At 40.7% G+C, this 288,358-nt stretch overlaps 1 protein-coding gene across 1 annotated transcript; it reads left to right on the plus strand.

Annotated features, from left to right (window-relative positions):
* The first annotated feature begins 1,400 nt into the window (after positions 1 to 1,400).
* LOC124722997 (phosphotriesterase-related protein) lies at positions 1,401 to 240,560 on the plus strand. The gene is made up of 7 exons (XM_047248171.1): positions 1,401 to 1,541; positions 125,409 to 125,568; positions 129,643 to 129,833; positions 134,805 to 134,963; positions 172,177 to 172,341; positions 213,941 to 214,158; positions 240,275 to 240,560. The coding sequence occupies exons 1-7, from the start codon at positions 1,520 to 1,522 to the stop codon at positions 240,416 to 240,418; spliced, it is 1,059 nt and encodes a 352-aa protein (XP_047104127.1). The 5' UTR covers positions 1,401 to 1,519; the 3' UTR covers positions 240,419 to 240,560.
* The last annotated feature ends 47,798 nt before the right edge of the window (positions 240,561 to 288,358 follow it).

Raw genomic sequence — 288,358 nt, forward strand, 5'->3', positions numbered from 1 at the left:
GAGACTGAAGAAAACACAGACTATGGGCCAGGGCAATCTAGTGCATAAAAGACGCAAATAGGTAAGTGTGTATAAGAATTTGTAATAAAAAAGTTTTAAATCGCAGTACCTCTGAACTAAATTTTTTGCAATAAATAACCCATTTTCTAAACAAAGTATTGATGGTAGAGACATGCCAAATGTGAGATTCAACACATATGGAACTAGAATAATTAAAATATCCTTAGTTGTTTTCTGTTTCTGTTCATTTATTTACAAAATTCTGTCAAAAAATTGAGTGTTTGAAAAAAAAAGGATAACATGCCCCACAATACAATTTTAGTAACAATTCTAATTCAGTGTATCTAGAAAAGTGCATTCAATAATTATGGAATATTGTAAGTTGGTGTCTTAAAAAGTTTCACTGCTGTAGAAAATCAAACGTTGGTTGCTGTTTTCGTAGTTCTAAAGGCTATGAAAGTGTACCTGCCGACCATTGTTTTCACTGTTTTCAGAAATAAAATAAAAACACTGAAATTGAATCGAGTACAGCAGAAATTACTCCACTATAATTGTGATAGAATCCTTGTTTTTCGAATTAGTGCCACCTGGGAGCAGTGGTGGTAAGAAAGTGGCGCAACAAAGTACAACTTAACTGAACTTTTTGTGGCGTGAGTAAGGTTGCATCTCTTAAATTGCGCCACTAAAAATTGGGAGTTCACACATGCAACTGCAGTATGCCTCTAGCTGTGGCGATACTTTTGTTGTGTGTGGGAACCCGACTTAACACTTCAATTTCTCCCTTATATAACCCAGTCCGCATTAATACAGAACTTTACATGTTTATAAACGACGTAACCTCGATGTTAACGTACCATGCAGTAAAGAAAAAGCCTAATTCAATTTCTCTCTGCTTGAGATTAATGTTATTGCTTTGAACTTCGTGTTTAGCGTTGCGCGTTGTGCACCGTTCGAACACGAAAGTCGATAGACAGCTCATTTCGTATTCGATACAGCATGTGACGTCACGATGACGTCACTGTTGCACCATTGCACCAAGTCTTGTGAGCTGTACGTGAGATTTTGACAACGGGCAAATGAAACGAACCTAGTTAATGTTGGAAACATGATGATGCGGCAAATCCAAACACTTTACCCCTGGCCTGGCGGTGAAACATCCAAGACTATGCGTTCGCAGTCAACGTGTTTGTGTTGGCAACGGAGAGAGAGAAAGCACAAACTCCGGAATGTGTATCCTACGGGTTGCTGCCGATCAAGAACTGGGGAAAGCGAACCGTGCCGTTAGCAAGCTAGGGAAAATTTCGAGAGGGGAAATGGACTTCGAAGGGACCTTGAATTAAAGAGCCGAGTATGGGAATCTTTGGATGGTTTCAGAAACCTCTGATTTTCATGTGCATAGGTGCACTGCGTACTAGTAGGAAAAGTTATCACAAACAAGGTCACTGAGGCAGTAGGCTGCGTCACGTGAGGCTTTGATAAGAGACAATATAGAAACGAACCTGCAAACGTTGGCAAGACGATGACGTATCAAATCCAAACAGGTACCGTGAGATAATTAAATTACGTCGATGTGCAAGTGATGGTTTATATGCGCGTTCGCATAGAGATCGGCGATGTCATTTGATGGTCTTAGCAGACGTAACTAAAACAAATGATATGTAATGCGTATTACGTGCTGGCTAATGACTTGTAGGACGCTACAGTTTCTGATCACGATGTTACGAATTTTGAATACTTATTTTGGACAGGTGGCGCTCTTAGCGACGCAATTGGACTGCTGTATCACATACTTCCGACCAACTTTTGTTTTTCGGGGATGGCTGAAACATTCTATCGTATAAATGTAGTGCTTGGGAACTATTTTATCTTCGTTTTTTAATATTTATGACGTTAACATGTTACAAACTAGTTTGCGCTACACAAGCAACAAAAATTATTACGGCGCCACTACGCAAAACGAGAAAACGTGGATTACACCAGTGAGTCAGTTGGAATCGGTCGACCTGTACAAATACTTGGGAGTAAAAGTTTCTAGGAATATCAAATGGAACTATCACATTGGCTCAATCGTGGGTAAACCAGGTTTCAGACTACGGTTTATTGGTAGAATACTAGGGGAATGCAGTCATTCTACAAAGACTGCTTACACATCATTCGTGTGACACACCCTAGAATAAATAGGCTTTGTGTGTGGGAGCCGTATCAAATAGGACTAACTGATGCATACGGAGAAGGGCAGCGCAAATGGTCACAGGTTCGTTTGATCCATGGGGAGTCTCATAGTGATGCTCAAGAAACTAGATTGAGAGACACTTTAAGATAGATGCAAACTATCCTGAGAAACCCTACTTACAAAGTTCCAATAACCAGCGTTAAATGATGATGAATCCAACTCCTTACTGAAACTTTCTACATTTCGCCCCCGTAGGGCTTATGAGGACAAGATTAGATGAATTACAATGCACGTGGGGGCATTTAAACAATAATTCTTGCCACACTTCATTTGTGAATGGAACAGATAATCCATAATAACTGGTGTAATGGGCAGTATCCTCAGCCATGCATTTTACAATGGTTTGGAGACTATGGACGTAGACATAGACAACAGGCGTTTAGCTGAAATCTGCCAACTAAATATAGCACAAACATGAAAATTAGCCACACTAGTGCTTTGTCAGTACCTACAACCTGTACGGGAATTCACACTCATTGGCCTCGCTGATGTACAACCAGATTAACACCCTTCAACCTAACCTAGACCTCTGGCTATGCTATACACTAGTCTGTCACCTCAAGCAAATTGACAGATTTCAGCCGAATGCTAGTTTTGCAGTACATACTCATTTTGTGATAATGATTCTGATTCTTGACATATAGCCAATGGAGGAAGAAAAATACACAAATGAATTATAGACAATGATAAATCACAGTATTGAAGTACACTGTGTGAAGAAATTTTAGGAATATATAAAGCAGTGATTGTTGTCACAAAATGCAACTCTTAAAAACAAATACAGTGCACTGGATTACGTTTCCCTTTAAAATACTTGGGAGCAAATTTGAATGTTTCAGTTGAAAACAGGCAATGGTAAATTCGAATATAAGGGGAAGAATGTCTGGTTGACTTTTCTGTCAAATTATCACATGGCAGAAAGAAGAATCATGTCATAGACTATTCATCAGTCAGAACGGAGCCAATACTACAGTGTGTGGTAATGTTTGGCACCAATTATTGAATAAGGAAAAACTGCAGCGAGTACAAAGAAAGCAGCAAATGCAGTTACATTAAGGAAAAAGTGGGTTTCACCGTCACTGACTTCATTTGCACAGCTCTAAAGATCCTGAGGAATTCTTGGGTCACCAAATTGTGTCTAGCCAAGTACAGAGGTACTTAACAGGAACGTTGAGCTATTTTTGCAAACTGTCAATGAATATATTTCCTGAAGGACTACAATAATCTGTAATAGGAAACACTTATGAGAATAGAGGTAAGCAAATAACGTCCATAGTTTGATACAAATGACACTACCATTTTTCTTACAGAATACTGATGTTGAATCCTCACACACCTTAAAAGGAATAAGAATGCATTATAAAACTAATGAGAGCCTTCAAGATTTATTACTTGATGTACTTCTGTTATTCGTACATTAAATGGTCCCCAAGTTTATTAACAAGCTTTCCAGGAGATACTGTTGGGGTATACAGCCAATACAGTAGCCAACCAAATACACTAGTGATGAGATCTTGTCAAACAGTTTGACTCGTGATCATACAGAACCCACTATCAGCACCTTAAAGAAGTGACGATGCGTAAGGAAGGAAGAAAAACTAAGGTTAATCGTCATGCTGACAATGAGGTCATTAGAGACAGAATACAAACTTGAAGTTGGTGAAGTATGGAAGGGAAAATCGGCAATGTCATTTTCAGAAGAACCATTCCAGCATTTACCATAAATGATTTAGAGAGATCAAATAAAACCTAAAACTGGATGTTCAGGTTGGGAATTTGAAACACTGTCATTCCAGATGTGAGTCCAGTGTCTTACTACTGTGCCACCTCACTCGGTACAATGATGTCAAAAATTTGTTTTTTGTTATGTAGGTTGACTAGAAAAAGTGAAATTCTATGGTCGTGTTGTTTAAGAAACCCTGACGGGCAGGTTCAGCTGCCTGATTGGAAAGGTTTATCCATCCTTCATGCAGAGTGGCACCTTTCCTTTATGAAGTGTGAGAGTTGAGTGTAGGTGACTCTAATGAGTGTGATGTTGTGTGTGTTTAATGATGGTGAGAGAAGTAACAGGGTGAATCTCAGTGCCAACACACATTGTACCAAGGTCTTGAGCTTAACATCCCAATCTGTCGACAGGTCATCATCAACAGAGTTGCTTGACCTCAATTCATGAGACTGTGGAGAGGCTGGAGTTTAATCCAGGACATTGATGCAAAGTCTGGTGATGGGGAACTATGCCACAACTCCTCCTCCATTTTGCTGTAAAGACAAAGGGAAAGCAGCGAAAGGTGCATGGCATATCCAGGCAATTATCAATCCAAGTATTGGCCGTGACCAACATTCTACATCTACATCTATACCTTGCAAAAAACCACAAGGTGCATGGCAAGGGTACATCCCATTTTACCAGTTATTGGTGTTTCTTCCCATTACATTCATGTATGGAGTGAGGAAGAATGATTGAATGCAGTAATTATTCTAATCTTATCCTCACAATCCCTATGTGAGCAATATGTGGGGTATTGTAGTATATTCCTAAAGTCATCATTTAAAGCCGGTTCTTGAAACTTTGTTAATAGATTTTCTTGGGATAGCCTGTGTCGTTCTTCAAGAGTCTTCCAGTTCAGTTCCTTCAGAATCTCTGTGACACTCTCCCGCAGATGAAACAAACCTGTGGCCATTCATACTGCCCTTCTCTGAATATGTTCAGTATCCCCCGTTAGTCCTATCTGGTACAGATCTGCAGATAAGTCACAACTACTATGGAAAAAACAGCACATTACCAGGTAGTGACAAAAGAAAAAGTACTTGCAAACCAGTCAGGATAATGTGTCAGAATATTCAGTGCCTCAAAAACGAAGTGCTAGATCTAGAAGTAGCTTTAAACAATCTTGCTGATGTCTCTTGTATTTGTTTATCTGAACACTGGTGCAAGGCTAGTGAATTAAGTCTCATAAATATAAGCAACTTTAATTTATCATCACATTATTGCTGAAGTGTTTTTAAAAATGGTGGGGTATGCATTTACTCTAGAGTAGGACTGCAGTTCAAAGTGAAAACAGAATTGGACCATCTAAATACAGAAAAACATTTTGAATCATGTGCCATAGAGTTAAAAACTGAGGAGAAGAGTGAAAAACTAATTGTCATAACAATATATAGATCACCACTGGGTGACAAAAACATATTCTTCAAAAAAATAGAAGCAGCATTTAACACTTTTTATAGTAATGAAGTGAGATTATTGTTATGTGGGGATTTTAATATTAACCTGTTATTTGAAAGTGATGAAAACAGGCAGCTTTTGAGTATACGAAGCAGCTTTCACATGAAACCACTCTTTACAGATGCCACAAAAATAACAGAACTGTCATCTTCTCTTTTAGACAATATTTTCACAAATATGGATAATGGTATCACTGAGGCACTAAATGTAAACTTAGGTCTTTTGGATCACAAAACACTATCAGCATACATAAATTCCACTGTACCCAAGGCAGTAAAATATAAGTGGGAATACAAAAGGCACTTCTATACAGAAAAAGTAAATACTTTCATCCAGTTGTTAGCTAATGAAACCTGGGAAGATGTCTTTGCACAAACAACAACCGAGGAATCTTTCAATGCATTTTCTAGTACATTCATGTTCCTATTTGACATGTGTTTTCCAAAAAAGCTCACAAAGATCAATGCCATGCCTAAGAACACAAGCCAGTGGATAACACCTGCTATTAGAGTATCTAGTCAAACACTAAAACATATCAGTCAACTCAAAAAAGACAACATAGATGAACACTTCACGGATTTTGCTAAGACATATAAGAAAATTTACAGGAAGATGATAAAAAAGCCAAGACAATGCACAATGACAATGTAATTGCTGGGTCAGCAAACCAACCAAAAGTTGTATGGAATGTAGTAAACAAAGAAATAGGCCCAAGCAAAAATGTTAGAAATCTAGATGACTTTGTTGTAAAAGATGATCAAGGTGCTCCAGGCAGAAATCTTACTTTAGCAAATTACGTTAATGACTACTTCATAAATAGTCCAATCAATCTGAGTAAAAATTGTTCTAGGATTAGTAGAACATCAATCCTAGGAGAACAAAGTGTTAATTCTATATTGCTACCTCCCACGAACAAATTTGAAGTTAATCGAATAATAAAAACAATGAAGAATAAAATGTCCTCAGGGATTGACGATGTACCTTGTTCAGTCATGACGAGATGTGCTAGTGTCATATCAGAACCACTCTTGCAATGTAATTAATCAAAGTTGTACATGCTATTTCAATTCGGTCTGATGTTGTGTAGTGTACTATGCACATTTGTAGTGTGTAGAGTATTGTTCACCCTTTATATTTTTCTTGACAAAACCGATGCAATGTACATTGTCTCTGGATGAATAAACTACTACTACACTTGAGCAATATCCTAGGACAGGTTGCTTGAGTGATTTGTAAGCAATCTCCTTTGTAGACAGATGGCACTTCCCCAGTATTCTCCCAATAAACCAAAGTCTGCTACCTGAACTATGTGATCATTCAATTTCATATTCCTACAAAGTGTTACACTCAGGTATTTGTATGAGTTGGTCAATTCCAACTGTGACTAATTGATATGATAGTCAAAGGACACTATGTTTTTTTCATTTTGTGAAGTGTACAGTTACACATTTCTGAACATTTAAAGTGATCTTTGCACCACTTTGAAATCTCATCAAGATCTGACTGAATATTTATGTAACTTCTCTCAGATAGTACTTCATTATAGATAATTGCATCATCTACAAAAAGTCTGATGTTACTATTAATATTGTCTGCATGGTCATTAACATACAATATGAATAGCAAGGGTCCTAACACTGTTTCCTGGGGTACACCCGAAGTTACTTCCACATCTGACAATGACTTCCCATCTGAGATAACATGCTGCATCCTCCCTGCCATAAAGTCCTCAGCCCAAACACAAATTTGACTTGATAACCCAGATGATCATACTTTTGACAATAACTGTTGGTGTGGTGCAGAGTCAAATTTAGTATGTCATGTGAGCAAAGTGCAACTTGAGTTTCACATGATCAATGTTTGCAGAATCCATGCTGATTGGTACTGTTTGAGATAGCTCATTATGTTTGAGCTCAGAAAATCTTCTAAGATTCTACAACAAATCAATTTCAAAAATAAGGACAGAAGTTTGCTGGATCACTTCTACCACCCTTCTTGTAAACAAATGTGGCCAATGCTTGCTTCCAACTACTGGGAATGTTTTTTTTGTGCAAGGGATCTATGCTAGATTATAGTTAACAGAGGGGCTAATTCTGCCAAAAATTAGATGTAGAATCTGATAAGGATTCCATCAGCCCTAGGACTTTGTTCAATATAAAAAAATTTCAACTGTTTCTCAGCATGACTGACACTAATATCTATTCCACTCATCATTTCAGTAGTAAAAGAATTAAAATGGGGTGGTACTCCTGGGTTTTCCTTTGCAAAGGAAACATTCATAAACAGAGTTAAGCATTTCAGTTTTTGCTGTGCTACCCTCAATTTCGGTTCCTGTCTTATTCGCTAGGGACTGAACATTAACTTTGGTGCCACAGCAGAAATTCCAGTCATATGTATGACTGGAATTTATTTGGGTTCTGCGGAAGATCATTGGTATTAATTGTTGCCACAGCTGTGTTATCATCACTGATACCAGTTCTGATGTGGAATCCTCAAAGAAGAGTTGAAGTGTATTTGTTGCCATTAGATACAATATATTTCCATCATGAGTGGGGTTCCTAACGATCTGTTCTAGGTAGTTTTCACAGAAGGCATTCAGTAATGTTTCACAGAATATCTTATCATGCCTACCACTAAGTAAACAGTAATTTTCGCAGTTAATTGTTGGGTGATTGAAGTCTCCACCAATGATTATAGTATGATTGGAGAACTTATAATGTTTGCTTAAATTTGGTGACCTGATGAGAACCAGTGTATTCAATGCGGGGAGGCTTTTTGCTGTAGGATGACTGGGACATTGTCATACTATCATGAAACATGTCATTGCAATAAGTGAATAAAATTAACATTGTATGTGGTCAACTTTATTTCATTGGATGTTTGTTGTTAAATTACTACCAACTCCAGTTGCCCTGTGATAAGACACTGGGCTCTTCTTCAGGAGAACAATGGTTAAAATCCTCATCTGGCCATCCAGTTTTAGATTTCACATCATTTTCCCTAAACTGTGTAAGGCGAATTCCAGTATTGTTTCTTTGAAAAGTACATGACCAATTTTTTTCCCCAATCATTACTCCCTCTGAGCGTGTGCCCTGTGCATAAAGAATTCCTCACTATTAGCATATTAAAACTTAATCTTCCTTTTTCCAAATTACTAATAATGAGATCAGAATTGGAAGGTGATGCCCATTGCCTATTGCTAGTACCCATTTGAATGGATTGATTGGAAGGATGAAGAACAAAAAATTGTACCCTGAATGTCATTCACCAGTAAGTGGATCACCACCTATGTTTCTTTAGGGAGTTTTTGTACATACACTCCTGGAAATTGAAATAAGAACACCGTGAATTCATTGTCCCAGGAAGGGGAAACTTTATTGACACATTCCTGGGGTCAGATACATCACATGATCACACTGACAGAACCACAGGCACATAGACACAGGCAACAGAGCATGCACAATGTCGGCACTAGTACAGTGTATATCCACCTTTCGCAGCAATGCAGGCTGCTATTCTCCCATGGAGACGATCGTAGAGATGCTGGATGTAGTCCTGTGGAACGGCTTGCCATGCCATTTCCACCTGGCGCCTCAGTTTGACCAGCATTCGTGCTGGACGTGCAGACCGCGTGAGACGACGCTTCATCCAGTCCCAAACATGCTCAATGGGGGACAGATCCGGAGATCTTGCTGACCAGGGTAGTTAACTTACACCTTCTAGAGCACGTTGGGTGGCACAGGATACATGCGGACGTGCATTGTCCTGTTGGAACAGCAAGTTCCCTTGCCGGTCTAGGAATGGTAGAACGATGGGTTCGATGACGGTTTGGATGTACCGTGCACTATTCAGTGTCCCCTCGACGATCACCAGTGGTGTACGGCCAGTGTAGGAGATCACTCCCCACACCATGATGCCGGGTGTTGGCCCTGTGTGCCTCGGTCGTATGCAGTCCTGATTGTGGCGCTCACCTGCACGGCGCCAAACACGCATACGACCATCATTGGCACCAAGGCAGAAGCGACTCTCATCGCTGAAGACGACACGTCTCCATTCGTCCCTCCATTCACGCCTGTCGTGACACCACTGGAGGCGGGCTGCACGATGTTGGGGCGTGAGCGGAAGACGGCCTAAAGGTGTGTGGGACCGTAGCCCAGCTTCATGGAGACGGTTGCGAATGGTCCTCGCCGATACCCCAGGAGCAACAGTGTCCCTAATTTGCTGGGAAGTGGCGGTGCGGTCCCCTACGGCACTGCGTAGGATCCTACGGTCTTGGCGTGCATCCGTGCGTCGCTGCGGTCCGGTCTTAGGTCGACGGGCACGTGCACCTTCCGCCGACCACTGGCGACAACATCGATGTACTGTGGAGACCTCACGCCCCACGTGTTGAGCAATTCGGCGGTACGTCCACCCGGCCTCCCGCATGCCCACTATACGCCCTCGCTCAAAGTCCGTCAACTGCACATACGGTTCACGTCCACGCTGTCGCGGCATGCTACCAGTGTTAAAGACTGCGATGGAGCTCCGTATGCCACGGCAAACTGGCTGACACTGACGGTGGCGGTGCACAAATGCTGCGCAGCTAGCGCCATTCAACGGCCAACACCGCGGTTCCTGGTGTGTCCGCTGTGCCGTGCGTGTGATCATTGCTTGTACAGCCCTCTCGCAGTGTCCGGAGCAAGTATGGTGGGTCTGACACACCGGTGTCAATGTGTTCTTTTTTCCATTTCCAGGAGTGTATTTACAGGTTACATAGTTTTCTCAACAGTAGTGATTAGTATGATCTACCACTGCAGATTATGTGTCTGTATTGTGTTTACAGAATATTTACAGCTGTTTGTGTTCCTGTCAAAGAAATGGGAGGGGGGGGGGGGGGGGTTGTCAGGCTGAGATAGAAAGATATCTTGTTTGTTGTGGCAGACTGATCTGATTGTTAACAAACAAAACAAATCCTTGGAATGAATCTCTGAGAATTATCAGGGAATAATACTGTCTAGGCCTCTTAAATTAATGACAAACTTAGGCTGTTTCCATCATCAGATCCTATAATTAAGTTCAAAAGTACATAAGGATGAGGAGTGTTATATGTAAATATAATTAATCAAAAAGAGTAAAAAATGCTAAGCCACCAAAACTTAGAATGTGTAAAAGGACTGCAGTGTGAGTTGCAATAAAACCTGTGCCAAAGTGGGGTGTGTATATAGGATAAACAGGGAGGAATTCATGACAAAATCTAGATTAGATTAGTACTTGTTCCATAGATCATGAATACGACACTTCGTAATGATGTGGAATGTGTCAGGTTAATAAAAGGTGTCTATACAAGATATTACATTACACAAAATATTACATGACATTTAATTTATTTATTTATTTTTGGGTGGGGGGGGGGGGGGGGGGGAGGGTTGAGGAAATTACCCACTTACTATATCCAAAAATTCATCTAATGAGTAGAAGGAGTTGCCATTAAGAAATTATTTTAATTTCCTTTTAAATGCTATATGGCTATCTGTCAGACTTTTGATGCTATTAGGTAAGTGACCAAAGACTTTTGTGGCTGCATAATTTACCCCCTTCTGAGCCAAAGTTATATTTAACCTTGAGTAGTGAAGATCATCCTTTCTCCTAGTGCTGTAGCCATGTACACTGCTATTACTTTTGAATTTGTTCGGATTGTTAATAACAAATTTCATAAGAGAATATATATATTGTGAGGCTACAGTGAAGATTTCTAGCTCTTTAAATAAGTGTCTGCAGGATGATCTTGCATGAGCTCCAGCAATTATTCTGATTACACACTTTTGTGCGATGAACACTCTTTTACTCAATGATGAGTTACCCCAGAATATGATGCCATATGAAAGCAGAGAATGAAAATAGGCATGGTAAGCTAATTTACTGAGATATGTATATCGCCAAAATTTGCAATGACCCTAATAGCATAAGTAGCTGAACCCAAACGTTTCAGCAGATCCTCAGTGTGTTTTTTCCAGTTCAACCCTCCCATCAGTGCATACACCTAGTAATTCTGAATATTCTACCTTAGCTACCGATTTCTGCTCGAAGTCTATGTTTATTAATGGTGTCATTCCATTTACTGTGTGGAACTGTATATACTGTGTTTTGTCAAAGTTTAATGAGAACCCATTTGCAGAGAACCACTTAATGATTTTCTGAGAAACATCTTTTACAATTTCACCAGTTAATTCTTGTCTGATGGGTGTGATTGCTATACTTATATCATCGTCAAAAAGTACCAGCTTTGCATCTTTGTGAATATAGAATGGCAAGTCATTAATATATATTAAGAACAACAGAGGACCCAAGACCGAACCTTGCGGTACCCCATTCTTGATTGTTCCCCAGTTTGAGAACTCACCAGTTTTTTGCATATTATGTGAACTGCTTATTTCAACTTTCTGCACTCTTCCAGTTAGGTATGATTTAAACCATTTGAGCACTGTCCCATTAATACCACTGTACTTGAGCTTATCTAGAAGTATTCCATGATTTACACAATCAAAAGCCTTTGATAGAGCACAAAAAATCCCAACGGGTGACTTCCGGTTACTCAGAGCATTTAATATTTCATTAGTGAAAGTATATATAGCATTTTCCGTTGAAAAACCCTTCTGGAAACCAAACTGACATTTTGTTAAAACTTTATTTTTATCAAGGTGTGAAGCTACTGTACAATGCATTACTTTTTGAAGAATTTTGGATAAGGCAGTCAGAAGAGAGATTGGGCAGTAGTTGTTGACATCAGACGCATCCCCTTTTTTATGCAGTGGTTTAACAATGGCGTACTTCAGTCTATCTGGGAAAATACCCTGCTTCAGAGAGCTATTACATATGTGGCTAAGAATCTAGAAAACATTCCCACAGTGGGAGCAGTAGCACATTGAAGGATCACTTAAAAATGTATGAGTGCAGTTTGGATCAGATTAGTAAAAGCATGGTGGTGTTGCACGGTTCGCGAATAGGACATACTGTAAACATTCTAGAAGACTTTGATATTTTGACACATATAACTGAAGATTCTCACACACTTTTAGTGCAAATTGGTTTTTGAAATTTTTCGTGAATTACTGTGTTGACATGCTGGCTGACACAGATTCTCCTGATGTTTGTTGGGTAACATCTCATGGTGGCTGGGCCTGTGAAGTTCTACTGTTTGCACCGTAACTGGCACTCCTCTGTGGGCAAGTTACTGAATTGCTGGTTGGAGTTGCCTCTCTGAAGTGTACTGGTTTATTATTCTGATTGTTTTGTATTTTTTAATTTGTTTTCAAATTCACTGTTTATCTAAACTTCAGTGCCAAGGACACAGTTTCTATGTATCTATCACAAGTAGTTACAACTGCAAGATATTCACATCAACATGCTAAGGCAAAATGTATATAAAGCTGAAGCTATACGTGATTATAATGCAAATGTAATGATTACATGGTATATTCTGATGAACTCCCTATGTAGATGGTATTACCATTTGAAATGATAATTTTGTAATTGTGAAATCATACCTGTTAAAGAATTTTTTAATAATTTAACTTACAGTCTTTGCAGTTTGAAAGCATCCCTGTCATTTTTGTGTGTATGGCCCAAAAGATATTGGCAGTGTATTCTACACTAGCACTTCCTCTCAGCACTTGCATTTCTGTAAACTTTAGAGCAAGTTTACTGTTGACAAACAGCCATAGTACGGATTTTATTTCTGCTGGCACTGAACTTTATTTCAAATATTCTAAAGTTTGGTAAGTGAATCTTTTTTTCTCTTCTTTCTTTCTTTTCTTTTTTTAACTGGTGATGTAGACTGGCAAGACAAAACATTGTGACCACCTGCTTAATAGCCTGCTGGTCCACATTAGCAACCGAATACAGCAATAATTTTGCCTGGTATTGATTCAACAAGTCCTCAGCAGGCTTCTGGAGATATGTGGCACCAGACAACTACACACAGGTCATGTGCTTCCTGTGAATTACGGGCCATGGGTCAGTGGTTTGTGGGTGCAGAGCTGGCATCCCAGGTGTGTTCCATCAGGTGTGAATCAGGCAGATTTGGTGACCGAAACATCAGTGTGAGTTCAGTGTTGTGCTCATCAAGTCATTGTAGCAGGATTCTGGCTTCCTGACAGAGACAGTTATCCTGTTGGAAGTTGCCATTGCCATTGGAGAAGACATCAAGCATGAAGGGATACAGGTGGTCCACAGTAATTTTCATGTAGTCTACAGCTGTCATGCTGCATTAGATTACTACCACAGGTCCTATGGAATCCCAGGTGAATGTCCCCCATAAGATAATACTATCCCCATTGCTTTGTTTTCATGGTGTTGTGCAAGCCTCTAATATGGCATGTCCAGATACTTCATTCATCCTTGTGTAACATGATATACAATTCATCTGACTAGATAATACATTTCTATTGATCTGTAGTGTAATCTTGATGATTTCATTCCCACTGAAATCATAAATGACGATGTAGTTGGATGATCATAGGAACACACAGATGTCATCTGCTGTGAAGTCTGATGTTCAACAGTGTGCACTGAACAGTGTGATCTGATCACCTGTTTGCACCAGCACTGTACTGTGTCATCCGATCTGCCACACTCACCATCTATCCTACTTTACACAATAAAAAGCCGCCAGCCTCCACATTCTATGATGGTGTGAGGATGTCCAACATCTTGCCACCTACTCATGGTTTCACCATCCTTCAAGCACTTTCTTTAAACACTCTGGAGAGTTGCATATGAGCAGCCGACCAGTGTCACTGTTTCTTAGGTGCTTGTATCTGTGAGCAGAGCTGTAACAATCTGCCCTTTCTTGAAGTCACTTACATCACTGGATTTCTTAATTTGTGGTCCACATTACTGCTCGGATAATTCCTCATTCATCTTTGTGCTGCTTATATACTTTCCTTACCATGTCACATGCCCATAACACCATCAGGCAGTATCCAGTCTTGTGGTGGGCAGTGATCATAATGTCTTGTCTCATCAGTTTATTTATTTATTTTTATTTATTTGTTCTTTGCTCATGGACTCCAGCTGAAAATCCAGTTGAGAGTATTGGGTGTGTCATACAATAGGCTATTAACATCAAACTTGATTTCATTATATATACATGAAACAAATAATTAAACAGAAATAGTCCATAAGCATATAAAGGTATTACATGTTTCATATTATATATACACACAAATCCAAACAACATACAGAAATGATAATTTTTAAAGGTACATTTCAGTGGTGATATAACATATTTAAACACCATCTTAGTATTCACTCAAACTGTATATACATTTCTCTGTGAGAATATACACTGATGAGCCAAAACATTATGACCACCTACTTAAAATCATGTTGGCCCACTTGTGGAATGCAGTCCAGCAGTGACTATGCATGCCATGGATTTTACACATACTTGGTAGGTTTCCAGAGGTTTGTAGCACCAGATGCGAACACACAGGTCACAAACTTCCCTTAATTTATGGATGGGTGGTTTGTGGGCACGTAGCTGGTGCCTAATAGCATCCTAGTTGGGTTTCATCAGATTCAGATAAGCTGAATTTTAATGGCCAAGCCATCAATTTGAGTTTACTGTCATGCTGCTAAAACCACTGCAACACGATTCTGGGTTTGGGACACAAACAGTTTTCCTGCTGGAAGATGCCATCACTGTTGTGGAAGATATCAAACATATGGTTTTACAGGTGGTCCCTAATAATGTTCACGTAGTCCACAGCTGTTGTGGTGCCTTCGATTACTACTGCAGGTCCGATGGAAGCCAAGGTGAATGTCCCTCTTAACATAATACTGCTCCCACTGGTCTGCGCCTCTGGCATGCTTAAAGCTTTGAGCAGCTGTTTGCCTGCATGATGGAGCATCCAGACATGACTATCAACCTGGTTTAACAATAAATGACCAGGTGACAGAATTCCATTCATGCGTAGTCCAATCTTGATACCCCTTGCCCAGGTAATCATAACTGATGATGTTGTGGGGTCATCATGGGAACACTCAGGGGTCCTCTGTCCTCTGTTGTGGAACACTATGTTCAACACTGCACTGAATAGTGTGCTCCAAAACCCTAGTGCCTGAACCAGCATGGTACTCTGTGATCAGATCTGACACAGATCGCTGCCTATCCTGCTATAGAGAGCTGGCAAACCTCCAATCCCTATATGCTATGATGAACTTTGGATGTCCAACTTCTTGTCACTTACTCTTGGTTTCAGCATTCTTCAACCACTTTCCACAGATGCTCACAACAGTAGCATGCAAACAGCCAACCAGCTTTTCCGTTTCTGTGGTGCTTGCTCATAGGCACTGGCCCACAGCAATCTGGCTTTTGTCAAAGTTGCTTAAGTTGGCAGATTTCCAGATTTGGGCCACTTATCATCACTAGAATGATTCCCCATTCGTCTCTGGTCTGCTTATATACTTCTCTTACCATGTCACATGCCCTCGGTGACACCAGGCAGCGTACAAGCTCATCATGGGCAGTGGTCATAATGTTTTGGCTCATCAGTGTATGTACCACTTCTTGTCTTATGTTGCCTTTGATTTTAATTATGATGACTTGTGAAGGAGCCTTGTGATTAGTTCAACAGTTTCTAATTTTGGACGAAGTCTATTGTTACCTGTAAGTTTGGATGCAATCCATCGTTGCGAAGCTTCACTCCATGTTTAAATTGCTAATACCAGTAAAGCACTGTGGTGTTCAAATCTACTGTTTGGTTGATAATGACTGCTTTTTAATAAAAGTAGCAATTAACAATAAAATGTTTTGAATATCATATGAATTTAGTGGTTGGTTGTTGTTTTGTAACATATTCATGCATTATAGTAAGTGTCTCATCGTATACAGCATATACTGACAAAATAACTTTTTATCCATGTTTGAGGTGCAGGATGAAGTTTTATAGTGACCTTGGGTGAGTGGGGCTGTCGTGGCATAGAGGTGGTGGAGTAACGGATTGTGGAGGTGGTAGTGCTGGCCGGCAGTGGCTAGGAAAACTCTGCTGCAAGATGTAACATATATTATTTCCTCTCAACTTATGTCAAGAGTGCTGTGACGTCCCTGGATATGCCCTCTGCAGGAGTGTGGCCCATCAGCGGTGGCCATGATGTTGGAATGTTGTGGCGGTGGGATGGCTGTTTGATTTCCACGACCTTCTTTTCTGACACTGTTTCCCCACCCAGCAGTGCATACCTGAGTTAGCACTATGTGGTGCTGAGTGAGCAGTGACAGTAACATGTACATATGCTGAATTCTCGTAGACGTCCACTGTGACTGAGTTAGAAGCTCACCCTGGTGCAGAAGCGTGGTGGCAGTACCACCGTGGCTGCAAACCACTGCTCTCTGAAATCAAACGGCCATCCTACTACAACCTTCTGACAACATTGCCACAACAGATGGATCACACTCCTGCAGAGGGCATATCCAGGGGCATCACAGCACTCTGACATAGTGACTCGAGATGAAATAATATACACTCCTGGAAATGGAAAAAAGAACACATCGACACCGGTGTGTCAGACCCACCATACTTGCTCCGGACACTGCGAGAGGGCTGTACAAGCAATGATCACACGCATGGCACAGCGGACACACCAGGAACCGCGGTGTTGGCCGTCGAATGGCGCTAGCTGCGCAGCATTTGTGCACCGCCGCCGTCAGTGTCAGCCAGTTTGCCGTGGCATACGGAGCTCCATCACAGTCTTTAACACTGGTAGCATGCCGCGACAGCGTGGACGTGAACCGTATGTGCAGTTGACGGACTTTGAGCGAGGGCGTATAGTGAGCATGCGGGAGGCCGGGTGGACGTACCGCAGAATTGCTCAACACGTGGGGCGTGAGGTCTCCACAGTACATCGATGTTGTCGCCAGTGGTCGGCGGAAGGTGCACGTGCCCGTCGACCTGGGACCGGACCGCAGCGATGCACGGATGCACACCAAGACCGTAGGATCCTACGCAGTGCCGTAGGGGACCGCACCGCCACTTCCCAGCAAATTAGGGACACTGTTGCTCCTGGGGTATCGGCGAGGACCATTCGCAACCGTCTCCATGAAGCTGGGCTACGGTCCCGCACATTGTTAGGCCGTCTTCCGCTCACGCCCCAACATCGTGCAGCCCGCCTCCAGTGGTGTCGTGACAGGCGTGAATGGAGGGACAAATGGAGACGTGTCGTCTTCAGCGATGAGAGTCGCTTCTGCCTTGGTGCCAATGATGGTCGTATGCGTGTTTGGCGCCGTGCAGGTGAGCGCCACAATCAGGACTGCATACGACCGAGGCACACAGGGCCAACACCCGGCATCATGGTGTGGGGAGCGATCTCCTACACTGGCCGTACACCACTGGTGATCGTCGAGGGGACACTGAATAGTGCACGGTACATCCAAACCGTCATCGAACCCATCGTTCTACCATTCCTAGACCGGCAAGGGAACTTGCTGTTCCAACAGGACAAAGCACGTCCGCATGTATCCCGTGCCACCCAACGTGCTCTAGAAGGTGTAAGTCAACTACCCTGGCCAGCAAGATCTCCGGATCTGTCCCCCATTGAGCATGTTTGGGACTGGATGAAGCGTCGTCTGACGCGGTCTGCACGTCCAGCACAAACGCTGGTCCAACTGAGGCACCAGGTGGAAATGGCATGGCAAGCCGTTCCACAGGACTACATCCAGCATCTCTACGATCGTCTCCATGGGAGAATAGCAGCCTGCATTGCTGCGAAAGGTGGATATACACTGTACTAGTGCCGACATTGTGCATGCTCTGTTGCCTGTGTCTATGTGCCTGTGGTTCTGTCAGTGTGATCATGTGATGTATCTGACGCCAGGAATGTGCCAATAAAGTTTCCCCTTCCTGGGACAATGAATTCACGGTGTTCTTATTTCAATTTCCAGGAGTGTATGTTATATCTTGCAGCAGGGTTTTCCTAGCAACTGCTGACCAGCATCACAACCTCCACAACCTGTTAATCCAACGCTTCTACACCATAATGGCTCCACCTGCCAATTCAATTCATTGCTGCCATAGAGTGTGGGGGATGGCTCACGTATTGTATCATTCTAAAGCCACGGGTGTGGACTGAGAACTGTGGGATGGTCTGGTGGAGCTGGCTGCCCAGACCAGTGTCTGTTGCCGACTGTCCCATAGTGTGATGGAGACTTGTGTGTACCTGATGCCATGGAGGGTGCTGCCAGACTGTGCATAACTGTATTAGAATCAGAGGGTATTTATAGTGGTTAATAGCACACTTGTTGTGCCTGTACATTGCCTCCAGGCATGTTCAAATCAACACCTACATGTCTCCACAGTGTCGAAATACTCCGTGGGCTGGCTCGAACTTGCAGGACCTTTGCAGTGCCAAAATGACTGAGTGGTTTGTCTTGGCTGTCTTGTGGTATACAAACAGACTCGCTTTTGAAATTACATATCAGTATCTCTGTGCATGCCTGCTTTCCTCACATGTGGCCACAATCACAATGGAGCTTATTGTAATTCCGTAATGCCCAAAATTTAGGAATGGCATTACAGTTTTATACTCTGGTGCAAAAGATTAATACATACTGCCTACAAGAATAAGACATAACAATGATACCTCTAGAAATTAAAAGTAAATTTTAAGTTTACCTCATCAGCCACAGCCATTGCTAATGATCTTAATGACAATGGAATGTTAAAGTATAACCTTTCTTCTTCATCCATGTGGCAGATTAGTGACTATCGGTACGGTACACCAATTGGAGTGAGTGTGGTTTTCTTGGCAGTTTTCCATGCTCAGTTAGCAAATGCTGGGCTGACCCCTAATTACATCTCACAAAATACAATACATAAATGTTTAACATAGAGTAACACACAGAACAAAGCTTACACAATTTACAGAGAGAAGGTGCACGCAACTTCCTTCCTTTAGGTTACCTGATGACTGTAATGACAAGAAGGACAAGCAGGCACAAAGTTAATTTGCCAAATCATGAAAACCAAGAGAGACAGGGGGCAAATAAACAGCAGCTGTGTAGGGCAAAAGGAAAATCTACAGTCTTTTTTAATAAAGTCTTCTTTGTAATAATTAGGCTTTGCACCACTAATTTTGGTCAATTAATATTAATTTCAGATTTGGCAGATACCATTTAAAGCTTTTTGCCCTGATATCACAGTCCATGGAATTAAAAAAAATTTAATAAACTAGTAGATAGGAGTAAATTTCATATGTAAATTAAGTGAAAATATTGCTGTATGACTCATTGTGAACAGGCACTATTTCTCCATAGAATAATTTATGAAGGACGCTGCTACAGTATGATGGAGGATATGCAATTATCAGCATAATGTTGCAGCTATGAATGACATTGTAACGAAACACATCAAATTATACAAAACTTCATTGTGTGCACTTTTAATTAAGCAGTTACATTTTTTGTCATAAATTTTACATCTTTGGCTTGAAAAGCTATTGTAACTGTAAAAGCATTGTGAAAATTTGTATAAGTCATTGGGAAACAGCGCACATTTTAAGCACTTGTTTCCTTTTAAACATGACATGTCTCATCATCTATGGGACAAATAAATCACATTTTACTATTATGTGGGAGTAGTAGAGACCAAATTTGCACCTGGCCATCCTAAATGAAGGGGATTTATCTTTCAGTATATAATTTCAGACAAATGCTGAGATGATTTATTAAAAACAGGCCATGGCCAGTCCCTGCTTCCAGTCCTTGCGCAGCTGAATTAATGATCCATCTCTAATTACTTAATTGCTGATGGGATGTTAGGCTTTGATGTACCGTCTTTGTGATTGGATCTGCAGACCGTGGTGTCTGAATGAGTGTATCGTATTGTGTTTCTTTTTAAACAAGAAAATGACATAAAATCATTAGATAATAGCTATTACTCTTCTCTGCAGCATAATTGCTCTTTCACCAGAGGTGATATTCAGTGGGACAGCAGAGAACATGACTAAAAACTTTTACATGTGAAAAGTAGGCTTATAGGTGATCTCACATATGGAAAGCAACAGATTGTGCAGTTTAGAGTAGTCTCATAGAGAAGCTCAGATGTTATTGTGTCAGTGATTTTGCTGATAACTTGTTTTCATCCTGTTATTGTTGCTGCTGTGGTCTTCAGTCCAAAGACTGGTTTGATACAGCTGTCCATCCTACTTTATCCTGTGTAAGCCTTTTCATCTCTGAATAACTACTACAACTTGGTCTTGCTTACTGTATTTATCTCTTGGTCTCCCTATACACCCCCCCCCCCCTTTCTTTTAATTAAAATGTGCCTCAAATTTCTTTCTCCACAGTTCTGTTTGGTACTTCCTCATTAGTTATGTAAACAGTCCACCTATCTTCAACATTCTTCTCTGCCATCACGTTTCAAAACCTTCAATTCTCCTCTTGTATGAATTGCCAATCATCTGCATTTGACTTCCATAAAAGACTACACTCCAGACAAATATCTTCAAAAGAACTTCCTGACACTTAAATTGATATTCATTGTTAACAAATTTCTATTCTTTAGAAATGTATTTCTTGCCATTGCCAGTCTACATTTTATTATATCCTCTCTACTATGATCACCATCAGTTATTTTACTGTCCAAATAGCAAATCTTATTTACTATTTCAGCATTATCTGACCTTGTTTAACTAAATTCCACTACCTTTGCTGTGCATTTGTTGATTTTCATCTAATATCCTACTTTCTTAGCAAGCAGTAAAGGAAACAAAAGAAAAATTTGGATTAGTAATTAAAAACCAGGGAGAAGAAACAATAATTTTGAGGTTTGTCGATGACATGTGTCAGAGACAGCTAAGAACTTGGAAGAGCAGTTGAACGGAATGGACAGTGTCTTGAAAGGAGGCTATGAGATGAACATCAACCAAAGCAAAACGAGGATAATGGAATGTAGTCGAATTAAATCAGATTTTTTTATTTTTATTTAATCGTGTCCAAGCCATAGACAACCCACATATTACACATACACACAAATACAAATACAATACACATATGTATAAATAAAACAAACTCAAAATGGGGAGTCACATTACAATATAAAGACAAACATAGTATATATATCATATCACGTCCCGCCAAAATTCAGCGCATTTAACTGCCACTGCCGTAGTGTTTGCCAGATCTTCTTTCCTGCACACTTCCCCCATGTTGCTGCATTCCAGGAGGTGGTCCATTGTTTGGGTCTGTCCGCACTGGCACATGTCCGTCCCATCTTGGTATTCCCATTTACACATGTTTACGTTGCATCTGCCCACCCCAGTTTGTAAGCGGTTGAGGGTTCTCCACAATGGCCATTTTAGTTCATTTCCAGAGGCCAATTGTTCGTTGGGTGAGATTAGAGTTGCCTGGTCTCCCGTAGGCAGTGTTTCTTGCCATTTTGACAATCTGGCCTTTTGTTTTGAGGTTTCGAGCGGTTGAACTGAAATGAGGAAATTCCGTCTTGATTTTAGACGTGTGTGTGGAGGGTTTTGTCCAAAGAGAGGATGGTGCTGGTCGTGCAGCTGCTTGAGGCGCTCTGCTTCACTTGCTGTAGCTTGTCTGATGTTGGGTGGAGCTATGCCACTAAGCAAATAAAGTTGGCTAACCAGGCTGGGTCTTAGGCAACCCGTGATTATGTGACAGGCATCGTTCAGCAGAGGATCCACTCGTTTCGCATGCGCTGATCTTTCCCAAACTGGGGCAGCGTATTCAGCAACCGAGTAGCAGAGTGCAAGTGCTGACATATGTAAAGTATGTGGGTCGGCACCCCATTTTGTGGAGGTGAGCTTACTCAGGAGGTTGTTTCTTGTTGATAGTTTGCCCCTGACCTTGTCTACATGATGTCTGTAAGTAAGTGTGCGATCAAGGGTGACGCCTAAATAACAAGGAGTGCTGCTGAACGCGATCTGTTGGTTGTTCCACGTGATGTTTAGGGTATGTTTGGCGTCTCGGTTTCGAAGATGGAATGGGCAGTATAATGTTTTTGCTGTGTTCGGGCGTAGGCAGTTGGCTTCGTAGTATGGCGTTAGACTGTTAGGGGCATTCGTAAGGCTAATTTCTATGTCGCTAAAGTTCTGACCCTGCACAGCTATTGCAAGATCATCCGCGTAAGCAAAGCTCCTAGTCCCTGGTGCAACTGGTTGATCATTCACATATATGTTGAAAAGAGTGGGTGCGAGGACACTGCCTTGGGGTAGTCCATTTTTCTGGATACGCCATCGGCTTCGCTTCCCTTCTAGGTTTACGATGAACCGTCTGTTGCTGAGAAGAGTTGATATAATTTGTATCAGCCCGAAATCATTAGTCATAGCATATATTTTAGTGAGCAGCAGTTTGTGATTTACAGTGTTGAATGCGGATGAGAGGTCGACAAGTACGGCTCCAGTAATTAGACGGTTCTCGTACCCATGCTCTATGAACTGGGTGAGATTCAAGACCTGTCTAGTGCAAGTTTTCCCAGGGTGAAACTCCGCCTGTTCCGGAATTATCCGATGATCAATATTAGGCACAAGTCGATTCAGCAGCATGCGCTCGAACACCTTGTACAAGCAGCAGAGTAATGTTATCGGTCTGAAATTTTTTGGCTCATCGAATGGTTTGCCGGGTTTTGGAATGGCTATGACCTTGCCCTTTCTCCAGATTTTCGGGATGTTGTTTAGCTGGATACAGGTATTGAAAAGTAGGAGCAGCCAGTTTTTCGTGTACTCGCCAAATTTAAGGATCTCTTCATTCCTAAGGTCGTCTAGCCCTGCTGCTTTGCCAGGTTTCAGAGATTTAAGTGCGGACTCTAGCTCTTTGATGGTAAATGGATGGCTGTAGTAGTTTGTGTCACTTTCGCCACTTCTTATTGGGATGGTTTTTTGCTAGAGTCTTCGTTTTCCCATTAAGAACGAGTTGGTGCGCTATTTGGTTGGCTGTTACTCTTGGTGCTTCCGTTTGCTGCTTAGGGTCATTATTTAGCTTCTTAATTGTCTTCCAGGCAATCCGGCTAGAATGTTTCATGTCTACACTTTCAATTAGATGTTGCCATTCTTCTCGGTGCTTCTCGATTAGCTGGTCGGTAAGTGCATTTGCAAGTTCAAGAGTTTCTTCAGAGAATGGGTTCTCCTCATACTTTTCCGTATGTGCATCGTATAGTTGCTGGATGTCTTTCGTTAGGCCCAGTACAAACTCCGTTCTGCAGCCCCTAGGGATAGACTTTCTTGATACATTCTGGACGATTTCTATGAACTTATCGTAGTTGCTGGGTGTTGGTTCTAGAGTTTGCAGCTTTTCATTGATTCCAATTGCGAAACCTACCCAGTTTGCCCTCTTGAAATTAAATCTTCGTCAAAATGGAATCCGCACTGGCACCACTGCTGGAGTAACTGTGAGTTTGATGGGTCTATGTTGGGAGTGTAGAATAGGACCCAGGACATCTTTCACACACTCAGTTACCAAGTTCTGGCTGATGAAGATGATGCTGAGGGAATTAGATTAGGAAATGAGACACTTAGAATAGTAAATGAGATTTGCTATTTGGGAATCAATACAAATGAGGATGGTCAAAGTAGAGAGGGTATAAAATATAGACTGGCAATGGCAAGAAAAGAATTTCTGAAGAAGATAAATTTGTTAACATTGAGTATAGATTTAATTGTCAGGAAGTCCTTCCTGAAAGTATTTGTATGGAATGTAGGCATATATGAAGTTAAACATGGACAATAAACAGTTTAGACAAGAAGAGAATTGAAGCTTTTGAAATGTGGTGCTACAGAAGAATGCTGAAGATTAGATGGATAGATCGCATAACTAATGAGGAGGTTCTGAATAGAATTGGGGAGAAGAGAAATTTGTGGTACAACCTGACTAAAAGAAGGGATTGGTTGGCAGGACACATTCGAAGGCATCCAGCATCCAGGGATCACCAATTTAGCACTGGTAGGAAGCATGGTGGCAGGGCGGGGCAGGGTTGGGGGGGGGGGGGGGGCAAGAGATGAATACAGTAAGCAGATTTAGAGGAATATAGGTTGCAGTAGTTACTCGGAGATGAAATGGCTTGCACAGGATAGAGTGAAATGGAGAGCTGCATCAAACCAGTCTTTGGACTGAAGACCACAAAAACAACAACATTCTTCTTTCAAGTCACTGTCTATCCCATTCAACTGCACTGTCCAAGTCCTTTGCTGTGTCTGACAGAATTACAATGTCTTCAGCAAACATCAAAGTTTTTATATGAATATGTGGTGTCTGTTGTTTCAGATATGTCTGAAAGAACAGACAAGATGCGGGATCCACAGCTGTGATATATATTATGTAAATTGAAGGGGAAGGGGGGGGGGAGAAAGGGAAGGAACTGATGATATCAACTGCATTGGGACCTGGTGCGGAATCAGTGGTGACAAGTGAAAATTTGTGCTGGATCAGGACTCGAACCCAGGATCTCCTTCTTACTAGGCAGTTGCATTAACCAGTGTGCTACCCAGACACAGCGTTTATCGCAAATGCACGTACTATCTCAGCACGCTGCCCGGCTGACCTACATTCCCACATAGCACCACCTATCTGCAGTCCCCGTTCATGACCTTCATGCTCACTAATTTTAGTTTCCACTAGAGGTCAAACATAAGTGTGCATCCATACTGAAGGTTGTGGATTATTTGCCCATCAAGGCAGGTCAATTGTATGAATGTGTGCTATCCATTCTTTTGGACGTGTTCAAAAGAACGGACACCACGCATTCATATAACTGATTTGCCTTGATGGGCAGTGAATCCACCATCGCCACTGATTCTGCACAATGTCCTGATGCAGCTGATATCATTAGTTCCTTCCCATTCCTTTTTTTTCTCACCTCTGCCCCTTCAATTTACATAAAATCAAAATTTTTATTTCTTCAGCGTAACTCAAATTCCTTCTCCCAATTTTTCTTTGGTTTCTGTTACTGCTTCCTCAATGTATAGACTGAATAACACAGGGGTTAGGCCTCCACCCTGTCTCTCTCTCACTTCTCAGCCACTGCTTCCCTTTCATGCCTTTTGACTCTTATTATTGTTTTCTGGTTTCTGTACAGGTTTTAAATAATCTTTCACTGTCTGTGTTTTACCCCTACTAATTTCAGATTTCAAAGAGCGTATTTGCACCCAACATCATTAAAAGCTTTTGAAAAGCCTTATGTAAGTCTGCAATGCTATGAATGTAGGTTTGCATTTTCTTAACCTATTTTCTAAGAGAAGCCGTAGGGTCAGTATTGTCTCACATGTTTCTACATTTCTCTGAAACCCAAACTGACCTTCTGTGAGGTCAGCTTATTCCAGTTTTTCCATTATTCTGTAAATAATTTGTGTTAGTATTTTGCAACCATGACTTATCAAACTGATTTCGGTAATATTCACACCTTTCGGCACCTGCTTTCTTTGGCATAGTGTGGAGTAGTACGGTCATATCTGGCTCTCCCATCGATATCAGTAGTTCTGAGTGAATATTGTCTACTCGTGGGGCATTGTTTTGATGTAGGTCTTTCAATGCTCTGTCAAATTCTTCTCACAATACCATATCCCACATCCAGACTTCATCTACTTCCTCTTCTTTTTCTATAATATTGTCTTTAAGTTCATTTCAGTCGTACAGTTCCTCTACAGGGTGAACCAAAACTCCACCGACAAACTTTGCAAGTTACTCAGGGATACCTTCTGAGTTTGTTTGGTACAACAGCCCCTTATTGTCCAGTGGCTTATCACATAGTTATAGCAATTTTTTGGTTTCTTGCAGCAATTAGCTTTCGATCTGTATTGCACTGAAAATAATGCACGACAGCGTGAATATCGGCAGTATGCGCTGTGTGTCTTGATTTCAGTTGGTCACAGCACCTGCGGTTGACAACAGTAATGCTCTCTTTAACTCATTGCCTTCAAGTTTGTATTCAGTACTGCATTGTTATGTGTAGGGTTTTGTTTTCCAGCAGTGTTAGTTGTGCATTAACAGTGATACACAGCAGTACTGTGAACAGGTTTACTGATGGAGAGTTGGCCGATTTGCACCTTGTGTTTGAGTTCACTGAATTCTATGGAAGAACAGCATGACTACATTACGCTGAACGTTACTCTATGTTGTGTTGTTGCATATTTTGTGTATTGCATATTGCAGGCTTCTTCACTGTTGGTGAAGGCATTTCCACAGAAATGAGGGTGATTGTGGTAACACACCAAATAAATCATAATTACATTATTACTCTGTAACGAACCTCTGAGTACTGTGTGTCCCTTGTATCAAAATACTCAGAAGGTATCCCTGAACAATCTCTCAAAGATTCTCTGTGGAGTTCAAGTTCGCCCTGTACGTACTCCATCCACCTTTCTGCTTTCTCTTATTTGCTTTGTCCTGGTTTTCCATCTGAGCTCTTGATATTTGTGCAGGTGGTTCTCTTTTCTCCAAAGGACTCTTTAGTTTTCTTGTAGGTGGTATCTATCTTCACTCCAGTCTTTGCATCCTTCTATATCCTTGCATTTGTCCTCTCTTCATTCGTGCTTAGCCATTTTTCACTTTCTGTCAGTCTTGTTTTTTAGACATCTGTGCTCCCTTCTGCCTGCTTCATTTGCTGCATTTTTATGTTTTCTTCTTTCATCAGTTAAATTTAGTATCTCCTGTGACATCTAAGGAATTTTACTAGGTGTTGTTTTTTTACCTGTTTGATACTCTCCTATCTTCACTATTTCATCTCTCAAAGGCGCACATTTATCTTCTACTCTATTTCTTTTCTCTGTCTTAGTGAATGATTGCCTAATGCTTCCTTAAAAACTCTCGATAACCTTTGGTTCTTTCAGCTTATCCATGTCCTTTTTTTTTTTTTTTTTTTAAATTTCCTACCCTTTTGCAATTTCTTGAGTGTAATCTACATTTCAGAGCCCACATCTACCTCTGAAAATGTCTTAAAATTTAAAATCTGGTTCTGAAATTATCTCTTATCATTATATAAATAATCGAAAATGTTCCAGTTTCTCCAGGTCTCTTCCATATATACAACCTTCTTTCATGACTTTAAACAAAGTGTTAAATTATATATACAAAACTCTACCAGGTGGCTTTCTCTTCCATTTCATTCCCTCAGTACATATTCTCCTACTATTTTTCCTTCTCTTCTATTTCCTCTTATTGAATTCCAATCCCAATTACAATTAAATTTTGATCTTCCGTAACAATTCGAATAATTTCTTTTGTCTTATCATACATTATTTCAGCTTCTTCATTATCTGCATTGCTAGTTGGCATTTAAACATGTACTACTGTGGTGGGTGTTGGTTTCATATCTGTCTTGGCTACAACAGTCCGTTGACTATTCTGTTCATAGTATCTCATCTGCATTCATATTAATTATAAGGCCTACTACTACATTACTCCTATTTGATTTTCTATTTTTACCCCTTTACTCACCTGGCTAGATGTTCTGTTCCTCCTGCCACTAAACTTCACTAATTCTCAATTTTCCTATCTTCAAGCTATCCACTTCCCTTTTTAAATTTTCTAAGCGACCTGCCCAATTAAGGGGTCTAACATTCTACACTCTGACCCGTAGAATGTCAGTTTTTTTTCTGATGATGACATCCTCCTGGGTAATCCCCACCCAGAGGTCTGAATGGGGGACTAATTTTCCTCTGGAATATTTTACCCAATAGGATACCATCATCATTTAACTACACAGTAGAACAGCATACCCTCTGAAAAATAAAGGCTGCAATTTTGCCACACTTTCAACCGTTCACAGTACCAGCACAGTAAGACCATGTTGGCTGATTTTACAAAGCCAGATTACTCAATCATCCAGACTGTAGCCCCAGCAACAACTGGAAAGTCTGCTGTCTATCTTCAGGAACCATGGGCTACTCTGGTGTCTCCATAAATACCTCCCCATTGTGGTTGCATGTAAGGTACAGCTATCTGTATCGTTGAGGCACGCAATCCACCCCACCTCAGAAGGTCTGTGGTTCATGCAGGGAGGGGAGAGTGGGAGGGTTTCAATGTATATGACTAAAAGTATGTGAGCTGTTGTATTAAGAAACCCAGGGAGTGTACACTATGAGTCAGCATCTTAAAAATGAGGAATAATCATTACAGGCACATCACAGGTATATTGGGTCCCCTCAAGTTCTCATTATACATAAATGATCTATCATATATCCCAGACCTGGATGATGATTCATTTATTGTAATCAAACCCAATGGAGAAAGTTCAGCACTTGAAAATGTAAATAAAATGTTATTAGAAATACAGTGATGGAAAAAAATCGCAAAACCAAGAAGAAGTTGTGCTACATAAATGAAAGTTGGTAAGTGGGTTTCTTCATCTGAAAGATTATGTCTATTCAGATTTCATACTAGTTGCATAAGAGTGTCGCTAGTCATGCCAGTGTGAGGATACAAATCAGGTTTGCTTTAAATACACTCTGCAACAATCATAAAAGTTAGTTACCTTTGAGATTGGATGTGATGAGTTTATGTTAGTCAAGAATGCTTTTAAGGTGATAAAGATACCATTATCGACATCTGAATCAGTTTGAACAAGGTTGTGCAACAGGACTATGAAAAGCTAGATGTTACTTCTGTGATACTGCAGAAAAACTTGGCAGGAATGCAGCCACTGTACATAATTGCTGGCAGTGGTTGTCACGATAATGTACAGCCGCGAGAAGTCTGGGCTCCAGATGGCCACATGGCACTACTGAGAGGGAACACTGTCATGTTCCGCATATGGCTCTGGCACATTGTACTCCATCTGCAGCAGCAATTTGAGCAGTATTTGGCACAATAGTGACAATATGAATTTTTACAAATGAGTTGCTTCAAGGACAGTTTCGAGCTAGAAGCTCTGTCATGTGCAATACACTGACCTCAAACCACTGCCATTTGTGACTTCATTGGTGTCAGTTAAGATCTCAATGGAGAGCAGGGTGGAGGTCTGTTGTGTTTTCTGATGAAAGTTGCTTCTCTTTGAGTGCCAGTGATGACTGTGTGTTCGTTAGAAGGAGGTCAGTTGAGGGCCTGCAACCAATCTGTCTGTGTGGCAGACACACTGGACTTATGGTCTTCAGTGTAATTTCATGTGGCAACAGGAGCACTCTCGTGGTTCTTCCATGCACCTGACTGTATGTCAATCTGGTGACTTGACTTCTTGTGCTGCCGTCCATGAACAGCATTCCCGGGGGTGTTTTTCAACAGGATAACACTCCCCCATATACTGCTTTTGTAACAAAACATGCTGAACAGAGTGCTGACACATTCCATTGGCCTGCTCAATCACCAGATTTGACTCCAGTCGAGCACATATGGGACATCATCAGTGCCATCCGCAGCCAGCAATAACTGTTGCAATGGTGTATCTCATGCTTACATTAACCTATGATCTTGCAGTATTAACCCTCACAATACCAAGCCATTTTCAGTTATGTGTATTACCACGGGGTGGGGGGTGGGGGGGTTGGGGGAGGGGGAAGGTTACTTTGTGCCCACAATAAAAAAAAATTTAAAAAATAATAAAATTCATTAACTGTTCTTGAACCACATTAATAACATACTTTTGAAAGCTCTATAGATGCATAATCAGGATCCAGAACCTGAAGACTTCTATTAAAACCTTTTTGAAAAATGTTTTTTATATCTTTCACATACTTAGTCATTTAAGTTTACTAAGTCTAATTATCTTGAGAAAAATTTAAGTAAAACTCGTTATAGTACTATTGAAGTATTCTATACTATAGTTAAAAATATTACATAAACTTGAGGTGATATACAAATAGCTTAGGTGCATAACATAATTTTGTGAGAAGAATTATTAAGCAGTTTTTTCAGAATCTACTTCATATGTGGAACATACAACAGTTTTTTTCCGCTGTATTTACCACACGTGTATCTCTTACAATTGTTGCAGAGTATTGTTGTTTTGTTCACTTTGGTGTACTTTTCTGCTTTTCAACAGCTTTCACTAACACACAAATGACATCTACCTTTACTTCAATGAGCTTCCTTTGCACCAAAGTTGTGATTGATTTTCCATCCGAGAATACCCTCCATACTTGAAACTGTGGCAGTCCTGTCATATTTGTAGCCCTTTCTTCAATGTACGGTCTCATGAGCTGTAGTCCCAGTTTTTGAAGAAAAAGTCATTGTTTATTAGGTTTTTTCTTATTACAGTCCAGGAAATTCAACAAAAATAGTGTATAACAATTTACCGCCGCTATGTCCACAAGAGTATAGAAAACAGACAGCGGCCCTCTTCTTGTAGCCCTCTTAGTTGAAATTTCCTCACCATTTGATCTGTCATCTCAGCGCAACCTTCAGTCTTATTATAATATAAATTTATAACTGTTTTCTTCTTAGTGTCAGTAGGTGAACCAACTGCAGCGTCATAATGTTGAAATGATAGAAACAGCATATTTCCTTTGGGTTTTTCATGGGGGTTATAAGAAACAAATGTGATTGGAATATATCCAGTACTAGTATATAATTCTCATTTTGAGGTATCTTTCAGTTCTTGAGGTAATATTCCCATGAGAGTTAGCTTATGATTCCTCCATAGATCTTTGGCCAAATCAACTGAAGTGTAATATCTGTCTGTGGTGACATTTCGGCCTGAATTGTGTATAGGAACCACCAGGTGTTTGACCACAGCTGCAGTGGAATTTGAGTGTTATGTACCGTCATTTCTTTTCCCAGCATAAGGCTCCATGCTGATAACATATCTGGTTTTAGCGTCTGTGAGCCTGCATATAAGTATACCATATTTACAAAGTTTTTCCTTCATGAAGACCTTGAAGGGACACCTGCCACGGAACAATGACAACATTTCATCAATAACAGTGTGCATCCCAAGAGAATAATATTTTGGCAGTAATTCATTCATTTTTTCAAAAACTTCTCATTTTGCAGCAAACGTATCACGTTTCCTGCGATCGCTTTGCAACACTCTGTCATCAGATCTTACTCTTTTAGTAAGCTGCCTGAATCTGGTTCAGCTCATGCTAGCAGTATAAACAAACCTTCCTGAAGTGTAGGACCATAAATCTGTAACAGATGACTTACTGTCATTTTCCTTCCCCATAATAATAAGTAGCCCTACATATGCCATGAATTCAAGTCTGTCTGTCTTGCGTATTTTCTGCCTCAATGCCTCTTCATTGGCATGCTTTATTATGATGTTGACAATTTCTGGAGACAATAACTTTTCAAATGATTCTCTTATTGTTCCTACTTTATCTTTATCTTTTATGTCTTCTATTTCTGTCACTATGTTTTGTGCTACTCATTTTCTAATGTGAGGAGGTTTGGAGCTATAAATTTTTCCAATGTTTTTAATATATGTGTCACTAACCTCGCTAGCTCATCATCAGTTTCAGGTGCCCAGACCTCAGCTTCAGTGTCTGTAGTTACTCTATCACCATCCACATCCTTGTGCACAACACATTCCTCTTCAGGTTCACTCACTACATTGACAGTTTCATCAAATTCAATTTGGGAATCTGTAGATTTTTCCAAAATCTGTGATATTTCACTGACAGTAAGTGGCTGGCGATACATTTTCAATCACAGTTGTATCTAACACTGGACTAAGTGTCACTGAACAGGAAACAGTTAAGAACCATAGGGAAATGAATCATTGTTGCGACCATTGTTGCTGTCAAACCAGATAGATATAATGTCCATGTGTTCTAAGGTCACGTAATGCTATTATTTGTATGAGTAAGACAAATGTTGTTGGAAGTCGCATTTGCTACCAAAGGGGTGGGGGGGGGGGGGGGGGGGGGGAGGGGGAGAGACTTTATGACCACTCCCCTTACACTTAAATTTTCCAATTAAGCTTAAACGGAAAATGTAAAATAATGATAGAATCTGAGAAGCTGGAAGACTTCATTAAAGACAATAAATATTTTTTACAAAATTTTAAAAAATAAGTAGATTTAAATATTTTCAAAAGGTGGTCATAAAGTCCTCCCCCCCCCCCCCCCTTTGGTATTGTGAGGATTAATCACTTAAATAAGTTACCTGTACAGATGTATTCTTGAAATTTTGTTATGCTACATTAGTTATTTTTTTGGTGGTGTGATTTTTTTCATCAGTGTATTTTTTGGATGCATACTTTGCTCCTTTCTGCGCAAGATTAAGTTTATGATGTGGACAGTGGACTTTATTATTTGGGTTTCCAGTCTTATATTTGTGCAAGCTATTGTTATTTTCAGATTTTGTCTGATTCTTCATAGCATGTATCAAAAGAGAAAACATGTCTTATGGGCCTGTTGTTAGTATTCCATTTTTTTTCTAAAGACAGTTACCTGCATGAAGTCTGAGAATGTACACTGGAAATTAGTCTTGCAACATGCTTCTGTGCAATGAATACTTTGTGTCCATCTGTGGAATTGTCCCAGAAAGTTACTCTCTACGATATTTGAGAAGCTCTGATTGGTATGCATACCAAGGAATTTTGAACAATCACTTTTACATCTTTCCTTTGAGTCATGATACATTTGGCCTTGCACAAAACTGAATTAACTGTGTTTCTTTCTAAGTTAAGTGATAGACCATTTACTGAGAACCAGTCAAAAGTACTTCTGACTATCTCATTTATTGGTTGTTCTGTTGTGTTTGTTTATGTTCCTTCCGTCACTAGGAGAGAGCACTGTTTCTGCTTTCTCAGTATAAGGTGAAGTAAAGAAAACCATAGCCTCTTTAAAAAGCAGAGGATCATCAGTTGTAGATAAGATTTTCAGTCAACTTCTAAAAGTCTGTGAAGATCATTTATGCAAAATTTTGGCCCACATATTTAATGCTTCGATGAATCATGGTGCCTTCTCATATGCAATGAAGATTGCTATTGTGAAGCATCTCCACAAAAAAGGAGACACATCACAAATAGCAAACTACACTCCTGGAAATGGAAAAAAGAACACATTGACACCGGTGTGTCAGACCCACCATACTTGCTCCGGACACTGCGAGAGGGCTGTACAAGCAATGATCACACGCACGGCACAGCAGACACACCAGGAACCGCGGTGTTGGCCGTTGAATGGCGCTAGCTGCGCAGCATTTGTGCAACGCCGCCGTCAGTGTCAGCCAGTTTGCCGTGGCATACGGAGCTCCATCGCAGTCTTTAACACTGGTAGCATGCCGCGACAGCGTGGACGTGAACCGTATGTGCAGTTGACGGACTTTGAGCGAGGGCGTATAGTGGGCATGCGGGAGGCCGGGTGGACATACCGCCGAATTGCTCAACACGTGGGGCGTGAGGTCTCCACAGTACATCGATGTTGTCGCCAGTGGTCGGCGGAAGGTGCACGTGCCCGTCGACCTGGGACCAGACCGCAGCGACGCACGGATGCACGCCAAGACCGTAGGATCCTACGCAGTGCCGTAGGGGACCGCACTGCCACTTCCCAGCAAATTAGGGACACTGTTGCTCCTGGGGTATCGGCGAGGACCATTCGCAACCGTCTCCATGAAGCTGGGCTACGGTCCCGCACACTGTTAGGCCGTCTTCCGCTCACGCCCCAACATCGTGCAGCCCGCCTCCAGTGGTGTCGCGACAGGCGTGAATGGAGGGACGAATGGAGACGTGTCGTCTTCAGCGATGAGAGTCGCTTCTGCCTTGGTGCCAATGATGGTCATATGCGTGTTTGGCGCCGTGCAGGTGAGCGCCACAATCAGGACTGCATATGACCGAGGCACACAGGGCCAACACCCGGCATCATGGTGTGGGGAGCGATCTCCTGCACTGGCCGTACACCACTGGTGATCGTCGAGGGGACACTGAATAGTGCACGGTACATCCAAACCGTCATCGAACCCATCATTCTACCATTCCTAGACCGGCAAGGGAACTTGATGTTCCAACAGGACAATGCACGTCCGCATGTATCCCGTGCCACCCAACGTGGTCTAGAAGGTGTAAGTCAACTACCCTGGCCAGCAAGATCTCCGGATCTGTCCCCCATTGAGCATGTTTGGAACTGGATGAAGCGTCGTCTCACGCGGTCTGCACGTCCAGCACGAACGCTGGTCCAACTGAGGCACCAGGTGGAAATGGCATGGCAAGCCGTTCCACAGGACTACATCCACCATCTCTACGATCGTCTGCATGGGAGAATAGCAGCCTGCATTGCTGCGAAAGGTGGATATACACTGTACTAGTGCCGACATTGTGCATGCTCTGTTGCCTGTGTCTATGTGCCTGTGGTTCTGTCAGTGTGATCATGTGATGTGTCTGACCCCAGGAATGTGTCAATAAAGTTTCCCCTTCCTGGGACAATGAATTCACGGTGTTCTTATTTCAATTTCCAGGAGTGTATTATCCCATGTCCCTCTTGATCACTTTCACAAAAGTCCTGAAGAAAGTACTGTACTTCAGAATTGCAAGACACTTCAAAAACATTGATGGCAGCATCAGTGAAATTTAGTTTGGTTTACAAATAAAAATGTCCACAAGTGAAGCTTTATTTTTTCTCTCTCTCTCTCTCTCTCTCTCTCTCTCTCTCTCTCTCTCTCTCTCTCTCTCTGTGTGTGTGTGTGTGTGTGTGTGTGTGTGTGTGTGTGTGTGTGTGTGTGTAAAATCACTTAACCTTGTTGGGTGAAACGTGCAAGTTTACTGTGTTCACTCCCAATACTAGCATTGTGAAGAACAACAAATATTTCACCAGTATGGAAGCTGATGCCAGCAAGTTACTCTCAGAACTCCTAACCTGGTTCAAAGTAAACTCACTGTCAGTAAACCTGAGCAAAACTAATTACATCCAATTTGGCTCCAATTACAAAATCCCACCATAGATACTTACTGTGCTTGACAGCAAACACAAAGGGTATACTGCACCAAATTCTTAGGCCTCTACACACACACACACACACACACACACACACATAGTAGGGTTAGCAGAGTACATCATGTCCTCAAGACTATAAAAGGTTATCCTCGTTTACTTCTGCCATTAAGACAGCCTCTCATACTGAAGACATCAGTGTCACAAATTCCACTTACTTTAGGTACTTTCACTATGTTATGTCGAATGAAATCATCTTCTCCAGCAATTCACCTACATCAAAGAACATTTTCTTTCTGCAGGGAAAGGTTGTCCAAATTATGTGCAGAGTTTCCCAAGAACTTCCTGTCATAATCTTTTTAACAAAATGGGGTACTTACCATGACTTCCCAATATATTTGTTTCATTATGAGCTTTACGGTTGACAATCCTGTGCAGTATGGAACCAATGAGATGTACCATGATCATAGTACAAGAAGAAGGGCTGACCTACATTGCAATTTCAAAGATCTAATCTGAGTGCAGAAAAGTCTACAGTATTCCAGTATTAAAATATTTAATTCATTGCCAAGGAACATCAATGGTCTATCCAGTAACTGTGTTACTTAAAAATAAAATAAAGGTGTATTTGCTTGATTAAACTTTTTGTTCATTATATGATTTTTTTTTAACAGAAGCATGTAAACTTCTTATGATATTTGCAATTTATTGATTAAAGTTTACATCAGAGTTGAAAATGATATATTTTCATTATTTGTTTGTTATGTATTGTTGTTCAACATGAGCTTGGTCTTGTATGAGGGGGTCTACCATTTTGTACCTGATGATGGTGTAACAGCTGAAAACCAGTTTGTGAAACAAATTATAAATATTGTGGAATATTACACGAGTATTGTGTATGTTTCATTCATAATCTATAAAATATTCTACCAAGAACTGACAGAACAGTCAATCAATGCAGTACTACATTGATTTACACTTCAATTTTTGCCATCATTCATGGTGTACTATTGACTTATAATTACAGTTGCAAGTGTGTACTACTTTGGTCTAACCGTAGGTGGTAGGACTATCACTAGAAGTCTAATCCCTGCATAGGGTAGCCCAGTTTCCCATCTGTTGTCATCACATGGGCAGACAACGTGGAGTGTGATCATCAAGAACAGCTGTGAATGATGCGCTTACCATGGAAGGAGAGTTTAAGTACTATGGATATTCATAGGCAATTGGTGGCAATGTGTAGAGGGCATGCACCATCACAAAAAAGTGCTCTTGCAACGTGACAGTTCTTGTCCCCATACGAGTTAGAAAACCGTGGCTTCCATTGCTGAAATGGGGAGCCAGGTACTGCACACCTACCATATTATCCTGACTTGGCATTCCTTGAACCACTTTCCTGGAATCTGTTACACCCACTGCATGACAGCTCCTTTCAGTTATTGGAAGTCTGTGTAATGATGTCTGTGCAGGCATTTCTTCATAGCCCTGTATAGGTGGTAATCAGAAGCAGCCGAATCAGAAGAATACAGTGGGTGCAGCAGTACCTGAAACCTCATTTCAATGATGTCAGCCTGGGTTTTTTGACTCATATGGGGATGAGCATTATCATGTTGTAGGAGCACTTTTCATTATGGTGCACACTCTCCACACACTGCTACCAATCATATGTGAATATCTGCTGTGTTTGCACTCTCCTTCTGCAGAAACTACGTCATCCAGTGCTGTTCTTGATTATTGCACTCCATTTTGTTTGCCCAAATAATGACAGCAATTGGGAAATTTGACTGTACTACACAGGGATTACACTTCTAGTGATTGTCCTGTCATCCGTGGTTAGACCAAAGTACTGCATACCTGCAATGGTAATGATGAATCAAATGATGCATCATGAATGATAGGATAAAACAGAGTGTAAATCAATATGGAATGCCCCTCATATGATGTCTCTTTTCACTCTGGTTCTGTCCCCCCCCCCCCCCCCCCCCCCCCAAATCCTGTGCCCCCCCTTCCTGCTAACCCACACCTCTACTGCAGTTTTATGTTCTTATTTTCCCTGCAACTGTTTTTGTGCATTAACTGTATTTTACATTGTTACATGCCCTATTGTAATTTATATTTAAGTAATATTTGGTTTGTTCACCTACTAGTATCTTACATGAATAAAAGAATGTACAGAGTATGTAAATAAATAAAATAAATATAGTGAGAATGAGAGTGGTCTTGAATTAAATCCATAAAACACCAGTAGTAATTTATCCCCACTCAGAAGAAGATTTATCACAAAACATACATGAGCTATCTAATGAGTGGCAGAATTATAATAGTCATTGGCAGACAGTACAAGCATTACCATCAAGCTGAGAAAAGAAGCATCAACTGGGAAAATAATTAATCATTTTTTTTAAAGTTATTAATCGATTTTTCACAAACTTTAAACTTTGGAGAGGAAAAAATCTACAAACCTTCCTAATAATATACCCTGCCAGAAAAAAGTACATTAGTACACCCTTTTAGAGATTTTCAAGCGACTCAAGATTTACTGTTGCAACAGAGCATATGGAGTACATGCAATGATTACATTGGTAGATCAATAGCACAAGCTGTTCTGAGGTATCAGGTACTGACCCATGCTGAAACACCCGTATTATCATGTTGTGTAGCCTCCACAGGTGGCAAAGCTGGTCCTGACTCTGGCATCCAGTCAATTGTACAGATGGTGAATACTGTCCTGGGATATGTTATGTCATGCTTGCTCAATCTGTTCATGTAGTTCTGTAAGAACTGCAAGAGTCTGTTGCTACCTGTGGCTTGACATGTGTGAGCAGCCCATAGTGGCTTGCCTTCCATTTATTCTTTTTTTTTTTTTTTTTTTTTTTTTTTTTTTTTTTTTTTTTTTTTTTTTAAATTTGTGATTAAAGCTTTATTGCTTGATTTTCATTTTATACCTGACATGCCAGTTTAAATGTTTAATTTCTGGCGAAGGCACTCATAGAAGTGCTGAAACCAGGTCAAAAGATTTAATTTTTGTGATTGACAGCTGTAATTGCTTTAATTATAATTTGTAAACCAAGCAGCCGTGTTTAAAACTTCAACTTCTGTAAGAGTTATTGGCTGACAAGTCACATGAGTCACTTATCATATCCCACATATGCTGGATTGGAGACAAGTCCGGAGATCATGCTGGCCAGGGAAGTTGCTGCACGTCTTGCAGAGCACATTGCGTTTCATGGGCAGTGTGTGGGTGAGAATTATCCTGTTGGAACAACACATCACCTTCGTGTTACAAGAATGGCAAAACATTGGGTCTAACAACATTCTGCATGTACAGTGCACTGGTTAGCATTCCCTCCAGAAACACCAAAGGTGAAGGAGAGTTGTAGCTTATCGCACCCCAGATGATAAGGTATGGGATGAGGCCAGTGTGTCCTGCACGAATGCACTCTACGAGACAGCGCTCACCAGGTCTATGTCGTACATGCATACGCCCATCAATTGCATGCAAGCAGAATTTGCTTTCATTGCTGAAGGCTATGGTGTGCCATTACATCTGCCAAATGACCCTCTGATGGTACCAGTCGAACCGTGCATGTTGATGCTGTGGTGTGAATGGGAGACAGGCTAGAGGTAATCATGCCCATAGTTCTGCTTCTAATATTGAGTTTGCAACACTTCATGTTGACACGACTGGACTCACAAGCCATCTTATCTGTGTTGTGGCTGTACTATCTGCCACTGCTGCCCTTACAATACACTGATCCTCGTGGGCATCTGTGCTGTGTGGATATCCAGAACCTGGTCTACAGGTGTGAGAATGGTCATGTGACCACTGATACCACCACTGTTGCACAAGTGACACAGCACATTGAAGTTTTGTGGCAATTCTCCAAAAGGACCAGCCCGCCACTCAGAAGGCCACAATCTGGCCCCTTTCAAACTTGCTCAGTTGGCTGTAGGAAGCTTGGTGTGTCTCTGTGGCATAGTTGCCTGCTTACTTCACGCAGTTGCATCACACTGAGCCTTCTAGATGTGAGAATTCCCTATTAAAGTGTAGACATGGGTGGTGCTCTGGTAGCTATGCCACTATGGTATCTATTAGCAGACAATGTTGAAACCATTATCAGTACGTCTATTATACCCCAAGTGGCATATGCTGTCATCAGACCAAAATCAATATTGTCTTTGCAAGTGTACTAATTTTTCTTCGGGCAGTGTAGTTTACCAATGAAAATAATAGAATAGAAAGGTCCATGTTCTTTGGTGTATGTATTGATGAAAACTTAAACAGGAAAAAAACCTCATAGGATAACTGCTAAAATGTTTAGGTTTGGTTGCTTTCACCTTGAGAATAATCTAAAACTTTAACTTTACAGACTTTCATTCACTGATATGTTACAGAATAATATTTTGAAATAGCTACTCACTTTTGTAAGAAATATTTATTGCACGAAAGAAAATCATTATAATTATGTGTGGGTTTTACATGTGTACATTGTGCAGATATCTGTTTAAGCGACTGGGAGTATTAATAAAAGCCTCAGAGTATACTTATCCACTGATGAAATTTGTTGTCAACAAGCCATTGTGGTATGAGAGTAATTGAGATTGTTTAATAGAGGGAGAAAGAGAGACACCCAGCCAAAAGCATAAAACAGCTTCACTGCAAGAAGGCTCAACACATAGATCTTAGAAACATTCAGTCACTTACTATCAGGAGAAAGGTGGGAAGAAGTTTCTCAGGTGCAGGACACCAACAGAAAGTTTTAAAAGTTCTCTAACATTTTCAACTATTATTTTGAAACAGCATTTCCTGTCAAAACACGGGTACTAAGGAACACAAATCTAAAAACAAAGTCATGGATAACAAAGGCATAAAAGTCTCAAGCAACACAAAAGAAAATAGTTCAGTTACCAAAAAGCTGCAACGTATCCCCTCTCCTTAACGAAATATATTCAGGTGTATAGAAAAGTCATATGCCAAGCAAAAATAATAGCCAATGATAAGTTTATATCAGAGTTTGAAGATGAAAGCAAAGCAATCTTGAAAGTAATAAAGCAGGAAGGAAATAGTAAAAAAGAAAATATCACTGTGAACTATGACAACGAGAGAATTACTGAGCCTAGCATATTGCAGATCTCTTCAGGCAGTACTATAAAGAAAATACAAAAAATCTAATAATTAATAATAAGAGAGAGAGCCCAATCAATCAACAGAACAAAGTAAATTCTTGCTTCCACTTAGTTTACCTGTACGATACATCCCCAAATGAAATCATTCACATAGCAAAAACCTTCAGAAAAACGTCCTCAGGAATTGATGGTATTGCAGACTTCATCATAAATGAGTGTATTATTAACATTGTGACACCCCTTGCAGAGATACTCAACTCATCCTTCTTGACAGGAACCTTTCCTGGCTGTCTTAAAATTGCCAAAGTGATCACTATTCATAAAAAAGGAAACAAATCAAATTTGGAACACTATACACCATCTCAGTATTATCAGTTTTTGCCAAACTCACTGAAAGAATGATGTATAACAGATTAGTGGTATTTCTGGGTAAGAACAAAATCCTCGCTGATGCCCAGCATGGTTTTCGGAAAAATAAATCTATGACTATTGGCATATATAATTTCTTACAAAATGCTCTAGAAGCACTGGATAGTAAAGAAAGAAAATAATGCTGCTATTATTTTCTGAGACTGAAGCAAAGCTTTTGACATCTTGGACCACAGAACCCTGTTGTAAAAACTCCAAAAGTATGTCATTAGGGGCACCACATTAAGATGGTTCTCCTCATACTTGACAAATCGGCAACAGAAAGTATTAATAACATATAAACTAAATGATAGCACTAAAACATATTTTTCAGATGCAGGAATAATCAAAAGTTTAATCGCTCAAGGATCCATTCTTGGGCCTATCCTTTACCTTCTGTACATAAATGACATAGATCTCAGCATAGAATCACAAACAAATACCTTATTTGCAAATGACACTAGCACTCTTATTACAGGGAGAACATGAATGCAGCTGCAACAAAGCTACAGATCAGCTAAATGACTGGTTTGGAGGAAATAAACTAATAATAACCACATTCAAAACAAGTGTTCTTAATTTCTGTTTAAAAGGGGAAGCCTGCAACATGTGTGTGATGATAAATGCCAGTGGAATTACATCCTCACTGGAAACAAAATTTTTAGGCACGTGGATTCAACATGATTATAAACGGCAGACATATGTAACAAAAACAGATACAATGCTGAAAAAAGTTTATTTGCACACAAACCAAGCTTCTACACTGTTTGAGTTGCATAATTTTCCCAGTTCCACAGTATTCTACAGTATTCTGGGTTAGCACATCTGCTTGCTCAGTCATCTTCTTGACCCAAATTATAAAGTCACATAGAATAAAATAATAAGTGATGTATAATTACATAAGGTGACCATGTAGTTGGCATTACTGTACTGCTCAAGGATGGATGTCCAGTCCTTTCAGCCAGGCAGTAGCTTCTCCCTTAAGCAAATGAAGGTCCTGGAAGGTTAAGGTGCCTTGGAATTTCCTTAAAGGGCATTCGGTGGTGATGTGCTGTAGTGTCTGTTGGTTGTGTCCCCATTTATGCCTCCAGTAGTGACAATTTCCATGCTCTGTTCAGAACCAGTTGAGTGATGTCCTGGATCTCCTTGGTAGCTCAAATCTGTCAGAGCGTTGGTTCGGATCTTTGATTAGATTATTTGAGTCTGGGTTGGAGGAAGACCATTCTCAGTGCCAAGCATCATCAATGTTAAAATTGTCTCTTACTAAACCCTCTCCCACCTTCCGTGATGGTTTACGAGACCTTGGTTGAGATTGCAAGATGAGATCTTGCTGGATAGGATGTTGATGATTTTCTTGGCATTTTTGTTACTCTTCTTTCAGTTCTAGCTGTTTTCGTAAGTGTGGAGGATGGATGTTGGACAGAACAGGGAGCCACTGGCTTGATGCTGACTTTATGGTTCCCAATATCAGCCTCATAGTATTATTGAGTTGAGTATCTACTGCTCTTGTATGGGCGCTATTTAACACCATGTAGAGCTTCAGTGTTCTGCTGCTGAATAGACAAGAGCAAGGGCCGATGTCCTGAGAATTATCACATTTGTTTCCCAGCCATTTCCTGTCAGTCTTTGGATTATGTTATTTCTAGTTTTTATTTTGCTGTCTGTCTTCTTCAGGTGGTCTCTGAAGGTGAGAGTGTGGTCAAGCATTACACCCAGGTATTTTGGTTGAGCATAGTATCTCAACATTTGGTTTCTGAAAGCGATTCTTGCTTGTTGTTTAGGTAAAAGCAGGCTGTCTCTGTCTTCATGGCATTGGGTTTAAGTCACCATACTTTGAAATATTCATCCATATTTTTCAGGTCATTTTCAAGAGTAATTTCTGATGTCTCAAAGTCAACAGATTGGCTAATTAAACATATGTCATCAGTGTAAAAGAACTTTTTAAAGTGGGTGTTTGATAGGTCAGATATGTACACTATGTGATCAAAAATATCCAGACACCCCCAAAAACATACGTTTTTCATATTAGGTGCATTGTGCTGCCACCTACTGCCAGGTACTCCATATCGGAACCTCAGTAGTCATTAGACATTGTGAGAGAGCAGAATGGGGAGCTCCGAAGAACTCACGGACTTCGAATGTGGCCAGGTGATAGGGTGTCACTTGTGTCATATGTCTGTATGTGAGATTTCCACTCTCTTAAACATCCCTAGGTCCACTGTTTTCGATGTGATAGTAAAGTGGAAATGTGAAGGGATGTGTACAGTACAAAAACGTACAGGCCTACCTTGTCTGTTGACTGACAGATACCGCCGACAATTAAAGAGGGTTGTAATGTGTAATAGGCAGACATCTATGCAGACCATCACACAGGAATTCCAAACTGCATCAGGATCCACTTCAAGTACTATGACAGGTAGGCAGGAGGTGAGAAAACTTGGATTTCATGGTTGAATGGCTGCTCATAAGCCACACATCACACCGGTAAATGCCAAACGATGCCTCACTTGGTGTAAGGAATGTAAACATTGGATGATTGAACAGTGGATAAACATTGTGTGGAATGACAAATCACGGCACACAATGTGGCGATCCAATGGCAGGGTGTGGGTATGGCGAATGCTCAGTGAACATCATCTGCCAGCATGTGTAGTGCAAAAAGTAAAATATGGAAGTGGCGGTGTTATGGTGTGGTCGTGTTTTTCATGGAGGGGGCTTGCACCCCTTGTTGTTTTGCATGGCACTATCACAGCACTGGCCTACACTGATGTTTTAAGCACCTTCTTGCTTCCCACTGTTGAAGAGCAATTTGGAGATGGCAACTGCATCTTTCAACATGATCAAGCACCTGTTCATAATGCATGGTCACGGCCTGTGGTTACACGACAATAACATCCCTGTAAAGGACTGACCTGCACAGAGTCCTGACCTGAATCCTATAGAATACCTTTGGGATGTTTTGGAACTCCGACTTCATGCCAGACCTCACTGACTGACATTGATACCTCTCCTCAGTGCAGCACTCCATGAAGAATTGGCTGCCATTTCCCAAGAAACCTTCCAGCATCTGATTGAACATATGCTTGCGAGAGTGGAAGCTGTCATCAAGGCTAAGGGTGGGCCAACACCATATTGAATTCCAACATTACCGATGGAGGGTGCCATGAACTTGTAAGTCATTTTCAGCCACATGTCCTGATACTTTTGATCACATAGTGTATATATTCCTTCCCTGGGGAAGGCCGTCATTGAGTTGGTAGTTATGGCTTTTCTTGCCCTTAAAGTGTATTTCATTGTGTCTATTTGCCAGCATGTTGGCAAGTAGTGTGGCAAGTTTTTTACAAGGTGTGATGCGTAGGAATTTCAGCAGCATTCCTTGTCTCCACACTGTGTCATACGCTGGTGATAGATCAATAAATACAGCTGTGGATTTTGTATTTTCTTCAAAGCCCCTTTCGAAATGTGTGGTTACTGCTAGTACCTGGTTGCTGCAGTTCCTTTTAGGTCTAAAGCCATCCTTTTCAACTGGTATCTTCTCCTCAACATTGGATTTTATTCTGTTAAGAATGAGCCTCTCGAACAATTTATAGCAGACCCTCAGGAGTGCTATGGGTCTGTAGTCTTCAGGGTGCTTTCCTGTCTTTACTGGTTTTAGGATTGTTATGATTTTGGTTCTCTTAAAAAGGGCTGGCAGCCTTCCAGTCTGTAATAGGTTGTTGAAGAATTCTGTCCATCTTAGAGCAATGGGGCCACAATGTCTCAAAAATTTTGGGTATTTGCAGTCAATGCCTGCGGATTTCCCCGTTCTTGTGTCCTTAATGGCCTTGGAGATCTCGAATGTCTCAAAATTCTTTGAGGCGTCAGTTTCACGTGTTCTTCATTTGACACTGTTCCATTATGCTCTGATTTCTCTGGTTTTATTTTTGTCTATCTCTGGCGTTCTACGTGCATGTTTGAAAATTCTGTAGCCAACATCATTGGGACTTATGTCATCACTATTGTGTACTGTTTTCATTGAAGTCACACCAAGTCCTGACAGTAAGTGCCACGTCTTTCTACTGGAATGTTCAAAACTCATTTCATTCATGAATGTGTGCCATTTTTCTCAGCGAGCTGAGTCCAAACATTGCAAAAGCTCATCAGCGACGTCATGGTTGGCATTCTCCAGGTATTCATTATAGAGGTCAGTGCATTCCTGGCTCCATCCAGGAATGAATGTTTTCTGATAGCCCCTGGGGACTTGCTTTCTGGTGATGGATAATACGAGGCCCACAAATCGCCCATAATTTTCTGCTTTTGGAGTAATTCATTGAATGTTAAAATCTAGCTCAGAAATGTAGTTCTCCCAGTTAGATTTACCAAAATTCCATTGGGGTTTAGGAATCGATCTGATATCAGGAATTTGTGTCCCCACCTTGAGCAGAACATGCCTATGTTTACTGTGAGGGAAATCTGAGAGGACTTTCTAGTTGCAACGTGAAGGTGTATTTTTTACACCTTTTGTGATGAAGCACAAATCTGGACAGTAGTCTCTACCCTATCTAGCAGAATAGAATGTGCCCATTTTTGGGGTCATATATTAGATAAATATTCTGTGTCTCTACCCATTTGGATACTTCTTTGCCATCTTGGTTGGTTTAGTTGTATCCCCACTGAATGCTGTGACGGTTGAAATCTCCCATGACGACTGAAGGGTGTTGATATCTCGGATTGTACTGTTATTCCAAGCTTGGGCTGGAGGCTTATAGAGGTTTATGATTTCCATATCAGAAATTTTAATGCATGTGACATACATGTTTTCTTCTGTTGTGGATACCATGTTATTCACTGTCTCAATGTTGTTCCTGACATAGAAACTTGTAAATATATGAGGAAGAGTTTCAAAGAGATAGATAAAAACTATAATGTACATGAACATAATACCAGGCAAAAAGACAAACTCTTATGTCCAGGACAACAGCCTTTAAAACCTCCATTACAAATAGTGCAATGCAAATTTACAATGGCCTGCCACACAAAATAAAAATTATTACTTGATTTTTACTGTTTCATAAAGTCCTTAGGTCATTCTTTTTAGATCACTGCTTTTATTCAGTAGCAGAATTCTTAAACCATGTGAAGTACAATAATGCAAGATCAAAAGGAATGAATTTATTGTACTGTTAAACTAAATTCCGGCGTTATATGTAACTTTTGTGTGTGTGTGTGTGTGTGTGTGTGTGTGTGTGTGTGTGTGTGTGTGTGTGTGTGTGTGTGTGTGAGAGAGAGAGAGAGAGAGAGAGAGGGGGGGGGGGGGGGTGAGCATGCATGTGCTCATGTGCAAATAACATCCCACAATCTGTAGAGATTTACTGGATGAATAAATAAATAAAATTAAATAGAATAATTGTATAAATGATCACTTTGTTGCCATATTTTCTGCTGAGCAGATGTACTATAATTATAAAACTGACCTGTTCCATATCATAGCAAAAGTTCACAATTCTGGCCCATGGAACATGTGAATAACTGAGATGGACCCATAGTGAGGACATCCTGGTGAATTCTAAACATGTCAGAAATTAGAATATAGAATATGCATTTTACACAAGAAGTGATGTGTTTTGGTTCCATGTTTATTCCACAGATACATACCACAGAGTATAAATAATTCCTAGATTGTTGCAGTCAAGAATTATCAAGTAAAAGAGCTTAATAAGCAAACATATTGCTGCACTCAAGATGTGTAGAAGTGAAATATTACACAGAACTCACATTGCGTGAAATTATTAATAGTTATACATTAATTAGGATGCTAAAAAATTTGTCAATAGAATAGTCAAAGTTGCTGATAAGTAAATCTTTCAGGTTATTAGTAGCTGAAAGACATTGACAATGTTTCTGGCTGAATAAGGACAACTTTAATAACCAAAGTAAGCATCTATAAGCCTTTGAGGATTGTTCTTATTCCTAGTACTGGTCCTGTGAACTGAGCTTATAATTTCAGAAAGGTATATGTTATATTTGTGAAGTATCATCAAGGAGTAAATATGTTGAGAGACAATGGTTAGTATACCCCATTCTTCGAACAGTATTCTGCAGTATTTTAAACTCTGCTTGTATTACATGAGGCAGTTTGTACTCTTAAAGATCCAAATAAGATTAATGACTGACTAGCAGTGGTGGCGCTGGAGGTGGTGGTGGTGGTGGTGGTGGTGGTGCTGCTGCTGCAGCTGCTTGATGCCATTCTCCCTGCTAGTCTACCCTGTGTAAGCCTCATCATCTCTGCATAATTACCACAACCTACATCCATCTGAACCTACTTACTGTATTTATGCCTTGGTCTACCTCTGCAATTTTTACCCTCCACATGTACTTTCGTTGCCGAATTGGTAATTCCTTGATGTCTTTGTGTAATAAATTTCGTTTTCCCCCAGTTTGATCCAGTACCTCCTAATTTGCTTATTTAATCTGCCCCTCCAATCTTAAGCATTCTTCTATAGCACCACTATTCTCTTCTTGTCTGAACTCCTTCCATCCACATTTCACTTCCACACAAGGCTGCAGTCAAAACATCTTCATGGTGTTATCAGTCTGCACCTTATATTCTCCCTACTTCAGCCACCATTAGCTGTTATGCTACCAAAATAGCAAAACTCATCTACAACTTTTAGTGTTTCATTTTTGAATCGAATCCCCTGAGTATCATGTAATTTAATTAGACTTCTTTCAACTACCCTTGTTTTACTTGTGTTGATATTTATCTTATTATCTTTTTCAACTCACTACTCATTCTGTTCAGCTGCTTTTCCAAGTCATCTACTGTCTCCCACAATTACAGTATCAACGACAAACCTCAAAGTTTTCATTTCTTCTTAATTCTTAAGTTTTCATTTCTTCGTAATTCCCTTTCCAAATTTTTCCTTTGTTTCCTTCACAGCTTGCTCAATACATTTGCTACTCCTCCTCCTCTCTCCTCCTGTTATTCCTGGTGCATCCAATTTGTGTAGGAGAATTGTGTGGTTTGATGTATGCCAAAGTCAAGGAATAAGCCTGTTATGTGATATATAGCTATAACTGGGCCTGTGCTCTTACCAGACCTGAAGCCAAACTGTTCTTTACATGGAAGATTTTACAGGGTTAGGTACCCTACAAGCCAATTTTTAATTGGGTTTTCTATTACTTCCTTTGAAAATGATGAAAGTAAAGAGATAGTGAAGGATTCTTTTATGATGTGCCCTAATAGTCTTTGATACAGTCTCTGCAGTACTTCAGCAAGCATACAGGAACTTCATCTATAACTGCTGAGGCTTAATTTTTTAGGTGTGCACAATACTGTTTAGTTCTTTCTCAGTGGTGGGTTGCAACATCATTGTGTTTGGTACATAGTTCGGTGTTTGTACAGGTTCTGTTTTGGCAAACTTCTGGGGTAGTTTGGTAGCTATGTTGCTTAAGTATTGATCAGCAAACTTTGCTAGTTTTTTGGGGGGCAAGTATTGAGGTACCATTGTGCTGGAATTAGATATTTATTTGTTTTTCTCCCACCTATATGGTGACATTCCATGGTGTTTTGATTTTGTTTCCTGCTTTTTTACACATTTATCATTTTGGGACTTTTTTGCTGCTAGTAATACATTTCTATATATCTTTCTTTATGTGTGGTAGTAGTTTTGAAGGATAACTTTGGTTGATTTTTTATGTTGCTAAGGTGCTTGAGGGTTATAAAAGATTTTCTTATCCTATTGGTTACCTTGTTTTGTTTGAAAGTAAGTGTCACCTCCGGAAATACATACCATAGTTAGTATTTGGAACGTATCTAGCTTTCTGGTCTCTGTAGATCTCTCTGTACATATTTGTCTTCACTTAATGAAATAACATCATTTACAACTTTATGCATAATCCCTTCCTTTGTATATATGCATATTTCATGACCTCCCGTAATGATTCTATTCTGTGTTGTTGTTGTGGTCTTCAGTCCTGAGAATGGTTTGATGCAGCTCTCCATGCTACTCTATCCTGTGCAAGCTTCTTGATCTCCCTGTACTTACTGCAGCCTACATCCTTCTGAATCTGCTTACTGTATTCATTTCTTGGTCTCCCTCTACGATTTTTACCCTCCACGCTGCCCTCCAATGCCAAATTTGTGATCCCTTCATGCCTCACAAAATGTCTTACAAAACCAGTCCCTTCTTCTTGTCAAGTTGTTCTATTCAATACTTCCTCATTAGTTATGTGATCTACCCATCTAATCTTCAGCATTCTTCTGTAGCACCACATTTCGAAAGCCTCTATTCTCTTCTTGTCCAAACTATTTATCGTCCATGTTTCACTTCCATACATGGCTACAATCCATACAAATACTTTCAGAAACGACCTCCTGACACTTAAATCTAGACTCGATGTTAACAAATTTCTCTTCTTCAGACAACACTTTCCTTGCCATTGCCAGTCTACACTTTATATCCTCTCTACTTCGACCATCATCAGTTATTTTGCTTGCCAAATAACAAAACTCCTTTACTACTTTAAGTGCCTCATTTCCTAATCTAATTCCCTAAGCATCACCCAACTTAATTTGACTACATTCCATTATCCTCGTTTTGCTTTTGTTAATGTTAATCTTATATCCTCCTTTCAAGACACAGTCCATTCCGTTCAACTGCTCTTCCAAGTCATTTGCTGTCTCTGACAGAATTACAATGTCATTGGTGAACCTCCAAGTTTTTATTATTTCTCCATGGATTTTAATACCTACTCCGAATTTTTCTTTTGTTTCCTTTACTGCTTGCTCAATATACAGATTGAATAACATCGGGGAGAGGCTACAACTCTGTCTCACTCCCTTCCCAACCGCTGCTTCCCTTTCATGCCCCTCGACTCTTATAACTGCCATCTGGTTTCTGTACAAATTGTAAATAGCCTTTTGCTCCCTGTATCTTACCCCTGCCACCTTTAGAATTTGAAAGAGAGTATTCCAGTCAACATTGTCAAAATCTTTCTCTGAGTCTACAAATGCTAGAAACGTAGGTTTGTCTTTCCTTAATCTATTTTCTAAGATAAGTTATCTACGAAATCCAAACTGATCTTCCCCAAGGTCAGCTTCTACCAGCTTTTCCATTCGCCAGTAAAGAATTCACGTTAGTATTTTGCAGCTGTGACTTATTAAACTGATAGTTCTACGAGTTGGTGCGTGGAATGTCAGAAGCTTGAACGTGGTAGGGAAACTAGAAAATCTGAAAAGGGAAATGCAAAGGCTCAATCCAGATATAGTAGGGGTCAGTGAAGTGAAGTGGAAGGAAGACAAGGATTTCTGGTCAGGTGAGTATCGGGTAATATCAACAGCAGCAGAAAATGGAATAACAGGTGTAGGATTCGTTATGAATAGGACGGTAGGGCAGAGGGTGTGTTACTGTGAACAGTTCAGTGACCGGGTTGTTCTAATCAGAATCAACAGCAGACCAACACCGACAACGATAGTTCAGGTATACATTCCGACATTGCAAGCTGAAGATGAACAGATAGAGAAAGTGTATGAGGATATTGAAAGGGTAATGCAATATGTAAAGGGGTACAAAAATCTAATAGTCATGGGCGACTGGAATGCAGTTGTAGGGGAAGGAGTAGAAGAAAAGGTTACAGGAGAATATGGGCTTGGGACAAGGAATGAAAGAGGAGAAAGACTAATTGAGTTCTGTAACAAGTTTCAGCTAGTAATAGCAAATACCCTGTTCAAGAATCACAAGAGGAGGAGGTATACTTGGAAAAGGCCAGGAGATACGGGAAGATTTCAATTAGATTACATCATGGTGAGACAGAGATTCCGAAATCAGATACTGGATTGTAAGGCATACTCAGGAGCAGATATGAGAGTAGGCTGAAGTTCAAGACATTAGTCAGGAAGAATCAATACGCAAAGAAGTGGGATACGGAAGTACTAAGGAATGACGAGATACGTTTGAAGTTCTCTAACGCTATAGATACAGCAATAAGGAATAGCGCAGTAGGCAGTACAGTTGAAGAGGAATGGACATCTCTAAAAAGGGTCATCACAGAAGTTGGGAAGGAAAACATAGATACAAAGAAGGTAGCTGCGAAGAAACCATGGGTAACAGAAGAAATACTTCAGTTGATTGATGAAAGGAGGAAGTACAAACATGTTCCGGGAAAATCAGGAATACAGAAATACAAGTCGTTGAGGAATGAAATAAATAGGAAGTGCAGGGAAGCTAAGACGAAATGGCTGCAGGAAAAATGTGAAGACATCGAAAAAGATATGATTGTCAGAAGGACAGACTCAGCATACAGGAAAGTCAAAACAACCTTTGGTTACATTAAAAGCAATGGTGGTAACATTAAGAGTGCAATGGGAATTCCACTGTTAAATGCAGAGGAGAGAGCAGATAGGTGGAAAGAATACATTGAAAGCCTCTATGAGGGTGAAGATTTGTCTGATGTGATAGAAGAAGAAACAGGAGTCGATTTAGAAGGGATAGGGGATCCAGTATTAGAATCGGAATTTAAAAGAGCTTTGGAGGACTTACGGTCAAATAAGGCAGAAGGGATAGATAACATTCCATCAGAATTTCTAAAATCATTGGGGGAAGTGGCAACAAAACGACTATTCACGTTGGTGTGTAGAATATATGAGTCTGGCGATATACCATCTGACTTTTAGAAAAGCATCATCCACACAATTCCGAAGACAGCAAGAGCTGACAAGTGCGAGAATTATCGCACAATTAGCTTAACAGCTCATGCATCAAAGCTGCTTACAAGAATAATATACAGAAGAATGGAAAAGAAAATTGAGAATGTGCTAGGTGACGATCAGTTTGGCTTTAGGAAAAGTAAAGGGATGAGAGAGGCAATTCTGACGTTACGGCTAATAATGGAAGCAAGGCTAAAGAAAAATCAAGACACTTTCATAGGATTTGTCAACCTGGAAAAAGCGTTTGACAATATAAAATGGTGCAAGCTGTTCGAGATTCTGAAAAAAGTAGGGGTAAGCTATAGCGAGAGATGGGTCATATACAATATGTACAACAACCAAGAGGGAATAATAAGAGTGGACGATCAAGAATGAAGTGCTCGTATTAAGAAGGGTGTAAGACAAGGCTGTAGCCTTTCGCCCCTACTCTTTAATCTGTACATCGAGGAAGCAATGATGGAAATAAAAGAAAGGTTCAGGAGTGGAATTAAAATACAAGATGAAAGGATATCAATGATACGATTCGCTGATGACATTGCTATCCTGAGTGAAAGTGAAGAAGAATTAAATTATCTGCTGAACGGAATGAACAGTCTAATGAGTACACAGTATGGTTTGAGAGTAAATCGGAGAAAGACGAAGGTAATGAGAAGTAGTAGAAATGAGAACAGCGAGAAACTTAACATCAAGATTGATGGTCACGAAGTCAATGAAATTAAGGAATTCTGCTACCTAGGCAGTAAAATAACCAATGACGGACGGAACAAAGAGGACATCAAAAGCAGACTCGCTATGGCAAAAAAGGCATTTCTGGCCAAGAGAAGTCTACTAATATCAAATACCGGCCTTAATTTGAGGAAGAAATTTCCGAGGATGTACGTCTGGAGTACAGCATTGTATGGTAGTGAAACATGGACTGTGGGAAAACCGGAACAGAAGAGAATCGAAGCATTTGAGATGTGGTGCTATAGACGAATGTTGAAAATTAGGTGGACTGATAAGGGAAGGAATGAGGAGGTTCTACACAGAATCGGAGAGGAAAGGAATATGTGGAAAACACTGATAAGGAGAAGGGACAGGATGATAGGACATCTGCTAAGACATGAGGGAATGCCTTCCATGGTACTAGAGGGAGCTGTAGAGGGCAAAAACTGTAGAGGAAGACAGAGATTGGAATACGTCAAGCAAATAATTGAGGACGTAGGTTGCAAGTGCTACTCTGAGATGAAGAGGTTAGCACAGGAAAGGAATTCATGGCGGGCCGCATCAAACCAGTCAGTAGACTGATGACCAAAAAAAAAAAAAAAAGTTCGGTAATTTTCACATCTGTCAACACCTGCTTTCTTTGGGATTGGAATTATTATATTCTTCTTGAAGTCTGAGGGTATTTCGCCTGTCTCATACATCTTGCTCACCAGATGGTAGAGTTTTGTCAGCACTGGCTCTCCCAAGGCCATCAGTAGTTCCAATGGAATGTTGTCTACTCCCGGGGCCTTGTTTTGACTCAGGTCTTTCAGTGCTCTGTCAAACTCTTCACGCAGTATTGCATCTCCCATTTCATCTTCATCTACATCCTCTTCCATTTCCATAATATTGTCCTCAAGTACATCACTCTTGTATACACCCTCTATATACTCCTTCCAACTTTCTGCTTTCCCTTTATTGCTTAGAACTGGATTTCCATCTGAACTCTTGATATTCATGCAAGTGGCTCTCTTTTCTCCAAAGGTCTCTTTAATTGTCCTGTAGGCAGTATCTATCTTTCCCCTTGTGAGATAAGCCTCTACATCCTTACATTTGTCCTCTAGCCACCCCTGCTTAGCCATTTTGCACTTCCTGTCGATCTCATTTTTGAGATGTTTGTATTCCTTTTTGCCTGCTTCATTTATTGCGTTTTTATATTTTCTCCTTTCATCAATTAAATTCAATATTTCTTCTGTTAACCAAGGATTTCTACTAGCCCTCGTCTTTTTACCTACTTGATCCTCTACTGCCCTCACTACTTCATCCCTCAAAGCTACCCATTCTTCTTCTACTGTATTCCTTTCCCCCATTCCTGTCAATTGTTACCTTATGCTCTCCCTGGAACTGTACAACCTCTGGTTTAGTCAGTTTATCCAGGTCCCACCTCCTTAAATTCCCACCTTTTTGCAGTTTCTTCAGTTTTAATCTACAGTTCATAACCAATAGATTGTGGTCAGAGTCCACATCTGCCCCTGGAAATGTCTTACAATTTAAAACCTGGTTCCTAAATCTCTGTCTTACCATTATATAATCTATCTGATACCTTCTAGTATCTCCAGGATTCTTCCATGTATACAACCTTCTTTTATGATTCTTGAACCAAGTGTTAGCTATGATTAAGTTATGCTCTGTGCAAAATTTTACCAGACGGCTTCCACTTTCATTTCTTATCCCCAATCCATATTCACCTACTATGTTTCCTTCTTTCCCTTTTCCTACTCACAAATTCCAGTCACCCATGACTATTAAATTTTCATCTCCCTTCACTACCTGAATAATTTCTTTTATCTCATCATACATTTCATCAATTTCTTCATCATCTGCAGAGCTAGTTGGCATATAAACTTGTACTACTGTATTAGGCATGGGCTTCGTGTCTATCTTGGCCACAATAATGCATTCACTATGCTGTTTGTAGTAGCTTACCCGCAGTCCTATTTTTTTATTCGTTATTAAACGTACTCCTGCATTACCCCTATTTGATTTTGTATTTATAACCCTGTATTCACCTGGCACACTAAATTAAATGAGTTTAAAACTGAAACCCTGTCTCACTCATTTCTCAATCACAGCTTTCATTTCATGCACTTAGACGCTTATAACTGCAGTCTAGTTTCTGTACAAGTTGTAAATAATCTTTTGCTGCCTGTATTTTATCTCTGCTACCTTCAAAATTTCAAAGAGTGTGGCCCAGTCAACATTGTCAAAAGATTTCTCTAAATTTACAAATGCTATACATGTAGGTTTGCCTTTCTTCAAACTATCTTATTTTATTCAGAACCCAAACTGATCATTCCCTGGTTTATCTTCCTCTACAGGGTATTCCTTTCTTCTGTAAATAATTTGTGTCAATAGTGCCACACACAATGGTGCCTGCAGTGCCACACCAGGGTTAGCACTGCTCGCTAGTCCACTGCGGGTCACCATATTGAACACACCAACCAGCACTTATTTGTGATTTAGTATTTTTCCACCATTCCACAAAGGTTCTCAAAATTTTGTATGTTTTTATATTCTGGAATTTTCTATATTTGTATAAAGAGCAGCACTCTCCATCCATGAGTTCAGTTCAGTTCAGTTCAGTTGTTTTCTGGCAGTACACTGATGTTCATAATTAACATGCATTCAGTGCTCAGTTCTGTACTTCACTGAAGACCCTCCTGTTGGTTTTGGATTTGAGGGTGGTTGCAATGTGACTTTGTTTGGTGGAGATGCAGGGTACTTCAAAACATATACACCACTGTGGCTCTGATTAGGCAATGAAAAAGTCATTGCCTACAGATACATCATTCCCAATGTTTGTTTATACAGGATATCAATGGACTGCGAAACAGCAACAATTCATCTGCACATTAGGCATCCATCAGTGTTTCCCAGAGATGCTCATCAAGATCTGTCGAAATGGCTGAAAGTATTTGACTGAATCCCCAGGTACAACAGGTGGCATGACATGATGTGTTTGGCAAATGTGTACTTTTACTTTGTTGGCACAACACAGCAGTGGTTCAATAACAATGAAGAGAAACTCAATAGCTGCAACACATTACAGATGAAACCAAAGGAAATGTTTGGTGACAAGCTGCAGCAAATCCACTTAGTAGAAGAACAATTGAAGGACAGGGCCCAACATTTTGGGGAAATGACACAGATCTACATACAGAATATTTTGGCACTATGATTAATTATGAGTGTGAACATGACAGAAGCAAACAAAATTGAGTACCAATATCTTCTGGTAAAGGATATCACAACAATTGAGGAATTCAGCAAGTGGTGCCAGTATATCAAGGAAATGCAACAGAAAAGTGTATTGCCAACTCCTGAATGTGGTCCCTATGGCAGTTGTGGAATATCACTTCAACCTCGCCTCTCTCATATGCCAGGTTGTGAGAGAGGAGAGCAATGTTTAATGGCAACCAGAACTGTCAGACTGAGTAAGCAGGAGACACCATACATCAAAAAGAGGTAATAGAGAATGTTAAAAAAGTGGTGTGATGATCATTAGCAACAATCTCTGCCACCAGTCGAACATGCCAGGAAGAATGGATTTGGCCAAATTGGACTTCTGCGAAAGCCATCCAGTGCAGGTGAAACCAACTCCACCGCCAAGTATAGCATGCTGCAGGAGAACAGATACTTTGAGGGGGGAGGTGGTGGGGTGTGTGGAGGGGGGGGGGGGGGGACAGAGGAAAACCCACCAGTGTGTTTCAACTGTGGACACCCTGGACACATTGTATCTTCCTGCTGAGAATGCAGGAGAGCTTTTCAATGACTGCTATGCCACAAGATGTCAACCACCACAGCATTTCTATTTACACCAGTCAACTGAGGATGAATATAGCCAACCTGTAGGATGAAGCCCCTCACCAGACTCTGGACAAGGTCACTCTGCAAGACACTGCAGCCATTCCTCATCCTGTACAGAGATACTAGCTGCTCAGCTAGCCACAGAATTAAGGAAAACAAAGCAAGGTGACCACCTATGGGGATGGGCCACCACAGATGAAAGTTCTCCATGGACAACAGTCTTCAAGATATTTGCAAATCTCATTAATATCATCATTGACAACCAATCTCTCCATGTGCTAGTCAACTCAGGGCTCCTTTTTCTGTAATGCTGAATGCTTAATGTTGTCAGCTAAAGAAGACTATTGCATGATATGAAAGTGATTGTGCTGAGAGTCATAAATACAAAATATGTCCAGCCAACAGGAGCATGTATTGCAAGAATAACTATGAATGACAGAATGCAGCCCTTTGAATTTGCCATTTTAGCAAAATCTAGTCATGATATTATTCTTGGATGGTACTTTTTGCAGGCACCACAAGCAGTCACAGGCTATTTAAGACCAGAGCTCCATACTGGCAAAACTATACAAAGATTGCACTGGGCAGTTGTTTGCTATTGAAGCTGTTAGGCTGCCGTCATCAACAAGATGAGTTCCAGCATCAACTGAGATGCTCAGTTACACTGTGAAGCTTTTGTCAGTTGCAAAAAGCTACACAGGCTCACAAAAGAAATCTACATGCCAGCAACAATCATAAGTATTGTAGCTGGTCAGGGAGAACTTTGGGTCATTAATCGTCGTGAGCAGTATGATTTTTTTTCCTGTTCCCCTGGGTGTGGGCAATGTACAACCATTAACTTTGAGAGTGGCTTGCTAACATCAATAGGCACTGGCCATGAACCATCACTCTTTAGCTCAACAACACAACATAGTACTGTTAATACCAAATCCTTGTATTAGCCATGAGATATTGACGAATAATTTTATGAAAAGTGTACTGAGGTTGGATCTGTTGGTCGAAATCCCAAAGGTAATGACATTGCTCAAAACAGATTGATTTTAAATTTTGAATAAATCCCTTGTAATTATTTTTTAGAGAAGCGCAACGTATGCAAATGGTGGCCACAAACAAATAACTCATTGAATAACTGAACAGTGTCTTATCACCATTGCAAATTTTGATATTACTTTATGCAGACATAGAATTATACCCAGCAGTATGCAGTAAATCACAACGTATAAGTCCCGGTACACAAAAATAACATTCACGGCATTCTCACTGCCCATAGCATTACTTGCTCCAGACTTAATACCTCACCAACACTCCAGACGCAAGACAACAGGTGAAAGACCATGAGCTCTGCCCTGCATACTAATTTAGAGGTTCAGTCACATGACAACTCCTCAGTTCAGTGCAGGTACTTTCATCCTGACCACCATTCATAATTTTCATAACAGTTTCATATAATTAATTATGATAAAACATATGAAAATCTTTGCAGTCATTTTCCAATCTCTTAACAAACTCATTTACACTTTATTTTAACAATTTGCCACATTCAGCACTCTAGTCAAAACAGTAACTTGACCTATTTTATAGATCACAACTAAAATTCAATACACATCAAAAGTTACTGAAAGGAAACTCATGCTGGTAATATCATGTGTGTGCTGGTGTAAGCTGTTGTCAGCACTTTGGTTGGCAAATAGGCTGCAAGAAGATCAATAGTAGGCACCGGAGCGAGTGAGCCTATCAGGAGAGAGGCCAAAGACAGCCTCACAAGAAATGAGCTGCCAACGCGCTCTTGTCCAATAATACTTAGATTGCTGCTGCAGACCAGAGGACACAGTCAGTCTCAGACAGTCAGCCCAGTCACAGAGTCAGCCACAGTCTCCAGCTTACAGTCAGTTAGTACCTAGCAACCAGAGAAGTGTACTTAGTGGGACTTGCACTTCACCAGCAGTGGGGCTAACATGGATTATTATGAAAGAACTTGTACCACAACACATGCACTGGCTTAAGATAAGTAGCGTTCTGGTCTGATAAATAAAGAACCCTGTTAATACATGTGTGCAGTTGTGTTATAGAAAGAGGATGCCGGCCACCAAACAAGATCCTCTACTCGCTTCCCGTGGTACAAGACTCTACAGTGGCAACGAGATGACACAAAAATTTGTGTCTCTGTGGAGGAGTTCATAGTTATAAACAGTAATGGTAACAATGTCAATAACTTTTTAACTATTAAAGCTTCAGACATGGATTTATGTTCAATAAGCTCGTCCCACTGCCACAGTTCCAAAACTGTCATTGGGTTTTCTATAGCCTGCATGTAACAAGTTTAAATACATTTTCATTGATAACATTTCAAGTCACACATCCCTTCATATTAGCTCATCCCGTGACCTTGTTGCCAGAATACACCCCTCTTTCAGTTTAGAAAAACCCTGATGACCACTGGACTTTATGGCTTGCTAGCCACCTTTATTTCCACTCAGCTCACCTATCACAGCCTTCTGACAGCTGGCTGCCTCAACAAACATTTACACCAGCCCCAGACAACCTGTCAGATTCAACTTGTCCTGCAGCAGTCAAACCAGCTGCTTGTAACTCCACAGCAACCAAAACTCACCGCTTGTTGTATGTGCATAATGGCATGTGAACCAGTCCAGGGCAGCATCTGACCTCACTGAGGAATAACATCAGTGAGTGTTAGCCATTCTGCACCAATTTTTGGATGTTTTCAAATCTGAAGTGGAGAAAAGACAGACCAAGTGGCCCATGGTAAAACACTGCTTCAACAGTGGGGATTATCTCCAGCTAGCCAGTGTTCATACAGAATGTTGCCAGCTGCATGATGGATAATCTGGGAAGAAGTGGAGAAGATGCTGCAAGATGACATCATTGCACCTTCAGAGAGCCCTTGGTACTCTCCTGTGGTCCTTGCGAAGGGCAATGGCATATTGCATTTCTGTGTCAGCTGCTGATGACTGAACAACATCACGAAGAAAGACATTGCCGTGCATTGATTACAACAAGCTACTGACACATCGAAGCATATGAGGCTGACTGGGAAAAGACTGCCTTTGTAACTCATGTTGGCCTCTCTTAGTTCAGTTTAATGCCACCTAGACTATGTATGCTCAAGCCACCTTTGAACACATCCCTTACAAGTACTACTGCAAGGGAAGACCAGATTTTCTTGGAATGAGGTGCAAGAAAGATCTTTCCTTGTTCTTAAAGTGGTGTTAACATCTTCTCAAGGCCTAAAATTGTATGGGAAGAATGCTGAGACAGTACTTCATATTGATGCTAGTAGTTATGGCATAGGTGCAGTTCTAGTGCAAATTTGGGAGGGTGCTGAAAACGTGATAGTTTATACATTCAGAGTACTCTCCAAGTCTAAGCTGAACTACTCTGCAACTGTTGGGGCAACTGGGGAAATGAGCTCTGAGAATTCAAGAGTACATCATTGAAATATACCAAAGCAGATGCAAACTCAAGTATGCTGACTGCCTTTCAAGGAATCCTTTGGTGGAACACAGCAGTGTGGGTGAAATCTCAGTCACCACTGCAGTAAGTAACATTGCTGCTGAAGGGAGGGAAGATCCAACACTGTGGAAGACCATAGAAGCCTTGAAGAATGAGGAAACAACCAAAGGAAAATTCCAGTTAATAGACAGAACACTGTACCTCATCCACTACGCTTTCGCCAAAGTTGTGCCAACTGCCAAAGTTCTGAAAGTTGCAAGGTTCCTTGTAGAAGACATCATTTTGAAGCATGGAGCAACCCATTTGATGAGCTCTGATTGTGTAAAAGTTTTCCAGCTGAAACTATAAGGTTGGTGCATAAGTTTGTAGCATTTTTATTTTGCATGTTGGTATTCCAGTTGCTATGGATTCTTTTAGTGAATGTCTTTTTTTTTTGTAATTCACTATTTCTGTTTGAATTTACATATTGTCATTTGTTATTTGGAGATTAGTAGTGGAGGTGTGGACACTAGAAAATGGAGTCCGCAGCTCGTGGTCCAATGGCTAGTGTTGCTACCTTGGGATCACGGGGCCATGGGTTTGGTTCCTGGCCAGGTTGGGGATTTTCTCTGCCTGGGGACTGTGCATTTGTGTTATTCTCATCATTTCATCATCATCATCATCATCATTTGTGACAGTGGTTTGATTGGCATGAAGGCAGCCAGAAACATTTGTTCCATGTATGGGGATAATGCCATTGGACAAGGCATGGTGTTCTTATTTTAAGGAGGATCAATTTGACATTAGTGACTTTCCACATTCAGGAAGACATTTGGGGTCTGATGAAGATCGTTTAAGCACATTAATCCACCATGATCTACATCAGTGAACTCAAAGACTGGCAAATGTGATGGACTGTGATCATTTCACCACTGTGTGACATTTGCATGCAGTGAGGAATGTTCAGAAATCAGCTGTTTGGGTACCACATGCTCTAAGCCAAAATCACAAAAATTGTGGGGTGGCTGTATGTGCATCTTTGCTTGCTAATCATCGGTTGGCTCATGAACAACACCAACAATTCGTAACCTGTCATTATTGGTGACAATAAATGGTGTCTTTATGCTAATATAAGAAAAAGAAAGGAATGGTTGAGCCCAAAGAAAGCAGCAACTTTCTGTACAAAGACCTTTGCACACCCACAAAAGACAATGTTATGTATTTGGTGGAACAGTGACGATGTGGTATATTACAAATTGCTTCCCCAAGGTGTAACCGTAACTGCTGACATTTGTTGTCAACAACTGAGACATCTTGCAGGTGCAGTCCAAGAACAAAAACCAGGAAGACTACATGAAGTGCTGCTACTCCATGATAACACCTGGCCACATTCTGCTAAACAGATAAAAAACACTATAAAGGAGTTGGGTCGGAAAGTCATTCCACACACACCTTATTCACCTGATCTTGTACTGTCAGATTTTCACCTTTTCCACTGTCTATTGCACAACCTTCAAGGTACTTCTTTTTGAGACAAAAATGCACTCTGAACATGGCTTGATGAGTTCTTTGCCTAAAAGCCACGTGATCCCTACAGTCACGGAATCGAAAAGATAGCCCAGCATTGGTAAACTGTTGTAAATGGTGAAGGAGAATATATTATTGATACTAAACTCTCTGTTCTGTGTATCTATTGTGTTTATTAAACTTATGGAAAATGCTAAAAAATTATACACCAACCCAGTAGTATAAGAGGTAGTTTAATGTTGTGACACCACTCACAGGGTTCCAACTGCCTACCACCCACAGACATATGGCCTCACAGAATGCTTTAATAAGATGCTGGCAGATATGCTCTCAATGTTTGTTGATGTTGAACAGAGAGCTGGTATACGATATGGCCCATCATGACATTTGCATACAATACAATGAAGCAAGGCCCTACAGGCTTCACTCAGTTCTTTCTGCTACAAGTTCACAAGTCTGAAATGACAATGGATACACTATTACCAATTCAGCTGGATGGCACACAGGATGATTGCATGAAACACCTCATCATGAAGATGATTACACAAAACACCTCATCACCAGGATCAAAGAAACAAGGCAGCTGGCTTGTGTACTGTCTCTGGATGCTCTGGAGAAAGACCAAGCGTGCTACAATGCCACGCACCAGCCAGTGAAATACAGCCCAGGAGACTTTCTATGAATTTTTATGCCCGTGCAGACAGTGAGACCATCAGAAAAGTTACTAAAACTGTACTTTGGGCCACATCATATGTTCGTCACTTGTTGGACATCACAAAAAAAGTTGAGGATTATGATCCGTCATCAAGAAGACAAAAGTGCAAAAATATAGTTCCTGTCGTAAATATGATGCCCTACTGCAGCACTGAGATATAGATCGATGATAGAGGCTCAAGGAAGCAAAAGACCTGCATGAGGATCACAAAGCTTTGATGGGACGGGCTACCTCTGATGCTCTTTATAGTGAAGAGGGTGTGACAGGTGACCAGAATAAAAGGACCTGCCAGAATTGCCATTCAGAGGACCACTGATGAGACCTAGATTCAGGGTGCTGTAGTTGGCTCCAATGAGAACTTCTGAAATGGTGGGTCACTGTTTCTCCAGGAGAGGGAGCAATGCCACAAACTGTAGGGCATGTAATGTGATGTAGCAGTTAATGTTACTGGCTGGTGTCCTACCGGTCACCAGTTCAAGCCCACCCACCAGCCTGTTCTGGCTGTACATTGGTGTTCGTAATAAACATGCTTTCAGTGTAAAGTATTGTATTTCACTGACTGCCCTGCTTTCAGGTTTCAGCTTGAGTGTGCTTACAATGTGACAATATTTTACAACCATGACTTATTAAACTGATGTTTCAGTAGTATTCACATTTGTCAGAACCTGCTCTCTTTGGAATTAGAATTAGTACATTCTTTCTGACATGTGGATATTCTGCCTGTCTCATACACTGTGATCAGCCAGAACATTATGAGCACCTACCTAATAGCCAGTATGTCCACCTTTGGCACAGATAACAGTGGCAACACATCATGGTGTGCAAGCAATGAGGCCTTGTTAGATTGCTGGAGGGAGTTGCCACCACATCTGCACATACAAGTAACCTAATTCTCATAAATTCTGGGGAGGGGGGCAATGAGCTTTGATGTCACATTCAATTACATCCCAGATGTGTTCAATGAATTCATATATGGTGAGTTGCAGGGCTAGCACATCAATTGGAACTCACCACTGTGTTCCTTGAACCACTGTGTCACACTTCTGACCTTGTGATTTGGTGTGTTATCTTGTTGAAAATTCCGCTGCTGTCAGGAAACATGATTATCATGAAGGGGTGTATGTGGTCTGAAACCAGTTTACAATACTCCTTGGCTATCATGGCAGCTCAAATGAACTCCACTGGACCCATGGACACCCACATGAATGTTCCTCAGAGCATAATGGAGATGGTGTCAGCTTGTCTCCATCCCACTATTCCCCTGGAAGATGACGGATTGTGCCCTCCCATTGGAATAATGAAGAAGGTATCTTGATTCATTAGGCCATGCAATGCTCTGGCACTGCGCTAATGTTCAGTACCAATGGTCACATGCCCATTTCAGTCATAGTTGCTGATGTCGTGGTGTTGAGATTGGCATATGCACGGTTCATCGTCTGCGAGGCCCACCATTAAGAGAGTTTGATGCACTGTGTGTTCAGTCACACTTGAACGTTGCCCAGCATTAAAGTTTGATGTTAGTTCCACCACAGTTCACCACCTGTCCTGTTTTAGCAGTCTTCCCAGCCTACAACATCCCACATCTGTAATGAGTGGTGGCTGCTCAACCCCAAGACATCTGGACATGCTTTACCTTGATTTTGGCATGTGTTAAAGACACTCACCACAGCACCACTCAAACAACTGGCAAGTCATGCAGTTTCTGAAATGCTCTTGCTGAGCCTTTGGGCCATCACAATCTGCCCTTGGTCAGCCTCACATAGATCATGCACCTTCCCCACTCCACACACGGACAGCACACCCATTGATACTTTATGCACTGTGTATGTGTCTGACTAGCACTCATCCCTCACCAAGTGATGCTTCTATCACCTGGATGGATTTATATCATTACTAGATTGGTGGTCATAATGTTCTGGCTGATAAGTGTGTATATTGCACTCCAGATGGAATAAAAGATCTCAATAATTGTGAGGGAATTTTGTCTATTCCAGGGGCCTTCTTCCACTTAGGTTTTTCAGTGCTCTGTCACATTCTTCTTGAAGTATAATATCTCCCATATTATCCTCACCTGCTTCCTCTTCCCTAAAGTTTATTTCCCTTACATAGCCCCTCAATCATAATTGTCTACATATTATCCTCACCTGCTTCCTCTTCCCTAAAGTTTATTTCCCTTACATAGTCCCTCAATCATAATTGTCTACAAGGAGAAACAAGAGGGGCACTTGCCCCTCCTGGAATCTTTGTACAGAGTTTTCATTAATTACAGAATTTTCTCAGATTTGTAGCAATCAATGTCTGTCGTGCCACTAAACTGAAAATTTTGCATTGCTGACAGTGACAAGAGATACTGCAGCTTTATCAACGAGTAAATTTCTTGTTTTTGTTTTTGTGGTTTTGGTACTGATCTGCAGTCAGGATGGATATGAAACATCCTGGCAGATTAAAACTGTGTGCCAGACTGAGACTTAAACTCGGGACCTTTGCCTTTTGCAGGCAAGTGCTCTACCAACTGAGCCACCCAAGCACAATTCACGACCCGTCCTCACAACTTCAACTCTGCCAGTATCCTGTCTCCTACCTTCCAAACTTCACAGAAGCTTTTCTGCAAGCCTTGCAGAACTAGCACCCCTGGAAGAAAGGATATTGCAGAGACATGGCTTAGCCACAGCCTGGGGGATGTTTCCAGATTGAGATTTTCACTTTGCAGCAGAGTGTGCGCTGATATGAAACTTCCTGGCAGATTAAAACTGTGTGCTGGACCGAGACTCGGATTCAGGACCTTTGCTTTTTGCGGGCAAGTGCACGCAAGTTTCATATCAGTGCACACTCTGCTGCAGTGCGAAAATCTCATTCTGGAAACATTTCCCAGTTTGCGGCTAAGCCATGTCTCTGCAATATCCTTTCTTCCAGGAGAGCTAGTTCTGCAAGGTTCGCAGAAGATCTTCTATGAAGTTTAGAATGTAGGAGACAAGGCACTGGCAGAACTGAAGCTGTGAGGGTGGGTCGTGAGTCATGCTTGGGTAGTTCAGTTGGTAGAGCACTTGCCTGTGAAAGGGAAAGGTCCTGAGTTTGAGTCTCGGTCCAGCACACAGTTTTAATCTGCCAGGAAGTTTCATATCAGCACACACTCTGCTGCAGAGTGAAAATCTCATTCTGAAGATGGATATGAACCTTTACAGAATGTGCCAAAATAATGGCTTCAGTGTTTTCTGTCATTTTCTCATTTAGCACTTACTGAGGTGCAGAAAGAAACTGGTCTGACATGCTGTTGCATGGATTCTGCCACTGAATCCCAACACATAAAACATGACAACAGTATATGTGCCAGTCATCCATCACCAGATCACATAAGGATGCCCCCCCCCCCCCCCCTCCCCCTTGATGCACAGCACAACAGAACCACAACAGTAGTTTACCATTTGTCTGTGGAGGAGGTAAACTCATGATGGCTTGCTTATTCTGCATTCAGTTTTATGGGACAGAGATATTGTAGAACACTTGAAGGAACACACTCGAGATATATTGTAGGTGAGTACATCTATACTTAATCACACACTTCTCAGTCTAAGGAAGCATGTGCAAATTTTCCAGGTGGAAAGAATGTGTTCTCAAAGAATGGGGCCTTTTCAAAGGCTAATGTTTATGGGTGCAACACAGCACCAGATGCAGTCACAAAGATATGAATTCTGCATCCCAGTTGGCATGCTGCACAATAATGTGACAAAAAGAGAGACAAGCACTACCCTGGTGCAGTTCTAGTCTGCTAAATGTTGATTCCACTAATTTGAAGGTGGTTTTGGGAGGTTTTCCATATCCATCTAATGGTATATGGTTACCTAACCAACCGAAAAATGTAACTTTTCAAAACACATAATTTTCTTCAACTTCAGTTATATCAATCAACACCAAAAATAAAAATGATGAAAGTAATACAATAAATCCATTAACATGAAAGTATTTGATGTTTTCTAAGCAAGCATAGTATTATAGATAGCATTAAAGTAAAAGAAAAAAATTAAACATTTATTCCCATTTCCTCCACTTTGAAGGGCGTTAATGGGGAATTCTGACTTATTTCTTATTTCAGATTTTAATTTTTATTTTTAATCTAACTTATGAGATAATGGACAGATTATTTTTATGCCTGTTTTCTAGCTTTATTTCATAACTTTTTCGATACCCAGGATTTTGTCATAATTTCAGATTGTTGAATCATCTTCTACTGAAATATACTTACCATTTTGTAGCAAAGTAATCCATCTTTAAAAAACTAAGTAGATAACTATCAGTATTTTGGGATACAATGGTTTTATGTACTTACTGCCACACTTAATTCTTGGGGCATGACATGTTTTCAAACTCATAGAATCAATTATATCAACACTGGCTAGTTTTCAATCTTACCTCTTCTTGGAAAAATTTCTTCCACCTTTCAGCTTTTTCTTCATTATTTAGTACTAGCTTGTCATCTGTACATGTGATAATCATACAGCTGCTTCTCCTTTCACCAAGGTCCCTTTAATTTTTATACAGGGTGTTACAAAAAGGTATGACCAAACTTTCAGGAAACATTCCTCACACACAAATAAAGAAAAGATGTTATGTGGACATGTGTCCGGAAACGCTTAATTTCCATGTTAGAGTGCATTTTAGTTTCGTCAGTGTGTACTGTACTTCCTCGATTCACCCCCATGATTTCATGCGGGACACTCTACCTATGCTGCTAGAACATGTGCCTTTACAAGTACGACACAACAAGTGGTTCATGCATGATGGAGCTCCTGCACATTTCAGTCGAAGTGTTCGTACGCTTCTCAACAACATATTCGGTGACCAATGGATTGCTAGAGGTGGACCAATTGCATGGCCTCCATGCTCTCCTGACCTCAACCCTCTTGACTTTCATTTATGGGGGCATTTGAAAGCTCTTGTCTACACAACCCCAGTACCGAATGTAGAGACTCTTCATGCTTGTATTATGGACGGCTGTGATACAATACGCCATTCTCCAGGGCTGCATCAGCGGATCAGGGATTCCATGCAACGGATGGTGGATGCATGTATCCTCGCTAACAGAGGACATTTTGAACATTTCCTGTAACAAAGTGTTTGAAGTCACACTGGTATGTTCTGTTGCTGTGTGTTTCCGTTCCATGATTAATGTGATTTGAAGACAAGTAATAAAATGAGCTCTAACATGGAAAGTAAGCGTTTCCAGACACATGTCTACATAACATATTTTCTTTCTTTGTGTGTGAGGAATGTTTCCTGAAAGTTTGGCCGTACCTTTTTGTAACACCTGGTATAGGTGGCATCTTCCCCTAGCAATGCATGTTTCTGCAGCCTTGCATTTGTTCTTTAGCCATTTCTGCTTGGCCACTTTGCACTTTCTATCAGTCTCATTTTTTAGACATCTGCATTCCCTTATGTCACCTTCTTTTGCTGCATTTTTATATTGTCTCTTTTTGTCAGTTACATTGAATATCTCTTGTGTTATCCAGGGATGTCTACTGTGTCTTGTCTTTTTACCTATGTGATCCTCTGTTGCTTTTGATCTCAAATCTACCCATTCATCTTCTATTACTTTCATTTTCCCTGTCTCAGCCCATTGTTGCCTAATGCTCCCTCTGAAATCTGAAATCTCAACAAGCCCTGGTTCCTTCAATCTGTCCAGGTCCCATTTCCTTACCTTCCTACCTTTTTTCAGTTTCATCAGTTTTTTCTGTAATCTACAACCAATAAATTATGATCATAGTCCACCTATGCCTCTGGAAACCTCATACAACTGAAAATCTGTTTTAAAAATCTCTGTCTTGGCACCATATAATCTATCTGAAACCTAAAAGTGTCCTCAAGTGTCTTCCATGTGTGAACCTTCTTTCATGATTCTTAAACCAAGTGTCAGCAATGATTAAATTATGCTCTGTGCCAAATAGTCCCTACCTTTCCCCCAGTCTATGTTCACCTACTATTTTTCCTTGTTTTTCTTACCATACTACTGAATTCCAGTCACTGATCATAATTAAATTTTCATTTCTCTTAACTATCTGAATAATTTCATTTATATCATCATACATTCTTTCAATCTCTTTATTATCTGCAGAGGTAATTAGCAAATAAACTTCTTCCACTGTGGCGTGTGTTGGCTCTGTGTCTATCTCGGCTATAATAATGAGTTCATTATGCCGTGCACAGTAGCTTACCCACATTCTTATTTTTTAATTCATTATTAGGCCTACTCCTGTATTACCCCTATTTGATATTACATTGATAAGCCTGCACTCACCTGAACAGATGTTTCATTCTTCGTACCACCACCCTTCACAAATTCCCGCTATATGTAACTTCAATCTATCCATTTCCCTTTTTAAAATTTCTAGACTAGCTACCTGATTAAGGGCTCTAATGTACCATGTTCTGACCTAAAGAATGCCAGTTTTGCTTTTTGTGACAACATCCATCTGAGTAATCTCCACCTGGAGATCTGAATTGGAGCACTATTTTACCTCCGGAATATTTTACCCAGAAAGGTGCTATCATCATTAAGCCTTACAGTAAGCTGAATGCCCTCAGCAGAAAACATAATGGCTTTAGTTTTCCCTTGGTTTTAGCCACTGACTAGTATTACAATGCAAGATCAGTCATTCGTTCAGCCTTTTACTCCTGAAACTACTGAAAATGCTGCTGTCTCTCATTAGGAACTAAAAGTTGTCCTGGCCTCTCCACAGATACTCCCTGGCATTAGCATCATCCACAATTGTCAATGAAATCAGAAAAACTTTTGTACTGTAAAGCAGACAAAAAGCTATCATGCAAATGGACATTACGGAGGAGTTATTAATTTGAACATTAATATTTGGTGCTAAATTTATTTCTGCATCAAATATGTTTAAATACACAAACCAAAGAGTGCAAAAAAGGTGAAGAATGATCATTTACAATAATTACCAGTCTGATTCATAGATGGAAAATCTCTGAATGCCATTGTCATAAAAAAGCAGAGTAGGGAGCATTGTCTTTGGCTACTATTCCAGAGATCCTGGGTCTCATGTTTGATACCAGCCACTGCTTGGATGTTGAATAAAATTATCATCTACGGCAACTAAAATTTTCTAATATAAGGATTCATCCTCTTTTTGCCAATGGCCTTGTCAAAAGAGATTGGCGAAAGGGGCTTAGGTTCAGAGCAGCCTCATGGTCTTTGGGTGGGGAACTGCCCCTAAAGACAGATCATATCTTTGACAGAAACAAAGGGTGTCAATAGAAAAGAATTCTGTATTAAGTTGTCAGTTATCATGCAACTGGGAACTAATTACATGATGCATCCCACAAGGTTCCATTTTAGGGCCCTTGATTTTCACAAGCAGCATTACCAGATATCAAGTTTGTTTTGTTTACTGATGATACAAATGTCGAAATAAGCTGAAAATCAAGTATAGCTTTAGAAAGGTTGATTAATGATATTTCCATTGACGCTTCCTAACCAGTTTTGGGGAGAAGAGGAGCTTGTGGCACAATTTGACTGGAAGAAGGGATCGGTTGGTAGGACATGTTCTGAGACATCGAGGGATCACCAATTTACTATTGGAGGTTTGTGTGGAGGGTAAAAATCGTACAGGGAGACCAAGAGATGAATACACTAAGCAGATTCAGAAGGATGTAGGTTGCAGTAGGTACTGGGAGATGAAGAAGCTTGCACAGGATAGAGTAGCTTCGAGAGCTGCATCAAACCAGTCTCAGGACTGAAGACCACAACAACAACAACCAGTTACTTTCTCTAAACTTTGAAAAGGCACACTACATGCAATTCAGAACTTGTGGTAGATTGCAGCCCCACCGTATATGTCTCAGATATGGCAAGCAGACACAAGAGGTGGACAGTGTTAAATTATTGGGATTACATTACACACAGTTAGTTAGGATAAATAACATAGCACGTTACAGTATGGATACTCTTCAGTGGAAATCAGTGAGAATAATTAATGACTCCAGGACAAATGTTTTTAAGACTAGTTTACAGTAGATGACATGGGATGTAACTTATAATGAACCAAATGCTAACATAAAATTTAATCTATTCCATGATAAATTCATATCATTATTTGAAAATAGCTTTCCACATAAAGTAACCAGAAGGGATGCTAAACAGCTAGGTAAAAAAAACCATGGATCACTAGAGGCATTAAAGGATCTTGTGAAAGGAAATGGGAAATGTGTCTTTTGACAAGAACAAGTAGGGATCCTGCAACAGTTGCACACTACAAGAAATACTCACAATTACTAAGAAAGGTCGTTAAAAAATCAAAGAACATGCACATAATGTCAGAGATCAGCACTTCCGACAACAGACTAAGTCAATATGGAATGTAATGAAGTGAAAGACAGAACAACCACCCCCAGAAAAACACAACAGCACTACTGAACTGAATGGAAGGGCTATAAATGATGAGGTACAGGTAGCAAATGCATTTAATAATCATTTCTTAAATATAGTAGAAAGCATAGGGACAAACAGTTCAGACTGTCTGCAACTTGATGAGACTTCTTGACAATAAGTAGCAATCTATCTTTACCTACATTGTTGATATTCCTTTGATATTCCTACCTGGAGTTTCCATTGTTTGATTTCATAAAATTCAGTCATCTGAATATATCACCAGTGTCTCCTTCTGAAATTAGAAAATTATACATTCTCTCATATTTTTGAGCTCATCTCATTTTGATGGTGTTTCCAATAGAGTACTAAAAATTTGTTCTGATGTAATAAGCCCTGTCTCATCTGAAATATGTAATGCATCACTAACTCAAGGCATTTTTCAGAGAGATTGAGATATTCCATTGTTAAACCTCTCTTTAAAAAAGATGATAATGACCTGTTTCACTGCTGACATCATTCTCCAAAAGTTTTGAGAAGGTGATGTATTCTGGAATAGTATCACATCTTAGCAACTATAATATCCTTAGCAAATCACAGTTTGGGTCTGAGAAGGGTTGGTCTAGTAAGAATGCCATTTATGTGCTCACTAACCAGCTTAAATAATAAAATGTCACCTGTTGATATTTTCTGCAACCTCTCTAAGGCATTTGACTGAGTGAATTACAGCATTCTTCTAGATAAATCAACATTTTATGGGATTGATGGTATAGCCAGCCAATTGATAATGCCATATCTAACCAAAAGAATACAGAAAGTTGTACTTAGTAATTCAAGCAATATAGTCCAGGGACGTAATTCTGACTGGGAGGAAATCACATACAAGGTTCCTTAAGGTTCAATAGTAGGTCCTCAAGTTTTCCTCATTTATTTAAATGCTCTTCCATCTAGACTACAACAAGCAGAATTACTTCTTTTTGAAGATGACACTAGTATTGTAATCAGTCCAAGTATACATACAGAAACAGAAGAAATGGTATCATTGACTATATTTTCTGTGAATAGTCTCAGACACAATTTTAAAAAGACCCAATGTATTCAGTTTTGCACATCTATAGGTACTATACCAGTGATATGTGCAACACATGATGAGGACATAATAAATAGGGAGGAAACTTCAAAATTCTTAGGGGTCTATATTGCTCAGAATTTAAATAGGAAAAAAAACACATTTTGGAATGCCAAAAACAACTAAGTGCAGCCACATTTGTGCTTAGATCCATTGCAAATCTTGGGAAAAGACAAATCAGTAAGTTGACATATTTTGCATATTTTCATTCAGTAATATCATATGGAATAATGTTCTGGGGTAACTCATCTTTAAGGAAGAAAATCTTCATTGCACAAAAATGTGCTGTGAGAATAATATGTGGTGCTCACCCATGATCATCTTGTAGGGATCTGTTTAAGGAGTTGGGCATTCTGACTACTGCTTTAAAGTATATTTATTCCCTCATGATTGCAGTAAATAATCCACTACAGTTCAAGAGGAACAATGACATACACAATTGCAAGACCAGAAGGAAAAATGACATTCATTACTCCACATTAAGGTTGTCTTTATCCCAAAAATGGGTGCACAATGCTGCAACAAAAATTTTTGATCATTAATATTAAATGTCTGATGGACAGCAAAGTATAATTTGATAACAAACTGAGGAAGTTTCTTCTTGACAACTCCTCATAATTTGTAGAAGAATTTTTATTATTCTTCTGTGTAAAAGGTACATATTTTTTTTCTTTTTGAAAAAGAATTAGAAATGTTCAGAATGTCACTGTATGTACATATTAATTAGTAACATGAATGTATAATGACTAGTTCCACATCATTATGATATATTGTGCAAAATTATCTATGGATCACGTTACTAACTACACTCCTGGAAATGGAAAAAAGAACACATTGACACCGGTGTGTCAGACCCACCATACTTGCTCCGGACACTGCGAGAGGGCTGTACAAGCAATGATCACACGCACGGCACAGCGGACACACCAGGAACCGCGGTGTTGGCCGTCGAATGGCGCTAGCTGCGCAGCATTTGTGCACCGCCGCCGTCAGTGTCAGCCAGTTTGCCGTGGCATACGGAGCTCCATCGCAGTCTTTAACACTGGTAGCATGCCGCGACAGCGTGGACGTGAACCGTATGTGCAGTTGACGGACTTTGAGCGAGGGCGTATAGTGGGCATGTGGGAGGCCGGGTGGACGTACCGCCGAATTGCTCAACACGTGGGGCGTGAGGTCTCCACAGTACATCGATGTTGCCGCCAGTGGTCGGCGGAAGGTGCACGTGCCCGTCGACCTGGGACCGGACCGCAGCGACGCACGGATGCATGCCAAGACCGTAGGATCCTACGCAGTGCCGTAGGGGACCGCACCGCCACTTCCCAGCAAATTAGGGACACTGTTGCTCCTGGGGTATCGGTGAGGACCATTCGCAACCATCTCCATGAAGCTGGGCTACGGTCCCGCACACCGTTAGGCCGTCTTCCGCTCACGCCTCAACATCGTGCAGCCCGCCTCCAGTGGTGTCGCGACAGGCGTGAATGGAGGGACGAATGGAGACGTGTCGTCTTCAGCGATGAGAGTCGCTTCTGCCTTGGTGCCAATGATGGTCGTATGCGTGTTTGGCGCCGTGCAGGTGAGCGCCACAATCAGGACTGCATACGACCGAGGCACACAGGGCCAACACCCGGCATCATGGTGTGGGGAGCGATCTCCTACACTGGCCGTACACCACTGGTGATCGTCGAGGGGACACTGAATAGTGCACGGTACATCAAAACCGTCATCGAACCCATCGTTCTACCATTCCTAGACCGGCAAGGGAACTTGCTGTTCCAACAGGACAATGCACGTCCGCATGTATCCCGTGCCACCCAACGTGCTCTAGAAGGTGTAAGTCAACTACCCTGGCCAGCAAGATCTCCGGATCTGTCCCCCATTGAGCATGTTTGGGACTGGATGAAGCGTCGTCTCACGCGGTCTGCACGTCCAGCACGAACGCTGGTCCAACTGAGGCGCCAGGTGGAAATGGCATGGCAAGCCGTTCCACAGGACTACATCCAGCATCTCTACGATCGTCTCCATGGGAGAATAGCAGCCTGCATTGCGAAAGGTGGATATACACTGTACTAGTGCCGACATTGTGCATGCTCTGTTGCCTGTGTCTATGTGCCTGTGGTTCTGTCAGTGTGATCATGTGATGTATGTGACCCCAGGAATGTGTCAATAAAGTTTCCCCTTCCTGGGACAATGAATTCACGGTGTTCTTATTTCAATTTCCAGGAGTGTAACTAAATCCTTGATAATAAATTCAGTTGGGAAGAATGTACCACACAACAGCTGAAATTCTGAAACAAATCTTTATTTATAATGTAGATGTTGACAGACATAAGAGATAGTAAAATAAAAAAGCTAGAACACTTCACATACTTTCATTCCATAATGTCACATGGGATTGTTTTTTGGGGTAAGTCATGAAGCAAAGAAAAAATTTTCTGACTCGAGACATATGTAAATGTAATAGGAATTATTTGTGGCATGAACTCAAGAATGGCCTACATAGGTTTGTTCAAGGAATTTGGGATACTTTTTACTGCTTCCCAACATATTTGTTCCTTAGTGAAATTTGTCACGAATAACATCTCTCTTTTTCTGACCTACAGCTCAGTTCATGGAATCAATCCGCACAAAGGTTTAAAGTCACTTACTTTGGCCAGGAAGGTCTCCATTATCCATACAGGAACACACATTTTCAGTAACTTACCATCAATCATAAAAAGTTTAACTAATGAAGTTTACTTTTCGAGTATGAAGGATGTACTGGAGGCCAACTCCCTGAACTACACTGGTGTATTTTTAAGTACTTAGTGGAACTGTATTGTAGTTTGGTCAGAATAGCTTGAGCATTTATTAATCTCATAGCAGGTCATGATTATGTTGGAAGATGGTTGACGAGGTAGCAGGTACATAGAACTAGGTGGTTGCCCATCATCTAGACAGAGAGATAATAACAACAAGCTTATTCATCATAATTCACACAGAAGCTATAGGCATTGTCTTGATTTCGTCAGCACCCCAGTGGTGCATGTTGGCCCTGTGAAGCGGTGCTTGCTTGGCTCAATGCACTTCAGTGGGTGACTGCCACCACCACAAAGAATCTTGCTGGACAGACAGCTGCAGAAGAAGCTATGTCAGCACTTCTGTGAGTGTTGGGCTGTGTGAGGCCTGTAGGCACAGGCATGCAGTGCCAGTTAACTCTGGTATAAGCTGGGTGTAGTGTCCTGCGGTTGGCAGGAAAGAACTAACAGTCAGTTTGAACACACATTATTACAATTAAAGAATAAACGTCTTCTTGGCATACACTAAGTTTTAAATGCAGGGAAAAAACCACAACTCTGTGGTAGCAAAACAGATAAGGAAACAAGACAATGGAAGAAAACACTGACCAAAACTACTATACAAAATGCAACATGCTACTACAAGACTGCGGCAAGTGAATACAAGGCTAGGGCCAGCATAAGTACTGGCTGGAGCTGTTCCTAGCGGTTGGTAAACAATGCTGGTCTGATGGTCTAGGTGTGCTTATAAAACCAGGTTGGCAGAGTGCTACAGCAGTCATATGAGTTCTGATTGGTGGAACACTGTCACACATCATCTGGCGGAGTAGTTCCTTGTTTGTTTGGAAAGTCTGTTACTGTTTCTGTCCGGGAGCGATGTTTCTCTCAGTGCTTCTGAAAGGGGGTTATCAATGCATCTTGTGTGTCAGTTCTGTGGGCCCTGTAACAACAAGGTGCCGCTACATCACTTCTCCCCCTGAGGAAAGAGAATGTACAGCACCACAAACGTCCATAGGAGTAGGGGCATGCTGGTCGATGTCCATGGGTGGCGGGCGGTGGAACCATTGGCCCAACGGAGAGATGTATCCACCCAGCCACAGAGCTCAGTGATGACGGCAGATGCCCAGTGTGCCCGTGGATGAGAGAAGGTCTGAGCTCTGACCCCCTGCCTGACCCAAAAGAGTGTGTTGGCATGCGGGTGGGAGTTCGAGGAGCCTCGGGAACCAGGACAGATAAGGGTGAGCAGAATGGTCAACCGTGAAGTATCTCTGCTGGACTTTTACTGACATGGGAGGCTGCATGGGACGTAGCCAAGAAAAGAAGCACAGCCTCCTCCAGTGGGTGATGGCGCAGCAGATTACTGAGCTGGGTCTTGAATGTCTGCACAAAACGTTCTGCCCAGCTGTTTGATGCTGGGTAAAATGGGGCAGTATGGACGAAGGAAATTCCATCGGCAGTACAGAATTGCACAAACTTGGTTGAAGTAAACTGTGGACCAATATCCATAACAATTCTTTTGGGGAAACTCTTGACAGCAAAGCGGCGCCGGAGAATTTTGATAGTCTCAGCAGAAGTGGTGTTCATCATGTGGAAGACATAAGGGAATCCTGACCCAGAGTTGATCATTAGGAGCCACTGGGAGCCGTGAAATGGCCCTGCAAAATCCAAATGGAGACGTACCCATGGAGCCGCAGCATCCAGCCATGAAAATAGTGGCGTGGGGGTGCTGCCTGATGTGTTTAGCACGTGGTGCAGGCTGACATGAGGGAGGCCATGTCTTTATTCATACCGTGCCAATAAAGATGTCGGTGGGACAGCTATTTGTTGAGGACAATGTGCCAAAGGCCAGTGTGGAGAAGGTCAAGGACACGGCGGCACAACGCATGCGGTATGACCACCCGGGGAATGTCAGAATCACTATGGAAAGAGGAAACGCCACTATGGAAAAAGAGACTGTACTGATGATCCCAAAACTGCTGGACCTCAGCATTGTGGACACTACAACAGCTGGTCGGCCAACCCGAAACAATTTTGCAGCAGAGAGCATGTAGTGTCTGATCCTGAGTGGTGGCACACTGGACTGCATCAACATCAAATGGAAACGCATGTAGAGCTGCGTCCATGTCTGGTTCCACATGGAAACAAACCAAGGGAGAAGCGTCAAACTCATGGTCCACCCTGGCAGGCATCCAGCACAGAAAATCAGTGTTTGCATGCTGTTCAGAGGCGCAGTAGATAATATCAAAATCGAACAATGCCAGGAAGAGCACCCAACATTGGAGTCAGCAAGCTGTCCAGGTGGGCACTGCAGCATCTGTGTGAAACAAAGAAACCAAAGATTTGTGATCAGTCTGCAGTGTGAAATGATGACCATACACGAAATCGTAGAAGTTCACCAGGTCAAAAACCAGTGCCAAAGATTCCTTTTGAATTTGACTATATTTGGTTTCAGCATTGGTCAGTTTTTCGGATGTGAAAACCACCGTCCTCTCAATGGCGTCGACCACTTGTGAGAGGTCCACACCCAGGCCATAGTCTTAGGCATCAGTGGCGACGATGAGTGGCAGATAATGATCATAAGTGCCCAGACAAGGAGGGCGGGCGAGAGTTGACCAGAGACGTGTGAAAGCCGGCTCACACTCCATGTCCCAAACCCAATGTGCACTCTTGTGAAATAGCCCAGTCAGGGTTTCTGAAATCTCAGTGGTGTGGGGTATAAAACATCAATAATAGTTGATTTGACCGAGGACGGAGCGCAGTTGCTTCACGTTGGTGGGAAGAGGCAGGTTTTGAATCACCTCGACATACTCCTTAGAGGCGTGTAGGCCGTGGGCATAGATCGTGAACCCGAGATAGCTGACCTCTTGCGCAAAAAAGTCACACTTTGATTTCAGGCAACACAGTTTAGCCTCAGAAAAAAACCTGAAAGAGCCAGTTCAGGTTGTCCATGGGGTCCACCGCAGACAAGTCACAGACGATGACACTGTCCAAATAATTGGCCACCCTGGGCTCATTGGCTTGTGAGGCATTCCAAATAATGTTGGAAAATGGCGGGGGTGCTGGCAATGCCAAACGGGAGGCTTTTGTACCAGAAAAGGCCACATGGGGTTTTGATGACTAGGATCTGCTGCGATTTCTCGTCCAAAGCAGCTGCAAATAAGCATCACGGAAGTCAATTTTGGCAAAAACGGTCGAGTCCGCAAGACGTGTGAGTATGTCATCCATTGATGGGACAGGATAGGCATCGATGACGGACTGAAAATTGACGGTGACCTTAAATTCGCCACAGAAGCATAAAGTACCTTTTGGCTTCTTGACTATCACTATTGGCGTCACCCAGTGACTGTGCACGACAGGAGAAAGGATGCCTTCATTCTGTAAGTGGCAAAGTTCCGCCTGGAGCCTGTCTCGGAGAGGAAAGGGGACCAGGTGTGCCATAAGAAAATGAGGAACAGCAGAGGGAAGACGCTGAATGTGCGCTGTGAAACCCTTCATCCCTGGCATGGAGGATGAGAACAATGTGTCGTATTTTCTGAGCAATGGGGCAAGAAGGGTATCCGATGAGGGAATCAACACCGCTTGTACCATATCCTGGACTGATAAACCCAGACGACCAAAAATGTCCACACCCAGAAGATTAGTAGCTCCAGGGGATCCGATCACCAAAACTGAGCAGTGAAGGGACAACTGTTGTAGGTGTTGCCACCAGCGCCAAACTTGTGTGAATACTCTGAAAAGCCAATCATTTGCATATCACAGCATCTTCTTCCTGTTGGTTAAATTTCACGTCTGTAGCACGTCATCTTCGTGGTGTAGCAATTTTAATGGTCAGTAGTGTACATTCCCAAAAAGTCTGACCTGGAGACTTTCGACAAGAAAAGAAAGTCTGATGGAGGTGATGTGTATTTGTGTGTCAAAGTCCTCAAAAGGCAGCCCTTAATGTGAGTAAATGACAGATCTTGAGGGCACTGCTCAGGGTTCAATTGTTGAATTAAATGATGCACCTGTGGACCGACTGTCGCTAAAAAGAAAACCCTGACTTCGATTTTCGTTGTGGATGTGCCGGTAAATGTTATTCCAACCATCTGACATAATTTGACCATGGTTTGACAGACCTATCGAAACCCAGAAACGTCAGTGGAGCCAAGTGCAATGTGTTCAATTTACTTGAGACGGAATCAACACTATGGGCAATGCTGGCAAGTGAGAGCGAATTTTTGAATGTGTGAGCATTACCTGAATCTGTTATAGAGTTTCCACCAAGGACTGAAAAAGCTCATCAGAGGAGACCATTTTGTTCAGAAACGAAAACCCCATGCTCGTTGCCAATAACTGTAGTGTCCTGTGATCGGCGGGATAGTAATAACAGTCAATTTGAACACACATTATTACAATTAAATAAAAAATGCCTTGTTGACATACATTAAGTTTTAAATACAGGAAAAGAAAACCACATCTCTGTGGAAACTCTGTGGAAACAAGACAGTGCAAGAAAACACTTACCAAGACTACTCTACAAAATACAACGTGCTACAACAAGACTGCGGCAAATGAATAAAAGGCTAGGGCCGGAGTAAGTACTGGCCGGAGCTGTTCCTAGTGGTTGGTGAACACTGCTGGTCTGACAGTCTTATAAAACCATGTCGGCAGAGTGTTACAGTAGTCATATGAGTTCTGATTCCGCGAACACTGTCACATGTTGCCTGGCGAAGTAGTTCCGTGTTTATTTGGAAAGTCTGTTATTGTTTCTGTCCGGGGGTGATGTTTCTCTCTGTGCTGCTGAAGGGGAGTTAGCAACCCATCTTGTGTGTCAGTTCTGTGGGCCCTGTAACAATAAGGGGCCGCTATGTCATTTCACCGCCTGAGGAAAGAGAATGTACAGCACCACGAACGTCCGTAGGAGTAGGGGCATGCTGGTCAATGTCCATGGGTTCGTAGCAAGCACAGGGTGGGAAGTGGCTAAGTAGCACGGGCAGCTGGCAGTGGAGACAGTGGCTGAGGCAGAGGTGGAAGCAGAGGTTCCGCCATAGGTTGGTCAGCGATAGGCACTGGCAACTCCACTGGGGCATTGTGGTCCACCAGATGGGGGCGGAGCTGATTGACATGCCAGCTGGCAGTGGAACAATTGGCCCAACAAATAGATGACATCACCTGGCCGCAGAGTTTGGTGATGATGGCAGGTGCCCAACGCGCCCATGGGTGAGAGATGGTCCATGCCCAGACCTCCTGCCTGACCTAAAAGGAGTGCATCAGCACGTGGGTGGGAGGGTGAGGAGCCTTGGGAACCAGGACAGGTAAGGGGGAGCAGAATGGTCGACAATGAAGTATCTGCACAGGACTGGACCAGCATAGGAAGTCACATGGTACGTAACCAAGAAAAGATGCACAGAATCCTCCAGTGGGTGATAGCGCAGCAGCTTACTGAGCTGGGTCTTGTATTTCCGCCCAAAACGTTCTGGCTGGCTGTTTGATGCAGGGTGAAATGGGGCGGTATGGATGAAGGAAATTCCAATGGCAGTACAGAATTGCACAAACTCGGTTGAAGTAAACTGTGGACCATTATCCGTAACAATTGTTTTGGGGAGTTCTTCAACAGCAAAGACGCGCCGAAGAATTTTGATAGTCTCAGCAGAAGTGGTGTTCATCATGTGGGAGACCTAAGGGAATCCCGACACAGAGTTTATCATTAGGAGCCACTGAGAGCCATGAAACGGCCCTGCAACTCCAAATGGAGACGTTCCCATGGAGCCACAGCATCCGGCCACGAAAAATACTGGTGCGGAGGTGCTGCCTGACGTGTTTAGCAAAAAAGTCACACTTTGATTTCAGGCAACACAGTTTAGCCTCAGAAAAAACCTGAAACAGCCAGTCCAGCTTATCCATGAGGTCCACCGTAGACAAGCCACAGATGATGACACTGTCCAGATAATTGGCCGCCCCGGCCTCATGGCTTGTGAGGTGTTCCAAATAACGTTTTAAAATGGCGGGGGTGCTGGCAATGCCAAATGGGACGTGGTTGTACCAGAAAAGGCCACATAGGGTATTGATGACTAGGATCTGCTGCCTGTCTCAGAGAGCAAAGGGAACTGGGTGGGCCATAATAAAATGAGGAACAGCAGATGGAAGAAGCTGAACATGCGCGGTGAAACCCTTCACCCTTGGCATGGAGGATGAGAACAATGTGTTGTATTTGCTGAGCAACAGGGTGAGGAGGGTATCCGATGAGGGAATCAACACCACTTGTACCACATCCTGAACTGATAAACCCATATGACCAAAAATGTCCACACCCACAAGATGAGTAGCTCCAGGGGATCCGATCACCAAAACTGAGCAGTGAAGGAACGACCATTGTAAGAGATTTGTGTGGAAAAATGCCATTGACAGATATATAGTGATTACTGAAACTGCGCAAGGCATTAGTGTGTGGGGATAAAGTCGGCAAGCCCAAACATTGGTATGATACTGTATCAATTTGAAAGACTGCCAGAACATGCGTGGTCTCATTGGTAATTAGAAAACAGTCACATGACTGGGGAATAATGGAGAATACTTTGCTGTCAACAGAGTTGGTGGCTTCCAGATCCTGAGGTGATGATTCATGATGAGCCTGTGTGTCTGCAGGAAGTGTGGCATCGACGCAATGTTTTTTGAAGCCTGACACACAATGGCAATATGGCCTGCTCGGCTGCAAGCCATTCATCTTGCTCGCCAGTGTGGCACTCCGACCATTGATGAGTCCGGAAATAGTCTGGACAGGATGGAAGCCGCTATGACACTGGGCGTGCTGTTAAGTTTGAATGCAGTGAACCCAGTGCAGGAAGCATTCGAGTGCAGTTGCGAACATAAGAGCCCCAGCATAGGATGCAGTCTCAGTAGCCTGCGGAGGCAAGTCTGCAGTAGCAGAGCGTGTGCATGTGAGACAGCTGGTGGCTGAACAGGAAATTAGATGTGGTTGGAGGTGGAGCATTGGTGACGGGCTGTGAAGCCCTGGAGGACACCCTGGAGTTCAGCTGATGTCAGACCACATTAGGCCTGTAACTGGAAGAGACCAGTTAAGCTCCCAGCAGCATCAGGACTAGGCACAGCCAACTGTCCTGAATATGTCCGCAACATGTGTGGAGTACTTCTCAGTTCTGGCTGTGGACATTGACAGATACTGCATAGCTGAGTGGGCAGTATTTGTGGCCACTTGACCTGGCCCTGTCATGACAATACATTGTCATGTAGATCATGGAAGCAGTGAAACGTTAGGCTCATGCACTGCATAATCCAAGTCACCACTGCAACAGTCTGGTTCTTGTATGAGGTTCATTCAAATGAAACCTGTTCAGTGCGTCTACCTTTGCCTTACACGCAAGGTGGCACCACATAACTGTGAATATGGTGGTGTGATCTATTGGTAGAGAGGCTGACGTGTGCGCACTGTTTGATGTTGCATAGTGCCAGTGTGGTTTCACGCCGAAGAGAAGGTGGTCCACTACTGAACATGCAGGCGAGTAAGTAGGAACAATGAGGAGTGATTCGATTTTTGGCAGCAGAGGCAGTTGGAGGCCATGAAATGTATCGATGGATGAAGGCTGTGTACGATGAGTACAGTCTGAGTCCTTCAAGTGTTGTGGAATGGTACAAACAATTCATTGAGGGGCATGAGTCACTGGAAGACGATAGTCATCCTGGACAGGCTCATTGTGTCATCACACTGGAAATGGTTGCAGAAGTGAATGATTTAGTCTTGGACATTTGCAGAATCACCATGGATGAGATCCATCGGTTATTGGGTGTTAGTGTGTCCACTGCCCACACTATAATGCATCAACTCTTGAAGTTTTGAAAAATCTGTGCACAGTGGGTTCCCCACCAACTGACTGCTGAACTGCGCAATACTCAAATGGTGCTGTCTTTGAGTCATCTGCAACATTATCATGAGGAGGAATATGGCTTTCTGTTGCATATTGTCACATGTGACGAAACATGGTGTCACCATTTTGAACCAGAAAGCAAGTGTCAGAGCAAGCAGTGGAGACATGTGACTTCACCACCTCCAAAGAAATCGAAGGCCATGCACACCAGTTCTGGTAAGGTTGTGATGTCCTTTTTTGACCATGAGGCCCCACTGCTTGTCAAGTTCCACCCCCACCCCACCTGACACAACTCTGCCCCCAACTTAGCCCATCTGCAGAATTTTTTGTGCGTCCATCTGGCACAATGTAGGAGCATAGAGGTAGATGTGTGTGTGTGTTTTATACTCTAGCTGTATTAAGGATTATTCTGAGAGTTGTTTTTTTGTTGTTTTTTGTTTTTACGTTTCCATGTCTGAACAGCTGTTTGGTGAGAGTGGTCTCCTTCACCCCCGAAGTATTTAAAATCTACTGCTACTTTCCTACAAACTGATGATATCAGATATTAATATGTAAATAAGGGAAATGGTTCCTGAAAGTATATGCCTGGAGCTCAGCACTGTATGGCAGTAAACAGGGACAGTTAATAATTCAAAGAAGAAGAAACTGGAAGCATTTCAAATGTAGTGGTATCAAGAAAACATTGAAAATAAAATGGGCAGACAAAGAATCAAAAAGAATAGGTGAGGAAATTTGAAGAGGTACTACAAAGAGTAGATGGGAAAAGTTGCGGATGTGCCTTACCAGAATAAGGGGCAGTTTAGTGGAATGTTTTCTGCAGCATTGAAGAATAGCTAATTTCACATTGGAAGGAGTGGGGGGCAGAAAAAAAATAGTAAAAGCAGACAAAGACTAGAATATTCAAAATAAATTACATAAGATGTTGGATTTAATGCTTCTGCAGAGATGAAAAGGTTACCCGTAGGTAAGAAACGATGGAGACAAGCATAAAGTCAGTCAAAAGACTCCTTTTTGTGGCTTTACAACCTTGCATGGGTTTTCTCATCCTAAACAATTTCTTTCCATTTTGCCATCATTTCATATTGTCCTCTATCCTCTGATTCCTAGGTCTCTCATGTTTTCTCCTACATCATCCACTCATGGTTTACACAGTCTTTCACTTAATCTTCTTTTGTCAGTTTGCATTAGAAGGACCCTTGTAGTTCCTGTGTCCTCCATCCTTAGGATGTGCCATAGTCAGGATATTCTTTTAATTTTAAGTGGCCTATAACATCAGCTCCTTGTATAAGACAATCTAACTCATAATTTGTCCTTGCTCTCCAAGTATCATAATTATTTTTGATCCCTCCATAAATTTTCTGAAATATTCTTTGTTCAAATATCCTGAATTGTTGTTCATCAGTGCCAATTAGCACTCATGCTTTACATCCATATGTAACCACTGGCCTAATTATAATCTTATATGCAGTCATTTTGAGCTTTTGATGCACCATTCTACATGCCATTAGCTTTTCAAAAGTGTAGGTAATAAAAGTCATCTGTATGATCAATATTGAAACCTGCTGCTAGTCTTTTATCCTGGTTATTATCCCCTGTTCTATGGAGTTTCATACATTTAGTTTATGATTCATTGATGTCTAGTGCACTGTGTCATGTGGATTCTTTCGCTTCTGCAACTACTATCATAAGTGACATCCTTCTTCTACTAATAACTGCAACATCATCTGAATTTGCAGCCAACTGCATGGTCATTAAACATGTGTGTCCAGATGTTTACAGTTTTTGTATAAGTGCTTCTAAGATCAAATTGAAAAGCATTGTGGGAAGAGTATCACTTTATTTAAGTTCTTTATTGTTATTGAAACAGTCATTTAATTCCACATCCATTCTCACCATTACCTTGGAATCTTCCAAAGTTGCCTTAATAACTGGAATATGTTTGGATGGTATTTCAAGCAGTTTTATATATTCTAACATCTCTTTCCTATTTAAACAATTGAAGGCCTGCTTCAAGTCCACCTGTTGTTGAGTTCTATTTTACATTCACATATTTTTTCATGTATTTGTCTCAGTACGAATATCTGGTCCATAGTTGATCTATTAAGCCTAAAGCCACACTGATTATCACCCAATACATCTTCCTCATATGGGACTAGTCTAATTTACAGGATTCTTGTTAAAACCTTCTTTGCCACATGCTACAGAGTGACCCCTCTGTAGGTAGAGCAACATGCTTTGTCGCGTTTCTTATGTATGGGCTGAATTACAGCTATAGTCCATTCTTCTGGAATTATTTATTGATTACAGATAAGTTTATGTATCCAGCTGTGTAAAGTAATGCCTCCTCTCCTCAGCAGATTGGAAATTATTCCCCCATTTCCTAGATATTTGTGGATTTTTCGATAGTTCACCACCTCTAGTCCCACCTATTTTTGGTTCTACTGTCTGATATATCCATTACTCTCTGTCAATGCAGTGACCCTCCAAATTTCTTTAAAATATTTTGTCCATGACTTTCTCCTTTTTTGTCAGCAGGTTTCCATCTTTATCCTTGCAGCATATTATTTTAGGTCTATACTGTTGTGTTCCTTCTTTTAACTTCTTACAAACTTTTCACTCTCATTCCTATTATAAGTCTCTTTCATATCTTCTATCTTCCTTTTTTAAGTTTGTTGTCTTTTTCTTCTTCGTACCCTTACTGCTTCTATCCTCATTTCATTATATGTAACCTGGTTAATTCTTATGTTTTGTTTAACACATTTTAATTTTGCATCTTTCTTTTGTTGCACCACCTGTCTACATCCATTATCATACCATTCCTCATTTCCGGTCTTCTAGATTTCCCTATTATGTCCTTTGCCCCAGTTATGATATCATTCTTAACACATTCTCATTCCTTATCTCTGTCATTAGTATGCTCCACTACCGGTAATTTCTATTTCAGTTTATTCTGATATTCAAACACTATGTCTCTATCTTCCAATTTTACACGTCCTATTTCAGAATTTTCATAGTTTTCACTTTATATGCCATAGCAGTCCTGTGCCTCATTTTTGCAACTACAAGGTAGTGATCCGAGTCTGCATTTGCTCTGCAAAACACACATAAATTTTCAATGTGACTTACCCATCTTTTTTGGTACCAATACATGCTCAGTTTGATTTTTATCATTCATTCTGGGAATTTTCCAGGTCCCTTTGTTAGTATTTTGTCTTTGGAAATGTGCTTACTGCTATAAGATCATTGGCAGTCATTAACTGAATGACTCTCAGCCCATTAGTTCTTGTTTCCTCATGCAAGCTTTCCTTACCTAAAATGGCATGGAAAGAATCTTCTTCTCAAACTTTGCATTATCATCTCCCACGACAATTCTTGAATCATGTGCAGGTATCCTTTTACAGACTTCATGCAGCTGATCGTAAAACTAGTCCACCATATGCTCATCGATCCTTCTGCTGACCCTATACATTTACAAAAGTCATATTATGGAATTGTCCTTTTATTCTGAGGTGCATATTCTATCACTGTGTGGTGTGATGGCAAGGATACATTTTCTCACATTTTTGCTATAATGAACCCATCTATCATATCTCTCAGAGTAATAGAATATAAAAAAATTTGGCTTCTATCTCTCTCCTTTACCCTTCCATGTTATCTCTTGGAGGGCAACTGATTCCAGTCCAAATTTCAACACTTCTTTGGCTACACTATTCATTACTCCTAGTTGCAGCAAGATATGCATAGCCCATGTTCCAAATTTGAGAGTCCTATTCATTTCCTTGTTTGTTAGTTTTTTGTGTCTACATGAGGGCAGTCTAGCTTTCTCTATTAAGATATTCATAAAAGTAATTTGTCCTTGTCCTCAACCCCCTATTCTTCTGAGGACCATTTCTCCTGCTCTCATCTGCCTGACCCTCCAACCTGGAGGTGAGAGATGTGATTGAATAGGAAAGAATATCTGTCTTTATCTTGTTTTATGCATCACTACTTCACTTGAACCCCTAATAAAAAGAATGATAATGTATAAAGTAATTGTGTAGATGGCTTAAAAATAATTTTTTAGGCTCTCTGTGATGTTCCTGTGCATTAAATGATTATTAAGTTACTGAAGAATAGAAAAGAAGGTGTATCAAACTGTGCAGATGTTTCACCTCCGCATGTTGCCAACTTTCTACACATGTAAACCAAGCAGGCAAAAACTGTGGAGGTCAGTGGATAAGATACTCTGAGATCAGCAAATTAATCATGTGGTAACCACTAGGGGAAATATCAAGGAAAGTATGAGCATCAAACTATAAAAGACCTAGAAGAAATAGAATTCAACTAGGAAAAAATTACTCAGTTTGGTTCAGACGGGAAAGATTCAGGTTGAATATTTAAGCATGCAAAAATGATCATATAAAAAAAATGGTGCAAAGACTGTATCACATCTTGCAAAAACTTAATAATAGTTATTTTTGCCATACTGTTGAATTTTATTAGGCACTTGCCACGTTCACAGTCTATGTGTAACAGGTGAGAATGAGATCCTGTCCAAGCAGTATCAAAGCTTATATTTATGGATGAAATCTAGGAGACATATGATACCAAAGCTGGTGTCAAGTGAGACACCACTTCTTTTTATTTGTATTTTGAAAAGCTAAGGAGGAAGAGAAGGTGATCATTTCACAATAGATCCAAAGCTCAAAGGGCTTTGCAATGGCTGCTTGACATTTTCATGTAATGTCACCATTTTTCCAGCAGCTCAGCAATAAGCAAGCTTGGCTGACTCCAAGAAGAGAAGCAGTTGTTGGGTTCCATATTCCCACTGAGGTAACTAAATGCAGTATAAGCATCAGTAATGATACACGTTGGATTATCACCAATTTTGGAAAGATTGAGTAGCTCAAGTAAAAAACCCAGTACATGTATGTGGTGGAGAGAATACGGAAGAACAAGTTACAAAAAGGGAGCAACTGATACCAAGATTAGAAAAAAACGTTGAGAATATTATCTGACAACAATCATCAACAATTAATATAATAGTCAGCTTAAGGTACTATGCGATAGTGATTCTAAGCATGTGAACCTTAAAGAATCTGTCAGTAAAGAGAGAGAGAAGAGTGCTAAGAAATATTTTGTGAAATAAATGAAATAATGGATCGGTACATATGAGGTCTTATGTAGAATTGTGATTGATTATGGAACAAATGAAATCATCAACAGTTGTTCTTTTGACTCATTTTGCATTTTGACAATGAAGAACGATAGCCTGATGCAGAAAATTTGGAATTTCATAAGACAAACATGTGCAAGATTGAAATGGTCTGAAGTATGCAGGAAATGATGAGCCCGCCTGGTTATCCGTGCGGTCTAGCACACTGCTTTCTGGGTGGGAAGGCATGCCGGACCCTGGCACGAATCCACCCTGTGGATTAGTGTTGAGGTCCAGTATGCCGGTCGGTCTGTGGATGATTTTTAAGGTGGTTTTCCGTCTGCCTGAGTGAATGTGGGCTGGTTCCCCTTATTCTGCTTCAGTTACACTATGTCGGCGATTGTTGCGCAAACACTTTCTCCATGTACGAGTACACTGTAATTACTCTACCACACAAACATCAGGGTTACACTCATCTGGTTTGAGACATTCCTGGGGGGCGGGGGGGAGGTGGTCCACAGGAGGGCCGAACTGCACAATAACCCTGAATTCAGTGTAAGGCAGTGGTGGGGTGAGTGGACTGTTGTAGCCTGTTGTGGGGTTGTGAACCACGGAGGGCTACGGTGAGGGCAAAGCCTCTCTGTTGTTTCTAGGTCCCCAGTTCCATACAGTACGTTATAATACAATGCAGGAAATGACAGAGTGGTATATGATGGCAAAGTTAGCAGTAAGGATGTGATCAAATGAGTAATCAAGAGCTATGTTTTTGGAACAGAAAATGAAGTGTAGAAAATGGAGGGCATCTTGGTTAAAAAGAAAAAAAGAAGTCATTATGTGATGATCTCAGAAAATGCTGATAGGGATGGAGGTACAAAATTTAATCACTAAATAAGACTGGTTATTAATCACAGTCATAGTGAAAAAAAAAATACGCAGAAATAAATATTAATAAAAATAATAACTTGGAGAGGCATGGAGAGGGAACAAAGTCATTAACTCCATTATAATCAGTATTAAGGGAACCAACTAGGGTAGATTCGAAACTTCATTCCACATTTTAATACAATGTAAATTTTAGTACCCATGAGGTGGCCATTTTGATATATTGCTGTGTGAGAAACAAGTATGAATGAACTGTTCATCAAATTCACATTATGGAGAGTATGACACTAATGTCATGTGATCAACATATGAACTTATTATGTTGACAGCAGGCACTCAGATTCAGAAGTGCTCAGGTCCGGGTCAAGACTGCTGTGAAATTAACACTGCTGAGGCGTAACACTGTCCAAATTTTTCTCACCAAAATCCATGGGCCATGCTAGTGCATGGAAATGTCAAATATAGTTTTGTCAAAATTTCAATTAACTTTTTTCTAAAAAAAGGTTTAAAGACTTACAACTTTTATCATGTAGCTTGGAAATACACTGCCTGCCAAAAAAAGTGAAGCACACAGAACACATAGTTGGATGTCAATGTAACTTCATACATGTGGACCCCATCAGTAGGTGTATAAATGATTAGCTATTCAATTCCCTGCGGCAGATACAACAGTCACCAGAGTGCATAATAATAATAATAATACTTAATTCAACAAGGAATGATTCATTGCATATGTACAAAAATAGTTTACAGTTCTTGATACAGAACACTACAATATATTCTTCTGAATATGCCATTGACTAACAAAATGATTAGATTACAAATAAAATGGTTTGCTTAACACTATTTACATATTTATTCAAAGCAATTCTCATTCTGCATGTAAATATGATATTTCTCTAATGTTAAAAGGGATTCTCAAACAGGAATGTCTTTAGCTGAAATTTAAGCTTCATTTTTGGAAGGGTCACAACTGTACTGGGCAGTGCATTGTCTAATTTTAAACCTGCATACAGTGGACCCTTTTCATAGAGAACTGTTCTGTGGCGCCTGAAGTAAAATTTTTCTTTATTTCTGGTATTTTTCTGATGCAAATCAGAACAATTGTTAGGCTGCAGTTGTTTAACAAGTAACATGGCTTTTTAGAATGTACATGTTTACTATGGTTAGCACACTAGTTTTGGGGGAAAACCTATGGCATGATTCCTCATCGTGGATGAGTGTTGCCTTGATGGAAAACAACCGTTGGAATGCTGTTCATGAATGGCAGCACAACAGGTTGAATACCAGGCTGATGTATAAATTTGCAGTCAGGATGCATGGGATAACCACAAGAGTGCTCCTGCTGTCATACGAAGTTGCACCCAAGACCATAACTGCAGTTGTAGGTACAGTGTACCTAGCATGCAGACAGGCTAGATGCAGACCCTCAACTGGCCTCCTTCTAACTGCTGTTGCAACGCAACATGCTCTACAGAGTGTCGACATGTTGCCTTGACTTGCTCAATCACTAGATCTGTCTTGAACTGAGCACATATGGGACGTCACTGGGTGACAACTCCAGTGTCATACAGAAACAGCATTAACCATCTCTGTATTGGTGGGCCAAGTACAACAGACATGAAACTCCATCTCACAGACTGACAACGGGCACCTATACAACATGATGCATGCCCATTTGCATGCTTACATTCAGCATTCAGCAATTACACTGGTTTTTAACCTATTAGCATTTCACATTTACAGTAGCTTAACCTGTGATCTTGCCATGTTAACCATTTAAATATGTTGCGTAGGCAAATGTATTCCCAAAATTTCATTGGTCTACATTAATTATTTTCTGGTGTTGTGATTTTTTCCTGTCGGTGTAAAAAACAAGGGACAAATGTATTGAAAAACATCATGTTGATGTACATAATTGAGTCATAGAATAGCATTCCTCGCATATGTGAGTCCAGTGCCTTAACCACTGTGCCAGTTTCTACATCTACATATATACTCCACTAGCGGAGGGCACAATTTGTGCCAAAGTCATAATCCCCCCACCCCTGCCCCACTCTGTTCCACTCGCAGATTGCGCGAGGGACTGTCTGAACGCCTCAGTACAAGCTCTTATTTCTCTTAGCTTTGAATGATGATCACTACGTGATTTGAAAGTTGGTGGTAATAGTATATGCTCTACATCCTCGGTGAAGATTGGATTTTGGAATTTAGTGAGCAGCCCCTTCTGTTTAGCGTGTCGTCTGTCTGCAAGTGTGTCCCACTTCAAACTTTCTATGAGATTTGTAATGCTCTCACTATGGCTAAATGTACCAGTCATGAATCTTGCTGCTCTTCTTTGGACCTTCTCAATCTCTTGAATCAGACCCAACTGGTAAGGGTCCCATACAGATGAACAATACTCTAAGACTGGATGAACTAACATATTGTAAGCTATTTCCTTTGTTGAAGGACTACATCACTTCAGGATTCGACCAATAAACCACAATCTAGAGTTCGCCTTACCCATTACTTGCGTAATCTGATCATTCCATTTGAGATCATTTCAAATAGTCACACCCAGATACTTCACTGATGTTACCACTTCCAAAAACTGATCATTTGTTTTGTACTCATACATGAATGGGGATTTTTGCCTTGTTATACTCGGTAGGTTACACTTACTAATATTGAGAGATAACTGCCAGTGATTACACCAGGCATTTATTTTCTGCAAATCCTCATTGATTTGTTCACAACTTTCGTGTGATGCTACTTTCCTGTAGACTACAGCATCATCGACAACCATCAACCAGATCGTTTATGTAAATCTTAAAAAGCAGAGGACCTATTACACTGCCCTGGGGCACACCTGAAGTTACTCTTGTTTCTGTTGAAGTTACCCCGTTCAGGACAACATACTGCTCCCTGTCTGTTAGAAAACTTTCTATCCAACCGCATATGTCACTGGATAGATTGTAAGCATGCACTTTTTGTAGCAAGCAACAGCACGGAACTGAGTTGAACGCCTTTCGAAAGTCGAGAAATATGGCATCAACCTGGGAGCCGGTATCTAGAGCCTGTTGTATATCACGTACAATGAGAGCCAGCTGTGTCTCGCATGACCGCTGTTTCCTAAAACCATGCTGGTTTCTGCAGATGAGCTCCTCAGAGTCTAGAAAGGTCATTATGTCTGAACACAAAATATGTTCCATGATTCTACAACAAATTGATGTCAGTGAAATTAGCCGGAAATTATGTGCATCCGATTTTTTACCCTTTTTATAGATTGCTATGACCTGTGCCTTCTTCCAGTCCCATGGAACTTTCCGCTGTTCCAATGATATCTGATAGATGACGGATAAGAATGGTGCTATATTTGTAACATAGTCAACATTAAGTCTTACTGGGATGCTGTCTGGGCCAGATGCCTTTCTGGCGTCTAAGGATCTTAACTGTTTTACAATCCCAGATACACTAAACACTATGTCAGCCATCCTTTCGTTTGTTTGATAATTGAAAGGGGGAATGGTGCTGCAGTCCTCTATCATAAATGAGTTTTTGAAAGCTAGGTTTAGAATTTCGGCCTACACTAGAACACTACAAAAGAAGCAGTAGGCCCATTGCAGCTATTCAGTCAATATGACAGTTACACTCTTGTCATATGGATCAATATCTGCTCATCACTGCACAGAACTGACTTCTATCCACTGCTGAAATGTTGTGGTATGAAAAATTCATTTTGTGGAGACCATTACTGTGTTTTTAGAATTGACTCACATATTGATATTAGTATCTTTTGATGCTCATGAGCATTCTGGAATTTTTTCATGTTTCCACTTAATTTGATGGCTTCTCTTGACTGATCTTGGCATAACACTGGCCATTCTAATCATATAAGGGAAGTTGCTGCACATACAATGAGGTGATAAAAGTCATTGGATAGTGATATGCAGATATGTAGGTGGCGGTAGTATCACATACCCATTGTATAAAAGGGCAGTGTATTAGCAGAGCCGCCATTTGTACCCAGGTGATCCATGTGAAAAGGTGTCCCACATGATTATGGCTACATGATAGGAATTAACAGATTTTGAATGCAGCATGATAGTTGGAGCTAGATGCACGTGAGATTTCATTTCAAAAATGATTTTGGAATTAAATATTTTGAGTTCCAAATTGTCAAGAGTTTGCCAAGAATACCAAATTTTAGGCATTACCTCTCACCATGGACAACACAGTGGCTGACAGCCTTCACTGAATGACTGAGTGCAATGCAATTTGCATAGAGTTGTCAGTGCTAACAGATAAGCAACACTGCCTGAAATAAACACTGAAATCAATGTGGGATGTATGATGAAAGTGTCAATTAGGATAGTGTGGTTAAATTTGTCATAAACGGGCAATGGCACAAGACAGCTAAGGTGGTTGCCTTTACTAACAGCACATCATTGCCTGCAGCACCTCTCATGGGCTCATAACCATATCGGTTGGACCCTAGATGACTGGACAACTGTGGCTTGGTCAGATGAGCCCCGATTTCAGTTGGTAAGAGCTGATGGTAGTTTTCAAGTGTGGCACAGACCCCACAAAGCCATGGATCTAAGTTGCCAACAAGGCACTGTGTGAGCTGGTGGTGGATTCATAATGGTGTAGGCTGTTTTTACATGCGTTGGACTGGGTCCTCTGGTCCAGCTAAGTGAACTGTCGATTGCAAATGGTTATGTTTCACTACTTGGAGACCATTTCCTCCATTCATAGACTTTGTGTTCCCGAACAATGATGGAATTTTTATGGATGGCAATGTTCTTGACTAGTTTTGAGAACATTATGGACAGTTCAAGCAAATGATTTGGCCAACCAAGTTGCCCAATATGAATACCATCAAATACTTATAGAACATAATTGGGAGGTCAGTTTGTGCACAAAATCCTGCACTGGCAACACCTTCACAATTATGTATGGTTATAGAGACAACATGGCTCACTCTTTCTACAGGGGACTTCCAGTGACTTGTTGAGTTCATGCTGTGTCGAGTTGGTACAGAAGAGGGAAAAAGGAGGTCCAACACAATATTAGGAGGTATCCAGTGACTTTTGTCATCCCAGTGTACAACATTTCTCTGCAGTCTTAATCACTTACTGCTGGTACACCATTCTGCATATCGTTTGATCTGAGGAATGATTTCTGGATGTTGCAGTTTTCATGAAGAAAAGTGTAATTGCTTATCTTTGAATCATTTTGTACAGTAGTATGAGATGCATTGTACTATAATGAGGTGTGCATTCTAATACTCAATAAACAATTATTTGGGTATAAAGATAAACATGTATGATAGGAATTGACACATTTGTATCCTTCTTGCTGGTCAATGGGATTTTATATAATTCAAACAATGGAAAATAAAGGATGGAATGTAACAATACCAGAGAAGGAAAGTTGCTACTCACCATATAGCGGAGATACTGAGTCGCGCGCGATATGCACAACAAAACGATTCACACAATTAAAGCTTTTGGCCATTAAGGCCTTTGTCAGCAGTACACACACACACACACACACACACACACACACAACACACACACACACACACACACACACACACATGTACACACTCACATAAATGCAACTTGCACACACGTCTGCAGTCTCAGAGAGTTGAAACCACACTGTGAACAGCAGCACCAGTGCAAGATGGGAGTGGCAACTGGGTGGGGGTAAAGAGGAGGCTGGGGCAGGGAGGGGGAGGGATAGTATGGTGGCAGTGGCAGACAGTGAAGTGTTGCAGTTTAGACAGAGGGCAGGAGAGAAGGTGTGGAGGGGGGAGAGGGTAAGTAGTGGAAAGGAGAGAAATAATAAGATATTAAAAGACTGGATGTGGTGGTGAAATGACAGCTGTGTAGTGCTGTAATGGGAACAGGGATTGAGCTGGATGGGTGAGGACAGTGACTAATGAAGGTAGAGGCCAGGAGGGTTATGGGAATATAGGATGTATTGCAGGGAAAGTTCCCACCTGTGCAATTCAGAAAAGCTGGTGTTGATGGGAAGGATTCATATGGCATAGGCTGTGAAGCAGTCATTGAGATGAGGGATATCATGTTTGGCAGCGTGTTCAGCAACAGGGTGGTCCACTTGCTACTTGATTTTTGGCCACAGTTTGTCAGTGGCCATTCATGTGGACAGACAGCTTCTTGGTTGTCATGCCTACATAGAATCCAGCACAGAGGTTACAGCTTAGTTTGAAAATTACATGACTGGTTTCACAGGTAGCCCTGCCTTTGATGGGATAGGTGATGTTAGTGACCGGACTAAAGTAGATGGTGGTAGGAGGGTGTATGGGACAGGTCTTGCATCTAGATCTGTTACAGGGGTATGAACCATGAGGTAAGGGATTGGGCACAGGGGTTGTGTAAGGATGGACGAGTATATTATGTAGGTTCAGTGAATGGCAGAATACCACAGTAGGAGGGGTGGGAAGGATAGTGGGCAGGACATTTCTCATTTCGGGGTACGAAGAGAGGTACTCAAAACCCTAGCGGAGAATGTAATTCAGTTGCTCCAGTCCCGGATGGTACTGAGTTATGAGGGGAATGCTCCTCTGTGGCCAGACTGTGGGACTTTGGGAGGTGGTGGCAGACTGGAAAGATAAGGCACGGTAGATTTGTTTTTGTACAAGGCTGGGAGGATAGTTGCAGCCAGTGAAGGCTTCAGTGAGACCCTCAGTAGATTTTGAGAGGGACTGCTTGTCACTGCAGATGTGACGACCATGGGTGGCTAGGCTGTACAGAAGGGACAGCTGTCAAAGTGGAGGTATTGCTGGTGGTTAGTAGGTTTGATATATACGGAGGTACTGATGTAGCCATCTCTGAGGTGAAGGTCAACATCTAGGAAGGTGGCTTGTTGGGTTGAGTAGGACCAGGTGAAGCAAATAGGCGAGAAGTTGTTGAGGTTCTGGAGGAATGTGAATAAGGTGTCCTCACCTTCAATCCAGGTAGCAAGGATGTCATCAATGAATCTGAACCAGGTGAGGGGTTTAGGATTCTGGGTTTTTAGAAAGGATTCCTCTAGATGTCCCATGAATAGGTTAGCATAGGATGGTGCCTTGCAAGTGCCCATAGCCGTACCATGAACTTGTTTGTAGGTTATGCCTTCAGAGGAGAAGTAATGCACTTTTTGCAAAACCGTGGATCCTTGCTCCTTTCATCTGCCTCAATACAGAAAAGTTCCTTATCCCTAGCCAGACCCGCGTCCCACGTACTGTTTCTATGTTGTTGCTTGGCTCATGAAATCCCCTCTAATGGTCTTACCATCAAATTACCCATCTCTGGTTGCCACCCCTCCTTCTACAATGATCTCTACCTGTTCAGATTTCACCAATCTTTATCCATCACCAACATAATTCTGCAAAACCATATCAACCAAGCCCAATCCTCCTTGCAGTACCTTCTCTCCATTCACAAAATTCTCCTGCTATGTAATCCCAAATTCCTGGAACCCATAACACACATTGAAACTCTTGCCCTGCAGGAACTTGAGAACATGCACAATGTCACCTGAAAAAGCTCTCCATCCTATTCACTTCCTACTCCCACCTCGGAGTACCACTGTCCACCACTTCTGCAACAACCTCCAACCACCCCCCCCTCCCCCCCCCCCCCCCCCCCACGCCCCCTCCTAGCTGACAAACCCTGTCTCGAAGACGTACTACACTTACCCCACCCCCCACCCTCCAAAACTCCCTCCCACCACCACACAGAACCCAGAGCCTAACAGACCTGCAACACAGTTATGAACCTTTTCTCCAGAAGCCTTAGTCCCACAGAAATGTCAGTCCTTTCCAAAGGCCTCACCTTTTGCCCCACTCCCAAATTGAACCACGCAGGACTAGTTCAAGCCCTTCTCTCCTTCTTCCAGTCCCTACAGTGGAATCACTTTCTTGCCACCAACCCAACCAATCAGACTCAACCAAAGACCAATATTGAACCTTGCCTAACTCAGTTCACTTCTCCATCCAACCGTGATCCACCCCCACTGCCTCCAAACCACCCCCCTGTTAACTTTCCAGAAATTCTTAACCTCAAAGCTTGACTCAACATCATTCCCCAAATCCCTCAATATGTAAACTAACCTTACACCTGCAGAAAGAACCACAGTCCACCATCTAAAAACTGATCCCAATCTTAATCCTACCTGCTGACAAAGGCTCCACCACTGTTGTTTTGAACCGTAAGGATTACATGGCAGAAGGACTCTGTCAGATTTCATATACTTCCACCTACAAACCGTGCCACAGTGATTCCATTCCAGTAATCCAGCAGCATCTCCAGTCACTACTCAAATCCTTAGGCCCATCCCAGAACCTGTCCCCAGAGTCCATCTCTCTACTTACCCCTACCACTCCCTGCACTCCCACCTTCTACATGCTTCCTAAAGTCCGTAAACCCAACCACCCAGGATGCCCCATTGTGGCCATTTACTGTGCCCCTATTGAGAGAATCTCTGCTCTCATAGACTAACACCTTCAACCTATTACCCGGAACCTATCCTCCTATATAAAAGATACCAACCATTTCCTTGACTGACTCTCCACAGTTCCTGTCCCTTTACCACACGGTGCCCTGCTCGTCACTATTGATGCCACCTCCCTGTACACTAACATTCCTAATGCCCATGGCCTTACTGCTATCGAACACTACCTTTCCAGATGACCTATGGATTCCAGACCAACAACTTCCTTCCTAGTCTCCATGACCAACTATATCCCCACCCACAATTACTTCTCCTTTGAAGGCATAACCTACAAACAAGTTCATGGTACAGCTATGGGCACCTGCATGGCACCATCCTATGCTAACCTATTCATGGGCCATCTAGAGGAATCCTTCCTAAAAACCCAGAATCCTAAACCCCTCACCTGGTTCAGATTCATTGATGACATCTTCGCTATCTGGATTGAAGGTGAGGACACCTTATTCACATTCCTCCGCCAGCCGGGGTGGCCGAGTGGTTTTAGGCGCTACAGTCTGGAACTGCGTGACTGCTATGGTCGCAGGTTCGAATCCTGCCTCGGGCATGGATGTGTGTGATGTCCTTAGGTTAGTTAGGTTTAAGTAGTTCTAAGTTCTAGGGGACTGATGACCTCAAAAGTTAAGTCCCATAGTGCTCAGAACCACCACATTCCTCCAGAACCTCAACAACTTCTCCCCTATTTGCTTCACCTGGTCCTACTCAACCCAACAAGCCACCTTCCTAGATGCTGACCTTCACCTTAGAGATGGCTACATCAGTACCTCCATCTATATCAAACCTACTAACTGTGGTGTCACCGCCAGACACCACACTTGCTAGGTGGTAGCTTTAAATCGGCCGTGGTCCATTAGTACTTGTCGGACCCGCGTGTCGCCACTGTCGGTAATCGCAGACCGAGCGCCACCACACCGCAGGTCTCGAGAGATGTACTAGCACTCGCCCCAGTTGTACGGACGACTTAGCTAGCGATGCAACACTGACGAAGCCTCGTTTATTTGCAGAGAAGATAGTTAGAATAGCCTTCAGCTAAGTCAATGGCTATGACCTAGCAAGGCGCCATAGCAATTGACAGTTATCGTATGAAGCATGTCTCATCAAGAACGATGTATACAAATGATGGATTAACGTTAAGTATTCCAGAAGCTACGTACTTTTCTTTATAGCATTCATTACTTATCCTGTTTCAGACCTCACGCCATCCTGCGTGAGCTTATAGTGTGTATTTCGGCCTCCTCTAGCAATATAACACTAACCACCAGCAATACCTTCACTTTGACAGCTGCCCCCCATTCCACACCAAGAAGTCCCTTCTGCACAGCCTAGTCACCCACGGTCGTCACATCTGCAGTGACGAGCAGTCCCTCTCAAAATATACTGAGGGTCTCACTGAAGCCTTCACTGACTGCAACTATCCTCCCATCCTTGTACAAAAACAAATCTCCCATGCCTTATCTTTCCAGTCTGCCTCCACCCCCCAAAGTCCCACAGTCTGGCCACAGAGGAGCATTCTCTTCATAACTCAGTACCATCCGGGACTGGAGCAACTGAATTACATTCTCCGCCAGGCTTTTGAGTACCTCTCTTCATGCCCTGAAATGAGAAATGTCCTGTCCACTATCCTTCCCACCCCTCCTACCATGGTATTCCGCCATCCACTGAACCTACACAACGTACTCGTCCAACCTTACACAATCCCTGCTCCCAGTCCCTTACCTCATGGCTCATACCCTTTTAATAGACCTAGATGCAAGGCCTGTCCGATACATCCTCCTACCACCACCTACTCCAGTCTGGTCACTAACATCACCTATCCCATCAAAGGCAGGGCTACCTGTGAAACCAGTCATGTAATTTTCAAGCTAAGCTGTAACCTCTGTGCTGGATTCTATGTAGGCATGACAACCAAGAAGCTGTCTGTCCACATGAATGGCCACTGACAAACTGTGGCCAAAAAACAAGTAGCAAGTGGACCACCCTGTTGCTGAACACGCTGATAAACATGATATCCCTCATCTCAATGACTGCTTCACAGCCTGTGCCATATGGATCCTTCCCACCAACACCAGCTTTTCTGAACTGCGCAGGTGGGAACTTTCCCTGCAATACATGCTATATTCTCATAACCCTCCTGGCCTCTATCTTCATTAGTCACTGTCCTCACCCATCCAGCTCCCTCCCTGTTCCCATTACAGCACTACACAGCCATCATTTCACCTCCACACCCAGTCTTTTAATATCTTCTCATTTCTCTCCTTTCTGCTACTTATCCGCTCCCCCCTCCACACCTTCTCTCCTGCCCTCTGTCTAAACTGCAACACTTCACTGTCCGCCACTGCCACCATACTATCCGTCCCCCTCCCCCGCCCCAGCCTTCTCCTTACCCCCACCCAGTCGCCACTCCCATCATGCACTGGTGCTGCTGTTCGCATTGTGGTTTCAGCTCTCTGAGACTGCAGACGTGTGTGCAAGTTGCGTTTATGTGAGTGCGTATGTGTGTGCTTGTGTGTATGTGTGTATACTGCTGACAAAGGCCTTAATGGCCGAAAGCTTTAGTTGTGTGTGTCTTTTTGTTGTGCCTATCACGACTCAGCAACTTTCCTTCTCTGGGATTATATAGAATTCTTCATACAGTGGCTTTTGCAATTCCTTGAAAACATGGGGTGTCAATACAAAAGACCCACAAGTTGAGTTATCGGTGGTCATTTGACTGGGAAGTAGTAATGTGATATTCTTCAATATTCCATTGTAGCGCCCTTTCTCATAGGCAGAAATGAAAAGGGCGAGTAGAGGATGATGAAGAAAGCAAATAATCCTAATAAGCATAGGTCCATAAACCAGTGATTTTCTCACTATGGCGTATGCTCAGTCACAGTCATGCCAATGTTATAACACTGTTAACATCCAAGACTATATTTATTTCAAAACACTGTGAGTGGGGTGTAAATTACAATGTGATAAACTGCCATCACTTTATTTTATCTGTATTTCAGATACCTGAGTACTGGTAAACAGCGTTTTGACAACAAGTGTTTCAGTTGTGGCTTGCCAGCATCATGCCCTCCCAAGTTCTCTGACATGAATCTACTGGATATTTTTGTGTGGGGTTATTTAAAAGCTGTGGTGTGTTCCAGCCCTGCTGAAAACTCCAGGAATGCATTGTGGATGGTTGCCAATGCATTTGGAATAAAACCTGGGATTTTTGAACATGTACAGGCATAAACCAGGAGACATTCTGAAGCCTGCTGTCACATGAATAGTGGCCATGTGGAACTCTTGTTGTAATGTGTTTGTCTCCAAGTGCACATCTGTAGTTTGGGCCCTTGGGGACTGTATTATATGCTTTTTTCCATAATATGTTGTAGTGTGGAAACCATTAGTTTCTGCACCTATATTTCTTAACATTATTTGCTTCTTTCATTGTACTGTACTTGCTCCTTTATTTTGTAGACATAATAGTGAAACCCCATGTGTATTAATGACCTTTCGTGTGTTACATTGCTAGATATTAAGTTTTTTGTTGGCAGATGATACAAACTATATTATAATCAGCAAAACAAATACAGGTTTAGAAAGGGCTCCTATTGAAATTTTTGTGAACATTACCAATGGCTTGTCATCAATTTTCTTTCATTAAATGTTGAAGAGATTCACTATTTTCAATTTAGAACATTCAAGAGGTTTCCATCAAGCATATGCATATTATAAGAAATATGCAGATAGAACATACTGACACCTTTAAATTTTTAGGATTGTTACATTATTATAAATCTAGTTGGAAGGACCACCCAACTAAACTATGGTAATGCCTGAACACATTTTTATTTGTAATGCAGATGTTCAGAGACATGTAATAACAATAAAATATTTGGCGTGCTTTCATTTCATAATATGATACAGTATCTCATTCTGGGGTAACTCATACAGTGAAGTTAATTTTTTCTGAGTCCAGAAACATAATTTGAATCATATTTAAACTTTCCATCATGATGGAAATTTTAATCCGCTGCTGACAACTGCAGGGTCACTTCCCAAGCGGTGCTGTGGACACAAGTTTTACAGTGCATACAACCAATGCACAGTGATGACTGCAAGCTGTGGTCCTATCCTTTTTTTGTTTTATTTGTTTATTTCATGTCCTGTGATCCCGGTAGCAAGTGAATCACATGAATATGGGAGGTGTCAAATTGTACAGAGTTGAAATATAACTTACATGACAATAATGGTATAATGCAAATGGAATATCAACTATAGAACATACACTGAATTAATGGAAAATTGTGTTTCTCTGTTGGAGGGTGAGTAATATATATAGGGAGTGAAGTTACATTAAATATTACAATAAATAATTGCATGAATACAAAAATCAAATTTTCACTTAGCTATGATAGCGTGCAGACAAATATAAGAATGGTAACAGTTTGAACTTAATATAAACTTAAGAAAACAGTAAAGGTGAAATATATGACACAGACATTGTAGGTCACACTGCTATTGAGTGGAGCTACACAATCATGTTTAAAACAAAATTTCTAACATTAAATTAATCAAAACGAATTCCAAAACAGTTGCAACATTAGCAACAAAACAAAAAAGATGAAAATACACTCCTGGAAATGGAAAAAAGAACACATTGACACCGGTGTGTCAGACCCACCATACTTGCTCCGGACACTGCGAGAGGGCTGTACAAGCAATGATCACACGCACGGCACAGCAGACACACCAGGAACCGCGGTGTTGGCCGTCGAATGGCGCTAGCTGCGCAGCATTTGTGCACCACCGCCGTCAGTGTCAGCCAGTTTGCCGTGGCATACGGAGCTCCATCACAGTCTTTAACACTGGTAGCATGCCGCAACAGCGTGGACGTGAACCGTATGTGCAGTTGACGGACTTTGAGCGAGGTCGTATAGTGGGCATGCGGGAGGCCGGGTGGACATACCGCCGAATTGCTCAACACGTGGGGCGTGAGGTCTCCACAGTACATCGATGTTGTCGCCAGTGGTCGGCGGAAGGTGCACGTGCCCGTCGACCTGGGACCGGACCGCAGCGACGCACGGATGCACGCCAAGACCGTAGGATCCTACGCAGTGCCGTAGGGGACCGCACCGCCACTTCCCAGCAAATTAGGGACACTGTTGCTCCTGGGGTATCGGCGAGGACCATTCGCAACCGTCTCCATGAAGCTGGGCTACGGTCCCGCACACTGTTAGGCCTTCTTCCGCTCACGCCCCGACATCATGCAGCCCGCCTCCAGTGGTGTCGCGACAGGTGTGAATGGAGGGACGAATGGAGATGTGTCGTCTTCAGCGATGAGAGTCGCTTCTGCCTTGGTGCCAATGATGGTCGTATGCATGTCTGCCTTGGTGCCAATGATGGTCGTATGCGTGTTTGGCGCCGTGCAGGTGAGCGCCACAATCAGGACTGCATACGACCGAGGCACACAGGGCCAACACCCGGCATCATGGTGTGGGGAGCGATCTCCTACACTGGCCGTACGCCACTGGTGATCGTCGAGGGGACACTGAATAGTGCACGGTACATCCAAACCGTCATCGAACCCATCGTTCTACCATTCCTAGACCGGCAAGGGAACTTGCTGTTCCAACAGGACAATGCACGTCCGCATGTATCCCGTGCCACCCAACGTGCTCTAGAAGGTGTAAGTCAACTACCCTGGCCAGCAAGATCTCCAGATCTGTCCCCCATTGAGCATGTTTGGGACTGGATGAAGCGTCGTCTCACGCGGTCTGCACGTCCAGCACGAACGCTGGTCCAACTGAGGCGCCAAGTGGAAATGGCATGGCAAGCCGTTCCACAGGACTACATCCAGCATCTCTACGATCGTCTCCATGGGAGAATAGCAGCCTGCATTGCTGCGAAAGGTGGATATACACTGTACTAGTGCCGACATTGTGCATGCTCTGTTGCCTGTGTCTATGTGCCTGTGGTTCTGTCAGTGTGATCATGTGATGTATCTGACCCCAGGAATGTGTCAATAAAGTTTCCCCTTCCTGGGACAATGAATTCATGGTGTTCTTATTTCAATTTCCAGGAGTGTATTACATGGACTTGTAGTTTACATTGATTGTTAAGTAGTGCACCTCAAACATGTTTAGATTTAATATCCTGATGCAAAATTAATCAAATCTAGTTTTAAAATAATTATAAGTTTAACAGTGATATTCATTTTGTGTCAGAAATTCATCAATGTTTTGAGAGTTTGTTTGAATGTGGGCAGTTGATTATGAAGATATTTAATATTGATGGGAATGCATTAAACAGCTTAATGTTAGGGTAATAAACTCAATTCTGAAACAAATTAATACTTTTTGGTTGAGTATGCAGACTCGTTTTTGGTTTTTTGTTGTTGTGGTCATGATATTTGCTGTTGTCTTTGTGGAGAGAAAACTTATTACAGACAGAAGTCAACAAGGGAAGGTATACTGTGAAGCAGTAGTAAGGATCCCCATCCCTTGAAACAGGTACCTGCAAGATGACTATGGTGGACCCGATTCAATATTCTATTATTCTATTCTAATTTTTTTTTCAGTGAATTTGGTTTCCACAGAATATAATCACATATGGCATCAATGAGTGAAAGCAGCCAAAGTTGGAAGCCTTAATGGCATCTACTTCAGCCACTGATGTGGTAATCCATAGTGCAAACGTTGCTGAGCTAAGTATGTTTCAAAGATGAAGATTGTGGGTTGAATAATTACATTTGCTGTCTATATAAGCACCCAGGAATTTTGTATCTTCAACTTTCTGCACTGATTGATCTTTACATTTTATGTCAATCTATTCAAGGTTTCTTTGTGGTGTATGGAACCTCATACAATGGATTCTACCTGCATTAAGTGAGAAACAATTTGAAGAAAACCAGTTTCATATTCCAGTGAAAATTTTGTTCACAGCTTGTTCATGACTATTTTCTGACAATTAGTCAATGAGAATGGTGGTACCATCTGAGAAAAGGGAAAATTTACTGTTTGCATTGGAAGTGGATCTAAAAGAGAGCTTTATGGCACACCATTCAAATGATGCATGTTCTCCACATAAGCCATTCATAATGGCTATCTACTTTCATCCTTTAGATACGACTGAAATAACAAACAGACAGTACTTCCTAACTCATAATACTCTGTCTCTTTCAAAAGAATTTGATGGTTTACACAATTAAAGGCTGTTGAGAGGTCACAAAAAATACCTACTGGTGACATTTTCATGTTAATTTCTTCCAAACGTTGATTGTTAAAATGATATACTGCTTGTTCAGTAGAAAGACCAGCATGAAACCCAAACTGACTTTTGTTGAGGATATTATGGAAGTGTAGATGATTGACAATCATTCTGTGCATTAGTGTTTTCCTAGGAAAAACGAAACCTCACATCAAATACATGTGAGCATTTGAAGATGGGGCTGATAGCCACAAAATCAGTCACAACAAAATCAAAGAAACTGAAGATCATTTTTGCAGTCAGATGCAAATTTATTCCTAATTTCAAAATAATTTGAATTATTTGTGGTGTTAATTCAAGGATGCTCTCTAGGAGTGTGTCTAAAAAACTGTGTGCATTTGTAATTGAAACTCAATATATTTCTTCTTTAATAAAATGTGTTGTAAGTAATATATTCTTTTTGCAAGAAACCTGCTTAGTCCACAAAATTCTCACTAGAAATGAGAACAGTCTATATAAACATAGAGATGCACTTAATTTGGCCTTAAAAGGTGTCCATTATTCAGGAACACAGAATGTGTGTAATCGTACTTAAAAAATTAAGTATATAGGATTCTTCCATCATTCAAGGAGTAGTAATTCATCTACATCAACATACATACTCCGCAATCCACCATACGGTGCATGGCGGGGGGTACCCGATACCACAACTAGCATCTTCTCTCCCTGTTCTACTCCCAAACAGAACAAGGGAAAAATGACTGCCTATATGCCTCTGTATGAGCCCTAATCTCTCTTATCTTATCTTCGTGGTCTTTCCGTGAAATGTAAGTTGGCGGCAGTAAAATTGTACTGCAGTCAGCCTCAAATGCTGGTTCTCTAAATTTCCTCATTAGCGATTCATGAAAAGAATGCCTCCTTTCCTCTAGAGACTCCCATCCCAGTTCCCGAAGCATTTCTGTAACACTCACATGATGATCAAACCTCCCAGTAACAAATGTAGCAGCCCGCCTCTGAATTGCTTCTATGTCCTCCCTCAATCCAACCTGATAGGGATCCCAAACGCTCGAGCAGTACTCAAGAATAGGTCGCATTAGTGTTTCATAAGTGGTCTCCTTTACAGATGAACCACATCTTCCCAAAATTCTACCAATGAAATGAAGGCGACTACCCACCTTCCCCACAACTGCCATTACATGCTTGTCCCACTTCATATCACTCTGCAATGTTACGCCCAAATATTTAATCAACGTGACTGTGTCAAGTGCTGCACTGCTAATGGAGTATTCAAACATTACAGGATTCTTTTTCCTATTCATCTGCATTAATTTACATTTATCTATATTTAGAGTTAGCTGCTATTCTTTACACCAGTCACAAATCCTGTCCAAGTCTTCGTGTATCCTCCTACAGTCACTCAATGACGACTTCTTCCCGTACACCACAGCATCATCAGCAAACAGCCACCCATTGCTATCCATCCTATCCAAAAGATGATTTATGTAGATAGAAAACAACAGCGGACCTACCACACTTCCCTAGGGCACTCCAGATGATAGCCTCACCTCCGATGAACACTCACCATCAAGGACAACATACTGGGTTCTATTACTTAAGAAGTCTTCGAGTGACTCACATACTTGGGAACCAATCCCATATGCTCGTACCTTAGTTAGGAGTCTGCAGTGGGGCACCGAGTCAAATGCTTTCCGGAAGTCAAGGAATATGGCATTCGTCTGATACCCTTCATCCATGGTTCGCAAGATATCATGTGAAAAAATGGCGAGTAGCGTTTTGCAGGAGCGATACTTTCTAAAGCCATGCTGATGCATGGACAGCAACTTCTCTGTCTCAAGGAAATTCATTATATTCAAACTGAGAATATGTTCAAGAATCCTGCAACAAACCAATGTTAAGGATATTGGTCTGAAATTTTGAGGATCCGTCCTTCTAAGGAGCCAATGCAGTAGAGTACTCTCTGTAAAACTGAACTGGAATCCCATCAGGACCTGGCAATTTATTTATTTTCAACCCATTCAGCTGCTTCTCAACCCCAGGGATGTCTATCACTATGTCCTTCATACGGGAAGCTGTACGAGACTCAAACGGCGGTATGTTTGTACGATCCTCCTGCATGAAAGATTGCTCAAATGCTAAATTTAAAATTTCAGCTTCCATTTTCCTGTCTTCTGTTGCCAGGCCATGCTGATCAGTGAGTGACTGGATGGAAGCCTTCGACCCGCTTACCGATTTTACATAAGACCAGAATTTCCTTGGGTTTTCAGCAAGATCTTTTGCTAAGGTATGACAGTGGTAGTGGTTGAATGCTTTGCGCATTGCTCTTTTTACAGCAGCACGAATTTCTACTAACTTTTGCCTGTCCTCATTCTTCCGATCTTTCTTCTACTGTGAGTGCAACTGCCTTTGCTTCCTGAGCATTCTTTGAATTGCACTGTTAAACCATGGTGGGTCTTTTCCGTCTGTAACCCACTTTTTTGGCACATACTTGTCCAGTGGGTGATTTACAATGTGTTTAAAATTTGCCCATAATTCTTCCACGTCCATCGTACCGGAAGTAAATGAAGTCGATTCATTTACTAAATGGGATGCTAACAACTGCTTATCTGCTCTTTCTAGTAAGAGTACCCTCCTAGCCTTCTTGACTGACTTTTTAACTTTCGTAACCATAGTCGTGATGGCAACATCCTGATCACTAATTCCTGCCTCAACACTGACACTGTCGATGAGGTCTGGTCTGTTCGTGGCTACCAGATCTAAAATATTTCCGTTACGCGTTGGCTGTCGATTTAGCTGCTCAAGACAGTTTTCGGATAATGTGTTCAAAAGTAATTCACACGATGGCTTGTCTGTACCACCTGTAATGAATCCATAGATATCCCAGTGTATACTAGGTAGGTTGAAGTTGCCTCCGACTAATATAGCATGATCCGGGTACTTCTGCGATACAGAATGTAGACTCCCTCTGAATGATTCTAGAACTGTCATGGTGGAACCTGGTGGCTGGTAATAACACCCCACAATTAACTTTATTTTTCCTAGCCCTATTAAATGTGTCCAGATAACTTCACAATCACACTCTACTTCAACCTCAGTAGACACAATATTTTTGTCAACTGCAATGCAGACACCATCTCGTACGGTGTCTAATCTGTCTTTCTGATACACGTTCCAACACTCACTAAATATTTCAGAGCTTCCTATCTCAGGGTTCAGCCAGGTCTCAGTCCCGAGAATAATTTGTGTGCCACATGCTTCCTGGAGGGCAGTAAATTCAGGAACTTTATTCCGAACACTCTGAAAATTTACTGCTAATATCTTGATAGCTAAAGTGTCTTTATACTGAGCATGTCCTGATTTCCCTGCCTACACGTCAAGTGGTGAGTGTTCATCAGGACACCTCCCACTACTGCCTAGCCTAAAAAACCCCCATGCGCACGCCACAAGTACTCTGCTACCCAAGTAGCCGCTTCCTTTGTGTAGTGCCCCCCTGACCTATCTAGGGGCATTCTGCAATTCCCCACCCAATAGCACAAGTCTAGAAATCTGCAGCCAAGACCATCACAGAGTCGACGAAGCCTCTGGTTGAGACCCTCCACTCGGCTCCAAACCAAAGGACCCCGATCCACTCTGGGAATACTGCAAATAAAGAGCTCTGCTTGCACCCTGCGTGCGAGGCCAGTGGTCTTCACCAGATCTGCCAGCCGCCTGAATGAACTGAGGATCGCCTCAGTACCCAAGTGACAGGCATCATTGGTGCCGGCGTGAGCAACTACTTGCAGATGATTGCACCCCATATGCTCGATAGCTGCAGGCAAGGCCGCCTCCACATCTTGGATGAGGCCCCCCGGCAGACAAACCGAGTGCACGTTGGATTTCTTTCCAGCCCTGTACACTATTTCCCTAAGGAGCTCCATCACATGCCTAATGTTGGAGCTCCCAGTAACCAGCAAGCCTTTGCCCCCATGCGCCTGCTCGGGCCCTGCTGAAGGAGCGGCCACAACAAAGCATCTGGAGTGGATGACATTCTTACAGAATTATTTAGATTCTTGGGAGAACTAACTGTGGTAATTCTGCTTATTCAACAACACAAATTTTATTGAAAACCAATTATGTGCAAATAATCACAGAATGTAACAGATCCTGACTCTTCTTGAACTAAACAGAAACAAAGATTTCTTGAGGACACCTTATAGCCATTAAAGTACTCTGGAGATTTACTGAACAACACAAATCTTAGTGCTTAAATGCACTATAAGTATATCCAACTGGGAAGCACTGAAATGTGAAGCACATTCTGTGCATGCACTCACCATCAGTTAACTCACAGAATCAACATGCAGTTGATCAAAGAATGAAGACAACACTACATTAAGGAAACAGACATGTCCATGACTAAGCTAGATATTAACAGCAGGAAAAAACAAAGTTCAAATGATTCAAATGGCTCTAAGCACTATGGGACTTAACATCTGAGGTCATCAGTCCGCTAGTCTTAGAACTACTTAAACATAACAAACCTAAGGACATCACACACATCCATGCCCGAGTCAGGATTCGAACCTGCGACCATAGTAGCAGCATGGTTCTGGACTGAAACGCCCACAACCACTTGGTCACAGCGGCTGGCAACAATGTTCAACCCAATGTCCAGAAAACAGCTAATTTTCACAAGGTCTTCATAAATAAGTCCACTTGAGAGGATATAGTACTCATCAGCGAGCTGAGACAAGTTGGGCCAAGGTGGTCTGTGACAGTCCTTAAATCTGTTGCTTTTGTTAAACCATGTGGCCTGGCACTGGAGGATGTATCACTCCATGTTACACCCAAAATGATCTTGCTGGACATGTGCATATGCTTATCAGTTGATCCATGTTGATAATGACATAATATAGGAAAAATATCCTCTGAATTCAGTAAGAATGATTTTAATCCCATTACCAAAGAAGGCCTGTGCCAACAGGTGCAAATATTACCAAAATGTCTGTTTAATAGGACATGGTTGCAAAATATCTACAAAAGAGTGCAGAAACTGATAGATACTGATGTGAGGGAAGATCACTTTGGTTTCCAGAGAAATGTAGGAACACTTGATTCAATACTAGCCCTACAATTTATTTTTGGAGTTAGGTTGAAGAAAAACAAACCCATGTTTATAGAATTTTTAGATTTAAAACTTTAGACATTATATATGTTGTCTATTCTTTCAGACGTATCTAAAAGAACAGTGACCATGTGCAGTCCTACATGAATGTGAGTCTCATAAAGGGCAGAAAAAGTGTGCTAATGAGCACAGAATTAAATTAATGGGGAAGCTGAAAATTTGTGCCAGACTGGGATTTCAACCTGGATTTACTGCTTCTCATTAACGGTTGCCTTCACTGCTTCACCCATCCAGACACTGTCCATAAGCAACAAGAATTTGCAACTGATGCTCACACTACTGATGAATTGTCCTTGCCCATTAAGTCTCTATACTTGCAGCATTCGCTGACTCCCAGATGAGTTCGAGCGTCTGTGTGCATTTGCACAGAAGGGATTTCATATTCATATAAGGCTGAAGGATTAAGCAAATGGTATTTATTATTTTGGGCACATCTGAAAGAACAAGCACCATATCTGTATCTATACGTATAAATTGCACTTGATGGCTCCAATAATCCATTCTGTGCAGGTGCACATGTACACTCAAACTTGTACAGGAATCAGTGAATGCTGTGAGTATACAGGCTTAATGGGTGGGGACACAATGCCAATAGTGTGAAGATAAGATGGAAATCTGCGTCAGTCAGGGACTGTGTCTGGATGGCAAAAGTGGTTAAGTGAACCATCCATTAGAAGCTGTGACTCCAGGTTTGAGTCTCAGTCCGGCACAAATTTTCAACTTTCCCCACTAATTTATTTCAATGTCCACTGGCAGCCATCATCTGTCTTTCCTTCAATTCATGTTTGACATTGTTGATAAGAATTTGGAATACATTCTTTGAAATTCTGAAGCTATGAGGGATAAAATACAAGGTGGTATGCAAAATACCCAAGAATTTCATTGTCTCAGTCAAACCAGCGGCAGGACCCCTTCTTCATACTAAAGGGGGGGAATCATTATGTACTGGTTGTTGTAGATGCCTTCACCAGGTTTCTTTGATTCCTAGTGGGGGAGTTGCCACCCTTCTCTCACCATATATCACTTAATATATTTTCTCTCTTTGGGCCTCCTAAGGCTCTGATTACTGACAATGCTTCTGCCTTTATCTGCAGAGAATTTAAACTTTCTATTTTAGCCAGGCTATTAAGCACATTACCAACACCCCATACTATCCCCAGCCTTCCTTTTCAGAAAGAGTGAATAGAAATTTAAAGACTGTTCTTATTATCTATCATGCTAAAGCCTAGACTAAGTGGGATACCTCCCTCCCTTGGATTAGCTTGCCATTTAATCCTGCTCAGCATGAGGCCTCTGAGGTCATTCTGGCCATTCTCATGTTTGCTTATCCACTTAATTCTCCTCTCCCCAACTTATGGAATATCAATAACCTATTGCCTGAGCATGTCACTCTAGATGTCATTAAGCAAAATTAGAATACAGCTAAGAGGAACATCCAGGTAGCTCACCATCATCAGGAGAGGCATTATAACCAAGGAAGGCAACCCTTGCAGGGCAGTATGGGGGATAAAGTGTTTGTATGCAATTTTAATGTTTGTGGGGGGCAGTCTAGCAGAATCACAAAAAAACTTGCTCCTCTATTTACAGGACCAGGGTGTTGAGGCTGGTCAAGATAATTGGGCCATGATCTGGCTACAGGCAAAACCTTTAAAGTTCATGTTAGTCAGATGAAACAGGCTAGTTAGTTTCCCTCTCTCTCTGTCCCCATAAGAAGAAGGGGGTGGAGGAGTGTTTTCTACTTGAGTGGGGGGAGGTTATGCTGTGCTGGTTCAAGTTGAATCTTTGGCTCATTTATTTGTCTGCTTTACTGGCATCTCAATAGGTGGTGTAATTGTAGCGTAGTGTCTCTAGACTTATTGTTGCTGTGGCGACATGGAAAACAAGCCCTGTGTGTCTGCCAGGAGTTAGTAAGAGCTGAATCCTGGGGTCCATGCTGCCTGGCGACAGCTGGCGCTTTAGAAAACCAGTCCTGAGTGCTGAGGGTGCCAGTGTGTGGCTTGAAGGAATAGTCACCATTATTGGTTTTGGAAGTCGTCTCTGACTGTATTAGATTTCCATAATTGCACATTTAGCCATCCGTTCATTGACTGAAATTTTAAGTGTTTGGATTGGACAGCACTTCTTGTGTGACAGTCAGTATTATTTACCTATTTGATCACTCACTTCCTGCCTTGTGTGGTTGTCTGAGTTTTGCTGCAGTTTAATCTGATGGAACAGTTCACCACTATACAGAACATTCCACCATTAGATGTCTCAAGGTACACATTTTGGCTACTGTGCCACAAAGTTGCATCACCTTGCTGCATGCGGTTGTGAGTTGTAGTGGTGCATGTCAAGATGTTTTTCAGTACTTCTGTAAATTGTGGAATGGATAACATGAAGGAGCAATGGATTTGCATCAAATTCTGTTTCAAGTTGAATAAAACTGCAGCTGCAACCCAATGCATGCTGACAGAGGCGTTTTGTGTGAGTGCACTGAGTCAAGCAAGAACATTTGATTGGTTCAAGTGCTTTAACAAAGACTAAGAATTTGTTGAAGATGACAAACATTCTGATTGACTGTCAACATGCACAACACCAGAAATGATAATGAAAGCGCATGACGTGATTCACAATGACTGAAGGCAGGCAATTCATGATGTCTGTAACAGACTTCAGCTGTCATATGGTACATATCAGAGAATTCTAGCTGATGAATTGAACATAAGATGAAATGCAGTGAAAACCACAGGATTGAAACATACACTGAGCTGCAACAAAGAGTTTGAGTGTCCAAAATTCTTATTGAGAGTCATAACACGTGGTGAAGCTTGGGTCTACAGTTATGATCCCAAAACAAAGCAGCAACCACAAAAATGAAAAATGCCATCTTCTCCAAAGCCAAAGTAAGCTCAACAAGTTTGCAGCAACATGAAGTCAATGCTAATATTTTTTGTTGACATTCAAGGAATAGTGCATAAGGAGTTTTTTCCACCTGATCAGACTGTCCATATGCAGTCTTACTGTGAAGTTTTGAGGCAACTGAGGTAAAATGATCAATGCAAATGGCCACAGTTGTGGAAAAAGAAAGACAGGATGGCACACCATGACAATGCACCCGTGTATACCTCACTTGTTGTGAAGGAATTCCTGGGCAGAAATAACATGGCAAAGGTCCCCCACCTTCCATATTAACCAGACATAGCCCCATGCAACTTCTGCCTGTTCTTGAAGATGAAAATTGCGTTGAGAGGATGACATTTGACTCTGTTGAAGACATCCAAGTGGAATCCCAACGGTTCCTGAACACCCTTTGTTCTGTGGACTTCCAGGAGTGCTTCCAAAAATGGGAATAATGCTGGGTTCATTGAATACATGCTCGAGGTGACAACTCTGAATGTGATGGAGGACATTAGGATGTAAGTATAGTTTTCTGAGTTTTACACTGAAATTCTGTGTAATTTGGGTAGCATCTCGCACATAGAACAAAAAGCTATCTCAACTTCTACAGAAACTACACTGCAATTGAAAAATAGAAGGATATGAAAGGAAAGCATTAACTGGGAAGAAAGTGAAAGAAGTTTGCAGCTTACCATCCCATTTCTTCAGTCTGTGGTTTAGAGCAATCAATAAAGGTAACCAAAAAGATATTCTTAAAAGGGAATAAAATTCAGGGAGAAGAAATAAAAACTTTGATGTTTACTGATGAATTTGTAATTCTTTCAGTGATAAGAAAGTAATCTGAAGATCAGCAAAAAAGAACTTGTATCATTGATGTCCTTCCACAGATATGAGACTTGACTATACATAGAGAGGGCAGCACACAGGAAGACCAGCCTCCAAGGAGGTAACTTATAATTATGGTCAGACATTGTAGACAGTGCACACAATACGAACTGTTTCATGCATCCACCATAAATCGCTCCAATACTTCCAAGTGGACATTCATCTGTCAAACTAGACAGTATACAAGTGATCATAGTTATAGTTCACTGGATTCAGGCCTAGATCAGAGTTAAAGCTAGATCAGTGCAAGTGAACATTGAACTTTTCCACACACCAGCTTCATACTAAAGTTAAGCAGTATAATATTTCTTTCAATAAATTATTGTAAATTGTTGCTAATCAGTGTTGCTATATATTTCTGTATAGCTTTGGCATAACCTGTTTGGCTCTATAATGGGATTATATAGTTGCTGCATGCTAGAAAGCCACCTTGTAACAGATACTACTTTTGGTGGTAAGGAGTTCTCTTCCTGCTACCTATTTATTTTGGATACCAGACATATTTGGTGAATACAACATAAAAATGATGAACATCAACAAATATAAAACAAAAATAATAAAATGTTGTCAAATTATACCAGGTGATGTTGATGAAACAAGATTTGGAAATGAGACAGTAAAAGTAGTATATTATTTTTGCTATTTGGTCAACAAAATAAGTTATGATAGCCAAAGAAAAAAGGGGACAGAAAGTGCAGATTGGCTATAGCACATAAAGCGTTTCTGAAATACAGGAATGTGTTAATGTCTAAGATAAGTTTCAATTAGGAAGTATTTTCTTAAATTATTTTTCAGGAATGTAGTATTGTATGAAAGTGAAACATGGATGATAAACAGTTCAGACAACAATGGAATAGAAGATTTTGAAATGAGGTGCTACAGAAGAATGCTAAAGATAGATGGGTAAATCACTAAACTAATGAGGAATTACTGAACTAAACGGCCATCCTGATTTAGGTTTTCTGTGATTTCCCTAAATCGCTCCAGGCAAATGCCGGGATGGTTCCTTTGAAAGGGCACAGGTGACTTCCTTCCCATCCTTCCCTAATCTGATGAGACCGATGACCTCGCTATCTCCTCTCCTCCTCCAAACAACCCAACCCAGTACTTAACTGAACTGAATCGGGAAAAAATGTATGGCACAGCTTGACTAAAAGGAGTGTTTATTTGGTAGGACACATCATAAGGCATGAATGAATCATCAGTTTGGTAATGAAGGGAACTGTGTGTGTGTGTGTGTGTGTGTGTGTGTGTGTGTGTGTGTGTGAAAGAAAGAGAGAGAGAGAGAGAGAGAGAGAGAGAGAGAGAGGGGGGGGGGGGGGGGGGGATAAAAATTTTAAAAGGAGACCAAGGGTTGAACACAGTAAGCAGGTTCAAATGGAATTAAGTTGCAGTTGTCATTTGGAGATGGAGAGGCTTGCACAGGATCAAGCAGCACAGAGAGCAGTATCAAACCGATCTTCAGACTGAGGACCACAACAGCAAGAACACTTACTTGATATTGTTGAGATATTTGTGAAATAATTTGAATTTATAATGATCAAATCACAGTGTCTACAATGTATTTTCAGATAAATAATTGTCATTTTGTATGATACTTCTTATTAGGCTTGATAGGCAAATTTAATTTTTTGATGAACATATTATTGTTTGGAAAATTTTCGTTCTTCACAACTAATTTCTGAGTATTTTTTATGTTATATTTTTTGGCTCAAATTAAATAATCTTTTACTTTATTACTGAATAAGTTTGTATTGTCTATGCATTTTATTGTCTGTGGGAGTTTGTTATATATAACGCATCCAGTATTTATAGTATCTTTCTTAGTTAATTTTAACAGTCTTAATGCAAGATAGTAGTTACTCTTCTTTTGTGTATTATAAGTTTGTATGTCTTCCTTTACTAAAACTGTGCTGCTATTCTTTAAGTATATAGTTGTTTCAGGGGCACATAATGAGGGTATAATCAGTAGTTTTAGTTCTCTTAATTTGTATTTGTAATAGTGTTCTGGGGTTAATATTCAATTTAATGCATCCAATAGCCTCTCTGCTTGTACATAGAACATTTTCCCATTTTATTATGTGTGTATGATAAGTGTTGATAGATAAAGCTGTTTTAGATTGTTAACAATGTAACATATCATAAACATTTATCGTCCCAGACACTTTATTAATCTGAAATATGGTAGTATTTATTTTGAGGTAGATTTTATTGATATGATTCTCTCCATTTGTAGCACCCAGGAACTTATAGTTGTATATGTATTTCGGAACTTATTGTCCAAACTTAAGACAGATAAAAATTGGCTGCTTACATGTTCATACAAAGCACAAGTGTTGTTGATTTTCTTTAGTATGTCCATCATTTAGATAAACTCTCAATGCTAATTCTTCTATTTATTTTTTACTTTCTATGAATGAGATGTCATATGCATACATATTTTCATTGTCATCTACAGCTGAGGCCAGATCAGTCATATACAGAATGAAGAGCAATAGTTTTAGTTCTGGTCTTGAAGGGCATCATACTTTAACAGCTGGAATTTTGAATGTACATTTATGTCAGTACCATCCATTTTATGCTTTATTTTCACATTGTATTTTTCTCAACTGATTTTATGCTGCCACTTGTCCTATATCTTGTATGATAGGAACTAAGGTTTTGCTTTGATTTTTTATGGTCAGTTCAAGCAAATTCCTCTGAAACATCAAAAAATAAACCAGGGGTGAACACAGAGGCGGTTCAGAAAGGTGTGAACTTGGCTACTGAACAACTGGACTACAATCAATTGATTAACCATCAACACTAAAAAGACATTTTCCATGAACTATCACACCACAGAAGATGCAAACCCCTCTCAACCACTTGTAACAGTAAATAATCAAGCAATAGTTACTAATGCTGTATTCACAATCCTGTGTGTGTGTGTGTGTGTGTGTGTGTGTGTGTGTGTGTGTGTGTGTGTGTGTGTGTGTGTGTGTGTGTATGCACCGAGTGCACTTAAATCATGTTCTTGTCAGAAAATAGTAACAGGTGCATTCTGCACATACATACCACCTAAAATATGGCGTGATATTCTGGGGAAATTCTACAACTGTCCTGAACACTTCAAGAATCCAGAAGAAGGTTACAGCAATCTTTAATTGAAGCAAACATGGAGACTCCCCAAACCTCTCTTCAGGAAGCTGGGGATCCTAACACTGTCTTGTCTATACACTCTTAAGACAATAAAATTTTTAAAAAACCACACACTATCAGCTGAACCCAGAATCAAGGAATATGTGTAATACACAAACACAACATCAGATAAACTCAAATCTGCAAGTGTTATGGGCAAACACTCAATTTTGTCAAAATGGAGCATTCTACATAGGCCTACACCTGTCCCCCACATGTATGAGGTCTGTTGAAGATAACATTAAAGCCTTAAAGTCCAATTTGCTGTGTCACTGTTTTTACTCTCTAAAAGAATAGCCAGAAAAGTAATTTTTCTGGTTAAGTTTAAGTGCCAAATATGAACTATTCACTGAAGCTAATGTCATAACCCTTAGCCTCATATTGAAGCTAGCAGTCCCACATGTTCCTAGATTGGTCCTGCACCCACATCACAATGGTGACACATTTGATACTGAGACACTCACTTTTGAGCTTAAAGATCCTCCCACATTGTGCTGTCTCCATACCTGCTTGGTGAGCAACAGAAAGTTTACACCATAAACATTCCAACTGGCATACATTTTGTGCCCATGTGGATACTGTCTGAGTCTGCCCGTCACTGCCATTAACACATGTGTGATAGCCATGTGATCATTGTTCTTGATCTTGTCATCAATATTTACCACGAAAGATAATGAATCCTGCCTATTTCCTTGGTAAAAAATCAGTGTTACACTGGTGGCTACCCAGGGTCAAAGTGGCTGATTTGAGCAGTGACTCCTAATTTTACTGTGTGCTCCTTTCTTTAGTTTTGTAAAATTTAGCAAGTGACTTTCTACAACGACTGTTAATTTGTGAGACTAGTTCATGTTTCCTTCATGAATCAGTTCAGTGTTTAAATAAAAGTGCAATTTTTTCTAACCACATATAGAACAGTTCTTTATACAGCACTCATCATGCCACACTCCACTGCATTGTCTTCAGTTTAGTAAATTAGGTAGGAAAACATTCCCACAATGGCGACCTGATGATAAAATTAGGTGACTTAATTTTCAAATCTGGCAAGTCATTAGACACACATTCCCATTCCCGTAAATGTGCACACCCCACCAGCAACTTTGTTAATGTGCTATGGGCCCTACTGTACTTTGCACCACTTCCCCTCACACATATTTCATGCGTTCGCCCCTGTGCAACCTAACAATCATGGCTTCCACCACCATCCCATCTGATGCCTCACCACACATGGTCACCTCTCCATTGTCTCATGGCATCATCGCTGACCTGACTGCGGGCCATGCAGAGCTGAAACACTGCAACATCAAGCTGTGCGCACAAGTATTGGTGACACGACAGCTGGGGGCACAAATCCCACTGCTAGACTCCATGCTGATGCCCACACTGGCCTCTGCACCTGCTGCTGCCACTGCTGCCATCCCCACCATCACTGAAGCATCAGTATCCAATTCCGTGCCTGCCACCATGACTCTGTCCACTTGTGCCACACCCCACTTTGCACCCTTCAATCTCCAAGACCTGCACCTGTGGTTTTTCTCCGTAGGTGCCATCTTTACATCATGCAGCATTACCCAGGATGCCAACAAGTTTGCTATGGCGATCAGCCAACTTGAGCTGACATATGCAGTAGAGGTCTGCGATGTCATCTCGTTATCCCCAGCCACCGATTGCTATGAGACACCTCGATGCCACCTCGTGACGAAACTCACATCATTAGAGGTGCAGCATGTCCAGGTCCTCCATTCACTTGAGCAGTGTGGGGTGTGGCAACTCTCATAATTCCTGCACCACCTCCAAAGCCTGGTGGAGACAAACATGGTGTCCGATGGTTTCCTATACACCTGGCTGGCTCATGTTCCGGCCCTCATACAAACCGCTGTGGCATCGTACACTGACTTCTCCCTCACCAACACCACCAGCCTCATCAACAGAGTGCATGACATGCTGACCTCCCTGGCCTGCCAATGCTGCCACCGTGTGCCAACCCCCATACCCAGTTGGTGCAGTTTGCTGACTTTCTCACCATTCTTCCTGCCTTGAACTCGCCCTAGCCACATGGCACAATACTAATGATGTCACTGGTCATTCCCCTGCCTTCCAGCCTGCTGCACATAACGAAGCAGCTGGGAGTATACAACATGCTCACCCACTGCAGCATCGATATGGCAATGCTACAGACAACTGTGGCCCACCTTGATTCCATCTGCTGCCCTGTGTGCAGCACTTGCTGTCAGTGCAACAACAGCTACCCCTGTCATAGCTCTAGCCATCTTGCTGACACCCCTCACAACATGGTCAGCCTCTGCTAGTACCACAGGCACTTCGGCCCAAACCCTGCTCTTGGCAACCAAATGCAAAAAGCCTCTGGGATTAGGTGCGGCTGGGTTCTCCTCCATCTCTCAGCATCTGTTCATCCATGATGCTTGCTCTGCCATACCATTCCTGAGTGACATCAGCTCTAAGTTTTCTATCTTTCCATGGCATGCTGTACAGGACACTAATGCTGCCTCACCATCTTCTTAACAGCAGCAAATCACTCTACCATCACCACCTATGTCGTACTTCATTGTATCTTCAGCCTTGATCTGCACCAAGACTTCCCCTTGACCTTCACCATCACTGACGTCACTGAGCCCATTATCAGAGCAGACCTCCTCAGGCACCAACACCTGCTTTCTGAAGTTGCTGGCAGTACTGGGACATCAACGAAATGCACAACTTGTTTCACTATTTTCTTTGATGTGAAGCAGGTGGCATATTCTGGCCCATACACTGCCTCCTGGCCCAATTTCCTGTGCTCACATACCTGTCGAGCACGCCTCAGGAGGTCTGCCGTTCAACTGTCCACTACATCATCAACACCACTGTCAGACCATCCATCTTCTGCCAGCCATGGCCCCTGTTACCACACAAACTCAACACTGCCAAGGCTGAGTTTGATGAGGTGCTTGCAGCGAGCATGCTGCATCCTTAGAAGAGCCTGTGGGCATTTGCCCTTCACCTTGCAAAGAAGAAGGATGGCTCCTGGCATCCATGTGATTACCAGAGGTAAACGCCTGCACCATCCCTGACTAGTACCTGGCGCCACTCCTACGCAGCTACAACAACACACTGGCTGGGGCCACGATTCTCAGCACAATCCACTGCACCAAGTCTTTTACCCAGATTGTGATCACACCCAAAGACATCCAGAAGACCACCATCACCATGCCATTTGGGCTCTATGAGAGTGCCTTCATGACCTTCAGCTTCCATAATACTGACCAAACGTGGCTGCATTTCTTCAACAGCATTTTGTGAGGCTTGTTATGATGTTTCGCCTACTTGGACGACTTACTCATTTTTTCCACGACAGCCAAGGAACACACCAAGTAGGTCCACAATATTTTTGAACGCCTCCAGGATGCTGGAATTGTAATCAACATAGTAAAGTGCATTCATGGTGCCAGTGAGGTGGTATTTCTGGGCCACATCATCTCCGCCACAGGTTCACATCCCCTGCCCAACTAGGTGTAAGCTATCCTCAAATTCCCATGTCCAGGGACACTTAAGGGACTTTGCAGCTTCGTTGGCATGTTAAACTTCTTCTGCCACCGTCTAAGGAATGCTGCTGCTATGCAGGAGCCACTCATCACTAACATCCACGGTGCCAAAACGTAGGGCAAGTTAGTGTCATGGTCACCACAAATGGAAGACTGCTTCTCTGCCACCAAGTCTGACTTTGTGGACACTATCCTGCTCAACCACCCCCACACCACCACCCTGCTTTTAGTCATGGTTGATGCTAGCCAGACAGCCATCGGTGCTGTCCTGCAGCAACATGCTGGTGACCCCTGGCCTGACAGATGCTCACTCTCTTCTCCAGCAATCTCTCTGCCACTCTGTGACATTGGAACACATACAACAGAGAGCTCCTCACCATCTACGAGACAGTCAAATGCTTTCAGCCCTCATTGGAGGCCCATCACTTCATGGCCTTCCACAACCGTAAGCCTATCATTTTTGCCATAGCAAAAGACTTTAACCAGTGCTCCCCACATCAATTCTGGCAGTAGCACCATCTAGGAGAATGACCTGCCTCAACTTGGGTGCTGCTTCTGGCCTCTGCCTTTAATGTACATCAGTTTCCAGCTCTAACAGCAATATCTGGGGCAAAATATTCTCTGTCTCACTGTGCCCATTCCTGCTCACTCCATTCCGTAAGGCTGCATGCAACTGGTTGCACAACCTGGTGCATCGTGCAGTGCACATGTCTTCCACTCTGGTGATGCAGTGTTTCATGTGGCCAGGTGTTCAGAGGGACTACAGTACCTGGGACCATGCCAGCCTTGGCTGCCAGTGCGCCAAGTTTGGCTGATATTACCAGCTCCAATTGCCGTCATCCCAGATGTCAGGCGTCACTTTGCCCATACTCATGTAGACATCATCAGCACTCTACAATCCTCTGACAGCTGTTGCCACCTCTTCGGCATGGTGGACAGAGCCACCCACTGGCTTGAGGCAATGCTGATAGCCAAAGTCACCACCACCATGGTAACTGCTGCTTTCAACTCCACATGGATTGCACGTTTTGGCTGCACCTGCATCTGACATCGAGCTACCACTCTGGCATAAATGGCCTGGTGGAATGGCTCCACCATACCTTGAAGGCTACCCTCGCTTGCCACAATGGCAACTAGTCTGCTACCCTGCTGCTAGTACTTTTAAGCTTCTGTGTTGTTCACAAGACCAACCTTGAGATGTCAGCCTCTAACCATGTTTATGACCAGCCACTAGCTGTGCTGGGTAACTTCCTAGAGCCTGCTGACCTGCCTGTGGATGACATCCTGCTTGAATTCATCACTGGCTTGCAGGACCGTATAACCCACCTGCAGCCACCCTCCCCAGAACCATGGTGAATGCAGGACATTCATTCATGATGAATTTACTTCAAACATGAACATTATGCTGTGCATCAATGCTCACCAGCTGCCACTTTGCCCTCACTAATATGGGGCCCACCGGGTCCTGAAGTGGGACTCCAACATGTTTACATTGCATCTCCATGGCACACCTACCAGTGTTTTGATTGATAGACTGAAGCCCACCACCCCGATGGCAATGGCAACACCACCACCAACACTGCTACTGCTGACATAAAACTGAGAACGTTCACCACCAAAGCCCCTGGGTCATGTGCCCACCCCACCACAGCTGGGGACACTGTGGAAAACCTACCTTGCTACCCCAGCACTGCCTCCAACCAACTGGTCATTGTCAGCATGCCCAACACCTTGGGTGTTCACATGCCTACCCCTCCATCACACCTGCTGCCTTCACACGACACAATTATTCTACATCTGCCACTGCCAGCAGGTGAATGCACCTCTGACTCAACATCACCACCTCTGCCTCCCCCCGCAGCAGTGCTATATCATGCACTTGCAGTGCTGAACGCCAGACCTGCCAACACCCATCCTAAGACTGGAGGCACCAGTAGTGCATGCCTACAGTACCATGGCCATTTTCAGCTGTCAGATACAGCCACCCAGCTGTCAGCCTCACCAAGCAATGCTGCTGTGAGCCTGCTTCCATTGCCCTGCGTTGGTAACTGTGCCCAGCACGTACTCACAGCTGTGTGCTCAGCACTGGAGACAGCCCCATGCCGAACAGGCCTGGCATACCCCATCCCCCATGTCCTGCCAACTTACTCATGCCCATGTTTGCCACCAGCATTGTGCCAGTGCTCCACGCAGTGGGCTGGGACTACTGACAGCCGGCCACTCTACCCACCTCATACACAGTGCTCCAACATCTGGTGCTTGTATTTGAAACACAATCAGCACCCATGGTGGCGACACCACCACCCATGGCCTCACCACTGGAAGATGCCACTTCACAGGTACCAGCTTTTACCACCACCTCACTCATCATCCAAGCTCTGCTTTCACATGGGGCGAATGGTGTGGTGGTCCTTAACCACATATTGACCCTAGCCATCCCACATGTTCCTCGGTCACTACAGCTGCCTGCTAAGGTAGTGAGATTTTTCTTCACCTGCCGACTTCCATGACAAGCTGTCAATTCTGTAGCACAAATGGTTACCTGGATACTATGGTCGCTGGCTATCAGTTCAAGGAAGTTAGACTGGGTGCTGGTAAGTCTTCCATCAGCCTAGATTTTCTCTTTCCAGATCTTCTTCTTGTGGTGTCAGCATCAGTTCAGTCCTGCACCCCTGTCACAGTGGACATGTCATGTGGTGACATGCTTCATATTGAGACATGCATCGTTGAGTTTCCCCTGAAAACTCCCACCACAAACATTCCATTCAGCATGTATTTTCTTCCCATTTGGGTACCATCTGAGTCTGCCCATTACTGCCATTAATGCATGTGTTATAGTTGCATGACTTTCATTCTTGATCTTGCCACTGATATTCCCTGCAAGAGATAATTAATCCTGCACCTTGCATCAGTAGAAATTCAGTGTGGTTAGTGTATACCTTGGGTTGAGGGAGCAACTTTTTGCAGTAACTTATACCATGCGCTCCTGTACTTACACCATAAAATTTAGCAAGTGAATTTCTCCAAGGATAATTAATTTGTGAGACTAATTAATGTTCCCTTTGTGTAGCAATTCAGTGTTTAAATAAAAGTGTCACTTTTTCTGACTGCATCCAGAACTATCCTTCATACAGCACCTGTCATGACACACACTCAGCTACATTGTATTCAGTTCAGTAAATTAGGTAGAATAACATTTCCATACTAATGTAATCAGTCTGTTGCAATGTATTATAATATCATAATCTTCCCATAATATATGTTAACAGTGTTAACAATATTTCTGCCTTCTGTAACACACTGTGTACCATCAGGTTGCATGGATTAAATATATAAATAGCAAAATAAAGAAATAAATAGCTTTCTAGCTCAGCTAGTCCCTCTATTACATGAATTAAGAACTTTTATGTACATAAATTCAATATTCTTTTTTTGTAACAATTTTCTCTATCTTATATTAGACTGAGGCAGTGATAATCATCCTAAAAATTCCAGGATTTTTTTTGTTTTCACCTTTATTCAGGGTGGGGCAAATAAAAGTGGCCCAGGGAACAGAGTTCCAGGGTACAGCGAAACACAGTGGAGAAAGGAAATAACAGTACTAACCTGACTATAGCAGGTGTTGAAAGCGACCACCATTCATTTTTTGACACTTTTAGCCCTGGGCAGCATTGCTGAAGACAGACTGGAGGTGGACTGCTGGAAATGCTGCAGTCTCATCCAAAATGTTCTGCTGCAGTTCTTGAAGCCTATGAGGACGGTCACAATATATCTTAGACTTGAGGGCTCCCCACACAAAGTAACCACACAATGACAGATCAGGTGAACTGGGTGGCCAGCTAGGGTCATGACCAGACTGATCCCTGTTAACAACTCTGTCAGGCAAGAAGATTGTGTAAATGTGCTCCAAGGTTCGGCCTGCTGTATGAGCAGTTGCTCCATCCTGTTGGAAGTAACTGTAGGTCTTTTCCTCCTCCATTAATGCTGCCACAAATGGTTTCAAAATGTTGGCAATGTAACACGCCAAAGTCAGTGTCTCATGAAAGACGTGGGAACCAATAATGCGGCATGCAGGCACTGCACACCAAACTGCAATCTCCTGATCATGCAATGGTGTTTCTTGGAAGTTATGTGGATTCTCCACTGCCCAGAACCTATGATTCTGTGAGTTGACATAACCACTCAGGTAAAACCAGGCTTCATAAGATGTAAAGAACAGATCCATGTCCAAGCCATTCCTTGTTATCTCAGTGAGCAGTCACTCACAAAATTAGAGGCACTGAGGAGCATCTTTTGGTTTTAATGCATGAACAACAGACACTTGGCAGGGATGCACATGCAAGTCCCCGGTGGAGTATTTGTCTACATGATCAATGTGATGTTCCAGTCTCTTGTGACAGGCATTGAGTTGATTTGGTAGGATTATGAAGCATTTCCTGGTGAACTGCAGTCACATTTTCTGCTGTGTGGACACATTTCGGAATGTTTTTTGACTTGTTCAAAACAGATCCTGTCTGACAACATTTTCAGAACAAACATTGCATGGCACTCTTTGCTGACTCTTTGACACCATTAAACTTCTCCGCAAACAACTGACCACACCGTTTCCATGACTTTGCTGACACGTAACTTTCCACAATGAACATCCACTGCTCCACTGTGAATACCATCATCCCCTTCACACTGCTCCACTCGCAATGATACAGCCCACACTATGCTGTGAACCAGTGTGGATCACGTGGTGGATGTACACATGGTGTGCATGTCATGGGGTGTGGTTATATGCATACATTCATGTCCAATTGTATCCACTTGTCTGGGCCCTTTTATTTAATTTTCAGAACAGTCTTTGGTGTCACTAGCCAATATGAATAATGCTACACTAGCCTTGTGGATATACTATCTATGTTCTAATTGTTTTGTAATTTAAGAGACAAAGCCTCATACAGCTCAGTGCATAGTGTTCCATTGCTGACATACAGGACACGGGAGACCGAGAACACCCGTAACCCACCCATGGGCAGGTGCAGATTGCACCAAATTGATTCCTTGTTATGCACATACATGAGCCATTCACCCAACCCAATCCATGGTCTCTCAGCCAAAGCAAACGGCCACTTAGACTACAGCCCAGCCCCCTGACTGTACCTGCACAAGGGTTCTTTCCATCCCTGCATGCTTATGCTCATAGGTGCACCAGCTGGAACAGCCTGCCTTAGTGGCTAGTTGACAGACAACAAATCCATCCAAAAGTACAGGGTTTGAACCCCAGTGGGTCTGAAGATTTTTCTATCACTTATTGCTTCTGTTACTTCTTACTACAGTTTGTTAATATGTAAATGCCAAGTTGTGCTGTGGTTCTGAGTCCATGTTAAACTGTAGTTCCCTCTATACTTGGCTGAATAGAAGAAAAATGAGAGGATACCACTTCCAATAGGATCATGCCTAATAAAACACTGTTTTGTTCAAACTAAATTGCAGGTCAATGACAGTTTATAATTATGGTGGTGATAGTGGCTATGATGAATAATTTCTCAGATATGCAGTACATAAAATCAAAACTTCATGCAGTGAATTAGTTGAGTGCATGAAGTAGTGAGGTGCCCAGTATCATCTTATGATTTAAATTTTTTTGTTAGATTTCTTGCTTTTTGTTTTGATAGTGTAGTTTTAAATGTACTGTTTAAATTGAATGTTGTAGAGCAAGAATCAAGTGAACATAGTTCTTAGTTCATCACTTACTATCTTGGAGAAAAGTTGTTACACTACTTTTTGTATCGAAAGGAAAATTCTCTTGAAAAAATTGTAAAATCTTATGGAGGTAGAATGGATACCCAGTATTACTTCTGAGATATCTAACAGCAGAGAGAAAAAACCATACATAACTTTGGTAATTGTCAGAGCCTTCCTAAGCGAGTAAAGAGAAATAGGTTGTGAAAGGCTGGAAAGGAGGATACGTTACTTAGATCTGAGTTTAAGAAGAATCCTTCATGTTATTTTTGCGCATCAGTAGCTTTTTTCTGAAACAAGTAATTGAGTCGGCTACCTCTGTTGGGTTTTAAAAATTTGCATTATTTTTGGTCTGGGTAAAAACAGTTTGGTCACACTACTTAATTCTTTGATATATTAAAACTCATCTGTTGACAGTCACTAGCAACTATTGCATATGATAAACTTAATTTGTTTCAGTTCGAGGACCAGTTCTACCTAACAAACTTGGAATAACATTGACCCATGAGCACTTTTCTCTAACATTTCAAAAATTTTATGTGGAGCCACCACAACAGTTGCAAAATTATTTGCATGGTGGAATTACTCTTGAAAATACTGGCCTTATTAGACAATATCCGTAAGTAATAATTTTATTAGACCTAGCTGAGATGTTGAAAGTATTGTCACATTCATCACTAAATTTCACTACTAATAAGAATACATTGTGCATGATTATGTCAGAACACAGAATATTGAGGTTATATGTTTTTGGAATCACAAATGCAGTACTGAGAGACGTAAAGCAAATGATGATTAAAATAAAATAAATGAACTAGACTGACTGATAAAAATTTACTTAATAGTTGTTAAAGTTTTTTTTCCTCCATAGTACTATCTGGTATATCTGGAAACAAGCCGCCTGCTGTGTTTTTGATAGTCTCTCTGCTCTCATCCAGATGTAATTACCCCTTCACATATAGGTTGTATAACCTGTTTTTGCTAAACAGTTGCCTGATGTCTTACAATGACAAATAATTTAGAAATATAATTTTAAAATTAATTTAAATAATGGTTTGAACTTTTCTGTGTGGCAAGATGACAAGACACTATACTTTATTCAGGACAGTGGCTGTTCATTTGGCCATCCAGATGTTGGTTTTCTGTAGTATCCCTAAATTACTTAAGGAGAATGCTGAGATTGTTCCTTTGAAAAGGATGCAGCTGATTCCCTTCTCCTCCTTTCCCAAACTGAGCTCAGTCTGGGAAAGATATTACATGGTAATGGGTAATGATATTGCATTATAGAGATGAATGTTTGCTGCCTGTGAGTTATACTCAGTGCAATTTACTTGGGCACTCTGTCCCTTGTGCTGAATCAGTAGCAGAGACTTGCTTTGTATGTAATCATTTTGGGCACATGATTAGACAGTGTAGAGAGTTGAGGTGGCTCATGATTAGACAGAAGAAGTAGGCTGATAGGATAATCTGTGAGTATCTGTTCTATCTATATTAGTTATGTTGTTTCTCCTTGTTTGTCTGAGCCATGAAAATGAGTGAGGTTGAGGCAGAGGTAAAGTCAGAGACACAAGGTGTCACCAATGAGGAGGCCTTGCAGTTGTTAGTGAATCAGGTATCTCAGTTGAGAGCAGATAATTTGGTTGTAAAAAATGTGTTACCAGAGAAGGATCATGAAGTAGAATTGTTGAGGTCTCAGGTTCTAGGTGTGGATTCAGCTATTGCTGACCTTGTTTCTCCCTTCTCCTGCAGGTCATCCAATGATCTGATAGCATTTGTGGAAGATGTCAAGTCATTGGGTAACTTATTGGGTTGGTAAGATAAACAGTTATTGCAAATTGCAATGTTGTATTTTACAGGGGAAGCAAAGTTGTTCATAAGGTCCATAGAAGCATTACATAATGCAGACACTTTTGATCAAATGAGGCAGGGGACTGAACAATGGCACAGAAAGCAGAATAGTGTACAGTTTTTTCAGCAGCAGTTGAGTATTGTGTGCAGAGTGTATAATGAAGCAGTGGAGGACTTTGCAGATAGGATTTGGAAGTTGAATGTTCACACGAGTGATTTGTTACAGAATGATGAAGTGGACAAAGTGGTGCTGCAGGAGGCTGAGCAATGAGCATTCAGTGCTTTCCTGAGAGTTTGACACCAGAGATGTCTAGCAGGGTGCATACAGGGGCACACAGAAATAGCTATGCTGGGGCTAGGATAGCACTGGAATATGAGGCAATCGATAGATTGACAGGGATGAGGGATTGAAGACACGTATTTGCATCAGATGTGAAATTTTTTAATTGAAGACAAACAGGACATAAACAGGACATATTCAGAGGCAGTACTACTAGCCACAAAGGAGTGATAGAGTTCGGCAATAATTTAATGAGAATGGTAGTAGAGGAGGTGTAGGTTGCTGTCAAGGATGTAGGGCTGATAACAGAGGTGGTCCCATGGGGAGGAAGGGTCTGTTAAATTTAGGAGGGAACCCCAGCACTGCAGTCAGGAGTTACCAGTAAAAATAAATTTAGTAAGAATGACTGAAGAAGAAGAGCATGTCATTATGGGTGTGTGGTTATCATGTAGGATTGGTTGGACATAACACACATCAAGTATCGAATACACATTTATTAATTACTGATACGTAACAAACATGCCAGTGCACAAAAGTTAAGTGCTGAAAGTGCAACTGGAACAAAGCAGTCCAAATAATCAAAGTCACAAAGATAGGGTGATCTGCACCAGAGATGCCCCGGTCACCCCCCCCCCCCCCCCCTCTCGCCCCTCAATGCGGATCAAGGCAGAGAGAAGCTTCATTACAAAAATTTGTAATCTTGGTGCCAGTGTGGCAGTTGTAGGCAGCAGCCAGCATGGGAGGTGTCGGCGGTGCAGGTGTCCCGTGGTTCCAACAGCTGTACAGGTGGAGACGCGTCAGCCGAAGGCAGGTCGGCAGCGTCAGGAGGCAGATCGGTGAGTGACCACGCTGGTTTCAGTCGATTAACGGACACTGCCTGTGGCCATCCATGTAGGTGAATGACAAACATGTTCCTACTGCGACGTAGCACATGGTGAGGGCCAGAATAAGGCAGGTGGAGGGCAGCTCACACAGTGTCATCCCAAAGCATTACAAAGTCGAATGCAGTGAGGTCCTTTTGGATGAACACAGGTGGGGTGGTGTGGAGGTGGGGAATGGGGGTGTGGAGGTATGTGACATGCACACAAACCTGCTCGACCAGGGCAGGAAGATCCTCGGTTGTGGCTGACGGTGAATCCTTGACGAACTCAGCAGAAAGAAGGAGGGGTTTCCTGTAGAATCTCAGTGAATGAGGCATTCAAATCTTATTTATGGGCCGAGTGAATACCCAGCAGGACCTACAGGAGGGCCTCTGACCATAGGTCACCTTTGCACATTAGCATGGCCTCGAGTGTGCAGTGCCACTGCTCGACCAGGCAGTTTGCCTGCGGGGGGTAAGACATGGTGTAAAATTTGGCTATGCTGCAGTGTTCGCAGAGTCGCACAAAGAGGGCGGACTCAAACTGGTGTCCCTGGTTGGTCATGAGAGACAGGGGACAGCTAAAGCAAGCAATTCATGTCAAGATGAAAGAATGGGCAATGGTGTCGGCTGTGACGTCAATTAGTGGGACCACTTTGACCCAGCAGGTCACACAGTTGGTGATCGATAAAATGTATCTGTAACCCTCGGAAGGGGGGAGGGGATCAACGATGTCGATATGGACATGCCGAAAATGCCCCTTTGGAATGTCAAACTTGCCCAATGGAGGTTGAGTGTGCCTGTTGACCTTGCTGCAGTGGCACAGGATGCACGTACGGTTCCAAGTGCAAAAATCGTGCTTCACGCCAGGCCAGATGAAGCGCTCCGTAAGAAGCCACATAGTGGCTTCTGTCCCAGGGTGGGCTAAGCCATACAGGGCAGTAAAGACCCTATGATGAAGGGCGGTAGGGACCAGGGGGCGGAGTGTGCCTGTAGGGCTGTCACAAAGGACAGGGATTGTCGACCCAGGAAGTATATGGGGCTAGACAGAGAGTGATGATTCATTGTCTGATATTATTTGCTGTATATCATCATCATCGGCTTGTAGTTGGTTGAGATCCTCCAGATTCAGTGGTGTGGTTAGCATGCAGATGCAGGAAAGGTAGTCTGCAACAATGTTCTCCACTCCGCAGATACAGCACGCATCAGAAGAGTGCTGACAGATGTAGTCCACATGGTGGAAAAACCTTGGCAGAAGGTCCTTAGACGGATTAGCGTCCATGAGTGGCTTGTGATCTGTATAGATTGTGAAACGTCACCCCTCAAGGTCACTACAGAAATGTTTAATCACCTCATAAACAGCAAGGAGCTCACGGTTGAAAGCTGACAACGTGCGTTAACTCTGGCTCTTGGAAAAGAAGCGGAGGGGTTGGATGGAGTCAGTGGTGTGCTGTTGTAAAACAGCGCCCACAGCTGAGTCACTGGCATCAGTCGTGATTGAGACACAGACCTCAGTGCAGTGTTTTAGCCTTCATGCGTCAAGAAGTTTTTGTCAAGAATGCTAAACTGTACTGTTTTAACAGGGTTGACTACAATCACCGAAGTCTAAGTTCTAAAGTATCCATGAAGTAATATAGACTATTGCCATTTATATTGCAATCTGATACTTCCAATCAGTATATTATTATAAACTGCATTTTTAACAGTTACAGCAATAAGTATAATCTCACATTTGATGACAAGGAAACACACGCTGCTGTTCTCACAGAAATGCAAATGTTTAATGAATTTGGGGGAGGGACCATTGTAGAGAATACATCACATGGTCTTAACAGAAACATACCTCTCATGATTGAAGTTTCACAGAAAACTGGCATCCATGTTGTAGCAGGCACTGGTGAGTAAAAATATAGATGTAGAAGATAGTAATTTCATGGTACTAAAATAAAATGCCTCTTTAACTCTGCAATTAGGAAAACAACATTCAGTTTAATACTGTTCCATCTTGTGTTGCACAATACATTTGTGAAAACTTCTGAGTGGCAGTTCCAACACATGTGAATTAAAAAGTAAAATAAAACTACTGTTGGCATGGAAATAATGAAAACATTGGAATTTTTAACAATTTGTTTCAATTTTTATTAATTATGTATGCGACTTAACATAATGTTTTAATTTGACTCACACACCAAAATTTGTTGCAATGGTGTACATTGGGAGTAGGAAAAACACCCTACTTATCAAGTGCTGAGATTGTGATCACTATCCAGGCATCTTGATTTAGGTTTTATATGATTTCACTGTTTCATACTGTGTAGACACTGCTGTTGTTTTTTATCTCTTCATTTGTCTTTGCTTTAAAATTTTATGTAAAATATATTTTAGTGTTCTTTGAAACTTAATTTTTTATTTGTTGCAAAATGTGTAGGATGTTGTTCATAAGCAGTTAAGTCCTTATAGTACCTAAAATATTATTTTTTTATGCTGATAGGAAGTTCAAGTGCAATGTTAATAACCTAAGGAGTAAAGGGAACAACTCACCAAATATTATAGAAAATGTATCATTCAGAATCACATATACCAGACCATACAAATCCTCAAGCCTGCCACCCTCTTCCCTTCTCTTTTCTCCCCTCTTCTACTCCGCCCAGTCAAATCCTCATCCTAGTCAACCTTCTTTATGTGCCTTTAAATGACTCACTATCTCTACTATTTGGTGAGTATAGAGATTTGTCTGGTTTATTTTATGTCGCTCTTAAGTGATTAATCCTTACAGTTCCTAAAATAGTACTTTATTTATGTATATATTGTTTTGAATAAAAATAAATTAGTAATTTAAGCACTGTAAGGTCATAATTGCTTATAAACAATTTAGAATAAATAGAAACAAATTTGTATAAATGTATAAAATTTATAAATGCTACCGTATAATTACAAAGCCCTACTTACTAATTTTCTCAAAATTTTAAAACAGTGCCACTATATAGGATGTTAAAAAAATACTCCATATTTTGAGAGATGGCAGTATGGACCAAAACAAGCTAACACTATCCATTGAATGTGGGCTCTAAAATGCATACCTTAAGAGCTATGAGCACTTGTTCATCCTTGCTTCTGTGTAACACCTCACTTCTATTGGACGCTCTTTGCTGTTACAAACGACCACCAGAACACAGTAAATGACTGAGCAAAAAAATGAGAACAGACTATTTTGTTACTGTGAAACAGCAGAGCTTCTGATGTAATTTGTTTGCTTTTACATATGACCTCCATTTTCCAGACCATAGCAGAACGTAATGTCTACCATTTCCAATGTGGAATAACATGCTGCCATTATACTGGTAAGTGCAAAGATAAAACAGCAATGTAAAATCATTTTTAAAACTTATAAAAGCATAAATTGGTTCCACTAGAAATATTGCTGCTCTTACACAGACTATGAATATGGTTTACAGTAACAACATTAACAGATGTTTACAGTATGATGTATCCATGGGCAGAAGCAGAGGACTGTGTTCCTATTTGCTTACTACATTCTGTAGGTTGTATGTAATAGCAGAGAGCTTGCAGTAGAAAACAAATGTTTCACAGTAGCAAGGATGAACAAGTGCTCATAGCTCTTAGAGTCCATGTTTAATAGGCACTTTTGTCTGGTTTGGTCCTTACTATCAACTCTGAAAATGTGAATACTTTTTTAACACTGTATATTCATTAATGATAGAGTAACTTTGTTATCCAAAAATGACATGTTCCTTTGACTCTGTTATAGGAAAAAACATAAACTGGAAATGTTTGCACAATCTTAGTCTTGTATCAGTTCTTTTCTTTCAAAATGCTTCTCTTTTTTCTCTTGCTACATGATAACTCATAACCATATTGGTGTGTTAAATATCTTGGCATACAATTTCCTTCCTGTCCAACAACTCCTTCCATTAGATATGTGCATGAGTGCCCAGCAAATATTATCTTCTTCCGTACACAAAGTTGTACTATATGTCCTTTTAAGGTGTAAGACTAACAAGACTTTTCGTAATTTTAAATAATTTGCATTTGTTGTTATAGTCATCAATCTTTCAGCTCATTTGGTGCTATGCTCAATCTCTTCTTCTCTTGTGCGAATATTGTTATCCCTGTATAGCTACTACTACACCCAACTTCATCATTTGGTAAGTATTTTTCTACAAAGTTGCTTACTCTGTCAGATAGCACAGCATTTCAACTTTACCACAGTCATTCTTTCACTTCTGCACCTTCTTTACATAATGGCACATCCGATGTGCTCAGCAACTTCTTCCTCCAGTTCATGGGTGGTGATGTCCACAGTTGTTGAGCACCTTAAACAAACAACAGCATCTACAGTAACTACTCATATTCATGTGAATATTTGCTGCCAGTATAACTCTTTCAAAGTTCTCCTTGTTTTTGCTAATGTGTTTTTAACATTTACCTTGTAGTTCACATGTTGTGGAATTTTGCTTCTGGGTAGGAGAAATCTTTCATTGCTATTAATGAGTCTTGCTCAGTTTTTAATGAGGTTTAGCAAGTCCTCACAATCTTTACTGGTACTTTCATTTCACACTAAGTGAAAGGTTGGAATTGTTTTCATTGCACTTTTACCTTTTCTAAACCAACTGATGTTCATCCAGTACTAACATGTCCCCAACAAGTTTGAAATAAAATCAACAAATAAATAATAACTAACTAAATAAATAAAAATCTTCATCCAAAAACATCTGCATGATGAAGTGTTTGTTTGATAGGAATCAGTTGCTACTGATTAAACAAGACTTATAGAAAAATAACACATTTAACATCTATAAAACCTTCAAGTCATTCAGCCTGACCCGGTTGCCTCCAAACACGTCTCTGATGATTGTCTGGTTGAAGGCATATGTGACACTCATCAGTGAAGAGAATGTGATGCCAATCCTGAGCAGTCCATTCGGCATACATTATGCAGCCTATTGCATACAGTTTGAGTTGTAACACGACGTCCTGTGGCAGCACAAAAAGCATTACTCAACATGGTGGCATTGCTGTCAGGGTTCCTCTGAGCCCTAATCCATAGATTGTGGCCATCCACTGCAGTAGTAGCCCTTGGGTGGCCTGAGTGAGGCATGTCATTGACAGTTCCTGTCTCTCTGTATCTCCTCCATGTCCGAATAACATCACTTTGGTTCACTTCGAGAGGCCTGGGCACTTCCCTTGTTGAGAGCCCTTCTTGGCACGAAGTAACAATGTGAACATGATTGAACCGCGGTACTGACTGTCTAGGCATGGTTGAACTACAGAACACACGAGCCATTTACCACCCTCCTGGTGGAATGACTGGAACTGATTGTCTGTCAGACCCCCTCCATCTCATAGGTGCTGCTCATGCATTGTTGTTTACATCTTTGGGCAGGTTTAGTGACATCTCTGAACAGTCAAAGGGACTGTGTCTGTGATACAATATTCACAGTCAATGTCTGTCTTCAGGAGTTCTGGGAACTGGGGTGATGCAAAACTTTTTTTGATGTGTGTATATACACAGTTCTTAAGCGAATGCCACAAAGTGGTTCCTTCATCTTTGGAATCAAATCAAAATCACAAGGACTTAAGTCCAGTGAGTATGATGGATGGCACAGTACTTCCCAGTCCCATCAACCGAACAGAGCAGCCACAGCTTGTGCTGTATGCACCCGCGCATGAATGAACTGAGACATTGCATAACAGCAGCTGTAGAAGCTGTAACTCAAGACATGCTCGCTATCATGTGGGAAAAATCTGGATACCACATTGACATATGCCACGCATCTCAGGGTGGGCATGTTGGAACACCTGTGGAAAGGTATGAAAAAAACTTTTGAGTTTCCCATTCATCAAAAAACAAAATTCATTGTGTATAGTTATTAGTTTTGGAAATATAGATGTGCCAAATTGGATGATTCTGTTTGATACAGGGCTTTTTGTATGGGAACAAGTCTTTAATGCTCTATTGGAAACACCATCAAAGACAGATGAGCTATTGTTTTTGAGAGAATATATAATTTTCTTAATTTCAGAAGTAGAAGTTGGTGAAACATTCATATGATTGAATTTTGTGAGGCTTGAATTTTAATCATACTGCTATGATTTTTATGTTGAAACATTTGTCCTATACTTTCTACTATATGGTTATGAAATATATTTGCAACTTGTGGTTTATCATTCATAGCATTGCCATTCATTTCAATAGTGACCACTTCCTGGTGGTGCCTGAGATAGTCATTGGTGGTTCCACGTTGCAGAAGTTACTGGAAGTAGTGTGATGTTAGAGATCTGGATGATTTATTTAGTGACAGCTCTGATTGGTGGACCACTACTGTAGTCAGCACCTGGCCTAGAGGACATGAAGGAACTAACTGGCCTGGCACAGCTCGGTGCTAGCCTAAATTCCCTGGTGGTGCCAGGATACAGTGTGACCTATTTGTGGCCATGTGATGATGCACAAGCAAGCAGGTCCATGGGCCAGCAACCTTTGGTGGTACTCCCACTGCCACCAGTCAGCCAAGTGACTGTGTGAGATTTTCTGGCTGTCGTCTGCAAATGTGGCCCACTGTGGCTTCATCATGTAGGCCCCTCACATTACACTGGTGCAATGGACTGCTGGTAGAGAGGGTGAACGACTCATACTCAGCACATACTGTTATCATTAAGGACTTTTTCTGACTGTTTGTAGACTATGTAACATTTTAATGTGACCAATTTCATTACCAAGAAGAGAAATTTGTGCCAATTACTTATCCCAAAACAGAGTGTATTTAGATAGTTTATATGTATGTACTTATTTAGTATGTTGAATTTATTGTTGTTCTAATGTATGTGATAAATCTAAAATCTTGTGCAGGTTATTACGTGGCTGGACTTCAGCCACAGAGCACTCTACAGATGTCTATTGAAGATCTGGCCAATGTTATGCATAGTGAGCTCACAGAAGGTTGTTTTGAAGACAAAAGTGTTAGATGTGGTTTCATTGGGGAAGTCGGATGTTCTTGGCCTCTGCATGGTATGTCAGTAACAAGATGTAAAATTATAATCAACATATCTGTATATCTTAGCTCTTTGGTTTACAGAGAATATGTGAAATATAGAAGAACTTACATGATTAAAAAAATCATGCCTGGAATACACATTTTCTGTTGTTTTAAATTATAACTGATTTTAAATAGTTGTCCAGTTTCAAGTGTCAGGCATGTGTTTGAATGTGTTTACATCCCTTGTGATGAAGTATATTCAGCTTTGAATAATTAATGCTGAACAGTCTTAGAATGGTTATCACATGGAAATGGACAATTGTCCAAATCCAATCATAGATTAAAATAAATTTTATATATATTTATATTCCACATTAATCTTTTGGAATTTTCTTCCATATTTGTATTACAATTTATGCATCCAAAATGACGCATTATTTGTAATATTTGAAACTGGAAAAAATTTACTTGCTGATAAGGAACAACATACACTCACAAAACTGTTATAGTCAGTCATTAACTTTTGTATAGTTTCATTATTTCTGAAGTGGCACTAGTAATCTGGTAGAAAGTTCACAGCCCGATAAGTTATATTTGCCATTGATCATCTTGAAATGAATTAATCTTTATTATTGTCATTGATACATAATAATAGAGTAGTCCAGCACAATGTATGAATGCAAAGTCTCATGGGGGTAACATTGAATAAAAAATTCTTGGTTTTCCAACTGTGTCAATTAATTAAAATTATGCAAGCTTTCAGCCAAGCACTCCTTGGCCAAGGTCAAGTGGTATGACTGCTATTGGGCTGCTGGTAAGCCCCTTATATACACCAGCTGCTGGCTGTGATGTCACTGGTGCCTGTGGGATTGCCATATATGAGCATATGTTGACTTGGCGTTTAATGTGACTGATTCAACCACACTATCGTTGGATCCCATACTACGCAGAGCTGCAGGCCACCATATCTATTTAGGGTGTTATCGGTGACTTTTATTTCAATGGCTTCTTTAAGTACACAATTGTAGAAGTCATTTGTGCAGACCATAATGGATGTTTCATCAAATTTTATCTTATGTCCATTTTCTAAAGCATGCTCAGCTAAAGCAGATTTCTCAGGGTAGCATAAGTGATAGGATCTCTTATGCTCCTTCCCACATTGTTCCAGGGTCTGTGCTGTTTGTGTGACATAAGACTCACGACACTTGCAAGGTATCTTGTATATGGAAAGTGTTCTGAGACTTGCTGCATGTTTAACTGGTCTCAGTAATTGACGGACTTTTGCCAGAGGCCTGAAGATTGATTTACCTTGTGTCATTTCAGGAGGCAGCTTGTACTGCCAAAGACAGAGCCACAGAATGTCAGGAAAGCTGTTATAGCCATTGTTCCTGAAGACCCTGCATAGGTGGCTCAGCTCGTGGGGCAGGTTATCAGCATCTGATATCATTCTTGCATGATGCACTGATGTTTGTAAAACAGTGCTCTTCTGTGTCAGGTGATGATGGCTGATGGTGTGCAAGTAAAGATCAGTGTTGGTGGGTTTTCTATAGATGCTGTGGCCTAGGCATCCATTTCATTTGGGGTGGATGAGAACATCGAGGAAGTGCAGTGCATTGCCTTTTTTTTGCCGCCATTGTAAAATAGATGTTACCATTAATGCCATTGAGATGTTCCAGGAACTCATCAAGTTTCTCACATCTGTGGGGCCAAATGACAAGCATGTTGTCAATGTATCGAAAGAAACAATTAGGCTGTAATGGTACCATGTCTAAGGCAATATCCTCAAAATTGTCCATGAAAAGATTTGCAACAGCTGGAGCTAATGGGCAACCCATTCTCAAAACTCTGAAAACAGAGCTTATAACGCCAAACACACTTCCAGTAATTTTTCTTGCTCTACACAGTCTATAATTATAAATACATTGCCAACTGTTTTTGTGATTCAGGTCTGCAAATGGCTTAATGATATTTTCTTCTAAGCCAAAAGCTTTATCTGCTATGAAAACATAGGGCAAAGGCCTATTCCTACCAGGAAGAGAAGGTGGTGGTGGTTGAAATTGTTCAAATGGCTCTGAGCACTATAGGTCTTAACATCTGAGATCATCAGTCTCCTAAAACTCATAACTATTTAAACCTAACTAACCTACGGACATCGCACACATCCATTCCCGAGGCAGGATTCGAATCTGCAACTGTAGTGGTTGCACGGTTCCAGAGTGAAGTGCCTAGAACCACTCGGACACAGCGGCCAGCATGGTGGTGGTATTTGTAGTATTTTGTTCTTTAGCATACTAGCACCACCACTTGAAATGCACTCTTGTGTGCCAACATCAGAACAAATTATTTTGTAATTAGCATCAGCAACTGCTAGCAGAGAAATGCTGAAGTGCTGTTTATAATTAAAATAAACTCTTCCACTATTGGATGGTACCACAATGTCAACGTGCCTCCCATCTATAGCTTCCAGACAGCAAGGGAAATTCCAATTTTCTTCATACTCTTTGGCAATTTGCAGCCATTTGTTTTCATTCATAGGAAGCTGGGAAGGAAACTGTTGTTTTAATTTCGCAACAAAAACTTTTGGACACATAAGATATATTTGTCTCAGATATGTGTTTTATTTTGTAAAGTTCATCAAAGCCCCACCTCCCAGAAAGAGAAAAATTATTTTTCATTTGGAGGATCATGAGGTGGATGACTTTATTTTTGATATGTCTCTGTAAGAAGTAGAGGAAGCTGAAACAACTCCTCCCAATAATGAAGAGCATGAAGAAATTGCAGGAGCAAATGACAGTGCATGTGCAAGTTGGAGAGGAAGTGCTAAGTTAAGTAGTCAGGAAAGAACAAGAAAACAAATAGAAGAAGACAGTAGAGAAGATTTAATAAAAATGTTAAAGCAAGTGGAAAAAATTTATCAAACCGAAAATTTGATCAGTTCAGCCATGTAGGTGAAGCAGTTGCCAACAATTTAAGGTATTTATTTATTTCTTACACCATTGGTCCAGCTGCGATAAGCTCACAAGGATGTAGAGTGTGTCAGTAAACAATTTATACATAGGTAGTATTAAAGCAGTCAATCATATATGAGTAAAAGTAACACTCCATGTTTGAGTTACACATATGTGGTAAAAATGACAGATTACAGCAAACATTAGACACAGAAAGTGATAAACAAATACAAAACGAGTGAAAATAACCATGAATACTACACAAGTATGGTACCTACATCATTGCTCAAACTTACAGTATGGTATACCACACTCAAAATTTGTGGTCTACAGATCTACTAGGTTTTTTCATTGTGGCTAAAAGCTCTTCCAAACTGCAAAATGGCCTTTCCAGTAGAAATTGCTTTAGATGCTCCTGAAAAGAGGAATGGCTGTCAAATTTGCTTTTAACATCTGAAGAGAGAGCATTAAAAACTTTTGCACCAGGGAACTGCACACCCTTTTGCGCATAGACAGGTTTTTACAATCTTTGTGGAAATCATGTTTTCTCCTAGTAACATATCCATGATTATGATTTTCACTGTTTCTTTTATAAAACTCAGTATCTTTGCTGATGAAACACATAAGAGAAAATATGCACTGGGAAGTAAGAGAAGTATTTTTAGTTTCTGGAAAAGGTTTTACAACTACACCTAGAGTCAATGCCATTTATTATTCTTACAACAAGTTTTTGGGACACAAGTATTTTCTTTGCTAGTGTTTGGTTCCTCAAAATATAATATCATATGTTGTAAGAGAATGGAAATATCATTAGTATGCTATTCTCATTATGTGTATATTTCTGCTCTTGGAGAGAATGCGTAGGACAAAATCAATGTGCTGAGTCTCTTCTGAAGATTTATTACGTGATGAGACCAGTTTACTCTGGAGTCAATTACAACACATAAAAACTTCATTGTTTCAACTCTTTCTATTGTCTCCATGCTACACTTCACAGTTAACTTATCCTCAGTTTTAGCAGTTGCAGTAAACTGAATATAATTAGTCTTATTATACTTCAATGAGAATCCATTGATGCTAAACCATTTCATTAAATCAGTAAGAATATTCTTAACAGATACTTGAAGATCTTCACGTGACAGATAAGCACTGTAGCTTTGTACATTGAGGTCGGTCATTTTTAAATATAAGGAACAGTAATGGACCAATAATGGATCCTTTTGGGCACTCTACATTTAGTGGTTCTCCAATTAGACAAAACCAGGCCACTATGGATCTCATCAGTACTATCTACTAGTACTACTTTCTGCCTTCTACATCTACATCTACATACATACTCCGCAATCCACCATACGGTGCGTGGCAGAGGGTACCTCGTACCACAACTAGCATCTTCTCTCCCTGTTCCACTCCCAAACAGAACGAGGGAAAAATGACTGCCTATATGCCTCTGTACGAGCCCTAATCTCTCTTATCTTATCTTTGTGGTCTTCCTGCGAAATATTAGTTGGCAGCAGTAAAATTGTACTGCCGTCAGCCTCAAATGCTGGTTCTCTAAATTTCCTCAGTAGCGATTCACGAAAAGAATGCCTCCTTTCCTCCAGAGACTCCCACCCGAGTTCCTGAAGCATTTCCATAACACTCGCGTGATGATCAAACCTACCAGTAACAAATGTAGCAGCCCACCTCTGAATTGCTTCTATGGCCTCCCTCAATCCGACCTGATAGGGATCCCAAACGCTCAAGCAGTACTCAAGAATAGGTCATATTAGTGTTTTATAAGCGGTCTCCTTTACAGATGAACCAAATCTTCCCAAAATTCTACCAATGAACCAAAGACAACTATCCGCCTTCCCCACAACTGCCATTACACGCTTGTCCCACTTCATATTGCTCTGCAATGTTACGCCCAAAAAATTTAATCAACGTGACTGTGTCAAGTGCTGCACTGCTAATGGAGTATTCAAATATTACAGGATTCTTTTTCCTATTCATCTGCATTAATTTACATTTATCTATATTTAGAGTTAGCTGCTACTCTTTACACCAATCACAAATCCTGTCCAAGTCTTCGTGTATCCTCCTACAGTCACTCAATGACGACTTCTTCCCATACACCACAGCTTCATCAGCAAACAGCCACACATTGCTATCCACCCTATCCAAAAGATAATTTATGTAGGTAGAAAACAACAGCAGACCTACCACACTTCCCTGGGGCACTCCAGATGATAGCCTCACCTCCGATGAACACTCACCATCGAGGACAACATACTGGGTTCTATTACTTAAGAAGTCTTTGAGCCACTCACATATTTGGGAACCAATCCCATATGCTCATACCTTAGTTAGGAGTCTGCAGTGGGGCACTGAGTCAAACACTTTCCGGAAGTCAAGGAATATGGCATCTGTCTGATACCCTTCATCCATGGTTTGCAACATATCATGTGAAAAAAGGGTGAATTGCGTTTCGCGGGAGCGATGCTTTCTAAAGCCGTGCTGATGCATGGACAGCAACTTCTCTGTCTCAAGGAAATTCATTATATTCAAACTGAGAATATGTTCGAGAATCCTGCAAGAAACCAATGTTAAGGATATTGGTCTGTAATTTTGAGGATCCATCCTTCTACCCTTCTTATATACAGGCGTCTCCTGTGCTTTTTTCCAGTCGCTCAGGACTTTACATTGGGCAAAAGATTCATGATAAATGCAAGCTAAGTAAGGAGCCAATGCAGTAGAGTACTCTCTGTAAAACCAAATTGGAATCCCATCAGGACCTGGTGATTTATTTATTTTCAACCCATTCAGCTGCTTCACAACCCCAGGGATGTCTATCACTATGTCCTCCATACGGGAATCTGTACAAGACTCAAACGGCGGTATGTTTGTACGATCCTCCTGCGTGAAAGATTTCTCAAATGCTAAATTTAAAATTTCAGCTTTTGTTTTGCTGTCTTCCATTGCCAGGGCAGACTGATAAATGAGTGACTGGATGGAAGCCTTCGACCCACTTACCGATTTTATGTAAGACCAGAATTTCCTTGGATGTTCAGCAACATCTTTTGCTAAGGTATGATGGTGGTAGTGGTTGTATGCTTCACGCATCGCTCCTTTATCAGCAGCACGAATTTCTACTAACTTTTGCCTGTCCTCATTCTTCCGATCTTTCTTGTACCGTGAGTGCAACTGTCTTTGCTTCCTAAGCATTCTCCGAATTGCGCTGTTAAACCACGGTGGGTCTTTTCCGTCCGTAACCCACTTTTTCTTCACATACTTCTCCAATGCGTGATTTACAATGTGTTTAAAATTTGCCCATAATTCTTCCACATCCATCATACCGGAAGTAAATGAAGTCAATTCATTTACTAAGTGGGATGCTAACAACTGCTTATCTGCTCTTTCTAGTAAGAATACTCTCCTAGCCTTCTATCTTTGTGGTATGATTCTACTCACTTATTTTCTATGCCACTTATTCCTAATTGGTCTGCTTTCTCGAATAGGATTTGGTGGGTCACTGTGTCAAAGGCTTTTGATAAGTCACAAAATAATCCTGTTGTTACCATTTTATCATTAATTGAAGCGAGAACTTTATTTGTGAAAGCATAGATTGCTTGTTCAGTTGACAGACCCTTTTGGAAACCAAACTGACTTTCACTTGATTTGAAAATAGCTATATAAAAATAAAGGCTAATTTAGTAAACTGAATTTATGATTGTTTGCAAGAGGCAAATGTCAATTTGATGAGTGTACCAAAGGAAAGTAATGTGTTGAATGCATAAAATAAAACACAAATTAATATTGTTAGATATGTTCATTATGCAGAAAGTGTCACCAGAAATCTGATACTGTATTGCTGTCTGAAGTAAGCAGATCATTCCAAAGCACTAAAAAGTATCTCATTGTTAGCAAATTTCTAGAAATTTATTTCCTTTTTAGAGCTTATGAATGTTGCTAAAAGCAGTATGTTACTTTTCTCGACACCACTAATATCACTTGTTTTTCAGAAAAGAAATTACTATGCATTTATCTCTCTTGAGGATCATTGTACCTAGTACACTGCCTTTCCCTTTATATATTTTAGTCTCATGCAAACTATATTGATCCTGCATGCACAAATTAAGATAAAATTTGATAATATTTTTAGACTTCTCCATTACTGAAACTGTTTTGGTACTCTAACAAAAGAAAATATAAGAGCTCATATTATATGAAATCAAAAATAATAGTAAGTGCTTATTGTCAGTATAAACAATAAAAATTAAAAAATTAATTTTTTTCAAATGTTATTTTATCCCTCTGTACGGGGCAAAAATGAGGACAAGGTACATTTGTCAGCTTCACAGCAATTAATAAGAATAATTTAAAGAACTTTATTACATATAATATTATTCCTGTATTATATAGTCTTATATTATTGTTATATATTCTTAAAAGTCAGTAATTGTACATATTGAACTTTTTGATATCCTATGTAAGTACATTAAAGTTCGAAAGGAATCCCCAGTGGCCAAAAATCTGAGGTTCACTGCCAACCAGATTTCTGGTGGAATTGCTTCACAGAAGTTTGTATTGGTTCTGAACACAAGAGGATCCACAAGGGACAGGAAACTATCGAAATCTTCCATGCTCATCCTCGCATAATTTTTGAAATATCAACCATCTTCGAGAGGTAGTTCTTGAACAATCATTTCATAAGCCCCATGCATAGTCCATTTGTGAAGGAACTCTTGTTGACACTTCCTTTGCCTTTCTTTCCTTTCTTCATCCATAAAAATATAAAGTTATCCACATCAGTTTGGGAAGCCATTACAAATTCTGAACAGCTCTGCACCACCAAACCCACTGATAAAAACTGCCAGATGTAAACCCATGATGATATATGTATGGCTTGGAAGGATCACACTCATACAAGTCACAATACATGTCCTGGAGGTGTGTATACATGTTGTGGATACTTGTGCTGATACAAATCCCAGAAGTAAATGTACCTTTAGACTTCAGCAAAGCCTTTGACACTGTCAACTTCATTTTACTTGCCAAATTTGGCAGGCTAAATTGCTCACAAAGTGCAGCACATTGGTTTCACTCATACCATATGCTCATAACCTCCTGTTGTACCTAAGTGAAATTTTAATGTTGTATCTAAGTGCAATAACCCTGGAGACAGCTATCGAGAATCTCAATACTGTGTGCACTATCAAAATGGGTGCACAATATAGTGTTAAAACTCCACCCATCCAAAACCCAATCAACCACTTCTCTCCATACCCTACAAAAATATAAAAAGCTCTTCTCTTGATCTGAAAAGAAACTGGTACAAATACTTATACTTCCAATTACTGATCACAGCAGTTTTATTCTGCAAGGCCTTTCTCAGGAAAGCTCACAGCACCTGGCACTTGTTATGAATGCCTGTGTTCATTATATCTGTGATGCTTGCCTCTTTGACCATATTTCAGCATAATATGCAGGGCTATCCTGGCTGTGTGCAGAGATTTTCATATCTTCTGTCTTCTCTAATGTCTTAGCAATGTGCACTGTTCCCCGTATGTCTCCTTGACCATAATGCTCTTGTCTGAACAATGTGGTGGAAACACTCATTCCTATCACAGCAAACTCCTTTCTGTCCCACTCCATTGTTCAATTGCTTTAATTCCTTCTAAGTAATGGGAACCCAACTCTATAATAGTCCCCCACATTGCATTAAAGCACTGAATAATATCTCCACCTTCAGAAGACAGTTAATGGCATATCGACTAAAGCAACAATAATTGTTACCATTGTCCCAATGTGCACTCATTGCCCTTATACATTCTTCTTTCCAACCAGATATTCCTCATTCCCCAATATTCTTAGCTGGCACAGTCTACTTAAATTTACTTTCCCAGAACTCATTGTATCGGAAAACATATATTTTCTACAACTATAAATTATTTTCATATCTTTCACTATCATTATTGTCATTACTACACTACTACTGCTACTACTACTACTATTATTACTACTACTATTATCACACAGGCAGTCAGCTGTGACTGTAAACAAATGAGAACTTAGACTGCAAGAGGGGAGAGGAGCAGTGTGGGGGAATAAGCCGTGCCTCCCTGTTGAAGGACAGCCATCCTACATCTGCATTCTGTGCTTCTACAAAAGTAGAACTGACATAACAATCATAAGGATCATTGATTCCTTTTGTTGTGGTGAGAGTCACATTTAAATCCCCAGAAGTAGTCTCTTCACTCATTTCATTAAAAAAAAGGGCAATCCACAACTAAAAGGAAATTAGAACACACACAAGCATTATCTAGTGGCTACAGTGTAGTTGTTTGCTGCAGTTGGCAGTGGTAGTTGAGGCCTGACCTCTACTGGTATCTTACACAACCATAATTCAAAACACTCCCCACCAAAAATGCCACGATATAGTGTCTGCATAATACTGCTATTATCACTATTAATGTATGCAGCAGCAGTAGTAGTAGCACAAGTTCTGCTGATATTAAATTTTATCATTAGGATAAGATGAGAATAATTACTGCACACACAGAGGCATTCAAACAATAATTCTTTCCGTGCTTCATATGTGAATGAAACAGAAAGAAACCATAATAGCTGGTACAATGGGACATACCCTTTGCCATGCACCTCACAGTGGTTTCCATAGTACAGACATAGGTGTAGGTGTCAGTTCATATTTAGTATTACTTACATACATTGTCACTACAGACATGCAAATGATTTTAATAGTATTAGTTATACTAAAATTTTGTTTCTTTGGTTACTGTGTGTGTGAAGCTCTGGTCCCATGTAAGAGAGAGCATGATGGCCATAGTCAGACCTGGTTAGATAAATAAACAAACAACTTCATTCCAAGTACCCATACTAGAAGCAAAAATAAGACAAAAATAAAGAGGAGAAGCAGAGATAGGCAACATTACAGCCAGTAAACACTGATCAGCCACAACACTATAAACACCTACCTAATATCCAGTACGTCCACCTTTGGCATGGATAACAGCAGCAAGACGTCATGGCATAGAAGCAATGAGGTCTTGGATAGGTCGCTGGAGAGAGTTGGCAAAACATCTGCACACACAAGTCACCTGATACTCATGAATTCCCAGGAGGGGGGGGGATGAACTCTAAAGACACATTCAATCACATCCCAGATGTGTTCGATCAGGTTCAGATCTGGCAAGTTGGAGGGCCAGCACACCAATTGAAACTCACCACTGTGTTCCTCAAACCACTCCATCACACTCCTGGCCTTGTAACATGGTGCATTATGTTGTTGAAAAGTGCCACTGCTGTTGGGGAATGTGATCATCATGAAGGGGTATAGATGGTCTGCAACCAGTGTATGATACTTGTTGGCTGTGATCATGCCTTGCATGAGCTCCATTGGGCCTATGGATGGCCATGGGAATGTTCGCCAGAGCATAAAGGAGCTACCGCCAGCTTGCTCCATCCCACAGTAAAGGTGTCAAGGAGCAGTTTCCCTGGAAGGTGATAGATCCGTGCACTCCCATCAGCATGATGAAGGAGGTATTGGGATTCATCAGGCCATGCAACAATCTGCCAGTGTGCCATTGTCCAGTGCCAATAGTCATGTGGCCATTTCAATCATAGTTACTGATGTTGTGGTGTTAACATTGGAACATGTATGGGTTGTCAGCTATGGAGGCCCATTTTTAGGAGTGTTCAGTGCACTGTGTGTTCAGACACACTTCTATTTTGCCCAGCATTAAAATCTGTTGTTAGTTCCATCACAGCTTGTCACATCACAATCTGCCCTCAGTCAAACTCAGATAGATTGCATGCCTTCCCCATTCTATTCATGAAAAGGAGGCTCGCTGATACTACATGCATGTGTCTGACCAACATTCATTCCTTGCTAGGTTATGCTGCTATTGGCTGGATGGGTTTATATCGATTGTAGTCATAATGTTCTGGCTGATCAGTGTATGGTTTTACTGTTGCCAACAGCATCATGCGAAACAGCACAGTCCAAAACAATGAGCCTGTTCTCATGGACCACTACCTGGTTCAGTGGCTGTAGCACCTGGGAATTAGCAATGTTAGGTGGCACTGGCATCTTATCATGAAGATGTATTTCAAAGGGTAACTCTAGTAGATACAAAAGAAGTGGGTTCAAAAGTATGTTAAAAATGTACTCTAATTGAGTGAATGGCTTAAACAGGTATGACCTTATTACCCTGGGAACTGTTAATGATAGACCACCATAGATGAAAAGGGTGTGGTATGCCCAAAATAAGAGCATAGTGTCAATGCTATCAAGACTCATGTAACATGAAGTCAGGACAAGGTCTGTTGTGGCACCCCAATAAGCACATCATAATGGCAGAGCTTGCTTCCAAGAACGGGACTAGTGACAACATGGGAAATATGGTGGCTCACTTTGGTGCATCAGGTGAGTAGCTGGTGGGATAGGAGGCACAGTTCAGGTACCTAGGAGGGAGAAGGGAGTGTAGGAAAAGCATTTGTGGTTCAGTGTGAGGCTTGTGACTTGTGGCCTGTGGAAAGGGAGGATTTGACTACTGGTTCTGTTTACAACATTTAAATGAACTGAAAATATTGCACACAATTTTTGGATCATACATCCACATGGAATTGACTTCAGAAGTCTTTGAATAGGAGCAGGTATGATACTTGTAAATGTATACAGTTGGCTCATCTCTTCAAAGTTAGTTCATGCAGCCAAAGGCACAGTGTGATTACATGAGCCTTCGCTCATTTATAACAGAGATATGTGGTAGAAAGTGTGGCTAGGTGCTGGCAGGTAAGTGGCACAATGAATCTCAACACAGACTCCTCCTGTCCTACTCTTGTGTAATAATGAAACGTTTATGAATGGAATGATGAGCAGGTCTTTGACAAAAGTTAGGGTGTCCCAGGAGAAATGGTCAATATTCAAGGATGCGACAGAAATGATTGTTCTAAGCAAAAATTTTTTCACTACCAAACACCATTAAGAGTACTAGATTTGGCTCACAATACATGCACTGGGACCACCAGCAGAGGCATTACTGCTTATTGCTGTGATTGGATTGAAGAGTTCCTAGATAACAGAACACAGCATGTAATTCTCAATGGAGAGAAGTCTTCCGAAGTAAGAGTGATTTCAGGTGTGCCGCAGGGGAGTGTCATAGGACCGTTGCTATTCACAATATACATAAATGACCTTGTGGATGACATCGGAAGTTCACTGAGGCTTTTTGCAGATGATGCTGCGGTGTATCGAGAGGTTGTAACAATGGAAAATGGTACTGAAATGCAGGAGGATCTGCAGCAAATTGATGCATGGTGCAGGGAATGGCAATTCAATCTCAATGTAAACAAGTGTAATATGCTGCAAATACATAGAAAGATAGATCCCTTATCATTTAGCTAAAAAATAGGTCAGCAACTGGAAGCAGTTAATTCCATAAATTATCTGGGAGTACGCATTAGAAGTGATTTAAAATGGAATGATCATATAAAGTTGATCGTCGGTAAAGCAGATGCCAGACTGAGATTCATTGGAAGAATCCTAAGGAAATGCAATCCGAAAACAAAGGAAGTAGGTTACAGTACACTTGTTTGCCCACTGCTTGAATACTGCTCTGCAGTGTGGGATCCATACCAGATAGGGTTGATAGAAGAGATAGAGAAGATCCAACGGAGAGCAGTGCGCTTCGTTACAGGATCATTTAGTAATCACGAAAGCGTTACGGAGATGATAGATAAACTCCAGTGGAAGACTCTGCAGGAGAGACGCTCAGTAGCTCGGTATGGGCTTTTGTTAAAGTTTCGAGAACATACCTTCACCAAAGAGTCAAACAGTATATTGCTCCCTCCTACTTATATCTCGCGAAGAGAGCATGAGGATAAAATCAGAGAGATTAGAGCCCACACAGAAGCATACCGACAATCCTTCTTTCCACGAACAATATGAGACTGGAATAAATGGGAGAACCCATAGAGGTACTCAGGGTACCCTCCGCCACACACCGTCTGGTGGCTTGTGGAGTATGGATGTATATGTAGATGTAGATGTAGATATCCATAAGGTTCAACCTGTGAAAATCAATGACTGCAATACAATCTGACTGGGGTGTTAGCCTTGTAATTTGGTATGGCCCTTCATAGGGTGGAGAGAATTGACTTGTTTTTCTCTTTTTGATAGCCAGGTTTTGCAATAAGACTTGGTCAAAATGACAGTAGAGGAGCAGCAATGCACCTCTGTTATTGCTCTTCATCTGTCTAGCTGTGACTCTGAGGTTACTCTTCTGCACCTGTCACTGGATCATTTTAAGTTGTTGGGGCCAGGCTTTTCACTTCACACAAATCAACACCCAGAGGCAGTTTATCTAACTCAAATGGATAACTCATTAGTCATATATGTACTCCTTGTAGGATGTGTGGCCCTTTGACTCAGGAATTGTACTGTTGTCAGTAGACATGTGTATGGCAAATATCAATTTCTATCATTATATGTTTTGCTCACATAGTAAGATAACATTTTTAAAAGGTTTTTATGAACTCACTCTACTATGCCAATAGTTTTAGGTTATTAAAAGCTTACATATTTGTTCAAACAAAGCAGACGTAAAACTGGTTCCTTGGTCCATAAAAATGACATCAGGACTTTCAAAAGATAATACAAAATGTTTGAGAAATGCTTTTGCCACTGTTTCAGCTGGCATGTCAGCAGTTAGTACTAAAACCAGGTAGCATGTGAAATGGTCATTAATTGACAGAATATACTTGTCTTCCTGTTGAGTATGTGAAAAAGGTCACATAAAGTCTAAAGCTACTATCTCAAAAGGCCTCAAGTGTTTAGACATGGTTTATGGGATTCATAGCCTGGTTTGTTGCACTCTTTGGGTGCACATAATACATACATGAATATAACTTTCAATGTCATGCTACTGGGCTTCCCACCACTAATGCATCACAATGTGTACATTAGTGGCAAACTACTCACTTTGACAGGCTTAGATAGTATACTGACTTTGGATAATGATACGGCACTGGAGCACCTTTCATATCACCGGTTGATTCTGAAGGGGCACTTTGCCGCACAGGATACCATCTTTGGATATGAATCATTGGCATTCTTTGTCTTGTTCTTTAACCTGGCATTCTGCATCTTGTTTTCCCACCTCTTGCCACTCAGCAATCAATACCTCATCTAATTACAACATCTAAACCTTCCTGCTTATCATATCCACTTTATAACATAAATTTCCAAGCTTATGATGCATGTCATAATCATATTTACCTAGCATAAATCTGTTGAGAGGCCAGACAAACATGTGGTTCCTGAAGAGGGGCAGCAGCCTTTTCAGTAGTTGCAGGGGCAACAGTCTGGCGTTAACCAAAACGGCCTTGCTGTGCTGGTACTGCGAACGGCTGAAAGCAAGGGGAAACTACAGCTGTAATTTTTCCCGAGGAAATGCAGCTTTACTGTATGATTAAATGCTAATGGCGTCCTTTTGGGTAAAATATTCCGGAGGTAAAATAGTCCCCCATTCGGATCTCCGGGCGGGGACTAGTCAAGAGGACGTCGTTATCAGGAGAAAGAAAACTGGTGTTCTACGGATTGGAGTGTGGAATGTCAGATCCCTTAATCGGGCAGGTAGGTTAGAAAATTTAAAAAGGGAAATGGATAGGTTAAAGTTAGATATAGTGGGAATTAGTGAAGTTTGGTGGCAGGAGGAACAAGACTTTTGGTCAGGTGATTACAGGGTTATAAATACAAAATCAAATAGGGGTAATGCAGGAGTAGGTTTAATAATGAATAAGAAAATAGGAGTGCGCGTTAGCTACTACAAACAGCATAGTGAACGCATTATTGTGGCCAAGATAGACACAAAGCCCATGCCTACTACAGTAGTAAAAGATTATATGCCAACTAGCTCTGCAGATGATGAAGAAATAGATGAAATGTATGATGAGATAAAAGAAATTATTCAGGTAGTGAAGGGAGATGAAAATTTAATAGTCATGGGTGACTGGAATTCGTCAGTAGGAAAAGGGAGAGAAGGAAATGTAGTAGGTGAATATGGATTGGGGGGAAGAAATGAAAGAGGAAGCCGCCTTGTAGAATTTTGCACAGAGCATGACTTAATCATAGCTAACACTTGGTTCAAGAATCATAAAAGAAGGTTGTATACCTGGAAGAATCCTGGAGATACTAAGAGGTATCAGATAGATTATATAATGGTAAGACAGAAATTTAGGAACCAGGTTTTAAATTGTAAGACATTTCCAGGGGCAGATGTGGATTCTGACCACAATCTATTGGTTATGAACTGCAGATTGAAACTGAAGAAACTGCAAAAAGGTGGGAATTTAAGGAGATGGGATCTGGATAAACTGAAAGAACCAGAGGTTGTAGAGAGTTTCAGGGAGAGCATAAGGGAACAATTGACAGGAATGGGCGAAAGAAATACAGTAGAAGAAGAATGGGTAGCTCTGAGGGATGAAGTAGTGAAGGCAGCAGACGATCAAGTAGGTAAAAATACGAGGGCTAATAGAAATCCTTGGGTAACAGAAGAAATATTGAATTTAATTGATGAAAGGAGAAAATATAAAAATGCAGTAAATGAAGCAGGCAAAAAGGAATACAAACGTCTCAAAAATGAGATCGACAGGAAGTGCAAAATGACTAAGCAGGGGTGACTAGAGGACAAATGTAAGGATGTAGAGGCTTGTCTCACTAGGGGTAAGATAGATACTGCCTACAGGAAAATTAAAGAGACCTTTGGAGAGAAGAGAACCACTTGTATGAATATCAAGAACTCAGATGGCAACCCAGTTCTAAGCAAAGAAGGGAAGGCAGAAAGGTGGAAGGAGTATATATAGGGTTTATACAAGGGCGATGTGCTTGAGGACAATATTATGGAAATGGAAGAGGATGTAGATGAAGACGAAATGGGAGATATGATACTGCGTGAAGAGTTTGACAGAGCACTGAAAGACCTGAGTTGAAACAAGGCCCTGGGAGTAGACAACATTCCATTAGATCTACTGATGGCCTTGGGAGAGCCAGTCATGACAAAACTCTACCATCTGGTGAGCAAGATGTATGAGACAGGCGAAATACCCTCAGACTTCAAGAAGAATATAATAATTCCAATCCCAAAGAAAGCAGGTGTTGACAGATGTGAAAATTACCGAACTATCAATTTAAAAAGTCACAGCTGCAAAATACTAACGCGAATTCTTTACAGACGAATGGAAAAACTGGTAGAAGCGGACCTCGGGGAAGATCAGTTTGGATTCCGTAGAAAGGTTGGAACACGTGAGGCAATACTAACCTTACGACTTATCTTAGAAGACAGATTAAGAAAAGGCAAACCTACATTTGTAGCATTTGTAGACTTAGATAAAGCTGGAATACTCTCTTTCAAATTCTGAAGGTGGCAGGGGTAAAATACAGGGAGCGAAAGGCTATTTACAATTTGTACAGAAACCAGATGGCAGTTATAAGAGTCGAGGGGCATGAAAGGGAAGTAGTGGTTGGGAAAGGAGTGAGACAGGGTTGTAGCCTCTCCCCGATGTTATTCAATCTGTATATTGAGCAAGCAGTAAAGGAAACAAAACAAAAATTCGGAGTAGGTACTAAAATCCATGGAGAAGAAATAAAAACTTTGAGGTTCGCCGATGACATTGTAATTCTGTCAGAGACAGCAAAGGACTTGGAAGAGCAGTTGAACGGAATGGACAGTGTCTTGAAAGGGGGATATAAGATGAACATCAACAAAAGCAAAATGAGGATAATGTAGTGTAGTCGAATTAAGTCTGGTGATGCTGAGGGAATTAGATTAGGAAATGAGACACTTTAAGTAGTAAAGGAGTTTTGCTATTTGGGAAGCAAAATAACTGATGATGCTCGAAGTAGAGAAGATATAAAATGTAGACTGGCAATGGCAAGGAAATCGTTTCTGAAGAAGAGAAATTTGTTAACATCGAGTATAGATTTAAGTGTCAGGAAGTCGTTTCTGAAAGTGTTTGTATGGAGTGTAGCCATGTATGGAAGTGAAACATGGATGATAACTAGTTTGGACAAGAAGAGAATAGAAGCTTTCGAAATATGGTGCTACAGAAGAATGCTGAAGATAAGGTGGGTAGATCACGTAACTAATGAGGAGGTATTGAATAGGATTGGGGAGAAGAGAAGTTTGTGGCACAACTTGACTAGAAGAAGGGATCGGTTGGTAGGACATGTTTTGAGGCATCAAGGGATCACAAATTTAGCATTGGAGGGCAGCGTGGAGGGTAAAATTGTAGAGGGAGACCAAGAGATGAATACACTAAGCAGATTCAGAAGGATGTAGGTTGCAGTAGGTACTGGGAGATGAAGAAGCTTGCACAGGATAGAGTAGCATGGAGAGCTGCATCAAACCAGTCTCAGGACTGAAGACCACAACAACAACAAATGCCCCTTATGTCAGATGATTGCTTGGGTCCTTTAAATACAACTGCAACAGAAGGGCTATATGGTCAGTAACTACTATGAACTTCCTACCCTACACGTAGTACTTAAAATAGTTCACCCCAAATAAAACTCCTCTGTCATGCTATAGTGAATTTCTATCTTATTGAGCTGGTGAGAGCTGTAACCAATAGCTGTCTTAAAAGACATCCCGCAGCAAAACTGACTGCATCACATGACAAGATAAATGGTTTTCAAAGTCAGGATATATTAACAAAGGTGATTTCATGAAGACATCTTTAAGCTGATGCATTGCAATCTCACATTCTGTTGTAGATATGCAAGATACCCACTAATCAACAACTTGATCATCATATTGATCACAGTAGCATAATCTTTGACAAAATGGTGATAATAATTTGCTAATCTGAGGAGTGACTGTCAAATTTTCATGTCTACCATTACCATAAGTCATCAACTTTGTTTCACATCAGCTGAACTGTTAACATGGTCCAGGTACTGAACCTATGATTTCGCAAAAGAACATTTCTCTAACTTCAAAGTTATTGTGCCCCATGCTTTTCAGTTGTTTGGCATGTTATTTGATTGTTCACAGAAACACAATAATATTGTCCAAATAAACCAAGCATATAGTTTCAATCTCCTTAACAACAGGTCAGAAAACTATTGACATGTTGATGGTGTGTTCCTCAAATCAAAATGCATCCTAAGAAATTTGTGCAACCCTGAAGGCACCATCAATGCTCTTTTGGACCAGTTTTGATATGCATTAGGGATCTGATGATTGCCTGATTTCATATCCAAAGTAGTGAAGTACATGGAAATTCCGAGCCTCACTAACATTTAATCTATTCAAGGTAAGGATATATATCACATATGGCCACCTTGTTTGCTGCATATTGTCAGCTCATAGGCAAAAGGTTTCCTCACAACTAATACATTCCTTGGGTATAATTACTAAAGGTGAGGCCTAGGGGCTAGAGAATGGCAGAATGATTCCCATGTCTAATTGTTTCTGGACACTCTATTCTATGATCAACTGTAAATGATATGGGATTCAGTAGGGCGTAGGCATTACAGTCTGGCATCCTTGGTCAGACTTTCATGACAGGTCAAATCTGTGGCCAGAAAATATCACCTATCTTCAGATGGCCACACAAGCTCCTCCAGTACCTGATTCTGATAAATTTGACAGTTTTTCTGGAAACAATTTCTAATGGATGGCATGATCGTGTAAATTTCTTTCATTAGTAATGACTTCTGCTTCCTATTCTTTTGAAAATGTACTCCTCCCGTAAGTGATTGTTCATCATAAACTGTTTTAGGTGTTGACCTGTGTAGTTCCATGTGGAATTAAAACATCTTTTAATTCAAAGTTATCTAAGAAATTTGGTACACATACTTTCCAATTCACAGTCTCTGCCTTCCAAAGGCATGTTTTTCATGCACTTGAAGTCAATCTAGAACTTCATTCTGGGTGAGCAGGTCAACCAGAAAGATAGGTCCATCAGGCTCTCAAATTTTGGCTGTCACTCAGAAAAACCTCCCTCCATTATTGTGTGGGAATTCCCCTTGATAGGTCAGGGGTGCACTACATGAAGAACGCAGCTACTTGGGTAGCTGAGTACTTGAGGAGTGCACTTGAGGGATTCTTACGCTAGGCAGTAGTTTGAGGTGCTCTGATGAACACTCACCAGTTGATATGCAGCAAGGGAAGTCAAATGGCATTTGAAATAAAGACACTTCAACTGTCAAGAACTGTCAAAGTATTCATAATAATGTTCCCAAATTTACTGCCCTACAGCAAAGTTCTCATGCTCAAATTGTTCTTGGGACTGAGGACTGGATGAAAGCTAAAGTGGAAAGCGCTTAGATATTTAGTGAGTAGTGGAATGTATATTATCAGAAAGACAGATTAGGGGCCATAGGGCCATAGCGTGGGTGGGGGGGGGGGGAGGGAGTGATTATTGCAGTTGACAAAAATATTGTTAATATTGTTTCTTTTTAGGTCAAAGTTGAGTGTGACAGTGAAGTCATCTGGTCATGTATAACAGGTGTAGGAGGAACCAAGTTAATTGTTGGAAGTTTTTACCTGCCACCCAATTGTATTGTGACAGGTCTAGAGGCATTCAAAGAAAGTCTATGGTCAATAGTGCAAATATTCAGATCATGCAGTACTAGTTGGAGGCAAGTTTAACCTGCCAAGCATAGACTGGGGTTTCTATAGATTCATTGTGGGGGGTACAGACAGAAAGACATGCTAAATACTTTTGAACACATTTTCTGAAAATTGTCTTGAGCAGCTAGCTTGGCATCCCACATGAAATGGAAATATCTTAGAACTCATATCTACAAATAGGCTGGACCTTATTGACAAGGCAGTATAGAAACATAACAACCATGATATCAGTATAGCAACTATGATTATGAAAGTTAATAAATAAGTCAAGAAGTCTAGGAGAGTGTTTCTGCTAGATAGAGAAGATAACCAGATATTAGTATCCCACTTAGACATTGAGCTGGCATCACTTAGTTCCACTAAGATGGATGAAGAGGAATTATGGGCAAAATATAAGCAGATTGCAAATCATAGTCTGAAGGTTTCTGTACCTAGTAAATGGATGAAGAATGGAAAAGACCCACCATGGTGTAATAACAAAATTTCATGGATGCTCAGGAAGCAGAGGCTCTTGCACTCTCAGTTCAAAAGGGAACCAACAAATGATGACAAGTGAAGACTGATAGAGATTCATGCATCTGTGAAAAGATCTGTGAACAAAGCATAAAAGAACTACTTCTGTCACAACTTAGCATAAGATCTGGCAGAGAACCTGAGAAAATTCTGGTCTTATGTAAAATCACTAAGCGGGTCTAAGGCTTCCATTCAGTCCCTTGTTGACCTGTCTGGTGTGGTAGTTGAAGATAGCAAAATGAAAGCTGAACTTTTAAATTTCACATTCAGGAAATCATGCACACAGGAGAATCATACAAACATACCATCATTTGACCATGGGACCGTCTCCCATATGGGTGACATAGTAATAAGCATACCTGGCATAGAGAAACATCTGAAAGATTTGAAAGAAAATAAATCACCTTGTCTGCATGGAATCCCAGTTCAATTTACAAAAAGTAATGTACAGCATTGTTCCCTTACCTAGCTTGCATTTATTGTGGGTGTCTCATCCAGCACAAAGTCTCAAGTGACTGAAAAAAAGCACAGGTGACTCTAGTGTACAAGAAGGGTAAAAGAAGGGACCTGCAAAATAATAGATCAATATCCCTAACTTCTGTTTCCTGCAGAATCCTTGAGCACATCCTCAGTTCGAATATAATAAACTTTCTTGAGACTGAGAAGCTTATGTCCATGAACCAGCATGGTTTTAGAAAGCATCACTCATGTGAAACTCAGCTTTCCCTTTTCTCACATGATATACTGAGAACTATGGATGAAGGGCAACAGGCGGAATCCATATTTCTATACTTCTGGAAAGCATTTGACATGGTGCCTCACTGCAGACTGTTAACTAAGGTACAAGTATATGGGATAAGTTCACAGATATGTGAGTGGCATGAAGTCTTGTTAAATATCAAAACCTAGTATATTGTCCTTAGTGGCAAGTGTTCATCAGAGACATGGGAGGTGTGATACAACTGCTGTTGTTCTCTATTTATATAACTGATTTGGCAGGCAGGGTGGACAGTAATTTGCAGTTGTTTGCTGATGATGATGTGATGTATGATAAAATGTCAAAGTTGAGTGACTGTAGGAAGGTACAAGATGACTTAGACAAAATTTCCAGTTGGTGTGATGAATGGCAGCTACCCCTAAATGTGGAAAAATGTAATTTAATGCAGATTAGTAGGAAGATCGAAATTGTAATGTTCAGCTACAGTATTACTTGTGTCCTGCTTGACACAGTCAAGTCATTTAAATATCTGGGTGTAACACTGCAAAGTGATATGAGGTGGAACGAGCATATGAGAACTGTGGTAGGAAAAGTGAATGGTTGACTTTGGTTCATTGGGAGAATTTTAGGAAATAGACGTTTACCTGTAAAGGAGACTGCATATAGGAAGCTGCTGCAACCTATTCTTGAGTACTGCTTGAGTGTTTGGGATCCATACCACGTCAGACTGAAGGAAGACATCAAAAAAATTCAGAGGCTAGCTGCTAGATTTGTTACTGGTAAGTTTGAACAATATGTAAGATGCTTTGGTAACTGAAATGGGAATCCCTGGAGGGAAGGCATTGTTCATTTTCAGAAACACACATAAGGGCCACAAAGATAAGAGAGAGTAATTAGGGCTCATAAGGAGGCATATAGACAGTCATTTTTCCCTTGCTCTGTTTGTGAGTGCCGGCCGAAGTGGCCGTGCGGTTAAAGGCGCTGCAGTCTGGAACCGCAAGACCGCTACGGTCGCAGGTTCGAATCCTGCCTCGGGCATGGATGTTTGTGCTGTCTTAGGTTAGTTATGTTTAACTAGTTCTAAGTTCTAGGGGACTAATGACCTCAGCAGTTGAGTCCCATAGTGCTCAGAGCCATTTTTTTTCTGTTTGTGACTGGAACAGGAAAGGAAATGAGAAGTAGAGGTATGGGGTACCATCTGCCACGCATCGTACAGTGGCTTGCGGAGTATTTATGTAAATGTAGATGTAGATGTACTGCCACATATGGTTTCAGGTGCATTTGCCCTTAATACACAGATATGCAGTTCACTGGAATCTTGGGGAGTGGGACCCTTCATCCATTTGTTCCATTCCTCACTCATATACACTTTAAATGTTTTATTTATCAAGACATCAAGAGGGTGCAAAATAGCAGCAAGCTCTGTATTTCCCTGTCTCATTTTCCCTTTCACAGAATTTTTCAAATGACTACTAAACTGATCTAGCACAAGAAGAGAACTCTTCTTCAGTAAAAACCTTTCCTTCTCTCCTATACTCTGTTAACCCATAGTTTCATATCAGCCTCATCCATCTGACCCTTGTCATGTATGTGAACAACAACAACTGGCTGTATTTCAGAAAGTATTGGCATTGTTTTGCACTTGAAAATGATCACTGGATTAATTTTAATACTCTCAGCACAACATGAAAGCACAACAGTGTAGTGCATTTTTCATGTCCACTTGTTTTTATAGTTACAGTTTTAGCACCTTCCATGGCAACAGTTTTGTTATTTGGCATGTCAAATGTCAGAGGAATTTCATCCATATTTGATATATTTAGTTCCACATTGGTTTCCTTTTGATGATGAATAATACAGTGATGGAAAGCTAATATTTTCTCTTCATAGTCTTGTTGCATTTTCTGGGACATTTTGGTTTTGGTTCACATGCTAAGTTCATGACACTTCATAAACCTGTAGCACCAACCAACTCCACCCTTAAAGTCTATTAAGTTCCATTGTAGTGTTAGCTTACAAGCATGAATTTGAATCATTTTAGCATTAATTCCAATGCCATTTTGACAGTGTCCTTGAATCCATTTCAATATGTCATCTTCTAGTTTCGGTCATGTTGTGTTCAGTCCTCTATTTGCATATTTAGTCTCCCTCATTTTTTCAGGTCTTCTTTCCTAGCCAATCAATCGCAAATGGTTTTTTTCTGTTGCTGGAGAGCCAAAATGTTGTACAGCTGCTCTGTTTCAATGTTCTGCATGTGCTGTTACTTTGAATTTATAGCCCACGTCATACAAATGACTTTTATTTCTCTACATTATGAAACTAGCTACTATCAAAAATATTGTACTGTTACCAATAACACAAATCACTTTCACTTCAAGTTCACTTTTACTGTAGACTGCAATGATGCATCGCAGGATAGACATTGTTCTGGATTTGTGATGGTGGGACAGGAGGGGGACAGTGCTAGTCTCAACAACTCATATTTGTCACATTTATGTCAGTCAAATCCAATGTTGCCAATTATAGACAGGCTTTCCATGGTATTGAATACACAGTCATTTTTAAGACTTGTGGCAATTTTAAGTCAAACACTGGACGTTTGTATATTAATTTTGAGTGTAAGATGCACCTGAATTTTGGAGGCAATCTTTCAAAGAAAAAAGTGTGTCTTATAGTCCGAAATACGGTAATTTGTTTCCCTTGCAGCCACATGGGGAGAACTAGCTTCCTCCTATAGGAGGGCAAGGCACACAACCTCTTGTAGTGAAGGGGCAATTGATATTATCCTCCTCACCAATCTTGGGGTCAGTCACCTTAATGAATACATCTACTGCTCTCACTTCTGCCTCCTCAAGTAGGACCTCATTTCATTCTTGATGCAGCCCCAAAACATAGGTACAGCACAAAATTGTGCAGCTCTGACCTGCAAATGTTTCAAAATCTCCTCCCTGCCTGTGCCTATGGACAGAAATTTTTCCAGTAATAGCTCACATTTCCCTCATCTGAATATTGCTTTTCTAAGCCCTTGGACAATACTTAAAAATGTTTTGCACTTCTTTACTGATTCCACATGGGTACATACATCACCCAATAGCTTTAAACTCACCTCATTAAACCAAACACTATCTGACCAGGAACAAATATGGTCAACATTATGTACATACCATAGATCACCCAATAGCTTTAAACTCACCTCATTAAACCAAACACTATCTGACCAGGAACAAATACGGTCAACATTATGTACATACCACAAAAAGGCGGCCACATTCTTCAAGAGCTTTCATGTAAAAGAGGCAATGAAAATGACTACTGGAAAACTATTTACTATATTAAACTGAGGGGCAGCAGCAGTGCTAGTCTCAGGAGCAGCCTGTACATTCAATCTTTCTTTAACACAGACAACAGTGTACCTGTGCCTGCTCTAACCTCTTCTCCAAGTCAAAATTCTTCAAGGCAGGTGTGTTCAACGGCACTTGCAAAGTCTTAATGGTATCCTCATTATGACTTGTCTCTACTCTGCATTGCATTCTAACTGTGAGCATGTGTGGGCCTTTTTGTAAATTCTGAATGGGATCCAAAATTGCTATCAATAAATTGCTAATCAGGATAAAAATTTACTGTAAAGGAAATAGTTAGCTCTTGATGCAACATTCCCCACTTGTTAGTCAATGACTACAATTCTTTACATGGCAACACTTACAGTAGACACGACGAGACACAATGTGCTGCAATGCGACACACACAATGCGACAGCTGCAAAGGCGCAAGTGGGCAGATGGGGTTGCAGGCATGTAGTACCCTTATGAATGCAGCATGGACCTGATGTTGACAGCTGAATGCAACAGTGATGAGGTTTGATGAGGCTTCCAATGTCAGAGTCAGGACCCCCCATGGCAGTACTGCCAGGTCAGATAGCACATTGCTGGCAACAGATGAGAGTCACCACTGGGCGGCAGCATGAGTGGCATTGTGGCTGAAACAGGCAGCTAAGCACTGTTATCAGCATTGGGCAGCAGTCTGGCAGCATGGCATGGAATGATGACCACAGTGAGTGGTAGGCAGTGCACCTACAGACTTTGCTTGGAATGGACAGGCATTGGAGTGGCTGTGGTGAGGGCACAGGGGGCCACAGCAAGGCCACATTCAAATATGTCAGGGAGGCACACCATGTGGCAGCACAGGTTCAGTGCATGAGAGCACTTGCTCACAGACTTCTGAAATGCAGTCAGCCTTTGCTTGAAATAGCAGCAGGACACACAGTGTAAGCCCAGTGACAGACAGACACCAACCACAGTTGAACCATGCCCAGGCTTGTTTCATAGCTGAATGAAAGCATAATGCACACCATATTTTTAGTCATGAAAATATGGTCTTTTACAAACTGTAAGATGGGCCATCCTGCTTGTTTGGCACCAGTTTCATACAGGTGCTGGGATGAGTGAGGGACAGAACATCCAATAAGAGTAGCTTCATATAAGAATAGGAGAATTAAATAGATACAATATGACCTTGTATTTCAGTACTTTGAATACAATGGGTGTGCCTGGGGAGGGCAAACATACCCCCAGCAGTTTGGAGGAGCCATTACAACTGAACTGCAGTGGACCGAAGTCTATAAAATGGGAAAGCATGGAAAGTGCATGCTGTCGAGTCGGCGGCTGAGAACAGGGAGAGAGAACCAAGTCTGGAATCCATGTTCTGCAGCAGCCTCTGGAGGCACATGTAACATCTTTCCAACATTTTATATTGGTTGCTTGCAGATGTCACACTGATAACATATCTGTCAGCAGACACTAACCAGTAAAAACCACTCCTGGCCTGCAACACAGACTGTATCTGGTGAGCAAACCTTGGGAACAGCACCATGAATAGGTGACAGTTCGAGAGTGAAAGAAATCGGATTTAACATTCCAAAATCAATGATAAAATGTTCACAAAATTCCTTCAAACAGGTGACAGCCTCCACAGCAGTCTGCAACAAAGTGAAGTTTCACATGAGAGAAGAGCACTTGAGCTTTTCAAATGGTATTCCTCTTATACATTCCTCACACTGTCAGCATATGTGTGATCTGCAATGCATGGTCGTGTAACTAGGGCCTCCCGTTGGGTAGACAGTATGCCGGGTACAAGTCTTTCCATTTGACACCACTTTGGTGACTTGCGCATTGATGGGGATGAAATGATGATGATTAAGACAACACAACACCCAGTCCCTGAGCAGAGAAAATCTCCAACCCAGCCAGCAATCAAACCCGGGCCCTTAGGATTGGCACTGTTGCGCTGACCACTCACTGACCGGGGGTGGACACAATGTATGGTAACTGAAGAAAACTTCACAAGCTAAAATCACTAAAAAAAGAATTTTATTGGATGACTGGTTTTGATAGAGCTATATTGTCATAATTGGATCTTATGTCCGCTCCCGGTAGCTGAGTGGTCAGGGTGACTGAATATCATACCTAATGGCCCAGGTTCGATTGCCGGCTGGGTCAGAGATTTTCTCCACTCAGGGACTGGGTGTTGTGTTGTCCTTATCATCATCATTTCATCCCCATTGACACACAAGTGTCAAAAAAAACCTACAGCAGAGGCAGGCTTTATTCATTATTTGATTATATCATAATTGCTTCATTAAGTAATAAATAAACACCTGCTCTGCTTATTTAATGCAAAATTGACTGTACTGAAAAGCACTCCACAGTTACAGATCCTTATGCTAAGGCAAACTTAACTTTCATTACTGATCAGACAAAATTATCACTTTGCAAAACTATTATTTCACTGTATTCCATCAAATTACTTAAGATTCTAGCCTGAAGGGTGATATACATACAAACATTGCTTATTATTTCCACATACATTACTCCAGGCAGCTATGTCTGAAGTTGTAATTCCTTAATGTTAAACAAGGCTGTACCATGACACTTCTATGGGTAGATTGTTATCTCCATATACTGATGGCATTGAACAAAAGCACTTCTATTATACCACAATTAATATTAAGATCTAGTATTCAAGATGATTTTTACTGCATATTACCTCTGCTGCTGCACTAAATTACACTAACTTCACACATGAGCTGATTACTTTAGATGATAATTATCCTTCACATATGCTGACACCTTTCATTTTCAGTTTACCTTACCTTTGTGTTTGACAAATTCTTTAATCATAGTACTGATTTATTTTCTTCCCTCCTCTTATCATTCTATTACTTGTAACTAACACAAAATAATATATATAAATAATACTGGAGAAACCTTTCCTAAAATATTCTAATACTAACATATCTTTCTGTACAAAATCATATGAAAGTAGAAGAGAGCTTAATTCTTATTGGCTTACAAAAAACATGTAGGATAGGAGAAGAGTTTGACTGCCTCAGGAAACATGAAAAATGAGACAGACAGCAGGGATAAGCATTATCACCACATAATGAACCCAATACAGAATGTTGAACCCCCCTACTTGCTATTACACAAGAAATTATTCCCAAATATTACATCAATGCTAAGATTTTGAATTACGAAGAAATTGCATTCCAACAGCTGTCCTGCCAATTCCACAGTTAATAATTTTGAGTTTTACCCTGTTTTCAGCACAAAATTTCCTGGCAGCTATGACTTGATCTTTACACTGTTTTTCAGAAGCCTCCACCTTCCTACTATAGTCACCACAAAGCTTTCTTCTCTCTTCTACACGTTTACTACTCACCAATGTTAATTTCCCATTAGCGTTATGTGCTACAGTCTTTATCTTTTCATCACAATCTTTAGCTACGGCCTCAATGATCTTATTTAATTCTGAAAGATTAGAGCTGACTGCCTTAATCTCCTCTTTAATTTCTTTCTTCAGTTCATCCTTTAAGCTAACCATGTCAGTTAATTGCTATTAGTTTTGTTTTCCATCCTGATAATGTCTTTCCTCATACTACTAATGTCTTCTTTCATACTACTAATGTTATTTTCCATCATATTCATGTCTTCATTTATACTTATATTACTCAAACAGCTCAAACTACTCATATTTTGCATTAACATTGCTCCCAAAGTTTTGTCTGCCATAAACTTTTGTCCTTGCTGACTTTCGCTACTAGGTTCCTCCTCCTTAACCTTAACGATCTCATGTACTTCAGTATTGTTTTTACCCATTCCGCTCACCTCACCATACACTGTAGATGATGCTTTTATCATTTCATCTACAAAAGGACTTTCGCCCCATCATTCAAACTTACATTCATGTTTGATCTATAACTAATAGCATCTACAGAACCAGTCTGCTGTTGTCCCTTGTCTCCCATCTCACAGTCTTGTTCCTTAAGGTCACTCATTATGTATCAATTAATACAAAACAGCTTTTACAATGAATTACTTTGTTTTTAATCACTTGTCTGCAGATGCACTGCTGTGCTTCTCGTAGTTGTCATCTGGATCTGCACAGCGGCGGCAAGTTGTAATTCTCTTGGTAAGATGTCTTGTTTATCTCTGGTCAGTTGTGTCCACCTTCATGCTGACTGGCTGCTCCTGTACTCAATGGCTGCTTCCATAGAACTGACTCACTAGTTGGCTGCTGTCATACTGTGACCATGAAACTCCAGTGCTGATTGGCTGTAGCATCTGTTCACTGTAAACCGCTGCTGATTTCACTTTTCAAATTTTGTGAGTCCTTGTTTTATTGTGGCTACATTCAATATTCCTCACCCATGGCACCACTTGTAGCAGATCTGCCTGCTTTATTTTCTTTGTTTGTTGTCCTCGGTGTCGATGTACTGCGTTGCTACCCTGGCTGAAAGATGGGTTGTGGATTCAGACACTGATGACTGTAAATAATGTAGCCAACAGGTGCACAGTTGTGATTCACAGTACTTTAATTTCACTTTTCACAACCCCCTAATAATACATAGTTATATGGCCAATGCACTATTGTTTAACTTTCAATAAGCCTCATTATTAGTTTGCAGGCAAAACTCCACATACTGCAACAATAGTTTCCTGTTGAACAACTACGAGCAGTAAAACCTAACCACAAAGTTCACAGTTCTTAAAGACTAATCAGGTACATATGGAGCAGAGCAGACATTGTCATTGTTTTTACACACAGCTTAATTGTTTAACACTTATTCCACCGTTAAGTTGAAGCATTGTTGTAGTTTTAATCAACACAGGCTTCTCGTCTGAAACCCAGCCACAGACTGACTATCTCATAACCAAAAATTGAGCCCTTATTTATCCTCACAATAATAGATACTGAACTTACACATGGTTTAAAGTTAAATTTACAGAAATTACAACTAAAACTTACTTCAAACAATTAACTGAATGCATCTAAAAATTGGTTCTTTTTAACAGTTTCTTCTACTACTAGGGTTAAGCCGAATTATTTGTTTAAAACATGGAATTAACAAATATCATTATGCAAACAATACTTTTGACAAAACTGTTAATTACTTTGGAATTAATTAAGGGCTGGCTTTGCTAACATGTTTCTGACTAGAGCCAAATAGATACTTTAAGCATAACAGCATTTTGTCTTTCAAATGTTTACAATTATTACAGAATTTATATTTGTTTATACATCAACAATAGAATTTATGTTATGAAACGATTACTGATTTCATCCTATAACAAAAGATACTAACTAGAAATAGTTGAAATAAATTAGAAAATCAATTACATACCTAAAACTCAGCACAACATTAGATCTGGTGTTAAATTCTTTAAAACTGAAGGTCAACCTTTCTCTATTATGAAAATACAGATTATACTCACGTATGTTAATGGTAATTAGTTCAAAAATAAAAATAGAAAAGAATATAAAAAGGCAGATCACAAAACAAGAAGGGAAGTAAAAATATCCCAGCTCTCTTTGTCACAACCTCTCTCCAGGTTGCCGTCATACTCACCAACAATGGTTACCATGATTCATTGCTGAACACAGTTCAATGCCATTCATCAGCAGTCCATGCTTCCTGGTACTTGTATCGCTCCAAATGCAGCTGTTGTGTTATGGTGTTAATGGTAGCCTATGTGTGGGACGATAATTCACTTGTCCATCTGAGGTTAGTCCCCATCCAGTGGTGCAGAATGACACAGAATGTTGCATGGAGTTCACTACTTGTTTTTGGATGAAAGGCACAAATGTGAAGGGGTTATGATGATCTTGGTGCACAATCTGGTCATTCTTCCTTGCAGTGGTCACATACGGTCGAACAGAGCCTTGACAATTCGTTCGTTTGCCCTCACATTCCCATGCAGTCCAGTACTGGGCCATTGTCACATCTGAATGCCCCACAAATCTAAATTTTGCATGATTTGACCATCTGGCCAAATGGAAAGCCACAATGTGGCACCGTTCAAAGTTTTTCGGATGTTGATAACACTATCACACACAAGTATGCAGCACTTCCATGTCATTCACAGTGATCTCACATCACCCTCACTTTTCATGCCCTTTATATAGCGAAACAGGCCCGGTAACAATACTAAACATGAACAACAGTAATGAGATGCCAGTTCCGTGTAACGGAAATGTCAGTTTTAGCTGAATTGTGTGTTATAAACTCTAGAAACTGAGTCTTGAGCTGACTTAAGATTCTGCACGTTTTGAATTTATGTACTGAAGTTTGGTGGCAGGAGAAACAAGACTTCTGGTCAGATGAATACAGGATTAAAAGTATAAAATCAAATAGTGATAATGCAGGAGTAGATTTAATAATGAATAAGAAAATAGGAATATGGGTAAGCTACTATGAACAGCATACTGATTGCATTATCATAGCCAAGATAGACACAAGCCCACAACCAACTCAGTAGTACAAGTTTATATGTCAACTAGCCCCGCAGATGAGTAAGGGATTGAAGAAATGTATGATGATATAAAAGAAATTATTCAGATAGTTAAGAGAGGTGAAAATTTAATTATGGTGGGGGACTGGAATTTGATAATAGTAAAAGGAGGAGAAGGAAAAATGGCAAGTGAATATGGATTGGATGAAAGGAATGAAAGAGGAAGCTGTCTGATAAAATTTTGCACAAGAAAGAAGGTTGTGTATATAGAACAGTTCTGGAGACACCAGAAGGTATCATATTGGTTATATTATGGTAAGGCACCAATTCAGGACCCAATTTTAAATTGTAAGACATTTCCAGAGGTAGATATGGACTATTATCACAATTTGTCGGTTATGAACTTTAAAATAAAACTGAAGAAATTGCAAAAAGGTAGGAAATTAAGGAGATGGGGCCTGGATAAGTTGAAATAAGCAGAGGTTGTTGAGAGTTTCAGAGGGAGCATTAGAAAATGATTGACTAGAACAGGGGAAAAGAATATGGTAGAAGATGAATGAGTAGCTTTGAGAGCTGAAATAGTGAAGACAGCAGAAGAGTGAACAGATAAAACGACAAGGCCTAATAAAAATCTTTGGTTAACATAGGAGATATTGAATTTAATTGATGAAAGGACAACACATAAAAATGCAGCCAATGAAGCAGGCAAAAGGGAATATGGAACATCTAAGAAAGTGACTGACAGGAAGTGCAAAATGGCTAAGCAGGAATGGTGAGAGGACAAATGTAAGGATGTAGCAGCTTATGTAGCTAGGGACAGATACCACCTATAGTTAAATTTAAGAGCCATGTGGAGAAAATGTCCATCAAAATCTCAGATGGAAAACCGGTACTAAGCAAAGGAGGGAAAGCTAAAAGCCATGTGGAGAAAATGACCATCAAAATCTCAGATGGAAAACCGGTACTAAGCAAAGGAGGGAAAGCTGAAAGGTGGGAGGAGCATATCAAGGGTCTATTCAAATGAGATGAAAGAGGTAATATTACAGAAAGGGAAGAGGATGTAGATGAAGATGTGATGGGAAATATGATACTGTGAGAAGAATTTAGTAGTATTACGGGTAACTAAAATATTTCTGTTTGCTGATGACACTAGCTTGGTAGTAAAGGATGTTGTGTGCAACACTGGCTTGGTTTCAAATAGTGTAGTTCATGACATAAATTCACAGCTTGTAGAAAATAAACAAACACTAAATCACAGTATGAATCAGTTTTTTCAGTTTTTAACACACAATTCAACAAAACCTGACATTTTAATTTCACAGAATGGGCATATGATTAGTGAAACTGAACAGTTCAAATTTCTAGGTGTTCAGATAGATAGTAAACTGTCATGGAAAGGCCACACTCAGGATCTTGTTCAAAGACTTAATGCTACCAGTTTTACTATTCGAGTGGTATCTGAAGTAAGTTATCGGTAGCACGCTGTATCTTGTACATGGTCACTGTGGCACCTGAGGTCACAGCACCAAGCTATGACACCTGAAGATGGGCGTATAAGAGCCCAAAACTGGTCATGTGATAATAAATGAACCTTACAACTGCAGCGGTATTTTCAGCTGCTGGTATAACGCTCAGTTGCGGATGTTCCTCCGACATGATTGTTTGATGTATGAGACAGACAAAATACCAATAAGACTTCAAGAAAAATGTAATAATTCCAGTTCCTAACAAAGCAGATGCTGATAGTGTGAATATAACTGACCTATCAGTTTAATACATCATTATTGCAAAATACTAACAAGAATTCTTTGCAGAAGAATCAAAAAACTGGTAGATGCTGACCTTTGGGATGATCGGTCGGATTCTAGAGCAATGTAGAAACATGTGAGGTATACTGACCCTAAGACTTCTTGTAGAAGATAGGGCAATGAAAGGCAAACCTATGTTTATAGCATTTATACAATTAGATGAACATTTTGACACTGTTGACTAGAATACTTTTCTTGAAATTATGAAGGTGTCATGGGTAAAACACAAGGATCAAAAGGCTAATTACAACTTGTATAGAAACCAGATGGAAGGTACAAGAGTTGAGGACTAAGAAAGGGAAACAGTGGTTGACAAGGGAGTGAGACAGGGTTGCAGCCTGTCAGCAATATTATTCAAACTATATTTTGCACAAGCAGTAAAGGAACAAAAGAAAAGTTTGGAATAAGAATTGAAGTTCAGGGAGAAGAAATGAAAACTTTGAGGTTTGCCAATGACACTGTAATTCTCTCAGGAACAGCAAAGGTCTTGGAAGAGCAGTTGAATGGAATGGACATCATCTTGAATGGAGGATATAAGATTAAATCAACAAAATCAAAACAAGGTTAATGGAATGTAGTAGCATTAAATAAGGTGGTGCTCAGGTAATTAGATTAGGAAATGAGACACCAAAGGTAGCAGCAAAATAAGTGATGATGGCCGAGGTAGAGAGGATATAAAATGTACACTGGCAATGGCATCAAAAGTGTCTCTGAAGAAGAGTAATTTGTTGCTTTGGAATATAAATTTAAATTCCAGGTAGGAATCTCATTAATATACAAAAAGATGGGTTGCTACTTACTGTAAAGATGGCATGTTAATTTGCAGACAGGCGCAATGAAAAGGCACTTACATAAAACTTTCGGCCACAGCTTTCATCAGAGAAAGAGGAACACACACCATTCATTAATACAAGCAGGCGCAACTCCTGCACACATGACCACCAACTCTGGCAGCTCAGGCCAGAGTAAACACATTATCTTTAAATTTCTGATCACTTTTAAGTTGCTTAACACATTTTGTTTCTATGACAACTGTGCAGAGAGAACTCAACCTACCATTTATCATTGATCTGTGAAGGCAATTTTTAATTCTTTTAAGGGTGCTCATATTTATTTCAGAAGAAGCTGTAGTGACAGGAGATATAAGGATCAATTTCTACAGTCTGGAACTGCGCGACCGCTACGGTCGCGGGTTCGAATCCTGCCTCGGGCATGGATGTGTGTGATGTCCTTAGGTTAGTTAGGTTTAAGTAGTTATCAGTTCTAGGGACTGATGACCTCAGAAGTTAAGTCCCATAGTACTCAGAGCCATTTGAACCATTAAGGATCAATTTGATAAACTTTGTTACTTTTTTGTAAATATTTTGAAAATCATTGTCCACAATGATACTAAGAAAGTCTGTGGGTGGTAAATATTTATTTTTGTCAATGTAAATATTTCCTAACTCATTTTCTAGTCATTCTTTCTTGAACAATGGATAAGTTGTGAGAAGTCCATTCCGTTTCATTGTTGGGAAATTTGGTTTATAATGTCCAAATTGATTGTTTTCAAGCAGCTCTATAAGCTGAATATTCCAAAGATATCCAAAACTCATTTCCATTTGCACTATCATGTTATCTAAGCTCTCATAAGATAATATTTTAAGTTTGGGAAGTCATGCACACTAACACTTATTTCACTAAGAAATTTCTGGTTACAGCTTTCAGTACATGAGGTCAATTTTTTCTGATTTCATATCCTTTAACAAATTGAAAGTCTTCTTGATTTCAGCATCACAAATACTAATACCATATGCAGTTTTGTGCTGAAGAAGTGCCTAGAGGTGATCAGCATATAAAAATGTTTCTTTGTAAAGGCAAAGTAGGAAAGGGATTTGAGTTTTGTTAAGAATACTAAGCAAGCTAGAAGCACTGTTGAATGACTCTGTATCTCAGTTTTCATCATTTGTGGCAATATTTTTGGAAATATCTTTAAAATCAGGGTATTTAATATACAATATTGTCTGAAATTCCAGAGTGTAGTACACATTTTAGGCAATCTGAAGTTTTATTTTTTAAGAATTGCATTCTCTTTGAGGATTTGCCAAAAAAAAGTGAGTGGACTGCTACAAGATTTTAAATGAAAAACAACTTCTTTGATATTTTTGGAACAATGTAACAGCACTAGAATAAGTTTACAAGCATAACAATGCAAAAATATAGCCGACGGACATTTTTGTTTAATATCATTTTGAATGTCTCCATGTTTATATGCCAATACTGAAGCTCCATCATGTGTTTTGATCACTGTTCTATCAGTAATTCCACAAATATCAAGTGTAGTGTGTACAATTTGCGAGAAACCCCAAGTAGTTTTGTCACGAGAAACACTGTGAAAACCAATAAATCTTTCTATGGGTATGTCTTCAGTACAAAACCATAGAACAATACCCATTTGTGACTTACAAAAAATCCAGGGTTTCTTCTGCTTGCACTCCAACAAACTGTAACACTTCCTTAATGCAATCATTAGTGACATCAGTAATCAATTCACTTAATTCATTTTGAATTGTGCTTGATGTTCCTTTGAAACAAGAAGTGCTCTGCATGAATAAACTATTCTTCTCCAGACAAAATTTCTGATAGTTCAAGGTAATTCCATTTGTTACCAGAACTTTCATTTTCAGAGTGCCCTCTGAATGCAAGGTCTTGCTTGCCCAAGAAACAAACAACACCAATAAGTCTCTCAATTATGAATCTATTTTGTTTTACAATCACATTATGTTTTATAGCTACAAGTTTGGCTCCTTCAGAAATTGAATGTTCAATTTGTTCATGACCTAACTACTGAAAACTCACTTGAGTCTGAAGATGCCTTCTTGAATTCTGATTTTTCTCCACTTTTCTGACAATTTTTTATTTACTCTGAAAGAAGCTGACCATTCTTTTTCAGTTCCAGACCCACCAAACAAAATACATACACAACAAATAATTTAGTTGTTACAGAGCAACCTGTAAGCCAAGGATACTTTTTATACCTGAGAAATTGAAATTTTCTGTTTTGTTTGCCATCAACTATTTTAATGTTTAAGTGTGGTGTGCTTTGCTTATCTTTATAAACACATTTTGTTTTGTAAGTCCAGCTTCAAATTGGTCTGTCATCTAATTCATGAAGTAAAGACACAAGTTTTCCATCAGCACAAGCCATAATATAACCAGTTAATCACATGCACTCACAACTTATATTACCAAAACAAGTTTTGTTACACCAGGACTGAATAGCATATGAAATAACACAATTTCACAGATGAGACAAGCCTCAATGTCACACTCATACAACACTTGTCACTGTCTGTTGCCCTGTCAGCTGCTGTGTGGAAACTAGAAACCTGCAGTGAACTGTTAAAGTGGATCGTATGCATAGCACAGTGACCACTCAGTTCATGGGTGGAGTGAAGAAACTGTAGTAACACACAACATTACACTGTTTTCAATGCATTGTTATCTTCTAACTCTAATTGTAAGCCTTCTTCAAATTTTTGGGTGGGCTAAGCCTCTGAAGAGCTTGCCACTAACAGTACGACCATTACTATGATGTAACTGCTGAATTTCTGGGAGATTGTCAGTATGTAATCTATCAAAGTTAGAATGTTACAAAATTTATTAAATAAGTACAGATGTTTTTATTTAAGAATGGTGTGTTGCATGGTTCTCACTTTATTAAGAAACTGTTGACAATTATACTCTTACAAAGTACTAGGCACTTCTAGAATGAAATCTTCACCCTGCGACAAAGTGCGAGCTGATATGAAACTTCTTGGTAGATTTAAACTGTGTGCCAGACTGAGACTTGAACTCAGGAACTTTATTTTTGATGGGCAAGTACTCTACAAATTGAGCTATCCAAGCACAGCTCAGGACCCATCCTCACAGCTTTACTTCCACCAGTAACTCACCTCCTACCTTCCAAACTTCAAGGAAACCCATCTGCAAAATTTGCAGGACTAGCATTCCTGGAAAAAAGGATATTGCAAAGACATGGCTTAGCAACCATCAGGGGTATGTTTCCAAAATGAAATTTTTGCTCTGCAGTGGAGTATGCTCTGATATGGAACTTTCTGGCAGGTTAAAACTGTGTGCTGGACTGAGACTCGAACTCAGGAGCTTTGCCGAAATGTAGGTTTGCCTTTCCTTAAGCTATCTTCTATGAGAAATCCTAGGGTCAGTATTGCCTTGTGTGTTCCCACATTTTTCCAGAATCCAAACTGATCTCATTGGCTTCTATCAGTTTTTATGTTCTTCTGTATAAAATTCATGTTAGTATTTTGCAACCATGACCTAAAACTGATACTTCAGTAATTTTCACATCTGTCAGTACTTGCTTTCTTTGGAATTGGAATTGCCAGAATTCAAGAATATAATAATTCCAATTCCAGTTCTGATGTCCAGAGTTGATAGTAAATACAAAAGGAAAAATGTGTATGGATAATCGAAAAGGGTTATAAATGGTGGTGTGAAGTTGATGTTGCCTCACAGTCATGACAAATCCAACATGTTTTGTCACATGCTGTGAGCAGAGAGAGAGATTCATAGTCACAGTATAATGCCACACTGAAAGAAATACCCAGCCACATACCCAAAAAGGTCATCATATTTCAGTGCAAAATGTGTGTTATAGTACGGGTAACAAACTCAGTAACTTGAATTTTTATTTTAAACCTATAATTTATGAATAAGATCTGCAAACTGCTTTGCTGAAAACAAGATATTACTTATGCTATGTAATATTTCATCAGTATAATACAGATAGTAGGCAAAACTTCCAAAATCTTTGTAATTTTTTCTTCACAGAATTTGAGAAAAACGTTATTAAAGCTACAGCTGAGGTTCAGAGCAGTCTAGACTGTCCTGTCAGCTTTCATCCTGGCCGTCATCCAAAAGCACCATTTGAAATAATGCGACTGTTTGCAGAAGCTGGTGGTAAAGCTGGAAAAACAATAATGTCACACTTGGACAGTAAGTAAAATTTAAAATGAAATCCACTTTATTTTGTTTCAGCATTTACAGTGTGTGAGAAATGAGCACATATCTGTGATAAAATAATGCTTGTGGTTCAGAGAAAAACATTAAACATGTGTTTCGGTTATTCATACAATATGTCAGTCAGGATTTCAATAATATTATTTATGCTAAACTTATATGTACCAAAATTTACATTTCTGATAAGGGTAATTTTTATTTCACCATATAAGGAAGACTATTCATATTATTTTCAAAGGCTTCTGTGTCACCACAAAAGCAGTAATTAATACAATTTTTGTGGCACATATGTGAGTGGGTGATGTGTAGGAGATAAAAGGATCTTCCTACACTCTTTCGTGAAAAAAGTGCTCTTGATATTTTGTAAACTAATGTCTGTGAGATATTCAAAGTTTTCTCCAAGTGTCTTCCAATTCAGATTTTTAAACACCTTTGTAGCATTCGCACATGACCCAAACGAATGTGTTATGACCGTTCCTTATCTTCATATAAATGGACCATGAAGTCATATTATGCTACCAGTGAAGTAAAGACTGTCACTTGCTTTAGCCATAAGCTAACCTATGTGATCACTCCATTATATACTGAAGAGCCAAAGAAACTGGTACATCTGCCTAATATCGTGTAGGGCCCCCGCGAGCACACAGAAGTGCTGCAGCATGATGTGGCATGGACTTGACTAGTGTCTAAAATAGTGCTGGAGGGAACTGACACCATGAATCATGCAGGGCTGTCCATAAATTCGTAATGGTATGAGGGGGTGGAGGTCTCTTCTTAACAGCACGTTGCAAGACATCCCAGATATGCTCAATAATGTTCATGTGGCCAGCAGAAGTGTTTAAACTCATAATAGTGTTCCTGGAGCCGCTCTGTAGCAATTCTGAACATGTGGGATGTCACATTGTCCTGCTGGAATTGCCCAAGTCCGTCGGAATGCACAATGGGCGTGAATGGATTGAGGTGATCAGACAGGATGTTTATGTATATGTCAACTATCAGAGCTGTATCTAAATGTATCAGGGATCCCATATCACTCCAATGACACATGCCCCACATCATTACAGAGCCTCCACCAGCTTGAACAGTTCCCTGCTGACATGCAGGGTTCATGGATTCCTAAAGTTTTCTCCATACCCATACACGTCCCTCTACTCGATACAATTTGAAACAAGACTTGTCTGACCTGGCAACATGTTTCCAGTCATCAATAGTCCAATGTCATGTTTATGGGCCCAGGTGAGGGCACACAAGTGGCCTTTGGCTCCTAAGGTCCATATCAATGATGTTTCATTGAATGGTTCGCATGCTGACACTTGTTGATGGCCCAGCATTGAAATCTGCAGCAATTTGTGGAAGGGTTACACTTCTGTCACATTAAATTATTCTCTTCTGTCTTTAGTGGTCCCATTCTTGTAGGATTTTTTTCCAGCTTGTAACCTCCCCCTTACTAATCGACCTATCTTGTTTGCGATATAAAATATGACCATGGATCGCGTGTATGCCTAATGGAATTTTTCTAATATGATAAGGCTATCTTTCCCAAAGAAGTAATACCGATAAGTAGGGGGAAAGTGTACAACCGATCTTTCTGATAGAAAAGTATACTAAAAATAAAAAAGTAATTAAACCGAACAGGGCTACAATTTGGAAAAATGAAAGTTATTTTGTGCATTCACTCACGAACAACAGTGGACAGAAAGGGGTACCACTGATCATGAATCAAAAAGTTACACTAATGAACGAAAAGGAAATAATTATGGTCACCAGCCCTCTAGGGCTATTTACATCCAAAATCCTGTACAAGATGATGGGAAAGAAAAACATTTATTATTAAACACTGACGTGGCAACTGAAGGTTCTCATATTTTTTGACAATAAAACAAAGTGGCTTGGCTGTATTGAAATAGTACACATACTCAAAAGGAGTTCATACAAAATCATACACTTTATTAAAGGCAGTGTGTGAATCACACATATATCTTGAGTGAACAACACTGGGGGCCAATTTTTATACAATGTTGCGAAATTGGATTCTCATGAATGTGTTACATAGGTGTTACTTGATTACCTGTCTGTCATGGATTGACTATTTTGTGGTGAAGTGAACTTCAGTTCAATTCAATTCAATTTATTGCTTGTAACACTAAATTTTACATACATGTGTGTTTTCAACTAAGTATAAAATTTTTACAATTACAATTTTTTTAATCACATTATTTCTTATTATATTTTAATTCATGATAAATTCAAGTTATAAGGGCATTTTTGGATAAACCACAGCTTGACTTGCTTTTTAAAAGATCCCCTGTCAATATCTTAACTTCATTTGATAACAAGTTAATAAAAACAGCTCCTTTGACTTGTTCTGTTGAAGTTAATCTTCTGTTAACCACATGAAAACCTTTTCTATGCTTTGTTTCATAGTTGTGAATATCCATATTTCTTTTTGTGATCTTAGTGTTTTCTTTCACTAGCACTATAGTTTCTAGTATATACATGGCATAAACTGTGAGAATATTGTGTCTAATGAATAGGGGTTTTGCAAGAAGTCCCTGGTTTTACTTTTGCTATGATCCTCAAGGCTCGCTTCTGCAGTATGAAAACTCTTTTAATATTAGTTTGGCATGTCCCACCCCACAGTACTATTCCATAAGACAAGAAAGGACACACTAATCCATAACATACAGTCCTTAGGGTTTCAGAATTAAGATATGGTGATAATCTTTTTAATACATATAGACTGGGTGTTATTTTTTACAGATATAATCAGCTTGCTGCTTCCATGAAAGTTGATCATCTATGCATGAACCCAAGAATTTACAATCTGTACAGGTTTTTAGTAGAATTTAATCAAACACAGTATTTTGTCTGTTTGGACCACTTAGTTTAAAATGAATAATATTAGTTTTTCCTATGTTTACTTTTAGGTTCTCTCTTTCAAAGTGAGCTCTTGCCTTTACCATAAAGTTATGTATCTGTTAAACTAGGCTGGTCTCGTTGTCTGCATAGCAGATACCAGATGTATCATCTGCATAAGTAGAGAGAGTTCAAGAGAACTTGGGAAATCATTTACATAGTATATGAATAGGACTGGACCTAAAATAGAGCCCTGAGGAACACCAAAATTTATATTTCTTATACTTGACTTCCTCCTCTCCAGTATTTCTCCAGTAGAGTACATAATCTCCGTGCACTGTTGTCTACCCATTAAATATGTTTCTAGCAATTGCATGAGTTTTCCAGACACCACTCTTCACAATTTTTGATAAGAGCACATCATCATGTACTCTATCAAAAGCCCTTGAGAGATCCAGGAATACTCCCACTGCTTGCGATTTTTCATTTATTTTTTCAAGTACATGATGTAGAAATTGTACTGCTGCTGACTTGATACTTTGACCTCTTCTGAAACTGAATGGAATCAGACCTAAATAATAATTTGATTCAGGCATACATGACAGATAAATGTTATAGAAGATTGGAATCAAATATCAATTAAACAAAAAGATAATTGAAGGGGTGTAATAAGGGCAGATGAGAGATTCCACATTACTGTGTTTCAGGCTTTGATAACCTTTGATATGAATTTGGAATTCTTTCTATGAGGTGGTTTAATTTATACTGCTGTTAAAAGCAGCTAAGTAATAGATGAAAGTGAATGTTCATTGTTGAAGAGTGTCTGAGTCTTGATAAACTTAACTGAAGTTGAAGAAAGTGTATAGAAACTCCTCTCTTTCATTTTCCACTATTAAAAATCTGGTTGCTGTATTAACCTTGAATGTAGTTGTAAATGATGATTTTCACAAAATTATTAAGTGGTTCTCAGCAAATGTACTCTCTTTAAATTTTGATAAAACACAGTATATACAGTTCTGTACAGTCAATGGCACAACTCCAGTAATAAATATAGACTTTGAACAGAAGTCTGTAGCTAAGGTAGAATTTTCAAAATTTTTAGGTGTGTCCATTGATGAGAGGTTAAACTGGAAGCAACACATTGATGGTCTGCTGAAACGTCAGAGTTCAACTACATATGCTATTAGGGTTATTGCAAATTTTGGTGATAAGAATCTCAGTAAATTAGCTTACTGCTTTCATATGGCATCATATTCTGGGGTAATTCATCGTTGAGTAGAAAAGTATTCATTGCTCAAAAACATGTAATCAGAATAATTGCTGGAGCCCACCCACGGTCATCCTACAGACATCTATTTAAGGATCTAGGGATCCTCACAGTACCCTCACAGTATATATATTCACTTATGAAATTTGTTGTTAATAATCCAACCCAGTCCAAAAGTAATAGCAGTGTGCATAGCTATAACACCAGGAGAAAGGATGATCTTCACTATGCAGGGTTAAATCTGACTTTGGCACAGAAAAGGGTAAATTATGCTGCCACAAAAGTCTTTGGTCACCTACCAAACAGCATCAGAAGCCTGACAGATAGCCAACTAACATTTAAAAATAAATTAAAAGAATTTCTAGATGCAAACTCCTTCTACTCATTGGCTGAATTTTTAGATATAAATTAAGGGAAAAAAAACAACTTAAACATTAGTGTCATGCAATAATTTGTGTAATGTAATATCTTATACAGACATCTTTTATTAACCTGACACGTTCCACATCATTATGAAGTGTCATATTCATGATCTATGGAACAAGAATTAATCTAATCTAATCTAATCTATGACCCACATGATAAAAGTTTCAAACTGTCATACATATCACATAAAACATGCAGGAAATTGTAGAGATACTCTAAATATCAGTGGAATGTTTAGATTACATTTTTCATGTTAATTTGTATGTGCAGTTACTTTGTCCGTCAGCCTCCATAACAGCATGATCAATACACCAGACCCTCATGCATGAGACCTGGGTTCGATTTCCAGTACTGTGAAGGATTTTTCCTTGATGGAAGGTTTGGACTGGGGTATGCTTAGCCTTGTGATGCCAATGGAGGAACTACCTGATGGAGAGATAGCAGCTCCAAGGTCTAAACATTGACAGTGGTCGGGAGTGCTGTTCCTATGTCCCCCCATACTGTGTCCGATGATGAATGGCTGAGGATGACATGGTAGTTGGTTGACTATCATGTGGTTTTTAGAGCCTGATTGTGAGGTTTCCTTTTCTTTTTCTTCTTTTCTTTAAATGCTTTGTCCAAGATGAGTGTTGCTCACAGTGGTCCAAACAAATATTTAAGTGAAAATTTCTCACCAGCCAGTGCAATGATGGATCATTGTGTATCCTAGGGAATGAGGTTCTTCACTAAACCATCTGAATTATGAGGATGCTGCCAACGCCTCAGCACCCTGGGATAGACTATCTTTAAGGTATCTGCTGCACCATTTTTATATTAAGTTTACTCAGATAGGCAGAGCTATTCTTGAGTGCCTTTTTGTGGGCTACTTTTATGGATACAACCAATAATTCAGAAAACATTTTTTTTTTGCTGGCTCTATACAAGTTATGTCTATTAACATATTTTTTACTGTAATAAGGATAAGAGAGGAACTTTTTTTTTTCTTTTTCATCATGAGTATGGGGACTGTAAGGCCTGTGACTATAGATTCAACTAAAAGATGATGATCTTTCCACACCTGTCAAATTTTTTGAAATTCTCTATATAAAATTAGTTACTGACACAGAAAAGAACATAATTTATATACCTCTAGACTAGAATCACTAACATAACATTTGAAATGTGTGGAAAGGGTTGCTTAATTTGAACCCTCATTTTGGGCACATGCACTTATGGCAAGGAAAAGAATATTATAAAGAGTGACAAATTAGGAGAATAACCAAACAATATGGAGTTACAAACCTTGATCTGTAGATAGAGTATGATCACACATTAAGAACTCATCAACATAAGAATATTTCAGTTATGGCAACAAGGGCAAAAATTAAGACCTGTACAGTGTTCAAAAATGAAAAAAAGTGTTAAAAGAAAGTGAGAAAGGAAGAAGTTGATTGGATTCTAATGTTTAAGGTATATAATTTAATTCCCAACTTAACAAATAGCATGAAATATTAGAACCACATATATACTGATTGTAAACTAGTAAGACTAGAACTAGAAGATTCTCTGCACAATTAGCATAAAAATTAATATTTGGTATTCGTTCAAAGAAGTTCTGGGAAATCTGAAGGGAAAGGCTGACAGGAAGTGTGGTAAGACTTCATGGATAACCTCATGTGACTAAAAGAAGCAATGAAATGCACAAATTGTAGAGTGAAACAGAAACTAAAATTTATACATCAAATAACTGAGGATTTAGAGTGTAATCACTACTCTTAGAAGACTTATGAAAAAAAACATAGCATTTACAAGACAAGCAACTTGTGGAAAACTCAGCATGGTCACATGTGGGCAAATTATGACATGCTTATCTCCACTGCACTACACACATATTCTTCTGGCAACCATGCAGTGTGTAGTAAAGAGTTGACTTCTTGCAGGAGGGAAACAAAATGCAAGAACTAAATATTGTTGTTGTTGTTATTGCTTTCTTTAGTTCCAAGACTCGTTTGGTAGATCTCTCCACAGTAGTCTATATTGTGCAAGCTTCTTCATCTCAGCATAACTACTGAAATTACATAGTTACTGTAGTCAAGGCTTTGGCTCCCTGCTCAAGTTTTACCCCTCCCCCCCTCCCCCTCCACCACACACACACACACACACACACACACACACACACACACACACACACGCACACACACACACTAACTTCCATCATCACACTAATGATTCCTTGAGGCCTCAGGATGTGTCCTATTACCCAGTCTCTTCTTTTAGTCACGTTGTGTGTGTTTCTTAACCTCAGTTCGATATAGTACCTTCTCATTAGTTATTCAAAATATTCATCTAATCTTGAGCATCTGTCTGTAGCACCATACTTCAAAAGATACTATTCTCTTCTTGTCTCTACTGTTTATCATCCACATTTCACTTCTATATAGGCTTACATTCAAGACAAATACTTTTAGAAAAGATGTCCTCACACCTAAATTTATATTGTATGTTAACATATTTCTCTTTTTCAGAAGTGATTTTCTTGCTATTACCAGCCTCCATTTTTTATACTCTCTACTTCAGACTCTATTACACTACAGGCCATTAAAATTGCTACATCACAAAGATGACGTGCTACAGACACAAAATTTAACCAACAGGAAGAAGATGCTGTGATATGCAAATGATTAGCTTTTAAGAGCATTCACACAAGGTTGGCACTGGTGGCGACACCTACAACGTGCTGACATGAGGAAAGTTTCCAACCGATTTCTCATACACAAATAGCAGTTGACCGGCATTGCCTGGTGAAATGTTGTTGTGATGACTCGTGTAAGGAGGAGAAATGTGTACCATCACGTTTTCAACTTTGATAAAGGTCGGACTGTAGCCTATTGCGATTGTGGTTTATCGTATCGCAACATTGCTGCTCATGTTGGTTGAGATCCAATGACTTTTAGCAGAATATGGAACTGGTGGGTTCAGGAGGGTAATACGGAATGCCAAGCTGTATCCCAATTTCCTTGTATCACTAGCTGTTGCGATGACAGGCATCTTATCCACATGGCTGTAACGGATCGTGCAGCCATGTCTCAATCCCTGAGCCAACAGATGGGGACGTTTGCAAGACAACAACCATCTGTACGAACAGTTCAATGACATTTGCAGCAGCATGGCCTATCAGCTTGGAGACCATGGCTGTGGTTACCCTTGACACTGCATCACAGACAGGAACACCTGCGATGGTGTACTCAATGACGAACCTGTGTGCAGAAATGGCAAAATGTCATTTTTTCGGATGAATCCAGGTTCTGTTTACAGCATCATGATGGTCGCATCCGTGTTTGGCGACATAGCGGTGAATGCACATTGGAAGCGTGTATTCGTCATGCATGATGGTATGGGGTGCCATTGGTTACACGTCTCGGTCATCTCTTGTTCGCATTGATGGCACTTTGAACAGTGGACGTTACATTTTAGATGTGTTACAACCCATGGCTCTACCCTTCATTCGATCCCTGCGAAACCCTACATTTCAGCAGGATAATGCACGACCGCATGTTGCAGGTCCTGTACAGGCCTTTCTGGATACAGGAAATGTTTGACGGCTGCCCTGGCCAGCACATTCTCCAGATCTCTAACCAATTGAAAATGTCTGGTCAATGGTGGCCGAGCAAGTGGCTCATCACAATATGCCAGTCACTACTCTAGATGAACTGTGGTATTGTGTTGAAGCTGCATGGATAGCTGTACCTGTACACGCCATCCAAGCTCTGTTTGACTCAATGCCCAGGCGTATCAAGGCCGTTATTACGGCCAGAGGTGGCTGTTCTGGGTACTGATTTCTCAGGATCTATGCACCCAAATTGCGTGAAAATGTAATCACATGTCAGTTCTAGTATAATATAATTGTCCAATGAATACCCGTTTGTCATCTGTATTTCTTCTTGTTGTAGCAGTTTTAATGGCCAGTAGTGTAGTTAGTACTCTTGTTTTTCATTTCCAAATCTAATTCCCTCAGCATCAGCTTATTTAATTAATCTACACCATATTACCCTTGTTTTAATTTTGTTGCCATTCATTTCATAACCCCCTTTCCCACTATCCATTCTTTTCAGCTGATGTGTGAAGTTCTTTGCTGTGTCTGACAGAATTACAGAGTCATCAGGAAATCACAAAGCTTTTCTCTCTTCGTGTCATATTTTAATTGCCTTTCCAAATTTTTCCTTTGTTTCCTTCTCAGTTTACTCAATGTACAGATTAAATAACATCAGGGATAGGCTAGAATCCTGTCTCACTCCTTTCTCAACTAGAGCTTCCCTTTCATGTCCTTCGACTCTTGTGTCTGCAATCTGGTTTCAGTACAAACTGTAGATAATATTTCACTACTTGTATATTAGCCTTGCTGCCTTCAAAATTTCAGTGTATTATAATCATCATTGTAGAAAGCTTTATTTAAATTTACAGATGTTATAAATGTAGATTTACTCTTTCTTCAGTGTGTATTAAAATCATCATTGCAGAAAGCTTTATTTAAATTTACAGGTGTTATAAATGTAGATTTACTCTTTCTTCAGTGAATCTTCTAAGATAAGTCATAGGGCCAGTATTGTGTCACATATTCCAACATTTCACTGATCTTCCATGTGGTCAGCTCGTACCAGTTTTTACATGCTTTTGTAAGTGATTTGTGTTAGTATTTTGCAACCAAGATTTATTAAACTGGCAATTTGGTAATATTCACACTGGCAGCACCTGTGTTCTTCGCAGTTGGGATTGCTATATTATTCTTAAAGTCTGAGGGTATTTTTCCTTTCGCACATAGTTTGCATAGCAGGTGGAACAGTTTTATCATGGCTGGTTCACCCATGGATCTTGATAATTCCTCAGGAATGTCATCTGCTCAATGTACCTTGTTTTGAGTTATGTCTTTCAGAACTCTTTCAAATTTTTTTTGCTATATCGTACCTTTCATGTCATCTTTATCTATTTCCTCTTCAACAATATTATAGAAAGAATAGATTTCTACTCACCAAATACAGGAGAGGTTTAGTTGCAGACAGGCGTAACAAGGAGACATCTACATGGATACTCTGCAAATCACATTTAAGTGCCTGGCAGAGGGTTCATTGAACCACCTTCACAGTTCTCTATTATTCCAATCTCATATAGTGCACGGAAAGAACGAACACCTATATCTTTCCGTACAAGCTCTGATTTCCCTTATTATACTGTGGTGATCATGTTCCCTATGTAGGTCAGTGTCAACAAAATCTTTTTGCATTCAGAGGAGAAAGTTGGTGATTGGAATTTTGTGAGAAGATTCCATCACAACAAAAAAGCCTTTCTTTTAATGTTGTCCAGCCCAAATCCTGTATCACTTCAGTGACACTCTCTCCCATATTTTCTGATAATACAAAATGTGCTGCCCTTCTTTGAACTTTTTCAATGTGTTTCATCAGTCCTACCTGGTAAGGATCCCACACTGCACAGCAGTATTCTAAAAGAGGACGGACAAGCATAATGTAGGCAGTCTCCTTAGTAGATCTGTTACATTTACTAAGTGTCCTGCCAATAAAACGCAATCTTCGGTTAGCCTTGCATACAACATTTTCTATGTGTTCCTTCCAATTTAAGTTGTTTGTAATTGTAATTCCTAGGTATTAATTAAATTTATGGCCTTTATATTTGACTGATTTATCATGTAACTGAAGATTAATGGATTCGTTTTACCACTCATCTGTATGACCTCACACTTTTTGTTATTTAGGGTCAACTGACAATTTTTGCACCATTCAGATATCTTTTCTAAATTGTTTTGCAATTTGTTTTGATCTTTTGATGACTTTATTAGTCGATAAACGATAGCGTCACCTGCAAACAACCTAAGATGTCTGCTAAGATTGTCTCCCAAATCGTTAATATACGAGGTGCTAGCTAAAATTTTTGGGACTGGTGCTACCATCTGTTGAATGCTTACCTTTGGACTAATGGTCTCCATCACCCTTGAAGTAGTTCCCATCCGCACGTACACACTGCCCCCAGTGCTTCTGCCACTGGTAAAACATTTTCTGGGAGTCCTGTTTTTGAGGGCGTTTATCACCACCAGCAATGCTTTTTTAATCCTCTCTACAGTGTCGAACCATTGGCCTTTCAACCTGAGTTTCAGTTTTGGGAATTTTGTGAAGTCGCAAGGTGCCAAATCTAGTGAGTACGGTGGGTGGGGTACAACCGTAAAAGTTGTTTTTTGTCAAAAAGGTCCTGGTGAGCAAGGACGTGTGACAGGACACGTTGTCATGATGCAGCAGCCAGTTCCCTTGATGCCAAAGTTCGGGCTGTTGTCACCACACGTATTCACAGAGCCATTGCAATACATCACAGTAGTAGGCGGAATTCACTGTTTGGTTGGGTGGGATGAATTCTTTGTGCACAATTCCCTGGGTATCAAATAAAACTATGATCATGCTCTTCACTTTGCTCTTCACCTGGCTCGCTGTTTTGGGTCTTGGAGAGCCCGGGGTCTTCCACTGGGACAATTGTTGCTTTGTCTCTGGGTCATAACCATAAATCCAGCTCTCATCACTGGAGATAACCCATGATAAGATTTCCTGAGATTCGCTCAGAATTTGAAACACACGCACTGTTCTGTTCATGAATCTATCATAAAATCACCAAACACAGAGTATTACGGAAATCACGGTGGACACACAACGTCTCCTCCCAGCTGAATGCCACTCCACACACTGACTCATCAGATATGAAGCTCTTGCCACCTAGTGGTGCAAGGATCTACAACTCCTGCTTTCCAGATGGAAGCACCAGTCGCAAAAATTTTGGATTACATCTCATAAGTAAGAAACGCAAAGGCCCTATAACACTATGTAACATCCCACTGGTTAGTGAGTAGTTAAAAATGGTTTAAATACCTGTGAATATCTTGCCTTCAGTGTCCCTCAACACTGCATGCATGAGCAAAAATATGCTTGTTTAATAAATACAGGATACCATAATGGATTTCACTACAATGATGTTGACCACAACTGAAGTACATCTACATCTACATTTATACTCCGCAAGCCACCCAATGGTGTGTGGCGGAGGACACTTTACGTGCCACTGTCATTACCTCCCTTTTCTGTTCCAGTCGCATATGGTTTGTGGGAAGAACGACTGTCTGAAAGCCTCCGTGGGCACTCGAAACTCTCTAATTTTACATTCGTGATCTCCTTGGGAGGTATAAGTAGGGGGAAGCAATATATTTGATACCTCATCCAGAAATGCACTCTCTCAAAACCTGGACAGCAAGCTACACCGTGATGCAGAGCGCCTCTCTTGCAGAGTCTGCCACTTGAGTTTATTAAACATCTCCGTAACGCTATCACGGTTACCAAATAACCCTGTGACGAAACGTGCCGCTCTTCTTTGGATCTTCTCTATCTCCTCCGTCAACCCAATCTGGTACAGATCTCACACTGATGAGCAATACTCAAGTATAGGTCGAACGAGTGTTTTGTAAGCCACCTCCTTTGTTGATGGACTACATTTTCTAAGGACTCTCCCAATGAATCTCAACCTGGTACCCGCCTTACCAACAATTAATTTTATATGATCATTCCACTTCAAATCGTTCCACACGCATACTCCCAGATATTTTACAGAAGTAACTGCTACCAGTGTGTGTGTTCCGCTATCATATAATCATACAATAAAGGATCCTTCTTTCTATGTACTCGCAATACATTACATTTGTCTGTGTTAAGGGTCAGTTGCCACTCCCTGCACCAAGTGCCTATCCGCTACAGATCTTCCTGCATTTCGCTACAATTTTCTAATGCTGCAACTTCTCTGTATACTACAGCATCATCCGCAAAAAGCCGCATGGAACTTCCAACACTATCTACTAGTAGGTCATTTATATATATTGTGAAAAGCAATGGTCCCATAACACTCCCCTGTGGCATGCCAGAGATTACTTTAACGTCTGTAGATGTCTCTCCATTGATAACAACATGCTGTGTTCTGTTTGCTAAAAACCCTTCAATCCAGCCACACAGCTCGTCTGATATTCCGTAGGCTCTTACTTTGTTTATCAGGTGACAGTGCAGAACTGTATTGAACGCCTTCCGGAAGTGAAGGAAAATAGCATCTACCTGGGAGCCTGTATCTTATATTTTCTGGGTCTCATGAACAAATAAAGCAAGTTGGGTCTCACATGATCGCTGTTTCCAGAATCCATGTTGATTCCTACAGAGTAGGTTCTGGGTTTCCAAAAACGACATGATACTCGAGCAAAAAACATGTTCTAAAATTCTACAACAGATCGACATCAGAGATATAGGTCTATAGTTTCGCGCACGTGCTCGACGATCCTTCTTGAAGACTGGGACTACCTGTGCTTTTTTCCAATTATTTGGAACCTTCCGTTCCTCTAGAGACTTGCGGTACACGGCTGTTAGAAGGGGGGCAAGTTCTTTCGCGTATTCTGTGTAGAATCGAATTGGTATCCCGTCAGGTCCAGTGGACTTTCCTCTGTTGAGTGATTCCAGTTGCTTTTCTATTCCTTGGACACTTATTTCGATGTCAGTCATTTTTTCGTTTGTGCGAGGATTTAGAGAAGGAACTGCAGTGCGGTCTTCCTCTGTGAAACAGCTTTGGAAGAAGGTGTTTAGTATTTCAGCTTTACACATGTCATCCTCTGTTTCAATGCCATCATCATCCTGGAGTGTCTGGATATGCTGTTTCGAGCCACTTACTGATTTAATGTAAGACCAGAACTTCCTAGGATTTTCTATCAAGTCGTTACATAGAATTTTACTTTCGAATTCACTGAACACTTCACGCATAGCCCTCCTTACGCTAACTTTGACATCGTTTAGCTTCTGTTTGTCTGAGAGGTTTTGGCTGCGTTTAAACTTGCAGTGAAGCTCTCTTTGCTTTTGCAGTAGTTTCCTAACTTTGTTGTTGAACCACGGTGGGTTTTTCCCGTCCCTCACAGTTTTACTCGGCACGTACCTATCTAAAACGCATTTTACAATTGCCTTGAACTTTTTCCATAAACGCTCAACATTGTCAGTGTCGGAACAGAAATTTTCGTTTTGATCTGTTAGATAGTCTGAAATCTGCCTTATATTACTCTTGCTAAACAGATAAACCTTCCTCCCTTTTTTTTATATTCCTATTAACTTCCATATTCAGGGATGCTGCAATGGCCTTATGATCACTGATTCCCTGTTCTGCACTTACAGAGTCAAAAAGTTCAGGTCTGTTTGTTATCAGTAGGTCCAAGATGTTATCTCCACAAGTCGGTTCTCTGTTTAATTGCTCGAGGTAATTTTCGGATAGTGCACTCAGTATAATGTCACTCGATGCTCTGTCCCTACCACCCATCTTAAACATCTGAGTGTCCCAGTCTATATCTGGTAAATTGAAATCTCCACCTAAGACTATAACATGCTGAGAAAATTTATGTGAAATGTATTCCAAATTTTCTCTCAGTCGTTCTGCCACTAATGCTGCTGAGTTGGGAGGTCGGTAAAAGGAGCCAATTATTAGTGTGTTGAGTGTAACCTCCACCCATAATAATTAACAGGACTACTAACAGCGACAAAGTAAGTACGTAGATTTATTCAGTTCAAAACCTGTATCTTATGAGATCATGATCAATCTTTGGTGTAATATGCCTTGTTGTTACTACTACAGCTAACCGATGGTAATACAGACTACACTGGCAATATTAAATAGTCCAGATGCAGTAATTTGATAGAAATACGGGTCTGATGTCCATTGCATTGTTCAACACTAATACTCAACAAAGTACAAATATAAAGTCACATATCATTCTGACTTTTGCAATATTAAATCAAACTGTTTAACACTCTGAAATAATCCATTACTACACTGTTCTAATATGCTGTCGTAGACAATGTCCAACACACGAGTTGTTCTATTGTAAACCTGAATCATGCACCAAGAACTTAGCTCAACTGTACACACATATCTGTCCTCTAGTGGGTCCAACACTCATCTACCCTAGCAATACTCAAGGCCAAGTATTTATTCTCTTCCTACAATGTATTACTGATTATAATAATGCAAAGCATAATTTATAATATGAAATAGTTGAACAACATTATCAAACACTCTATAATATTTCCTACTTTGATAGAACAAGTTTAATATATTTTCTAAGCACTTAAAAATCATATTAATATTGAAATTGCAGAAATAATCATTCTAACAATGCTAAACGATCAGTTATCTATATTTTGTTAAGTAGGCTTGAGAGTTAGTTCCTACCATTTACAGATGATGAGAACAAAATATATTATTCTAAACATTTTCCATATATTAATTTCCTGAATCTGATTTTGATTGTTTACGGTACAAATGGTACTGTAACTGCTATTGTTTGGTATTTCTATTCTTCTTCTAAAAGCCTTTTTCCTATTATTGAAAAGTAATTGAATTTAATTATAGCTGGAGATATAAGAATATTGATCTAGTAATACAAAATGCAGAGGTGGTAACCATAAGCCTGGGGTGTTACAACTACCTTGGGGAATGCCAGAAATCACTTCTGTTTTACTTGATGACTTTCCACCAATTAATATGAACTGTGACCTCTCTGACAGGAACTCACAAATCCGGTCATATAACTGAGTTGATATTCCATGAGCACGCAATTTCACTATAAGCTGCTTGTGTGGTACAATGTCAAAAGCCTTTTGGAAATCCAGAAATATGGAAGTGACCTGAAATCCTTTGTTAGTAGAACTCAACACTTCATGCAAATAAAGAGCTAGTTGTGTTTCACAAGAACAATGTTTCTAAACCCATATTGACTGTGTGTCAATAGACAGTTTTCTTTGAGGTAATCCATAACATTTGAACGCAATATATGTTCCAGAATCCTGCTACATATAGACGGTAATGATATGGGCCTGCAATTGAGTGGATTACTTCTATTACCTTTCTTGAATATTGGTGTGACCTGTGCAACTTTCCAGTCTTTGGGTATGGATCTTTTGTCGAGAAAATGGTTGTATATGATTGTCAAGTATGGAGCTAATGCATCAGCATACTCTGAAAGGAACCTAATTGGTATACAGTCTGGACCAGAAGACTTGCTTTTATTAAGTGATTTAAGTTGCTTCACTACTTTGAGGATATTTACTTCTATGTTATTCATGTTGGCAGCTGTTCTCAATTTGAATTCTGGAATATTTACTTCGTCTTCTTTTGTGAAGGCATTTTGGAAGGCTGTGTCTAGTAATTCTGCTTTGACAGCACTGTCTTCAATAGTATCTCCATTGCTATCATGCAGAGAAGGCATTGATTGTTTCTTGCTGCTAACATACTTCACATACAACCAGAATCTCTTTGGATTTTCTGACACAAAGTTTCATTGTTGAAACTGTTATAAGCATCTCACATTGAATTCTGTGGTAAATTCTGAGCTTCTGTAAAAGATCACCAATCTAGGGAATTTTGTGTCTGTTTAAATTTGGCATGTTTGTTTCAATGTTTCTTCAACAGTGTTCTGACCTGTTTTGTGTACCAAGGAGAATCAGCTCCATCATTTTTTAATTTATTTGGTATAAATCTCTCAATTGCTGCTGATACTATTTCTCTGAATTCAAGCCACATCTGATCTATGCTTATATCATTAATTTGGAAGGAGTGGAGATTGTCTCTCAGGAAGGCATCGAGTGAATTTGTATCTACTTTTTTAACTAGGTATATTTTTCATTTATTTTTGGAGGATTTGGGGGTTACAATATTAAATTTTGCTAAGACAACCCTGTGTTCACTAATCCCTGTATCCATTTTGATGCTTGTTATTAACTCAGGATTATTTGTTACTAAGAGGTCAAGTGTGTTTTCACAACTGTTTACCATTCATGTGGGCTCATGAACTAACTGCTTGAAATAATTTTCAGAGAGTGCATTTAGCACAATTTCAGATGATGTTTTATGCATACCTCCAGAATTAAACATATATTTTCACCAACATATCGAGGGTAAATTAAAGTCACCACCAACTATAATTGTATGAGTTGGGTACCTGTTTGAAATCAAACTCAAGTTTTCTTTGAACCTTTCAGCAACTGTTTCATCTGAATTGGGAGGTCTGTAAAAGGTTCCAATTATTATTTTATTCCAGTTGCTAACAATTACATCCACCCATACCTACTCACGGGAACTATCTACTTCAATTTTGTGACAAGATAAACTACTTCTAACAGCAACAAACACGCCACCGCCAACCGTGTTTAGCCTATCATTTTGGAACACTGTTAGGTTCTTCACAAAAATTTTGGCTGAGCTTATCTCTGGCTTTAGCCAGCTTTCAGTGCCTGTAAAAATTTGAGCATCAGTGTTTTCTATTAGCACTTGGAGCTCTGGTACTTTCCCAACACAGCTATGACAATCTAGAACTGTCATACCAATGGTTCCTGTATCTATGTTCTTGCTGTGTTCGGCCTGCACCCTTTGTGGCTGAAGTCCTTCTTGTGTTTTCCCGAGACCCTCTAACCTAAAAAACTGCCCAGTCCACACCACACAGCCCCTGCTACCAATGTAGCCACCTCCTGCATATAGTGGATGCTTGATTTATTCAGTAAAAACTGAAACCCAACCACCCTTTGGTGCAAGTTGAGGAATCTGCAGCCTACAGGATCACAGAACCATCTGAGCCTCTGAGTCAGACGCTCCACTCGGCTCTGTACCAGAGGTCCACAACCAGTCCTGTCGACTATGCTGCAAATGGTCAGCTCTGCTTTCATCTTTCAAGCAAGACTGGCAGCATTTACCTCTTCTTTTAGCTGCTTGAAACCAGAGAGAATCTCTTCTGATCCAAAGTGACACACATTTGTTGGTACCGACGTGAGCAACCACCTGTAGTTGGCTGCGCCCTGTGCTCTTCATAGCAACCGGGAGAACCTGTTCCACAGCTGGAATGACTAACCCAGTATGCATGCGGAGTGCACATTGGTTTTTTTCCTTCTTGGCAGCCATGGCTCCATAATGCGCCTAACGTTGGAGCTCCAAACTATCAATAATCCCAACCTCTGTGATTGTCCGGGTCTTGCAGACTGAGAGGTTTCCTCTATAATAGGACAGGCGACAGCATCTGGCTCAGTGACAGCCTGAGCCACAGACAGTGCCTGGAACCTGTTTGTCAGACAAACCGGGGAGGCCTTATGTGTGTCTGCCTGGGAAGTCTTTTGCAACCTCCTATGCCCTGGGGTGACCTCCCTTTCGGCCACAGGTGAGGGGCCAACCTCAGTGTGAGCAGTAACTGGGCTAGCCACTGGTGAGGACCGATCGGAAGACTCGGCTGTGCTGGACGTCCGTTGGATCCCCATGACCAGCCCACAACAATGGTGCTCATCCACTGCAGCCTCAAGCTGTATAACTGAAGTCATCACAGCCTGAAGCTGAGAGCGAAGTGTCATCAACTTGGCTCACAGACACACACACAACAATTGCAGTCCCTGTCCATACTAAAGACCCTGGAAAACTAAACTATGCAGATAAACAGACTATCAGCACGTGCTGCGCAACTCTACTGTAAACCCTGACAAAAAAGCAGGAATTGTTTCTAATAAATTAAATTAACACACAGAGATTCAAAAACCTAACTACTGAAGTACTCAGATGAAACTAAATAATTTGCCCCTGATTAGGTTCTTGTAATATGTCACAAAATCGGTTTACTTTCCAACGCAAACAAAAATGCGAGAACTGTGGCTTTTAGATATTAAATAAATACACAGAAACACAAGAAACTAAACTATTAAAGCACACAGATGATATTATAAAATTTGCTCCTGGTTAGTAACTCATAAAAGTCACAAAATCGGTTACTTCCCTGTAGCTGCTTGTGTCGTAGCCGGCTACTGCTGCCTGACTGCTGTACATTTGAACTTTTGGCCACAAGGCCCCCTTCTAAAACAGAAAAAGGCATACACATTCCCATCATGTGTATGTTTTCTACTTTTTTTTGTATGGTTCTTGTATATAATCCTTCTACTTTCCAGTCTACCCTTCTTTGTTTAGTTCTAGCTTGCAATCTGAGCTCTTCGTATTCATGTAAATACTTCTCTTTTCTCCAAAGGTTTCTTAAATTTTCCTAGGGATGGCATCTATCTATCCCATAGTCATGCATGCTTCTCCAGCTTTATATATCTTCTCTTGGCATTTCTGCTTTCTCACTCTGGACTTTCAGTCAGTTTCATTTTTTGGACTTGTTCATCTGTTTTGCTTGCTGCATTTTCTGCAGTTTTATATTTTCTACTTTCACCAATTAAATTCGATATGCCATATGTTATTCAAGGTTTCCTCCTTGGTCTTATGTCTCTGACCATTTAATATTCTGCTACCTTCATTATTTCATATCTCAAAGCTACCCATTCATTTACTATTGTATTCATTTACCCTATTTCTGTCAATTGTTGCCCAATTCCCCCTTTAAAACTCTCAACAACAAGCTCTGGTTCTTCAATTTTTCTACCTTTTGGTATGTCCAATTCACTTATTATCTCTACATCTACAGCTATGTTACTACTCTGCAGTTCACATTTAAATGCCTGACAGAGGATTCATTGAACTACTTTTACACTATTTAGAACTTTTTCCAATTCATGATGGTGTGGTACAGCAACCAGTGGTAAAAATATGAAGGAAAAAATAATATGGTTTGTAAAATCCTCTAATGATGTTTTTTCACCATATACAAGGTATCTTCAGATTGGCTGGCAAAATATGGTGTTAAGCACATAGGATGATGCACATACAAATGCCTCAGCAGAAAACTGCCATGGTCTGATGCAGAAGATGTTAAATACAATGGAAAATGCTCTTAAAACACTTGGAAACCTCTGCAGGTAGTTGCCCTTGTCAAATTTTTTTTAAAGGCCTCATGTGATATCCTTGTCAGAAATGTGTTGCCAGCCACAAACACTAAAATGGGATCAAGCCTGTATAGATGCATCATACAGTAAATACATTGGAGGCACAGTTGCTCATGATCCCAGTTGAGCACATAGTACTGGGCATGAAAACATACTACAAGTATATGATTAGTATATGCAGCATAAGGGAGCAATTGACAGGAATGGGCAAAAGAAATACAGTAGAAGAAGAATGGGTAGCTTTGAGGGATGAAGTAGTGAAGGCAGCAGAGGATCAAGTAGGTAAAAAGACGAGGGCTAGTAGAAATCCTTGGGTAACAGAAGAAATATTGAATTTAATTGATAAAAGGAGAAAATATAAAAATGCAGTAAGTGAAACAGGCAAAAAGGAATACAAATGTCTCAAAAATGAGATCGACAGGAAGTGCAAAATGGCTAAGCAGGGATGGCTAGAGGACAAATGTAAGGATGTAGAGGCCTATCTCACTAGGGGTAAGATAGATACCGCCTACAGGAAAATTAAAGAGACCTTTGGAGATAAGAGAACGACTTGTATGAATATCAAGAGCTCAGATGGAAACCCAGTTCTAAGCAAAGAAGGGAAAGCAGAAAGGTGGAAGGAGTATATAGAGGGTCTATACAAGGGCGATGTACTTGAGGACAATATTATGAAAATGGAAGAGGATGTAGATGAAGATGAAATGGGAGATATGATACTGCGTGAAGAGTCTGACAGAGCACTGAAAGACCTGAGTCGAAACAAGGCCCCCGGAGTAGACAATATTCCATTGGAACTACTGACGGCAGTGGGAGAGCCAGTCCTGACAAAACTCTACCATCTGGTGAGCAAGATGTATGAGACAGGCGAAATACCCTCAGACTTCAAGAAGAATATAATAATTCCAATCCCAAAGAAAGCAGGTGTTGACAGATGTGAAAATTACCGAACTATCAGCTTAATATGTCACAGCTGCAAAATACTAACACGAATTCTTTACAGACGAATGGAAAAACTAGTAGAAGCCAACCTTGGGGAAGATCAGTTTGGATTCCGTAGAAACACTGGAACACGTGAGGCAATACTGACCTTACGACTTATCTTAGAAGAAAGATTAAGGAAAGGCAAACCTACGTTTCTAGCATTTGTAGACTTAGAGAAAGCTTTTGACAATGTTGACTGGAATACTCTCTTTCAAATTCTAAAGGTGGCAGGGATAAAATACAGGGAGCGAAAGGCTATTTACAATTTGTACAGAAACCAGATGGCAGTTATAAGAGTTGAGGGACATGAAAGGGAAGCAGTGGTTGGGAAGGGAGTAAGACAGGGTTGTAGCCTCTCCCCGATGTTGTTCAATCTGTATATTGAGCAAGCAGTAAAGGAAACAAAAGAAAAATTCGGAGTAGGTATTAAAATTCATGGAGAAGAAATAAAAACTTTGAGGTTCGCCGATGACATTGTAATTCTGTCAGAGACAGCAAAGGACTTGGAAGAGCAGTTGAATGGAATGGACAGTGTCTTGAAAGGAGGATATAAGATGAACATCAACAAAAGCAAAACGAGGATAATGGAATGTAGTAGAATTAAATTGGGTGATGTTGAGGGTATTAGATTAGGAAATGAGACACTTAAAGTAGTAAAGGAGTTTTGCTATTTGGGGAGCAAAATAACTGATGATGGTCGAAGTAGAGAGGATATAAAATGTAGGCTGGCAATGGCAAGGAAAGCGTTTCTGAAGAAGAGGAATTTGTTAACATCCAGTATTGATTTAAGTGTCAGGAAGTCATTTCTGAAAGTATTCGTATGGAGTGTAGCCATGTATGGAAGTGAAACATGGACGATAAATAGTTTGGACAAGAAGAGAATAGAAGCTTTCGAAATGTGGTGCTACAGAAGAATGCTGAAGATTAGATCGGTAGATCGCATAACTAATGAGGAAGTGTTGAATAGGATTGGGGAGAAGAGAAGTTTGTGGCACAACTTGACCAGAAGAAGGGATCGGTTGGTAGGACATGTTCTGAGGCATCAAGGGATCACCAATTTAGTATTGGAGGGCAGCGTGGAGGGTAAAAATCATAGAGGGAGACCAAGAGATGAATACACTAAGTAGATTCAGAAGGATGTAGGTTGCAGTAGGTACTGGGAGATGAAAAAGCTTGCACAGGATAGATTAGCATGGAGAGCTGCATCAAACCAGTCTCAGGACTGAAGACCACAACAACAACAACATATGCAGCCCACCTCAGGTGGCACATGTAGGCAATGGATTACAATAGCTATTAGGTTTCCAGATATAATCACAAGGAGAAACCTGATTAACAGTAAAGCTATACAAAAGATCCTGCTTAAAACTGCCGGTAAAATGTTTATGCAAATGGATCATAATAAACAAGAGTAGATAAATTTTAGAAAATCAAAAGTATAAAAATATATAGTGCTGCAGTACAAAGAAATAAAACCTGCATGAAGGAACCAAGGCAACTAATTTCCCAGTGCATCAGGCATTATTGTGGCTAAAAATCATTTTGTACATTTCCACCTCCTTCAGTCAAAATCAGGCAACAGAAGTGATAAATATATTTATATTTTATTAATCCTCCAATGATGTTTTTTCACCATATACAAGGCATCTTCAGATTGGCTGGCAAAATATGGTGTTAAGTACATAGGATGATACACATACAAATGCCTCAGCAGAAAACTGCCATGGTCTCAACCAGTCTCATCTATTTGATGACACAAATTGTTTTTACCTTATGTTAGAGTTATAAGTGTTCTGAATTTTCTGATTTATATCAGACTGTAGTTTGTTGAAGATCATTGCACCAGAATACAGAGCACTGCTCTGAACTTTAGATAAGTAATCAAAGTGTAGAAGACAATTATTTTTCTTTCTAGTTTGGTGTTTGTTACAATCACAATTCATCTGAAACTAACTTTCGTTATTGGCAATAAATATCATTACGAAGTCAATGTATCGAGACTTCACTTGATTGTAAGAAGTACCAAATCTATGAATAGGCTTTTGCAATCTCAGCTGTTATCTACCTTATAGAGTAACCTAGAGTGTTAATGAACACTTGATTTACTTTGCCTGCAGTGTCACAGGAGACAAAGTATCTAAACTACACCACCATACCACAGTTTTCAGGTCAACATAATGAGAGATATTTCTAAGAGGAAAAATGTTGAACTGTACTTCTTGATTAGTTTACTTATTTGTCGACTCCTTTTCAATTTATGATCCAGTTGTACACAAAGGAATTTGTTTAGATACTGTGGATTTAGTGAATGAACATTAATATCTGTTACTTGTGTGAGCCAGTCATTTTTATTCGTTGTTGCACATTTTTTTGTACTTGCCAGGCTGAATGATATAGATGCAGAAGGGTGCATGATTACAACAACAAAACTAAATGTAACTACTTCAGACTGATGATGAACTTAAAAAAAGAGGATCAGATCCCATACATTGATAGCCAGCTTTACTCAGGAGAATCTTTGATGTCATAGGAATACATTGTAAATAAAGCTGAAATCTTTCTTATTAAAAAAAAAGTAATATTAATAATTTTGTAGTAAAACTGACAGTTTTAATACCAGCCTCATAGTCCCACTGTTATACATCAAAAAACTATAAAATCTGTAAAGAAGAATGTTGTCATGTCATAATCACACTCAATTCCAGACCTGCTGTTTCAGAGGTTCTCATTCAAGCCGACTACAGCACCCTGGACCTAGATCTTGTCAATATTCCTCTGTATAATGGAACTGGGGAACCCTTGTGTTTTGATTTTTTTTTACATCCTCTTCACTATGATATGCATCAAAGATAGCCCCTCCCATTGAAGCTTCATGATTGTTGAGTGGATCTTTATTTTCCTTGAACGTCCCATTGTTGATCTGCATCTGTGGACTGTAGTAGGGCTACTTATAGAGACCATGGACAATGTCTCTGCTCTTTTGTCTTCTTGATGAAGGGTAATAATCCTCAATTTTATATGTGACATCAAACAGGTGATAAAAGATACAACATAGCCCAAAATATTCCTTTAGTAACTTTTCCAACAATCCTACTTTCTGCACAGGCGTAAAAATCCAAATCAAGTCTCTTGGTTTGTATCTCACTGGTTGGTGCCTGGTGCTCTTTGTTCTTCTTTTTCCTGGGTGTCAAGTGTCTGTATTCAAGCCAGCTGCCTTGCTTTTTTTATCCTTGTGATGTGTTTCATGTAGTCATCCTAAATATCATCCAGTTGAAATGGGAATCCATTGAATCTTCCTGGCAGATTAAAATTGTGTTCAGGACCAGGATTCAAATGGGGTCCTTGCCTTTCATGAGCAAGTGCTCTACAGCTGAGATACCCAAGTACGAGTCATGATCCATTCTCACAGCTTTACTCCCCACCAGTAACTCATTTCCTGCCATCCAAACTTCACAGAAGTTCTCCTGGAAACCATACAGGACTAGCACTCCTGGAAGAAAGGATATTGTGGAGATATGGCTTTGCCACAGCCTGGGGGATGGTTTCCAGGCTGAATTTTCATTCTGCAGCAAAATTTTTTCCTGTTGGCTGAACATAGTTCCCATTTGTCACCTTCAGCACAATCATTTTCATATCGTGAAATGTAATTTCCTGTAACTGGCAACAATAAGATTTCACATTTCAGAAAAACTAGTCCCTGGAGTCTACTAGCACCCAGAGAGGTTGGCCATTGATGGTGACATCAGTGAGATTTCCTGTCATCTTGGTAACTGTCATCCATGGAGGATTTTGATCTGTGATGACCTCATGTTTATAGATGGTCACGGTGCTTAGTTTTCCTGAATTTGGCAGCTAGGTGAGCAGCTGGTACCTCTGTACAATGATGGGGAATGGCTCCAGTGTGTTTGTGAGTAACCTTCTGCAGGGTACGGCAGTGAACTTTGGCCAACAAGTAAACTATAATCATCTGAAATTGACTGGCATGAGTAGGACTATAGTATGAAGGCTTTCACGACCGGATGACATATCTTCTGGTAAACCTTCTGGGATGTAAGGTCGTGGTCCATGAAACTCTTCAGCTCCTAACGTTTCGTTCAGAGCTGCACTGGACGTTTTCAGAGGGGTGTTTCTCCTCTGGTGAGTCTTGCCGACTGACGGTTCGGACGTCTGAGAGCGACTTATATATCGTAGAAAGTGGGCATGGCCAGAGTTACACATGATATGCAGAGATAATCTTTGTCAGAGATAAAACTTAACTATCGATCGTGATCTCGTCACGGATAAAACTGTCTAGCAATTCTGTAGTGCTACTGTCCAAATATCACTAAGTTTCATGGTCTCTTCTTTCCGATTAAAATTATCCCTATGTTTATATATTTCAATTGCTTCTCTACAAAGCTGTGGGTAATAGTTCATCGTCGAAGTTTTCCGAAACAAAAATTTTATCTACGACGACGAACTATTACCCACGGCTTTGTAGAGAAGCAATTGAAATATATAAACATAGGGATAATTTTAATAGGAAAGAAGAGACCATGAGACTTAGTGATATTTGGACAGTAGCACTACAGAATTGCTAGACAGTTTTATCCGTGACGAGATCACGATCGATAGTTAAGTTTTATCTCTGACAAAGATTATCTCTGCATATCATGTGTAACTCTGGCCACGCCCACTTTCTATGATATATAAGTCGCTCTCAGACGTCCGAACCGTCAGTCAGCAAGACTCACCAGAGGAGAAACACCCCTCTGAAGATGTCCAGCGCAGCTCTGGACGAAACGTTAGGAGCTGAAGAGTTTCATGGACCATGACCTTACATCCCGGAAGGTTTACCAGAAGATATGAGTAGGACTGTTGTGATGGTTCATATTTTGCAGCATAATAGTCTTCTTTCTCCGCAGTTAACACAATGTGTCTTGATGTCCAGAGTGAAAACAGACCAATGTGTTGCCATGTGTCCTCCAAATGTCTGTTCTTTTGCAGGGCATTTTACTTGGTGGAGGTGTTGGTTGTACTGGCATTGGCCAGATGCTGAGTTATTGTTTGACAGTAGCTGCTTAAATCTTAACATCATATTTGAATGGTGGTAGAGATTAGTGATGAAGACTGATACATCACTTCTTTAATATTCTCTATTACCTCCTGACAATGGGGTCGTTGTTCACGGCTGCTATCTCTTGTGTATTCCGTTCAACAGTTCTGGCTGCCATACACTGCTGTATTTCTTCTCATACTACCTGGTGTATGAGAGAGGCAGGGTCATGTTAGTCTTCCACGGCTGCCCCAAAGAGAACACATTCAACAGGTGATCATAGCTCTTTCATCTGACTTTTTTCTGTTAAATTTCCTCAATGTGCTGGCACCAGTAGATGAATTCTTCTACTATTGTGACATCCTTTACCACAAGAAAATTGTACATGTTTTTTAAATCCCTTTCATCAAATCTGAGATTTTGTTAGTTTGTATCATATTCAGATTTACAATTTGTAAAGGGCCAAAACAGTCTGTATAACTGACTGTATCATTTTACCATGGCTTTAGCCTGTGTTCTTCAGTTTTTCTTCTGCTAAGGAGACTTCTTGTTGACCCCACCAAATGTTTTCTTCAGTTCAGCCTGTAATTTGTCCCGGCTACTGAGCTGCTCTTCATTGTTCTCATTCCACTGCTGGGCTATGCCATCCAAGTAAAAGTACACATTTACCAAACATATCATGTCATTCCACTTGTTGTGTTTGGTGACTCAGTTTAATCCTTTCAGTCATTTTGCCAGGTCCTGAGCAGCATCTCTGGAGTATGATGATGGACGTCTGAGCTTGTACCTGACTTAGTGCTGCTTTGTAATTCATTGGTCTCCCAAATATACTGACCATGGTAATTATGTACTGCTTGTATTCTGGTTCCTGCCTGTGTAGGTGATGGCTTTTGTGTTGCCTAATTGTAGTCATGGTGATGTAGATGTTATGAATCATCCAGTGTCTCCACCAAAAAATGTCACATTGAAACCCCAAGCAATGCCAAATATGAAGGCTGGGTCATAAATGAAGTACAACAATGAACTGAAAGCACATTTATTACTGACACCCACTGACAGAATAGGACTGATTTTCGGTATGGAGAGTCCAGCTATTTATATGCACATAGAATATTCCAGAATATGGTATTTACATAAATGCAAAATAGTCAAGAATCATTAGAAACATAAGATATTTCAAGAACCTTCCAGAAATTATATATATTTAAGTACTGTTAGTTAGACACTCTATGTCTGCAAAAGATATATGCTTGATGTCTGTATGTAAATAAAAATAATGGGTTCTCACTTTTTAAAATTACATCACGTACATGTGAGTGAGCATATGTACACAATCTACTGTCCATCACATGCCATATGGTGGATAATATCTGCAGCAACAATGCTAATGTAACACATTAGGATTAAGGAGTTTTTAACATTGTAAAAATAAATTCAGAAAACAAATAATTTAACAGCACATTAGGTGGAATGAATTTTCTTTCCCATGACAGCTTAATTATTTAAATTTCATTTAAGCACACAACGAACCCATATTAAGTCATATTATAGATAAACAGGCGGAGATCTGATGTCACCTCACTCAATATACCGAGTTTAAATTTATAGATGTGAATGATCAGGAAGTATTCAAGTTAATGCCAACAAAAAAATTTTTCATCTGGATGGGATGGTATGTCCAGTGCAAATACTAAGGTGCACTTAAAAGATCTGCAAAACTGAAAACTCTTAGGTGCCTGATTAATTGCAGCATTAGAGAAAACATGTATCCAACTGTTTTAAAAATGAGTGTTGTGAAACCAGTGTATAACAGAGGATGAAAGAAAGATGTCTCTGATTAGTGACTAATATTGCTATAAGCTGTGCTGTATGCCTTGTGGAGTAGCAATTAGCATAACTGGCTGGTGTGCTGCAGGTCACATGTTCGAAGCCCATCACCAATAACAAATATTTGTTATTTGATATTTATTATTTGTATATGGTTCTTTAAACTTCTTATGTTTGTAACATTTTTATATTCAAGAATATTCTATGGCTGTATAAATAGGAGCACTTCCCTCCCAGGTGTTCAGTTCTGTCTGGTGGGACATTGGCATCTATAATACATGTGCTTTCAGTGTTGTAGTTCGTTGATGACTTCACTATGGATTTGGACTTGAGTGTGGTTACAATGTGGCATTGGTGGAGATTCTAAGTATTTTAAAATATCTACTTAACCATGGCTCCAATTAGGCAATGTAAAAGCCATCACCAACATGGACAAGTACCGAAATACAAGTAGAAGATCATTCTAAAGCTCAATATATTCAGGAGACCAATGAATTCCAAGCCAGCAGTAAATCAGCTACACATTAGCCATCCACCAGTGTTGCTGGAGACACTGGCCAGGACCTGAGGAAATGGTTCAAAGGATTCAGCTGAGTCATCACTGACAACAGGTTGGATGCATTATATGTTTGGCAAATGTGTAAAATTTGCTTGGACACCACACCCTAGCTGTTGTTCAAGAACAATGTAGAGAAACTCAGTTGCAGGGACAAATTCTTTACCAAAATGAAGAAAATACTTGGTGACAGTCTACAGTAAGCCTGTTTACTAGAAGTACAACTGAAGAACACAACCCAGTGTCATGACGATAACAACACAGTCTCACATACAGAATGTTTCTATACAGTTTTGTGAATGCAGATATGATAGAAGCTGATAAAATTTCACAACTGATGAAAGGAGTCACAGAAGAGATGTACCAAACTCTTCAGGTAAAGGATGTCACAACAATTGATGAATTTGTCTCGTGGTGCTAGTGCATCAAGCATATGCAACAGAAAAAAAAGAAAAAAAAATCAGATAAAAGAGAAATGACTGATTCCCAACTGTGGTCTCTATGGCAGCTGTGGAAGACCACCACAATCTTGCCTTTCTCATACACTAGGTTGTGAGAGAAGAGATACAGCATTTTGTGCCAACTGGAACTTTGAGACTGAGGAGCAAGAGATAGCAGTCATGAATGTCGATCCTATACATCAGGAGGTAACAGAAAATAAGAGCAGTCATTGATTTTCTGACTCTTTCACATATTTATGATGTGATACATTTTCATGTAGAACAGCTACTGCAGGGAGACTCCAAATCTTCTGAGGGCAGAATGCAAGAAATATCTTTCCTTGTCCTTCATGTGTTACTAACAGCTTCTCCAGTCATAGCACTGAGTGATGAGAATGCCAAGACAAAGCTTCACACCGGCATGAACAGATGTGAAAATAGGTGTAGTTCTAGTATAAATTCAGGAAGGTGCTCAACAGATGATAGCTTTTGCTTCCAGAATACTCTCCAAGGCTGAGATGAACTACTCTACAACTGAGGAAGAGTGATTTGTGCCTTGGGCCATCAACAAGTTCTGGATGTATTTATTTGGCAAACTATTCACTGTTGTGATGGATCACCATTCTCTAGGTTGGCTGAGTAGTTTGAAGGATCCATCAGGTCAACTGGCAAGTTGGACATTGAGGCTTCAGGAGTATGATGTCACAGGAGTATACAGAAATGAATGCCAACACAAGGACACTGACTGCCTTTCAAGGAATACTTGGGCAGAACACTATGGCAAGGACAAAACATTATTCATAGCTGTATTAAATGACATTTTTGCTGAACAGAGGAAGATCCAGCATTGCAGAAAACTATAGAGGTCTGAGGGGAGGAGGAGCTGACAAAGGAGAATTTTAATTAATAAACAGAACATTGTATAAGAGGAACTACAATCCGATCGTGTAGAAATGTTTCTTCGAAATTGCAGCTCATCTGCGACCAGCTACACTGAAGCTTTTGCATGACACTTCAACATAAAGTCACTTGGGATTCATGAAGATGCTAATCAGAATCAGATGCTGGTATCACTGGCCAGGTCTCTACTGATCTGTTAGACACTATGAGAACCACTACAATGAATGCAAGTGAAGGAAGCACATCTGCAATTACCTTCACAACTTTCAGTATCAATTCCACCAGCAATAGCACAATTCCACCCAATTGGAATCAACCTCTTGGGGAGATTGCTGAAGTCAACAATTTGGAATCGATGGGTAATGATCTGCACCGACTACCAAACCCACTATGCTGACACCAAAGTTATGCTGACTGCTTAAGCCCCAGAAAACACAAGGTTACTTATAGAAGACATAATTTTGAAGTGCCAGAGCAACCCATGTGATGATATTTGATTGTGGAAGAGTTTCCCAGTTGAGACTAGTATCAGAGGTGATTTCACGTTGTGACATCACCCACAGGATGACAATTACCTACCACCCACAGACAAAGGGCCTCATAGCACACTTTAATAATACGTTAGTATATATGCTGCTGATGTATATTGATGTTGAGCAGAAAGATTGGGATACAATACTGCCAATTACAACATTTTTACGAAACGCAGCTAAGCAAGACACAACAGGTTTTGCACCATTCTTTCTGATCCATGGCTGGAAGGCTGGAATGGCAATGGAGACACCATTCCCATTTTAGCTGACCAATAATTCAGGTGGCTATATGAAACACCTCAGTACCAGGACCAAAGAAGCAAGACAGCTGGCTCCCATATGGACCCTGGATGCCCAGGAGAAGGACGAAGATCACTATAAGCCCAAGCACTGGCCAGTAGATATAGCCTGGGAGACTAGTTATGGATTTTTACATCTGTCTGGAAAATGAAACTATCAGAAAAGTTAGATAAGCATTACTTTGGGTTGTACTGTACCCTTTGTTGCTTGTTGGACATCACATACGAAGTTAAGGTTTATTACCCTTCATCAAGGAAACAAAAGCTCAGAGACATTGTCCATGTCTACTGGACAAAACCCTACTAAAGTCCTGAGTCACAGATTGATGTTGGGGCTCCTCATTCAAAAAAACATGAAGATCCAGTCAAGGATCATGTAGCTTTGACTGGAATGGGGAGGGCTGGGGGGGGGGGGGTGAGGGGAGGGGCTACCGTCCATTCTCATCACATTGAAGAGGATGTGACAAAGTGACCAGAATGCAAGGATCTACTAGTGATACCATACAGGCAAGATCCAGATCAAGAGACCTGAAACAGCATGTTGCCATGAGATGTGCTGCATGCCATGTGGAGTTATGGTTAGCATCACTGACTGACATCCTGCAAGTCACCAGTTCAAACACCATTACCAACAAGTATTCGTTATTTAGTATTTATCATTTCTAGAAGATTCTCAAAACTTGTTACATTTGTAATGTATGCATATTCTGTAATATCCTTTGTTTGTACAAGTATCAGTACTCTCCATCCAGGAATTCAGTTCTGATCTGGCTATATCCTGATGTCTGTAATAAATGTGCTTTTGGTGCTAAGTTTTGTACTTCTGTGGCAACCCTGCTTTCAGATTTGGAGTTAAGTGCGGCTACAACATGACAATATCACTAATTCTTGTCTTGAGTAAGATACCCAAAAGTATTGTCTGCTCCCAGTTTAGTGTCTGTTTCACAATACAGAAACCTCTTTCAGATACACAGCATGGCTCTAGAAAAGAACTTATCACAAATACAGCAGTTACACAGTACTTTCATGAAGTATAATATTTACTGGACCACAGGATGCAAACTGCAGGTATATTTTTAGGCCTTACAAAAGCATTTGATACAGTAAACCATAGGTCACTTCTGAAAGAACTTGAGCCATTTTGTTTTGGGGGTCCATCCTTGTGTCTTCTAACAACATACCTGCTGAATTGTAAGCAGTGCACTACACTGACATACAAATTAGATGAAAAATTATGAATTTTCAATCCACTAGTGAAGCAGCAATAAAAGGTGTACCTCAGGGCCCAATCCTTCATCCCTTTCTCTTCCTTACATACGTTAATGACATTCCACAACCCGTTAATTGCCATATCATAAGCTATGCAGATGACCCCTCAGTCTTAATTTGTGGTAGAGTATGTAAGCAGTTAGAACTTTTTACTACCAGTGGAGTAACAGAAGAAACAAAATACTTCAATGATCAGGGCCTCTAGGCGAATGTAACCAAATCTCAATTATTAGCACTGAAACAGGCAATCTCACCATATCAATGCAAATAATGTATGTAACATGTTGCAGCCATAAATTTCTGGGTGTGTATTTACATGAAAATCTATGATGAAGAAACCCCATTTATTTTTTATGTGTAAGAGTTGCAACCAATTAACTCTGATATTATAAGCTATGCAGGTGATCCCTCAATCTTGTTTCATGGTAGAGTATGTAAGCAGCTAGAACCTTTCACTACCAATGGGATAAGACAAGTAATGAAATATTTCAATGATCGGGACCTCAAAGTGAATCTCACCAAATCTCAGTTATTTGCATTTATAACTGGCGGTTCTTACCACATCAATGCAAATAGTTTACATAACATCTTTGCAGCAGTAACTTTCTGAGGGTGTACATACATCAAAATCTATAACAGATAAATCCTATTAATTTTGTATGTGGAAAAGTTAGTAGTGGTTTATGTCTTCTTAATCAGCTTAGGAAGATACTTCCTAGCCTAAAATTAGAACAGTTTACTCCTTTTCTTAACTAGTGTCTGAATAGTGGGGCAGTGCAGCTGATATCCATTTAAAAAAGGGTATTGTTGTCACAGAAATGAACAATAAGACTTATACATGGGACAGGGCATAGGCAAATACTTCACAATATATTCTTTAAGTCACTTACATTTTTATGAGTAAACTAACTGAAGCTACCAAGTGTAATGATGTACATGATCACAGCACCAGGACAAAATATAATTACTTTCAGAAAAGAACAAAATTAAAAATGACAGATCACAACCAACACATAAATTGTTTGATTTAGTTTAACAATTTAACAAACTTTCTAAGAACATGTAAGGGAACAGATTGTGACACAAAATTAAAATCTTTACTGATAAAAAAATGTTCATATTCATAAAACAAATTTTAAGATACTGCTTGTCATATGAGACTGTAGCATTTAGCCATAAACTAACAAATGTATAAAATGATTTTTTTATATTTACACATCAAGTTCCGTGGGACCAAATTACGGAGCAAATCTCCAAGGTCGTGGAACATGTCAATACATGAAATTACAACATAAAAGTAATAATAGATAAAAAGAAATGTTTATGAACCTGAAAAAAGTTTAAGTAAATACAATCAACAATACAATAAGAATCAGCTTAATTTTTCAAGGAACTCCTTGACAGAATAGAAGGAGTGACCCATGAGGAAACTCTTCAGTTTCAATTTGAAAGCACATGGATTACTGCTAAGATTTTTGAATTTGGGTGGTAGCTTATTGAAAATGGATGGAGCAGTATACTGCATTCCATTCTGCACAAGAGTTAAGGAAGTCTGATCAAAATGCAGGTTGGATTTCTGCAGAGTATTGACTGAGTGAAAACTGCTTATTCTTGTGATAAGCTAATATTGTTAACAAGAAATGACAGTAAGGAATATATATATTAAGAGGCCAATGTCAGAATACCCAGACTCATGAACAGGGGTCAACAAGAGGTTCGTGATCTTACACCACTTAAATGGAGATGAATTACTGCTGCTTACCATGTAGAGGAGGTGCTGAGTCATACACAGGCACAATGAAAGAGAATCCTAGAAACAGTTCAACTATCAGACAAAGTCTTTTTTCAGAAGTAGAAAACTCACGTACATTCACGCATAAACTACTCACACACACATGGCCATTGCCTCCAGGCAGTAAGGTTCAATTGCATCTGACATGAGCAGGAATCTAGCTGGGGTGGGTATTGGGGTAAGGAGGAGGTATGTGCTGGGAGGGGGAGGGATAGCAGAGTATGGGCGGGAAAAGATATTCATTCTGTGTGGAGGAACTTGGTAGGGATGGCACAGGGCTACTAGGTGCAGCAACATGGGGCCTGGGGGGAGGGGAATGGAGGGGTAAAGGGAGGGTAAAAGAAAGGAGGAAGGAGAGAAGTATAGAAGGGGAAAGAATTCTGTAGGTGCAGCAGTGACATAATGTTGTTGTTGTTGTTTTCTGAATACATGTGGGTTCTCTACATCTGAAGAAAGACTTTGTCTGAAAACTGAAATATTTCTAGCATTCTTTTCACTGGACATGTATGTGACTCAATGCCTTCCCTGTGTGGTGTGTAGCAATCTACCTTTTCCATATTGTTGTTCTTCCATCCTGGACTATTCTTTGTGAAATGTATAAAATGGTTGTAAGATGCAATGACTAATTACCTGATGGCTGCTTGTTACCATCTGTTTAAATATATGACCTCTTCACAACACTCATATCTGTATGAACATTACTGAATTTCTCCGTACGTGATTCAAATTACTGCTATGCCTGCCTGTGACTCAATGTCTCCTTTGCTTGGTGAGTAGCAATCTATCCTTTTCATAAATTTATTTTTGAAGAGTGAAATCGCTTTTTCTATAATCTAGGGTACAAATTTTCAGTCTTCTGACTGGTCAGATGTTGCCCACCATAAATTCCATTCCTGTACCTACCCCTTCATCTCAGAGTAGCACTTGTGCCTTACAGCCTCAACTATGTGTTGGATGTATTCCATTCTCTGCCATGCTGCTGTCTAGTAGTCAGAATGTCAATAGTAACTGAAATATTTGAAAAATAATAAAATACTGAAAAAAGTTCCAAGTCTTCTAAAGATGACTAAGCATTAAGTTAGCAGTAGATCATGCACAGATACAATCATTTGTATTTTGTGCTGGCTTTGAAAGCTGGCAGTAAAAGTCAGTGTATTCACCAGACTGAAATGATCTCAGTCCACAAAAGCAGAGACAAAACTTTACAAATATGAATTACTTGTTTCAATTAATTTTTCCCACTTGTATAGTGCATGAAGCAGTGTTTTATGGGAGGGTTGTGAATTATGGATTAGCAGTACAAAAACTGTACATATGTGTACATGTGCAGGACAACAGTATCAGAAAAAAGAATTATGAATAAACAGTAAAATTTGGCAACATTATTTTGGTATTTATTTTGCAGTTTAATATTAATGCTCTTAGATGACCAAACATTAACAATCACAAACAAAGAAATGAAAAAAAAGAATTTAAAATAGAATTTTAAAAAATGTTATAGGATCAACAGAGGACATTGAGAAATTTTAATAAGGGCAGCTCATTTTTTACTGTCATGGAATAGGGGCCAGAGTGCCATGGATATCATACACGAATTGAGGTGGCAATCATTAAAATAACAGCATTTTTCATTGTGACAGGATCTTCTCATGAAATTTCAGTCACCAACTTTCTCCTCAGAGTATGAAAATATTTTGTTAGTACCCACCTACATAGGGACTAGTGATCATCATAATAAAACAAGAGAAATCAGGGCTCACATGGAATGATTTAAGTATTTATTTTTCCTGCACACTGTTTGAGAGGGGCACAGTAGAGAAATAGCTTGAAAGTGGTTTTATAACCCCTCTGCCAGGCACTTAATTGAATTCAAAATAATCAATTAGATGTAGAACCTTGATGTATAATATCATGTATGGGAAGTGACTGATTCTTCTGTATTCTTGTCCATAACTAGGTGAGAGCTTGCTGTTTTCTTGCACAAGGTGGAACAATGTCACTTAGGTCCAGAAATCTGTTACAGAACTTCATAGAATGTTGCAGCATCCCATGGTGGAGATGTACTTCCCATCAACATTGATTAAGTGGTCCAATTATTTTGAAGAGGATCATTATTCAACTTCAAATTAGGTCATTATAGATTCCCTGGCCACCAAAATGGCTGATACCAAGACTGATACAAGTGCTTCAAAATAAGAATGAATATGATAGCAGAAGTGGTAAAGTATGTCCTAAGATAGTGTTTTTGTCATTGTGCATTACTACCAGTGGTGAGATCTACTTTGCAAGATGAATATGAAGACTGACAGCTCTTGAATGGAACGTTTCTAGAGGCATCTATGCTGAAATAATACACACCCTCACATTACCAACAGTATCCCCAATGCTACACCAAAAAAGTATGTAGAATGTAAATTGGACTTATTTATTAAGTAAAAGAGTTAAGTTTAATGGTTACACAAGTATCCTGATGCAGACTATTTGCTCCAAAACATCTGGCACAATGGATTGAATAATGAATCGTTTGAGAAAATGATTCACAGAAGGTACATTAACACAACATCTTATGCCACATCCACACTGAAGTTTGCAATATGTTTTAGTTGCACACATGTATCCACCACTGTTCACAACATTGTTGATTGTTAAGGTCTCTGTCCACACTGACTGCAAATATTTCTCATGGCGTACTTACATTTTCTGCATGTTTGTTTCTTGTAGTGCATTGGCATCATCTGCTATGCTATTTAGTGTGAAACAATATACATATGTGGCATTGCACTGTTAAAGCTAAAAAATTTAAGCAAAGAAAGAGAAAGGAATAGTTTTCATTGGTGTATGAAAACATAGTACAGAATAAGTGGCAAAAATAACCTGCTACAGAAGCTGAATATGGATGATAGTAAATGTGTCCCATAACTTCTAATGTCATCCTCCAATTTTGAAATTGAGATGAATATGGTAGCACCATTTGTGTCAAACAGAGACAAATTTCAGAAAAAATTTCCAGTGAACTGAAGACTTTCTGTTACTGTTGTCTTTTGGCAACTGGAGATTCATTTCAGAGCCTAGCATATTTATTTTACATTTTGAAGCAAGTTATATCTCAAATGTTTCATGGAGCATTGGTTGAAAGTGTAAATGGTTATGTAAATACATTATTATAAACACAATGCACCATGAAGGAATTATCTGAATGGGATGGAAATCAGTAGATATAATGTACATGTATGGACAAACCAATGATTACAATTGCACAAAAAATTGATGATTTATTCAAGTGAAAGAGCTTCACAAACTGAGCAAGTTAATAACATGTTGGTCCCTCTGTGGCCATTATGAAAGCAGTTATTTGGCTTGGCATTGATTGATGGAGTTGCTGGATGTCCTCCTGAGTGATACTGTGCCAAAATCTGACCAATTGGCATATTAGATCATCAAAATCCTGATATGGTTGGAGGGCCCTGCCTATAATGCTCCAAATGTTCTCAACTGGGGAGAGGTCCAGTGACCTTGCTGGCCAAAATAGGGTTTGTCAAACATGAAGACAAGCAGTAGAAATTCTTGCCATGTGCAGGTGGGCTTTATCTTGTTAAAATGTCAACCCAGGATGGCTTGCCCTTGCAATGAAGGTCAACAAAATGGAGCATAGGCTATTTTCAACATACCACTGTGCAGTAAGGCTGTTGCAGATGACAACCAAAGGGGTCCTGATATGAAAAGAAATGCCACCCCAGACCATCTCTCTTGGTTGTTGGGCTGTATGGTGGATGACAGGCAGGTTGGCATTCTGCCGCTGTGAGCAGTGTGGGATAACAATGTGCTTGTCTTCATGCTTGCTCAACCATATCTTGGCCAGAAAGGTCGCTAGATCTCTCCCAAATTGAGAACATTTGGAGCATTACAGGCAGTGCCCTCCAACCATCTCAGTATTCTGATGATCTAATGCTCCAGTTGTGCAAAATTGGGCACAATATCCCTCAGAAGAACATCCAACAAGTATGTCAATCAATGCCAAACTGAAGAACTGCATGTATAAGGGCTAGAAGAGGATCAAAGTGTTATTGACTTGCTCCGTTTATGAAGCTCTTTCTCTTGAATAAATCATCTAATTTTTATGAAATTGTAATCATTTGTTTGTCTCTACATGTACATCACATATACTGATTTCCATCCTGTTTTGATAATTCTTTAATGGTGCATCATTTTTTTGCTTTAGATTGAGTAGTGGTAGGTGAAATTAAGAAAATATCATTGAAACAAATGCTTTAATAAATGTTGGCAACTACAGAATATACAACATGAAACACAACTTGATATATTTCTTCACTGTTAGTTACTGTGACTGTGACAGGAGATACTTTTTGATGTGTCTGCCGCATTCAGACTACCTGAAGGCACTGTATTTTTGGAGCTCTACTTCAATAATTCTTTTCATTGTTGTTGCCCTCTGGGGTGATGCCAGTCCCTGTAATTTGCATGCCACAGGCATGGCATAGACACCATACTTGTCTGCCTCTTTGTTTTCTTGTTTCTTCAGTACCTTCATTAATATATCCAGAGCAGCTCAAAAGCTGTCTAGCCTTCTGCCCACTTTCTTCTGCCATTTTGGTGGAGGAGAAGGAGGTGGAGAAGTAGGAGGAGGCAGCATACCAGATGGACGAGGGTCTTCAACTTCCTCTGCTTCCTTTACTTTAATGGAAAACCTCAAACCTGAACTTAACAAATGCTTCAGGGCCACTGCACAACCTCTTACTGCCTCAGCCTTCTTTTCTCCTGTCAGTATTGCATAATTAGTAACCTAATATTTTTATATATAGAGTTGTTGTTGATGTAAAATGCAGTAGCAATTTTTCCAGTAAGTCCTGTTCCATATTTGTGTTCTTATAATTGGAACTTATCATACTCCATTTGGATTCTTCTCACCTTTATGATGATGTCAACTCCAACACTCATTGGCTTGCCCAGTCCATTTCAATAATAGTAATTTGTGTATATGCAAATGAACCACAGAATATCAAAAATAAACATTAGCACCCAACAATGGCTATATGCAATAGCTGGACAGAAATTTTGTATCCTTTGATCTTTAGTGACACTACCACATGTATCTTTGTTCATCCTAATAACTTCACCATCATTTGATGGTGGTGATCTTCCAGTCCTGAAAGCATCTTACTAACACACTGCAAATAATGTACACCACTTTGTAATAATTAATTTTCAATTTTTTCATTTTTATTTATAGTCAATGTCACAATCTGGTGATCAGCTTTGTCAAAAGCAATAGTTTCAGTACATAAACCAGGTGAACAGTTACTTTTATAAACACTATATCATACATTTATTTGGTGGCAGATTAACACAATAATTTTCACTATTTGGTCCAGAAATATACATACTGATGACCCAATACATAATGTTCCGCCGGCCGCGGTGGTCTCGCGGTTCTAGGCGCACAGTCCGGAACCGCGCGACTGCTACGGTCGCAGGTTCGAATCCTGCCTCGGGCATGGATGTGTGTGATGTCCTTAGGTTAGTTAGGTTTAAGTAGTTCTAAGTTCTAGGGGACTGATGGCCACAGATGTTAAGTCCCATAGTGCTCAGAGCCAGCCATAATGTTCCACAAAAGTAGTCTGGTACACACTGGTGACCAAAATTAAAGCAACAAACTGCTATATCCCTGTGTTGTGTCATTTCACAGTATAATCAGACAAAATGTCAACAGATGTCTGTACAATCGCGTTCCTCACGGAAGATGGCATTCCAGTCAATGGCACCTGTGAAATGGGGTAGTGGTTGCTGGTAGTCCCACATTCACAGACATGGTGTATACAGTCACAAATGGTGCAGTATGGCCCTCCACCAGACTCTCTGTGGTGGAGGGCCTTAAGAAGGACGGAAGCAGGACAGTTGCAAACTGATGTGACCCAAAGGCTTAATATTAATAATTCTGTTGTTTCTTGGATGTGGAAACAATTTATAGAGACCAAAACAGTATCCTGAAGATGAGGGCATGGCTGACCATATGTGATATCAAAACGAAAGATTGATTGTTTGGCCGTAAGGGCATCACAGTACCGCCTTAGCGTTGCACGGCAACTGGCATCTGACCTCGCAGCATCCACTGGGCGTGTTGTATCAAGACAAACTGTGTACAGAAGGCTTCAGTAGAGTAGCCTTTATTGCTGGAGACCTTATGTATGTGTACCTCTTACTTGTCTTCACAGAAGGGAACGTCTAGAGTAGAGTCGTCAAAATGCCACCTGGATCGTCGAACAGTGGGCCAATGTTCTTTTCGCAGATGAGTCCTTATTTTGTCTGGAGAGTGATTCTCAATGCATTCACATCTGGAAGGAATTGAAACATGACTTCAGAATCCAAACATTGCGGAAAGAGACCAATATCAAGGAAGATCCTTAATGGTGTGGGGAGGGATTATGTTGACCACGAGAATACCTCTTCATGAAATTGTATGTGTGAATTGGCAAGGTTTAATGGCTGTCAGGTATCATGGTGAGATCTTGGGACCTCATGTGCAGTTGTGATGTGGTGTGGGCCCAGACTTCGTATTGATTGACGATAATGCTCGACCTCATAGGGCACGGGTGGTTGATGTTTTCTTAGAAACAGAAGATACTGTATACATGGCTTGGCCTGCTCACTTTCTCAATTTGAATCCCATAGAGCATGTCTGGGATGCACTAGGAAGACACATTGCATCACATCAGCATCCAACAACTACTCTCCAAGACTTGGGATTGGCTCTGCAGGAAGAATGAGCTTTATTGCCTCAACATGAGACTGAAGACATCACTCACAGCATGACCCATCATTGTCAGGCCTGTACTGCAGCCAGATGTGGTAACACCCCATGCTGAGCATAATAACCAGTCATCAGAATGTGGGTGCAAATCTGTTAAGTTGGAAAAAATGTAGAAAAATTTTATCTAAAGTTATGCATGTTGTAGTTGTTTACACTTTGTGTTCTTTACATTGTTTGTACTTTACTATTACGCATTTAATTGTTTTGTAGCAAAATAAACACAACCTCACAAAATTTCTGTTTCTTGTGGAAACCAGTCAAGTAACTGTACAATTTGCTGATTCACGAGGTGGTGTTTGCAAAATGAATGACAGCTTTCGACTGACTTGTAACATGAAGTTTATACATTTGGTTGCTAACCACAGATGGATAGCAATATGGAGAAGTCAGCAAAATGATTGATACCTGCTGACTGACTGTGTCATTGTACAATACACCTACTTATAGATATGCATAAGATTAAAATTCAAAATTTGAAGTTGCATTTCAAATGATAACATAGAAGATAGAAAAATTAAAAGACACACAATAACAACAGGCAAAAGAGCAACTCTATTTCACTGTTAGCTGTATAGCCAGAAAAGAGGCAATTTCATACATAAAAGTTTCTAGAAGGTGAAATTTTCTAAATTGAATAATAAATGAACTAACAAGCTATTCTAGTGAAAGCAGGCATTTTTGCAATCAAAAAATTCCATATACAAATCAATGGTACTGGGTTTTGGAAATAATCACTGTTTAAGATTTAAGCCTTCTGAAACACAAAAATTTTTAATATGAATAACTTTTTAAATAGGAAGTTTTCAGAAAAAGTAAAATTTTTGTAGTGAGGAGGAGAAGAGAGCTTTCAAATGAACTAGCCTGATCCAGAAACAAACGCGTATTTGCTCACTGAAAATTTCATCTCCACGTGATTTATATAAATCACAAATCATGGATATTACTTTAAAAAATATATTTCTAGAAGAACCAGATGTACTGTTATCATTAGTAGTCTGAAAATTATCCAGTGAATAATAACAGTCTATGAAATGAGGGATGAATAAGAAATTAATTACTTGTGTAAGTACTGAATAATGTGCTATTAACAAAACCAAAATCAAATAAAGAAAATGTTATATTAATGTCAGGAGTGGTATAACAATAAGTGGAATGGTCACACCCTGCTCTGTTACACAGGGACAGGTTTTTTCATGTTTGAAACATGTTTGCAATACGTTGCAAACACCAACTGGAAAAATTGTTGGACACATTGCCTCAAACATGTTGCAATCTTTATTGTGAATATGTCTTTTTGGTAATGGTTGTTATTGTTTCTGTTGTGCACTTGTTAAAAAATACCTCTTATTTCTTTATTAATCCTGAAGTAAGCAAACAGATTACATGCCTGATTGAAAGATATTAAAAATATTTCCATGATGGAATTACATTAATTGCTGGAGATATGTTTCTCTCATCTTGGTCCTTAATTTAATTTAAATTTCAATTTATTTATCCATCTTTGATCATTGTGCATGCTGTCAATGTCACAATAGTTTCCACAAAGTAATAATAGAAAGTATGAAAGCAAACATATAACAATAAAACACAATAGTAAGGAAACATTAAAAACACTTTTTTCTAGAACTTATAACTGCAAGAACTACATGTGTAACATTTTATTTCTTCCACTACAAACAGGGACAATTCTAGAAACAGAAACTTTGCTGGAATATGCTTCACTTGGATCTTATCTACAGCAAGATCTTTTTGGGACTGAATGCTCTTGGTATCAGCTTGAACCAAACACTGATATGTTGTCTGATGCTCAAAGAATACAAAGGATTGTTGAACTTATTTCAAATGGGTTAACAGATCGCATACTTATGGCACATGATATTCACACAAAACACCGACTGGTAAGTATTATGTTATACATGTTAGCACATATATAGACTAGTATATGCCTGCAAACTGATTCAGAATTTATAAATATTAATTTATGGTACACTATCTGATCAAATGTATCTGGGATATTAATATAGGGCATGTCCACCCTTCACCTTTATGATGGCTTGTACTCTGCTGGGGACACTTGTGCGGTATCCAAATGTCTGTGGAAGAATGGCAGCCCATCCTTCCTCAAGAGCTGAAAACAGCAAAGGCAGAGATGTTAAATGCTGAGATCTGAAGCAAAGTTGATGTTCTAACCCATATCGAAGTTGTTCCATTGAATTCCGGTTGGGACTCTAGGCAGGCCAATGCATTTAAGGAATTATATTGTCCACAGACCATTGCTTCAGAGATACTGCTTTATGACAGGTGCACTATCATGCTGAAACAATTAACCACTGTCCTGTACACACTTCTGTAAGATAGGTATACATCATGCTGCATTTTCTTAAGTACAACAAGGAGATCACATCCTAACCATTAATAATGCCACCATACCATAGGTCTGCCTCCTCTGCACTTCACTGTTGGCACTACGCATGGTGGTAGGTGATGTTCTACAGGCATTCACCAAACCTTCATCCTTCCATTGGATTGCCACATGTTATAGCATGATTCATCATTAAAAATCACTCATTTCCAATAATCCATTGTCCAGTGGCATCACTCTTTACACCACTTCAAGCACCACTTAATACTGAATACAGAAATGCGTGGCTCACAGGGAGCTGCTCAACAGTTGCACCCCACTCTTTTTAACACCGTCATTATGATAACTGGATTTCTGGTAGCATTTTGAAGGTCATGAGTTATTCCTTCTACTGATATCAGTTTTTACTACCATTCTGCACCTCCTCTCATGAACCATGGACCTTGCCCCTGGTGGGGAGGCTTGCGGGCCTCAGCGATACAGATGGCCGTACTATAGGTGCAACCACAACGGAGGGGTATCTGTTGAGAGGCCAGACAAATGTGTGGTTCCTGAAGAGGGGCAGCAGCCTTTTCAGTAGTTGCAGGGGCAACAGTCTGGATGATTGACTGATCTGGCCTTGCAACACTACTCAGGAGGATGTCGTTATCAGGAGAAAGAAAACTGGCGTTCTACGGATCGGAGCGTGGAATGTCAGATCCCTTAATCGGGCAGGTAGGTTAGAAAATTTAAAAAGGGAAATGGATAGGTTGAAGTTAGATATAGTGGGAATTAGTGAAGTTCGGTGGCAGGAGGAACAAGACTTTTGGCCAGGTGAATACAGGGTTATAAATACAAAATTAAATAGGGGGAATGCAGGAGTAAGTTTAATAATGAATAAAAAAATAGGAGTGCGGGTAAGCTACTACCAACAGCATAGTGAACACATTATTGTGTACTACAGTAGTAAAAGATTATATGCCAACTAGCTCTGCAGATGATGAAGAAATTGATGAAATGTATGATGAGATAAAAGAAATTATTCAGGTAGTGAAGGGAGATGAAAATTTAATAGTCATGAGTGACTGGAATTCGAGAGTAGGAAAAGGGAGAGAAGGAAACATAGTGGGTGAATATGGATTGGGCGAGAGAAATGAAAGAGGAAGCCGTCTGGTAGAATTTTGCACAGAGCATAACTTAATCATAGCTATCACTTGGTTCAAGAATCGTAAAAGAAGGTTGTATACATGGAAGAATCCTGGAGATACTAGAAGGTATCAGATAGATTATATAATGGTAAGACAGAGATTTAGGAACCAGGTTTTAAATTGTAAGACATTTCCAGGGGCAGATGTGGACTCTGACCACAGTCTATTGGTTATGAACTGTAGATTAAAACTGAAGAAACTGCAAAAAGGTGGGAATTTAAGGAGATGGGACCTGGATAAACTGACTAAACCAGAGGTTGTACAGACTTTCAGGGAGAGCATAAGGAAATAATTGACAGGAATGGGGGAAAGAAATACAGTAGAAGAAGAATGGGTAGCTCTGAGGGATAAAGTAGTGAAGGCAGCAGAGGATCAAGTAGGTAAATGATGAGGGCAAGTAGAAATCCTTGGGTAACAAAAGAAATATTGAATTTAATTGATGAAAGGAGAAAATATAGAAATGCAGTAAATGAAGCAGGCAAAAAGGAATACAAACGTCTCAAAAATGAGATCGACAGGAAGTGCAAAATGGCTAAGCAGGGATGGCTAGAGGACAGGTGTACGGATGTAGAGGCTTATCTCACTAGGGGTAAGATAGATACTGCCTACAGGAAAATTAAACAGACCTTCGGAGAAAAGAGAGCCACTTGTATGAATATCAAGTGCTCAGATGGAAACCCAGTTCTAAGCAAAGAAGGGAAAGCAGAAAGACGGAAGGAGTATATAGAGGGTCTATACAAGAGCGCTGTACTTGAGGACAATATTATGGAAATGGAAGAGGATATAGATGAAGATGAAATGGGAGATACGATACTGCGTGAAGAGTTTGACAGAGCACTGAAAGACCTGAGTTGAAACAAGGCCCCGGGAGTAGACAACATTCCATTGGAACTACTGACGGCCTTGGGAGAGCCAGTGCTGACAAAACTCTAACATCTGGTGAGCAAGATGTATGAGACAGGTGAAATACCCTCAGACTTCAAGAAGAATATAATAATTCCAATCCCAAAGAAAGCAGGTGTTGACAGATGTGAAAATTACCGAACTATCAGTTTAATAAGTCACAGCTGCAAAATACTAACGCGAATTCTTTACAGACAAATGGAAAAACCGGTAGAAGCCGACCTCGGCGAAGATCAGTTTGGATTCCGCAGAAATGTTGGAACATGTGAGGCAATACTGACCCTATGACTTATCTTAGAAAATAGATTAAGGAAAGGCAAACCTACATTTCTAGCATTTGTAGACTTAGAGAAAGCTTTTGACAATGTTGACTGGAATACTCTCTTTCAAATTCTAAAGGTGGCAGGGGTAAAATACCGGGAGCGAAAGGCTATTTACAATTTTATACAGAAACCAGATGGCAGTTATAAGAGTCGAGGGGAATGAAGGGAAGCAGCGGTTGGGAAGGGAGTGAGACAGGGTTGTAGCCTCTCCCCGATGTTATTTAATCTGTATATTGAGCAAGCAGTAAAGGAAACAAAAGAAAAATTTGGTGTAGGTATTAAAGTCCATGGAAAAGAAATATAAACGTTGAGGTTTGCCGATGACATTGTAATTCTGTCAGAGACAGCAAAGGACTTGGAAGAGCAGTTGAACGGAATGGACAGTGTCTTGAAAGGAGGATATAAGATGAACATCAACAAAAGCAAAATGAGGATAATGGAATGTAGTTCAATTAAGTTGGGTGATGTTGAGGGAATTAGATTAGGAAATGAGACACTTAAAGTAGTAAAGGAGTTTTGTTATTTGGGAAGTAAAATAACTGATGATGGTCGAAGTAGAGAGGATATAAAATGTGGACTGGCAATGGCAAGGAAAGCGTTTCTGAGGAAGAGAAATTTGTTAACATCGAGTATAGATTTAAGTGTCAGGAAGTCATTTCTGAAAGTATTTGTATGGAGTGTAGCCATGTATGGAAGCGAAACATGGACGATAAATAGTTTGGACAAGAAGAGAATAGAAGCTTTTGAAATGTGGTGCTACAGAAGAATGCTGAAGATTAGATGGGTAGATCGCGTAACTAATGAGGAGGTATTGAATAGAATAGGGGAGAAGAGGAGTTTGTGGCACAACTTGACAAGAAGAAGGGCCCGGTTGATAGGACATGTTCTGAGGCATCAAGGGATCACAAATTTAGCATTGGAGGGCAGTGTGGGGGGTAAAAATCGTAGAGGGAGACCAAGAGATGAATACACTAAGCATATTCAGGAGGATGTAGGTTGCAGTAAGTACTGGGAGATGAAGCAGCTTGCACAGGATAGGGTAGCATGGAGAGCTGCATCAAACCAGTCTCAGAACTGAAGACAACAACAACAACAACCATTCTGCACAATGCTTGACAGTTCCTGTCCTTCAGTGCACAAAGTATGCCCCATCACGATTTAATTATGGTTATCCCTTTGCATTTCCATTTTGCAATCACATCATCTACTGTTGACTTTAACAGCTTTAGAAGTGTTGAATTGCCCTGAAGGATTTATTACTCAGGTGACATCCAATGACTAGCCCACATTCAAACGCACTTAGCTCTCCTGACCAACATATTCTGCAGTTACTGCTTCTCTACTGAGAAAACAATACTCCCTCCTCCTTTTATACCGGCATGTTTGTCCCTCATGGCATCTAGTGCTCAACTCTGCATTGCATGGGGGTGTCCAGATACTTTTGATCAGGTCTGTGTGTCGTAACTTGTTACAGTGACACACTGATAATTAATTTAGATCAAGTTTATTTTGAATCTTAAATAAACAAACAGAAGCTAATTGTAAACATTTTCTCCATCATTATCAATAGTAATACAGATGATTACTTAGTTTGTGGTGATATAAATTAATGAACTCTTTGTACAAAAAATACCTCCACAAGGGTGAAACTGATGCAAGATTAAATTATAGTGGTGGAACTGTGTTAAGAAGGCTAACTTGTTAAGTTCTCTGTCCTTTCTGTTATACTACCACAATAAAGTGATGAATTGATGGTTTACTGACATAAGCCATCAACTGACACTGCTGCACCCAGGAGAATTATTTGCTCTGTCACTTTGAATTTGTTGTGGAAAAGAATATGTTATGTATTCAAACAGACTGGCATGGTAGCAGAAGCACAACAGATAAAAGAACAACAGCTAACACAAAGAAATTTCAACCAGCTTTAACAACAACAACAACAACAACAACATACTGTATTGTATATGTCAATAGACTGCACTGTTATAAACATGGTAGTGAGCGGTACTGACATGCATGCCATACTAGTACATAGGAAGACAGTTACATTTGCACCACTGACTAGGGCATCTACAGGTGCACCTACATTCATACCCTGCAAGCCAGTGTGAAGTGCATGGCAGTAGGTACTTCCCATCATACCAGTTATCAGGCATTCTACCCACTCCATTTGCATAGGAAGTGTGCGGAAAAGTGATTGTTTAGATTCTTGTGTGTGCACTGTAATTAATTTAATCTTGTTCTCATGATATCTAAGAAGTTGTTGTTTATTCCTACATTCATCATCATTTAAAGCTGGTTCTTGAAACTTTGTAAGCAGTATTTCTCACAATAGCTTTCATCTTTCTGAAAATGTCTATCAGTTCAGTTTCCTCAGCATCTCTGCTACACTCTCCCATGTGTCAAACAACCCTGTGACCATTCATGCCCCTCTTCTCTATATGCATTCACTAGCCACCATTAGTCCTATCTCCATATGGATTCTGTTGTGGATTGGCAAGAGAGCCAACCCACTATGAGAGGAAGCCGAAAGGCACGCGTTTTAGCTCATGCAGGCTGGCGTGAGGTCTGGAACAGGACAAGGTAATTAGAACTTAGAAAAAAGGAGGTAACTGGTAGAATATTTAACTTGAATCCATTAATGTTGAACGTAGCTCTTGTCTGTACATTATTTACAATATCAATAGCAATTGAACATGGCGCCTTGCTAGGTTGTAGCAAATGACGTAGCTGAAGGCTATGCTAACTATCGTCTCGGCAAATGAGAGCGTAATTTGTCAGTGAACCATCACTAGCAAAGTAGGCTGTACAACTGGGGCGAGTGCTAGGAAGTCTCTCTAGACCTGCCGTGTGGCGGCGCTCGGTCTGCAATCACTGATAGTGGTGACACGCGGGTCCGACGTATACTAACGGACCGCGGCCGATTTAAAGGCTACCACCTAGCAAGTGTGGTGTCTGGCAGTGACACCACATTCCTCCCCCGCAAATTGGTGGACGGTTGTGGCATAAGGCTTCCGTCCGCTGTGGAGAGGACCCCATGTTGACGTATGCGACGAGGTGGGGAGCCTAACAACAGGCGAGGCTGTGCCACCCGCACCCTGCCATTCGGACCGAGGGGAGCTAGGAAACGCCTGAAAACCTGCTCCAGGGTGCACGCCAACATGTGGTGAATGCGCCTGTAGAGAGACTGGAGGCACCCGACGGGCGAAGACGACATATGGTGCGTAGTGCGCAAGATTTCGATGCTGGAGGACAACTGGTTACGGGAAGTGAACGGCGGCATGTGACCCAGGGAGGCGCCCGGCGGTTGCAGCGACGCGTCCACTGCGGGTGTCGCCAGCGGGAGAACAGGTGGCGGCGGCGGTGGCGGCGCGTCGCCATGGGGCAAAATGGAAGGCAGCGTTGGTAACACCCGGGGCTGAGGCGAGCCAGTAGATAGGTCCCCAGGGCGCTGACCGGACGGCACCATCGCTGAAAGCAGACGGGGAGTGGCAGATCGCGTGCGACGACAGAGGCGCAGCTGATTGAGATGCCGACGCACCTCACCAGAGGCCCCCAAAACCAGATACATAGTGCGGCCAAGGCAGCGAAGAACACGCCCTTCGAGCCAACGCCGTGAACCTCAATAGTTGCGGTAGTAGACAACGTCACCTGGGGCAAAAGCAGGTGTCTGCCGCTGCACAGGAACCTGATGCGGCAGATGTAGCAAAGACATCAAGGTGCGATGAGGGTGAACGTGAAGCAACTCAGCCGGCGAGCGACCATCGCGGGGCTGAGAGCAATACGAGGACAAAAAGAGCAATAACGCGTCCTCCCAAGAATGAGACTCTTTCAACTTCAGCATCTGTGACTTGAAAGTCCTGACCAAACGTTCAGCGGCACCGTTTGACTGTGGCGAAAACGGCGCGGACGTCAGATGTTGAATACCATTGGCCTTGCAGAATGACTGAAATTCTGTGGACATGAATTATGGGCCATTGTCGGAAACAATAGTCTGTGGAAGACCTTCAATGCAAAAGATAGCGTATAATTCTTGGATGGTGGCAGATGACATTGTGGAAGACACCCGGACAACAAAAGGAAAATTACTGAATGAATCTACCACAACCAACCATTGAGCATTCCAGAATGGACCAGCAAAATCGATGTGTAAGCGTTGCCAAGGGGAAGTGGCTTTTGGCCATGCAAAGAATTTCTGCGGTGGTGCTGATTGTTGTTCGGCACACATCATGCAAGAGGAGCACATATTCGTAATCGCGGCATCGATTCCGAACCAAGTACAGTGCTGACGAGCAAGTTGTTTCGTTCTCACTTTACCCCAATGTCCTTGGTGGAGAAGCTGTAAGACAGAGGGCTGTAACGAACGTGGGACCACGACCCTGGACTGATCATTATCAGAACGCAACAGCAAAACACCACGTCGTACAAAAAGTCTCTCCTTGTGAGCAAAAAATCGGCGAACCAACGGATCCCTGATCCGTGACTTTGACAAGGGCCATTGCATAGCAATAAAATGCAGAACGGTAGCAAGGACAGGGTCGGCAGCTGTGGCTGTAGCTACACGACTAAAATCAATCGGAAACGATTTGACCACATCATCGGTTTCCGAATCAATGAACATGCAAGCAAGTTCGGAAGAATCGAATGCTCTATCCTCAGCAACAGGCAAACGGGACAATGCATCGGCGTTTCCGTGCTTAGCAGTGGACCGATATAAGATATCGTAGCAGTACTGTGAGAGGAAAATAGATCAGCGAATGAATTTCTGTGCTGTACGTGGAGGTACAGACTTGGTTGGATGAAAAAGCGATGTCAAAGATTTGTGGTCTGTGATGATGGTAAAGTGACGACCGTACAAGAAATCATGAAACTTTGTAACACCAAATACGAGAGCCAGTGCTTCTTTCTCGATCTGTGAATAATTTCTTTGTGCAGACGAGAGCAATTTGGATGCAAAGGCAATAGGGCGATCGTGCTAACCATCTTTGTGCACCAGCACAGCACCGATCCCGAAATCCGATGCATCCACCATCAACAAAAGGGGCTTCCAGGGATCGAATGGCGTAAGGCAAGTATTGGAAAGCAATGCCGATTTCAACTGGCGAAAGGCGCATTCGCATTCCCTCGTCCAGACGAACGGAACACCCTTACGGCGTAAGTGATGAAGCGGAGCCGAAATGGAAGAGGCATGTGGCACATATCTGTTATAGTAATTTATTTTTCCCAGCACACTCTGTAGGTGCTTCAAATTCTGCGGCGAAGGCAAGTGTTGTATGGCACTGAGGTGCTCTGGACTGGGATGTATGCCTTGGGCATTGAGTACATGTCCCAGATAGGGTAAGTCACGAGCAAAAAACACACATTTGTCCTTCCGCAAGCGAAGATCATTTTGTCGCAAGACCTAAAATAATGTTCTGAGATTGGCTAAATGTTCTTCTTCCGTCTTTCCAGAGATCACAATATCGTCCAGATAGTTTGCTGCAGTGGGGATCGACGCACAAACAGTTTGTAGATATTGCTGAAACAATGCAGGGGCGGATGCACACCCGAATGGCAGTCGGTTGAATCGATACAAACCAAGATGCATGTTAACCACGAAAACACGCTGGGAGTCTTCGTCCACCGGTATTTGCAAGTACGCATCCGCTAGGTCCAACTTCAAAAAATATTTACCCGGGCACAGTTTGTCAAAAAGATCTTCCGGGTGGGGTAAAGGAAAAGTTGCAGTCACTAGTTGTGGATTCACTGTTGCCTTGAAGTCCACGCAAAGTCTCAATGTTCCAGAAGGTTTTTGCAAAATTACTAAGGGTGATAACCAGAGAGAAGCCTGCACACGTTCAATTACACCTTGTGATTCCAAATCGTAATGTTTTTGCGACCTCATCACACAATGCTTGGGGAACATTGCTTTCAGTTCCAAATGTGCTTTATAGTTCTTAGCGCAACCAAGGCCCGGTGCAAAAATGTCTGCAAACTCTTCACATAGACAAGAAACACTGTCTGAAGGCACAGTCTGGTTCACTGATAGGACCTGATTGACTATAGACAAGTTAAACAACTGAAACAAATCGAAACCAAACAAGTTCACTGCAGAAGAACGAAGGACGTACAATGACAGAAGTTTTGTTTGTCCTTTGTATGTTGCAAGAAGGCTGCACTGTCCTAACACAGGGAGCCCGTGACCTGAATATGTAGTTAGCTTAACATTTGCGGCACGCAACGGAGGTGTGCCCAGCTGTTTGTACGTGTCTTGATTGATCAGTGAAGCTGCAGCTCCGGTATGGAGCTGGAATGGTATCACTTTGCCGTTAATGTCCAAGTCTACAAAAAGTTTATTGTCCTGCTGACGACAAGAGCAACTGTTTCGTGCAACGTTAACTGACACTGGTACAAAATCACTTGTGACATGATGGGATTTCCGTCGATGTTGACGCACACTATTTGTGGGACGAACACAGTCACTGTTAGAGAGAGTGGCACTGGGTGGAGTGGAATGAACTACATGAATTTCCATGGGCGAAGTTTCACAAGCTGGAGTATCCTTGGTTCGAATTCGGCGCGAAGCAAAGGGCCTGGAACAGTTGTGAGTGTCTGATCTGAGCTACGAACATCAGAAATGTTCTGTGCAATCGCATCACGTACCATAGTATCTGAATAAGGGAGTCCACATTGACACTCAAAAGCACAATCCCTAATAAGGCCTTGCAAGGTTGCAACCCACTCCCGATTAGTTTGACCGGCCGTACCTTTTGTATGAAAGAAGGTATACCTTTTTGCAACTACATTGACTGATTCTTTGAAATATGCATCTAATGCAGACAAAATTTCGTCGTAGGACAGAGTTGCTATTTCGCGTCGGGGAAATAATTTCACTATCACACGGTACATTTGGATGCCTACGGAGGAAAGGAGAAAAGGCTACCGCTCATTACCTTGAATTATGTAGGCGGCGAGATGGAATCCAAATTGGCGTGACCACTCCGTCCAGCTTTCCAGTGCAGCATCAAAAGGACGAAAAGTTAGTGCAACAGCGTGTTGTGGCTGCCGCATCGTTTTGCATTGCACATTGACCCTGGACAAGCTGTCCAAGGACATCCAGTAAGGCCTGCGTCTGCTGATTCTGTAAGCGATAAAATTCGGACAGTACATCTGGAGATTGTGGCGAAGCCATTACACATGTAAATCAGGGCAGTATAGTTACGAACGTGAATTGGCATCGTCGCCAAATGTTGTGGATTGGCAAGAGAGCCAACCCACTATGAGAGGAAGCTGAAAGGCACACGTTTTAGCTCACGCAGGCTGGCGTGAGGTCTGGAACAGGACAAGGTAATTAGAACTTAGAAAAAAGGAGGTAAATGGTAGAATACTTAACTTTAATCCATTAATGTTGAACGTAGCTCTTGTCTGTACATTATTTACAATATCAATAGCAACTGAACATGGCGCCTTGCTAGGTCGTAGCAAATGACGTAGCTGAAGGCTGTGCTAACTATCGTCTCGGCAAATGAGAGCATAATTTGTCAGTGAACCATCACTAACAAAGTAGGCTGTACAACTGGGGCGAGTGCTAGGAAGTCTCTCTAGACCTGCCGTGTGGCGGCGCTCGGTTTGCAATCACTGACAGTGGTGACACGCGGGTCCGACGTATACTAACGGACCGCAGCCGATTTAAAGGCTACCACCTAGCAAGTGTGGTGTCTGGCGGTGACACCACAGATTCCACATAATTGAGAAATATTCTTGGATGAGTCAAACCAGCCATTTGTATGCAATCTCCTTTGTAGACTGACTGAATCTTTCTGCCAGTGAACTGAGGTTTGCAACATGCTTTACCTGTGACGGATTGTATCTGAATGTCCCATTTTATATCCTTACAATTTGTGTGGATGCAGGAGGAACTGGCTGCAATTCACCTTCAGCTGAATGTGCTTTTGGCTATGCTCAGCTGCCTGCAGACTGCTGCCTTGGGGTGCAGCAGTGGCAGATAATCTGGCACATCATATGGAACTCCTCAGGTGTCAGTTGTTTGGTCCACAAGCTCTGCTGCCAAGACACCCCTTAGTGTACACAATATGATGGATCTGCCCTCACAGCAGGGTGAGAGGTAGGTGATAGTGCATTTGCATCCCTCGAGGTGGAGGCTGGCCATTTGGCCTTGCCTATTTGCCCTGTGAGCGAATATCTGGCCATTCCTTCAGCAGAGTCAGAGCAGGCACATGTGGGCCGGGGTTTGCTAGTTGTCAGGAGCTCCACCTTCAGGCACATTATGGAGTCCCATAGTAAGATATGGTTCAGGGCTGGAAAGAAAGCTGATTTACACTCAGTATGTCTACCAGAGGCCTCATCCGAGATGTGGAGGCAGCCTTGCCTACAGCTATCACGCGTGCAGGGTGCAGTTGTCTGCATTATTCCAAGAGTTAATCAGTGTCTTTTGGTTTAGAGCCAAGTGGAGGTCTCGACCAAAGGCTTTGTCAACTATGTGATGATCTCAGTTGCTGATTTCTGTACCTGCGTAATTGGGCGGGGAATTGGTGGACTCCCCTCAATGCGTCAGCAGTGCACTCCATGAAGGTAGCAGCTACTTGGCTAGTAGAGTACTTGTGGAGTGCACGTGGGGATTTTTTTAAAGCCAGGCTGTGGTTTGAGGTACTGTGACAAATGCTAACCAGTTGATACACGGATAGTGAAATCAGACCATGTTCAGAGTAAGGTCACTTCAGCTCTCGAAATCTTAGCAGTATATTGTCAAAGTATTCGTAACCAAGTTCCCAAATTTACTGCCTTCCAGGGAAGTTCTCGTGCTCAAATTATTCTTGGGGCTGAGAGCTGGCTGAAACCCAAAGGAGAAAGCTCTAAGATACACAGCGAGTCATGGAACATATATCGGAAAGATGGATTAGATGCCATAGGAGAGAGAGAGAGAGAGAGAGAAGAATATTGTCTCTATTGATGTTGAAATTGAGTGTGTCATTAGAGTTATCTAGTTGAGTATAACAGGCCTAGGTGAAATAAAGTTAATTTTTGGTTGTTTTTACCAGCCACCTAATTCTGCTGTGACAGTTTTTATTTGTTTGTTTATTTTTTTCATCTTTGAGCATTTTGTATACTGTTGATGGTAATAGTTTATACAACTTGAAAAGTATATAATGATACCTATAGTAATAATAATAATAATAATAATAAAGAAAATAGTTTGATCATGTAGCTTTCCATACAACATAAAATGTAAAATTTGAAATTTTCCCAGCGAATCAACTGTTCAAAAAGATTTTGGGCTTGCAGCCAGTTGTTGTAAACTTCATTTCATGATATTTTGGCTGGAAAACTGCCAGCCATCTTCAGGTGAGCTGAACGAGGACTGACGAAGACTTTCCCCACTCCGTCTTATATAGGGCACTGATAGTACTGCCGTGCATGCGATGCAGTCGCGGAGACAGAAGGGCCACACCACCCAGTGACAGTGCCCTCACTGGTGGAACTGCAATACTCAGCTGCAATTGGTATTGTTGCTGACCACAGCTATCGAAGTCTTCTGGTGTCTTCGTCTCGAGCAAATTTCAGAGATGACAGAATTCCATGTGTTATTCAATTGGTAACCACTGTCACAGTTCATTAGATTTTCCGTAATGTATATTTCAATGGATTCTTTCAGAATGGAGTCCCAAAAAGTTGTTGCTGTGGCCAAAATCAAAGTGTTGTCGTACTCCATTGAATGTCCATTAGAAATACAATGTTCTGCAACTGCAGACTTACTGGGTTGCAGTAGACGAGTGCAACGTTGATGTTCTGTACAACACTCTTCGACTGTATATGTTGTCTGTCCTATATAGGCCACACCACATTGACACGGTATTTTGTAATTTCCCACCTTCCACAGTAACAAATCATCCTTCACCAATCCCAGCAAATCCAAAATCTTAGAAGGCATACTAAAAACCACTTTCACATGAAAATTATTAAGAATCGTCACTATCTTGAAGGAGATATTTCCAAAGAAGAGAATAAAAGCTAGGGACTTGGCATGCGTGTTCTCCTCTTTATCCACTTCCTGGTTCCTGGCTCTAGTTGAGAAGGCCCTGTTAATTTGCCGCCTCGAGCATCCATTGTCTCTGAACACCATCCTCAAATGTGCAAGTTCCATAGGCAAATTCTCTGCATCTGACACTGTATATGCCCTGTGCACAAGGGTTTTAAGTACACTCATTGTCTGATTTGTACTTGCATTCTTCAAGTTACCATCACCCATCCCAGACCATGAAATTCACTTTTAATTCTCCCTTGTTCAGCTTCTGACCAAAATTTATTTAAAAAACTTTTTTCAAAACTCTGATATGTCTCCCAATGACTTAAATTTAGATTTGCCCATGACAGAGCTTTGCCTTCAAGACACCTTTCAACAAATTTAAATTTTTGGTCATCACTCATGCCCAACACAAAACTATCTCTACAGTGGCGTAGAAAATCCAGTGGATGTAAATTGTCTGATGGAAAACTTTTGATTGGGATGTTGGACCACGCAATACCATCATTTGAATGAAAATTTTTGTGAATACAATTTTCCTTAACTACTGAAATTTTTTGATCTAAAGCATTTACATTATCTAGCATACGGTTTTCAACATTTAAATTTTTTTTTATCTAATCTACTGAAGTTCTGTTCCCTTTTTTCCTCTACTACCTTGTGTTGAACTCTGATGTCATTAACATTCTTCTCCTATTGCAAAGATTGTGCAACTAATTCATTTTCCAAAACAATACATTTATTTTCTAATACATTGACTTTTTCATTCACACTTTTTAATCCATCTGACAACCCATTTTTCAGCTCCGAAACCTGATTGCTAAGTTGGTCTATTAGATACTGTACCCTATCCATTTTGTCCTTGTTTTCAGTTTTCAGTTCATTTAATTGTCCTTTTAGTGAAGTAAATTTTTTTGCTAACTGATCATTAACTGCACTAAACTTGCTATTGTTATCTGTTTTTATTTCTGTTAGGTGATCATTAACTGCACTAAATTTGCTATTGTTGTCCATCTTCACTTCCCCTAATTTTAATAAATTCAACTGCAAAATATCAGTTTTCACTGTTTCTTTGCTTTCTACACTTTCACTTGGTTCAAACTTGTCTTGGCTGGGTCCGACAGCTTTCACATCTACAACACTACCCTTGTCTCTATTCATTTTGCTAGCAATCATATGAGTCCACCAAGAAAAATTAATTTTGCAAATGGTTTGTACTTATCTTTTCTGATGTTCTTCGTTGTAGTTGTCAGGTCCTCTTTCAATTCATCAGGTCCATCATTATTGATACAATATGAAATTCTTGTCACTGTTGATACAATTTTTTTTGGCAGTTCTCTGGTCTTCTTTCTTAAGGTGATTGGAATTTTATAGCTATAATTGACACAGACAAAACGTCATTATCAGTCAACAAATCGTGGCTGATGCAACCGCTTGTAATCTTACCCCCCGCTCTCACTGACTCACTCTCTCTCTCTCTTTCTCTCTCTCTCTCTCTCTCTCTCTCTCTCTCGTCTCTCTCTCTCTCTCTCTCTCTCTCTCTCTCTCTCTCTCTCTCTCGCTCTCTCTCTCTCTCCCCCCCCCCCCCCATCTCCCCCATCCCCCCCCCCCCCACCTTCTCTCTCTCTCTCTCTCTCTAAAGTCAGGCAAAGGTTAGTAGAGATTCGTGCATCCATGAAAAGATCTATGCCGGAAGCATACAACAAATACCAACATCATAGTTTAGCAAGTGATCTGGCTGAGGACCTGAGAAAATTCTGGTCCGTAAAACCACCAAGTGAGTCTCAGGTGTCGGTCCAGACACTCGTTGACCAATCTGGTGTGGCAGTCAAAGATATCAAAGCAAAAACTGAAGTTTTAAATTTTGCATTTAAGAAATTGTTCATGTCAGAGACTCATGAAAACATACCATCATTTAACCATTGTACAGTGTCTCATATGAATGACAGCAATAAGCATCCCTGGCATTCAGAAACAACTGAAAGAGTTAGAAACAAATAAGTTGGCAGGTCCAGATGGAATTCCAATTCTGTTTTACAAGTTCTACTCTACATCATTCATCCCTTTCTTAGCTTGCATTTAGCATGAATCTCTCACCCAATGCAAAGTACCAAGTGACTGGGTGAAAGAGCAGGTGACTGCTGTATATAAGAAGGGTAATTAAACAGACACACAAAATTACAGACCAGTAACAGACCAATATAGTTAACATTGGTCTGCTGCAGAATTCTTGAACATACTCTGAATTCAAGTATAATAAGTTTCCTTAAGATCAAAAAGCTTATGTTCATGAATCATCACTGTTCTAGAAAGCATCACTCATGCAAAAATCAGCTTGCCATTTTCTCACATGATATACTGCAAACTACGGACGAGAGGCAACAGGCAGATTCCATATTTCTATATTTCCCAAAAGCATTTGACACAGTACCCCACTGCAGACTGTTAATGAAGATATGAGCATTAGGAATAGGTCTGCAGATATGTGATGGCTTGAAGACTGCTTAAGTAATGGAACTCAATATGTTGTCCCCGACAGAGAGTGTTCATCAGAGACAGGGGTATCATCAGAAGTGCCCCAGGAAAGTGTGACAGGACCACTGTGATTTTCTGTATACATAAATAATGTTGTGGAAAGGATGGGCAGCAATCTGCAGTTGTTTGTTGATGATTCTGTGGCGTGCAGAAAGGGGTCGAAGTTGAGTTACTGTAGGAGGATACAAGATGACTTAGACAAAATTTCTACTTGGTGTGATTAATGGCAGCTAGCCCTAAATGTAGAAAAGTGTAAGTTAATGTGGATGAGTAGGAAAAACAAACCCATAATGTTCTAATACAGCATTAGTAGTGTGCTGCTTGACACAGTCATTTTGTTTAAATATCTAGTTGTAACATTGCAAAGCAATATGAAACGGAACGAGGATGTGAAGATTATGGTAGGGAAGGCAAATAGTTGACTCTGATTTATTGGGAGAAATATGGGAAAGTGTATTTTATCTGTAGACCACATATAGGATGTTAGCACAAAGTGTTCCTGAGCACTGTTTGAGTGTTTGGGGGCCAAATCAGGTCACATTAAAGAAAGATGCTGAAGCAATTCAGAGATGGGCTCCTAGATTTGTTACTCGTAGGTTTGAACAACACACAAATATTATGGAGATGCTTCAGGAACTCAAATGGGAATCCCCGTAGGGAAGGTGGCATTGTTTTTGAGAACATATATTGAGAAAATTTAGATAACTGGCATTTTAAGCTGACTACAGAACAATTCCACTGCCACAACGTACATTTTGCCCAAGCACCAAAAAGATAAATATGAGACAATTAGAACACAGATGGAAGCATATAGGCAGCCATCTTTTCCCCTCACTCTATTTGCAAGAGGAAGAGAAAAGGGAATGCTAGTAGTGATGTAGGGCACCCTCTGCCAAGCACTGTACAGTGGCTTGTGGAGTACGTATGTAGATGTGGATGTACATGTAGATATGTTACACCCAGGTATTTGTATGAGTCTACTGATCCCAATTGTCTCACTAATTCTGTAATCCTAGTAAACTATGTTATTCTTTTTGAAGTGCACAATGGTACATTTCTGGATATTTAAATCTAGTTGCTAGCCTTTGGATCATTTTGAAATATTTTCAAGATCCAAATGAATATTTGTGCAGCTTTTTTTCATACAGTACTTCATGATACATGACTGTATCAACTGCAAAAAGTGTGAATTTGCTGTTAATATCATCTGCAAAGTTATTAATATAAAACATGAACAGCAAAGGAACCAACAGACTTCCCTGGGGCCACACGTGAAGCTACTGCTACATCTGTCAATTACAATCTGTCCAAGATAACACACTGTGTTCTCCCTACCAAGCAATCCTCAATGCAGTCACAAATTTGGCTTGGTACCCCATATGACAATAGTTTCAGTAATAAGTGTAGTTGTGGTACAGACTCAAATCCTTTTTGGAAATTGAGAAATATTGCATCTACCTGCCTGCCTTGATCCAACTCTTTCCGAATATCATTTGAGGAAAGTGAGAGTTATGTTCCACATGATCAATATTTTCAGAATATATGCTGATTGGCATGGAGGAGGTCATTCTGTCCAAGATTTCTATTTATGTTTGAGCTCAGAATATGATCTAACATTCTACAACAAATGGGTGTCAAGGATACTGGATGGTGGTTTTATGAATCACTTCTGCTGCCCTTCTAGTAGACAGCTGTGACCTGTGCTTTCTTCCAAATATTGGGCACAGTTTTTTGTTCAAGGGATCTATGGTAGATTACGGGACCAGCCAGAAATGCACTATAGAATAAGAAGGGATTCCAACAGCTCTGTTCAGTTATAGTGGTTTCAGCTCTTTCTCAACTCCACTGGCACAAATATCCCATTTTGTGAAATACACTGGCTAAAAAAAAAAAAAAAAAAAATTAAAAAAAAAAAACAATCCAGAAGACATGGCCACTGTCAGTGTTACTTCATACACATACACAGCATTGGTGGGTATATATGAGATTAGTGTTGCAATTCTCTGTGTCAGATAGAACACCCATGAGAATCCATTTGTGTTATTAATGTTTAGTGTTATTACCGGGCCCAGCAGGGTATATAAGGGGTGTGAACAGTTTCAGATGGCAAGTGATCACTGTGAAGGACATACTCATGTGAGATAGCATTATCAGCATCTGACAGTGTTTGTAAGAGGCCTTATTGTGGGTCTCCAGTTGACTGGCTCATCGAATCATTCAGTATCCAGATTTTGGGAGCATTTGCACTGCGACATACTTGTTGTCAAGGTTCCAATTGAGCATATCTGTCACACACAAGGGAGGACTGCCACATTGTGCACCAAGCACACCATAACATCTCACATTTGCACCTGCAATCTGAGTACAAGAAGTGGTGTCCATGAAACATTCTTTATTATCATGCGCCATGGGTGAGAGGTTAGTAGCAGCTAGAATAGGGACTTTCAGTACCATATATAAGCTGCTGTTAACACCACAACATAAGTGACTGCATTTGGAGTGGTGGCATTACCAATAAGTAAGGACTGCTGATGAATGGCATTGCATTGTGTTCAGCAATGAATTGTGGTTCTGCTCTAACTCAGATGACCATCATTGGGGAGTATGACAGCAACCTAGGGAGAGGTTTCATTCTTCCAATGTTTTTGAGAGGCGCAGAATTGTTGCTCCAGGTGTCACAGTGTGGGGAGCCATCGATTATGACATCGGGTCATGGCTGGTAGTGATGGAGGGAATTCTGAGAGCACAGATGTATGTCCTGCATCCTGATGTGCTACCTCTCTTTCAACAATATTGTGGTCCCACTTTTCAACAGGACATGCTTCCACTCGTGGCATGTGTTTCTATGAACTGTCTGCATGATGTTAAGGTACTCTTATGGCCAGTAAGATCACCAGATGTGCCCCAAATAGAACATGTGTGGGACCATCTTTGATGTCAATTCCATCCCAGTATATTAAGATGAGTTACAATAGTTATGGGTCAGCTTGCTTCAGGGGAAGATATGATGTCTCTATGAAACCCTTCCCAACAGAATTCGTACACACATCCAGGCCAGGGATGATGATTATTATGATGATTTTGTGGGTGAGTCTGCTAAACAGTGAGGTCATCAGTTCCCTTCCATGAATGATATAGTGACAAGCAAGGTGAAAATCTATTGAAAAATAACAATAAATCAGAAAATCAGGTTGCTTTCACACAGAAGAATTTAAAAGACAACCCTGATGCGATGGGCATCAGAAATGCCCTCAATGAAAGTCAGATAAAACACAATACAATAAAATCAAGGATAAAATAACCAGTACATTATTTCCTTGTCCTGCCTACCAGTAATTGGGTAGTGATGTTGCGGGGTAGGTTGGTCAATGCCGAGGTGAGGATTATCTTTTAACGTAAGAGGAGTAGATAGCTCTGTGACCACCATATGCAGAGAAGGGGACAGGTGACTTTGGCTGAATGACTACTTTGAAATAATGGGTGACTGAGTCACCCTATGACACATTAAAATCTCACACCCAATGTTTTTTGAAGAGTTCCAGACATCACATAAAATCTTAAAACAAGAACCAACTTGCCTCACTGTCAGTTAAAATGGAGGGCAAGTGGGAGATCCAGACAAACCATCAAGTTGTCATATAAGACACAATCAATTAAAATATGTCACATTCACACATGTGTACCACATCTGTGACACATTGGTGGCTCCTCATGACATAAGAGAAAGCCATGCATCAGTGGTCAATGTCTCACTCTAAATTGTGTATGGGCTACTTCTTCAGCTTGGCATGGTTGGAAAGAGGGAAGCTACAATCCCACTGAAGGTTTTATGGAATGTAGCTTATTATTCCTCACTTCCAACCACTGGGCCCCCACCATCATATGGTCTTCTTGGGCACAAATGAGATAACAGCCTGCAGGGGACTGAACAGCAAGCAGAAGGTGGAAAGGAGGAAGCCTCCTTGGCAGCTGCATCAGTGAGTTTGTTTCCCCAGATTCCTATATGCCCTGGAACCCAGAAGAAAATTATTTCCTTGTCCTGCCTTTGTCATAGAAGAGCATCCTGCACGTCTTATACCATGTGAGCTGCTGGATACAACTGGCCAATAGCGAGAAGGGCACTTCTACATCTACATCTACATTGATACTCCGCAAGCCACCCAACGGTGTGTGGCGGAGGGCACTTTACGTGCCACTGTCATTACCTCCCTTTCCTGTTCCAGTCGCGTATGGTTCGCGGGAAGAACGACTGTCTGAAAGCCTCCGTGCGCGCTCTAATCTCTCTAATTTTACATTCGTGATCTCCTCGGGAGGTATAAGTAGGGGGAAGCAATATATTCGATACCTCATCCAGAAACGCACCCTCTCGAAACCTGGACAGCAAGCTACACCGCGATGCAGAGCGCCTCTCTTGCAGAGTCTGCCACTTGAGTTTATTAAACATCTCCGTAACGCTATCACGGTTACCAAATAACCCTGTGACAAAACGCGCCGCTCTTCTTTGGATCTTCTCTATCTCCTCCGTCAGACTGATCTGGTACGGATCCCACACTGATTAGCAATACTCAAGTATAGGTCGAACGAGTGTTTTGTAAGCCACCTCCTTTGTTGATGGACTACATTTTCTAAGCACTCTCCCAATGAATCTCAACCTGGTACCCGCCTTACCAACAATTAATTTTATATGATCATTCCACTTCAAATCGTTCCGCACGCATACTCCCAGATATTTTACAGAAGTAACTGCTACCAGTGTTTGTTCCGCTATCATATAATCATACAATAAAGGATCCTTCTTTCTATGTATTCGCAATACATTACATTTGTCTATGTTAAGGGTCAGTTGCCACTCCCTGCACCAAGTGCCTATCCGCTGCAGATCTTCCTGCATTTCGCTACAATTTTCTAATGCTGCAACTTCTCTGTATACTACAGCATCATCCGCGAAAAGCCGCATGGAAATTCCGACACTATCTACTAGGTCATTTATATATATTGTGAAAAGCAATGGTCCCATAACACTCCCCTGTGGCACGCCAGAGGTTACTTTAACTTCTGTAGACGTCTCTCCATTGATAACAACATGCTGTGTTCTGTTTGCTAAAAACTCTTCAATCCAGCCACACAGCTGGTCTGATATTCCGTAGGCTCTTACATTGTTTATCAGGCGACAGTGCGGAACTGTATCGAACACCTTCCGGAAGTCAAGAAAAATAGCATCTACCTGGGAGCCTGTATCTAATATTTTCTGGGTCTCATGAACAATCTGAGGAGATGAGGAATTTCTTGCCATGAACCATCTAATCTGCTCTAGTGCTCTCAGGAGAGCAAATAATTGAGAGTAATAAATTGAAAACTGCTCTGGGAGCTCTATCCTGAGGACAATAATGAACCTGTCCATGTAAACAATAATAAAATTCAGATGGTAATGTAAAATCTCATTAAATTTAATTTTAAATGTGTTGTCTGGGGTACTATTCTTCCTGTAAGCTGTCAATCTGAAAAGTGATATGGGACTCTGTAGTAGCCAGGAGGATCCCTTACTCCACCCATGGCTTGTGACACTCACCTTCAGTAATGTAAGGCTCTCCTCAGAAAGAATCCTAAACTGCCTTCTTGCCCATGGACAGTGACAAAACAGCCATTTCAGTGGCAGCTGTACAAGAGAGATGGATGCTAGGGATGCTAGCAATTTTGGAATGGATAAAGACCTGTATGCGTGGCCTACCATGAGGAGAAGACATCAAATAGCCAGCAGAGGCTCACCAGCACATGCACATAGGCTAGGAGCTGGATTCGTGTGACAAGCCCCTCTTGTGGCCTAATACCCTCACAGTGAGCCACATCCAGCATTTTGGGGTATGAAGCCTTGCTGATCTATAAACCTGGCATCCATATCCAAATCAGGGTCACACAAGAGCCTTATAAAATTGGAGCAGACATGTGCCCCCCCCCCCCCCCCCAAAACCTATGACTGACGCATTTAAGGATGTTTAAAGCATTGAGAGGTCTCTGTTTCAGTTTTTAAAGGTGTGGCAACCACATTAGCTTCTCATCAAAAGTGAGGCCCAGATATTTCAATTTTTCCTTGAAAGTGAGAACAGTGCCCCCATTTTTCAACCAGGTAAATGAAAAATTGAGCGAGAGTGATTAAAATCAATAGAAACTGTTTTCTCCCAAACAAATTAAAAACCTGTGGCATTAGACCATTCCTCCAATTGCCTGATTATCAAATGCCATTGGTGAGCATCTGTTGCAAGATGAAGGATACCTACAAGATGGAGATGATGTCCACAAACAAGGGACACAGTATGGGAAGCCTTATTGAGGATGCAATACTGTCAGTCACAATGGCAAATACCATGACACTTAGAACACTCCCTTGATCGACACCATTATGCTGCTTAAAACAATTAGACAGGACAGTCCCAAAATTGTATCTAAAATACCCGTCTGAGAGGAAAGTCTATACGAAAGTGGGCAGACATCCACAGAACCCCCACTGATAAAGATGCAACAAAATATCATGCCTCCAGGTAGTATTGTTGGTCCTTTCCAAATTAAAGAAGACACCAGTAAGGTTTTGCTTATGGTGGAAAGTTTGTTTTCTTACTGCTTCAAGTGGGGTGAGGTTATCGAGTGTGGAGCAATATCTCCTGAAGCTGCACTGGGAGCGACTTAGTAGGGACATGGCTTTGAGAGCCCACACTAGGTGTCGGTTGACCATACACTCCAGCATTTTTCCTACACAGCATGTCAGACTAATGCTACAATAACTATCACAGTTAGTCCAATCCTTCCCTAGTTTTAAAATGGGGATTAAAACAGATTCTTTGCACAAATTGGAAAAGTCTCCTGTCATCCAAATCTCATTAAAGAGCTGAAGGAGGACCTCCTTTGATTGTGGGTCAAACTTTTCAACATGTTGTGTATTATCAGTTTGTGACTGAGCAAAGTATCACAACCTACTGACAATGCAGAATCCAACTCCCCTAGAGAGAAAGCCTGGTTGCATTCCTCAGTGTTGTTGGAATGGAAATCAAAACCAACCTTCTCCTGTGTCTCATGATAATGACTGAAAGTTGGAGCCTGGCTAAAATTGGTCGTGATGGTCTTATGTAATTGAGCCATTGTCTGAGCAATGTCTCTTGGTGATGTTAGGAGACAGCCCTGCCATTGTCTGAGCAATTTCTCTCAGCAATGTTAAGAGACAATCCTCGTCCTGCGCAGCTGCTGTTGGTGGTCTTGAGTTCTGCCTTGAGATCCTTGTGATGGCAGATGTGGACCTGTTGATGGAGTTCAGGAACTCTTGTCAAGACCTCTGCTTACTCTCCTAAATTATTCTTCTTGCCCAAGCCCAAGCCATTCAAAGGTTTGCAAGGTCTGCATCTGTAGAGCACTGACTGAATCTGTGCACAGCTGCCCTCCTGTCCCTGATTACAGAGTGACACTCATCATTCCACCAAGGGATAGACTGCCTCCTATGCATTACCATTGACTTTGGGTGGGACACATCAGCAGTGCGATGGATCAAAACTGTAATGCAATTCACCCAGTTCTGGATGCCAGACCACAGTTCAAAAATGGCTAGCAGCCATCTTGGCTGTTCCTTTCAGAATCTATTCCATCATGCAGGTGGATCCGGATAGGTTATAGGTTGCTGCCATGAAAGTCATCATCCACTCCCCACTGAGCAGTGTCTACAAGATTAGGCTAGCAGAAGGAGTGACCTATGGCCAGAGACAAACCCATAGTGCTGCTAAAATACATAGCTTGACCCACATGCATCAATATGGTGTCTATTGTTTGTGTAAGATCTTCAAGTATCCGACCACTGGGGCAAGTGCTGTTAGAAGCCCCATAGTGCACTGTGTGCACTAAAGACCCCTAAAAGGAGGAAGGGCCAGGGTAATTCATCTACATCTACATCAATACTCTGCAGGCCACCATACAGCACATGGTGGAGGGTACCCTGTATTACTACTAGTCATTTCCTTTCCTGTTCCACTCGCAAATAGTGAGACAGAAAAATGACTGTCTATATGCCTCAGTATGAGCCCTAATTTATCATATTTGATCTTCATGGTCCTTATGCACAGTGTATATTGGCATAAGCAGTATCATTTGGCAGTCAGCTTCAAATGCTGGTCCTCTAAATTTGCTCAGTAGTGTTCTTTGAAAAGAACATAGCCTTCCCTCCAGGGATTCCCATTTGAGTTCCTGATGATCTCCAAACCCTTATGTGTTTTCAAACCTACTGGTAACAAATCTAGCAGCCTGTCTCTGAATTGCTTTGATGTACTCTTTCAATTTGACCTGGTACTGATCCCAAACACTCAAGCAGTAATCAAGAATAGATTGCACTGGTGTCCTATGTGTTGTCTCCTTCACAGATGAACTACAGTTTCCTAAAGTTCTTCCAATAGACCAAAGTCAACCATTTGCCTTCCGTACCACAGTCCTCACATGCTCATTCCATTTCATATCATTCTGCAATGTTACACCCAGATATTTAAACAAAATGACTGTGTCAAGCAGGACACTGCTAATGCTGTATCCAAACATTACGGGTTTGCTTTTCCTACTCATCCATATTTACTTACATTTTTCCACATTTAGAGCTAGCTGCCATTCATCACACCAACTAGAAATTTTGTCTAAGTCAACTTGTATCCTCCTACAGTCACTCAAGTTTGACTCCTTGCCATACACTGCAGCATCATCAGCAAGCAATCAGAGATTGCTGTCCACCCTGTCTGCCAAATCTTTAATGTATATAAAGATCAACATTGGTCCTATCACACTTCCCTGTGACACTCCTAATGATACCCTTGTCTCTGATGAACACTCACCACCAACCCTAACCGTAAGTCAGAGGAACTCTGCCACAATATGGTCAGGCAGCACTGGAGAATTGAAAGTCACAATAAATGTGGCAGGCTTCTTAATTTCTCTATTATTCCTTCACATACTTTGCCCTGATCCACCATCCCCTGCAATTCCCATTGTTGTTTAAGTTCTGCAATGTCAGATTTTTGTGACTTCCTAATAAGTTCCACCCACTTTGCCCTGATAGTCTCAATGAATAAGGAACTGATAAAAATGATATAATAGTTTAATAACACGATATGTATTATGAACTGCCTAATTTGTAGCTCATTACACAGCAAATTAAATGTTTTTCTTTCAGATGGGACTAATTCTCTAGCTATACAGTTTTATTAATCCATCTTTGTTGTCACAAATACTGTCTACCATGCAGTGTTTTATATGACAGTGAAAACTGCAAAATAAACAGAAGTTTTTCTCTGGAAAGTATTAAATACCACAAAAGGAAATCAGTGGGGGATGAAAACAGTGAAGATGTAATGACATGAAATTGTGTCAGTGTAAACCACAAACTATTAAGCACACTCAGGACAATGCCCACACAAACTGTTCGATGGCTATACCAGTCTGGACTGACTACTCATAAATATTTCTTGGCCAATGGCTGCATCAGAATATGCTAGGAGAATAGCCATTAAAATGTTTGTGAGCATTGACTGATATACACAGTATAGTAAAAGAGATGTGCTCGCTGATGCTTTCTGCCAATAATATGGCAAATATGAGTCAATTCAAACTGTTCAGATATACTGAAACTGCCATGTAATGAACCTATAGTGATGAGTGAAAATCAATGCTAGACCGAGACATTTCTCCAGTGGTGCTATTTCCATATACTCCGTGGGAGAATTTCTAGTAGTAGTGTTCTGAAAAAATAATTGGATATGTCAGTGACAATGAAGGCCAGGAGGCATGCTCCGAGAGCTCAATGATTAAGACAACTGTTCTTGATAAGCAGGAAGTTCAGGTTCTAGTCCCCATTTGTCATGGATTTTCTGTTCTAATTAAACTTTCATCCTATTGCAGGTTCAGCAAATCTGAGTGATTTTCACAGGTATTATTGCATTTTCACTGATTTTGTTCCCATCAATCTGCTCATTTGTGTCTGGTACATTTAGTTCTTCTCAAACATACCCCTTTTGGCACACTAAGCCATTGTCGTCTGCTGACATTTTAAACTAGTGATGCTATTCCCACTTCCTCTGTTCAAAAATCATTGATGGAAATAGTGAAAATAAAAGTTTGAGTCAGCCTGTGGGTGTCCTCAGATATCTTGATGGTTAAGATGGCTGGTCATAATAAGTTGGAAATCTAGATCTGAATCCTGGTCTGACTTGGATTTTCATTTGTTACTACAGTTTCAACAACAGGCCTCTCATGAATGCTGACATTCATCATATATACCATTGATGAAAAGCTTTTGGGTTTCCAGCCATAGTATTTTAACATGACCGCCCAGCTGGAAACCCAAGAGCTTCTCATCAACAGCAGCCTTACAGACATACAGCTCACACACTTGCTAAATGCTGCTGTTTATTTTCTCACCTTTGTATTATGTTCAACATTGTTTACTAGTTATTTACTGAATACATAAATGTCAGCTACAAGTAAAGTGTCACATAAGGCAAATATTGTGTAAATAACTGTAGAAATTGATAACAAGTTCCCATTTAGCTACTTTACACTAAAGAGTTTTGGAGAAGGAGCAAGAAATAATTGTTTAAAGCCAATAACAGCTTTTAGATTTGAAAAATTAAATTGGATAGCACTGTTAATTATTTTATGTTTCAGGTTAAATTTGGAGGTCATGGATTTTCACACATCATAAATAATGTTATACCCAAGATGGAAATAAAAGGCATTGAAAGAGAAAAAATAAATCAGATACTTATGAAAAACCCCCAGACATGGCTGTCATCAAAAGAGATAAGCTAAAGAATAACTGGTTGAAAGTTGGTGCCATATTTCTGGATATATAATGCAGTTGTTATGAATATAAAATGTCGTATATTGTGAAACTGTGTATTCATGTGTACACAAAATAATTCAGCTTCAAATAAATGGATGTCGTTTTTTATGTCATATCTCTTGCAACATATCAAAAACATGTGCAGACACATACACATGCACCCAGTGGTTGAGAAACCCTTAACTGAGTTTTGTATATTACAGTAGAATCCAAAATTTGGTTAATTGGGAAAAGAAGAAATGGAACTGAGATATGTTCGACAATAACTCAAGGCTTCCTCAGACATCAGAATTGTGCTACCTGTATAAGAAAGGAGTACACCCCATTAACAATAAGAATGTGATTTAAACATCTTTTAATTGTTCTGCACTATGTCCTTAAGGTATTTGTACATTTGTTATGCGCAAATGATAGTCTTTTAGTGAAGGTAACAATTTAATGTCACAAAGATGCCATTTGAACTCTGAGAGATACAGCACATGCTTCGATTGTTCTGTTACGGATGGGTGATGAAACTGACCATGTCCTTTCACAGTAACCATCATGGCATTTGCCTGGAGCAATTAAGGAAATTATGGAAAACCTAAATCAGGATGCCTGGACACAGATTTGAACAATCACCGTTCAGAATGCGAGTCCAGATTGCTGACCACTGTACTACTTCACTTGGTGAGAGTTTTATAGTTCCCTATTTAGAACATAAAAGTAATTTATTAACACTTGTTGAATGCACTGAAACTCAAGATAAATGAAACACTGTTCATATGTATTGCTAATCCTGGGAATAGTCCAGGATTACAAAGAGAAAATAACTGGCAGTAGTGCAGCCTGAATTATGGTTCCGGAAACCGCTTGTAGGTGAGGCACATATTAATAGCTTACCTGAATGGTATTAATCCATTGACAAAGATGATGTAGATGGATATGACTACACTGAGCTTATAATCAAGCCCAGTTGTAACGACAACACCCTAAAGCAGGGCTTCCCAATGTGTGGTCCGCGGACCCCTTAGGAGTCTGCCGGCTCTTTCTAGGGGGTCCGCAGCCACCTTTCACCAAATCATGTAAAATAATGAGTAAAATTATTGAATAAAACTGTGAAAATCAAATTCATCACTTTTTTTTTCTGAAAAATGTGTACTTGTACTTCAGGTCATATTCCCAAGCATCCTCTGCGGTTCCTAAGTGAGAATGCATACACAATTTAGTGCCGAAGAATGCGGCTTCTCTGACCAACTGTTTTGCAACAATATGGGGGTCATTTGTGTGCCGGCTCACGGTGCTAGATGCGCTGAAACTTTTTACGCATTCGCGGAGCGAGCTTTGTCGACCGATCACAGCGCTCGCTGGCACGTATGTGGCCCCAGGCATCATTAAATGTTAAACTTGCTTTGTCAGTGCACTACCTATTTTATAAGTCGATTTTTGACCAGTATATTACTTCTAACATGGATCGGTGGCAGAAGTCAGGATCATTGAATAAGGGTGCAGTTTCTCCACTGCCTTCGCAACAAGGGAAGTTTCCAGTTGAAATGAATGAGGAGGGAGGACGACCAAAGGAAGAACAATCACAAGAAGCTCCACAGCAGGATTTATTATGTGAAAATGCTGCAAGTACTCCATTGGTTGCAATATCCTGTGGAAGTGGGATAACCAAGAGGCGTAAGTACAGTGAAAGCTATTTAGAAATGGGATTTATGGAGACAAAGGAGGGTAAAGCTCAGTGTGTAATTTGTGCGTAAGTCCTTCCAAACAGTTCAATGGTTCCAGTTAAATTGTGCCGTCATTTTGAAGGCACTCACCAGGATTTCCAGGCTAAAGACATTGATGTTTTCAAAAGGAAGAGTGCTGAACTAGCTGCTTTTCAGCATTGCATGAAAACTCATGCAATAAAAGCTTCTTTCTTGGTTAGCTATCGAGTGTCAAAAACAGGAAAAGCTCATACCATTGCAGAAAATCGCATAAAGCCGTATGTTAATGATATTGTTTCTTGCATGCTAGACAAAAAGGCAGTAAAGCTTGTATCTTTGGTGCCATTATCAAACAATACTGTTAAGAGACGCATTGTTGACATGTCAAATGATGTGAAAGACACTCTTGTTTCTCACACCCAACACAATTCATTTTCTCTGCAGACAGATGAATCCACTGATGTTGCAGGATTAGTGGTTTTATTGGCTTTTGTCCATTATGAATATTCTGGATTGTTCAAATCTGTGTCCAGGCATCCTGATTTAGGTTTTCCTTAATTTCCTTAATTGCTCCAGGCAAATGCCATGATGGTTACTGTGAAAGGACAGGGTCAGTTTCATCACCCATCCGTAACAGAACAATCGAAGCATGTGCTGTGTCTCTAATGGCCTTGTTGTTGATGGAACATTAAACCCTAATCTTCCTTCCCTTTTTTATCAAAACTTTCCATGACAAATGAATTAACTTCATGGTATTTACTGTTCACACAGGTACTGTGCTGCACGAGTGCATAAAAGTAAAGTACAGCTATCAAGTGAGAGCAAACTTCCCAGATAGGGTGGTGAGACCAGAATATTACACTGAAAATCAGAGTTCAAATGGCATCTTTGTGACATTAAATTGTTACCTTCACTAAAAGACTATCATTTGCCCATAACAAATGTGCAAATACCTTAAAGACATAGTGCAGAATATTGTGCAGACCACTACCTGCCAACACAACAGGTGCTGAAATATTCCGTCGATGGGATGATTTTTAAGGACTAACGAAGTTTCGTGGTCTAATTGCATAGATGTGTGCACAGATGGTGCAAAAGCTATGACGGATCCTACAGGTGGAGCAATAACAAAAATAAAAGAAAATGCCAAGAATTGCAGCAGTAGTCATTGTGCTCTCCACGGATATGCTTCAGCTACGAAACAAATGCCTGTTTCATTCAAGAAAGTTTTAGATGAATGCATTCAAATCATTAACTACATGAAATCAAGGCCGTTGAAGTCTAGACTTTTTACAACACTGTGTGAAGATATGGGAAGCCTTCATCCTTCCCTGCTTCTCCACACAGAAGTGAGGTGGCTTTCACGTGGGAATGCACTCTCTTGGTTGTACAAATTAAGAGTATAAGTCTTTGCTTTCCTTTTGGAGCATAACACCAAATTAGCAGACCTTATTAATGACGAAAATTGGCAGTGTATACTTGCCTATTTGTCAAATATTTTCTCCAAAATGAACGAAATGAATATTTCACTCCAAGGGCAAAGTGAAACAAAGGTCACTGCTATCGACAAAGTTTGAGCATTCAAGAGGAAAACCAATTTTTGGGCAGAGAGTGTCAACGAGGGGGAGGTCGAGTGTTTTCCTCTTCTCAAGGAGTTTTTCAAAAACAAAACATTGACACTTGGGAAGAATATGTTTCATCAAATCCTGGAACATCTCCAAAGCTTGATGTCATTGCTGGAGCATTATTTCCCAACAGCTGAAGATGAGAAGCTGCAGAAATATGAATAGGTGGTCAACCCATTCACTGTATCCAAAAAGCCGAACATTCTATCATCAAATGAATATGAGTTGTTGATAGAAATTGCCACAGACCCTACCTTGAAATCAAGTTTTGCCATTGACGGTTACTCACACTTTTGGATCCATTTGGATAACAAGAAATACTACCTCCTTGTTGAAGAGGCAAAATGTGTACTTCTCCCGTTTGCCACAACATAAATGTGTGAATCTGGATTCCCGATCTATGCTGCCCACAAATCTAAGTACCGAAGCCGTCTGGGTGCAGAACCAGACATCTGTCTCCAGTTGTCAAGAATTAAACCCAGTTTTTCAAAATTGTGTCAGCAGAAGCACCCTCAACCATCACATTAGTATTCCATTATTATTCCTACATCTATAATAAAGAAGAAAGTATTTTTCTTCGTAGATGCTCAGTGAACGTACCTGAACTATAACTCTGTAGGAATTTTGTTTCTGTCTTCTATCATTTACAAAATAATTATTTATTGAATTACGTTGACATTGATATTTTTGTTACAAAAATTAAAATGATCTCCAAAACTAATTTTTTTTCTTTATTATATATCCACCCTCTCAGTTAAAAATATGGCCTGCCTATACTTCAATTACAATTACTTGCTATTACTCTGACACTATATTGTGGCAACTGGCTGCGAGAGTAAACAAATTAGGACTTTTCGTGTGCCACCTTGTAAAAGGTAAACCTCCTCTGCCAGAATTGTTTCCTTTGGGAAAAAAAGTCTTATGTTCTGTGAAATGCTTTGTCTTCTTGTATAGAAATAAGAGAGTATGTTTGTTTGTTTTGCTAATTTGCTTACAGTCGAGGCTGACTGCCACGATATAGTGTCCAAGTAATAGTTGAAGTTGTCAGCAGTGGCTAAACTGTTGCCATGTCACCTGCCAGTTGCCAGCTACCAACTGACAGTACACTGTTGCAATGCTGATTGCTAACTGCCGGCTGTGGACTGGCTATGGACTGACAGCTGCTGTTCAGTAGATATGCAAAGACGTAAAAATAACTAGAATTTCTGAGCTGTTTACATGGGCATGAAAATCAATTGTGGAAGGGGAAAACGGCTTTATAAAAGCAGATTTCCAGAATCAATTTTGAAGTGTTTACCTGACCAACCAAAAGTGGAACCGAGACTTTGGCTTACGAAATCCGATTTTGGAAACGCATGTAAACTGGGTGAATGTATTCCCACACATTGCACAACAGATGTCACAATAGTCCTTTAAAGGCAATTAATTGGCCTCTTTTCTTTCGTGATGTGTTTGTATCCCGAATCATGCGTCTGCATCTTTTCTTCACAGCCGTGCGGAATGGCCGCGCAGTCTAAGGCGCCATGTAGTGGATTGCACGCCGTGTGTGTGGGTGTGTGTGTGTGTGTGTGTGTGTGTGTGTGTGTGTGTGTGTGTGTGTGTGTATAAGACTAGGGACTGATGACCTCAGCAGCTAAGTCCCATAGACTTTACATACATTTGAACATTTTTCTTCGGTTTTCACGAAAAACCACACACACACACACACACACACACACACACACACACACACACACACACACACACACACACACACATGACTGTCATGAAATATGCATGCTCCTTACCCAATAGTAGCTGCTCTTGGAGGAAGGCAGCTCCAACGTGTGAAATGTCAATTACCAAGTAATTTTAGTCAGGCTATAGTGTGCTGAACAAAGGGAGTAAATTCACTAATAAGTGTCTGGATACAGTGGGAATTCAAATTGGATCATTAATTTCAAGTTGTTTTCATTCATGTCTAAACCATAAAGACTATTGATACTTCGGGGAGGGGGGGGGGGAGGGGGGGGGTCATTGAGAACATGGCACTTGCATTAAGAAGCTTTCAGTTCCCATGGGTTTCGCTCTGAAATTTAAAGTTACTGTGCTCTTGACTGACTAGGGGTCTGCCACGGATTTTTGACTGAGGAAGGGGTCTGCCAGCTGAAAAGGTTGGGAAGCCCTGCCCTAAAGAATAGTTGGTGTCATGCAGAATTGTCGTCAATACTTCAGTCAGCCATGGACCTGAACATACTTGCTTACGTACAGAAATGTGACTGGGCCGGTGGCTGCTTGACCTTAAGTTGGCCAACTGGCAGGCTCGTGTGACCTGTCAGCTGGGATGCTGTATTGTTCCCCACTCACAGCTTGCCAGCCAGACCTAGGTGTTACATGGTGTGTCAATTGTATGGCAGTATCCATTGATATCTCCAGTGGGTTTGCAAGGGAGAGCAATAGTGTTTTCTGCATTAATGCATCAAAATTATTTTGCTAGCTTTGTTTTTCCATTTATGATGTATTGTACAAACATAACACCACAACAACACCGCTCCACGCATAAATAGTTCACAGGTAAATGACAACACCCCTCCTCTCTCCCACTAAGCACTGCTATAGGGGACTGATGACCATAGATGTTAAGTCCCATAGTGCTCAGAGCCATTTGAACCACTGCTATATAATGTGTTAGTGCATGTATTAGAAGATAACTTGCTTTATTTGTAAAAAGTGAGGCATTAAAAATTAAAATTGTGTAACAGAGTCCAGAATTTCATGATATTTAATGGTGTCCAATTTTCTCAAATAGTTTTGCACAGCGTTGGCCCAGAAAACACACTAATGGAAACTGGTTAATAGAATTTTCCTATATGAAGATATATTTGCTTTAATTTGTCTGATATCAATCATTTTGAATACCCATTCTACACCACTAACATTAAAATTTTTGTACCACCCTCACCTGCTGCCTGATTGTTTCTAGTGTTGGCTTTCAAACTATCTGTATTTAAAGCATTCAACTACACTGCACCCAGATGTCCCCATTTGTTTGGCTTTCTTATATGGAAGGAGACTGTTAACACCAATGTTATATAATTTCAGCACAGAGAAAGCAAAGCTAGTGATATTAGCTCCATTCATGCTGCATATGGCATGTGGAACAAATGAATAAAACTTTTGCATCGATAATCTGTTATGAAAGCTTATGCAGAAACATGTTAATGGGGATGGAAGTAAGAAGAAATGCAGTTAACTAATTATTCACTCCCACAAATTAATCAATTCATTTGAGGATTCAGAAGAGAAGAAATGAAAATTATGTTAATTAACACAGACATTAAACTGAAAATGTGGGCAACATGCAATTCTGTGCCTTTATTATACATTTTTCACCTTTAGATCTACACCTATAATGTGTACTAACTAGCCTGTTCATTGCCTTCATAATGTTCCCTATTTCTTTAGTGCATAAATGATGAAAAAACGATATCCATGTCAATGATGATTCTTTCAGCTCTTTTCAGCAACTTTTTTTGTGTGTTGCTGCTTGGTATTAGTAAAGTAGAACAAATTGCCACTCCTATTATGTACTGGATCCAGATTGCCAGAAGGCTTCAAATTGTATTCAAAATTGATTACCAGATGTGAAACGTGTACTTGATTATCCAAAATTTCTGTATCATTTTATGTGGCAGTGTAAATAAAAGCAAGAAGAAACCATAATGTATCCAATGGCATAACTCATTTGTACAGCAGCAGAATAAAATTATCGAATGCAGTCTTCCATTTACAGTTTTGACACTATAAACAGCATCTAAGCCAAGAGTAAACCAAGATCTTGGTCACAAATTTGTAGCAGTCCATAATACATATTTGATTGTTGAGTAATACACTGAAATGTGAATTTATCTGTTTTAATAGAGTTAAATCACTAGAAATTCTTGTAGAGTTCTGCCTGCCCCCAACTGTCATCTTTCCTTATTAGGATTTTCATGGTGCCATGAGCACAAGATGTCAAGGTAAATGAGTGTATTTGCATGGCGAAACATACAATTCTTCCATATCAACTGTTCTTGTGCATCAGTACCAAATAGGGATAGGAAAGATCTTGCAAGGGCACAAATAACAGTAATAGTAGTGTAGATGGATGTTGGACGAGGATGGTAACTGTCAGGATGCACTGTATTAAAACTCGTCCGAGTTTCCCAATAGATTTATTATTTACAGCTACAGTGCTCCATTTCCTCTCAGTCTGTGTCACTGGATCCTGCAATACTGAGGACACCACTTCGCTGTCTGTGGAACGGCTTGGCGCAGAATGGATGCCTCAGCAACCTGTGCTATGCCCTGCTGTGTGTCGGCCTTGTACGGTCACAGAGTTGTGACGACGTCAGGATGTGCTGGCAGTCGACTCAGCAGTCTCCGTCCCTGCCACCTCAGTGCCACCTGCTGGGAGCCACAAGGCAGCCACAGAGTGCTTCCTCACCGGAGTGGCTAAGATCGTGGTGAAAACAAGCGCCTGCGATCTGGCGCCTGAATCTGTGGCCCTCACCTCGGGATGCCTCCGGCATGAGTTGAGAACCAACATGACTGCCCGCAGCAGCAAGCCAGGGCGTGGCCTGCTGCTGGCTGGCTGCTGACCCTGCATTCGCCTCAGAGCGTCGAACCAGTGACCTGCTGTGGACTTGAACGCTGGTGCCCCATCTGCTGCTGCGTGTAGCTGGTGGTGTGACACGCCTCGCCATCCAGGAGAGCTGTCACACCTGAATGCCTTGTTAGTGAACCGACGCATATTTATACGCAGCTGTGTACCTCTATTTTGCTAAAGCGCCACTCCAAGTCATTTACTCATAACACCTGGGTTGGGCCAGTGGGCCACTTGTGCCTGTAACTTGCGCCATGCACACCTGTGTTTACTCTTTTTAGTGGATCTACGGCCCTGCGGCGTCCATTCTACTTCGCAACCACTGGTAACTTACTGTCAACAGGCCCATACTTATGATATATTTACTATTACTATTAGAAAACTTAGATGTGGTCTAGTCCTCTTAAAACACAGGACACGAGACAAAACATAAAAATTCCTTACTGGATGACCACTCCACTTAATGCTCGATCAACCCCTTACCTACGCATCTTACGCCCTTGGTATCCAATCCACTGGGGTTTGGACTACCTTCGGTTCCCTCTTGGAATTGGCTCTCCGCCTGATCAGAATGAAAACAACACAAAACAAAGTTAAGGCTGCGATGACACCTGGCACAGAGGTGCTCAAAACAATCGTTACTTCTCATTGCCTTTCCCTATATTGAGGGACATGCAGCACAAGCTGTTTGGTTTATATGCACCCCTCTTGCTCTGAACTGAACTGGTTTATGGATCTCAACAAACCTGACTCCAGAGTTTGATTTAACAAGGTCAGATTCTGCCTTGGCAAAAACTCTAAAGTTGCTTCTGGCCAGTACAGCTGTGGCTGTGTAACATTCAATTGCATGACTCCTGCAATTGACGCTGGTAGATGGAAGGTAGGTCCTATTATGTTAAATGCAGTTCCATTGATCAAAATTCCGCTCCCCTTGAGCTCTATACATTTCACTTTGGCAAATAACTCCCTGCTTACAACAACTTGCTACTACTATTAATTTTTCGTAGGTGGAAAAGATCCAATGCATCCTGAATAATTTCAAGCTCAATTTTAGCTCCATGATGTCCCTTGGACAGTCTGCTTCTTCCCTCCTGGCTAAAAATAACTGTACCATGCACATGTCTGGATTGGTGGCTGGTTGGCTGGACATACTGTCGTTACCTTCCCTCTATGGCAGCTCCGTAATTCCTCCCTTGTCATCTCGGCGTACTGGCTGTTAACTGCTGAGATCAGCAATACCCCCTCAGTTTTTACTTCTACAAACTTGCTCAAGGCTCATCACTTCACTTGATACAGGTGGACTGTGTAACATTGAAACCTTGTGTTTTTCCCCATAACTGAGAATAGGATCAAAATATACACTCGTGCGCAGTCGGTTGTTATCTTTACCATTGCAACATGGTAGAAAAATGTCAAATTTTGCTCAATGGGCTCCATTATTAAATATAACCCAGATGGTAGTTCCTTCTGCACCTTGCGCAACCCATGTAAATATTGGTCCGGTGGTAACAAATCGGTACTTATGTGGCCTCGCAAAACGTGATGCAGCGCTTCTTGTACATCCCACACATGGTCAGCTAAACCCTGCAGAACTCTAGTTAACACCACCCAGCTATCTAGGGCTTCCAGACGCCCCTGTAAGGTTCCCAGGTTATGATTTATTACATCTTCTGACACCTTAGCGTAATCCACTACCTGCCTTGCTAATGAACGGAGCAACCGTGTGTTATTCAGGACTCCCCCTTCCAATGTCTCTATCTGGGTTGCATGCCAAACTTCTGTTGCTCTATTCCCCTCTGCAAGTTGCCTCACCCCTTCCACCATGTTGTTCATCTCCTTTATATTGCTTTCGTCTGTTTCCAAAGACTGTTTTCAATATTTTCCCCCTGCGTTCAGCCACCCTTGTTTCTGTCTTACCCGTGACACCGCTTCCTCCATCCGTCCTACTTGCTTCCATAGCATCTCATAAGCCTCATGCAATTTCTTATACTCCCTGGCTACTTCCTTCAGCATTCCCTTGCCCTCTGCTCATTGCCTAAGCTCCGCAAACACTTCCTCAAGCCTCCTTACTTCATTCCACATTTCCCATATGTTCCATACCAACCTTAATGCCCATTGGTGACCTGAGACCACCACATCTTCCTGCCTTGAGTACAGCACACCTCCATCCATGTGCTGCACCCACAAGGTGTCCACCCTGATGATGAAGAGATGGATTACCACCAACACTCCTCCCTCTCAGTGACCTGAGGACAGGGATCTCTCTTCAAAAAGACTGCTGTCCCTAGCAGGCTCACAATACTTGAAAACATATACAACATATGAAAATACAATGCCTAATTAATCTACGCAAACCCAATTATACATAACAAGAAAACACAAAAACCTACATATACTCCATGACTTTCTGGATCGCATAGCATGTAGTACATCATGCTGTACTCTATCTTCCTGGTTTTCTCTGTGCTGAACACCTCTCTTCACTCTCTGTTTCTTCCTCTTACCTTCCTGTGACATGCCTAGAATCACATCTGGACAACCCTTAAATGGCTGCAACTGCCCAATTTGTACTATCCTTGTTCTAGTTGGCAGCTGAAGCTTAACGTTAATGGGGGATGTGGTTTCAACTACTTGGTCTAGCCCTTGATACCTCATGACAAACTTCTTCGTTTTCCCTTTTGGCGTATAGGGGCTGGATAGCATTACCCAATGCCCTGTGGTAAACTTCCTTTCCGCTTCACTGTGTCTTCCTGTCCTTCCAAAGCCTTCGTATTTGCCTTCTGTACCTGTTTCCAAACATCCCAAATTGTTCTCATGAATTGATGTACAGATTCATCAAGCCTTCCTTTATGTAGCTTCACTAAATTAAACAGTGATGGCATTTTTTGCCCGTACACTACCTCATACGGAGACAAACAAGTATTGGTATGGACTTTCACATTGTATGCATATATAATATGCTTCAAATAATCATCCCACTGATGGTAATGAGAATCCACACAAAAACTCAGGATCTTCCTAATTGTTCTGTGTACCCATTCTGTCCTTCCATTTGCCTGTGGATGCAACACGCTCATCCTCAACTTCTTTACATTCAACAAGTTACACAGTTCCTTCATTAATTCAGACATGAAGTTGGAGCCTTGGTCAGTAATTATTGTCTCCAGTACACCAAACTTCAAAATCCAGTTGTTTATTAATGTTTGTGCAAACATTGCTGCCTGTTGATTTGGCATAGCCACCATCTCCACATATCTCGAAAAATGGTCTATTATTGTCAGAATGAATCTGTTCCCCAATGGTGTTCGACTGAAAGGTCCTAAGACATCAATTCCCATGTCACTTCCAGTAATCGTTGTAGCTGTATCTGTTTCTGACTCAAATCTGCTCTCTGCGCACTTCGTATACAATTCTTGACATATTGATCCACATCCACTTTCCTACCCCTCCACCAATACCCCTCTGCCACTCTCCTATTCATCACTCTACACCTGCCATGACGAGATAACACGTGATCATGTGCTTCCTTTAAAACCTCATCTCTCAGCTTCACTGGCACTACTACCCTTGGCCTTAACTTCATTTCCCTGCACATAAGACCATCGTGTATATTAAATTGTCGCTGTGTCCCATACAATTTACAATTGTTGTCAGAGTCTTGTAATTCTTGCCATACTGCTAGGTCATAACCTATGACTTCAACTTTTGCCACCTTCCTACTCAGTGCATCCGCATTACCGTTCTTCTTCCCAGGCTTGTGCACCACCTCATAGTCGAATTCACTAAGCCTCACAGCCCACCTAGCGAGTCTAGTGGACAGATCCTTCAACCTCAACAACCACTTCAATGCAGCACTATCTGTCACTACCCGAAATCTTCTCCCATATAAATAACATTTAAAATATGTGATTCCATAGATTACGCTAAGCATCTCCCTCTCTGTTGTTGAGTAATTCCTCTCTGCTGTGGTCAACTGCCTAGATGCACAGGCTACAGGATGTTCTTTCACATCAATTTCCTGACTGAGAACACACCCTAATGCTTGATTTGATGTATTGCATGCTAGAATAAATTCCTTATCAAAATCTGGAAACACAAGAATTGGACTTGATGTTAACACTTCTTTCAGTTTGTCAAATGCTTTCTGACACTCTTCTGTCCACTCAAATTTCACACCCTTCGTAACAATCGAATCAATGGCTGTGCTAAATCTGCAAAACCCTTCATGAACTTTTGATAGAAATTGCAAATTGTGATGAATTATTACACTCCCTTAACTGTTTTCGGCTCCCAAAAATCCCTTACAGCCTGTACCAAACTCGGATCTGTTCGCACTCCGATCTTACTTATGATATGATCTAAATATTTCACTTCTTCCAATGCAAAATGACACTTCTCCAGGCTCAATGTCAAATGAGTTGCTCTTAACCTCATAAAGACTTTCCTTAACCACTGTCTATGCTACTCCATACTACTTGAAAACACTATAATGTCATCCAAATATAAACTGCCGTGGTTTCAAACCCCTCACACACTGTCTAGCAGCATCTGAAATGTTGCTGGAGCATTTTTCAAACCGAATGGCATTTTGATGTACTGGTAATGGCCTCCAGGAGTAAAGAAAGCAGTTTTTGGATGATCCTCTGGAGCCACCTCTAACTGATGATAACCACTTGTTAAATCCATCGTAGAAAAGTACTGGCACTGTCCTATGTGATCCAAAGTCTCCGATAATGTTTGGAATGGGGTATGCATCATTACTATCTTATTATTGAAGTATCGGTAGTCACAACAAAACCTGTATTTCTTAGTTCCATCCATAGATTTTTTTAGGTACAACGACAATGCATGCTCCCCAGCAACTATTACTATGCTCAATGATACCATCCGCAAGCTGTTGATCAATGAAATCCTCACCAATTGGCTGCAAATACCTCAGTATTCTGTATGGTTTACAGTAAACAGGTGCTTCGTTCCCTGTTGGTATCCTATGTTGAACTAATGGAGTTGCTGGTAACGGCCCTTGTGGAAAAAACAAATCCTTAAATTCCCACAACAATTCTTCCATGTGCTCTTTTTCTTCTCCTTTCAAATGTTTAACTTTGTTAGACAGTGCAGTTCTATTGGCAGTCAGTGGTTGATCAGTATGCCTACCTCTCAAACACCAGTCTTCGACATCTGATACATCCAAATTCAATACTAAAATTCCTTTTCCAAAATTCGCGTCTACAGCGCTAAAATTATCCACGTTCACAGGGACTACTCACCAGTCATTTCCCTCTTATACACGTACAATACTATGTTTCACAAAACAAACTAATGGATCCAAAAATTCATTATCTTCCAATGGTTCAATAACACATACCATACCCAGAGGTAGATTTGACTCTACACTTACCCAAAGCGACTTCCCAGTGTCACTAGACAGACACTCATGCGAATGAAGCCTTAATGCTAATGTACGCGGTTCAATTGGTTTCTTCATTACGTTGAGCGGCGCTTGCGACAGCTCTGCATCGAGAAGTTTCCCCTAGCTGAAATAACATTCCACCAAGTTCCACAATTCATTGTCCAAGGTCAATTTTGGCATGATGTTGATGCAGGAAATCTACTCCTAGGATCATGTCGTAGCCCTCGCTTACCCATGGTACTACCTCCATGCATGCATCAAATTGATCTTTGCCTATGCGAAAGTCAACTGTCACTGACCCCAAAGGTGTGACCTCCTTACCCCCCACTCCACGCAACCTATAACGTGGTGAGTCTAACTTCCTTCATCCCATTAAACTCTTAGTAGCTACTGACACTTGCACCCCTGTGTCCAACAAAATCTTAGATTTTTTAGTTCCTATGGATCCTACCACTGAACATTCCACCTCTGCATATGTATTTGTAGCATTGAAATTAAATGGGAGCTCCCTTAGGTGGGTCCTGGGCCCCCTCTACCGTTTAACGATTGTCCACCTCTACTAACTCCACTTCTCCAGCATCCACACTGCTGATTTCCACCCTTTCCTCTATTCCTCGGTGACTGGGTATATTGCCTCTGCACGTGTCCCGTACGACCACACTTATAACATTTTATACCCACCGTAAACACTGTTTGTCTATCACGTACCACTGTTGCCACGTCTATTTCCTCACGTTGAATTGTCGTCAGCTGAATGGCCGAATACACATCTTTTGGAGTCCCTTCACACACTTTCTGTGACAAATGCGCCAGTAAATACATCAAGTGCCCTTTGCTCAGCTTCCTGAAACAGAACACCATTCGCCTCATCGTTCTGACCCAATTCGTAAGTATACTCGTTAATTTCTCTTACCCTGTCCACAAATTTCTCTACCGTCTCCCCCTGCCTCTTCATCATTGTACTCAATCTCTCCCTGGAGTACCGAGCACTATTCTGTTTCTTGTACCTCTGTAAAATCCCCTCGTTCAACTGCTTAAACTGTCCCACCTTCCTTAAGGCCTCAGAACACCTTACATGTGTCTTCGCTTCACCGGTTAATCTAATCTTGGCTACATGTAACAACTGTTCATCAGACCAACCATTCATCACAGCTGAAGTTTCTAAGTCCTCCACAAATGAATGCACATCCTGAGATGCCTTGCCATAAAACGGAATAATCCAACTTGTGGTGGCTGGATCAATCTCCTGCTGTGGCACCCTAGGCAAAAGCGATTGATCCAATGCAGTTTCCCGCTCACTTCTAGCTGTTAATTCACTTCTCAACTGTGTATTGTCTGCTGTCAGTTGTGCTACCTTTTCCAACAAAATCCATACCACTTCTGGTTCCGACACATCTTGCGTCCCTGACTCTGCCATTGTGTTGCTTTCGTTCCCAGTTAGTTCCGAAACAAAACATTTAAGTACAAGAACAACCTGACTTCCTACAACTCCGTATCATCATACTCAGTATCATCATACACCAATACAAAAGTAATACCACAGAAAACAACATCTTACTGACCCAAACACACTAACACTTATTCTGACAAAAGAAAACCAGTGTATTTGAACAGCAAGTGCTCATATAGCTACCAGTGACTGAATTTCGCTATGGCGAATTGGCTGTCATACATACATCTACGTGATTACTCCATTATTAATAATTAAGTGCCTGGGTGGGGGTTCACTGAACCAGCTTCAAGCTATTTCTCTACTTTTCCACACTTTAACTGTGCATGGGAAAAATGAACACTTAAATCTTTCAGCGCACACTCTGGCTTCTTCCTTTTTTATGATGATGATCATTTCTCCCTATGTAGGTGAGCAACAACAAAATACACTGATGGAAAAATTTGCAACACCAAGAAGGAATTATGTGACATACACAAAAGTTGATAGGCTTGTTTCTGTATCTGAAAGATGATGCCTATTCAAATTTCATGCCAGTTGCATAAGAGTGGCAAGAGTAGCAGCACTGTGAGGATGCATACAAGATTTGCTTTAAATACAACTTTTAATGGTCATGAAAATGAGTTACCTTTGAGATTAGACATGGTGAGTTGTTGTTGGTCTAGAATGCCTTTAAGCCAATAAAGATGCCATTATCAACACCACACAAAGTTTGAACAAGGGCCTGTAATACAGCTGTGAGAAGCTGGATGTTCCTTCTGGGATACTGCAGAAAGACTTGGAAGGGATGAAGCCACTGTATGTGATTACTGGCAGCAGTGGTCAAAAGAATGTATCATTGCAAGAACACTGGTTTCCACCCAGCCACATGGCACTACCGAGAGTAAAGACCATCATGTTCGGCGTATGGCTCTGGCACGCCTTACTGAATTTGCAGCAGTGAATTGAGCAGAAGTTGGCACCACAGTCACACAACAAACTACTACAAACTGGTTACTTCAAGGGTAGCTCTGAGCCAGAGGCCCTGCAGCATGCATTCCATTGACCCCAAACTGCCACTGTTTGCAACTTCAGTGGTGTCAAGTGAGAGCTCATTGGGGGGGCAGGGTGGAAGGTGTGGTGTGTTTTCTGATGAAAGCTGGTTCTGCCTCAGAGCCAGTGATGGCTGTATGTTGGTTAGGAGGAGGCAAATTGAGGGCCTGTAACCAACCTTTCTGTGTACTAGACATACTGGACCTACACCTGGAGTTATGGTCTGTCTGTGGTTTTGTATGACAGCAGGAGCAATTTCATGTTTATCCCACACAATCTGACTGCAAAATTGTATGTCAGTCTCTTGATTCAACCTGTGTGCTGCCACTCATCAACAACATTCCAAGGCGTTTTTTCCAGCAAGATAACGCTTGCCCACCTAACTCTGCTGTAACCTAAGATGCTATACAGTGTGTCGCTATGTTGCCTTGGCTTTCCCAATCACCAGATCTGTCTGCAATCAAGCACATACGGGATATTATTGGACAACAGCTCCAGTGTCATCCGCAAACAGCATTAACCATCCTTGTATTGGCTGGCATTTCACATTTGCAATAGCTAACCTCACACTTACATTAACCTGGGATCTTGCATGTTAATCCGTTAAATATGTTATGTAGACAAACATATTCCCAAAATTTTACTACTCTTCATTAATTATATTTTGGTACTGCAATTTTTTTTCCATCAGTCTATTTTCACATTCCTAGGAGAAAGTTGGTGACTGAAATTTCATGAGGAGATATCCAGAACAAAAAAGCCTTTGTTTTAATGATTGCCACCCCAATTTGCTTACCATATCTATGGCACTCTTATCTCTATTTCACAATAATACAAAATGAGCTCTCTCTCTCGGAACTTTTTTGATGTCCTCTGTCAATCCTATCTGATGTGGATCCCTCATAGTCCGGAATGTACTTAATGAGCCTTAGGAATTAAATTCAGTTTGAGCAATTTGGCTGCACTGCATTGTACCTTTGCCTTACATTCACTATTGCCAGTGGATGCTCTTTAGGTCCATTAACTGTTCTCTTGTTGCTTTATTCTGTTTAAATAGTAAGCTTTGTCAGGTCACCATTCAAACTAACACTGTGACTGAACTAAATAAAAATTATAGTGAACTTTAATTCTGAAGTTAGGCTACATCATTATCGTAAGGGCCCATTCCTGCAGTAGCAGTTTGGTTGTCCCGACCAGGAAAAGACGTGGTTGCAACTCATTCTAAGGTTTATTTCAGTATTGGGTGTCCCCATAAATGTTTTGAGGCCTTAGCAGGAGACAATTAGCATGAGGTCTTTGTGGTTTAGACAGTGCATAGTAGCAGCAATACAATAGTTGTGTGTGGGAGTAAATTTGTACAGGACAGGACAGCAGCCACTGCATGGCTGCTGTGTCCATGCCAGTGCCTGTCTGTGCTGCAGGTGTCGCAGGGCTGCTGCATCCATGCTGCTGCCTACATGCAATGCAATCATCACAGTAGGCTGCTGTGCCCTTGCTGCCGCCTGACCACAAAGCAGCCACCACAGGGCCACTGCATTCAAGCCATCCCTGTCCATGCCACAGTTGTTGCAGGGCCAACCCATATCTTGGTGGCTTAGCTCAGAAATCTGGCCTCTGAATTTGTACCTGTTTACATATCTTGATAAAAAAAACTTCTGAATGCATTTTCTATGTGTTGTCATAATAATACAAAATGAATACAAGCTTTCTTCTCTCCCTCTTACTCTAATTTACCATAAACCACACAGTTAATTGGCTATTCCTTAACCTACATTTTCTGCACCATTGTGTAACGCACTAGTAAAATAAAATTACCACAACTCTCACACACAGCTCTTCTTTCTCAGTAAATTCTTTTAACAAAGCATTTAACAGAAAATAGTTTCACTCATCTGTGCCCTGAGCATAGCATTTTCTTTGCTTATCAGGTGGTTTCTCAACCAGCTGTTTTGGTACATCATCTGGAACATCTTTGCAACAAAAGTTACCCCTGTGTTTTCTCAGAAAATACATCCTTAAAACTATGCTCATACAGAAACTGGTAGTACTACCAGTCACAATACACTGTTTGATAGTTCAAATTCTTTCCATAATTTAACACTAATTAAAGACTGTCTATGCCTTGCAGTGTCATGTTTTATTGTGCCTTTTCCCATGAAAACCAACTTACTTGTATTGTGCAGATAGAATCTTAATGATGTTGTATGCAGTTTAAGTGATTCTCGTTTCATGATAACATAAGCTTGCAACAGTGGATCATTTGCAGCAGTCTCTTTGGACTTAAACAATGTCTCCCTGAAAAAGAACAATTACATGACATTTTTTCTTGCCCTCAGTACCTATAAGTAAGCCTGAACAACTTCTTACTAGTCCTCATTCACACATTCACAAAAGGATTCAGTCTTGTTGGCTTGATCATTAGCCCTACATGCATGTTTCCTCTTTCTTCTCCATGCCCCCTGCCCCCCCTTTCTTTGCAAGAGGTGGCATCACCACAAATGGCAATGAACCTATGTCTCACAGAAATCAATGCATCTGTACTACTTCATCATCCATGAAATTCACAACATATCTAACATCATCAATAGCTTCCTGTGCATGCTCCAAAGCATTTACAAATGAAATTACCCTCTGCAGTGGCACTCTGCATGACACAAAAAAACATTGGCACAGCTACTTCCCTGTACATCTTGCCCAGTCTCCATGGCATCCGAACAAAAACCGTTATTCACCAATGGGATAGATACTACTTAGCCTAAATCAATACCACCTATGTTGCTACTCACACACTCATCTACCTCACTACAGCACATACTTACATTGTCTGACTCAGTATCTACTTCAGACTCCACACCCTCTCATGACATTGGAGCTGGTAATTTTACATTAGCCTTGTTAATTTCTACAATGTTAGTACTGTGCACACCACTTAAACTTAGATCATTAACTTCTTTTCCTTATGTCTTGCTTCCATGCAAGCTCCCATGTATCTTAACTGCTCATGCTCCTTCAAAATTCTATAATTCTTTACTGCTGGATAAACATTCTTGATATTCTCAGTCCACTGAGAGTCAGATTGCTGTCATGTTTTCTCTGCTTCCTCTGGCATAGCTATAGGCCAATCTCATTTTCTTTTCTTCTCAACTTTTGCTCTCTTTGCTTCTACAGCCTCTACTTATTTACACATATTCACATTGCTTGCTTGCAACTGAGCTACTTCAGCTGATATCAGTCAAAATGTTTCCTCCAGGGTACTGAAAACAACACAGTTGCCCTTAAAATAATGACACAAAATGACAAGAGAGCAAAATAAAATTATGATGAGGATCCTTAAATATACTACTGGCATGACCCTTGTTATAACACAACCCTCCATCTTAATGGCTACTCAAGACTATAACTCAACATACTTAAACATAATGATCCATACTCTGTGCTCAAAATAAAATACATTGCCCGTTCCAAGCAGCACAAACCAACACACATTTTTTACAGTTTTCAGAACACCATCTGCATTTACCCCCTCATACTGTACATGCAATTACAACTAGATACCTGACCCTTGCAGTCAAACAAAAGCACAAAAAATAACACTGCACTTTCCATACTGATGCTGACAAATTTGCAACCGTGTAGTAAAGCCATCTACTTTAGGGAAGTGGCTAGTGTGGTTCCTTTAACTCTGAAATGTAGAGATGATAGACCTTCCTGACACCATATTGTTGAGGATCTCAACAGTGACAGAAGAAACGGCTGGGCATGGGTCTGGACAAGGTACCGCTAGCCAAGCAGCTATCAGTCGGAATACACGTTCCACTGGGGAGGTCGATGTCACCTAGAGGTAGTCACCCAGTAGGTGAATTGCCAGTGTGAAGACATTGGCTGGTCTGTGTATGATCAGACAGATGCCTGCAGCTTCTGGAGCTGAAGTCCAGAGTAAGTGACTGGCTGCACCATCATGTATTGTGAAATTTCCACCTCAGTGTTAGAGGCCAGTACCAGTGGTGTAACTTGGAGAGACTGATTCGAGCACTATTTCTGGGAACCAGGCTGGTTAATGTTTTCGTCTCACCAGCACTTTAGCCCAAAAACCAAAGCAAATCATCACTCTCACTTATCACTGTGAAGCAATAGAAAATTCACTTGATCTGCTTTTCTTCTCCAGCCACCTCTTCTGACCACTCCGTTGTAGCTAGAGGTGCATTAACTTTGTTTTTCAGAAGTGGGGGCAGGTGTCTTCTGTAGCATCAGTGTACAGAATAAGTACTCTTGCACTCTGAATATGTCTTCTTCATAATGCATGGTCACCATAATGGCAGTACCTCTCTACCTGTGATATAGATTTGCTGCATTGGTGTTAGCAGTTTTGGGCTCCAGACAAGGTTGTGATGCAACAAGGGTTCTGTACCAAACCTTTCAGCAGCCAGAATAAATATTGTGCAGTAGATTTCTAGATTGTCCATTTACAAGCTGAGTGGTTGGCACAGATGTCTGTCGTGAGGAGGACCAGAGTTTGATTCCTGGTACCGCCGAGGGTTTTTCCTTAGTGGGAGGACTGGTATGGGGTGCACTTAGCCTCTTGATGCCAATTGAGGCACTACTTGAATGTGAAATAGCACCTCCACAGTCTGGATAGTCATCAAAATGACCAGGAGATTGGTGTGCTGATCATGTGCCCGTCCATGCCACAACCACATGAAGCCATACGGCAGAGAATGACAAGCCACCAAAATGAGGACAGGGACTGGAGAAACAGACAGCAGTAAGAGAACAGAAATTATGGGGGAAGGAGAGAGAATTTTGGTCAGAGAAGAGAGAATAAAAGAGAAAGGTGTAGACAGAATGCCCACAAACTGCAAATTTTCAAGACAGACAACTGGAAAACTACCTGATGCCTCACTTAAGGTCCACAAGGACATTAGTGACAATGCAATGAACAGGGTCAGGCAGAATTTCAATAGGGTGAACAATGACCATGGAAAGAAATGGAAGGTAATTGTTACACGCAAAATGTATGAATTTTTGGATAATGAGATGTGAGGGGGGCAGGGGAGCTATAAGGCTATGTATGAGATTTACCTGAAAGGAATGAGGTGGGTGAATTAGAAGACGATAAGAATAATATGAGTGTAGCTGCAATAAAAATCACTGAGATGTTTGTGACAGAATTAGCAGTTCTGTCAGAAAAGGAAACAGATGTTAACATGAAACATAGGGGCGAGGTAATTAATAGCAATGGAACTGATTCCAAGGCAGTAATGTGTATTGATGCAGAGGCGAATAAAGAGGGAAAGTCTTGAAGCAAGTTCAGATCGGAGCATGTACTGTAGTGGATAATATTAATGATAATGGTACAGTACATGAAGAGCTAAATATTAATGATATGCCTGTACCAATAAGTGCACATGGTAATTCTAATGGAACTGATGATGACCTGGTGAGTGAAGCAGGAGTAAGTTGCAATAATGAAAATGGTGTTAATGCAGGTTGAAGGTATTTGTTTTTGTGGAGGGAAACTGTATGTTTCTGGATAACAATATTAGTAGTGACTGGATGGAGTAGGAGAACTGGCTGTCCTCTAGTGAGATGCATAAAATATTAACTCCTGAAGAATGGAATAAATTAAAGTTTCCAGGAAGCTGGAGGAACTGAGTGAGGAGTACAATTCTGATGAAATATTTAGTGATTTGTTTAAGGTGCATGCAGGTATTGTATGATGTTGCTGTTTCTGTTGTTGTTGTTGTTGTTGTTGCGGTCTATTTGTCTCATAACACACATAATCTAGATCTTTTGATACAGGTACAGGAGACAAGTCAAATTGTGGTTCACCATAAACAAAGTACAGCTGATGTTAACAAACAGCATAATAATAATAACACAATTTTGTTATACATACAAACAATAAAATCTAACACTTAATTACCCCTTGCTCAAATCATCATTTCATCCTCTATGAATTCTTCTATTGAATTGTAGCATTTTTAAAATTTCTGGTTTCATACTAAATATGTTTTTGCCCATTAACTGGTTGTGTATTGTCATCCCCATATACTGTGGAGTCGTGTGGAATTTTCTTTTGTAGTTACAGTAGTCAAGATACACTACTTGAACTTTCCCAGAAAATTATCCCATATCTAATGACAGATTCAAAATAACTATGATAAGCAATTTTTCATGTACTCAAAACAGTGCAATTTGCTAGTATTTGCATTGCAAATGCAAAACTGCTTAGTTTATTTGATAGGAAGTCAGTATGTGTATTCTAGCTTATGTTCTTGTCCACATTTAGTACCAGGAATTTGACCATGTCCACTTCTTTCATAGGTTGATTGTTATGTTGTATTTTAAGTTCCACACATTTTGAATGTTTGGTTTTGAAATGTACCAAATGGGTTTTTGCAATGTTCAGTTTCAACCCATTTAACTGAACCAGTTTTATAAGGTACCCAGTGTGCTTACAATGGAGCTCAGAATTTTTTCTGCGTAGTCATCTTCAATTAAAACAGAAGTATCATCTGCAGACAGAACTGATGGAAAATTTATACTTATGGATAAGTTATTTACATGGAATAGGAACAGGATTGGCCCCAAAAAGGGAACTTCACAGGACACATTGGGATACTGTGCTCCATTTAGAATAATGATTCATGGCATCTGAGGTGATAGTTACCATTTATTTTCTGTTGTGTAAGTGTGATGTTAGCCAATTTAGAGCACTGTTCTTAATCCCATATTTGTCTAATTTGTAGATAAGCAAGTTATGATTCATGGAGTCAAATGCTTTTGTGAGATCACAGAAGATACCTGCAACTTTTCTCCTGTGATTTGCCTATCTTTTCATTAAAGTTATTCACTGCATCCAGAGTGTTTTTTCCTTGTTGAAATTAAAATTGGTTACTTATAATAATATCATTCTTTACAATAAAGGTTTTGATTTGGTTTGCAGTTACTTTCTCTGACACTTTTGATGGGACTGGAAGAATAGAAATAGGCCAATAATTTCCCAAGTCTTCCCTCGTCCTTTTCTTGAACAGAGATCTGACCTCAGCACACTTCAAAATATCGGGGAAGTATCCCTGTTCAAAAGACTTGTTGAATATTTTAGTCACGGGAAGTGCTATTATGCCACACACTGTTTTAATCACTTTAGTGGGTATCCCATCCCACTGTGGTGGTTCGCCTTCTTTTTCTCGTAGTTTGTTGTCCTTGGTGTCAATGTATTGGCTAAAAAAATTTGGAGTAGAAGTGCAGTACTGTCTACTGTAAATGGTGTGGCCACAGGTACACATTTATTACTTTATTACTAGATCTGTGTCTTTTACCAGCCATGACTGGACAGACTGCGTCAAGATTAATTACATATATAAATTTAAAAAATATTCACAAAATTAAGACATTTATACTAAATAGAAACATTATTTGTTTGTCCATTCACTTTGGTCACTATTAAAGAATTCACTAATGGAGTACAATGGGCGTTCTTTCAGGTTCTGTGCTACTCTACTTCTGAATGTTCCTAGCGGCAGGGATTGCACTTCTTGAGGCAGTGAGTTGAACATCTTTAGGGCAACCACTGGAAAGCTGTCTTGCATTCCCATCAGTTGACACCTGGGTATTTTGATGCTCCTCTTGTTACGGGTATTGTAGTTGTGTGTATATCTTGCCTCATGCTGAAGACTCCTTGGTTTTCTTTCACACTGGTGAGACATAAAAACACATACTGGCTGAAGACTGTCATAATTCCTAACTGCTTGAATATAGGCCTGCAGTGCTCCTGTCTTTTGCTTGATGTGATTATTCTGAGAGCTTTTTTCTGTAGAATTAGCACATCCTTACAATCTGCAGAATGTCCTCATAACAGTAGGCCATAATTGATGTGGCTATGGAATAGGGCATAATATACTGTTATGAGATATTGGTCACTAAATACACCTTTTAACCTCCTCAGAAGATATATTACATGGGAGAGCTTGGAGCACATGTACACTGTGTGTTTGTTCATTGTTAGTTTCCTGTCTATCATGAAGCCCAACAGTTTGACAGCCTCCATATTATCATGGCATCTGATGTTGTTAAGGGTGCATATCAGATGTGTTTTTTCTTCATTCATTTTCATTTTATTTTTGATGAACCATTCTTTAATATTTTGGAAGAGTACATCTGTTTCTTGGAGTGATTCTGCAGCAGTTCTTCCTTTGGCAAGAAGGGTGGTGTCATCAGCAAACTGTAACATATTGTTGTTATAACCCATATCATTGACATAAATGAGGAACAGAAGAGGCCCTATGACGGACCCTTGGGGTACTCCATGTTCCAGCTTTTGTTCTTGAGATGTTGCTCCATGAATTGATACCACTTGTCTCTGGTTTTCCACATAAGACTGGAAAGTTGCCAGAACACCACCTCCGACACCATAACATTTCAATTTATTGTGCAGTATCTTGTGGGAAATGCAGTCAAATGCCTTGCTAAGATCGCAGGGTGTCAGTGCCACACTTTCTCTGTCTTTGAATCCTTGCCTTATTTTTCTGGTTAAGTCCAGTGCTGCTGTAAACGTTGACTTTCCCTAGCGAAAACCATGCTGTGTGTCCTGGAAGAACTTATTTACTTCAAAATAATTCTGTAACTGGAGTTTCATAACAGACTCCATAACTTTAGCTAGAATAGGAATGATAGAAATTGGTCTGTAGCTGGACACTTCACTCGGATCACCTTTTTTTTTGATTGGTACTGTCTGTGCTAGTTTAAGAAATTTTGGGAAGACACCAGAGGATAAGCATTTGTTAATTGCTATAGATAATGGTTGAGCAAGCTCTAGAATAATTTTCTTTAGCATTGTGCAAGATATACCATAGATATCTTCACTCTCTGAGTTCTTGTATGACTTAACTATTTTTACGATATCCTTAGGGTGCTCTTCCTTCCAATTTTCAAAAGTACTACTGGTTATGTTTCTCATGTGACTTGTGGGGACTAAGCCTGAGTCAGGTATTTCATTAATTGTATCTTTCACTATCCTAACAAAGTACTGATTGAAGGTATCAGGGCTACCAGAATTTAAGGCTGAGGTGGGTTTTTTTCTGCACTCGTTTACCAGATTCCAAGCTGCTTTGCGTGGATTGTGAGCCTCTTTAATGAACCTGTCATTGTATCTCTTTTTTGCCTCCTCCACTTGCTTTCTGTAAATTCGTTTGGCTCTTACATAGTTACAATGAAGCAGGTCTCTAGATGAGAGATCTCTAGCTACTTTCATATGGTCCCTGAAAAGTAGCACAATGCATTTTAATTTGTTTAGCTCAGGGGTATACCACATCTTCCCTGTAGTAGGTTTGTCCCTTCCTTTAGCTTTACCTGTAGGATACTTCTTGTGGATTTCTGGAAATAAATCAACAAATTTAGCTTTTAATGATTGGAACAGACATTTGAATGAGGCACTGGCCCCAATTCCTGCAATTTTTTGCTGCCAGTTTACACTTGACAGGGCTATTTTAAGATCATTTAGTCTTTCTTCTTTTATGATCCTTTTACTAAATGTGTAACTGAAGTGCCATGATCTTGGTTGCAGTTGACTCGAGCATTTCATACTTATTTCCATTACTAATGCACTATGGTCAGCAATCATTGGTTCAACTATACCAATATTATAGTCCCAGATATTGCATTTCACAATACTTTACTTTCACTTTTCATACACCCCCCCAACCCATATACACATTTAATATGGCCAGTGCACTATTGTTTAACTTACGATAAGCCTCATTAATAGTTTTCAGGCAAACATCGACATACTGCGACAATAGTTTCCTGTTGAACATCTATGAGCAGTAAAAACCACAAAGTTCACATTTCTTGAACAGAAAGGTATGATGGAGCAGACACTGTCATTATTTTAACACACGGCCTAAATGTGTAACACTTATTTCACAGTTAATTTGAAGCATTGTTGTTGTTCTAATCAACACAGGTTTCTCATCTCAAACTTGGCGGTGGACTGACTGTCTCGTGACCGAAAATCAGGCCGTTATATATCCTCACAATAATAGGTGATGAAACTACACATTGTTCGAAGTTAAATTTACAGAAATTACAATTAAAACTTAACTCACTAAATTAACTGAATACTTTGAAAAATTCCATCTTTTTAACAGTTTCTTCTACTACAAGAGTTAAGCCAAATTATTTGTTTAAATCATGAAATTAACATATATAGTTATGAGAGCCAAATAGTTAAAATATAGTTAAATTGCTAGTGTTTCGTCTTCCAAACATTCATAATTATTACAAAATTTATATTTGTTTATATGTCAACAACAGAATTTGAGTTATGAAACAATTACTGATTTCACCCTATAGCAAAACATACTAACCAGGAATAGTCAAAATAAATTAGCAAATCAATTACATACATAAAACTAAGCACAAAATTAGATCTGGTGTTATATTCTTTATGCCTAAGGGCCAACCTTTCTCTTTTATGAAAATGCTGATTATACTCATGTATGTTAATGGTAATTAGTTCAAAAATGAAAAAAAAAAAAAAAGAATTTTGTGGAGGCAGATGGCAAAACAAGAGGGAAAGTAAAAATATCCCAGCTTGCTTCGTCACACTACTCATCCAGAGTTTCTATTTTTAAATGATAATGTAACATTTTCCACATTCTTTATTGTGATTTTTTTTAAATCCATAAGATACCCAGCTTCTTAGTGGATTCCAAAGGGATGTACTTTCCTCTGGTACTCTGTTACATCAACATCTGACTTTGCCACTTTTGTGAAGAATTCATTTAAAAACTCTGATATTTGAGCTGGATTTGACAAAAGACCACACTGCCCTTGTTTTAATTTTATGTTGTATAAGTACAATAAACTTCGTTTTTGCCATTTGTTTGGCTGCCTTCACAACTGTTTAAAATATAGCTTTATAATGATGAACACACTCAATAAAATGTCTGTTTTCGTTATATTTCAGTTCATTGTGAAGTTTCCTCTTCCTGACACCAGAACTTTTTACACCCCGGTTTATCCATTTAAGTTTATTAGTCATTATGTTGCATGTGGTTTTAAGTGCAAAAGTTTCATTAAATATTTCAAGAACGCTACTTAAAAATTGCTAAGGTTACTATTACTCAAAATACAGCAGTTGTAAGGCCAATAAACCTCTCTCACTTATTTCTAAATGTAATTGATTTTTTTTCATTGAAGTTCCTTTTGATGGAAAGGTACATAAAGGTAATGTGTAATGGGCAAAGAAAGTAGAGAAGAAATAGAGACTGATTTGTTGGAAGAAATGGAGCTGAAGAGGTTGGTAACTATAAAAGTTTATCTTATTATCAATGTAAAATGGAAGAAAATAGTGAGTATTGCATTGATAGATTCTGGATCTAGTATGTCAGCTGTATCTGAGTCATTTTGGCAGCAAATTAGGTGTGGAGGTTTGGTGGAATTGCCTGTAACTGGTGTTAAGATTAGAGAAGCAATTCGGGCATGTAACAAACCAACTGAGAAAGAATTTTTTATAGAATTTGAATCTGATGGAAATTGTTCTAAAACAAGTTATGTCATTCTTGGTTTGGCAATGATCATAATTTTGGGAAGAGAGTTTATGTGAAAATGTATTATGCGATTACATACACAGATAGAATGGAAGTGATAGCTGAAGTTATCAGAATAAAAGTGGAAAGAGAAGGGAGTTGAATGATTCTGTGTGAATCAGAGTGTGTGCATGTAAATTATGCTGTATGTAGCTGGAAGAATTTTGAGGGATGTTTGCTTGTTCGTGAGAATACATATGTATAAGAAGACATATGGGAAATAAGATTTAATTTATGCAATAGAAGTATGTGCATGCTAGGTGTAAGTGAAGATTTGAGGAAAGTAAACACTGATATGGGCAGACAAAAATGGTTGTTCAGCCTGCTTAATGTTGTGTGTGTCAGCTGAAAGTAAATTGGAGGTTTATGACTATGGATATTTATGTGGACATGAACGCCAAAATATGGCACTGGGAAGTTAAGTTTGGTGCATGGGTATGGAATTGTTAGTGGGGATGCTGATATGAATCATGATTATTGAGGAATGAGCAGAGATTTGGTTTGTATATTCATTGTTATAGTCATGAAAAAGAGTAAATTGTGGATGTGAGTATGTTTGTTAAACTTAAACTTTACTTTGAAGCATGTGGAAGATTATAAAAGTACACAGATATTTTAATTTTATATTTATGTATTGCAATTGTTGCTTGAATAAGTCTCAATTGAGAGCCAAGATCAGAGGATACATCATGATCCAGGGAAGGGTCCATGTCGCCTGATCATGGGAAACTATGAGTCTGCTCATCTGAGCAATCAGTTATTTGGGATTGATTGTATATTTCATAGATGGTGTGATGGCGATAGATGTACAACACTGCTGTCTGTGCCTGTGTTCGTGGAGGACAGACTACAGTGCAAGAAACTGGCGATCTCCAGCTGAAAACACCAACAAACAATGCACAGCAACCTCGTGAAGATAGTACTTAATGCAATGAAAGTATGTTGTTGTGGTCTTCAGTTCAGAGACTGGTTTGATGCAGCTCTCCATGCTGCTCTATCCTGTGCATGCTTCTTCATCTCCTGATACCTACTGCAACCTACATACTTCTGAATCTGTTTAGTGTATTCGTCTCTTGGTCTCCCTCTACGATTTTTACCCTCCGTGCTGCCCTCCAATACTAAACTGGTGATCTCTTGATGCCTGTACAGAAAAGAAGAAATATGAGCTTAAATGAAAGTCATGAACTATGTGAAATCTGACTCAAATACAGCACAATAAAAAGACCAATTCAGTAAAATTATTAATATATTTATACAGCAAATATTAACACAGTTATCATTTATATGTAAAATTGTTGATAACAACAGTAAAAAAAGCTACACATACATTATACAGGGAGTATCAAAACAAATCATCTGATTTTAAAAAATCATAACTATTATATTATTTGAGATAAGTGCATGAACAATGTACTGTTGGAGTTTTACACGGTTCCTGCTAAGCAGCATCAGTATGCACCCACTTCAGTTCTAATAAAAATGGCATTGAAACAGCAGAAAGCATTTTGTGTTCTAAGTCTTGCGCAGTGCGGGTCAGTAACAACTATTCAGCATGATTTTTGTACTAGGTATGATGTGGATCCGCCTACAGCAGAGAGCATTTGATGATGGCATGAACAATTCTGAGAAACAGGTTGTTTCTGTAAAGGCAAATCACATATACACTAATTGTTATAAATAATATATTTAATACGTATGAAACTTGTCCCAAACAAAGAGTTCTCCACAGGTACTCTATATATTAGCATCAGCATTATTATTTCTTGTGGAGGTGTATAAAAGATTCTGTTTATGTGCCTCCATTACTAACAATAATGAATGAAGTGACATCACATAACATTTGTTTAAAGCATTTTAATAAATTTATATATGTGAGACAACTGTTCAAGTAGCTTAGTATGGCAACATCAAGCTGAATAAAGACACAAATTTGACCAGCTATTGCCATTCAATTTTATGATGTATAGAATATAATTCAAAGTTGACTATTCTGTGACGTTTAACACGTTGACTGCTATGAAGCTACTGGTGGCCACAGCAGAGCCTTATGCCTGATGATGTGTGCCTGCTTGCAGCCACAACAGTGTGTCACACCTGACGCCACAGCCTGGCTTTGTGGAGAAACGTCCATCACTATGTGCAGCAGCCAACGTGTTAACATGTAATAAAGTAATATCTGTCAACAAATGGTTGAAACAGGTATATATTTGTTTGGAACATATATAGATTGTAAAATACATACTCATTAGAATGATGGTATAGCTCCAAGGTGTTTGCTTAATTAGAATTATTTTGATGTGTACTTATTTGGGACTCAGTATAACAGTGTTGCACTTAGAAAATATTTGGACTGTGAGCGCTAATACAGCAATCAGTGACAGAACTTTGTCGTGCACATTGGTTTTCATATACAGTCTTGAATGAAGCTATTGAAATCATGTAAATGTTTGTATCAGTTGTCACAAGTCCATGCTGTGACATGTTTGTGCCTGTACTGTTCTTCTTGTAATGCACTGATGATGACTATGTTATAGTCAATATCTAGATATGCAAAAACTATGAATTTCAGTGACTGACTCTTGTCCTCATTTACACTTTAATATTCAGTGGTCACTGTGCACCATCAGTATCCCATGGATTCCAATTTATTTTATGTAATTCAGTTCAAGTGACTTGGACAAACTTCAAAATTCGATTGGCTTAAATTCATTATTGTCTGCAAATGCACCGCTAAATCAGTTAATTGATCTCTTATTGCTTTACATTGTTTAAAGATCAGACTATGTAAGACCATAATTCAAAGTAACATTGCAACTAATCTGAATAAATTGATAGTGAACTATAATTCTGTTTCATTATCCTGAAGGATCATTCCTTTATTATCTCCTATATTTATTAATCCATTCATTTACTTGTGTTGTTTTATGAAATTTTCACTGAATGTCTGCTAAATATGCCATATGAATAATAGATACTCCTATAAGGGCTTAACAGTGCATGACTGAACCCCCTAATTTGCAGATGATCCACATACAAATTAAAGGTCATGTTTACAGCCTCTGTTGGACAGATGGCAACAAATTGATCCTGCCTGGCAATTAAAGTGTTATTACTATGAGACAACTCAGAATTGTGCCCACTACCTGTGGTCTTCCTAGTCTATTATTACACCAACAGAGAGGTCCTCTTGGGCTTCTCTTTACTAATTAGCTTCTAGTTGATAGTTTGAGGACAGAGAAGTTACAGCATTAGAAAATTGCAGCGAAATGCAGGAAGATCTGCACTTGGTGCAGGGAGTGGCAATTGACCCTTAACATAGACAAATGTAATGTATTGCAAATACATAAAAAGAAGAATCCTTTATTGTATGATTATATGATAGCGGAACAAACAATGGTAGCAGTTACTTCTGTAAAATATCTGGGAGTATACGTACGGAACGATTTGAAGCAGAATGATAATATAAAATTAATTGTTGGCAAGGCGGGTGCCAGGTTGAGATTCATTGGGAGAGTCCTTAGAAAATGTAGTCCATCAACAAAGGAGGTGGCTTATAAAACACTCGTTCGGCCTATACTTGAGTATTGCTCATCAGTGTGGGATCCATACCAGGTCGGGTTGACAGAGGAGATAGAGAAGATCCAAAGAAGAGCGGCGCATTTTGTCAGAGGGTTATTTGGTAAACGTGATAGCATTATGGAGATGTTTAGCAAACTCAAGTGGCAGACTCTGCAAGAGAGGCGCTCTGCATCGCGGTGTAGCTTGCTGTCCAGGTTTTGAGAGAGTGCGTTTCTGGATGAGGTATTGAATATATTGCGACCCCCTACTTATACCTCCCGAGGAGATCACAAATGTAAAATTAGAGAGATTCGAGCGTGCACGGAGGCTTTCCGGCAGTCGTTCTTCCCGTGAACCATACACGAGTGGAACAGGAAAGGGAGGTAATGACAGTGGCATGTAAAGTGCCCTCCACCACACACCATTGGGTGGCCTGCGGAGTATAAATGTAGATGTAGATGTAGATGTAGAATAGGTAATTAAAAGGAAAGAAAACTAAGGTTTCACACACTACCAACTACAATATTATTAGAGACAAAGCGCAAGGTCTGATTCGACAGTAATGTTGAAGCAAATCAACAATTTCCTTTTTCAAAGGATTTATGCTAACATATCTAATTTAGAAAGTTAGATCAACTATGGATAAGATCTATTCTTTCCAAATGAAAATCGATTTTCTTAACCATTTTTCCAATTTATTATTAAAAGACTGTTCATTCTAATATGTGATAAAGTTGAAATATTTCATCTTTGAGGCAGGACTATGTTTTCTTGATCTTAGATATAATGACATGTTGTTAATTGCACAGTAGATGTAGGAGCATATTGAGGACAGTCAAATCTAGTCATCAAGTACAGTTTTGGCAGATTTCATGTAAAACAAAGTGTCATATGTAGTACTCGCATCCACTATGAGAACACCAGTTATTACTGTCTTCTGTAAGTGAGTTAATTGTTCATGCTTCTGCAGCAGATATCTTTGATGTGAAACAAACTGACTGGGATCGTGATACCCAAGGCAGTTTTTATTGCAGTGTAATGAAGGAAATGTCATTTACAGCTGTGCAAATTCTTTCCTAAAACAGTCAAATCACCTTATGCAGTGCTGAGACTAGCATGATGAGGAGTTGGAGAGAGTTGCTGTAGTGTGGGCACCTCTTGACTCCCATGTTACAGGCTGGCCATTTCTGGCTGCATAGTTGTATGTGTATGTGAGATTATGTAGGATGGCTTATCCAGTATTGCAATGAGTGCAGAGTTCACAATGTTTACTCAACAAGAACATTCCTTATTACTCAATGCCTTCCATACAGTGCTTTAATGTCAGTGGCCCAGAAGAGAGGTGTGGTTAGTAGGCAGCCCATGATGAACCCAGTGGAATGCTGCAGTAGCCCAGCAAAAATGGCTCTGAGCACTATGGGACTTAGCTTCTGAGGTCATCAGTCCCAGTAGCCCAGCAGCAGCTGGCAGCGATGGTGCTCTTGCCAACCCAGGAAAGTGTCAGTTCCATGATACAACAAGTCAGTGGCAGGTGTCTGCTGCCTGTAGCCCATGCCAGCTAGCAGAAAAGTGCCAGTGCCCCAAGTACAACTTGAAACCCTCAGAAACTGGCTGCAGTGTCAGGCAATGGCATCCGCAGGGTGGCCTTGTCTTGATGGATGCAGTTTGAAGCCTGGAATCATCGGGGATGGCTGAAGGCTCATAGACCAGTGGCTTTATTTAGTTGTTGACACTGCTCAGTGAGGTTGTAGTGACTAAAACTGTACATAAAACTGATGAATGGCATGGAGACTGCACCAGTCGAATGGAAGACACTGAAGGAATGCTGCTACCAGCTTACCTGGGAGCATTTATACTCCTCCTTGTCAGGTGTGTTATGATAAGAAGGCTCCTGTCACACAGTCTGCTGTGCAAATACCACATTGTACTACACCATGTAGCAAACCAGTCACCCACTGATGAGAGAATGCTGTGTTAGGGTGCTGCACCAGCACTTTTGGAGCAACTGGTTGCAGAATTATGTTGGTGACTGGTCCGGATAACTGTTGGTCACTTTATAGGAGGTAGCTTCAGCCTTCTTGAACGCATAACAAAGTGCTCATAGTTAACATACACCACAATAATTAAAATGCTTGGAGCACAGCTTCCCAAAACAATATGCAGCTGCTATAATGATTAATATTGAAGGCAAATTTTATAGGCACTGGTGGCCTGTTATATTTGTGCAGCTCCAAATACCTAAAGATTTTTGTAGTAATTTGGTGAACTACTGAAATGGATAAACCATTCACTGACACATAATGATCCAATTCTTATTAGCCTTACCTTTAAAGATGAAGTTGTAGACAGAATTGTCAAATATGCAATATGTTGGTGTTTTCAGAAACCTCCAGGGGAAAAGCTGGAGACAAAAGCAACATCTGTCAGCTCTTTGACGCAGCAATGATGCATAAACAACAAATACATATTTGCAGTCCATACTGCTCTACCATGGGTAGCTTTTGGAGATGAAATAATGAAGACAGCAGAGGATCAAATGGGTAAAAACGATGAGGCCCAATGAAAATCTTTGGATAACACATGGGATATTGAATTTAACTAATGATAGGAGAAAATTTAAAAAAATACAGTAAATGAAGCAAGGAAAAGGTAATACTCAAGTCCAGACAATAAGACTGACAAGAAGTACAATATGGCATGACTAAAGGCAACAGAGATACCACCTTTAGCAAAATAAAAGAGACTTTTTGGAGAAGTGAGAAGCAGCTGTAATGAATATCAAGAACCCAGTCTAAGTAGATAAAGATGAGATGGGGGATATAATACTCTGAGAATAATTTGACCACACACTGAAAGATCTAAGTTGAAAAAGGCATCCGGGATAAATGATATTCCTTCAGAATCATCGGGAGAGTCAGCCATAAGACTGTTATAACTGGTCCACCTAGTGTGCAAAAGGTACGAGACAGGCAAAGTACCCTCAGACTTAAAGAAAAATGCAATAATTCCAATTTGATAAAAGGCAGGTGCTGACAGATGTTAATATTAGTGAACTCAGTTTTGTAAGTCATGGTTGCAAAATACTGTCATGAGTTATTTATAGAGGAAGAGATAACTGGTAGAGGTTAATCTCAGGGAAGGTTAGTTCAATTCCAGAGAAATGTATGAACATGTGAGGTAATATTGACCACAAGTCTTACCTTAGAAGGTAAGTGAAACAAGAGCAAACCTACATTACAGCATTTGTAGTGATGTGTCAACAGAAGTGCCGACACAGTGTGGTTTGAGGAGACCGAAATACACACTATAAGCTCACGCAGGATGGCGTGAGGTCTGAAACAGGATATGTAATGAATGCTATAAAGAAAAGTACGTAGCTTCTGGAATACTTAACTTTAATCCATCCTTGGTACATCGCTATTGATGAGACATGCGTCATACAATAACTATCAATTGCTATGTAAGGCTAATGGCACCTTGCTAGGTCGTAGCCATTGACTTAGCTGAAGGCTATTCTAACTATCTGCTCTGCAAATGAGCGAGGCTTCGTCAGTGTGCATCGCTAGCTATGTCGTCCGTACAACTGGGGCGAGTGTTAGTACGTCTCTCTAGACCTGCCGTATGGTGGTGCTCGGTCTGCTTTCACAAAGTGGCGACACGCGGGTCCGACATGTACTAATGGACCGCGGCCGATTTAAAGCTACCACCTAGCAAGTGTGGTGTCTGGCGGTGACACCACATGTAGATTTAGAGAAAGCTTTTGACAACATTGACTGGAAATTGCTGTCTGAAATTCTTAAGGTATCAGAGATAAAATAGGAGTAGAATGTTATGTAAAATTTATACACAAATTAGGCTGCAATTTGGAAGGGAAGCAACAGTTGAGAAGGAAGTAAAACATGGTGTGGCCTGTCCTGAATGTTAATCAGTTTGTACATTGAGCAGGCTGTGAAGGAAACCAACAAGAAATTCGAAGAGAAACCAAGGAGAGATTTATAAGGAGAATTAAAGTTCTAGGAGAACAAATCAAAAAAACCTGAGGTTTGCTTATGAAACATTAATTCTGTCCAAGACAGCAAAGGGCTTGGAAGAGCAATTGAATGAAATTGATAGATCTTGAAGAGAGGTTATAAGATGAACATGACCAAAAGTAAAACAATGGCAATGGAATGTAGTCACATTAAATCAGACATGTGAAATAATTTGGGTGAAGGTCACGGTTAAAGCAGGCTCAGACATGGTAATTGGATGTCTCTATAGGCCCCCTGGCTCAGCAGCTGTTGTGGCTGAGCACCTGAAGTATAATTTGGAAAATATTTCGAGTAGATTTCCCCACCATGTTATAGTTCTGGGTGGAGATTTTAATTTGCCGGATATAGACTGGGAGACTCAAACCTTCATAACGGGTGGCAGGGACAAAGAATCCAGTGAAATTTTTTAAAGTGCTTTATCTGAAAACTACCTAGAGCAGTTAAACAGAGAACCAACTTGTGGCAATAGCATATTAGACCTTCTGATGCCAAACAGACCCGAACTATTTGAAACAGTTAACGCACAACAGGGAATCAGCGATCATAAAGCAGTTACTGCATCGATGATTTCAGTCGTAAATAGAAATATTAAAAAAGGTAGGAAGATTTTTCTGTTTAGCAAAAGTGACAAAAAGCAGATTTCAGAGTACCTGATGGCTCAACACAAAAGTTTTGTCTCAAGTACAGATAGTGTTGAGGATCAGTGGACAAAGTTTAAAACCATCGTACAATATGTGTTAGATGAGTATGTGCCAAGCAAGATCGTAAGAGATGGGAAAGAGCCACTGTGGTACAACAACCGAGTTAGAAAACTGCTGCGGAAGCAAAGGGAACTTCACAGCAAACATAGCCAAAGCCTTGCAGACAAACAAAAATTACGCGAAGCGAAATGTAGTGTGAAGAGGGCTACGCAAGAGGTGTTCAATGAATTTGAAAGTAAAGTTCTATGTACTGACTTGGCAGAAAATCCTAAGAAATTTTGGTCTTATGTCAAAGCGGTAGGTAGATCAAAACAAAATGTCCAGAAACTCTGTGACCAAAATGGTACTGAAACAGAGGATGATAGACTAAAGGCCGAAATACTAAATGTCTTTTTCCAAAGCTATTTCACAGAGGAAGACTGCACTGTAGTTCCTTCTCTAGATTATCGCACAGATGACTAAATGGTAGATATCGAAATAGATGACAGAGGAATAGAGAAACAATTAAAATCACTCAAAAGAGGAAAGGCCACCGGACCTGATGGGATACCAGTTCGATTTTACACAGAGTACGTGAAGGAACTTGCCCCCCTTCTTGCAGCAGTGTACCGTAGGTCTCTAGAAGAGCGTAGTGTTCCAAAGGATTGGAAAAGGGTACAGGTCATCCCCGTTTTCAAGAAGGGACGTCGAACAGATGTGCAGAACTATAGACCTATGTCTCTAACGTCAATCAGTTGCAGAATTTTGGAACACTTATTATGTTCGAATATAATGAATTTTCTGGAGACTAGAAATGTACTCTGTAGGAATCAGCATGGGTTTTGAAAAAGACGATTGTGTGAAAACCAGCTCGCGCTATTCATCCACGAGACTCAGAGGGCCATAGACACGGGTTCCCAGGTAGATGCCATGTTTCTTGACTTCCGCAAGGTGTTCGATACAGTTCCCAACAGTCATTTAATGAACAAAGTAAGAGCATATGGACTATCAGACCAATTGTGTGATTGGATTGAAGAGTTCCTAGATAACAGAACACAGCATGTAATTCTCAATGGAGAGAAGTCTTCCGAAGTAAGAGTGATTTCAGGAGTGCCGCAGGGGAGTGTCATAGGACCGTTGCTATTCACAATATAAATAAATGACATTGTGGATGACATCGGAAGTTCACTGAGGCTTTTTGCGGATGATGCTGTGGTATATCGAGAGGTTGTAACAATGAAAAATTGTACTGAAATGCAGGAGGATCTGCAGCGAATTGACACATGGTGCAGGGAATGGCAATTGAATTTCAATGTAGACAACTGTAATGTGCTGCGAATACATAGAAAGAAAGATCCCTTATCATTTAGCTACAATATAGCAGGTCAGCAACTGGAAGCAGTTAATTCCATAAATTATCTGGGAGTACGCATTAGAAGTGATTTAAAATGGAATAATCATATAAAGTTGATCGTTGGTAAAGCAGACGCCAGACTGAGATTCATTGGAAGAGTCCTAAGGAAATGCAATCTGAAAAAGGAAGTAGGTTACAGTATGCTTGTTCGCCCACTGCTTGAATACTGCTCAACAGTGTGGGATCCGTACCAGATAGGATTGATAGAAGAGATAGAGAAGATCCAACGGAGAGCAGCGCGCTTCACTACAGGATCATTTAGTAATCGCGAAAGCGTTATGGAGACGATAGATAAACTCCAGTGGAAGACTCTGCGGGAGAGATGCTCAGTAGCTCAGTACGGGCTTCTGTTTAAGTTTCGAGGAACGTACCTTCGCCGAGGAGTCAAGCAGTATATTGCTCCCTCCTATGTATATCTCACGAAGAGACCATGAGGATAAAATCAGAGAGATTATAGCCCACACAGAGGCATACCGACAATCCTTCTTTCCACAAACAATACAAGACTGGAACAGAAGGGAGAACCGATAGAGGTACTGAAGGTACCCTCCGCCACACACCGTCAGGTGGCTTGCAGAGTATGGATGTAGATGTAGATGTAGACATTTCTAAGGAGATTAGATTGGGAAATCAGATTCTAAAAGTGGTAGAAGCAAAGTAGACAGGATACAAAATTTAGGCTGGCAACAACACAAAAAGTAGTTCTGAAAAAGAAAACTTTGCAACATCAAATGTAAATTTAAATGTTACGAAGCCTGTTTTGAAAGGATTTGTTTGGAGTGTAGTCTTGTATGGCTAAGAATGTGAATAATAAACAGTTCAATGGCAATTGAATTTCAATGTAGACAACTGTAATGTGCTGCGAATACATAGAAAGAAAGATCCCTTATCATTTAGCTACAATATAGCAGGTCAGCAACTGGAAGCAGTTAATTCCATAAATTATCTGGGAGTACACATTAGAAGTGATTTAAAATGGAATAATCATATAAAGTTGATCGTTGGTAAAGCAGACGCCAGACTGAGATTCATTGGAAGAGTCCTAAGGAAATGCAATCTGAAAAAGGAAGTAGGTTACAGTATGCTTGTTCGCCCACTGCTTGAATACTGCTCAACAGTGTGGGATCCGTACCAGATAGGATTGATAGAAGAGATAGAGAAGATCCAACGGAGAGCAGCGCGCTTCACTACAGGATCATTTAGTAATCGCGAAAGCGTTATGGAGACGATAGATAAACTCCAGTGGAAGACTCTGCGGGAGAGATGCTCAGTAGCTCGGTACGGGCTTCTGTTTAAGTTTCGAGGAACATACCTTCGCCGAGGAGTCAAGCAGTATATTGCTCCCTCCTATGTATATCTCACGAAGAGACCATGAGGATAAAATCAGAGAGATTATAGCCCACACAGAGGCATACCGACAATCCTTCTTTCCACAAACAATACGAGACTGGAACAGAAGGGAGAACCGATAGAGGTACTGAAGGTACCCTCCGCCACACACCGTCAGGTGGCTTGCAGAGTATGGATGTAGATGTAGATGTAGACATTTCTAAGGAGATTAGATTGGGAAATCAGATTCTAAAAGTGGTAGAAGCAAAGTAGACAGGATACAAAATTTAGGCTGGCAACAACACAAAAAGTAGTTCTGAAAAAGAAAACTTTGCAACATCAAATGTAAATTTAAATGTTACGAAGCCTTTTTTGAAAGGATTTGTTTGGAGTGTAGTCTTGTATGGCTAAGAATGTGAATAATAAACAGTTCAAATGAGAAAAACTATAATCTTTTGAAATGTGGTGATACTGAAGAATGTTGAAGATTAGGTGATAGATTAAATAACCAACGTGGATATGAGACTGGCTGAAAGGACACATCCTGAGGCATAAAGGAATGATCAGTTTGGTAATGGTAGGAAACGTACAAGGTCAAAAATTAAAGAGGGAGACCAGAGCTCAAATGTTGCAAGCTGGTTCATATGGATGCAGGTTTCTGTAGTTATGCAGAGATAAAGTGGATTTGTACATGATGGAATAGTGTGGAGAGTTGCATCAAACTAGTCGTTTCACTGAAGACAACAATAACAATGTGCCTTACTTATGCTTGAGGCATAAATTGTCTCCAATTTCAAATCCTACCCTCAAATTACAAAAAGAATTTTCATTTGCCCATACTGTAACCAAAGTATGGAGATGTTTAAGTTTGTATTCAGATGAGAAAAAAGAAGTTTTTTTGCTCAGTAATTGAAGTCTTGCAAAATCATGAATGAAACAGCTCCTCTTGAAACTGTTAAATTATAAACTATCATTGTTTACTGCAAGACAGTACCTCACTGCCATTCTTGGATTTACAGAAAGTATCCAAAAATTGTTTTACGAATGCCTGGAATTAAACCTCACATACACTGCACGATGGAGCAAGGTTAACTCAAGTGCCTAGGGACACACCTACATAAGAACTGTTGGTGATACAAGGAATGTATCCTGCAACTAGCTGTATTTCTCAGTAGAGGAAATGTGTTTTAGAGAAGGTGGGATTAATCTCTAGTGTACAAAGGCATGAGAAAACATCATTATTGTCACGCAGAACATTTAGCGGCACATCTTGTGACGAGAGAAAATTTTGTAATGATATCAGAAAAACATAAATTTAATACTTTTTTTAAGCTAAATAAACTATGCAATTTATTAAAAAATTGTTTGGATCAGAAAATATGATTTCACTGGTTGTTATTATTTCATGACAGTAGTTCCTTTTTACAAGTGTCAGGATTATTATTGCACTTCAATGATAGTTCATCAAGCAATACACTTTTTATTGTGAATAAGGTCAGTAATTAACACTCAAACCAATATTGCGACTAAGAAGAGACACGAAGAGGGGATCATGAAAATATACCTAGAGAAAGGAGACATATGTAGATACACAGATATTCAACAACCAGCCAGAACACATGAAATGTCTCAGTTAGTATGGGGGAGTTTAAAACATAATGAAAGAACTGTGGTACAGCAACTACTTTTACTCTATTGAATAGTGTCGTCACAAAATTTCTTAAAATTGATGTTTTATCTTGTATTATTATTAATATTGGCACTGTAATAGAATAATATCACAAAATGTTAAGGCAATTTATTATACTGCACTTCTTACCGCATTTATTAACAATTCTGTCAACAGTTATAATATTTATATTAGGCAACTAGTTTCAAACCTTACAGCTGCAGTATTTTTATTAGTCAACTATTTTCAAACCTTATTCATTTTCATGCCGGGCCTACTGAGGATCACTAACAGTACATGATCTTCATAATAAACATCAAAGTGACAAAACATGCTTTATAAATGTTGCAGAATGAATGCCACAATCCACATGTGCCTCTTCCCAAGTCAAAATTTCTCTTCTTCAGGAATACTTTTCTTTCCATTGCCAGTCAATATTTTATATCCTCTCTACTTCCATCATCATCAGTTAATTCCCTGCCCATACAGAGGAACACATCTGCTACTTTTTGTGTCTCACTCCCTAATCTAATTCCCTCAGCATCACCTAATTTAATTCTATTACATTCCATTATCATGTGTTTTGCTTTAGTTGATGTTCATCTGTCCATTCCATTCAACTGCCCTTCCAAGTCCTTTGCTGTCTAACAGAATTGCAGTCATCAGCAAACTTCAAATAGTTTATTTTTTCTCCTTGAACTTCAGTTTCTACTCCAAATTTTTCTTTGGCTTCCTTTACTGCTTGCTCAAAATACAAATTGAATACCATAGGGGATAGGCTACAACCCTATTTTGCTCCCTTCTCAACCACTGATTCCCTTTCACACCCTCTGACTCTTGTAACTGCTGTCTGGCTCCTGTATAAGTAGTAAATAATCTTTCATTTCCTCCATTTTACTCCCGATACCTTCAGGATTTCAAAATGTATATTCCAGTCAACATTGTCAAGAGATTTCTCTAAGTCTATGAATGATATAAACATTTTCTTTAACCTAACATCTAAGAGAAGTCGCAGGGTCAGTATTACATTGCATGTTCCTATATTTCTCTACAGCCCAGACTGATCTTCCCTGAGGTTGGTTTATACCAGTTTTTCCATTTTCTGTAAATAATGTTTGTCAGTGATTTGCAACCATGACTTACTAAACTGATAGTTCAGTAATATTCACATCTGTCAATACTTGCTTTCTCTGGAACTTGAATTATTAAGTTCTTCATGAATGTCGACGGGTATTTTGCCAGACTTGTACATCTTGCACACCCAATGGAATACTTGTATCATGGCTAGCTCTCCCAAGATTATCAGTAGTTCTAAGAAAATGTTGTCTACTCAAAGTGTTTTGTTTCCGCTTGTGATACTCTGTGTTCTGTCAAATTATTCTCACAGTATCATATTTCATTTTTATCTACTTCCTCTTCCTTTGGTATAATATTGCTGTAGTAACACGATTCATGTTTCCGTCGCACTTCACCTAGTGTAGACCGGGAACTGTCTGCTAGACCTGCCCGATGTGAACTGACTCGGCCCGGCCCGTGCTGCCGGAGCTGTTGTTGTTGTTGTTGTTATGCCGGTAGAGGTCGCATCCGAATTCTCGCGTGCCCTCTGGTGGACGGGACTCTACTTGCAGCAACTACCGTCCGTGACGCGCCGTGCCAATGTGCGCCTACCCCGATCTTTCTGGTGGCTACAGCACTCCTCCTCCTTCGGGGGGTGCAGCCACTGTGATCCACTGCATCGGAAGGCGGAGCATCGGGCCAGAGCCATTGGATGGCCGGAGTCGAGGGGATCTGCCAACCCACGAGCCGGAACCTTCGAATATGGCTGGAAGTGACCCACACGAAGAGGCCCCCGTCATCCCACAACCGGAGCCCGGGACAGAACGGGCGACAAGCTGTCGAACACCGGATCCTGTTCCACCTCGGGAGGGGCAAGACCCAGTGGCGGGGACGAAGGGGAAGGGACGACCCCAGGTGACCCAGCCTCCTGAGAAACCGGGCCTGCTAGGGTGGCCGGCTCTCGCTGTGGCATCTCAAACGATGGGGAAGCAGGTGCTGGAGCTACTGGAGGCTGCCAAGGCTGCGAACCATCGCAGTGCGGCAGAGTCACAGCGGGGAGAGGAGGTAACGTCCCCTGTGAAACCAACACAAGTGCCGGCAATGGGGAAGCCGGTGCCCGAGAGGTCGGAGGGTGGGTGCCCGAACGTGGACGTAGCTGATTTTGGTGACGACGGACCACCCGGTCCCCCGCCTGCAAGGTATAGAGCCGGCGGCCATGACGACGCAGGACCACTGCCGGTATCCAACGTGGATTGCGACCAAACCCACGGGCCCAGACTGACATACCCAGTGGAAAGCCAGGCACTCCGGTTTGTGAAGACTGGCGAGGACCAGGCCGGAGGAGGTGCAGCAAAGTCCTAGGTTGACGCCCATGGAGGAACTCTGCGGGGCTGTGTTCTCCCATTGGTGTGGTCCGGTATGCCGTCAAGAAAAACGTCAATGCTTCCTCCGCAGGAAATTCGTGCACATACTTTTTCATCTGCATCTTAAATGTGCGCACCATGCGCTTGGCTTCCCCATTCGATTGTGGATGGAAAGGGGGAGAGCAAACGTGCCGAATACCGAAGTGCCTACAAAAATCCTGGAAGGTCTGCGAAATAAACTGCGGTCCATTGTCCGAGACCAGGGTGATTGGCAGGCCTTCCACAGAAAAGATTTTTGCTAGTGCCTGGATTGCAACTTCTGAAGTGGTTGAGGAGCAGCGAACCACATATGGGAATCGGGAATAAGCATCAATGACAATGAGCCAAAAGCCATTGAGAAACGGGCCCGCAAAATCGATGTGAACACATTCCCATGCTTGGGTAGCCGGCGGCCATGAAGAGAACGCTGCCCTGGGAGATGCTTGTTGGCTTGCACACTGGGAACAGGCGGCCACCAAGTGCTCAATTTCTCTGTCAATACCGGGCCAGTACACATGTCTGCGAGCCAAGGTTTTAGTATGGGAAACACCCCAGTGCCCCGCATGTAATAACGTGAGGACCTCCCTTCGTAAACCTGCAGGAACAACCACGCGAGGAGCTGTATCATCGGTAGCCAGAAGGAGAACTCCTTCCAAGACCGAGAGGCGGTCTCGTAGAAGAAAATAATTACGAAGAGGGTCCGAGGCCCGGCCCGGAGGGCGGGAAGACCACCCCTGCTGAATGAGGCGAACTACTTGCCGGAGAACCGGGTCAGCCGCCGTTTCCCTGGCGACTCGAGAACTAGTGATCGGGAAGCCATCAACCGCGTGGCGAGATGCCACATCCAAATGAAAACACACAATCTCCTCTCGATCGAACGTAGGATCTAGGCCCACCGGAAGATGGGAAAGAGCGTCGGCATTGGCATGCTGTCCTGTAGGGCGAAAATGAATGTCATAATGGTACTTAGAGAGGAACAAGGCCCAGTGCTGTAGTCTGTGGGCCGCCCTATCCGGAATCTGAGAGGCGGGGCCAAATAATGATATTAACGGCTTATGGTCAGTGATTAACTGAAACTTCGTGCCATACAAGAAAGAGTGAAACTTGTTATCAGCGTAGACAATGGCCAAAGCCTCTTTTTCCACCTGGGAGTAATGGGCCTGCGCGGGACTAAGCGTTTTAGACGCAAACGCCAGTGGTTGCTCGAAACCATCTGCGTTGCGATGGGCCAGGACCACCCCCACTCCATACTGCGAAGCGTCTGTAGCCAGGACCAACGGCTTATGGGGATCAAAAGTAGCCAAACAAGGGGCTGACGTGAAGAGGCCCTTCAACAAGGTGAACGCTCGCTCGCATGCAGGTGACCAATCAAAAGGAACACCCTCGTGCAGAAGGCAGTACAGGGGGTGGGCTATAGTGGAAGCCCTGGGAATGAACCGGTGGTAATAGGCTACCTTGCCTAAAAAAGCTTGTAACTCTTTCAGCGAAGCGGGCCGAGGAAGGTTGACGATACCTTGGACCAAACTTCCTAGTGGCTGGATGCCGTGCCAAGATATGGTGTAGCCCACATACTCGATGGACGGTTGGAAGAAGGTTGACTTATGCAGGTTGCAACGCAAGCCCACAGTCCTGAATTTGAGAAAGAGGGTGCGAAGGTTGTGCAAGTGTTCCTTCGTGCTGCGGCCTGTGACAATTATGTCATCCAGGTAATTAATACAATGAGGGATTGTTGACGTGACATGCTCAAGATGACGCTGGAATATCACCGGGGCACTGGATATTCCAAAGGCCAACCTCTGGTACTGGTAAAGGCCAAACGGAGTGTTGATGACCGCCAGCCGTTTGGAGTCCTCATCAAGTGGTATCTGATGATAAGCCTCCGACAGATCGATTTTCCAAAAATACTGGCCTCCCGCCACAGCGGAGAACAATTCATCAGCACGAGACAAAGGATAGGTGTCCACCACCAATTGTGAATTAATGGTGGCCTTGAAATCGCCAAAAAGACGTAATTTTCCGGAGGGCTTCCTTACAATAACGAGGGACGAAGCCCACTCACTGGAAGAAATGGGAAGAACGACCCCTAGGGCTGTCAGCCGGTCTAGCTCTTCCTTTACTTGAGGGCGGAGAGCCAAGGGGATCTGCCTCACGCGTAGAAAACGCGGGCGAGCCGACGCCTTCAACGTTAAGTGAACTTCAAAATCTGAAACACGCCCCAGGCCCTCCTCAAAAATATCTGGAAAGTCTGAGATCAAAGGTTCCAATGATTGATAGGGAACGTCTTCGGAGACCAACTGTATGGTGTCAGCAATAGAAAAACCGAAAGCTTGAAAGGCATCCAGGCCAAAAAGGTTAGCGGAGCTCGCATCACTGACAACAATAAAAGTAATAGGCCGAGTGACTGATTTGTAAGTCACGTCGGTAGTGAACTGACCCAACAGGGGAATGAACTGTTTACCATAACCACGTAGACGCCGGTAAACTGGCGCCAACGGGGGCGATCCAAGGTCGGAATAAGTTTGTGCATTCAACAACGACACTGCCGCGCCCGTATCTACTTGCAGTTGTAACCGGCGCGACCGAACCGACACCTCGATAAAGAGTTTGCGTGTCGATGCGTCACGAGCCTGGCCCGATGAAACTTCCTGAATGTCAACGTCCATGTCCTCTGTACCTGCTTCCTTCGATTCTTTTGAGGCTGAGCGGCAAACTTTAGCAATGTGACCTTTTGTGTTACATTTGCGACAAACGGCCCAACGCTGGGGGCACTCTGACCGATCAAGACGTATATAGCACGACGCACAGGACGGCAACAGGGGCCGGCGGCCGGAATTTTGTTTACGCGCCGTGCGGGAGCGGCCGTAACGGCCGGATTGTATCGCTCGCACGTCGTCGACCGCGGACACAGTGGACGCGGCCGCGCCGCCCTGAACCTCCGCGACGTCGCACCACGCTTCCAGCTGTTGACCTGCTGCGTGAGAGACTTCATACGATTGGGCAATGGACAGGACTTCCTCGAGGGAAGGGTCTTCTAACTGCAGGGCCCGTTGCCGGACCTCCCTATCAGGGGCCGAACGAACAATGACGTCACGTACCATAATGTGGGCATACGACTCTCGCGACTGCTCCGTGACAAAATGACACTGGTGACTAAGACCGTGCAGGGTAGCTGCCCACGCCCGGTAAGACTGATGGGGCTGTTTCTTGCATTGATAGAACTCGACCCTAGCCGCCACAACATGCGTGCGGCGGCGATAATATGAAGACAGCAAGGAACACAATGCGTCAAAAGACAAGGACAAGGGTTCCTGCAACGGCGCTAGCTGCCGCAAAACGTGATACAGCGAGGGAGATATCCAAGACAAGAAGAGAGCACGACATACCTCCGCATCGGCAACATGAAATGCCTGGAAATGCTGCCGAAGGCGATGTTCATATGCGTCCCAATCCTCCGCCGTCTCGTCATACGGGGGAAAGGGAGGAGGGAACTGCGCCGGAGCAGACGGCGTGGAGAGCAACGCCGGAAGCACTTGTTTCATGGTGGCCATGAGCTCCGTCTGCTGCGCAACCAAAACCCGCACCAAATCCTCCATGCCGTGGAGAAACTGCGAAACCGGAACAACGACGCAACACGCGAAAGAACGACCCTGCTCGTCGCCAATTGTGTAGTAACACGATTCACGTTTCCGTCGCACTTCACCTAGTGTAGACCAGGAACTGTCTGCTAGACCTGCCCGATGTGAACTGACTCGGCCCGGCCCGTACTGCCGGAGTTGTTGTTGTTGTTGTTATTATGCTGGCAGAGGTCGCGTCCAAATTCTCGCGTGCCCTCTGGTGGACGGGACTCTACTTGCAGCAACTACCGTCCGTGACGCGCCGTGCCAATGTGCGCCTCCCGCGATCTTTCTGGTGGCTACAGCAATTGCCTTCAAATTCATTTACTTTGTATAGCTCTTCTATATACTCCTACGTCCCAGCCTTCTCTTCTTTGCTTAGTACTGGTTTTCCATCTGAGCTCTTGATATTCACACAGTTGCTTCTCTTTTCTCCAAAGACCTCTTCAGTTTTCCTATAGGTGGTACCTATCTTTCCCCTAATAAAATACGCTTCTAAATTCTTTCATTCATCATCTTGCCATTCTTGCTTAGCCATTTTGCACATCCTGTCAATCTAATATTTTAGACATTTGTATTCCCTTTTGCCTGCTTCATTTTTATGTTTTCTCCTTTCATCAGTTAAAATCAATAAGTCCTGTAATATCCAAGCAGTTCTACTAATTCTTATTTCTTTACCCATTTAATCCTCTCCCAAAGCTATCCATTCTTCTTCTACAGTATTCCTTTCCCCTGTTCTAGTCAACCATTGCGTAATGCACCCTCTAAAACTCTCAACAACCTCTGGCACATTCATCTTTTTAATTTCTTACCTTTTTGCAAATTGTTCAGTTTTAGCCTACAGTTCATAACCAATAAATTGTGATCAGTGTCCAAATCTACCCCTGCAATTTAAAATCTGGTTCCAAAATCTCTTTCTTACCATTATATAATCGATATGAAACCTTCTGGTGTCCACAGTTCTCTTTCACATATATAATGTTCTTTTACAATTCCTAAACCAGCTGTTAGTGATGATTAAATTATGATCTGTGAAAAATTCTACCAGGCAACTTCCTCTCTCGTTCCTTTCCCCCAGTCCATTATTCACATACTATTTTTCCTTCTCTTCCAATTCCTGCTATCGAATTCCATTGACTCATCACAATTAAATTTTCATCTGCCTTAACTATCTAAATATTTTCTTTTATCTCATAACACATTTCTTCAGTCTCTTCATCATCTGCAGGGCTACATAGCATATAAACTTTTACTACTGCAGTGGGCGTTAGCTTCATGTCTGTCTTGCCTATGATAATGTGTTCATTATGCTGTTCATGGTAGCTTACTCATGTTCCTATTATCAATACTTCACTTGCATTACCCTATTTGATTTTGTATTTATAATCCTGTATTCACCTGGCCAGGAGTATTGTTCCTCCTGTCACTATAAATTAAAAGTAGCCATTTCCCTTTTTAAATTTTCTAACCTACCTGCCCCATTAAGGGATCTAACATTCCATGATCTGACCTACGGTATGGATATCTGTATCACTGAGGCAAGCAAGAACCCTGCTCCCCCCACCAATGGCAAGGTACATGGTTCATGGTGGGGGTGTTGGGGGGGGGGGGGGGGGGAGGGAGAGATTGGGGACTGTGTGAAGTGTATGGCAGAGGATATTTCCCACTGTAAGAGCTATTAGGGATTCTTCCTGTTCCACTTGCATATGGAACATAAGAATTATTGTTT

The sequence above is a fragment of the Schistocerca piceifrons genome, chromosome X (genome assembly GCF_021461385.2).
Source record: "Schistocerca piceifrons isolate TAMUIC-IGC-003096 chromosome X, iqSchPice1.1, whole genome shotgun sequence".
NCBI classification, from domain to species: domain Eukaryota; kingdom Metazoa; phylum Arthropoda; class Insecta; order Orthoptera; family Acrididae; genus Schistocerca; species Schistocerca piceifrons.

Excerpts from the sequence above, each read along its gene's own strand:
- LOC124722997 (XM_047248171.1), top strand. The coding sequence starts at position 1,520 with ATGACGTATCAAATCCAAACAG. Across the intron at positions 1,542-125,408 it reads GACGTATCAAATCCAAACAG|TTCGAGGACCAGTTCTACCT; the intron begins GTACCGTGAGAT and ends AATTTGTTTCAG. Across the intron at positions 214,159-240,274 it reads TTCACACAAAACACCGACTG|GTTAAATTTGGAGGTCATGG; the intron begins GTAAGTATTATG and ends TTTATGTTTCAG.